At 37.1% G+C, this 288,358-nt stretch overlaps 11 protein-coding genes across 15 annotated transcripts; 4 read left to right on the top strand and 7 right to left on the bottom strand.

Moving 5' to 3' along the window:
* The first annotated feature begins 10,880 nt into the window (after nt 1-10,880).
* On the top strand, nt 10,881-25,476 carry LOC129283394 (solute carrier family 28 member 3-like). 2 transcript variants are annotated; one of them, XM_064113786.1, is made up of 12 exons: nt 10,881-11,083; nt 11,705-11,857; nt 14,297-14,395; nt 16,643-16,926; nt 17,719-17,860; nt 18,942-19,133; nt 19,758-19,919; nt 20,425-20,681; nt 21,126-21,294; nt 21,916-22,092; nt 22,812-22,992; nt 24,217-25,476. In XM_064113786.1, exons 2-12 carry the CDS (start codon nt 11,780-11,782, stop codon nt 24,288-24,290), a joined length of 1,815 nt encoding a protein of 604 aa, XP_063969856.1. In that variant the 5' UTR covers nt 10,881-11,083; nt 11,705-11,779; the 3' UTR covers nt 24,291-25,476. The 2 variants fall into 2 exon arrangements, with proteins under 2 accessions (XP_063969856.1, XP_063969855.1); XM_064113785.1 differs by having other exon boundaries at nt 10,907-11,100.
* Nucleotides 25,477-25,875: 399 nt separating this feature from the next.
* LOC129282420 (uncharacterized) lies at nt 25,876-31,986 on the bottom strand. Its single transcript, XM_064113787.1, has 3 exons — nt 31,789-31,986; nt 30,791-30,935; nt 25,876-27,108 (listed from the first exon to the last, which is right to left on the bottom strand). Exons 1-3 carry the CDS (start codon nt 31,789-31,791, stop codon nt 26,921-26,923), a joined length of 336 nt encoding a protein of 111 aa, XP_063969857.1. The 5' UTR covers nt 31,792-31,986; the 3' UTR covers nt 25,876-26,920.
* A 9,279-nt stretch (nt 31,987-41,265) lies between these two features.
* LOC129282636 (uncharacterized) lies at nt 41,266-55,290 on the bottom strand. Its single transcript, XM_064114051.1, has 4 exons — nt 55,285-55,290; nt 49,022-50,377; nt 47,727-48,012; nt 41,266-45,417 (listed from the first exon to the last, which is right to left on the bottom strand). Exons 1-4 carry the CDS (start codon nt 55,288-55,290, stop codon nt 43,547-43,549), a joined length of 3,519 nt encoding a protein of 1,172 aa, XP_063970121.1. The 3' UTR covers nt 41,266-43,546.
* Nucleotides 55,291-93,759: 38,469 nt separating this feature from the next.
* On the bottom strand, nt 93,760-95,794 carry LOC129282635 (uncharacterized). The gene is made up of 3 exons (XM_054918513.2): nt 95,786-95,794; nt 95,296-95,440; nt 93,760-94,334 (listed from the first exon to the last, which is right to left on the bottom strand). The coding sequence occupies exons 1-3, from the start codon at nt 95,792-95,794 to the stop codon at nt 93,760-93,762; spliced, it is 729 nt and encodes a 242-aa protein (XP_054774488.2).
* A 4,385-nt stretch (nt 95,795-100,179) lies between these two features.
* Nucleotides 100,180-129,798, top strand: LOC129283110 (EF-hand calcium-binding domain-containing protein 6-like). Its single transcript, XM_064114027.1, has 21 exons — nt 100,180-100,836; nt 101,297-101,391; nt 103,634-103,806; nt 104,870-104,936; nt 105,589-105,755; nt 106,888-107,025; nt 111,601-111,742; nt 112,170-112,313; nt 112,857-113,005; nt 114,002-114,115; nt 114,569-114,679; nt 115,150-115,326; nt 116,412-116,643; nt 117,206-117,330; nt 117,687-117,820; nt 118,683-118,816; nt 119,381-119,467; nt 120,607-120,692; nt 121,639-121,732; nt 123,882-123,947; nt 127,174-129,798. The coding sequence occupies exons 1-21, from the start codon at nt 100,497-100,499 to the stop codon at nt 127,387-127,389; spliced, it is 2,991 nt and encodes a 996-aa protein (XP_063970097.1). The 5' UTR covers nt 100,180-100,496; the 3' UTR covers nt 127,390-129,798.
* Nucleotides 129,799-130,894: 1,096 nt separating this feature from the next.
* LOC129283420 (small nuclear ribonucleoprotein E-like) lies at nt 130,895-138,783 on the bottom strand. The gene is made up of 5 exons (XM_054919255.2): nt 138,621-138,783; nt 135,963-135,989; nt 135,094-135,156; nt 134,252-134,330; nt 130,895-132,607 (listed from the first exon to the last, which is right to left on the bottom strand). The coding sequence occupies exons 1-5, from the start codon at nt 138,666-138,668 to the stop codon at nt 132,546-132,548; spliced, it is 279 nt and encodes a 92-aa protein (XP_054775230.1). The 5' UTR covers nt 138,669-138,783; the 3' UTR covers nt 130,895-132,545.
* Nucleotides 138,784-140,825: 2,042 nt separating this feature from the next.
* Nucleotides 140,826-171,360, bottom strand: LOC129282634 (glutamine-dependent NAD(+) synthetase-like). The gene is made up of 19 exons (XM_064114050.1): nt 171,291-171,360; nt 159,766-159,826; nt 158,317-158,433; nt 157,726-157,779; nt 156,967-157,108; nt 155,784-155,872; nt 154,376-154,493; nt 153,485-153,616; nt 153,012-153,086; nt 152,142-152,315; nt 151,409-151,511; nt 151,065-151,233; nt 150,113-150,248; nt 148,496-148,602; nt 148,052-148,183; nt 147,406-147,475; nt 145,681-145,809; nt 144,415-144,591; nt 140,826-143,820 (listed from the first exon to the last, which is right to left on the bottom strand). The coding sequence occupies exons 1-19, from the start codon at nt 171,358-171,360 to the stop codon at nt 143,461-143,463; spliced, it is 2,415 nt and encodes an 804-aa protein (XP_063970120.1). The 3' UTR covers nt 140,826-143,460.
* Nucleotides 171,361-195,359: 23,999 nt separating this feature from the next.
* On the top strand, nt 195,360-209,503 carry LOC129282996 (uncharacterized). Of its 2 annotated transcripts, none has more exons than XM_064113767.1 (8): nt 195,360-195,426; nt 197,736-197,873; nt 199,065-199,230; nt 200,931-201,151; nt 201,756-201,866; nt 203,190-203,316; nt 204,618-204,726; nt 205,467-209,493. In XM_064113767.1, exons 2-8 carry the CDS (start codon nt 197,752-197,754, stop codon nt 205,604-205,606), a joined length of 996 nt encoding a protein of 331 aa, XP_063969837.1. In that variant the 5' UTR covers nt 195,360-195,426; nt 197,736-197,751; the 3' UTR covers nt 205,607-209,493. The 2 variants fall into 2 exon arrangements, with proteins under 2 accessions (XP_063969837.1, XP_063969838.1); XM_064113768.1 differs by having other exon boundaries at nt 195,365-195,470; nt 205,467-209,503.
* A 31,889-nt stretch (nt 209,504-241,392) lies between these two features.
* On the bottom strand, nt 241,393-249,576 carry LOC129282625 (uncharacterized). Its single transcript, XM_064113849.1, has 7 exons — nt 249,143-249,576; nt 246,951-247,979; nt 246,326-246,464; nt 245,305-245,469; nt 244,018-244,166; nt 243,184-243,278; nt 241,393-242,674 (listed from the first exon to the last, which is right to left on the bottom strand). The coding sequence occupies exons 1-7, from the start codon at nt 249,258-249,260 to the stop codon at nt 242,453-242,455; spliced, it is 1,917 nt and encodes a 638-aa protein (XP_063969919.1). The 5' UTR covers nt 249,261-249,576; the 3' UTR covers nt 241,393-242,452.
* Nucleotides 249,577-251,813: 2,237 nt separating this feature from the next.
* On the top strand, nt 251,814-262,316 carry LOC129282628 (acid-sensing ion channel 4-A-like). Its single transcript, XM_064113991.1, has 9 exons — nt 251,814-251,977; nt 252,746-252,919; nt 257,297-257,415; nt 258,414-258,610; nt 259,035-259,182; nt 259,751-259,804; nt 260,433-260,604; nt 261,095-261,186; nt 261,886-262,316. Exons 1-9 carry the CDS (start codon nt 251,850-251,852, stop codon nt 261,990-261,992), a joined length of 1,191 nt encoding a protein of 396 aa, XP_063970061.1. The 5' UTR covers nt 251,814-251,849; the 3' UTR covers nt 261,993-262,316.
* A 2,769-nt stretch (nt 262,317-265,085) lies between these two features.
* Nucleotides 265,086-278,088, bottom strand: LOC129283104 (bcl-2 homologous antagonist/killer-like). 3 transcript variants are annotated; one of them, XM_064113758.1, is made up of 6 exons: nt 277,937-278,009; nt 276,305-277,217; nt 272,359-272,502; nt 271,513-271,690; nt 269,338-269,460; nt 265,086-268,249 (listed from the first exon to the last, which is right to left on the bottom strand). In XM_064113758.1, the coding sequence occupies exons 2-5, from the start codon at nt 276,499-276,501 to the stop codon at nt 269,350-269,352; spliced, it is 630 nt and encodes a 209-aa protein (XP_063969828.1). In that variant the 5' UTR covers nt 276,502-277,217; nt 277,937-278,009; the 3' UTR covers nt 265,086-268,249; nt 269,338-269,349. The 3 variants fall into 3 exon arrangements, with proteins under 3 accessions (XP_063969828.1, XP_063969827.1, XP_054774916.1); XM_064113757.1 differs by having other exon boundaries at nt 265,086-269,460; nt 277,963-278,088; XM_054918941.2 differs by having other exon boundaries at nt 265,086-269,460; nt 277,937-278,072.
* Nucleotides 278,089-288,358: the final 10,270 nt, after the last annotated feature.

Raw genomic sequence — 288,358 nt, 5'->3', positions numbered from 1 at the left:
CTGGTGAACAAATGCAATTTGTCCTTAAAAGATGTTACAGAGTTTGAGTTCTTCAGCTCCTGTGGTAGTGAATTCCACAGGGCTGATCCAGCACCAATATTTATTTTTCAAACTCTTACACACGTTGGTATCAATGTCCCATATAGTATTTTCATTTATTTCATGCAAGACAAAGGAGCAATGTAGATGAGACATGCAGGCGCGGATCCAGGATTTCGTAGGGAGGGGGGCCCAAATTCGACCTGATTTTGGCGCCCCTGTGTACTTTTCTGAAAAAAATGGCGGCCCCTCCCTCCCCCTCCCTCCCCAGGCAATCATAAGTGCCTTAAATGCATGTTAAATTATCTTATTTCATAGGCACATGAAGAAGAGGCAATTGAATAATGGTTTTATAATGATGTGTTCATGAATAAATGTAATATCAATTAAAAAAAAAAGAATCAATGCGAGCGCGAAGCGCGAGCGATTTCTATTTTAATCTTTTGATGCTTTCAATCTCGTTTAACTTCTCATCAGAGTAGGCCCTGCTAGAATTATGTGAGCGGGAGCCAGGCGCGGATCCAGGATTTCTTAGGGGGCCCTAATTTCAATTTAAGTAATAATCGTGCCAAAATATTGACTCCCATTACCGAATGGGTAATGTCTAGTTACTTTACACAGAAACATCTCTTGCATTGTATAGGCATGGACCTATTACTTCTGGGTACTCCCATTTTTTTCTTTTCTACTTTTTGTTTCAGGGCTTGGAAAATCTTACGGGGATGACGCCCCTATATCGCCGCGTATGAACACTGGTTGTGCAATAACTAAATTGCATATTCTGGATGAAAGAAAATTAATGTTTTATTTTGGGTAATATATTCTTGAAAAGATATACATGCTTTTTATTATAGAGTTGAGGTAGACTCAGTAGTCAGCACTCAGCATTTACTAATTGGGAGTGCACTGCCTACTTAGATCTGTAAGTGTTTGGATATATTATTTATTTTTTTTGTTATTCGCTTGAAATTTATTCAAAACAGTGAGTTGTCTCGTCAATCCTATTAAACAAACATTGGCTCTTCCGCTCTTGTAACAGTCATATCAAGTATCAAAAGGTTATGTATCTTATAATCTTGCTCAAATTGCATATACTCCAAATAGATTTTTAAAAAGAAACAGAATGCGTGTAAACGGTGTAAATAAAACAAATATAAGATACTAAAGATAAATATGCTGTAAAAATATACTTTATTGGCAATGTCTATATAAATATGAAAACAATGCTCTTACGTTCGCATCATTTTGGACGATAAGTTCTTATCTCTCTCTTTCATACAATACAAGTGAAACATGAATTCCAAGGTCCCATGTATCTTGTATACATCAACCAGTGGCGTACCGTGGGCCACGGCATTGGGGGGGGGGGCACCAGCAAAAATTTTGAGTCACTTAGGGAGCGCGCGAAGCGCGCTCAGTTGTCAGGTATACTGACCTAATAGAGATATTTTAAGGACATGCAGTGCCATTAAACGGATATGTACTTCACTGATTAGATAATGCGAGCGCGAAGCGCGAGCTGAAAATTTTTGATATTCAGAGCTAAAATGGGACATTATAAGCAAATTTTTTGTAATCATGATACGTAACTGTCTCGCTAAACAACAATGCGAGTGCGAAGCGCGAGCTAAAATTTTTGTATATATTGACCCTAAACTGGGAAATTTTAAGGACTATATTTTAGAATCCATTAAGAGTATAAATATCTCACCATAGTCATCTAATGCTAGTGCCATCCTTTGCTGATTTTGTTAGAATTACTTCTAAGCACAGTCATGAAGCACCTTTTATAGCTATTGTAATCATGATTGTCATACGCATCTCACTAATCAAATGCTGCGAGCGCGAAGCGCGAGCTGAAAATTTAGGAAATTCAGACCTGAAGAGGGGCATTCTAAGGCTTGTTTGTAGGAATTCCCTAAGACCGTACGTATTTCACTAACCAAATGATGCGGGCGCGAAACGCGAGTTTAATTATTTTTTATATATTGACCCCAAACATGGATATTTTAAGGACTATGTTTTTTAGGAATCCATTAAGAGTATACATATCTCACCATAGTCATCTAATGCGAGTGCCAAGCGCTTGCTGATTTTGTTAGAATTACATCTAAACACGTGAAGCAATTTTTGAAGTCATTGTAATCATGATTATCATACGCATCTCACTAATCAAATGCTGCGAGCGCGAAGTGAGAGCTGAAAATTTTTGATATTCAGATCTGAAAAATTGACATTTTAGGGACCGATTTTAGGAGTTCATGAAGAGCAGAAATCCCACCAATCCACTAATGCAAACGTTAGCACGGGCAGGAAATGTTTTACATTAAGACCTTATAATAGGGCAATCACTTTAAGTAGTCATGAAAAAGAAGTATATGTCACTACATAAAACAATAATAACTCGAATTGCGAGGAAATATATTTGTTGTATATTGATTTGAAAACGGGAGGTTTTAGTAAAACATTATTATATATCTCGTTAAACAGTCTATGCGAGCACCAGGGGAGCGTTTCATGAAAGGACTTGTCGGACGTTTTACCCGACAAGTCCTGTTTAATCCGACAGTTACCATAGTAACACTGCCTCTCAGCCAATCAAAATCAAGGAAAGATGTCAGATCTGACAACTTTTCGGACAGACATGTTGATGAAACGCTCCCCAGGAACAATGAAGACACAATGAAGCAAATAATGTTTCATAAAGTTATGAAAAAATGCTTCTTATGTTTTTCTCATTATTTATTTCAATAATTTCTTCTTTCCCCACTACGTTTCTCTTCCTTTTTCCCTCTTTTTCTCCTTTTCCCCGTTTTTTTTTTTTTTTGGCCAGCCGATTGGGGGGGGGGGGGGGCACGTGCCCCCCATGCCCCCCGTAGTTACGCCACTGACATCAACTATTTCAAGATGTAACAATAAATGTAAATGATAGCAATACAGTTTAGGCCTAAATAAATAAACGTAATAGTTTCAGTGGAATTCGTTTTAAAAAAATACATGATTTCCCACTGTAGGTTGGTAACGAAAAGGTGTCGTATCATCAACTGTATCTAGCTGTCTTTTTATTACTACATGAAACAAAAATATAGGAACGATATAACATGTAAACCATACAGTTATTTCAGTTATTTGAGTATTTGACGATTCGTCAAAAAAAAAAAAAAAAAACGCATCCGAAACTTTCACCATTACAATGAAAGTTTCATTTATTCCTTTACATATTGCAAGTAAACTTCAACATTTCTGTAAATAATATATATTAATATATCTATACACAATTAAGTTCACATGGTTGTATACTGCACATCCTATTTCAGAATATGATATGCGTTGTGGTATGAATGTCTACCCACCTAGAACATGCAAAACGTTTACTAGTAACTAGTGACTATACTACTAGACCGATTTTTACTCAAACGACTTTCCAATAGAGAAATAACAAGAAAACATTCACCTAAGAATAGAAATCCTCATTTGTTCTGATAAATATCAAGAGTATCAGTACAAAATGTAAACAGTGTCAGTATAAAATGTAACTTGAAATTAACAGAAATGTCAAAGAAAATCGGTAAGGCCTATTCAATCTGCTCAGATTAAAGAATAACATATAATGTTATGCAGGGCCCGCTGGTAACTGAAGTGGCTACCCTGGGTAATAAAACGTTATTATTATTATTATTATTATTATTATTATTATTATTATTAATATTATTATTATTATTATTATTATTATTATTATTATTATTATTATTATTATTATTATTAAGAATAATACTCTCACTACTGCTAAAGTTATATAATTGTTGGCCGTGTACTCCATTCACCGTCCAATTGAAACATAGGACATATAGATAATATTATATTCCACTTGTTAACATTATATTTTCCAATCCGTTTTGGATTAGTGGCTTAAGTGTTGCAAGCAATATAAAAACAACAGTTAAAATCACACGCTTCTCATACATTTGTCAAAGTGTAGAGTGCTTCCCTTCATGCAAGAATAATTCACAACTCTTATTCATATTTTGTTTCTTAGCCTTTAATAAACAAGAGCGACTTTTGTTAGGAATAGAGTTATGGAGTGCTCAGCTCGTGAAGCTCACGAATTACTCATGAAAATATTGACGAATTGTATACGTGCCCCCTACTAAAACATGTTACAAAAGTCGCTAGGACAGAACATAATTTTTGTCTCGCCTACATAGCAGAGCGAGACAATAATTGGCGCCTCTTTTTGACGATGGGGACGGCGTCAACACTGAAATCTTAACCAAATTTAAGAAATGTTATAGTCCATGAAACTTGGAAACAAGGGTAATAAAGTATAGCGGAATATCCTGACTACGTTTGTTTAAGGTAACATGACCAAGGTCAAAGGTAATTTAGGGTCAATGCAGGCCTGGCCGCCTGGGTCAATGAACTTAGAAAATGTTGGGAGAATCAACATCGAAATCTTACCAAAATTAATTTTTTGAAATGTCGACATAAATTAGGTTATGGATCTACTAGTAATTCATGAAATTTAGACATAAAAGCAATCAAATATCCGCTTGTTATACGTTACGCGTTTCACTTGTTATACATCGTTAGGATCATCAATGACACAGGAAAGCCTCATCTTTCGAGGATGGGAAGTGGCGAAATCCTTGACAACTTTGTCATTGTCGACTTCAAGGTCTCTATGTAGCAACATCATTGCCAGTCCATTCAGTCTCACCCATGCGCGGAAATCTGTCCCCAAAGGTAGGGGGGACCACAGGGGCGGATCCAGCCTTCGCCAATGGGGGGGTGGGGCAAAAAAAAATTTAATCCCCGATCGGCCGCTAGAAGATGATTTTTGTTTGTTTCATTGAAGGGGTAGTCCTCATGGTCACTTCTAAGCTTTATTCTTATAAATCAACATAAATATATAATATCATAATCCTTATTTATATAATGCGAGCGCGAAGCGCGAGCTAATTTTTTTTGGGGAAATTTTATGTATTTTTTCCTAAAATCTGAACAATCTGGGCAATGTTTGTTATCCTGAAAAAGATGTGTATGCAACTAAATAATTACTTTGAACGCGAAGTGCGAGCAGAAATGAACTGATGGAAAAGGTACCTGTTAAAGACTGCTTGCAGTTAGCCATGAAGACGTTACATATTTCAACAATCAAATAATACGAGCGCAAAGCGCGAGCTGAAATTTTTGGAAATTTTTACCTCAAGAATGGAAATTCTAAGCACTTTTTGCAACTTAAACAGAATAGGTATATAAATAAACAATTGATGGAAAATGAAAAATTTTGAGATTTAAACATAAGAACGAGACACTCTATTCATGTTTTGTAAATCATGAAAAAGATGAGTAATATGGGGTCTTTCTACATTAATGAAGCGAGCACAAAGCGCGAGCAGAATTTTTTGATATTGTGATCTAAAACTGGATGATTTAAATAGAGAACAAGTTGAATATCTGAACAAACATGCGCGCACGTGTTTCAGATTTAGACCTAGAATCTAGGCATTCTACACATCTTTTATCATGAAAAATCAAAGCGCGAAGTGCGAGCTTAAACTATTTGATATTCCGATCTGAAAAAAAAAGTCAATTTCAGCTCTATATTTCAAGCACTTTGTAGGAAAATAGTGAGGTGGATATGGATCGCACTTCATAAAGAGCTGATATTTTTCACTATTATTTGAGTTTTACCATAGGAGCGGGACATCCTTAGGACATGTCATCATATGAAAATTATGACTATCTTCATATTCTTCTTGCTAAGTGCGAGATTAAACAAAAGGGACAATTTAATCATTAAATTAATATCTTATTTATTAATGCCTAATGAGGGCGAGAAAATCTGATGATATTTTGGCCTGAAAACTGGACATTTCAAGCACTATTGTAATTATGAATAGGATGCATCAGTTAAAATATTTTTTAACCATTAATGCGAGCGCAAATCGCGAGCCAAAATCTTGATAAGCTGAAAATCAATGTTGAGACATACATAACTCGCCAATCAAATCTGATACGTTTTGACAATCAAGACTTGAAATGGGATATTTTCAAAACAAAATGGAATGCACGAAAATAATAGGTACTTGATAAATCGACATTTGCGAGCGCGTGGCGCGAGCAGAAAATGTTAATATTCAGGCCATAAAGCTGTCATTTTTAGAAAGCACTCTTTAAAAATCAGATTTTAAATCAAACAAAATAACGAAAGTTCGATTTACGAGGTGAAATGTGTAATGTGAAATGGTGAAATGTGATAATGTGTAATGCCCATCCAGGAGGGCCCCTCGGGCCCTCCTGGATCGGCCTATGGGACCAGGGGCTTGAAAATTTGACAAGTAAAAAAAAAAAGAAGGTTTTCACCCATTTAAAATGTAAGGTCATTTTAATAGTTCTAAATACATGTATTATTTCGAATGTGAATGATGTATTTTTCTCCATCATAAAAGACCAAAATAGTAGGGGGGAGATTTGATATTGTGTCTCCCCTACTATTTTTGGTAGGGGGGACACGTCCCCCCTGTCCCCCTGTGATTTCCGCCCATGGCGCCCCCTAGTTCAAACATCAATGTGGTGCCCCTAGTTCGAACATCAATTCGGCGCCCCCCCCCTAGTTCGAGTATCAATTCGGCGCCCTTACATGTAGGTCCGACATCAATTTGGCGCCCCTAGTTCGAACATCAATTCGGCGCCCCCCCCCCCCAGTTCGAGTATCAATTCGGCGCCCCTACATGTAGGTCCAACATCAATTTGGCGCCCCTAGTTCGAATATCAATTCGGCGCCCCTACATGTAGGTCGATCATCAATTCGCCCCCCCCCCCCCATTCGAACATCAATTCGGCCCCCAGTTCGAACATCATTTTGGCATCCCTTCGAACTCAATTTGCCTTCCCTTGTTTGAATATCATTTCGCCCCCCCCCCCTAGCTCGAGTATCAATTTGGCGGCCCCCCCCCCTAGTTCGAACATCAATTCGGCGCCCCCCCTAGTTTGAGTATCAATTTGGCGCCCCCTAGCTAGAACATCGATTCGCCCCCCCCCCTTCAGTTCGAGTATCAATTTGGCGCCCCCAGTTCGAACATCATTTTAACATCCCTTCGAACATCATTTCGGCGCCCTCCTAGTTCAAATATCAATTCGGCGCCCATGCATGTAGGTCCAACATCAATTTGGCGCCCCTAGTTCGAATATCAATTCGGCGCCCCTACATGTAGGTCGTTCATCAATTCGGCCCCCAGTTCGAACATCATTTTGGCATCCCTTCGAACTCAATGTGCCTTCCCTAGTTCGAATATCATTTGCCCCCCCCCCCTAGCTCGAGTATCAAATTGGCGCCCCCTAGTTCGAACATCAATTCGGCGCCCCCTAGTTTGAGTATCGATTTAGCGCCCCCCCCTAGCTCTAACATCGATTCGGTCCCCCCCCCCCCCCCCCAGTTCGAGTATCAATTTGGCGCCCCAGTTCGAACATCATTTTAACATCCCTTCGAACATCATTTCGGCGCCCTCCTAGATCGAATATCAATTCGGCGCCCCTACATGTAGGTCCAACATCAATTTGGCGCCCCATAGTTCGAGTATCAATTTGGCGCCCCCTAGTTCAAACATCAATCCTGAGCCCCCCTAGTTCGAGTATCAATCTGGCGCCCCCAGTTCGAACATCATTTTAACATCTCTTCGAACATCATTTCGGCGCCCTCCTAGTTCGAATATCAATTCGGCGCCCCTACATGTAGGTCCAACATCAATTTGGCGCCCCTAGTTCGAATATCATTTCGCCCCCCCCCCCTCCTAGCTCGAGTATCAATTGGCGCCCCCTAGTTCGAACATCAATTTGGCGCCCCTACGTCGAACATCAATCCCCCCCCCCCGTTCAAACATCAATTCGGCCCCCAGTTCGAACATCATTTTGACATTCCTTCGAACATCATTTCGGCGCCCTTTTGGTTCGAACATCATTTTCTTTCCTCCTCTTCCTCTTTTTTTTCTTCTCGTCCTTCCCCCTCTTCCTCTCCCCTTTTCTTCTTTTCTTTCCCCTTTCTCTCTCTTTTTTCTTCTCTTCTTTCTTCCCTCTTCCTCTCTCTTCCCCCCTCTTCTTTCCCCTCTTCCTCTCTCTCCTTTTCCTTTTCCCCTCTTCCTCCCCCCTCTTCTTTCCCCCCTCCCCCTCCCTTTTTCTTCTCTTCCTTCCCCCTCTTCCTCTTTTTTCTCTTTCTTTCCCCTCTTCTTCTCCTTTTTTCTTTCCCCTCTTCTTTTTTCTTCTTTTCTTTCCCCTCTCTTTTTTCTTCTCTTCTTTCCTCCCTCCTTTTCTTTTCCCCTCTTCCTCTTTTTCTTCCCCCTCTCCCTCCCCTCCCTTTTCTTCTCTTCCTCTTTTTTCTCCTTTTCTTTCCTCTTTTTCCTCTCTCTCTCTTTTTTTCTCCTTTCCCTCTCTTTTCCCTTCTCTTTCTTTCCCCTTTTCCTCTCCCTTTTCCTTCCCTTCCTTCCCCCTCTCCCCTTTTTCTTCTTTTCTTTCCCCTTTTCCTCTCTCTTTTTTCTCCTCTTCTTCCTTCCCCCTTTTCCTCTCTTTTCCCCTCTTCTTTTCCCCTTTCTCTCTCTTCTCTTCTTTCCTCCTTCCTCTTTTTTTTCCTCCTTTTTCTTTCCTCCTCTCCCCTCTCTCCTTTCCTCTTTTCTTTCCCCCTTTTCCTCTCTCTTTTTTCTTCCCTTCTTCCCCCTCTTCCTTTCTTCTTTTTCTTCTTTTCTCTCCCCTCTTCCCCTCTTTTTCCTCTTTCTTTCCTCTTTTTTTTTTTGCCGAAGGGGGGGGGGGGCAAGGCCCCCTCGGCCCCCCCCCCATGGATCCGCGCCTGGAGACATGCACAATTGCTGCATGTGCCGGGAATCGAACCCCCGGATATTCATGTTGTTGTCGCACGCGGGCGCCCTATACCACTTGGCTCAATAGGCGGCGGAAGCGGGGGTCCTGTCCCCCTAAATTTTTTGTTGATAACCTTTTTTTGTTGTTGCTTGTCAAATGTTTTACCTGTGTCCATCCCAAAATTTCAGGTGGAGCCCCCCTATTTTTTTTGGCTTCTGCCGCCAATGCTTGGCTCCGTCATCTCTCTTCATTGATTCAGAAAAAAACCTAATCAACTTACGGTGATCCCCAAACAAACCCACCGTTACCCTGGAAAATTATATTGCTAATGAACTTTGCCACTTCACATTTAACTATGGTTCATTATATAGGCCTGGTTATTATTATCGGTCTTGCGATCTTATATAATAATCATCACGATATTCCTATATCGATAATACAAGCCTCTTTTTTATCTTTGCAGTTTTTATTCGTCACAAAAACAAGCAAAGTATACGAAACATATGGTTGCACTTCAATCAAACAGAACATTGATACAAACTGTGTATAAGTACATACAACATATCCTTAAAAAAAATGTGTACTCAGAATAATTTACAAGCAACTTTACCCTAGTCCTGCCGACAGGACGATCCATTAAAACCGAAAAAGAATAGGGGTACGGTAATACCCGTACGGTACGGTAATACCCAAGCCTCTTTCTATTCGACTTCTTGTTCATGTTTACTCCCTTTGAAATGTAATTAATAATGGTTAGTTTTACCCTCTTGAGATTTAAAAAATGACTCTGTTTGAAATGATAGCCATCACCGATTAATTGAACATAGGATCAAATGGAGGAAGAATTACTATACACATTGGTATTCATTGCTTCAATTAAAAAAAGTGCAATTATAGCTCCGGGTTGTTTTACAATTGGTAACCGAACTGTCTGATTTGAGTAGAAAACACTGTTTTGCTTTTCCTAAATATTTTATGTGTTGTAAACAAGTGAATTTTGACATGTCTGAGGCATAATATCACTTACTTGTTCCAGGGCCATGGGAACGATTTTTTTCTCTTTACAGTGGGTGCTAATATAAATTTGACAAGGAAAACAAAAAAAGGGTTTCACTACAAAATGAAGGTCATTTCGGTCCAGAGAAATTTGACAAGCAAATGAAAAAGGGTTTCACTACAAGCACCCCGCTTCCCAGGGCCGTGACTTGCTATGCCAATTACTTAATTTTCCGGAGAGGACACTTTGGAAAGTTAAGAATTTGACAATATAGGAACGTAAACTGTTTTACAAGTAAGTAGATGTAGACGAAATGAACAAGCTAAATTTCTTTTACATTTATACAAGTATTCTTAAATAGACAAAATATTATCAAGTAATGTCTATTGATGAGTAAATCATCGAATGCAGAGAGAACATATTTCGACAGAATTGTCATCCCAATGTTATCAATAGTCACAAAAAATCAAATTATCTGTGTAGCTTTGGGGATTTTTAGTTATTATTATTCTCTTCAATATTTCTATTATCTTTAGCATCATTATTATCCTGCGGTTGTTATTGTTTTGTTGCAACATAAATATTTCATTTCATAAATTGAATATTTTTTTTATCCGATTGACAAACCTTTGAAAATGACGCCCGAAGTGGTCACTCTCTGATCAGAATAAATAACCTTGTTGTAACCTCCATCACCCGAGCCTAACAATTTCCGTTTCATTTTTCCCACAATCAAATTCGAATTAAAACTCTCAATCGGAGTCTGGACGATGAAGATATCTTGATATCTGTTTCCGGTGTGTATATGGTCACTGGGCCAGACGATTAATAGCTCGAAACCATGGAAACGGAGCCCTGAAATCACACAAGTTACATTGAATTAAATCATTAAATTTCAGAAAGCCTAAATGAACTTTTGTAATATCTGGGGCCTAGACAAGGTCATTTAAATGTCATGTAATTCTTAAAATTGGATCTTTGGGTCGAGCAAGATGAAACGATATATTTTTATTCCTTCATTTCATTTGAGTTAAGACATTATTCCAGACGGTATGTGCTGTATTGCTCTCTGCCCAAGATCACTTCAAGTTCAATTACTTCTAATTTCGATCTTTGCTACAAACTGAAACATTTTGTTCTTCTTAAATTTTATTCGACTTAAGTTAAAACGCATTCAGACAATTTGAAAATCTCGAGGTAATAACATGAATAAGGTAATAAGTTATTTCATTGTCCTTGCATTTCGTCATCGCTTTACTTAATTTGATCTCTGAAATGAACTGAAATGCCATTTTAATTCTTTGACTTTTTGACAAGTGTGAACATTTTGCTGTTTTTAATTTTTTTTTTGGTTGCTGTTTTTTTTCATTTGCCAATTTGTTCTGACGTACGTCTTAATTTCAAAGGTTGTGTTTGAATTATGTCTAACATGACTAGACCGATAAATGGAACTTCGTTACGCCTTTCCATGGTGTTCTAGCTGTACTACTGCAGGGTTTAAAAATAAATCAAAGTGGTCTGTATATATTCAGCTACAAATCGAATTTGGGATTTCTACAGTTGTATACTTATAATCCTAAATATATTTTAAAATCTCAAAGCATTTGAATTTGAATCCTTTGAGATATGAATATGAATCTTCAGGATCAAAACTAAATAATGGGTTCCTGCACTCCACCTCGATTTATACATAGATTTATTGTAAATCCATGTAATTTAGAGTGTAAGCTTTGACCCAGGGGCACAGGTGAAGAAGTGTCTTCAATCTGGCATATGCTTTTTTTTTCACCACATATTTAACAATTCGTTTTCACCCAGGTAAAGGCAGACGACAGCTCAACCAATTCTCAAGCTTTCGACAACGAGGCCTTTGATGATATCGCTCTCGGTACTATGAATGATAACGGGAGTGCTTGCGATAGTCTTACGACCAGGAAACCGGAATCAAACGGCGTCGAACCGATCGAACCGGTAAGAAATTAATCAGCATTCTGGTCAGTATTAAATTCAAAATGGAAAAGCGGTTTTAAAATCGTTGAAGTCTGATTATTTTTGGAATAGATTAAGAATAACAATTACTCTTAAAATGTTGGGCAACATATACTGTCCACACAACAATTGGTTTAAAAAATCATCAAAATTTGGGTAGTTTTCAACCAATACTGTGTAATTTTCACTCAAAGCACACATTATTGGTTTAAGACTACCCAGAATTGGATAAAGTTGTAACCAATTGTTGTGCGGACAGTATGTTGCCCCGGGTGTTGCCCAACATTTTTAAGAGTGTATAGTCAAACAATGAACAGTTGTTGTTGTTGTTGTTGATTAGTTTTTAACGGCGCTCTGATTTTTTTTATGATTGCAAATTAAAAAATCAGTTTGAAATTTAAAACCAGATATCTATGTGGGTGTGTGTTAATGAATGGCTGTGTGTGTGGACGTTAAATGTTTGTGCACCTGTCTTAAATTCCTTATAATCTTGTATTTTTAATAAACAAGTTAAGAAATACATGATATTACTTGACCAGTTGGAGATCGGATTTTATAATGAGGCTCCGCCTTTTTGCCTTTTCAAATATTTACCTTTCGTACATGTGTATTATTTGTTTTATATTGTTATTTATCGTTATGTCTGTAATGTATTCCAGGTGCCCGTTTCGTATAGAGTTACAACTGTTGTAACTTGTCATTATGACAACTACTATGGTAACTTTGTTTTTGATTGGCTGCTGAGCCCTGTTACCATGATAGTTGCCATAATGGCAAAGTTACAACAGTTGCAACTCTTTATGAAATGGACCCCAGAATTCAAACCCGCCATAGAAATCAACAATATTATTATTGTTTTTATCTGTGTACAACTTATCTTGCAGATTGGTCAGGAAGAATAACTTAACGGACTTCTAATAGTTTACGAATTAGTCATTTGATTGCTCTGGTATCTGTTTAATGGCCATCCACTAGACTTTCATTTGTCGTGTAAACATCAAACAACCCATTGCAGACCCACGCAAAAGAAAACACTGCTAGGAAATTAGTATTTCCCTTTTACAATAAGGATTATTAATTATAGGAAGACCTTGGAAATGGGATATTTAATTTGGAGGACCTTGTTTCTTGAACTGTAATAGATTTTTGATAAACAGTGTATTTTTTTCAACTCTACAAGCTTCACCATTCTCACTGCTTTCTCCTTTTTCTCATGCACCTCTCTGTCTCTCTCTCTCTCTCTGCACTCTAAAAAATATTGGGTAAAAATGCTCCATGAGGGTTATTATGTGTCCAACCAACATTGGGCAATTCTTTTGGGCATTTTTATTTTTCCAGTGTGATGAAAATTTTGCCCATTCTAAGGTAATTGCTGCTTATTTTTTAACCTTACTGGACAATATGCTTCCCTCATTGGGTAAAATACTGCCCAAATTGGTTGGACACATAATTACCCCCGTAGTGGTTAAAATTTTACCCAATATTTTTTAACACTTTTTTTTCCTCTTTTCTTTTTCCTCCTTTCTCATATCTCACCCTTTCTCTCTAGCCCCCCTTTTAGAATAAAATGTTAAATCAAGATTTGATAGGTTGGAGGAGGGACAACCTTTTCCATTTGTCCAACCTTGCATACTGCCGCTATATCCAACATTTTAAAGTGTTTGTTCGAACCATTTGACGTGGTAAATGCAACATTTAGAAAAGGTTGTCACTCCTCCAAACTTTCAAATATTGATTTAACACTCGGGGGGGGGGGGCAGTCAAATATATTGCTGTACACACGCGTGACCCCAAAAACGCGTTTAAAGGGGTGTTTTTTCAGTTTTGGACGTGGGCCGCGAGTGCACTCGTTAAGGGTATCAAAAACACCGATTTAAAAAAAAGGGGGCAGTTTTGAAAAACTGGTCAATGGTCAATCGCAGGGTCAAACGTATTTAGGGTATGCTCTTTTCCAAAGCTTTTTTTTAAGACTATAGCCAAACGTGTTTAGGGTATGTTTTTTCCCCTAAGTTTTTCCTCCGGGGTCAAATTCTGGCGACAACTTGTTTGGGGGCCAAAATGTGAAAATTATGCCCGCGAAAAACTTGTTTAGGGGGTTATTTTGCACAGCAATACATTTGCCGGATTTAACATTTTATGGGAATCAGAGAATGGTGTATTATCACATTATGGGAACCACAATATTGGCACAATTCAATAGCATTTTACAATGAGATGGTGTTATTTAAAAGTCAGATACAGTGGTATACCTCGAGTGAAACAGCCGTGAGCTATATGACACTGGTCAGATATAGAAAATTAGATGACATCGTTCATGATTTTAGCGCAATTTGAATTATATCGCTATAATATTTCATGAGTTCACTTTATCCTTCAAAATCAGCCATTCTAACAATTAATTTTAATCATCTTTTATCACAGGAAATGAAAGACAAACTGAACTTTGATCTTGAAGACGGCAAGTCACGTGACCAATGTAAGGATGATGAGAATGAAAATTTTCAGATGACGCTGTGGAAGGTAAACTTTCTGTTTCCCATAATGCATCACTGCTGACCATTCACGTGCCCGGCACGTGACTGTGAAATGCAAGGAGCGAAAGGGTAGGGTTATCAAAACGATCACTGAATTGCTTAAATTTTCATGTCTCCATAGCAAGAACAAGGTTTTTTTTCACACTGAAAACACATTTTGAGGTATAACCGTCTCCCTTTATTTCCCTCCAATAAAAGAAATACAAATATTTTTGTTATTATAATTTCATATTCCTTTGCATATGCCTGCATGTAATATTCATTCCCTGAGGGGCAAAGCAAAATACATTTGATAAATTAAATTGATGTATGTATGATTATGTTATATTTATACTGTGTGTCAAATTTCGTGCAAGTTCTTTATAACAATATTTTGATTTTTTTCAGTTGCCCAACAATTTTTGGAACAATTCATGGAATAAATATAATTCAGACATGTACACAGTAAAAAAAAATATACAACGCTGTTTACTATATGAACCTTACAGTAATTGTTTAAACAGTGTAAACAAGTGTTTAAATCTTAAGCAACAAAGTTTAATTTTCAATATCTATTTTTCAATAAATTAAACATGATTGTTTAAACGGTTAAACAAATACTGTAAGATTCATATAGTAAACAGCGTTGTATAATATCTTAAACAGCGTTTTTACTGTGTAGATGATTATGATACTATTACTGCTACCATATTGTATATAGATTGATTACTTTATCTTGGTGTTTATGTGAACTATCGGGAATAGCATACTGAGCACCTGATTTACGAGGTGGATAATTCGCAAGCATTACGATCTATCTGCGACCCGTTTGCGACTGAATGAAAATGAGCCATCGGATTGTCATTTTATGAGACACGAATCAGAAAAAAACCCAGACGAGTCGCAAGGCAATCGTACGGATTTGTCATTTCGAATTTTTACAACTTAATCACTTTACATTTCATGCTCCATCCAAAATCAGACAGCAGTGTTGATGTGTCGTCATTCCTTCCAAAGATAGTATCATTGTATTTGGATCGCAAGGTGCGCTGCAATGCGATTATAATCAGTCGCAGATGTGTCGCAATGAGATCGTAACGTCTGCGATGGGCAGTAGGTTTAGTCGATAGTTGCCAAGCTCATCAAGGTGTGACGTTTGGTGTGTGGCTCTGTTTATGACAAGCTTTGGTCTTCGGGGAATAGAGGTCAACAATTAACATCGCAGTATGATGATCAGACTGTTTTGATGTGTTTTGGAGGACAGGTCTGAAGCTTTTATAAAAACCTGTCCTTAACCAACTACCAATCTCTTACCAATCCGTATACCACCAACACATCCTATTCAAGAGTCCGCCAACAAGCCCTAAACGTCGCCACTGCCCAGGACGCCGGACAACAAGCCCAACCAATCAACCCTTCAGCGAGCAGCCAACCATCATGATCACTGCAGGATTCTACCAACTTTCAACCAATTAGGATCTGAGCTGCCTTGCAGCCCCTACCTTTCCTCAAACCACTCAGCAATCTTTCTACCATCTTTAACCATCATCCAACACCAACCCTCTCTCAACCTACCTTCCTAACAAATTCCAAGCTCATTACGAAGGTAGATGCCGTTTCAAATAAAAAAAGAAAAATACAGTGATAGTTTTTCAGGTTAATCTTGAATCATAATTTATATCTGTTTAGTTGTACTTGGTTTCACTTTGTATAGGTCTGTTTTGTGTGATCAAGTGGTGGATTCAGGATTGGGGGAGGGGTCGAGGAAATGTGTCTTTCTTTAAAACAAATCAAAACATAAGAGAGAGAGAGAGAGCGGGGACAATAAGAAATAGTGTATATACATTTTTGGTCCCTGGCGTCAAGGGAAGGGTTTGATTAGAGGGATTATCATTTTCGCTTGTCAAAAAAAATCGTCGCAATTCAAAAAAGAAAAAAAAAGTGGGACTCTTGATTTTCCTCCCCCAAGGTTTCCAGGAACCGCCACTGTTTGAATTTATTATGCTGAATATCTAAGCATACGCATACAAATATTCTGTAACATATATCTAGGTGACATATATCTTGCCTTACCCCCAAGATTGAGTTTAAACTAGCAAGTATACGATGTATTTAGCAATGAGCAGATACATGAAACATGGATGTAAGCAACTCCAAGAACAACAACGAACGGGAAAACCCAAATAGAACTTCATCCTAAAGATTCAAAAAGTTCATAGCCAATCATTTTGCCTTTACATCTTTATTTCATCAGCACATATACCGCATCACTGACCGAATCGCCGTGGTCTTGAAACAGAACAGAACGATCATTGTCAATACCATCAAGACAGTACTCCTACTCCTTTTCTCTGCCTACCTTATCTACGCCTGCATCTACGATTTCGAGGAGGCTTTCGTCGTCCTGATCATCACCTCGCTCGTGTTGCTGTCGGCGACGTACGCGCTGGTTAGGGATACGAAAGGCGATGTCATCTTCACGAAATGTCTCCATCCCATGTGGTTAATGATGGTCAGAGGTGTGGAGAAAACAAAGTGGTAATTAAATCTCATTAAAACAATGTTGATAAAGCCTGGGTATTGTAACGTACAGATACACAATAATCACACACTTTGTTATATTTTTTAAACTGTCTAAAAATTTATAAACAGATTAGTTTAAAAGAAAGTTGTTAGAGTGACGGGTTTAATCAATGTGCTTAAAATTTCAAACAGCGTTTTTACAGTATACAATTGACGATTTTTGATAATAAGTCATATCTGACATTTCGATTGAAATAAAACCGGTCCGTGACAGTATACTGCCAAAACCGTTTTCTGGTTGACAAGAATACATGAATTATCTTGAGTTTAATTTCATTTTCTATTATTATAATCCCATAAAAAACATTAATTAAAAAATAATAGACTCTATATTGTTATGCTATGTAGATGAGAAAGGTGCGATCATTAGCTAAGACTTCTATGAGTGGTATGATACTATAACGGATTGTCATTTTCATTTGAATTTTGAAAGGATTATTCTGCACACTCGGGGCGAAGGTGGAGTTAAAACTACAGTCTTACAATCTTTGCAATATATGCATGATAAGAAAACAGAATAACAAAAAAAGAAAAATTGAAGAAGAAGATAAGCGCGACGTTGAATATGATTCAATAAATCATTAAAGATGTATAATAATCTCTTAAGATGTATAAACACGAAAGACGTATTGTGCTATTTATACTTAATGTTATCGTATTATGGACTACCAATGGGGGAAATTTCTATAACGAATCTGAAGCTGAATGATGAAAGATAAATCTTTTTTTTCTTGAATATCTTGACAGGATCCTCGCGTTCTTAGCAGTCATCGGGTTTGGCATAATTCTCTTTTTCTTAACACGTGACAACCCCATTCAACTCATCTCTTTCGGTGGTCTCGTCATATTCATCACACTCCTGTATGTATTCTCCAAGTATCCAGAAAGGGTAAGGGATCAGCGAAATGATATAGTTGCATACCGGTAGAAAGTGGATTTGTCTCCTTGGAAAGATGTATTTTGTTTGGAATAAAACTTACCACTCGCTCAAGAAAATTCTGATAATGTTCTTTATTTAATTATTTTTTTCATTTTTCTTTTGAACAAGTGCACACCCAGTTACCAATAATGCATATAGCATTTCCATTTATTTGAAAGCATGATAAAAGAGCATTGCAGATTAAATGCCTTGCTCACGGCATATGTGGCGCGGCCAGGGATTGAACGCCGGGCTTTCTATGTATAGCCAGGCGCGTTAGACCACTCGGCCACGGCACCTCCCATGGTTGTCATTATCGATTAGTTGTCATTGACCGACTATCACCATAGTAACAAAACTTTCAGCCAATCGAAAGCAATGATCTATATTCGATCGTTGTGAGACACTAGCGTCGTTAGGGAGAATGTGGGCGGCAGACTCCCCCCATTGGATTATTTTGTTGTGTTTCAACGTAAATTCAATCAAAATTTTCTTTAATAACCGGTCGATCCGACTTATAAAAGTAAGAATTATTTAGTAAGAATGGTAAAGGCCGCATTGAAGCCTGTTTCCTTAATTTGTTGGCTTAATCTGTTGCCTTATTACCTTTATTATAATGTGAATTATATATTTTTTGTGAGAACTTATATTTTGCAAACCCATATCAGTCTTTCCAAAGATACTTCTTTTCCTATAGTCAATGAACATTCTTTAGTCATTATTGTTCATACAATTGAGTAAATATTTTTATGAGAATAGAATAAATAAATGATCAATCGATCGATCAATCAATCAATCAATCAATCAATCAATCAATCAATCAATCAATCAATCAATCAATCAATCAATCAATCAATCAATCAATCAATCAATCAATCAATCAATCAGCCAATCAGTCAATCAATATAGAATGAAACTTGTCATTCGCTCAAGAAACTCAATTTATATTGTATGGATAGATTTGTTATACTAACTTTGAAATTGTGGTCATGCAAATTCTTAGGGTACACCTTTCAGAATAATTTATTATCCTCTTTACATAATGCCCTAGGTGAAATGGAGGCCTGTCATCTGGGGACTGGTCCTACAGTTCGTCTTCGGGATCCTGATCCTACGGACCTATCCTGGCTATGTTCTCTTTCAATGGATTGGTAACGTGGTCCAGGCCTTCCTTGGGTTCTCTAGCGCTGGTTCCCTCTTCCTGTTCGGGGAAGACTACAACGAACATTATTTTGCTTTCGCGGTAAGCCGATGACTCGGACATAACAAAAGATGCGAAATCGGTGTAATGTTATTTCAACCAATCAAGCTTTAAAAGTCTAAGTTTAGGTTACAGAACTTTTTCTATGTTTAGATCACTTGTACTTGTTTTTGTTATGAATTTACATAATTTTTTTCTGAGTATCTTTGTAATACTCAGGTATAATACTGTAATTACGTTTGAATAAATCAATAATTGAAGCAGATAATCGTTTATAAGATGTACATTGCCATGTTTGAAATTAAAATGAACAATGCATTTCCATTTCAGTGATGGGCAACATATTCTCCATGTCAGGAGTGAATATGTCGTTCGTTTATACGAGTGAATGTTCTTTCAATCGAAATCAAGTGCTGACACCTGTTGGATACCTAATTAAAATACTCATAATTAATCTGCAGTGATTAAAATGTTTGTAAGACAAAGCAATATGCAAAATGCCAACTCAAACAGTTGGAAATCAAAACATGCAAGGCGGCTAATGGAAAAGCCATTAGTGAATTATCTGACCGGACCTCACATGGAAAATTAGTTTCTCGCAACATAAGATGGACTTTCATAGATACATGTAGCTATCTCATTTATATTTATTTATTTTTCTTCTAGGTACTACCCATCATTATCTATTTTAGCAGTGCTATCTCAATTCTGTACTATATTGGTGCAATGCAGTTTGTGATTAGGAAGCTAGCCTGGTTAATGCAAAGAACAATGAGAACATCAGCCTCAGAGTCTCTTAATGCAGCTGGGAATATATTCATCGGACAGGTATATAAATTCATTTAGTTACATTTTCTAATGGATTGAGTTGGAAAATACCGCATATTCCTGAAATAACTTGAGAGGGACACTATTTCACAAGCCAGGCTAAGAAGAGTCATTAAATCGCTATCATTATACCACTACCACCACCACCAATACCACTACGAGTACTGCAATCATACACTATGATTATCATCACCATTACCATCACCACCATCATCATAATTCTCCTCATTATCGTCATCACCATCATCTTCATTATCATCATCATCAACATCATCATCACCATTCATAATCATCATATCATTATCATCAGCATCATCATCTCATCAGCATCAGAATCATCATCGACATTATCAATAATCAATATCACCAACATCATCATCACCCCTGGCACCCCACCACCACAACCATCATTATCGTCGTCACCATCATCAATGTCGACATTATCACCTTATTTCTGAATGTACATTGTAATCTTCATGTATTTCACTCTATGTGTTGTTTACAGACCGAAGCACCGCTGCTCATCCGTCCGTTTCTGAAGGACATGACGCGGTCAGAAATCCACGCGGTTATGACCGGAGGTTTTGCCACCATCGCCGGTAGCGTCCTGGGGGCGTATGTTCTGAGCGGTATCAGCGCGGCTCATCTGGTATCCGCCTCGGTTATGTCCGCACCTGCTGCTCTAGCCGTCTCTAAACTCTTCTATCCGGAAACTGAAAAATCCAAGACGGCGAATTCGGATAATTTGACTATTGAAAAGGGGTAAGTCCCTGATTGTTTTTTTTTTAATCTTCTCAAAGATCAAGCAAACAGGATTCGCCTTCGTCGACCAGGTAGAGCAATAAAAAAGGGATCTATGAGCCGATACAGATCGGGGGGGGGGGGGCTTGGTCCCCAATTGGTCTACATGCACCCATTAAAAAAAGTATTTGCTTGTCAATTTTGTTTGAAAAAGTGCCCCTCCAAGTCTTGCAAATTCTGGACCTAACCCTCAGAGAGTAGGCATATAGGGGAAAATCATAGGTTTATGTCAGCGACTGATTTTTCCTTTTTTCGGGGGATGGGGGGGGGGGGGGGCAATCAATCTCCAACCACCACCCATACGCCCAGTGATAAAAAAAGACAAATTTATATTCGCCCAAAGGGTCAATAGACGAAGTATGATAATTAGACCAAATGATGATTCTTTTTTTTACCCCTTCACAGGACAGAGAGAAACTTTATAGAGGCAGCTGCATCCGGAGCATCAACCGCTATACCTCTAGTACTCAACATCGCAGCAAACCTGGTAGCTTTCATTTCTCTTCTTGCTTTGGTCAACGCCCTTCTCAGTTATTTTGGTGGATTGGTCGGATATCCTCAACTTACCTTCGAAGTAAGTATTGGATCAGCCTTTGTCCACTTTGCCCAACTCTTACCTTGATGATTCATCTAAAAAAATTGGAGTCAGGGACAACTGCCTCCTTCTCTGTGATGTTGTATAAGGGCAATTCCATAAAATGATCAACCTTATTGTACATCCGACCCCCATTTTTCTCAAGTCTTACTTCACTTCATAAACTAAACAAGTCATGGTCCTTTGAGAACATTACAGACTGTCAAAAGAACAAGAAATCAGAGACAGAAAATTTAATGAAGGTCCCGTATATAGGGGGTCGGACGTACATATTTGATGGAATTGCCCATAAGTATTTATTTTGTGGGATACTCCCAACTCACCTTTCAAGGTAAGTATCATTATTCAATCCTCTGCTCGCTAATCCCAATAGATTGGAGTCAGGGCTGCTGCCATAGAGTTTTCAGGACATTATTACAAAAAACATGGCATGCATGGTGGAAAGTAAAGATCGAGAGGTCTGGATATTTTTATATCAATAAGAATCGAGTTCTAAACAACCTTTTAAAATGTAAATTCTTATTCGCCTCTAACTTTATAGAAATATACAATATAAGAAATTAACACTATATCTTCTTAATCTTCTCCTCTTTCTATCAGGTTATATGCTCTTATGTGTTCATGCCAGTAGCGTTTATCATGGGTGTCGAGTGGGCCGACTGCCGTCTCGTCGCTGAACTTATCGGTATCAAGACATTCGTCAACGAGTTCGTTGCTTACGACAAACTCGCTACATTTATTGACAACAGAGAGACGGGGGCTGGACCAACGCTATCGGTAAGAACATTTTTTAAAACATCTAAATTGTGTTCTCATGAACACTCTAATAAGAATCATAGGATTTGAATAGAAGATTTATTTTAAAGATAACGTCTAGCGTTGATCATTTTAGAAGAGAATCTATTCTTAAACGTCTAATCTTAATTATTTCAGAATAAATGTAGAGTTTGAATTGCTAATCATTACACGAATTGATATTGGTAGAATCTCTATGGACTAGATATAAGTTAAAGATATGTGAAAGTTAGAGATGAAGAGTCATTGCTTTTCCTTTATTCTTTGTTTCTTAGCTGCTCGTTCTCTCCCCATTCTTACTTTAGAAAAAGTCATAGCTTTCACAAGAGAGAAGGGTGAAATATAATATTATTTTCTGAATATTAGGTCAAAATCTACCACAAATGGGATTTTTGTAATAATAAAAAATGATATTCTTGCTCGCTCGACACTTTTTTTTATAACTTTTGCTCAATACGCCCCTCAAGATTTTTGGCTCATTAACCCCGAAACGATTCCTTTATTTGTTGGTTTCTTGGCTGCTCGTCCTCCCCTCATTCTTACTTCAGAAAATACATAGATCTGTGAATTCATCTATCTTACTTATATATAATGTGTATTTTGGTGTTGTGTGTTTATTTTGGAGGTGGGTACGTCCCTTAAGTAAATTATTCCGTATATCAACTAGAATTTTTTTTTCTCTTTAATTCTTTTTTTTTCAGGAACGATCCGAAGTCATCGCGACATACGCCCTCTGCGGCTTCGCCAACATCTCCTCGATAGGGGTCCAGCTGGGCGGGTTAGCACCCCTCGCACCGAGCAGGAAACCTGACCTAGCAGCGGTCGTGATCAGAGCGCTGATAGCGGGGACGGCTGCTTGCTTCATGACAGCTTGCATTGCAGGTAAGTTTTGCCGAACTATTCCACTCAATAGACAGTTTTCGCAACTGCTGCAAGCAACGGGGACAAATTCAAGAACACAGTAAATGTACTGGAAATGTCCGTAAAATAACAAAGAACAGCTGGGGGATCTTTGTCGAAAATTGGTAAACCGGAACGGCAGTTTCGTCTTGAGTTTCGGAGCTGACGAAATATTGCAAATATGTCGTTTGTCCGGCCAGAGTCCAGTACGAAACTGCTGTTTCGATTCACATAATTAAATTCGAAAAAGACTTCTTGGTTGTTTAATGTCTTGAAGGGCGTCTGACAATGTATTTTCTATGTGCTTGAATGCGTCGTGCATTGCGGAAGCGAAATTCCAGACTAAAATATGAAATGCGAAAGGGAAAGGGGCCAACATTGATTCTGAACCTCAAATTTCTGGTTAACTGGAGAAGAGTATATAGCAATCAATTTGAAGGATACAGCAAACGTCATAACACCTGCAGTATATATTTTGGAAATTTGCCCAATTTGATTTTTAATTTTTGTTTTTAATTTTTTAATTTTTATTTTTCAATTTCAATATGACCCACACCTTATTGGGATGACTAATGCAAGATGATCAAAATTTCTTTATTGCTCCCTTTTCTCCACTGCATCACTGCACTAAGGAAGGCTATACAGTGCGTCTCACAAAAAAGGAAACCCATTATCAGAGACAGATTTCACAATTATTAAATATGTTTTTACAATAAATTTGATTTTTATGGTAAGAGTGGAATCTTATTTTTAATATGAGACCAATATCTTAGCCAAACATTCGTGCATGGCAGATTAAAAGCAATAAATATTGAGGCATGTCAGAAGTGATTTACGCAGAAACTCACTTGTAAATCTGAATCCATTCTCATTTCAGGGATCAATGAGAGAAACATAACAAAGAGTACAAAAGAAATGCTAATCGTTGACCAGAAACCAATCTTGTTCACCTTTTCTGCGCAACCTGATTTTGACATTAAAATTTCAAACTCATCTTGATCATTAATGCGTGAAGTGTTCGTCACATATTAGGTATCAAAATAAAGAGAAATAATTGAATTTCATGATGATGTAAATGAAATAACATCGTCCGTTTCCTTTTAAGAAAAGGACTTGGGAATCCCGGTTTCCTTTTTTCTGGGACGCACTGTATATAAGTCTCTCTTTGGCCCTCTTATTTCATTTTCTCTTCTTTATCATATCCAGGGGTATTGTACGTACCGGAAGAAGTGATATCAGGGAACTCAACTACGCCCACCCCCATGACAACCATCTACTAGCCAATAGAAATCAAGGATCATCCCGACATAGCGCCAAATCTCATGTGATATAATATTACTCCTTTGGAACTTGAGAAATCGTGTGAACACTGCCTTGATGTCTGCACAAGAAAGAGTAAAACATAAAACTCCCAATTCACTACCTTGAGAGTGACGTTAGAATCACTGGTTGTCGGTTTTCGAGTGAATGAACTCGTTCAGAATTCGGTTTTCTCAAAAAGATTTGATGTTCAATCTTTCTTCAACACGATTTCACTCTTCCATGTCTTGGAAAGTACTTATGTAGATAAAAAAAGATGTAAATTTATATAAATACATTTATATTATATAGAAGGAATATTGTACAATAGAATTAAATTTCGCAAGTAATAAGTTTCCAATCCATCCACTTCAAAGGTCATTTGATATAGCGCCTTTTCCTTTCGAAAGTTTCTTAACTTTATAGGGAGTAAGTGTAAAATAAATAAAGATGAGAGAATGAGAGAGATAGAGGGAGAGAGAGTTAGAGAGAGAGAGGTGGGATGGAATGCGAAGAGAGATAAGTTTGGGGGAAATGATGAAAATAAAACATCATTATTTTGTTTTGCTCTTTAAGATAAAAAAAAAATCATTGTTTTGTCACTGCCTCTCGTAGTCTTATTAAATTCGAATATTATTGTTCGAAGCTCACTGCCAATAATTCAGACTGTAATATGTAACACGCACTTTTCAGATGTAAGAGTCTGGGCACTAGCGTACCTACGGGGGGCAGGGGGGCACTCTGCCCCCCCCCCTGACGAGTCACAACCCATGCAAAAACGTATCTTTACCCCCCTGACGGGCTTGAAAAACCTTTTTTGCCCCCCCTGACGAGCTTGAAGACCTTTTTTTTTTTTTTTTTTTTTTTTTTTTTTTTTTTGCTTGTCAATTTTTTTCTGGTACGAAATCCTTTATTTGTGATCAAAAACTTTTTTTTTTTTTTTTTTTTTTGCTTGTCAAATTTTTGGGCGGACGGTTTTGCCCCCCCTGTGGAAAATCCTAGGTACGCCACTGAGTCTGGGTAATGAGAGTTGAAATGATATTCATGAATTAAGAATTCCATGATCGTCTTTTACACCAATGTCATGCAATACGCAATAAGAATGCAACGTGTGTATTGGTACTTTATAGTGTGCTTTTTGTAATAAATGAGGGAATATTATCATGATTTTTCTGTCAGATACTGTAATAATGTCCGCTGGCTATTATTATTTCTTGGTGAAACGGATTGCGTATTATGCAGGCCATAGCGTATCATGTATAAGATGGAGAGGGGATATGAGAAAGAGAAAAAGAGGGGCGCAGGGGGTAAGATGGAGATGAAGAGGATGAAAGGGGGTGAATGAGGAGAAAGATTATAGAGAATTAGGGGGCAAACAAAGACACAATGTATGAGAGTGAGAAGAGAGAGAGAGAGAGAGGCGGACAGAAATAATATGACCATGCTATTCGAGTGACCTAAAAGAAAATTTGATGCTCTGTTTCTTAACTTCTTACCCTCCTCCCTCTGCTAAATTAAAATCTCACAAATATCAATAAAATAATCATTATAATGTAAAACCGACTCTTCTATCAAAGATGTAATTTTATTAGTAATACCCAGACTGTATAAAAATAGCCATTTACCGGTGCAATATATACATACAGATACAAGTAGATACACTTTACACAAAAAATAGTGCCGACTTGTGCGTCAAAAATCGCTCGTCGCTAACACTTTCAGAGGAAAACAAAACCAAAAGGTGAACATACACTAATAAAATATTTTAAGTTCGAGCGCGACTTGATACATCACCCTGATTGGAAAATCGCAATCATAAATGGTTGGAGGGGGGGGGGGGGGGTGGGTTAGACACCCATTAGGCCCATGCGAGTGGAAAATTTTATCGCTAAATTCGAATGTTTCCATTCCCTTCAGTTTAAAAATGGTACTTACATTGGCCCATCACATTTTTAACACTCTTGATTTAGTAACTACTGGGGTATCCGGGTTAGAGAAAATAGGAGATTAGAAAGCCAGAGACATTCCAATAAATTTGAGATAAAATTGATGCGTATGCACCCCATCCCCTCCCTTCCCCTCCCCATACCAATTACGAAAGTGGTCTGAATGTGAGGCTTTCTGCTCTTTTTGGATTTCTTGTACCTCTTCCTTGGAAAATGAACTATTCGGACATCTTGAGACGGTATTCGAGTAGTTTACAGTCTCTCACTTTTTTGTCGGTTTACATCAATCGAATGGATAATAAGAATTATGAAATCGTTCTCCTTGTGAGGTCTCTTTGAGGAGATTTTGGCCCACGTTTGAATTAATCGAAAATAAGGACTATAAAATTGTTATCGGTGTCATCTCTGCAATGCTATTGGATGTCTCGTACTTCCTCTTTAGAAAATAATAAGTACGACTTAAAGATCTGTTTGTTCATGCTTACATCAACCAAAGTGGATAATAAAAACTTTGACATTCCTGTCGATGTGATGTCTCTTCTATTATCACGAATGTCTTGTAATTCTTCTCTTGAATACGAAGGAACTCTATTTCTTGAGACGCCTATTTTTGTCGAGACTTTAGTCCATGATCACATCAATCGAAATCGGAAATAATCCTGCGCTCAGTGAGATGTTTCTTCAACGCTCTTGGATTTCTTATACTTCTTCCTTGGGTTGTACGGGAAGAACTGCTCGTATTTCTTGAGACGGTATTCGTAGTAGAGGATTCCAGCCCCAGCCATCGCCATCAGTCCACCGAGGAAACAGGCCCACAGAGCCGCTCTTTCGTCCGTCGACAGATACCGGAAATCTGCAATAAGATTTGAAAAGAATGATGGAATAATTGATAGTTCTATTAATGATCATTATGCAACATTTTTAGAAGGTTTTATTTCCCATAACAATATTTATAAAATAATAGAAGCACAAATAATATAGCTTAATCAAAATGATGATAATCATAAAGATTTATGAATAGATAATTTGTATACAAATATGAACAAAGCAAGTATTGTAAGAACATGAGAAAATAGGAACCAATAGATACATATTGCAAATCTTAAAGGACAAGTCCACCCCTACAAAAAGCTGTTTTGAATAAAAAGAGAAAATTCAAAGAATAACACTGAAGATTTCATCAAAATCGGATGTAAAATAAGAAAGTTATAATATTTCAAAGTTTTGCTTAATTTCACAAAACAATTACATGCACATCCTGTTCGGTATGCAAATGAGGGGACCGATGACATCACCCACTCACTATTTTTTTATATTTTTTATTATATGAAATATTTTTATTTTCTCGTCATTGTCATGTGAAACGAAGATTCATTCCTCCCTGAACACATGGAATTCCATTATTTTAACATTTTGTGGTTCAGGCAAGGAGGTCCTAATTGTCAAATTCGTAAAAATTGAAATATTGTATAATTCAAACCATACAATGAAAAACAAAAGAAATAGTGAGTGAGTGACATCATCGACTCTCTCATTTGCATATTACTGAGTTGAGCATAGAACTGTTTTGTGAAAAATAAGCAAAACTTTAAAATGTCATAATTTTCTTATTTTACATCCGATTTTGATGAAGTTTTCAGCGTTATTCATGTTTGATTTTTCTCTATTTATTTAAATCAACTGTTTTCTGGGGTGGACTTGACCTTTAAATGTAATATGAACGACGTAACAGTTATACACACTAGCCTTTCTATTTTGATCCAAAATGTTTATTTTTACAGTGCAAATATCTTTGTATATATTTGTATAATTTACCTTAAAGTATTCACCAAATGCCAATAATTCAATTCTAAAAATTCAAAATCTTTTAGCATGTGATTATTGTAGGGGAGGCACATCCCCCATCAGACCCCCCCCCCTGTGCTCACGTTGGCGCTATCACGCCAAATTTAGTTGGCAAATTTAGCTGGTACACCCCCCAACAAAATGCTTCTGGCTACGGCCCTGAGGACATGTCTTGAGTGCTTCGACGGGAATCGAACCCCAAACCTTGCGATGTATAGTCCGGAGACATGAAGACCACGACACCTCTATATACAATATAATAATGATACGTTTCATGCACTGACTGTACGGACACACTGAGAGTTCTGGGTTCGAATCTCAACACTGCAGTTTTTTTTAACCTACCCAAAAGTTGGATAAAATATGATTAACAGCCCCAACTGTTGGTAAAAAAACACCTCCCTACTTTATTTTGGATGCATTTTTTTAATCAACAGTTGGTAGATTCATATATGTAATGACGGAGAGACTGGTTGAAAATTGGAAGTGTGCAAGCCTTTCATTAAAGGGATGGTCTGGGCTGAAAGTATGTACAGCTTAATAAATAGAGTTCAATTCACTGATCAAAATGCCGAAAATTTCATCAAAATCGGATAACAAATAACAAAGTAATTGAATTTTAAAGTTTAGCAATATTTTGTGAAAACAGTCGTCATGAATATTCATTAGGTGGGCTGATGATGTCACATCTCCACTTGTTCTTTTGTATTTTATTATATGAAATTAGGTTTATTCAAATTTTTTCCTCCAAGAACTAAAAAAATTGGATTGACAACTGATTTAGTGCATTAGATATTTATTGCTGCAACTTATTTCATTATAAGGGAGACATTTTATTCACACAAGTATGAATAATGAAAAAAATAATGATTTTATGTAATAACATAAGAAAACGGAAAGTGGAGATGTGACATCATCAGCCCACCTAATGAATATTCATGACGACTGTTTTTACGAAATATTGCTAAACTTTAAACTTCAATAACTTTATCATTTGTTATCCGATTTTGATAAAATTTTCGGCATTTTGCTCAGTGAATTCTACTCTATTAAGATATAAATATTTTCAGCCCGGACCATCCCTTTAATGCCCTAGCTTATACCAGATTATAAGACATGTTTACAACTATTAATGGGGGTAATAGTCATCTCTCCATTGGCAGAAGTGTTCAATTTCATCTTCCATGGATATACCGGGAGATGGCGAATATCAAATATTTCACAACCCAGAAGGAAAAACCAGTAAGACCAGCCCAAGACCAGAAAGATTTTTTACTGGTTTCCAGTAGAATTTTACTGGTTTCCAGTATATTTTTACTGGGCCAGTTGATTTTTAACTGGACCAGTAAAAATCAACTGGAGACCAGTTCCAACAATTGCATTCAAGTTGAAGCAAAGTAGTAATACCAGTTAAATTGTTTTTCATCATACTGGTGTTTCTGGTCCAATAAATGGTTTCCAGTAGATTTTTACTGGTTTCCAGTATATGTTTACTGTTATCATTTTTATCGATATTGTTATTATTATTATTATTATTAATATTATCATAATTATCAAGTATTAATTACATTATCATTAAAATAATCATTTCCTTTAATTATGATTAAGATCAAAGCAAGATACATTCATCTGATTTAGTCAACTGGTCTAAAGTAATTCATTGTTTGAAATTGAACTGGTCAAGACCAGTAATACCAGTAATTCTGATGATGCTGATCACGTGATTTACCTCATTTGCATATTTCCTATTTAAAAAGGAAAAATCAGGATTTAGAATGGAATATCCTTGCAATGGCACTCATTGTTGTTTAAAAACTTTCCAAATGAATGTGTGATATAATTCACAATGAAAATGTGTAATTTCATATATCACATTTAAAATAACAGCAGAAAGATTAATTTACTAACCATCTTTTCCATCACATTTCACAGACCATGGTATATAACAAACCAAATGCATGAAATGAATTGATCCAGTAAGACCAGTACGAGGACCAGTTCGACCAGTTCGAGGACCAGTTAGACCAGTAGAAAATACCAGTAAAGAGACCAGCTTTAAAGACCAGTACGAAGACCAGTGAGACCAGTATAACAACCACCAAAAACAAGAACAGTATAAAATTCCAGTAATTCAAGACCAGTTTAATTTTTAACTGGACCAGTAAAATTTTAACTGGACCAGTATGACCAGTTAGACCAGTAAACCGATGTTCCAATTTCCAGAGTTACCAGTTAAAATTCTACTGGTCTAACTGGTCCAGTGGAACTGGTTTTTCCTTCTGGGAAGTCATGATTGGGTATACGGTTACGAAGTTATAATAGTTTTGTGACGCTCGTACGTCATAGCCTAACTTTTTATTTCGTAAGGAATTTTTCCAAACAGCTATACAATGCTATAAATTTTATCTCATTATTCTTTGTTTTTCTTCATTTTATTACGAGATGGAAGAATTTGTAGGCCATAATAATTTTCGATAGTTTTTGCAAAATACAGCATCAAAATATATTCATTCTGTTAAATTCTAAATTCGAGTGTTTTAATATTGTGAAAAATGTATTTACACAGTCCACTATTTAAACACACTATCACATGCACTGTGTGACACTGATCTTGCCAGCTGATGGGCTGCCCCTCCCCCAGCCTGCAACACCCCCCTGACGTGGTAGCCCCCCCCCCCATCACTACTTACTGAGGACCTGGGCTCCTGTGTCTGGTGCAATGATAACAGTCTCATTCATCGTATCTGTCGTCTGTGACACTGCTTTATCCACGAGGAAAGTGAGGACAGACAGCACACTGGATATACACACGTGGAGTAATGACGTCATTGTGATCTGAAATGAAATTGAAAAATAGTAAAATTATGTACTGGATTATGAGAATCGTAAGATAAGTTTTCAAATTCTGAATTTATATATAGTCAGGTAAATAAAGGACATATATAGACTTGTGTTAGTAGTATGGAAGATGCAATTAAAAAATATATATAGTAAATATAAATCGTGGGATGGGTTTTATCTTCAAATATTATTTGCTTCGTTTAGGCATGTAGGCTACATGCACATGTATAATAATGGAAATATACACTGCTGAATGATACGCGCCGTATATAAGCTCAAAGAACAAGAACAACAACAACAACATCATAGTCTGATAATGGTGTATAGCCTACGTACATATTTATGGACTTCATACTTTTAGTTGCAATTAGCTATACCCTCTACATGCACTCTCAGCAGTTTTTGCCCCTATAATAAACGTATTAATTTCCGAACCAGAATGGAACAAATATGTGTTCATAATTATAAATATTATAGGCAACGCTTGTTTGTCACAGTTATCTACATTTCGTCTCAATTTGACTTTCGAATGGCGCACACAATCAAATAGAAAGGAGACTTTTACACAAAATAAAGAGATCTGCATCTATTTTTTCATCTATCTATTATAGGCCTATCTGAAAAATAGAGACTGTGGTTGCAATATGCTGCCCTGTAGAAAGCTCTACACATTCAGGCATATGTATATACACCCGAAACAAAACATAGGCCTAATGCACAAAATTGTTGATTCACCACATGAAATAGCAATATATAATATTTGACTCTAGTTTGTGAAGAATATACGAGACAGAATGGCTTTTGAAGCATATGAATATAATACCTTAATATATGCTTATATACTCACCATTTTCTTTCTCCGATAATATACCAGTTTATTAAAAATCAAACAAACGTAACCCGGAAATACTGTTCGAGATGTCAAATATACGGTCTATTAAACGTTTCGATTTATAATACTGCGCTAACGCCATGAGCGAAACACTATTTGAAGCGGCCTCAGTCTGATGCGTGCATTCTATCCATGGCGGCTCGTTCGAAAAGCATTCGGGCGTGATAAAATGTTTTATGGTTTCAAAGACGCCATTCACAGGATAGTGGCGGACTGGGTCATCCTTTGTTATACTAGTCTTTTAACCGTTAACAATGGTTTATACTTTATTTACCGTGGAGTTTACCTTGGAAGTAATAATAAAGTTATACACAACTTATTTGCCCCTCTGTATCCAAGCTATAATCATGATAATAGCTCCATGCTTTACCGGTGTCTATAATGATGGGGAAATAGTATAAAGTGTATATTGAATATTCTTAGGTATGATTTTGTTTGAGCAAGGAGCTTCTTGGTTTGAGGTATAGTGAAAAGGGGAAAACGAGGGGACACATTAAGAGGAAGAACAGGTGGTATGATTTTCTGCCCACAATTGACTCCTATCAACATAACCCATCGTTGGTCCTGCCTTTATATCAAATGGTAACCAATTAAGCTTGTCTTAAAATGGTAATACATTGGTTAAACGATTACATACCATAGGGGCTATACCTTCTCAGAATAGTTTAATTAACTTAATAGTTTTAATTAACTAATTATGGGGGAACTTCCCTTTAATTCGGATTTCAAACAGGGGGATCGCCATGTATTTTGATAGGGGGAAAACGGTTACACTTCGTAATTCCGAAGGTTCTTAATTCCGAAGGTTCTTTATTCCGAAGGTTCGTAATTCCGAAACACGTAAATTGCCTATACCTCGATGTTCGTTAATCCGAAAACGTAAAAGGGTTCGTTAATCCAAACATTTGTGGCGTTATTCCGAAGGTTCGATAATCCGAAAACGAAATAAGGTTCGATGTTCCGAAGGTTCGTTAATCCGAAAACGAAATAATTGTTCCGAAGGTTCATAAGTCCGAAAACGATATAAGGTTCGTTTAATAATCACTTCGTTTTCGGACTAACGAACCTTCAGAATTACGAACCACATTTCGTTTTCGGACTAACGAACCTTCGGAATTACAAACCTTCGGAAATACGAACCTTCGGAATAACGAACCTTCGGACCAACGAAGCTTCGGAATTACGAATGTATGCGATATAGACTATATACATCACATACCTCTTTTTGATACTCCTCTATCTAGTTGTTTCTGCATTTTCTCTCTTTTTTCTTATCTTCATTTTTTGTTTTGTTTACTACTTGAAAAATTACAGGGACCACACCACTTCTTCCAACAAGACCTCGGGTCCGTCACAGAAAGAGTTGCGGTTCAAACGCAAGTCATAAAATCAATCGCAAGTCCCAAATGCGCGCTGTTGATTGGATGATTTTAAGAGTTGCGATTGATTGCAACTCTTTCTGCAACGGGCCCCTCGTCTGTTTCAAGAGGATATCTCAGAAGATTCAAGGAATCAATCAATCCCGAGTCATGAACTGATCATATTTCTACATTCTAGAATTACAAACATAGCCTGACAAGACAATGACCCCAAAAAAGGGGCATATTCTTCTAGCCTATTACACTGCAAAAACTCCGGTGTTGATTTAATACCAGCCCGGAATCTATACCAGAGAAGTATTGCAACAACTCCAGTTTGGAATCAAACCGATGTTTTAATATATATCTGGTGTTGGACCAAAACAAAACTGGTGTTGTTTAACACTTCTCTGGTGTGGACATATATAGATTCCGGACTGGTGTTAAATCAACACCAGAGTTTTTGCAGTGTAAGGTAATTATGACATTAAACATATTAGATCATTCATTTTCAATTTGTCTATTCCTCTGTTCATTGATGTATGTATGCCTTTTAATCTTATCAATTAATTTTTATTAATTCATTCATTTTGTTCGTACTTTAATTCATTCTTTCTTCCATCCATCCATTTATCCATCCAGTCAACCATCCATTCATTCATTCATTTATCCATCCATCCATTCATTTATTCGTTCATCCATCCATTCATTCGTTCGTCCATCCATCCATTCCTTCCTTCCTTCCTCCCTCAATCCATACATTCATAAAACTTGATTCTAGGACATCTACCCCCTGGACATCCACCCCCCGGACATCTACCACCCGGACATCCACCCCCCGGACATCCACCCCCTTAGGACATCTACCCCCTAGGACAAGTACCCCCTAGGACATCTACCCCCCGGACATTTACCCCCCGGACAAGTACCCCCCGGACAAGTACCCCCCGGACATCTACCCCCCGGACATCTACCCCCCGGACAATTACCCCCCGGACATCTACCCCCCGGACATCTACCCCCCGGACATCTACCCCCGGACATTTACTCCCCGGACATCTACCCCCCGGACATCTACCCCCCGGACATCTACCCCCCGGACATCTACCCCCCGGACATCTACCCCCCGGACATCTACCCCCCGGACATTTACCCCCCCCCCCCAGACAGGCTACCCCCGGGCATCTACTCACGGATATTTTGGATACGGGGGGTAAATGTCCGGGGGGTAGATGTCCGGGGGGTAGATGTCCGGGGGGTAGATGTCCGGGGGGTAGATGTCCGGGGGGTAGATGTCCGGAGGGTAGATGTCCGGGGGTACTTGTCCTAGGGGGTAGATGTCCGGGGGGGTAGATGTCCGGGGGGTAATTGTCCGGGGGGGGGGGGGTAGATGTCCGGGGGGTAGATGTCCGGGGGGGGGGTAGATGTCCGGAGGGTAGATGTCCGGAGGGTAGATGTCCGGGGGGTAGATGTCCGGGGGGTAGATGTCCGGGGGGTAATTGTCCGGGGGGTAATTGTCCGGGGGGTAGATGTCCGGGGGGTGGATGTCCGGGGGGTGGATGTCCGGGGGGTGGATGTCCAGGTGGTGGATGTCCGGGGGGTAAATGTCCGGGGGGTAGATGTCTTAGGGGGTACTTGTCCTAGGGGGTAGATGTCCTAAGGGGGTGGATGTCCGGGGGGTGGATGTCCGGGTGGTGGATGTCCGGGGGGTGGATGTCCAGGGGGTAGATGTCCGGATACGATAAAACTTATATTAATATACATATATATATATATATATATATATAGACATTAATTTTTTTTTTTTTTTTTTTTTTTGGGGGGGGGGCATTCCCCATTTCCTAAAAATCCCAACAATATAAATAGACATACATTTTGCACTTCACGCTTTGGAATGATAAAGTCTGACATTTATTTCATAAACATCAAATCCTTGTAAAATCTATATATAATCATTACATATATAGATATTCAATCGCATCACAAGATAGACAAAATAACAAAACAGCAAATTTATTCCCAAAACAACTGCCAAAATCAAAAGCTGCTTAATATAAAGTAGGGTTAAAGGCAAATTGGAAAATAAAAAAATAGGGTAGAAAAGATTCCATTTCATAATTGCAAAATAGACACACTAGCCTACATAGTTTGCCCTTAATAAGCACCACTTGAACGAAAAAAAAAATCTATAATTAGTACCTGAAAAATAGTTTGGGAACATTAGACCTGAACATTCCAATACAAATATACATATCATGATTTGGAATACATTACATGTACATTCTAAACCCATCACCATAAGGACAGATAGAGAAGGGGGAAGGGGGGGGGGGTGGGGTACCGTATTGTAATTAGATAGAGGAGCAATATTAGGCAAGTTAAACAAACAAAAATACATGACAAAATACAGCTGCAACTGCCCAAATCATGCAGATAAACCTCTGGACATTGTGTTTTTGAATGGCAAGGGGGGTGGGGTGTAGTGATATACATAATTCTCTTTCAGGGGGAGGGGGGTGGACAGGCAAGAGTATGTTTATGCTGAAGAAACTATGCCAATGAGAGACCGAAAGTGATAGGCTCATCAAAGGAAGGTTAATTCATTTTACCCCTATGATTTAAAGACAATCTTGACATAGAAAAAAAACAATTGATTGATCTTATACACAGGTATAATATAACAGTTACAAGAATGACATTAAAGGGGAATCCAGCCTTGGCTATAAAATGCTGTGTTGGGAAGGAGAAAATAAATCAAACAGAATGGTGAAAGTTTGAAAGAAATCGGACAAGCAATAAGAAAGTTATAGCTGCTTTAAAATTGAGATCACTAATACTATGTAGATTTCAAATTGGCAACTGAGTAAGTAAATTATGACAAGGGGCAAGGACAACTTTCTCATAGGCCATGTACTTTATTATCAGGGATTAGTGGTTTTCTCCTAAGTACCCATTCCCCTGGGGCAGTAATCTAAATATAACCCAGGTAGTATATTGTTTTATGTCCTCATGAAAGAAAACTATAATTTGAAATGAAACTTTTGGGGAAAATGACATTTTAGCCATAATATGTATTGGAGTACATGGAAGAGTAGTCCTTGCCTTACATCACTATGACTTCCCATATGCGGCCAATTTGAAGTCTCCATGGGTATAGTGATTACCAATATTTATAACTTTTAAAAAATCATAACTTTCTTGTTGTTTGTCCAATATTGTTCAAACTTTCACCTATCAACTTGTCTGATTTTTCTTTTCCTTATAAAAACAAGTTTTTATTTGGGTTGGATTCCCCTTTAAGTATCAAAATACCATGACAGGATAGCCCATGAAAGCCGACATGGCTTATTTCCAATGGAGGTTTTAAATTTCAGGAGGGGTTGGCAATTTTCATTTACACTTAGACCTGCCCCCCCCCCCTTCTCTTGCTGCAAGAAGGGGGGAGGGGTAGGTCATATTACATCACTTAACTAAGAAAATAAGAAAAACTGCATGGTGAAAATAAGCATAGCAGTTCCTGTATAATGATGGTGCCTATCATAACTGTTACATTTAATCACTCATAAATACAAGAATTCTGAGAGATAAGCTCTCAGCCAATCAGAAAGCATTATTTCAGTAGCTTATAACAGCTATTTCATGGGTAACAAGTCTTGTGAAACAGCCCAAACATTCTATTGAATATTGATGATGCTTAAACATATTTCCCGCTAGAACTTGGTCTCTAAAGCTATGTCTATTGCCAGTCAGACTGCAGGTCCGAAGAAAGTGGCTTCTTTCATCCAAGTGATATTCATGACTTGAGATGTTTTGCATATTTAATGAGCTTGATGCGGACCAAAACACCTCTTTTCATTCGGTCATTGCTGCTCTAATTGTGCATCGAATTTCATGAATTTGGTACCATTGTAAAGAGGAAGAATCATTCTTTCAGGTCATGTGTTTGGATTTATTCCAGAATTTTGTAATATAGGTTAAAATTTTGATCTAAAATATGCTACAAAATAAATATTTTCACCTGACAAAAGCTGCTATTTTCACACTTTATTTTTGTTTGAGCCCAAATGATTTTTATATCATGATAAAGCTGAATATGTATGCTTTGAAATGATATAGGTTTCAAAATAAGAATTGGTTTAATCGGGTCAAGATCACACTTTTCATTTGCCAAGTACATAAAGCAGTTTGAAAACAAGAATACTGCAATCTGATTGGTCAAAGAGACCACACAATGGCAAATTCCAACGGTCCCAGTGCCTGGGTTCGTGGGAAGGTCGCACTTCCCATATGGTAATCTCCTCAAATACCCCGCGCCTGTAGTTCTGTGAACCTTATCCAGCCAATCAGAACTCTGGATTTCATGCAAGTACAAAATTTCAGAAATCTCGTCTTGTACCTTGGTGGGAAAAGTGTGATCTTGACCCGATTAAAAGGTGCCGCATATCAAGAGTGGCATTGTGAGAAAGTACAGAAATTCAGCTTTATGGTGATAGAGATATTATTGAGGCTCAAAATAAAAAGTTTTGCACAATTTGCAAAAGAAAACAGGGGAAGAAAATTCAGTTTTGAGGCACATTTTCAGGCCAGAAATTTACTTATTTAACAAAATATTGTATACAAAATAAATGACCAATATGAAAGAGTAACTTTTACTCTATCTGATAGTGCAATAATATTTCATTTAACTTGAGGTTAAAACAGGTAAATTCTTAGAGAAAGAAAATCTCACGAATCACGAGATTTTGCAAGGAGGAGGATTCAGCCACGAGATGATTTGGATGAATCTGGCCTTTTTGCTCATTAACCTAGGGACCTGCGGTCTGACTGATTGCCACATTATAGGATTGTCTTTTACAATTCATTACAATTTTACATAAATATCCGGAAGACAACATTTCATTTTGATCTTCATAATCTAACATAATTCTCAATATCCTAAAACCTGGATTCCACATCATAAAATCTAGGATTTTAATTTCCAGATGCGGTGTGCAAAAATAATAAACGCTACACTTCGATAGCACATTTGCTACAAGTCACAACAGTTTACAACATGAGCATAGTTTTTCACAGCCAGATGATGTAAGCCACTGATTGGTCAAAAGTTTTGACCAATCAGTGGCTTACATCAACTAGCTGACTTGCTATTGGTCACATCAAGGTTGTGATTTCCATAGCTTACAACAGTAACTTCAACTTGCGATTTGCTAATTAGCACTAAGCCAATCATATGGTGTCATTTTTGCAACTACACTGCAAAAAATCCGGTGTTGATTTAACACCAGCCCGGAAGCTATATATGTCCACACCAGAGAAGTATTGAAACACCAGTTTGGAATCAAACCGATGCTGTTTAATACTAATTGGTGTTGTATAAACACCTTTCTGGTGTTAGACCAAAACGAAACTGGTGTTGTTTAACACTTCTCTGGTGTGGACATATTTAGATTCCGGGCTGGTGTTAAATCAGTTTTTGCAGTGTAATAATGGCACCTGGCCTCTACGATTAGGGGTGATATAAGGTCGCAGTATTTCACAAAGCTAAGTTAGTGTTATAGGCTACCGAAATGGCATCATCTGATTGGTCAACAGAAATTTGTTATATTCTCTGAACATTTGTCACTGATAAGTATTTCATGAAACAAGGCAGAGACCTCGACAGAACCATCGCCGGCACAGTGCAAAATGTGAAAGAAGAAAGTCATGGACACATACAAATTATATCAACGTTAATTACATCAGCTGAAACAACTGGAGTTGAGATACAGCTAATTATGAATAACATGAGAAAGCACAAAAAATATATTTGGCACCTTTCTATAAAAAAAACATTGAGGAAAATGTCTGAAAGTTGGGAACACAGAAAAAATACAAGAACCTACCTACTATGATAGGATCATTTCGATATAATACAATACTTCAACAACTTATGGATGACCATTATTTCATAGTAAACAATCCACAAAACCAACATACTTGGTACATATATGACCTCTTTCTATTTCACAGAAATATATGGTACTGAAAAAAATTATTGTCAGAATCTTCCATTGACAAGGTGGATTTCACAACTGAATCAAATCATACACAACTCAGGGCCCAAATACCACAAAGCATAGCAACTGATCATAAAGCTGATTTATGTGATTGATAGCACATAATAATTAATGCAATCAATCAAAAGATCAGCCCTATGAACAATCGATAAGTTTTGTGATACAGGGGCACTGATTATCAGCTGACCTTTCAAGTTAAACCTTTGCACAAACACCATAATGATCATGTATCATAATCACATACATCATCAAGATCATATTGAACTACTTTATCACTTTAATAGTTGATCATCGATTACACTTCAAACGGCAGCTTTAAAGTGCCATCGACTTATAGAGATGACAAGATACGACATCTTGCCAAGTCGTCAAATAACATTACTATGCCAACTTGGCGAGATAATAACATTATTTATTATGCCAACTTGGCGAGATAACAACATTGTTATGCCAACTTGGTGAGATAACGTATCTCGCCATCTCTACCAGTCGATGGCACATTAAAGCTTCCGTACACTTAGGATACATGAATAGCAATACAGATGGTTCCTTGACGTTTGCTCCGGTGAAAATTGCTCCGCTATAAATTATACACACTAATCAATGGACTTAATTCAACCCTGGAGTTAACACTAACTACACCCTACCCTAAACAAAGCCCTTTACATCAAATAAACTCCTACTGCAACCCTAACCATACATCTAAGACGAAACAGAGCCCGGAGCAATTGTTGCAGGAGCAAATGTTGAGTCACCATATAGGGATGCCAGTTGGAATTGATCAGAGGGCCTGAAAATCATCTAGAATGCAATATTTTGTACACAGAAATGCTAAAACTATGGCCTGAAAATAAATTGCCAAAGCCTGAATTCAGGCTTTTGAGTAAAAACTGGCATCCCTGCACCATATAGCAGCAGAAATGTAGTTCTTAAAGAGAGGTCAAATACATGTACTGTACATAGAAGAGGCAAATGGAATACTCCGTCAAACAATAGTGGAAGGTGTCCTTTCCCCAATTTCAAAAGAAAAAGACAACTTCTGTTTTTGGTGGTAAAATTAGTACGGAATCCAAGGCACAGACGTTTGGATGACTATACAAATATTACAAATGAGTTCCTCAAAAGAGAAACGGAAAATGAAAACAGGTTTCCTAAATCATCACCACCACCACCACCACCATCATCATCATCATCACCATAAAACATAACATACGACAATATTCTGATTTCATATAGTGCTTTAAAAAATTTCATGATGTGTCTGAACTCTTTACAGATGTGGGCCCTGTTTTAAGACAGCTGCAATTGATCCAATTGATATGATCAATCTCCAATTTGGAAAGTCAGCGCCCAAGCATATAACATTCATATCTGTTGAACGTGTATTCTGAATATGATATATACTCATGCATCTAGCACTGATCACTGGGCTCCTCCTTATATTAAGATTTTAGCAAGAACTATATCAAACGACATATAGTCCAAAGACATGTCTTTATCCACGAAATAACCATACAAATCATGTTTTATCAAAAGTAAATAGTGGTGGTGCTTATTACCTGATTGTTAAGAAAGCAAGAATGCTTGTAAGCAAGCAACCACACAGGACTGATGGCTTAAGGTCCTCTCCAAGGGACCTGGTTATGAGGATTTAAATGCCTTACCAAAGGGCAATAGCGCACCAAGTGGGAATCGAACCCCGGGCACCGGAATCCAAAACCCCTGCTCTACCAACTTAGCTATCCCACCCTCTCAAATCACAAAATAAAAAGTAATTTCCATAGGATTGTGTTGGATATTTCCTATCTGAAGTATTATGGCAATGACGGCTTTCCATATCTGAAAAATTATGACATTGATGGCGTTCCATAGTTGTGGTTAATTGGATCAATTGTGACTATTTGTAAGACAGGGGCAAGGACATGCTTGCCTAAGAGGCCAAACCTAAATAGAACAATGCAGTTCACACATGTGTGAAAATCATTATAAAGGTATGTTTACAGAGAACGAGACAATTGAAAAAACCCTAGTCTGAATGGACACCCACAGTCAATATATATGTATAACCTTGGAATCTACAATTATATGGATAATCAAAAAAATTGTACACACAAAAAAGAGTCAATGAATTTAAAAATGAATATGGACATTGGAATTATAGTGTTTAACATGATCAGAGGTGAGCTGACGAAATGTTATTGTATAAATAAATGATTTAAATGTAATATTCTCCACTCAACCCTATGCATATCAACAGTAAAGGTATGCAATAACACTACAAAGGCTTACAAGTAAACAGGTGCACAATTAATTTAGGTTGAAAGTCCAAAATTACAATAAGAGCAAAACACATATCAAACATTACCAAAGGTAAGGAGACATAACTGAATGGATCCACATTAATCTATATAATCAATAAATTTCAAAATTAATATATTTCAGATGTTCAAAAGAGTTTGATTGTAACATTATAAACAGAAAATTATTACCACACTAAACAATAGCAAGCAGAAAACAAACCGAAGCTCGTGAAGTTATTCCCATACTCAATAAAATGCAAGAATGCAGAAACTGCTTGATCATTTTGTTACTATTTTGCCTCTCAAAATCAAAATATGTTACAGATGTGAAAAACTGAGATGAAAATTATTGGTTTACAATTTAAAAAAAAAACTCAATTTATACCAGGAACATTAACTAAATAAATGCAGCAATGAAATCATAAAAATTATTGCAATTTTGGAAGATAAAAGCAAATCCAAAAGGGCTCCAGAATAATTCTTCACCATAAATCAGTTAGGATACTGCTGACAATAAAGGCTTCTATGTTTTTACCATTTGATGGAACACATTAGAACACATGATCACGTGACAAACATTCAATAAACTATTGCAATTCCTTTTTTTCTAATATTTGATATATTTCAAGGCAAATATCATGTCTTTTAAATCAAAGGCAAACATAAGTTCGCCATACAGATATATATTTTCAATTTGAAAAATAAAAATGAAATCAATGTTAATGGAGATCACTTATAATTCAAAGTTTAGATTTTTTTGGTTTCATTATTTTTTTAGCTCTGGAAGGAAATGTTTAATTGCTAAGAAATGAGCAAAATAAGCACAGAATTCCATGAAATGTTGGGTATTTTTCGAAGCGATATTACTACACTGTCCCACATACGCTTTTCTGTGTTAGTGATCATCAGAATTATCGATTTTGAGCTAAGATTTCATGATCTCACAAAGATAAGTTTACATTAATGTACCAGATCTAGATGTATGATAATATTTTGACAATTAAACTTGATTTAAAAGACTTTCTCATGAAGTGATTGATTGCTACAACTACTGTCTTTTACCTTCAAGCAATCCTCAGATGTCATGTACACATGGGAGTGTGCCCTTAAAGCAAAGGTACAAGCCAGGCTTTAGCAACCCTCAGCTGTCATGTAGCAAGGGGGCATCGTGGTCCAGTGGGTTGACTCTCGTCTTTCAATATGAGGGACCTGGGTTCAATTCCCAGTCATGGCGTTTTTTTCCTTCAGCAAAATATTAACACATATTGTGCTGCACTCGACCCAGTTGAGGTACCAGGCAGGATTAATTCCTTGAAGGCACCAAGCGCCTTTAGCAGCTGGAGCTACAGCCGGGGCAATAGGCCTATATATTGCGCCATTTGATAGGAAACTAGAAAATCAGCACCTCATAAATGGTAGGCCTATATATTAATGATTGCTCTGAAAACGTATTGATTGACCATATGAAGGGATTTATTAGTCAAGGGGCAAGGCAACCTGAACATGGAGCTGATGAACTGAAAACGCAAAAACTGCTCATGTTCTCAGTTATAAAACAAATGATGCATGAGGACCTTTTTTGCTGCTTCTGATTATCCCATATTACCGTTTGTATTGGACCCAATTTACATGGGCTTTCCTGGAAGAGCTTTCTTAACCTTTCAGAGACTGAAGCATCTTTGGCCTCTAGTATGGTGCCACAGTATGAAATGTTTGTCACAATTCATGGAGTGATGCAAGAAACCTGCAATCGATAGCAAGTCAATATTAGATCCCCAAATAATTGCAAATGTGCATTTGGTTGCAAGTCTGCTTCATGTACTATCAAGTATAAATCGATTTGTTTAGTTAAAGTTTAGTTGTAAATTTGCAACTGAAATTTGAATTGATATTTTCTTGCAATGCCCCAAATGATAGAGACAACCCTGGTAGTGAAATTAGGGTAGGTAAATGAGTATTTATTCTGCAGCAGTACTGACTTGGTAATTAATGGCACAAATCACTCTCTATGGTCCTTCTTCTTGAGTATTGGAGGGACTAAAGGTTTACTCATTTGCTTGCTGCTTGATGTCCCATTGCTGAAGAATTCCTCCCCGGGGAAGGCCTCCTCAACGCTGTGAAGAAGGTCCAAGGCGGGGCTTTTCTCGGCTGGAAGCGACTCCTTCTCCTTCCCATTCTCCATCATCAACCACATCACGTAGGCGAAGATGAGGGCCGACAATGCAGACGTAGCTAACATCCAGTACATCAGTACCATAGGGCCGATTATGTCTTCGAAGAGGTAGCCGATGACAACAGGCACGCACATCTCGCCCAGGGCGCTACCAATTACGAGGAAGGATGCGGTGTTGCCGGTGACACGGGTGTACGTTTCTAGCCAGGCGATTCCCGTCGGGAAGAGCGATGCCATCGACAGTCCTAACAGGGCACTGCCTAACCACAAGACATTCTCGTTGGTATCTGCAAAGAGAGTCAAGATTACAGAGGTCGTGACGCATCCCACCATGTCGGCAATCACCATCTTGAGAGGTGAGACGACACTGGCAAGACATATGGCTAGGCCGCGCCCAAGGGTGAAAGTGCCCCAGAACAGTGCTGCAACATGGCTAGCACGGTCTTGCCCAAATTGGTGAGGACTCTTACTGGCAAACATAGGTACAAAGCTTCCATATGCCACTTCTCCACCAACATAAAGGAAGTAGAAGCAGAACAGGAGGAGCAAAACTCTGGTTTTAAATGGGAAGTTGTCTGAAGCTGCACCGGAATCCTCTGATCCGACGTACTTCGGTTCGTCCTTGGGCTTGGTGAAAAGGAAATAGAAAAAGAGTACTGAGGTTATAAGAACAAAAATCCCTATGATGATGTATGGTATTGCAAATCTTGGAACCTGATGGAGGGAGGATGTCAATTCGTTGGAACTGATAATGTTAGCATTCTTGGATTCATCGTCATTCTCAGTGTTGCCGTCGTTTTCATTGGTGGAACTATCATCAGACTTGACATCAGTGCTACCATCATCAGACTTTACATCGGTGCTACCATTGTTAGACTTGACATCAGTGCTACCATTATTAGACTTGACATCGGTGCTACCATTGTCAGACTTGACATCGGTGCTACCATTGTTAGACTTGACATCAGTGCTACCATTGTCAGACTTGACATCGGTGCTACCATTATTAGACTTGACATCAGTGCTACCATCATCAGACTTGACATCGGTGCTACCATTGTTAGACTTTACATCAGTGCTACCATTGTCAGACTTGACATCAGTGCTACCATTGTCAGACTTGACATCGGTGCTACCATTATTAGACTTGACATCGGTGCTACCATTGTCAGACTTTACATCAGTACTACCATTGTCAGACTTTACATCAGTGCTACCATTATTAGACTTGACATCGGTGCTACCATTATTAGACTTTTCATCGGTACTACCATTGTCAGACTTGACATCAGTGCTACCATTATTAGACTTGACATCAGTGCTACCATTGTCAGACTTGACATCGGTGGAACGACCATCACGCTTTTTCTTGGTGGTATCAGTCTTGTCATCATTAGGATTGTTATTGCTGGTGTCATCATCAGGCTTGACACCGGTGGTAACATCATCAGGCTTGCTGCTTGTGAATTTTTCATTAACCATGGTATGAATGGCTTCTGTCATTGTTACAGTCACAGTTGGAGGAACCAAAGTGGAAGGTGTTGCCACCATATTGCCGGTGGTTGAGGTGTCTACCAGAAAGGGAGCCGCCAGGAGGGGGGAGAAGAAGGCACCGAGGGCAAAGCTGAAATGAAGGGCTTGTAGCATGGTGCCTGAACGTTTCTTTCCCCACATTCGAAGGCAGACGAGATTAGCACCTGGGGATGACAAAAAGGAGATGAGAAATGGTTAAAGGGATTGTTAACTTCATTCAGGTTCCAAAAACTGTTTTCTCGCTAATGCTGTAATCTCAATTGCAAATCTTTAGGTCAGACAAGAATCACCCGAGATTTCGGAGCTAATTGGGTACTCAATTTCTAAGATATTGATGACTATTAATAGTCATGACGTCCCTAGGTACCCATAGGTCAACACTGAAGTCTATGGAGGGAAAATAATAAAACTTTAAATCAATATTGCGATACTTATGAAAGAACATTTTCAGGGTTTCCTCTTAAAAACTATCGCATACACTGACAGCATGTAGGCCCCACAGCTCAGATTTTTACACAACTCCACAAAGACTAAAACCCTTTAACCCTAACCAGACCAGGGGCCCGTTGCATAAGACTTTTTACCTGAGAAAACTCGGGTTGTTTTTACCGGAGTTTTTGCCCTGTGTTAAAGTCAATGGCAGAAATCAGACTAACCTTAGTTTTCAGTTTGTACCAGAGTTTTCTCAGGTAAAAAGTTTTATGCAACAGGCCCCAGGATTTTTGGGGTGTTAGCTTACCGGGGAGGGGGGTAGTCTGCTGTGCAAACCTTTCACTTGAGTTAAGGGTCTGAATGTGCAGCCTACTCCTGCCTTAAATTGAAATAGCAAGTTTTGTATGTGCTAGTCTTTGCGTGGAGACACACTTGTTGATCAGAGTTTCAATCAGGGTCTATGCCTGCAGACTAGGAGAGGGGGGGGGGTTGAATCGACCCTTCCTTGAAATCTCGACCGCCAATCGCGCGTACGCCATGAAAATTGGCATGATAATAGTGTGGGATGTAATCTACAAGGCTATATGGTTAATTTTTCAGATATCATCTGATTTTTTTATATGAATTAATTATGATTATTTATGCTCTCATTCACTATAAAAAGCTCATAGAATGCTAATTTTTGGTGTAAATATTCTTCATACCATTGCTAACAATTACAAATGAAAAAAAATCCTGATTTGAAAATGAATCTATGTGTTTCATTGTTTTATAGAAGCATATTTTATATTTTCCATGAACTTATCTTTTTGAGAATGCAATCAAATTTCAACTATGGTAAGTAGGGAACACCACGATATATTTCTTATATGTACGTGTTAGTGAAAAGCACTTGGGTACAAACGAGGGCATCATTACACATATGCCATCAATAGGAAGGTTTTGACTTTGTGTCCAAACCCACTTTGTGCTTCCAGAAGGCCCCGTTGCCAACAGATAAACTTTTCACGTAACACTCAATGGCCCGTATTCTGAAGTCAGTTTTAACTTAGACAACAGTCTAACTCTTTGCTTAAATAATGGGGAGCCAACAATTATGTTTTTATTGTATATATCTTATATGTTTACTATTTTGCTTTCATAATGAAGAAACATACTTCATTTATCATTCCCATTCATAGGAGTAAATAAATTGGATGTGTACTGTTAGGGATTCGTGCCCCATTCGGCTCTCCAAAGTTAAACCACAACTTTAAACCAGGGGGCCGTTTCATAAAGCTGTTCTTAAGTTAAGAGCGACTTCAAGAACGACTGGTGAACCCTTTTACGTGCTAAGCAATCGCCAATTCAATACCATTTACCACAAGATGGGATCACCAGTCGTTCTTAAAGTCGCTCTTAACTTACGAACAGCTTTATGAAACACCCACCAGGGTTTAATTCAAACCCCGAGTTCAGAATACGGGGCCAATGTGTGCAGCCACAAGAGGTCACACAGCAAGAGAACTAAAATCTGGAGATTGAACAATGTGAGAATCATGGTTTTCATGTTCTTGAGTTTGACAGTCACTAAGAAAGAGAATTAATGTACAGTGTCATATAAAGAAAATGTCATTATTATTCACAATGGACAGTATGTCCTTAAGGCTTCAAATATAGGTGATGGAGTTGGATAATTCACAACACTTTTTTTAAATACAAAACAGAGCACTGGTATACCAAATATTGAACACGACAGTGATGTAATCTAAACATATTCTGCAATAATTGGACACTGCACAGACAAAATCAAGATCTAAGATGAGCACAACTTGGAAGGCTGGATAAAATAGCATGGTATCACAAAATGTTTCACATTTTTCACTGATCCAATCAGTCATGACTATGGAAAGCCAGCTACATCAAAATATTGAACATGTATAAAGTCTTATCAAATCAGTTTGCTCCTCCTCCTTTCAAAAGGGACAAAGTGAACATTTCCTGTATAAAGAATTCTGACATTGGTGGCTTTTCATAATCGCGATTGATTGGATATGCTCACCTGTATCCAAGACACCCATGCTGATACCAACAGTACTTATACACATTCCCAGCACAAGGACCGTTGTCGCGAACGGGGCAACCGTGATCCCTATACCGCACAGGAGGAGGACAATGGCAAGAAGGAACAAAGGGTTGAAGGCTTCGAAGAGCATCCCTCCGAGAATGGCTCCAGAGAGGTAGCCGACACTCCGTCCTGCGAACACCAAGGAGATCTTGGGTAGCGTCGTGTGTAGGTGATCTTTGAGGCTGAGAAGCGTTGGACCCAGGATGGACAGGCATAGACCCTGTGAGGATATATAAAGAATTTGTTTTTTAAATCCTAGTTTTCATATGATGCATCAAAGCTTTAATAATAATATCAAGCATTTAGGAGGCACCGATATTATAGTTGTCTATTCAATGCACATACTGTATTACCCCGGCTTTAGCTCCAGATGAGCTAACAGCGCTTGGTCCATTCAAGGAAGAAATCCTGCCGGGTACCCATTCACCTCACCTGGGTTGAGTGCAGTGCACGTGGGTAAATATCTTGCTGAAGGAAAATTCCCTAACTAGGAATCGGACCCACGTCCCTAGAAAGACAAGAGCAATATCTTTTATGATGATGATACTTGCTTACATAGCGCTCAACACTTGCTTTATAAAAAGTCTCTATTAAAGCACTCTATATCAATGCAGCATAATGACCCTGGCTTTAGCAGAGCAGCTTAACGTGCTCTGCATTTCAAGAAACAAATTCCTGCCAGGTCCCCATTTACCTCACCTGGGTGGGGTGAAGCACAATATGGATAAATTTCTTGCTAAAGGGAATAATAATAATAATAATAATAACATTTGTAAGGCGTTTATACTGGTGTTTCAAAGCGCACAGGTTGGCAGATTATAATAATATACAGTCAATCGGTAAAAAAAAAAAAAAAAAAAAAAAAAAAAAAGTTATGAGAAAAGGTGAGCTTTAAGTGACGATTTGAAAATTTCTACGGAGGGAGCATTTTGGATATGAATTGGGAGTTTATTCCAGAGGGTGGGAGCAATTACAGAAAATGCACGATCACCATATCGGGTCTTAGTGCGAGGGCCACGAATTAAATTATTGGAATATGATGAACGTAAGGATCTGACAGAAGAGGAAGAACGAAGGGAAATAAGGTCTTGGAGATATTTGGGTGACATATTATGGGTAATTTTGTATACAATGAGTAGAATTTTGAACGTTATGCGAGAGTGAACCGGAAGCCAATGAAGTGATCGGAGAATAGGGGTGATGTGTTCGTGTTTCTTGCTCAAGGTTACCATTCTTGCTGCAGTGTTGAGGATTCGCTGGAGGGGAGAGATGGAAGAAATTGGGAGGCCGGCAAAGAGGGAGTTGCAATAGTCTAGATGGGATGAGACGAAGGCATGAATGAGTTTTTCAGTAGAGGCTTGGTCGAGTAGTCGCCTGACCTTACCAATCCTAAATAAACCCCATGATGCTGATTTGCAGATGTTCCTGATATGTGGCTGGAGGGTAAGGTGCTTGTCTAAAGTGACACCAAGGTCTTTGACAGAGTCAGACATCTTAAGTATGCCCTCTCCCGTATTGAAGTCCGGCAGAGGCTCCGTAGCTCTAAATTGCGAAGAAAGATGTACCAGTTCTGATTTGGCTTCGTTGAGACGGAGTCTGTTCTTCGCTGACCAGACCTTGATGTCCTTGAGGCAGTCACTCAGTAGATTAACAGCATATGTCTTCTGGTCGGATGCCATGGATACGTAGATTTGCGTGTCATCTGCATACATGGCATAACTCACACCCCGATGGCTAGTGATAATTTTTGCGAGAGGACCAGTGTACAGAAGAAATAGGAGAGGGCCCACAACAGAACCTTGGGGGACTCCGCAGCTCAAAGCGAAAGGTGCTGAGAAAGTTCCATTGATAATCACCCGCTGAGTACGATCTTGCAGGTATGACTCAATCCAATTTAGAGCCGTTCCGGTAATGGAGTAGTCACGTGCAAGACGCTGGAGCAACACTGAGTGGTCTAAAGTGTCAAACGCCGCAGAATAGTCCAGTAGAAGGAGTGCAGCTTCGTTACCCTTGTCGACGGTAAGCAGTAGATCGTTGAGTACTTTCAAGAGAGCCGTTTCTGTTGAATGAAAGTTGCGATATGCTGACTGCTTCTCAGGAAGCAAATGATGACTGTCCACATAGCACATGAGCTGGGATGCGACGATTCTCTCCAAAACCTTGCTAACAAATGGCAGGTTGGCAATAGGGCGATAATTGCCAAAGTCATTCGGATCAAGATTGGGCTTTTTCAACAGAGGAAGAACTAGTGATGATTTGAATGATTCAGGGACAACACCTGTTGTGAGTGATGAATTGATAATGTTTATGAGAAGCGGTAGAAGTTCATCAATACAGTCTTTGAGCAACCAAGTTGGAAGAGGATCAAGACTGCAGAACTTCGGTGGTAATGACTTGATGAGATGGCGAAGTTGAACTTCAGTCACTGGAGTAAACTCACTCAGTTTGCAATTCAAAGAGCCCACAGGATGTTGTTGATCACTGGAAACGTCATGTTTCTTTGTTATCAATAAACTGCGGAACCAACTTCCCAATGTAATAAGAATGGCCCAGGCAGTCTGTTCCTGATTTAAAGATGAATCGGCCTACCAGTTGTGGTTCAAACAGAATCCAATGAAATTGATATCCAAGTGCTTGTAGAATAAAAAAATATCTGCTAAATGACTCTGGAAGAAAATGTGTAATTGATGAAAAATGGGTAAAATAAGCCCGGAATTCCACCAAATGTTGGGTATTTTTCCAAGCAATATTAATACAATAGAATATCCCACATATGCTTTTCTGTGTATTAAGGGATCATCAGAATTATCTGTTTTGAGCTAAAATTTCCAGATTTCACAAAGACAATTTTACATTAATGTTCCCGATCTAGACATATGAACATATGGCAACAATTAACCTTGATTTGAAAGACTTTCTCATGAAATTATCTTTTGCTGCAACTACTTTCTTTTACCTTTAAGGTTTATTAATGAATTAATCATTTTTAGTCGATCAAATTCCAAGCATTCGTGTAGACTGTTAATAGTAGTTTTTACATAATAGCAGTATCAAAGTGCAAAAGAGTATATTTTAGGGTTCCCACAGAAATTTGAAAACAGAATTCCAAGACGGTTCTGTGACTTTTCCATGACTAAATTGCTGCTTTCTGTGACTTCCCATGATGTCCCGGGAGTTATGTAGAATTTGGGATGTCACAAAACTGGGGAACGTGGAAATCATGAACACCAATTACAATAGCGGAGTATGATCACAGAGTATGAATGTTGCGAGACACAACAATCTGGAAAGCTGCCACAGGCAAGAGGTAAATGCAATTTTTCACAAATTTTCAAAATTCCCCGACTTTTCCCCGACTTTCCATGACCACAAATTTTTCCAAGATTTTCCATAACTGTGGGAACCCTGTATTTACATACATGTAGTGGTCGCAATATAAATTTATCTTATTATTATCATCACTTTTGAAATCTGTGGTTAAGTTTAGGAATCTAATTCAATGATCACATAAACTAATAATAAGTTGCTTGTATAGCGCATATCACTGCCCATGAGCGTCTCTATGCGCTAGGAAAATAGACAAAGAAAGAGAGAGGATTAAAGCTATTATGTAGAATGTCTCCATCATAAACCCGCTTAAACAAATAAGTTTTGAGGCGACTTTTGAATGCAGAGCATGTAGAGCACATCTCATTGTTCAAATCGATTCAAAATGTTCATTTGTGGGTTAACAGTTGATCGCATTTGCTGACAAGGAGCCAGAAAAAAATGCAAAAATATGATACACATTTACAGGATGATATCAAAGAAAAAACAGAAGCTGAAAATAATGAAAGGAAATGAAAAGGGCAGAACAAAAAAAAATTATTCCTTTCCACACCAATGAGCTTATGACGTCCTGATCAATAAATGTATATCCTTGTGCCATATATGAAAGAAAAGTCAATATTTGGCCATTTGGTGCATAATAGTGACTGTTTCTTTGTAATTTATGAATTCAGCATTACACGGCACAATGTTTTCACACCTTTCATTGTGTGTATCTCTAAAACAACAAATGATGGGAGTTTCACATGAAAGTGAGCTTGATGTGGAAGTATACCCAAGTTTTTAGGAACATTTCAATGAAAAAACTTTTTCTTTTTCTTAATTCCTTTCTTTGATTTGAACATTTTTATCATTACTTGTCGGTAACAATATACACATTAACATTTACCAGTGCTATATGATTTTCAAAAGCATAATATTCTTGGTACTTACATATGTAAGGCTTTTTAAAATCATAAAAGTTTCATAATACTTCACATTTTTAATTATCCAAAGATAAGAAATGTATGTTTTACTTACTCGGGGGGGGGGGGGGGGGGGGGGGTGGGGTCATAGCAGCTACATGTATTCCTATAGTAATTTAATATTGCATTGACTGTACACATGGATTTTTCTGATTATACACCCATAATATATTCATCAGTTTTATATTGACTTTTTAAACCTTTTCCTTCTCCAACCTCCCCCTCCCCTCAAAAGAGGCAAAATGAATAAGGGTCTCCTCCCCTAGGCTACATGTACCCCTCCCCCGAATCTCATGCAGCCATGTAGTTTTATTGATTTCTATTCTGGTCAGTGCAAGCAATGCTTGTTCATATCTGTCGGATTTCAATTCTCTTCATAATTGTTTAATCATTTTCTTTGCTAATTTCTTTTATAAGCTGTCAACAAAAAATAAACTCCAGCTTCTAAACTGAAACTGAACTATTTGTAAATTTGAAAAAAAAAACTGTCAAATTTCACTTTTCATCTATACTTGTAAACCAAAAACAAAATTGTATCACACATCCACACTACTAACAGGTATAAAAACCAGGAATTTACTTTTAGCGAGGCAATGCTCAAAAGAATCCTAGAAACTAAAAAAGGGACCCTGGAAATCCCCTTCATCACAATGTTAAGCTTAAAAAATGTTGCAGATTTAGGCAATAGGTTGGGAAAAGTACCCCCTACCCCCCCCCCCCGAAAACCAAACAAAAAATTGTCTGATACAAACAATTAGGTACTTGGTAAGTGCATGTACAAAACAATTTCATAGTAATTTTTTTTGCGCGATGGGAATGCAACTTCCTTCATAATTTCATATAGTATTCCTTGTGAACTATACCTTTTAAAAGTCAATAGCAAGCTCCTTCTGGTGTGACTTTTAAAGTGAAAGACTTAAATAACAAGTATACAATATTTCTTCACCATAAAATTTACCACATATTTGCATTTCAATATTGGTAACCAACGTTTTATCATGGTAACTGACATTACATCTCGGTAACTGACATTACATTTTCCACTTGGTAACTGACATTACATATATTTAATGGTACCCTATGGCTTCATTGTTAATTGGTAATCTTTAATTTTGGTGTAGAAGGGAGGGGTGTTACCTAGAGAGGAAATCTACCAAGTTTCATATAATATATCCTCTTTTTCAGGAAATGAGAAAAAAAAGTTCATGTTTTCGGTAACTGACATTACATACCATATCACATACTTCATCAATGTTTTTTTATCAGATGAATGAATTACTGGTGTTTCTTTCTGTGGGATTTTAAAAAGTGTTATAATAGCAAGCTAAATCACAGGCAAAAACATCATGATCAAACCTGTTCTTTAAAAATCTGTCAAAACAAAATATGTATCAATATACTATTTTCAACACTAATTTGTATCCATACTTTGGCAGCCATTTTGAAATAAAAAAATGGCTGCCAGAGTCGGAAAAAAATTTTGTCTCAGAAACTTCAGGTCTTGTTTTATTAAAAAACATAAAGCATTTGACATGAATATCAACTTGATTTTTTTGCCTCTGTGTCCATCTGTGGTGAAAATGTCCATAAGGTTGATAAATGTCAATATGAATAACGATGCCCAAGGATTTAAATTAAAAGGGCATCACTTCTGGTAAACAGACCATATATTGGTGAATAATACATTAATTTCTAGTGTAATGTACTTAGCATATGTCTGTTTAGTGTTTAGTACCAATAAAATTACAAATGATTTGGATTTAACAGGCACCATTTCCAAGTATTTCCTAACTAATTACATAACCATGTCATCAGTATACATGCAGCACCAGTATGATTTTCCTGGTATTGCAGGGCAATTTGTTCCGCATTTTTTTATTTTTATATAAAGATAAATGAAAGTAGTTGCAGTAAACACTGATTTCACGAGAAAGTCTGTAAAACCAGGCTTAATTGTCATTAAATCATCGAGGATCTAGATCTGGTACAGTTACATAAAATCTTGAAATCTACGCTGAAAAATGTTCACACTGAAGATCACCAACACATATAAGCGCACGTGGGACAGTGTATTAGTAATTTAGTATCGCTTTGAATGTTGGCCCGACGCTTGACCCGAATTTCTCAGCAATTACACAATTTCTTCCAGAATCCTTTGGCACATATTTTTTATTTCTACAAACAGACACTTTGGTGGTCATTTCATTGGATTCTGTACGAACTCATTTTGAAATCGTTACCACAACTGGCATTTTATCTTTAAATTGCTATGTACATAAAAAAGCTTTTGTGTAGCAGATTTAATACTGTACAGAACTCTAGTTGACAGCTTTTCTGTTTTGACCATAAATTCTAATCAAATTTGCTAAGCAAGATTATTACCTGTAAAAATGTACATTATACATACCTATCCATTTTGGGCTTATTTTTTGTCATTTTCAAAATAGAAATAGTTGGAAAAGGATAAAATTTACAAACTATAACCTATTCATATTTCAAAAGACATGTATGTAAACTTAAATCATGGATCAGTCATTTTAATATGCTATTATTTTTAGTTTTCTCATGAAACTGGCGGCATCATAGGTCACCACCGAATGCTAAAGTGCACCTTTGTAGTCTTTTGTACTTCTTTAGAAATCAGAAGCTACATTCTAATTTGCATCTCGTTGTAACTCCATCCTTTTTTACCTCCATTGTACTACTCTTATAAATATCAATTGAAAATCTGACTTAGAATTGTTTGTAAATGTTGTAATTTGATATTGATTTCCTAATAAAACATAATCATAAAAATTAAAAGTAAAATAAATCAAATTAAAGGGATCCTCCAGGCTGAAGATACTTGTAACTCAATACATAGAGTAAAATTCACAGAGCAAAATGGTGAAAATCTGATCAAAATCAGATAACAAATAAAGAAGTTATTGAATTTTAAAGATTTGCATTATTCCGGTGTAACAGTTCTAGTTAAGTCTTCATGAATATTCATTAGGTGGGCTGATGTCATATCCCCACTTTTTTGGGGGGTATTTTATTAAATGAAATTAGGTTTATTCAAAATTCTTCTACCAAGAACAAATGGATTGACAGCTGATTAAGTGCATTAGTTATTTCTTGCTGTAACTTATTTTATCATTATGGAGACACAATATACACATTTATATAAAGAACAAGTGGAATGCCTCTGGCCGTCTCACCTGCATCACGCGATTCAATATAGCAGCAGTGCTGATTTTGAAAACTACTATAACTCGCACAAGATGTTCAGTGATACTTGGTTACTCTTATTTCCACGTTTTATGAACTAGACCAATACACTTATAGAGATATGATGGCAATTCAACAAATACCCCCAACGTGGCCAAAGTTCTTTGACCTTACATGACCTTTGACCTTGATCATGTGACCTGAAACTCGCACATGATGTTCAGTGATACTTGATTACTATTATGTCCAAGTTTTATGAACTAGACCAACACACTTTCAAATTTATGGCTGTAATTCAACAAATACCCCAATTTGGCCAAAGTTCATTGACCCTAAATGACCTTTGACCTTGATCATGTGACCTGAAACTTGCACAGGATGTTCAGTAATACTTGATTACTATTATGTCCAAGTTTCATGAATCAGATTCATAAACTATCAAAGTTATGATGGTAATTCAACAGATACCCCCAATTCGGCCAAAGTTCATTGACCCTAAATGACCTTTGACCTTGGTCATGTGATGTGAAACTCATGCAGGATGTTCAGTGATACTTGATTAACCTTATGTATAAGTTTCATGAACTAGGTCCATATATTTTCTAAGTTATGATGACATTTCAAAAACTTAACCTTAGGTTAAGATTTTGATGTTGATTCCCCCAACATGGTCTAAGTTCATTGACCCTAAATGACCTTTGACCTTGGTCATGTGACATGAAACTCAGGCAGGATGTTCAGTAATACTTGATTAACCTTATGGCCAAGTTTCATGAACTAGGTCCATATACTTTCTAAGTTATGCTGTCATTTCAAAAACTTAACCTCAGGTTAAGATTTGGTGTTGACGCCGCCGCCGCCGCCGCCGTCGGAAAAGCGGCGCCTATAGTCTCACTCTGCTATGCAGGTGAGACAAAAATGAAACGATTGTGATTTCTTATAACATTTTAAGAAAAAGGAAAGTGGGAAAGTGACGTCATCAGCCCACGTAATGAACATTCATGAAGACATGCCTAGAACTGTTTCACTGGAGTAATGATGTATCTTTAGAATTCAATAACTTTATTTGTTATCCGATTTTGATAAAATTTTCAGCATTTTGCTCTGTGAATCTTATTCTATTTATTTAGATATAATAATAATGATAATAATAATAGGCATTTATATAGCGCCATCTATCTAGAAATATTCTATTCCGAGGCGCGTTATTATTATTACCCCGGCTTTAGCTCGAGCTGCCTCTCAGCGCTCATGCATTCAAGGAATTAATCCTGCCGGGTACCCATTCACCTCACCTGGGTCGAGTGCAGCACAATGTGGATAAATTTCTTGCTGAAGGAAATTACGCCATATATCCTCAGCCCGGGGTGCACCTTTAAATGAATCCCATGCTATCCAATGCAATGGTCTTGGATGCACTGTTCACCTGCCTTCGAGCCCCTTTCATACAGGCCTCAGGGAGTCGTTCCACCCATTTTAAGTTTTCCCACTTTATGCTGCATTAGAGTACCGAAGTGTGACATCATCAATTTTCATTTTATGCATTTCAGCATTTTGATACCATATTCTGGTAGAACATGATGAAAAACCCCTATCACCCAAATTTGGTGGGAATCGGTCCATGGGGCCCCAAGATATGACCTCATGAATACATTACATAATTACCCCTATTGAAGTCAGTGTATTATTGGGCTGGTTCTAAATGTTAGGAACCAGGCCAATATTACATTGAATTTTTTTAAACAGTTTTTTACATCACTTCCAACTTGAACTTTATCATTGACAAAGAAGAAAATTTTACTGCTCAAGCATTGACACATATGGAATCACCCTGACCAAGGAGTTTTCATACCGGTACATGATTATTCTGCCTATAACCCCCTTTAAACAAAGCTTCGTTAGGATTCTCTCGTTCACTGTTTCTACAACATTAAAATTGTACAGTTGTAATCTAGAATATTTAGTTCACAGGTTAATTTTCCCCATTGCTATATTTCATAATGCACAATTTCTACTATGGAAAGCCTTGAAAATATGATGCATTGCCCATTTGGTGTAAATGGGAAACCTACCAAAGTCAGGAGGGGCAAAATTTTCTGACAATTAAAAAAAGGAATCTAAGGTCAACATTAAAATTCTGGAAGCAATTTTTCTGTCAAAATTAATTGATAAAAATCATCCTTCTTAGGTATACTAAAATAGTGGAATTTCCTTAGAGAGAAACATATAGGAAACAGCTTTACAACAGTCTTGATTTAAGTCTGCAAAGCAAACTTTCCCCTATAAAACTAGATGTAATAAATCATCTCTCTTTGGGCATATGGACAGAGACCTATACCACAATGTGGATGGCAGATACATGTAGATGAACATTTATTAGGGCCAGTAGAATCAAACATTAAGGAAGTTCATCCTTACATCAACTTTCAAGTCGGTAATAAAAGCAGCAATGTGAGAAAACATTTTGATGAAGGACAAGGTTCACAAATATATCCACAAAAATATCAGAGGATGTTAGTTTTTTTAAATCATATATATAGCCCGGACAACTCCCTGAAAACTATGTTGTTTTTCAAGTAAATAAATTGTGTTTTTTTAAAGGTTCATGAATACGACTGCACGTATAAATCTTTTCTCCAAAGAAGCATAGGCCTACACAGTTTGAATAATGTGTTTGAGTGTAACAATGAATTCACCCAGAGGAAATTTCATTTTCAACTTCTCTGAAAAAGTTGAGCTTTTTGGAATTCATACTACATGCAGGGTGCTACATAACTTTTTAGAAGCACTTGCCCTGTTGGGCAAGTAAAATTTTAAATAGTTGGAATATACTTGCCCGAAAATCTATTTCACTTGACCGAAAAAATCCTTGAAAAAAAAAGAAAATATTGCAGTTTTATAAACCATTGACCTTTTTTTGTCTCTTTTGACATGAACTGATATACTATTGCATTTCTTTTTTCCAAAGTGATTTTATCTTGCCCGCCATGACCAATTTTGGTCATTCTACTGTGAGAATTTTGTTTGCCCAATTCGGGCAAGTAGTTTTCAAAACACTCGCCCAACTTTAACTTTTACTTGCCCCGGGCAATCGGGCAAGTGCTTATGTAGCCCCCTGATACATGGCACTCAGGAGTGCTGAGTACTGCTTACATGTGATATAACATCACAAAATCTTTTTTTTTTCCAGATCCTTGACTCATATTTTTAAAATGAATTTCGGCCCAACATTGATTGATACGTTTGCCCTGCTTTTATGGAAAGAAGCTGGACGTCTGAGAAAACTTCTCCTGGAATAATTTTCAGGGGCTTACACTCTTCACATTTTTCTACATTGCATAAATTTGGAGATTGCAGGCTTTCAATTTCATTATCATTTCCATTGGACACATTTCTATATTACAGAATACATGGGGATTTTTTTTAAAAAAGGCATATAATATCCAAGACCCATAAGAGTGGCATAAGGCCAGTCAACAGGGGATCCAAGGCTTTTGATTAATTTAAGCCCTGAGTTTGCTAGAGCTCTATCAAAATAAAAAAATACTACTCATATATGTTGTAGGACCATAATTTACAATTTGAAGAGAGGGTACTACAAAGCATCAATACTCATTTAATTAATCAATTAATTAATTAATACTTAATTGATTAATACTCATTTAATTAATCCTTTGAGAAAAAAAATCAAGATATTACGAGGACCATGATTGATAATAAGAGCAGAGCCAGGGCTCAACATTAGCAGTGGCCCAGGGCAACCAAACTTGAGAGTCGGGCCTCCAAAATTCTGAAAAAGCCCACACTTGGTGGCCCGGTCAGGCTTCCAAAGTTTTGATAAATTGTAATGTTTTCTATTATTTTGGGGCCACCGAGAATATAAAATTGATGATTTTGGTGGAACGATCGAGCCACCAAGAAAAAGAGTTAGTGTGGAGCCTTGGTAGAGCATTGCTATTCAATATCACAGAGCAAAAATTGATCAGCTTTTGAAATTATAAACCAAATTAGCTAATCATTTCATTTGGAAGACTATTACTGAATAAACTGTGTAGGCAAAAGTGAAAGGGGCAAATGAGAGGTTACAAAATGATACAAGATCATTGCATATTTTGAAAGTGAAACTGTTTATACTGTTAAAATATATTGCAGTCTATTCAAATCACATGACTGAATAAGAAAAGAATAAGAAAGTCAATCCCTTTTATTGCAGTCTCAATCTCATGTGATTTATGTATATCAATCAGAAATTGTAATTAAAACACAACTTTAATACCTCGGTCACATTTACTCTACAGCTGCCGTACGGCAAGTTGAAAACAACCAACATTTTTTGTACCAGCTACATATAGGTGGTTAGAATAACAAGGCAAAAGCGATTTTGTGTCTCGCCCACTTATGAAAATAAACAAAAATATTGTGATTTGCGAGGGCACGCAACAGAATTGTATCGAAACTTTATTTTGAAATGACTGGGATGGAATAACACTTGTCATAAGAGCCTTGCACGTAAACGTTCATGTTGACCTGAAAATGACCTTTGACCTTACCATGTGACCTCCCATTGCAGCAAAAACATGCAGGTTGCCTAAGTACATCTACCATCCAAGTTTTGTTGAAAAGTAACTTACGGTTGCGGAGTTAGGTGTCATAAGTGTCTTGCATGTAAACTTTAACATTAAACTGAAAATGACCTTTGACCTTACCATGTGACCTCCCATTGCAGCAAAACATGCAGGTTGCCTAAGTACATCTACCATCCAAGTTTTGTTGAAAAGTAACTTACGGTTGCGGAGTTAGGTGTCATAAGAGTCTTGCATGTAAACTTTAACATTGAACTGAAAATGACCTTTTACCTTACCATGTGACCTCCGACTGCAGCATAACATGCAGGTCCCCCAAGTCCATCTACCATCCAAGTTTGGTAGAAAAGTGACTTATGGTTGCGGAGTTAGGTGTCATAAGAGAGTCTTGCATGTAAACTTTAATGTTGACCTAAAAAAATGACCTTTGACCTTACCATGTGACCTCTGACTGCAGCGTAACATGCAGGTCCCCCAAGTCCATCTACCATCCAAGTTTGGTTGAAAAGCGACTTACGGTTGTGGAGTTATGTGTCATTAGATTTGTGACGGACGGACGACATTTGGATCCCTAATTCTCGCCTTCACCTCTGGTGGGCGAGACGAAAATGATTAAAACGGCTGTTTTCGACTTGCTGTACGGCCGCCGAAGAGCAAATGTGACCGAGGTATAAAGCTCGTAAAAGGACATGAATGATGATGATGAATAAAAAAGATTTATTTCCTCAATTTCTTTGGTAAATCTGCCAAATAGTGCCTGTCTCCAGTGCAATACAAGTGTATACCATCAAAAATTTAAAACAATTTAATTGATGTAATTGTAAAAGATTAAAGATAACAAATTAATCTAAATGTGTTTAATGAGACAAATTTTGTGATTTTAGATGAAAATTTATTTTGGCTGGGTGTCGGATCAAGATAAAAAAATGCAACATTTTTCTCTTTTCGATACATGGAGACTCAATCTCAAAATTTAATAGACATTAGGCAACTCCATGAAATATGTACATCCGACCCCTATACCTTCATAAAAATTTTCTATCTCTTATTTCTGGTTCTTAGGACAGTCTGTAATGCTCTCAAATGACCATGACTTGGTCACTTTGTGAAGTGAAGTAAGACTTAAGAAATATGGGGGTCAGATTACAAAAACGTTTATGGATTTGCCCAGAACCGTTCATTGTGTTGCATACACTGTATTTGCAAATTTAAGAATGTACAGATAATGAAAGGATATTAAGAAAACCTTGGTTTATCATATACATGTATCATAAAATTTTACATGTACTAAGAGATTTATTTCTTTTGTTTCAACATATATAATGTTCCTCAGAAAGACTGTATAAAATGACTACAAATATAGCAAGTAATGATGATGATCCACAGCATGTAGGCCTATATATTGTGCCATATTTCTGTTAAGAACATTCTCAGGCACAGGCTCATCCAATCAAGCTTGCTACTACACATCTGCTGAAATAAGTGAGTTTTGAGAGACGATTTGAAGAATTCAATGTTGTCAATTTCATGGTGTAAAGAAGGGAGGGAGTTCCAGAGTGGAGTAATAGATGAAAAGGCATGGTCTCCATATCCCTTTATGTGTGTGACGGCATGATATCATGTAATTACACAACACAATCGGACCAGTGTGTACTCAAGTTCAGTGTTCTGAAATAGCCATATAATTTCTTATTCCTTTTAAGTTTCTTTCAAACTTTGCTCCCTGTTTTTCTATTTTTACTCTAAAAAGACTTAAATATTTTCTTTTACCAAGGTCAAGTCACTCCAACAACTTGAAATTTCAATGATAGAGAAAACCACACAACCAGAACACTAAAAACCTAATAAAAAATAAGTTGGTTGTCAGGATACAATACTTACCAAGCACAGGAAAGCCAAGCACAGTGCAAGCGTTTTTCTGAGTTTCCTTTTGTCCTTTTTGCCTCCATTCATCACATCATCCATGTTCTTCACTCGCTCGCCTCCGATAAGATTGCGACCCAGGTCATGGGCATACAAGATGTCTTCATCGTCCGATTCGGCCATTTTGTCTAGATAGTGAGAGAGAGATAAAGATTTAGTAATTTCACTTTACTTGAAGACATGCACACATCATTTTGGAACAATTTCGTGCCATTTCTCATTTCCTCTCCGCTTTTCTTCTTCTGATATTCGTTGTACATATCTTGATTTCCATCCTTCGTCTCTTCCTTTTTTTGTTGTTTCTTCTTCCTATGTGTGCATGTATTTTGATCGCTAACTTCAATCCATACCAAAACAACAGCACAAATAGAGTTCAACTGAGTTTGACTGAGTCCTGATCAAAGCTCAAATAGCACTTAATGTAGCAGAGATTGTTCTTGATTCTCAAGTAAATGTAGATCAAGTTCTTCTTCAAGCTACACTGACTGCCTCCTTCAATTCTGAAGATTCTTACGGTATTGCAGTACCTGGGACTGGCAGGTGCAATACACCGGGTGAACACCCTACTCTTTGACGAATAGTGTATTGGTTTTAACGTGCATAGGATGTGACTCTCCTATACACGGGACCAACATTTGCGTCCTTTCCGATAGACGGAGTGTTTTCCAACTGCATTCACACCTGCACTGAACACAGCGGTGAGGCACGCTAACACACAACGCTAGCATCAGTTTTTTTGTTAGACTTCTTCCGGCATGCTGCGGGACTCGAACCCACGCACATTGAGATCTATGATCTTATCCGGAACAGGCGCTCTAACCGATTGAGCTACGCTGCCTCCCTCAAGCTGAAATTCGGGGGATCGGTAATAAATTAATTCTAGATATTGGTCAGTTTATCTGGGCAAAAATATGCCAAAGCCAAAAGTGACAGATCTGGGCATGATCTTGGCTTAAATTTAGTTTGCCTATTTCATACCGGGCATATCACCATCTGGACTCTGCTGCTGGGCACTTGTTCACTGCAACCACCCTGCCTGTCTGTGGTGAATCTATTGTAGATCTATGGTATGCCAATGCAGTACACAGCACATACTTAAACAGTTAAATATCACTTTGGTAACCAAAAAATACTAATTTCTATAGAGTTGCAATCTATTTTTCATTAGGAACTTGGGGAACATTTTTGTATTCACCAAAGCACATTAAAAAACTTAAATTTGGGGGCATATTTCTGTGTATTTTGTTATAATCAAATTTACTTAACTTAAAGGTCAAGCCCATCCTAGGAAAATGCTGACTTGAATAAATAGAGAAAAATCAAACTACCATAGTGCTGAAAATTTCATCAAAATCGGATGTAAAATAAGAAAGTTATGACATTTTAAAGTTTCGCTTGTTTTTCACAAAACAGTGATATGCACAACTAGGTGAGTTAGTTGATGATATCCATCACTCACTATTTCTTTTGTTTTTTATTGTTTGAATTATACAATATTTTATTTTATATAGATTTGACAATAAGGACCAACTTGACTGAACCATATAGTATTGAACAATGCTAATTCCACATGTTCAGGGAGGAATTAATCGTTGTATCACTTGACAATGAGGAGAAAATTAGAATATTTCATTTTTTATATTATAAAATACAAAGAAATAGTGAGTGGATGACGTCTCCTCATTTGCATACCAGCCAGGATGTGCATAACTGTTTCGTGAAATTAAGCGGAACTTTAAAATATCAAAACTTTCTTAATTTACATCCGATTTTGATGAAATTTTCAGTGTTATGCTTGTTGGATATTTCCCTTGTTATTCAAATCAACTTTTTGTTGGGGTGGACCTGTCCTTTAATAGAGCCAAGTACATGTAGTATGCATAGCTGTAATGGAAACTGACAGTGTCAGATAATCCAGCATTGTGTGGCAAAACTGAGAACAAGGCTATTATAACCTTGTTCATTGAATGAGACATGAGTACTGCAGTGCTAGTGCTGGTGCACTCACACAAGCATGCGAGGTTAGTTGTACTAACCTCGCACAACGCATGTCATTTCATAATGAATTTTGACGTTTTCATTCATCACACGAATGTGAGAGAATGAAACACGCCAAAATCTTCACAATATACTAAATTTATGCATCTACATCTTATCATTTAATTTAATTTTAAAAATGTGCTCGAACGTATTTATAAAAATGGATTTTAAACGCTTACCTCCAAATCTCAGCCAAGACCACTGATCAGTGGCCAAGACACTCTGTCCGATCCTTAATACTGTGGTGGAAATTACGCAAAAAACAATCGAAATGCGAATTTTTCCTATCGAACAGTCTAGATTGAAGTCGTCGGCGCATAATAGGAAATTGTACCAAAAAATCAACAGGTTGCATCTTACATATAATCACTGATGGCGCTACATCATAAAATAACGCTGAACAGCGAAACGAAAAAATGTGGAGCGCCTAGAACGCAACCAGCAGTACAGCTAATCTGACGTAAACGACGTAAACAAGCAAGTTAATTAAATGATATCGCGCGCCCTCTCTGTGCGTATAGAGAAAACCAGCGAATTAGCTCCATGCCTGCTTCGACATCAAGAAAAATCATCGATATAAAGTACCAGAAAGACAGAGAGGAAATGAAATTGGCTTCATATCGTTTGGTAAGTTTCATATCCAAAACATATCTCATTTTAAATAGGTACCTATTTCTAATTTTTACAATAGAGGAATAAACTTATTGCAAGTGCCGTGCCAGTGGTTATCCTGTGCACGGCGGTAATGTACCCGTGGGTGTACCTCGGGCGATGTTCGTGCAGGCTCCACTCCACTTCACTACTGCTACACTCCGCTCCACCTACCCGAACATCGGGACCGTGAACCATTTCGGATATACCGAGTCACAAAGGTGGGATGGCAATCATGATAATCGTAAAAATTAAACAAAAAAAATATAACGAAAAAGATGATTGACTTAATATTTTACTCTACACCCGTATTTCACTCCGTGTCCATCCTTCCAGTTATCCTCAAAATTGGTGATTTTGGGCCAGTATCTTTTTCCTCACGCGTATTATTCACGGCCGATTTCAAAACATTGCATGCGATCGGTCGCTGATCGATCGCTGGGAATTCCGTTAGGCATTACATGTATGTAGATTGTAGTAGGGTGTCTGAAGCCACACTGAAAAGTGTCAGCATAAAACAGGCTAATTTAGGGGAAAATATGGCACATTTTTTCGGGGAAGTTCAGGCTACTAGAAAAATGTGATCTGAATTGATTATTAACTTGTGTTTGGCATGTATGGAAAGAGAAAATTCAGGGGCTTCTTTTGACAGTAAGGAAAAGTTTATATGATCATTTTAAATAAGGATTTAGAGATAAATTGCAAACCCTTATTTTTGTGTGTGTTGAGATTGCCATTTCTCCATGCGTTTTCTATGGGAAAATGAAATTTCTGTTTTGCACAAGTTTTTTCACTTTGTCGCAATTTTTCATTGTGATCTGCAACCAAAAAATTACTTTTTTTCTTTCCAGGGCTCTTTTTGGAGAAACTTAAAAATTTTCCAGGGCTACTTTTTCATTTTCCAGGGCTACAATTTCTGGAGCTATTTCGCGGCTTTTTTGCGTGTGTGTGTGTGTGTGTGTGTGTGTGTGAGGGTGTGTGTGGAGGTGCCGTGGCCGAGTGGTCTAAGGCGCCTAACTATACATGGAAAGTCCGGGGTTCGATCCCTGGCCGCGGCACCTATGCCCGTGAGCAAGGCATTTAATCTACAATGCTCTTTTATCCTGCTTTCAAATAAATGGAAATGCTATATGCATTATTGGTAACTAGGTGTGCACTTGTTCGTTAAAAAAAAAAAAAAAAAAAAAAAAAAAAAAAAAAGTGTGTGAGTGTGCCACATTGAAGGGATGCTGGTCAGCAGTGCAGGGCAGGCTCTGCTTTAACAAGATGTACTGTACATGCGGTGCGTTCAACGCTAGCGGGCGTGTATATTTTGCTTATTACATGACGTCATCCAGCCACTGCCGAGAGCCAATTTATGAATGAAAATATAGTAAGCATGCGCAGTGCAAGCCTTCCATAACCCCACACAGTATTCCACCAAAACAAGTGTGCAATACTCTATCACCTCGTACCAAAATCAACCTAGAATTTCACTTTCCTATAATTTATATGAATTATGAAAGGTATTCTCGGAGGATCTATTTTCTCACCGATACCGAACAGGTAAGCGAATTTCGATTACTTCTTGATTTTCGGTCAAAATCTTACGAATTAGCGTTGATATAGCATCGTGTTCGTTGGAGTTTGTAGAGTCTATCGCAACGTGTACAAAGTCAATTGATTTCCGGGTTTCGGAGCGTCGCGTGAATATGCATGAAATTGCCGAGTCTCGATAATTTTCGATCGATACTGAAGCGATCCGATCACGAACCAAGACCATTTCCCGCATTGACAATGTGACCGGATATTGTTATCGCTATCGATACTTTCGCACGCAGTCCGAAGGAATTATTTTGGCGACCACGTAGTCATGACGTGATCTGCGCGATTGGCCAATCAGCGGTCTCCGATTCGCTGAGCCGAGACGGTCTATTCGTTGTACACAGTCTATGGACAATTTGCCACTGTGAAATATACAGTGTTGACGGGGGCGATTATGAGTTTTGCAGTCGCCCTCGTGTGAATGTTTTTAGCCCTTTTCCGGGGCTCTTTTTGGACTTTCCGGGGCGAATTTGCCCGCCGCCCCCGTGTAATTTTTTGGTTGGTGATCTGGTTTCCAAATCTTTATAAAAATCATACCATCAGATAGAGCATAAAAAATCCTATTGGACTCTTTATGGACAAGTTTTTGGCATTAATAATTAAGCTTGTAACCGATTTTGCAATCGGCAACCGATTCCATTCGATTTCACCACAATCGGCAATCACTTGCCGATCTTCGATCATGCCCCTTGAAGGAAAAAATCGAAAATAAAAAATCGGCGTAGATCTGGTTACAGTGCATGATCGCTCAGAACATATTTCAAGATTGTTTTTGAGGTGCTAGCTATTTAGAGGTCGCATTATTCAGGGAGAAAGACGCGGTATTATCTATAGCGATGTTTAAGAGGATAGATATCTTCTCTTCCAACTCATGGTGATAGCGGTCGTATTACCGACGGAGCTCACTGCGTTACTCTCTTACATCGTTTATGATTATATACATTTTATTTTCAACCTCGTGGTGATAGCGGATGCCGCCGTGAACTTTGAAAGGTCGTATTACCGACGGAGCTCACTGCGCTACTCTCTTACCCCCTTTATAATGATATAAATCTTCTCTTCAACCTCGTGGTGATAGCGGACCCCGCCATAAACTTTTAAAGACTGTACTATTGACGGAGCTTATTGCGTTACTCTCTTACATCGTTTATGATGATATTCATTTTATTTTCAACCTCGTGGTGATAGCGGACCCCGCCGTGAACTTTTAAAGATCGTGCTACTGACGGAGCTCATTGCGTTACTCTCTTACATCGTTTATAATGATATAAATCTTCTCTTCAACCTCGTGGTGATAGCGGACCCCGCCATAAACTTTTAAAGACTGTACTATTGACGGAGCTTATTGCGTTGCTCTCTTACATCGTTTATGATGATATTCATTTTATTTTCAACCTCGTGGTGATAGCGGAAGCCGCCGTGAACTTTGAAAGGTCGTATTACCGACGGAGCTCACTGCGCTACTCTCTAACCCCGTTTATAATGATATAAATCTTCTCTTCAACCTCGTGGTGATAGCGGACCCCGCCATAAACTTTTAAAGACTGTACTATTGACGGAGCTTATTGCGTTACTCTCTTACATCGTTTATGATGATATACATTTGATTTTCAACCTCGTGGTGATAGCGGATGCCGCCGTGAACTTTGAAAGGTCGTATTACCGACGGAGCTCACTGCGTTACTCTCTTACATCGTTTATGATGATATACATTTTATTTTCAACCCCGTGGTGATAGCGGATGCCACCGTGAACTTTGAAAGGTCGTATTACCGACGGAGCTCACTGCGCTACTCTCTTACCCCCTTTATAATGATATAAATCTTCTCTTCAACCTCGTGGTGATAGCGGACCCCGCCATAAACTTTTAAAGACTGTACTATTGACGGAGCTTATTGCGTTACTCTCTTACATCGTTTATGATGATATTCATTTTATTTTCAACCTCGTGGTGATAGCGGACCCCGCCGTGAACTTCAAATTGATTTGAAAATGCTAGCTACCCAAAACATTTTAATAACATATTTCAAATCATCGTGCGTGCTTGCGTCTTCTACTTCATTTTAATTGCACTTGCGACTTTAAGATGATGCGTCGTAAGAGATCATTCCAATAATTCTAAATCGCTAGCACCTAAAAATACTTTTAAAAGATGTCCCGCCGATCGTTCATTAACCTGTGATCTAAGAGAAATATTTTCATTTTATTTTCCTTTGCGCCTTTGCTCGGAAGATGCGTCTTTCGTTTATCTTTCTAATAAAAATCACTCGGTTTATTTTAAAGCAATAACACCTCAAAACCCCTGGCTTTAAAACATGTTCCAAACGATCGCGCATGTTGGCGACTTCCATTCCAATGCATTCGTCTTTGTGACTTTGTCAGGAAGATGCGCGCGACCGCGAACAACATTTTGATGTATTCCTTTGTTTTTAAACATCGCCGATTCGATTTTAGAAGCTTAACTGCCGATCCGATTTTCGATCTGATTTTTGATCCGATTTACAACATTATTAATAATACATTTATAACAGCTCTCGGAAGCTAAAAATTTGGATTTGTGTGTGTCCATTTCTTAACTACACAGTCTATGACTATGGCAGAGAAATGCTGAAAATTTACCTAATTTCATTCTTCTTTTTTGCAGCCAATGATTGGATTTTTTTCTAAAATGTTACATTTCTGTCAGTCTGAAGGTCATTTCTCTTCAAATTCACAAAGAAAATGATATTTTCTTGAAATAAGAAAAATAATTTTTTTCTCCAGACACCCTAATTGTAGTTTACCTAGCCAGGCGGCTTCTAGAGAGTAAAAATCATTTACTAACGTAAGGTCACTCTCATACGAAGCCAGGGCTTCCGTCATATACTTTTGCGTGTACCACCAAAAAACCTGAAACTTTCGCCCCCGAGATTTCTACATTTTTAAAAAAAAAGATCTAGCCCTAAATCATGTACATGGGATACAACTTCATTTCCGACATTTCTACGCTATGGATTTTCTTTTTAGACAAGAATTCATCAAAAAAAAATGAGAAAAATATCATGAATAGACGGAAGAGACTTGCCCGATGTTTACGCCGCCATCTTGTTTTCTAGTGTAGTGTGGCCGAGTGTTCTAACATGTCTACCTCACAAATCAGTCAGAAGCAAGCAAACTCATATTATATTGAACTAAACTCAAAAATAAAGATGTTGACCAAAATGAAGTCTAGTAGTGCTCTGCTTTATTGGTCTGCAATGCAGACCTGACTAGGCATTGCCTTCACAAATAATACATTCAAATATATTCAAAAATAATGTCACATGATAAATTCAACCAATAAAGAAACAGAGAATGGGAGAACCCAGAAAAGTGGAGGAACCAAGGGTGAAAGGTGAACCAATGAGGATGAGGTAAGATGATATGAATGAAGAAGAATGTTCTGAATGTAAATGAGAAAATAACAATAGAAACATGTGAAGCTGTATGGAGTTGGAATGGCAATGGAATGATGTGATGAAGAAACTAAGGAATGAGAGAAACAGGTGTGTGACAGAGGCATAGAAATGGTTGTGAAGAGAAGTATGGAAAGCAAAGTGTGAAATAAACAATAATATTAAATAAGGCAAAATTCAACTCTTACATAAACTTCCTTCTTCGCTAAAAAATGTCCTCATTTTTTATAAGTTTCACATTGATACATATTTGTCCAAAGTAGTTTTCCGAAAACTTTTGGATTCAAAAATTGAGGATGAGTACTTTCTTTGATGAAGGAAATCCATAAATATATATATTTTTAAGCATTATCTGCAACTTTTGCAACTGTCAGTAAAACAATTTTTTTTTTTTTGATAATTTGAAATTTGCCAAAATGAAATTATCCAGAAAGAACATTAATCATTTTTTTTCTTATTTTACAAATGAAAACGTTTTACTTGTTTATTTGAACAAAATATAAGATCAATGAATGTTGTTCTTCTGTCAGTTGCAATAGAAATACAAGAACATGAATTACATCTGTATTTCTTTCATTTCAATAAATGCAAATCTTTAAACATAAATTTATATATACATGGCAAAGTTGTTTAGTCCCTTTTCAATATACATGTTGCTAACACAGCAAGAAATAAAACTTTTTTTTTTTTGCCTGTGTTCTATAAAGCACAATAAACAGTAATCTGTACAATAACGAGAACTGAATAATATCAAAGTATTCTTTTTATACAAATATTTTCTTTTGCGGATTTAAAATGAAATCCTCAGATCACTAAATTGACTTTCTCTCTTTTTTTTTTTTTTTTTTTAAAAGAAACTTCAGAAATATGTTCGAATGTGCTTGAATATGAAAAGAAAACATACATAATACTGAACTTTTCTTTTCTGTTAAATAAACTATACATCACATGATCTTTTATTTGGAAAATTTCAAAATGAAAGAAAATATCAGTTTCTATTAAACTTTTGAACTGTTCTTGTTATTGTTCGCAAAATTACAAGTTGAATAACTTGGTTCTTTAAAAACACTAACTACTAAAGGTATTGAACTGCATCAACTTGTACAATCTGTAATTGGTAACCTAATATAAAAGTGAAAAAAAGATAATTTTTGTTTAAACTTTGTATATCAAAATCGTCCAATATTTTTGTACATGTACCAAATGACTTGGTACAATGTATACAAGCAAAATATCTAATTTTCGCATTGCAGGGAAAAAACATCCCGTTATGTAAAAAGAGCATAAAATGGTTTTGTAATAGTATGAAAATATTGAGGCATTTATGAAAATACATGATACACATGCAATTAATTCAAATGTCACATAATATAACATGAAAAATAGCACAAATTTCAAACGATTGCTCGATCAAAATGTTTAAAAAATATTCAACATTCCGAATGTTCATTTTCTTCAAATGTTCTTACAGTTCGGTGGAGATATTTGCTCATTTAGTAGTTGATTTTAATTGATGAATATTTTCTATTAAAATTATATTACTTTTGAATGTTGTTCTAGAAATAGAATATATTTGTTGATTCTTGTTACAACATTTCACTATCTTCTTTCTTCTTGGAAAAAAGTTCCTTGGTGTTCAAATTTCTATATCATCGCGACGTTGACTGATGAAGATTACGTTTTCAAATAAGTTCAGTCTCTTGAATATTTTGATGCTTGATATTTCTTCAAAAAAGTTTAAAATGTTCCAGTTCGAAGATTGAAGCATGGGAATCATTAAATTTTGGGTGATTTTGTTGAATTTACTCTCATTGTTGCTATTTCTTTGAAAGGTTAAAATTGTAAATGTCACAGTTCTGTTGAAATAAAGCTAAAATCAATGAATTCACATTATCATTTTTCAACGTCGCGAAATCTTTTTGGTATTTTGACTCTTCGTCCATAACGCGTAGTTGTGATGTTCTCATCTGGTGGACGTCCATGGGGTTGAGTTTGAGGGGCATTATGGTGTCTGACATCGGATGGACCTGGGGTTTGGTTAGGAAGACCTGGTGTGCGCTCATCAGAGGGGTTTGGTAGTAGTTGGTCATCTGACTGATTCCGGTCAGTTCTACGAACTTCTCGCCTCGGCTGGATGGGCTCTGACCATGATGGTTGGTCAGATGTAGACTGGGGGTGAACATCTGGCGATGACAATTCTGACCATGAAGGTTGGTCAGATGAAGGAGGACGTTGGGCATCAGGTGTAGAGCGAGACTGCCCTGACCATGAAGGTTGGTCAGATGAAGGAGGACGTTTTACATCTAGTGTGGAGCGAGACTGTCCTGACCATGAAGGTTGGTCAGATGAAGGAGGACGTTGGGCATCAGGTGTAGAGACAGACTGCCCTGACCATGATGGTTGGCCAGTATCTGTCGTCAGTTGTGGTTTGGTAATTGACCATTCGATGAAGGAAGTTTGAGGATGAGATTGAGAACTTGAAGGAGGGATGGTTGGATGAGTTCCACCTTCTTTACTAGACTCAGGTTGTTGAGGTAGTTTCGATCTGAAGAGCTTCAGTCTGTTATGATGCACTACCTTCTGTATTCTCTGATTATGGATGTCTTCAATACGATAGTTCAAACCATCTTCTGAGGAAGACATAATGGAAAATGGTCCGGTCCAGTTTGGTTGTAGCTTGTGTCTGGCATTTGCTGGGTCATGAAGCCAAACTAAGTCTCCAACAGAGTACTTGATGGTACGAGTCTTCATGTCGTAACCTACTTTCTGCTGCTTTTGGGCAAGTTCAGATTTCTGTTTGGCATAATGAAATGCTTTCTTAAGACGTTGTTGGAGATCCATAACATATTGTTCTGGTGAGGTAGTATGTTGCTGTGCTGGAACTGGACATGTTATGTTCACTGGAACTCGAGCTTCTCTTCCATGAAGAAGGAAGTAGGGACTAAGTCCTGTTGTGGAGTGGACACTTGAGTTGTATGCAAGTTGTAGTTGAGGGAGGTGAGAATCCCAATCTCCACGTTTGTCAGCGACATATCGTGCTAATTGTTCTTTGATCACACGATTTGCTCTTTCGACCATTCCAGCACCTTGAGGATGGTAAGGCGAAGATCTGGATTTGCGAATTCCAAGTTTCTCGCAAAGTTGTTGTACGAGCCTTGACTCAAACTGTCGACCTTGGTCAGTGTGCAGAGTTTCTGGCACACCATGCTCTGTGACGTAGTCTTCGAAGATGTGCTTGGCGACCGTCTCGGCAGTTTGGTTCCTCATAGGGTAGATGTTGACATATTTTGTGAAGTGGTCGATGATGACTAGTATGTAGCGATATCCACGGCGAGAAATAGGGAGTTCAGCGATGTCGGCAAAGATCATCTGAAAAGGGTGATCAGTCGTTATACTTCGTAATGGGGCTTGGTGTTTTGGATTTGGTGACCTGAACGACTCGCATGCCATACAAGTAGAACAATGGTTGGTAATATCTCGTCTCATGAATGGCCAATAACATGTGGCTTCTGCTCGATGAAGTGTGCGCTGAATTCCAAAATGGCCTGATGAAGGATGTCCATGGAGTTCTTCAAGTACTTTAGGAATGAGCTTTTGAGGTATGACTGGTTGAAGTATTGTTGTGCCAAGTCTATCATATTTCATACGATAGAGTATGTTTCCCTTAATTGTCAGACGAGGGTATTCCCAGAGTAGTCGTCTCGTACGGGGATTGAAGCGACGTATTTCTCTGACAGATGGTCGATATCCCAACTTGACATACTCCATGACTTGGTTGATGTCTGGGTCTTGTTCTTGGCTTCCTTGCAACTCAGATTGCTGATCGGCTAGAATGAAATTTTCTGGTTGCGTCTGGTAAGTACTTTGGGACTTGTGTTCAGTCGATCCCTGAGTAGTGTAAGACTTCATAGTAGACCTTGTGTGAACTACATTACAACTGGTTTGGTCTTGATGTAGAAGATTGGTTTGGTTATCTCTTGAGTGGTTGTGTGGACGTCGAGAGAGTGCGTCAGCATTCTGATTGGAGCGTCCCTTGCGATGTATGATCTTGAAGGAATAGGCATCCAATTCTACTATCCAGCGTGCACGTCTACCAGTTGCATCATCTTGGATTGGTACTTTCATGTATCCTAGAAGTGGTTGGTGGTCTGTGTATACTGAGAAAGGCTGGCCTCTAAGATAGTGGCGGAAGTGTCGTACAGCTGCGACAATGGCCCACAATTCTCGATCGTATGTAGACCATCTCTTCTGACTTTCTGATAGTTTGTGGCTGTAGTAGGCTATGACGTGTTCTCTTCCATCTTGGACTTGGGAGAGAATGGCTCCAACAGCATCACTAGAAGCATCTGTGGCTATGTTGAAAGTCTTGTTGAAGTTAGGAAATGCTAGTATGGGTGGATTGGTAAGTGCCATTTTCAGTTTGATGAAGGCGTTTTCACAGTCGGCATTCCAGACGAATTGCGTTCCTTTGTGCGTCAGATTGGTAAGAGGTGTGGAAACTTGGGCAAAGCCTGGAATAAATCGACGATAGAATGAAGCAAGGCCTAAGAACGATCTGATTTGTGAAGGATTCTTGGGTCTTGGCCATGCTGCAACCTTGGCTGTGTTGTTTGGATCTGGAAGCACTCCTTGTGTACCAATTACATAGCCTAGATAGGTGACTTTCTTCTGTAGAAATTGGCATTTGGTAGGTTTCAACTTCAATCCGGCGTCTTTGAAGCGCTGGAGGACTTCTTGGAGGTTTTGGAGATGTTCTTCAAAGCTTCTACCCATCACAATACAGTCGTCGAGGTATATGAGACAAGTCGACCAATGCAGACCATGTAAGACAGATTCCATAAGACGCTGAAATGTCATTGGTGCATTTACTAAGCCGAATGGCATGACATTAAAATGATATAAGCCAGTACCGGTGGTAAAGGCTGTCTTCTCTTTACTTTCTGGGTCAAGTCTAATCTGCCAATACCCGCTTGAAAGATCCATGACACTGAAGTAGGATGACGAAGAGAGGGCGTCAACAGAATCATCTTGACGAGGTATCGGGTGAGAGTCTCTGATGGTGACGGCATTGAGAGCTCTGTAATCGACACAGAATCTGTATGTGTTGTCCTTTTTCTTTACCATCACTATAGGACTCGACCAAGGACTGTGGCTTTCTTCGATAATTCCACGTTCAAGAAGATTATCGACCTGTCTCTGAATTTCACATCGCATGGTAGGTGATGTGCGATAAGCTCTTTGACGGATGGGTGTGTCACTCGTTGTGGTTATCTTGTGGTAGACATCAGCCTGTCCTATATCGTCCTGAGATGAGCTAAACACATCAGCATAGGAATTTAGAACTTGCTTGGTCTTGTCATACTGTTCCTTGGTAAGGTCTGATTTGGAAAGCATGTCATCTACTGGCAAGATTGGTTTTGCCTCTTGGGTAGCTGCAATCACCTTATCGAAGATCTTGTATTCTTCTTCTGGATCACTGGTCAGTGAGTGGAAGTGACCAAGGGTGGTGTTCACTGTGAGATCAACCTTTTCTTGAGATGTATTGACCAGTCTAACAAGGATGAGACCGTCTTGGGCTGTGTTCACTGATCTGGCACCAGCTACAGGATGATATTCTTGTAATGTTGGCTCAAAGATACCATCATATCCTTGCGGGATAAGGTCTGGTTGTTGAGGTTCTAGTCTGCCTTGGACATGTATCTCACTCATTGCTGGTATAGAGACTTGTCCTACCAGTGTAACATTGCACTTGAAAGGGGCTTGGTAACGGTGCTTGTCGACTAGAGGTATCGTTACACCTGGCATGGTGAACGTAGTAGTGGAGAGTACTGCGTCGTTTCTCCAAAAGAAATCCCAACCTATGATGACAGGGTGGCTTATTCCTCTGGCGACCATGAACGTATGTCGTCGTGAAGTATTACCAAGATGTAGGATGATGTCAATGGTACCGATGATGTCTAGAAGCTGTTTGGTGACAGACGTTGCTGCAATAGTGGATTTCACTAGAGGGCTCCTCTGAGACTTTGGTATTGAGTCATAGAAATCACTGCTGACAAGGGAGGTGTATGATCCGCAGTCTAAATACGCCAAGACATATGTGTTGTCTAGGATTATAGGGATGAAGGGTGGTTGTTGCGGCAAACACTCAGATTCATTTTCTTTGTTTACTTGGGCCGTAGTTGTGGGAGTTGATGAGTGACCCGCATCACCAACTAGAGGTAGTTTCCCTGGTAAGTTCTATCAGCTTGGTCGTTGAAGCGAACATTGCGTTGCCTTCTGGGCGGAGTAGGGGGACGTCTACTAGGCATATCTGGTCTGAAGGAGGATGACTGTGAGTGCGACGAGTATCTTGTCGGACTGGATGAAGGCGACGAGAAATTCCTTCTAGGTGAGTCTGATCGATGTAGGGAGGAATCATGATAAGAATGGGGATATGATCTATGTCGTGATCTCTCTTGCTGGTAAGTATGCTTATCGTGGTAGTACCCATATCTTGTCGGACTAGATGAGGGTGAACGATGTCCATGATATGGCCTTTCATCACGACGGGAGTATCTAGTCGGACTCGAGTATGCTGACCGACGATGGTATGATCTATCATCACCACGTGAGTACCTATTTGGACTTGAGTATGGTGACCGATGATAATTTCTGTCATGTGGTCTTTTCTCGAAGGAGGAAGGAGATCTTGAGCGACCTGACATCGTGAGTGTTTCAATCTTTTCCTCTAGGGAGGCAATACGCTGCATGAGTGCATCGTTTGAGTTCTCAGACTTGGATGTAGCAGCCACTTGAATCTGAGTACTATCAGGCTGACCCAAAAGTGTTGCTTGTTCTATGCGAACTGCAGTATCAACTGCTTGGTTGAAAGATTCGGCACCGTGTTCATATAGCTTTCTCCTCAGCTGTAAGTCTAAGCCTGCCATGAAGCGACGAAACTTCTCTCCATCTTGAGCTTCCTCATCATACTTTGGAAAAGCTTCACCAACTAACGTTGAAATAGCTGCTGCAAATACTTCAATAGGTTCTAGGGGCTGTCTAGTCCGTGCAGTAACACAAGAACGGAAGTTTGTTAGGTATGTTTTTCTGCCAAATATTTCTGAAAGAATTGTCTTTACTTTCTCAAAGTCTTTCTTATCAGAATCAGGAATATTTTCCCAGACAGTAAATGCTGAACCTGAAAGTCTGGAAGGAAGCTAGCTATGTTTCTGAGCATTACTACTGCCTACTGAGTCAACTGCAACTTCAAATCTTTTCACCCATTGGTGAAAATCTTGACCTTCTCCAGTGAAAGTCTCTGGTAATTCAAGGCGAAACATTGCCATGATGAATTAAGACTACCAGACAATGCTGTACAAGTTCATGTAAATGAAGAAGGGCGATCAACTTTCATTAACAGCATAAAAGTGTCTTAATGAAGGAGGGAGCTTACTAATCATGCAAAGGATGAAAATACTATCTCATAAGTTGCATACTAATAAATAACTGGAGAATAAATGATGAAGGATGACATCAAATATATATGATATCTGACAAAATGGTGGTAGACTTACTCAAATATGTAGACAAATTTACTCCGCTAAAATTCAAGATGAAGGGAGAAATCAAGACTTGAAGCAGGTTGCAAAATGCTTGAAGTACTAAACCCACAATGAGTAGTATATTGAAGTCTATGCACATGAAGTAGGAGGCAAATAGCTTTACTGAAGGAGGAAGAGCTAACATGTCAGTTGAAGCAGGGTGAAATTAGCTTGGTAGGGCTATCACTGGCTGCAAACTCTGCCTGAAGTTAGGGAGACACCGCTGCTACCAGTTTGTAGTGTGGCCGAGTGTTCTAACATGTCTACCTCACAAATCAGTCAGAAGCAAGCAAACTCATATTATATTGAACTAAACTCAAAAATAAAGATGTTGACCAAAATGAAGTCTAGTAGTGCTCTGCTTTATTGGTCTGCAATGCAGACCTGACTAGGCATTGCCTTCACAAATAATACATTCAAATATATTCAAAAATAATGTCACATGATAAATTCAACCAATAAAGAAACAGAGAATGGGAGAACCCAGAAAAGTGGAGGAACCAAGGGTGAAAGGTGAACCAATGAGGATGAGGTAAGATGATATGAATGAAGAAGAATGTTCTGAATGTAAATGAGAAAATAACAATAGAAACATGTGAAGCTGTATGGAGTTGGAATGGCAATGGAATGATGTGATGAAGAAACTAAGGAATGAGAGAAACAGGTGTGTGACAGAGGCATAGAAATGGTTGTGAAGAGAAGTATGGAAAGCAAAGTGTGAAATAAACAATAATATTAAATAAGGCAAAATTCAACTCTTACACTAGTATTGTTCTTCCCCAACGTTACGCGACGCAAGCGTCCGTATCGTGATTTTTACTCTCTAGAAGCCGCCTGGCTAAGTTTACCACCATTATTATTTCCAACTTTCTTTCCAAAAATGAGGATGAAAAAAATTGAGACCCAGTATTTTTTTATCTGGATCCCTGTCGCTTCTTTGGGTAAGAGTATTACAGTCTAAAACCAAAAGTTTTAAGGTCTCCATCTTATCTGTGAATAGTACCACGTGAAATGCACTCTAGGCGACACCCCAATACTTACCCGTGCTAATAAACTGGGACTCCACTCACGCGCGTTTGGGCCTCCCTAGCTTAGAACTAAGCACTAATATCACCTTAAAAACTAAATCTACAAGGTATGTATAATCTATTTATAAATTTAATAATGTTTAATCGGTACTCACCGGTTCTTTTGTTGCATTTTCAGACCATTTCTCACAATTCTTCGTAAATATTTGCGGCAAATTTTGTCGCCATAGACAGCTTAGCGTCCATCTTTATTGATAAATGGAGCGCCCTTTACGATAGTTGTTAATGCCGCGGAGAAATCGTTAGGCATTTTGGCCTGTGTTCAAGGCGTTCTTTCTGTTTTATTTTTATATTGAAGATTGTGCATTTGTTGAATAGCGCCGTCTACGTCAGGTTTAAGCCCCTCGTGTATAAATACACTCTTCCAAAATAATTATGATTCCGACCTGGCGCTGTTTAACTTCAATCTCTTTCACCTAAATTAGCGATGAATGCTAGCATTATAAAATATATATTATTAACGTCTGACGAAAAGAATAACCAACCGATCAGCTGACGAGAACGCGAATCACGTGATCTTCATATCAGCTTCGATCGCGAGTCAGAAGAGAGGAGCAGTTGCCCAGAAAATCAGGAAAAAGCCGTGAAAATGTAAGTTCCCCTTCATTTCTTTCAATTTTTTTTATTGCTAACAATGTATTCAATTAGTGAGATCGAAATGTAATGATTAGACAGTACGATAGCTTGTAGTTTTGATAAAATACAAAAATAATCATCTTCACAAAGATTTCTGACACAAAATACTACTGATGTCGCCTATGAGGTCCATACATGTAATGTTGGACCTCATTGGTACTAGGAGTGGTGAAATGCACGTGGTGGACGATGCGACGCGATGTGGGGATTCCCCTTCGCGAATATCGCCTTCATCAGTCCCTCGGAGAGGACCTTAAGCCGTCGGTCCCCTGGTTGCTTGCTCACAGGCATTCGTGCTTTCTTAGCAGTCAGGTAAAAACCTCGTTATAACACGTCATAACATAAGTCATAACATAACAAAACTTTACAGCTTACACTTACACATACACGAAAATGAATACGTGGGGCACAGAATCTCTCTAGTCTCAGACTGCAATTTAATAAAAGAAAGGAATTCGGGGAAATATCTCACCTTTGTGGAATGCACGAACTTACTTTAAAACGTTGAAAGTATTTGAAGCTCCAATTTGCAATGTTGTCACGTCACTGCACTGGTGTCGCGCTGGCTTGAAGGCTGAAATTTTGAAAACTGGAAAAGGCAAGACAAGAAGTTGCTATTTCGCGTCCGTGATTGATTCCGATTCTGATGGTACGGTGTCACTGATTTTATAGTCGCAAAAGAAAGAAAAAAATCTAATCAATACGTTCAAACCTCCAGTTGTGAAAATATGCGGGATGATATAGGCCTATTCCCGTAAAATACTGTCTGGTTTGAAATTGGAGCCGAACAACTGATAGAAGATACTAGCTGATGCTGTAATTGATAAGTAAACTTAAATTTCGCAATTCCTTTTTTTGGGGGGCGGTGGTTCATGGTGATTAAAATCCATAAAAGTTTGCTCCATTTGCAATGAGAAAAAAACTCCGTATGGCAACCCCTCTAGCACAACTTTCCAATGGGATGATTCCCAATGAGGAAGATAATCCCCATTGGCTGATCCAGGGAGGGGGGGCACAGCCAGCACGTGCCCCCAGGCCCCCCTTGAGAGGCACACTTAAAATTTGTAATGTAAAAATGCCATTAAAACGCGCAATGAAGACCTTTGGGGGGGGGGGCTGTCAAATCTTCATCGGGAAAAATGTGCCCCCCCCAAAAAAAAAAAAATCCTGGATCCGCCCCTGATTAACCAAGGAGCGACAGATGGTCTTTGAAATTGCATATGGAGAGCGTCACCCCTCCCCCTCATAAAAAGGGGGCAATCATCTGGTAGGTTAAATCATTTGGGTATAGGGAGCTTTGAAGGTGGTTATAAAGGTGGGGCCGGGGTGAGCGTGGGGTGGGGAATGAGGGGGCTTGAAGGACAAGGATTAGTTATTTTTGTGCGTGTAGCGGGATGCGTGGGTATGGTTTTCATTATTTCTGTATTTTCTGAATTTTATTTCTTAAATTTCTTTCACTGGAAATCAGGGACCTGGGAACGATTTTTCAGTCACGGTGGGGGTGCTGAAATCTCTCCTCAATGGTGGGGGGGTTGAAAATAAAAGAACATAGATATATAATTAGATAACTCGAGCGCGAAGCGCGAGCTATTTTTTTTAGGGGGGAGGGGGGAATTTCATTTATTTTGTCCTGAAAATTGAACATTTAAAGCAATGTTTGTGGTCCTGAACAAGATGCGTATGTAACAAATGATAACTGCACGAAACGTGATCAGCGCGAGCAGATATTTTTTATATACGCTTTGGCCTGATCGAAAGGTGATGATGATGATGGGTTCTTGTATAGCGCCGGTATCCGCCTCAGCTGGGCGCTCATGGCGCTTGCTCAAAAATAGGAAATATCTCACAAATTTCAATGTCTTCAAACAGTGCTTAGGATCATCATTCAGTTCAAGTACTGTCCTAGTACTGCTAGAGTGGGGAACAGAAAAGTCTTCAGGTAAGACTCAAAAGTTGATTGGGTCTCTGCTCTCCTGATAAATTGGGGAAGGCTATTCCACAGCTTTGGTCCAGAGATGTAGAAGGCTCTGTCACCCCAAGTTGTGTGGCTGAGAGATTCTGTCAGCAATGCTTGATCTGCTGATCTGAGACTGCGTGTTGGACTCAGTGGCGTAACAGGCGGGGGGGGGGGGGCAGGGGGGCAAGCTGCCCCCCCCCCCCTGGCGGAGCTCACCGGGAAAATTAAAAAAAAAACGGGGAAAATAAAAAAAAAGGGGGGGAAGAAAGCGAAAGGGAAAGGAAAGAAAAAAAAAGGGGAAGGGGAAAGGAAAAGAGAAATAGAAAAGAAAACTAAGAAAAAACACAAAAAAGGGAAAACGGAAAGATAACGGGAAAAGGAAGGAAAGAAGAACAAGTGAGAAAGAACAATTCTCCCCGATGTACAAATACATTAGCATGATTAGTAAGACAGGGAAATAAATTAAAGATGACAAAAAGGCAAACAAAAGCGGGAAATAAAGGCAAAATGGAATTAGCCAAAATCTAAATTGGAAAATAAAGAATAGGGACAAGATAGCGTACACTACCGGGCTGCCGAGGATTGAGATAACGAGCGGGAAGAAAAATGGATGGAATATAGCATAATGTCGTATGAAAGTCTATCATAATCTTGCTAAATCTCCAAAGGTTCTGTCCAAGAGTCAAGACCCCGTGCATTGGGGGCTCTTCATCTGTAACCTTTAATGGGTTCTATAACGGGCCCCTATATGGACCCTTCCTGTATTAAGCTTTACGGTGAAGCACTGGCGTACTGGGGATGGTTCCACGGTCAAGGGGAAATAAAAGAAAACAAAGGAGGCAGCGAAATTACATGAATGAAAAAAAATATATATGACATGATATTTGCTATAATGATGTAAAAATCGATCACATAATTAGAATTTCATTTTAACAGGCCATTTTTTTTTCTGGCTTGCTTCGCTCGCTGGCGACTTTTTACAAATTTTCCCACATTTGCTATGGTGTGCCCCTCACAATATTTGGATGATTACGATACACAACTGCATTGAATTTATGTTGTGTTAAAGCTATATAAATATACACGCAATTTGATTAAAATAAGTGGCCATCTGTAAGGTTCAAAATGGCTTTGATATCAAGAGGTTCCGGGGCTCTGCCCTGGACCCCACCCATAAAGCACTGTTATATGGATGAGTTTGGACCATGGCCCCCAAAAGTTCTACAACCAAACCAAAAAAAATGAGGAAAGAAAGGAAAGTGTATTATATTTTTTCTGAATATCACGTTAAAATCTATCTTCATGTTAGATTCTCATGAAAAGGTGATTTTTTTTTATCTCGCTCGCTTCGCTCGCTCGGGACCTATATTAGCTACTTCTTGCCACAAGCGCCATACTCGGCCCCCTCGAGCATATAGAGCTTCGCCCTGATGCTCACAATCATAACAAAAATCCTGTTCACCGTGGCGTACAAAAAAGAGAGAAAAACGGTAAAAGAGGAGGGTGAAATATGATATCTTTTTAACATTATGTCAAAATCTATCACAAAATTGGATTTTTGCAATAAAAATGTCAAAATTTTTTGCTCGCTCGCTTCGCTCGCTCGCTTATATATGTGGGCCATCCTGGGAAAATGGGTATTATAGGTGAAATTTTGGATTTTGTTTTTTTTATGTTTTCTGGTACATGGACACATGTACAATGTGTATACAAAATATTAGAGTCTAATTCATATTTAAATTAGAGATATGGCCAATTGAATCAGGGGTACCCCCCCCCCCTGCCTGGCTGTATGGGTCGTCATGGTAGTCGGGCTTATTATTCATCTTTTCATGATATGGAAATGTTGGTTCTTTTGTAACGCCCAACATACCTGGCATAGGCGAGGTGATCTTTTGTAGTGCAGACATAATTTGTATATATACACAGCTAGGCGAATACAATAAAACAAATTATTCTACATATTCAACCACACCCACACTAGAACCCACACCCACACACTCACATTACATGCAAAAAAAAACCTTATGGAGACTATTTGTCATACTCTATATAGTTCGTCATAGCGCGTAGTTTTAGAATGGGAGGAGGTTCCCAGATCCAATGACCAGGGGAAGATGAGGTTGGGTTATATATCTGATTTTTTTGTTGTTGGGGGGGGGGCAGCTTATCATTTTTTTGGGGGGTGCCCACCCCCACAGGCGCCGCAGAACATTTTTTGAAAATAGGAGGGGCTGTCCATGCAAAAAAAAATCACAATCAAATGGTAATTTTTTACATGTTTATACATGCGTTCTGGGGAAAAAAAGTGGGGCCAAAGCCCCTGCCCACCTCCATCCTAGATTTGTCCCTGCCCTTAACCACCCCCCCCCCAAAAAAAAAAAGACACCACCTTGCTGTTTGTCCATACTTCACTTTCTCGCAAAGTAAAATCTAAAAAAAATCATGCTTAAGCTTTGGAAAATAACCACAAACAAAATTCAATTTTGCAAAACCAAGTTTTTTCGGTGGCAATACACAATGGTGAAAAGCTGATGCGAGCTACATTTCATAAAGATTTAATATGACAGCAACTCTTGATGAAATATCAACTTTCATTGAACTAGCGAATCAGGAAGCAGAAGGTTCACTGTTTTCATGGTAGTTTTCATTCGAGCAAGGGATCATATCAACATTTAATGAAATGGACCACATTTGGTTTCTTTTTAGGGATGGGGTAGTCACGAAAATATTTTTCACAAATTGCTGCCAAATTATCTGGATCACTGAAGGATTTTTTTAGGTCACTTCGTTTGAAAAGAAGAATAAAACTGTGCATAAAAACTTGGCTCCACATATTAATACGACAGGTATTATAACTAACAAATACTCACAAATACATAGTCATATTTTCTCTGCTACACTCTGTACACGTGTAATGGTATGCGTTGTAAACATCTTATGCTTGAATAAAAAAATAATATCAGAGTTTAATTCTTGATATGGAAGAGACTACATACATTTACTCTCTTCTATGCAGCAGTATTAGCAAAACTCAGGAATGTGCATCGCTCTCCACTGTCCAAATTTGCACTAAAAAGGATGTAAAACACGATAATCTCTTTTTAGTGTGTGTGTTTAACATTATCACAAACTTCTTATTACAGCAGCAAACTTACCATATTTCAATTTTCTACAATGACATCCTTCTAATAGGTTAGCAAACGTTACAAATTAAGTTTAATTTTTTTATCGAAAAACTTCAGAGTTTGTTCATTCAAAGTAAAACATGTATTCATTGTTCAATTTCCTCTCCTACCGGGGAGGCCGCGAGGTGCCTTGTCCTCATCTAAGATCTTTCCATATATCATATTCCCTCTATTTGGAAAATCCAGTATCTGAGAGACTACATGTATGTCAGCAGGGTTCACCAAAGGGGATAATTTTCTTCCTCTGCATTGTTTGCTTTCTTCATGTTCCAGTCTTAAAAATGCCACGTTCCGATGACTCAAATCTACATTTTTGATGAATGCAATTGAAAAGTTCACCGATATTAATGTGTTATAAAAACAGTCACATTACACTCTCATTTCTTCATGATTCATGGACATTTATCAACAACATGATATTTAAAATACATTAACTTTTCACTCTTTGGCTTTGTGTCAATGTTACTTGTATTTCTAATAAAGGTGGAAGTACTCCCTGATGTCATATTTTTCTACCAAAAATAATAAGATTTAACTATTGTTAGGTAAAAAAATCCCTCCAAAATTCATGAGATGTTCATATTTAAATGTTTAATTTTGATATATCACTTGCAAAAAGCTTTCTCTGCATGAGCCTTTATCCAAATTCTGTATATTTTTTTCATTTTTTATTGTTTTTATCATTTTATATTTTTTATATTTTCCATAATTCTAGATTTCATGTACTAATAGTGGTAAAATTAATTTTTAAACAATATCTTATAAAACGGCAATTAATTCGTGGAAAAATCGGTTACAACCATAGAGATGTATCATTAGTATATATCTCTATGGTTACAACTGACATGATAAGGGTCAAAACTGGCACACTATTTCCATATAGAATATGGGTAAAGCATGGAAAGCTACCTGAAGCTGTGGTAATGGTGAATCCCATATCAGAGTCTTAAAGTACTTCTTGAAGGGCTGCTGTCAGCTGTATGTTGGTGATGTCTTGTCCTCACTGCACTAATACAGTTGCTCTGTAGATCCCGTGCCCTTAACATGTTTAACACAACGACAGAAAACAAAGCCAATTAGTTAACAAATTTTCAGAGTTTAAGTTTATTTGAAAAAAAACACTACTTAAGAAAAAAAAAAAAAAAATATGTCTTTTCATTTTTTTTAAAATATTGAATGATTTTGTGTAGAAAGTTGGCGAACCTCATGTAATGTAGCTCGACCAGATTGTAGAAAAAATAAGAAATACCCCCCACACCCGCCCCAAAAATATATTGTTATTTTTGAATAAATTTCTTATAAATTGTGACAATCTGTTTTCGAGTTATAATTTCGATATCATTTGCACAGCTTTGGTGAAGCTCATACCAAATAGACCACATCCCCTCCGAAATTTTTTTTTTTTTGAAATCAGAAGTCCGACAAATAAGAATTTGTTAGGAGAGGGGATTTTAAAAATGTCCATAATTAACCGATTTAAAAGGGTACTCCGAGCTGAAAATAATTTCATCAAATGTAAACAAAAGCTGCAAATTTCATCAAAATCTGAAAACAACTAGATCTAAAAGGGTTTTTCATGCATTATAAAAACAGTTATATGCACGTCTTAATAAATATTCGTTAGATGGGCTGATGATGACACCCCACTTTAACTTTTCTTATAACAAAACATGAAATCATACTTATTTTATTTGGTCATACGTGTGTGAATGATATGTCACCTTTTTGCAAATTAATTAATATCTAGTCTTGAAGGGGGGGGGGGGGTAGAACAAACATAATTTCATGTAACAAGGTGAGACATCTTTGCATCAGTTTGTCAAGTAAATTCATAAAAACATGCATAGAACTGTTTCACCGAAATCCATATCTTTAAATTATCATAGCTCTTTTACTCCTTGTCCAATTTTGATTTTTTTTATATACATTTTTTACAAACTTGTTGCATGTGATAGATTTAACTTAAATGGTTACAAGTATGTAACGAAGGCGTATCTAAGTACGTGCAGATCTAGATCTAGTTGATAGCCTAGGCATACATAAGTTAGATCTTAAAAAGGCCGTCAAAGTCCCGGACAAATACCGCGAATCGCTGCAGCAGTCGCATGTAATTTGACGTTTAAAGTCGTTCCTAAAAAAGCTCTCTCTCGATCGATCCACATAAACACGCAATACAAAATTCACATTCTCGCGTTTAGTTGCCATGTTCCTCGCATCGCAATTATCAATGAATTTAACAAAACAACTCAATCTGCAACATAATTTAACTTACCTTCATGGATTTCAGCCAAGGGAATTAAATTCAATCAACATGTATCCGAACCCGCCACCAAATATATCGAGCCGATATCCACAGTTCTGAAAAATAAAAATGCGCCTGACATTTTTTTTTATTTCCCGCGGGTTGTTTGTTTTGTTTTTCCTCGCGACGCGCGCCAGACAAAAGTTTGATGACACGCGTATTTAAATGACGTCTTAGCGCATTTATTGTCTCTCACCAATAGTCTGGTTTTTGCGCGACGCCACACATATATATATATATATATATATATATATATTTGCCCGATACGCCATATTACCCCCTCAAACTTTTTGCCTTATGACGCCATTGCCTGTTCCATGATATATGGCCGGGAAATTTTTGGCTCTTGCCCCCCCCTGGCCACCGACCCCTGTTACGCCGCTGGTGTTGGTCTATGCTGAGATAAGAGCTCTGATATGTAGGGTGGAGATTTATCGTTAAGCGCTTTAAATACGAGTACCCCAAGTTTATAGGCTATTCTCTGGTTGACAGGCAGCCAATGTAGATCACGCAGAATTGGAGTAATGTGGACTCTCTTTCTTTGAAGGGACACAAGACGTGCGGCCATGTTCTGCAGACGCTGAAGTCTGTGCAGTTGATGTTGAGTCAAACCAGTCAAAATTGAGTTGCAAATGTCCAGTCGGGTTGTTACAAAGGCATGAACAAGGAGTTCAGCAACTTTCTTAGTTACATGCTTGCGGATCCTTCCAAGATTACGGATAGAGATACAGGCAGCCTTGGAAGTGCCTGTGACATGCTGCTCCATTGTAAGTGAGGAAATCAAACACTACTCCAAGGTTTCTCACTTGATCAGAAGGCTTGATTAAACAGTTGCCAATTCTTAGATGGTTTATTGTAACTTTGGCTCGTTGTTGACGAGATCCCACAACAAGGAATTCCGTCTTGTCCTTATTCATCTTAAGATAGTTATTAGACAGCCAGTCCTGGAAAGGGACGTGTTATATGGACTGTTTGCAGTTTCTCATTAAGACGATAGTCACGATACATATATCAACAATCATATAATGCGAGCGCGAAGCGCGAGCTGAAAGAATTGACATTCCGACCTAAATACTGGACATTCTAAGCACTTTTTATAATCATGAACAGGATAGGTATATAAATATACAATTGATGCGAGCGCGAAGCGCTTCGCGAGCGAATACAAAATTGAGATTTCAGACCAAAAAACGAGACATTCTACAAAAAACGAGACATTCTAAGCACTTTTCTAATCATGAAGAGGATAGGTATAATACTATACAATTGATGCGAGCGCGAAGCGCGAGCGGAAATTAAAATGAGACCTCAGACCTAAAACAGGACATCTTAAGCACTTTTCTAATCATGAACAGGATAGGTATATAACTATACAATTGATGCGAGCGCGAAGCGCGAGCGGAAATTAAAATGAGACTTCAGACCTAAAAACAGGATATCTTAAGCACTTTTTTTTAATCATGAACAGGATAGGTATATAACTATACAATTGATGCGAGCGCAAAGCGTGAGCGGAAACAAAATTGAGATTTCAGACCTATAAACGAGCCATTCTATTCATGTTTTGTAAATCAAGAAAATTATGTGTAATTGGATATATTCTGACATTAATAATGTGAGAGCGAAGCGCAAGCAGAAATTTTTTGATATTCTGATATGAAACTCTGCACTGAATGTGATATGGTTTGAACAGATAAAGAAAAATCAGACGAACATAAGAATAAAGAATATCTAAGTTATTGCATTTTAAAGATTAGCATTATTCCGGTGAAACAGTTTTAAGCATGTCTTCATTAATATTCAATGAGCAAACTGATGATGTCATATCTCCACTTGTTCTTTTGTATTTTGTTATATAGAATTAGGTTTATTCAATATTTTCCCCTGAAGAACCAAAAACAGTTGAATTGACAACTAATTTAGTCCATTAGATATTCTTTGCTGCATCTTATTTCATTATAAGGGAGACATATCATTCACACTGGTATGAACAAAATTAAACAATTTTGATTCCATGTAATAACACAACCAGGATAGTGGGATGTGACATCTTCAACCCACATGGGCGGAAATCCCAGAGGGACAGGGGGCGTGTCCCCCTACCAAAAATAGTAGGGGACACAATATCAAATGTCCCCCCTCCTATTTCGGTCTTTCATGATGGAGAAAAATACATCACTTCACAATCGAAATAATACATGTATTTTAGACTAAATGACCTTACATTTTGGGTGAAAACCTTTTTTTATGGGGGGGGGGGGGCTTGTCAAATTTTGTAAGGGTTAAAATGACCTTACATTTAGGGTAATAACCTTTTTTTTTGCTTGTCAAATTTTACAAGCCCTGGTCCCCCCTACCTTTGGGGACAGATTTCCGCCCATGTCAACCCACCTATTAAATATTCATGACGACATGCATATCACGATTTTCATATAATATTGCTAAACTTTAGAATCAAATAACTTAACTATTTGTTATCAGATTTTCATAAAATTTATTCATTTTGATAAAATGTATTTGATATAAATATTTTCAGCCCGGAGTACCCCCAAAACAATAAACATGCGTGCGCGTGTTTAGAGTTAGAACTTGTATCTGGGCATTCTAATTACATTTTTTTATTATGAAAATCAATAATGCGAGCGCGAAGCGCGAGCAGAAAATATTTGATATTCCGATCTGAAAAAGGGTGAATTCAAACACTATTTTATGTTAAGTACTGTGTCAGAAAATTCTGAAGGCCGGGGGGAGGGGTCTACAAAACGTCGTTCATTTTCATTACATTTATGTCATGTATCATAACTACCACTAGCTTACCAGGAGGTGCTGCCTATGGGTGCTGCCTATGGAAAATAACACATGCAAATTTTGGGGGTGCTTCACCCCCAGCACCCCCGCTTCCCAGGTCCCTGCTGGAAATTGAAAAAAAAAAACGAATGGACCAGCTAAATTGACTTATAAATTTATGTACATCTTTGTGAATTACTTATTTTACTGGTACCTTCATGTATTATTTATGATTGATTGATTGATTGATTTTATTTGTCAGGTAACTATGAACAAGTACAAGAAAATATGAACAGAAGTGTATACCTTGACAGGATTGCCCATGAAAGCCGAGATGGCTTATTTCCAATGGGGTCCTTACATCAGTAATTGAAGACAATGTACATCTATGAAAACACCTATAGAAATCTACAAACTACATCAATTAAGTCTAGACCACTAAATTAACACGATGAATTGTAAAACTTAATATATAAAAAGACAAAAACAAATAAGTTTGCCATTAAAAACATTTACGCAGTCAACAAAATATGATTAAAATAATTGTAAAACAGGTTGAGTAAATGATCATTACTTCTAAGTTACATATGAGAATTATACTAATAATCAGTTTTTAAGTAGCGATAAATGCATCGTAACTAATACAAGATTCATGAATCGTAAAACCTAAGATATGAAAAAGTACAAATAAGTTTGACATCAAACTTTCACGCAAACAACAAAAGATGATGAAACAATGTAAAACAAGTTGATTAAATAAATCATAACTAAATATTTATATATAAGACTACACGATACACATGAAATTAGAAAGAATATCTAACATTACAGAGTGGGGACATTTTGAAAGTGTTGTTTCAATACTCTTTTAAATTGTGTAAAAGTCTTAACCGATTTAACATTATTAGGGATAGGAATTCAAAAATGTATACCTTTATAATAAAATGTGTTGCAAATTTGACCTTTTATCATAGGTACCACAAAGTTAAACAGACTATTTCTTGTTTCATGCCCGTGAATATTAGATGACCGTGTAAATTGTAATGATATTCGTTTGAATAGAAAATTTTATGAACATGGTGAAGTATAAGTTGTTGCGACCTCAAGTTTATGCGAAGAAGGTCAGCTTTTTCGATTTCATTATTCCCAACATGTGTTCTTGGGTGTAAGCAAATAATAAATCTAACAATCTTATTTTGAATAATTATAAACTTTTTTTGATCAACCTTTCCAAGACTGCAGTACCATGCTGCATTAGCATAATCAAATAAACACTGTATTAATGAAAAGCTTAAAATGCGTCTGGATTTCGTATTCATGCAATTTTGGTACCGGTATAGAAATTTCAAGCGAGCATTAGCTTTTTTGACAATAGAGTCAACCATAGATGTACAATAGAGATCACTATTTAATATCAGGCCTAAATACTTCACGGAATTCTGTCTCTTAATTAATTTATTGTTATAGTATAAGTTGAAATCATCTGTATGCTTAGACTTACCCCGCGAACAAAACAAAATACTTTCAGTCTTACCAACATGTAAGCTAAGCTTATTATCTGTCATCCATTTAACACAATTTGATAATTCTAAGCTAAGTTTTTCACCGATCAGCTTAGGACTTGTATCAGAATAGAGTAAAACACTGTCGTCTGCATATAAAAGTAATTTACTTTTATTAACACAAATATACATATCATTGATATAGCACATAAAAAGAATGGGACCTAATATGCTCCCCTGTGGAACTCCACACTTTATAGGCATAGAATATGAAAGTACATTTTGCATGGATACCACTTAACGGCGATTGGTCAAGTAAGACCTAAACCAATTCAAGCATGCTGAATTCAAACCCATCACTTCTAATTTCTTTAAGAGTATTTCATGATTAACCGTATCGAATGCTTTTTGTAAGTCAAGAAGAACCATCCCAACATAACGGCCTTCGGAAATTTCATTCCTAACAAAATCCAACAAGTGAATTAAACATGTTTCAGTAGAATAACCATTCCTAAAACCAAACTGAAATTCATAAATGATTTTGTATTCTTTAAAGTATTTCTCAATTTGAGAATACACGCATTTCTCCAAAATTTTCGACACTATGCTTAACACACTAATAGGTCTATAATTCCCAACATGAGTTTTGACTTTCTTTTTGTGTAGTGGTGTGACTTTGGCGATTTTCATTTCATCAGGGAAGGTACAAGTTGAAATAGATAGGTTAATAATGTAAGTTAAAGGTATAAAGACGTTTTTTGCACCATCCTTTAAAAATCTAGCAGGAACCAAGTCAAGTCCGGTACTTTTTGATATTTTCAACTTGGATAATTAATCAAATACAAACTTTTCTGTGACAGGAAAAAAATTAAAACAGCCTCTTTGTATACCTTTATTGTCGTATATTTTTTTAAATTAGGAGTAGACTGTCGGCCCCAAACTCACTTCTGTCCGTAATGGGGAGCTCACAAGCTAATTTATTGGCCACTGTTGTGAAATAATTGTTAAATTCGTTATGAAGTTATTTGTCAGTTTATGTTTGTATTTCACTGCTGTTTGTAAATGTCACTGTAGGAATCAACAAAAGAATACTTTAAAAAAATTACCGCTACTATTAGCAAAACCTTAATATGCCTAATGGATTCTAGATGAATGATGAACAAAGAATATATTTAAAAAAAATGTTTAGTCTACAAAGTATATATACGTCCGATTGTTTTATATGTATATTTTTATATGTAAGTTATTGTCTATAGACTACAGTTATTATTATCCGAGGGGTCCACGATTTACAAGCCCTGCTTCACAGTGGATTTCTCAATTTCCAGCGAAACTAATTTCTAAGTACTAATTTAGGGAAATTTTCACTGTATAGGGAAAGAAAGTGAGCAGTAAACATCAATCAGACCGTAAGTCATGTTTAAAATAGGTCTAAAACTAAATGGGGTATGTAAAGGGGGTGTTTCATCAAAGTTGTCAGCACTGACTAAATGGTCAGTGCTGACTATTTCAGTGAAATCCTTGGTTTTTATTGGCTAAGAAGCACTGGCCTCTGACTGTTGCTATGGTAACTGTCGGAGAAAGACAACTTGTCAGTGCTGACAACTTTCTTGAAACGGACCCCTGATGGTTTTCATGGCGAAGAAGAAAGAGCCGTCACGGTATTCACGAGACATCCTGTAGTCCTATTCTTTCTTGGTCATAATTATGTTGGTCATGAAAAGGACTTCCCAAACTCGACGTTCCGACCCGCGTTTCGACAAGTGTGTTCTTGGCAGTTTTCAAAAGATGGAACAATATCAGCAGACATGGGGAAAGTCTCACAAACTATCATAGTAAAAGTTAGTTTGCCTGTTTCATGATAATTGCCAATTAAACCGACTGTTAAAAATCTTTTGTAATTTAGAATTGGCGCCCTCTCCCGGTAATATATATTTTTCTAAACTTAAATTAAAGGTCAAGTGCACCCCAGAAAAATGTTGATTTGAATAGATAGAGAAAAATTAAACTAGCATAATGCTGAAAATTTCATCAAAATCGGATGTAAAATAAGAAAGTTATGGCATTTAAACATGTTTAAAGTTTCGCTTACCTTTCACACAACAGTGATATGCACAATTCAGTGACATGCAAATGAGTCAGCCAATGATGTCCATCACTCACTATTTCTTTTGTTTTTTATTGTTTGAATTATATAATATTTCATTTTTTACAGATTTGACATTAAGGACCAACTTGAATGAACCACATAATATTTAAACAATGCTAATTCCACACGTCCAGGGGAGAATTGATTGTTGTTTCACTTGACAATGTGGAGAAAATTATAATATTTCATATTTTATGTAATAAATTACAAAATATATAGTGAGTGAATTACATCATCAGTCTCCTCATTTGCATACCAACCAGGATGTGCATATAACTCAACTCAACTGTTTTGTGAAATTAAGCGAAACTTTAAAATGTCATAACTTTCTTATTTTACATCTGATTTTGATGAAATTTTCAATGTTATGCTTGTTGGATTTTTCTTTTTTTTATTCAAATTAACTTTTTGCTGGGGTAGAATTGTCCTTTAAGTCCTGAGCACATTTTCTTTTTTCCATACTAAATCTTAGAAATAGCTGATTGCATATCGAAAATCTTCAATTTAAATCTTATCCTAAAAAGTCGCACTCTCCATACTTGAGAATTGGTTGAAAATATTTAATTGTACAGTTTACCCATAAACATCCAATATTTTAATCATAAACTTTTGCACTTGTGTTTTGTGATATTCTGTTATCATTGCATAATTATTTTGCTTCATTCCTTAAGTCTCTCTGAAATAAATCATTATTTGATTTAATAATTCTACAATAGGGTTTCAGGTGGATTTGACGCCATCATGTTATGACACTAGGTCCATGATATTATATAGAGACGGAAAATATAGTTCTCTCAAACTCTGCGTCTCTGTTTTGGAGCCATTTTCGATATTTTATGCAATGAATACATGGAAATTCTATTACAAGGGGAGGGGGGGGGGGGGGCGGAACATTTTTTAGGGGGCTGAAGATGAAACAAAATTACAATTAGATCATCATTTCACATTTACAAAGTTTACTGAAAAAGGGGTTATGATTTTTTTTCAATTCTGTTAAACAGAAAGAAGCGAACATGCAAAGACCAAATATATGTTTCGGCGAAATTTTGTTCCTCGATAAGTCAGACGGGTGTTGTTGTTTTTACAACAAAAGTTTCCGGTTGGGTATAAGCGACCACCCCTTGTGGTTGTTGTGGATAGTGTACAGATGTTGCAGTTACTCCTGGCGTTGCCGACGAGTTGCCCGTGTCATCGCCATGGCAGCAACACCCCTGGCAACATTTCAACCCTCTGCAGCAATACACCGAGGCAACGATAGCGACGATGCTTTCGATGAGGAGAAGGACAGCACCGACGGCGTGGAGGATGATGGCGACGTCGAAAGTATCCAAGTAGCAGAATGTATAGAAGCAGACGTACTCGTAGGAGAACACGCCCGCCGCCAAGCCCTCGGTGACCACGCCTCCAAACCCGCTGACGGTGGACAAGATTGACATGACAAGATACGCGATGATGACGCAGTTGCGTCGGGATTTCGATGTGATTCCGATAATGCCCGAAGGAATGGCGAAGAAGATGCCGATCCCAATCGGTGACCCTTCGTTCGGGTAGCCCATGTGACCGTAAACGAAGGTGAGAACGTTGACGACGACGATGACGATACCGAGAATAAGCTGGATGATGCCGGTAGTACGACCTTTAGAAAGAAAAAGGCAAGAGAACAATCGTGGTCGTACAAGCAATCATTATTGACCCGAATTCTCAAACATGTCAAAGGGAGGCTAACTTAACCCAGGCTTAGTTTGCCGAGCTTCGAGAAATGCAAAATTTAGCCCGGTGGGCCAAATGACGCAATTTAACCCATGGGCTAAGTTAGCCGAGAATTCGGGCCATTATGGCTACTCCTATAGAAGACCATTAGTGGCGTAAATCAGCCAAAAATTTCGAGGGGCACTGCATGGCACGCGTGACAACATTTCAATAAAGTCATGAGAAAGCGAAGTGGGCAAGCAAAAAAAATCGACCTTTTCAGAAAAAATATCTTATGTTGTATTAGAATTTGATCTCATATTCAAGCATCTTATAAGTTATATTACCCCTTTTGATAATGGCTCCAAGCCCCCCATCTGTATACCAGTGGTTTAATCTACAAGTTTCTAATATTCACATATCTTACGACAGAAAATGTGACGTAATTATGACCGAAAGAGCAGATGTGGTTAGTCAACGGCCTATCGCTAAACGAAAGTCGGAAATATGATGTATGCAGTCATCAATGATCCTAATTGCAATTCTATCTACAAGCCCCAATGCTGAAATTATGGGAAGCCAAAATTGTCAAAATTTTGATTGTTGTATGTTGTATGTTTCTTATGTTTAATGTGCTCTTTCCTGATTCATCGATGGCGAAGACAATCATCTATTTATAATTCCTAGACAATTTATGAATGATTTGAGAGCCAAATGAGCTGAAATATTCTCTACTGTTAGTCATTTATGTAACAATTGGCTATCCATACTTAAACTACAAACCCAACTTCAGAAAATATGTCATATAAAAAAAAAGATGTACTGATTCATATCTTCAAACAAAACTTTAACATGATTGAATTATTGAGACCCCGTTGCCATGGTTACCATATAGTGGATCAACTCACCTGCTCTGATGTTGTATGTTTCTGAGTATCCACTACAACATCCTTGCTGTGGTTGTGGTTGAGGTTGCACATAGGTATATTGTTGATTTGCTTGTTGTGGTTGCGCATATGGTGGTGGAGGTTGTAGTGCTGGCTGCTGCTGCATCTTTATTTATTTATTTTTTTTTCAAATTGAAAAAACAAAACAAACCAGATTAGTGTCCTATGGTTTTGCAAGTTGAATTTACTTTTCTCCCTGATAAATAAACGACTACATAAGCCTATATTAATACTGTAATATAGACCTATTATAGACCTACATTGTTATTCTGTTTAAAACTTTTGTCAAAATAACGTTGTCAACATCATCAGCGCGTGTATGTATTTCAGAAACGTGACGTCACAATGAGTTTACGATTAAAGCAAACTGCACTACGCATGCGTTTTGCCAGCTGCCGGAAAAATTACGCATTACGTCATGATAAGCCGAATATCTTGCCACAGTAATTACCCGTAGCATCGCGATAGACTAATGAACTTTATTTGATAAGGTATATATCGTCAAGGAAACCTTGTGATGACCATAATAACGTCATCATTGTCATTTCAGGGGCCCGGGAACGGGAAAATTAATACACGCATTTCAATAATCTCGAGCTGACAAGCAATTTTCGCACTCATGAACAGTATCCGTTTCCCACAGTAAATGAATAATGCTACGCGCGAGCTGCCATTCATTCAAATTTTTTTTCCTTACGAAAGCTGGCCACTGCATTCGGTTTATTTGTGCCTGTTTGTGTGAAATTTATCTTATCTATTGTTATTATTATGTAAACTTCACGTTTGTAATTGGCCAATGCTTTTGTATTTCGTTTATTTTTATCATTATTGTGAACTTTTAATCATTTTTAAAAATAAATAATGCAGAAACACCTATACTTTCAGACAATAGTAACCCGCAAAGAAACGCATGCATGTACATCATGAAGAGAATAAGAATGTCAGTAAACAAGAATGCGAATGCGAAGCATCAGCTTACATTTTCAGAGATTAAGACCTGAAAATGAACATTATAAGCACTTTTTGTAATCGTGATGCCTGCCTATCTAGAAACTGATTTTTTTTATACTGACCTGCCTGAAAAGGGACAAGGTTATAGGACTGTTTGTAGAAATACATGACAAAAATACAAATAATGTAAGCGCGAAGCGAGAGCTAAATATATTTTTATATATTGACCCTAAAAGGGAACTTTTGACTAGTACAATAAAAGGTGACACGACATTTTCTCCTGCGACAATTGCACCGGGTTTATATTTCGTATAAGATATAGGGTTAGGGTTGCAATAGGGTTTTGTGTTAGGTTTATAGGGTTAAGTGGGTTAAGTTCAGCATCTGGTATTAATATAGTGTTAAATCCAGGGTTGAAGTTGGAACCCATTTATGTGTGGAATTTACAGCGGAGCAATTGTCGCCGGAGCAAATGTCATGGAACCAACCTCAATCAAAATCACGAAGAAATTATGTCTTTATGCGAGATTCAGACCTGAAAATAAAAAGATTTTAACCACTCTTTTGTAATCATAAACATGACACCAGTAGCGTAACCATGGAAATGAGCAAAGAATTGAGGGGGCCAGAAATGTCAGATAGAGAAAAGTTTGTACAAAAAAGTTTCGAGTGAGCTAAGCGAGTGAGCAAAACTTTTTGACTTTTTAATTATCAAATTCTCTTTTTATGAGGGTCCATTTTAGGGTCAATAACCCCGAAGTACCTCCCCCATCTGTACACATGTGCATGATGCATATATCTCACCCAAAAAAGTGAAAACATGAAAAGTGGACAAAATCTTTATTTTGTATATTGATTTGAAATCCTCTTGATTCCTTTCGTGAAGCGGGCGATCAGCAAGCTTTTGTAATATTCTTTTTTTAGAATTATCTACCCCTCCCCTTATGTTTCTCAACTTTTCTTCCTCTAATTATTTCCTTCTTTTTATTTTGTTTTCTTCTTATTCCCTTCTTTCCCATGGATCGCCTAAGCATCGAGGTAAATGGGCACTTACGCGTTTGAAACGTTAAATTAAAAAAAAATAATGTTAAGATATATATATATTAGAAAGTCAAAAGGGGCCTAAGCTTTCGATCCTAGCAGAATCTTCGTCGGAGGCAAAATGACAAACATATAAAGTGGAACAACCATAATATAGACCACAGACAAGCTACAGTAATTTTATATAAATATATATTTATTTCAATGGTAGGCGTAGCTTATTAAAATCAAGGTTCCCCAGAGCTATCTACCCTTTGGAAAAATTGGTGATGCCGAAAAAATGTCTCTGCCGGGAATCGAACCCGGGCCCCCAGCTTTGAACGCCGGTGCCTTAACCACTAGACCACAGAGACGGGTTAGTGGCTAGGGCGACCCCGATCCGATTGACCGTCAGATTGACAGATTTTCGACACTATACCAATTATAATTTCCTTTGTCGGGTGAAGGTGGGTTTCGAAGTGTCGAAAATCTGTCAATCTGACGGTCAATCGGATCGGGGTCGCCCTAGCCACTAACCCGTCTCTGTGGTCTAGTGGTTAAGGCACCGGCGTTCAAAGCTGGGGGCCCGGGTTCGATTCCCGGCAGAGACATTTTTTCGGCATCACCAATTTTTCCAAAGGGTAGATAGCTCTGGGGAAGCTTGATTTAAGCTACGCCTACCATTGTTCTCTTCATCCATTTCTTTACAATATTTAAATAAAAGAGTTGCCAAAGCTGTTGTACATGTATAACTTTACACATTTATATATTTATTTCAAATATATTCTTGAATCCGGTCATGGACTTAATCTATGATTTCTTGAAGTTGAAGGAACACCCACCCCTCCCCCAAACCCAACATCACCCCAATTAACAATACAACAAAAACATGGGCGGAAATCCCAGGGGGGACAGGGGGGACGTGTCCCCCCTACTCAAAATGGTAGGGGGGACACAATATCAAATGTCCCCCTACTATTTTGTGTCTTTTATGATGGTAAGAATACATCATTCTAAATCGAAATAAAACATGTATTTTGGGACGAGTTGGGACGAGATGACCGTACTTTTGGATGATAACCTTTTTTTTTGCTTGTCAAATTTTCCCGCCCCTTGTCCCCCATAGGCGGATCCAGGGGGGCCGAGGCCCCCCCCCCCTATTGGCGGAGCAAAAAAAAAGGGAAAGAAAGAAGGAAAAAGGAAAAAAGGAGGGAAAAGAGAGGAGAAAAAGAAGAGAAGGACGACGAGTGCATAAAATAAGATGAGGGGAAGACTTAGAAAATAAAAAGGATCTTTCGTGCCACTATATAATTTTTTTTTTCTGCTCGCGCTTTGCGCTCGCATCAATTGTTGAATTATATAGGTATCCTGTTCACGATTACAAAAATTGATTAAAATTTTCCATTCTTTCTTTATAAATTTTATAAATTTTTCAGCTCGCGCTTCGCGCACGCATTTTTTAATTGTTGAAATATGTAACGCCTTCATGGCTATAAGTGCAAGCAGTCCTTACCAGGTACCTTTTCAACAGGTACCAGTTCAAAACGTATATAAAAATTTTCTGCTCGCGTTTTGCGCTCACATTATTAATACTCATTCTTTTCATGATTTACAAAACATGACTAGAGTGTCTCGTTAAGTAAATATTATAGGACTAAATCTCGAAATTTTCCGCTCGCGCTTCGCGCTCGCATGAATTGTCTACTTATATACCTGTTCTGCTTGAGTTACAAAAAGTGCTTAGAATTTCCATTCTTTAGGTGAAAATGTCAAAAAAAATATCAGCTCGCGCTTCGCGCTCGCATTATTTGATTGTTAAATGCTAACTGCACGCAGTTTAACAGGTATATTTTCCATCAGTTCATTTCTGCTCGCGCTTTGCGTTCGTAGTAATTATTAAGTTGCATACACATTTTTTTCAGGATAACAAACATTGCCTAGAATGTTCAAATTTTAGGAAAAAACACATAAAATTTCAAAAAAATTAGCTCGCGCTTCGTGCTCGCATCACATAAATAAGGATTATGATATTATGTATGAATTTATAAGAATAAAGCTAAGAAGTGACTAATGAGGACTACCCCTTCAAAGAAATAAACACAAATCATCTTCGAGCTGCCGATCGGGGAAAATATGGCTGAAACGAATTTCCGCCCCCCCCCCCTATTGGCGAAGGCTGGATCCGCCTCTGTGTCCCCCCTACCTTTTGGGAGAGATTTCCGCCCCTGAACAAAAAATACATTTGAAAAGAATAAGTTCACAAAAAGGCAAACTGCGTTGACGCTCATTTGAAAGGGGCTTAATTGGAAAACCTTGGCAATTGGATGCAGACGTTTCGTACATTATTAATTCAATGATTTTTCAAGATAACCGATGTATATCCGTTTTCATAATAATGGCCGTAACCATATTTTTCTCATGAATATGTTGTGAAATTGATAATGGGCCTCCCATTTCCTTCTCAGTGGTTAGGGCCTGACCATGAAAAATTAATCGAATATATAAACTCCTTGAAAGTCCATTTACACTCGTACCCACCCCTAATACACCTGTCCACACGTGCTGTGGTAGTCGTGTTGCCATTTCGGTAACCAAGTGACAACAAGATTCGTTCACTTTAGAGAAGGGGAATTTATCTCAATTTTAACATTTTTAATCCTTCTAAAATGCAATATGAATTGATTAATTAAATTTATAATTTGTTTTTACATAATATTGATAATTTTTTTACTAATAATTAGGTGTATGATTAAGATATTGAAAATGATTTTGACCATAGCGTATTAATATATACCCCTTTTTAAAATAGAAGAGTCCAAGCTTCTTGTAGATTTTCTTTATGGAGGTGATCGAACCGCAAAGCCTCGCTAATGTACGTACAATCCCTATTGTAAGCCGATTTGGCTGTTTTATAGTAAATATTTACCACAGCGGCTGGATATATCGTTATCTGGCAATTATATACACCTCCTTATCTGTGATATTTTGTGATGATATTGCTGAAAAGGGAATACTAAACAGGAAAATGTCTGGATAAATGTCAAATACAGAAGCCTAGGACAGTGTTTACGGATTTTTGAAGTCAATCTCTGTTTTTTGTGAGGAATGATTGAGCGAAGCGAGGAGCGAGGAGAAAATCTCGCTTTTTGAGTTTTGATTTTGTCAAAAAATATTGCATTTAATTTGCCAAAATGGCGACGGGGATTGCAAATAACCAGCGAAATGCATCTGGATTCAAGCCTCCAAATCTTCCCAACATCGAACACCCAATGTCTCGTCTTGGAGATCGAAAATCGTTGAATGTTATCGGATCCAATCGCCCGGATTCTGTAATGAGCTTGGGTTCCGGCCAGAACGCGATGGGGAGAGAGGTGAGAACTCCCCCGCTAGCCCCGGCTAGTCGAGCCTCCGTTGTTGGCCTCCATGCATGGGACGAACTTGATAATAATCTTCCTCCTCTAAGGGAAGGAGGGAAGGAAAATCAACGGTCAAAGAAGCAGAAACATTCAAGGATGATGACATGGCCCCCAGGTAATGTTGTCAGCAAGGCCTAATTATACTCTCATTCTCTTTCTTTGAAGTTTCAATGAACACTGTTGATAAAAACATGTTCATATTCATCCTTAACTGGTTATTTGTGGATCAATAATGGGAGGTTTTATCTGTTTCTTCTTCAGAATCTTGGGAAAAGTTGATCTAAACCTTTTGATGTTTCTAGTAATTTTTGTTGTATACCTTCAGTAAATCCATGAAAATGCAACAAAATTGTGATGATGCAATTAAAAAGGCTGTAAGTTTGAGATTTATAAAGAAAGAAAGTCATACAAAGATATTATTAATAGTGGCTCAAGTTCACCATTCAGTGCCCAAGTTGCTTAACTAAATTGTTTTGGTTTTTCTTTTTCTTGTAGTGTTTGAAAATGTATATTAATCGTAAAAACAAGAAATAGTTGATATATCAAACAGATTTGTTTTTTGTTTTGTTCTGTAGCACATGAGCAGGGACCTGGAGAGAGACGAGCTAAATCGGCCAAGGTACCTAACAGTTCGGAGTATGCCACTCGATACTCAAGAGATCCAGATGAGGTTGGTATTTGAAGACCCCCCCTTCCTCCCATGTTTCAAAAGACTTTTTGTGTAAATTCATGAACAACTGTGATATTGAAATCCAAAAGTTGTTTTTCTTAATTAATAATCTGTATAAATATACATTTTAGAGAAAATATTCTGGACAATTCAAATAAATCTCTGAATATTGATGTAAATATCAGAGCCGCCAATTAGTATGATTTTATCCTATTTGATATGATTTTAGTGGGGAAAGTGACAAATAATCCCCCCCTAGAAATAGGATTTTTGAAACTTCTAAGAGTGATGACCTTTGATATGTATTTCAAACTTTTAAAGAAAATAGTATTTTAGGCTTGAAAATAGGACAAAAGAAATAAAGAATAAGATGATTTCAAATTAAGGTTGGCAGCTGTGATATATGTTTATTATCAGCAGGGCCTCATGGAAGATCACTAATTGGTGGACGGGCTGCCCTGATAATAGATCAGAAATAAACTAAATTCTACATTCATTTTATCTGATATTTTTATATCTATACAATTGTGAATTCACATTGTTCTTATTTAGACTTTTTGATGAGTATACTTTAATATTTCACCTATTTTCAAATTGAACCCAGGGGGGGGGGGGGCACTCAACAATATTGTTATACACAGACCACAGGCTTCACAAACCCACTTTTAACAAGTTTAACCATTAATCAAATCTATACCCTGTTCAAGTATTTATGACAATCTTGCCCCCTCAACAAGTATGACCCATGAAATATATATGTGTTTTACCCTACAACCATACCATTTTTGCCCGATTTTGGCCTGTTTAACAGTTCACACCCTAAATGCATCACACGCAGGATGTGCCATGACCAGCAAAAAGTACCCTTTTACACTCTTATTTGGTCGCATGTGTGTACAGCAATATAGTTGAGTGCCCCCCCCCCCTCCCCCCGGAATTTGAATATAAATAAAAAATAAAATTATGAAAATCTTGGCAAGAAATTCATGGAGGTAAAGAAGTTTAAATGAGTTTCCTTGATATAAAATCACAAAAGAGGCTCGCAAAACCTCAAAAGCCATTCTGTCCATGAGTATACCACCATCCATAAAGACTCAAGGGGAAATGTCCAGTAGAAAGAGTGAAAAAATCAATACATGCCAAACAATTAATAGGGTCATGCTACTCTATTCATGCAAACAGAACGGTCAATAAAAGCTTTCTTCCCACTTTGAAAAGGGTGGTCATCCCAGGCTTTTGTGATCCTTATGTGTTGTCTGAGTGGTGATGAATGGTATTTATGTTTCATGAACTGCTCGGAGAGAATCTGGAGAGCGGGATGCAAATGCCCTTAGGGGTCATTGCTAAGCATAGGCCGCGGAAGCGGGGGGGGGGGGACCTGTCCCCCCCTAAATTTGAGGTGGGGGGACGATCCCCCCTTAATCTTTTGTTGATAACCTTTTTTTTTTTTTTTTTTTGCTTGTCAAAATTTTTTGGTGGTCCCCCCCTAAATTTTTTGGCTTCTGCCGCCAATGTTGCTAAGGGAGTATTTGGGTTGTTTTCATGAATGCGTTTTGTGTTTTTCATATTGTTCATCACTGGAGAGGATATCATATCCATTTACTGGAAAATAGCCTATTTTCCACCTATTATGGGTTAAAGATAAATGCTAGTTTGTGGTACGATATCAAAACAAGTTCGTACAGAATCCAATAAAATGACAATCCAAATGTTTGCTTAAATGCCAACCTGAAAAAGATCAATTTAGTACTTTAAAAGCTGAAAATATTTTGGTGAGGAAATCAGCGTTTTCAAAGAAATATCATAGGACCTCACATGAAACTGAAATTTTAGAAATCAGTAATTTGCATGAAACCATCAATATCATTCTCATTTTTCCGTACTAATTACTGAAAATTGGTACTACTTGGCAACTCTGTATGAATAATATGTGCCTCAGGATTCTGCGGAAAAATTGTCAGGTCTTTTTCCCTGCAATAATACCAATAATACACTGTTCCATATGTGTTGATATGTGTTTGTGATCTTTGGTGTGATCAGTTCTCATGTTAGATTTCATGATTTTGCAAAGTTTGGTTTATAAATGTAATTCTACCAGATCTATATCTAGGATGATATGGTGACAGTTAACCTTGGTTTTACAGATTTTTTCATGAAATCAGTATTTATTGCAACTATTAGCTTTCATTTATCTTTAAAATAAAATAAATCAAATCACCCATCTTGATTTTATTCCCCTCAGCTGATCCAGGTTTTGAAGGTCAAACTCGCTTCGGGTTACCATGGCCTCCGACAGATGTTCAAAGGTCACGACCCACAGGGCAAAGGCCGTGTGTCAAAGAGCGCAATGGGTCAGATCCTCTACCCTCTGGTAGGATACATCACGCATGAAGATGTAGCAAGGCTTTTACACAGGTAAGAAGTGGGTATTTTTTCTTTTTGTGAGAAAGGGGTGATTTAGCCCCTGAAATGCTCAAAAGGGCCCTGGAAAATCTCCATACAATGCAGTGTTAAAGCTTATATCCAATGTTGAAGATTTAGACATGACTGGTTGGTTTGAAATATATGATTGATTGGTTAAAGGTCCATCCCAGAAAAATGTTGATTGGAATGAATAGAGAAAAATCAAACGAGCATAACACTGAAAATTTCATAAAATCGGATGTAAAATAAGAAATATAAGAAAGTTGTGGCATTTTAAAGTTTCGCTTATTTTTCACAAAACAGTGATATGCACAACTCAGTGTCATGCAAATGAGTCAGTCAATGATGTCCATCACTCACTATTTCTTTTGTTTTTATTGTTTGAAATATACAATATTTCATTTTTTACAGATTTGACAATAAGGACCAAGTTGACCGAACCATATAGTATTATATTAAACAATGCCAATTCCACATGTTCAGGGAGGAATTAATCATCGTTTCACTTGATAATGAGGAGAAATTAAGGATATTTTATATAATGAAATACAAAAGAAATAGTGAGTGAATGGCGTCATCGGTCTCCTCATTTGCATACTGACCAGGATGTGCATATAACTTTTTTGTGAAATTAAGCGAAACTTTAAAATGTCATAACTTTCTTATTTTACATCCGATTTTGATGAAATTTTCAGTGTATGCTTGTTGGATTTTTCTCTTTTTATTCAAATCAACTTTTTGCTGGGGTGGACTTGTCCTTTAATTTTATTTCTGCATTCACGTCAGATGAATATACAACATAGGTAAAATCAATAATACAATATTCATAATGTAAGCAATGAAAATAAATATTTAAAAAATGTGTTATTTATCTAACAGAATGATGACCTAAAGGAATGCACGTGACCGCCATCATGAGCGATTAGGCTTGATAATGATGGCAGCCATATATAAATGGTGCATAACATGTCTTTCTTCATTCATTTTTATAAATTTCCATGTCAGGTGAAACTTTCCTTGTCATTAAATACTCCTTTCCTTTTTTTTCTTGCAGACTTGGGTTGGAGAAAGATGACACTCTCACTTTCGATGATTTTATTGGATGCTTCAAGGATACAGAAGTAAGATTTATAATTAATATTTGGTTGATCCTAATTTCTAATTGAAATTATTATACCACATTCCATAAAAAAATGTTTATCTGAAGCTAATCATTATGCTCTATATATTGATAATGTCTTGAAACAACAAATCACTGTTGAAAATGTTAATTGGTAACACAGAAGTAAGATTTTTCTTTCATCTTTGGTTGAAACTAAGTTGAAATTAACATTAGAGCTAATATACCACATTTAATTTTTTTTTAATGGTTAACTGAAACTGATCATTATGCTCTCTAGATTGAAAATGTCTTTAAGTAGGATTCATAATGCAACTTTGGTTGATCCTAAATTCTAATTGAAATTAAAGCAAATATACAACATTTAATAAAAAGATAATCATTATGTTTTCTAAATTGATAATTGTCTTGAAAACAATAAATCACTTTTTATAATGCTATTTGGCAACGTTTAAATGAAACCTTGTAATTTTTGATCATCTTAAATTCTGTAATGTCCATAATTGAATGTTTTTTTCAAATTATGTAACAGGTAAAGAATATTAAATGATTGTTACCAATTTAAAGAGTGTAAACAGATGAATTAAAACTTTTGAAATTTTTATAGCTCAATGGGTTATTAAGTACTTCTGCCATTTTGTTTCCGCTTACAGGTCGTTCAGCGCGAGTGGATGAGTCCCGTAGCAAAAAAGCGTGTAGCGGCAGAAAGACGTAAGCTAAACCTTGAGGAGCACTTGCGTGATAAAAACCGGGCCGTTCCGCTTCAGAAATGTACTGCAGTATACGGAAATGCATTGCTAAAAGAGAAGTGCAAGCATAGGTAACTATATAGCCTTTTGTATTCATGTACAAGAATAAGGGTTTCCAAGAAATGAGAAGCTAGATTATTAAGTGGATGCCCTGGATAAACAAGAAGTTATTTTTAATATCATTAAAGGAGAATGAAACCCTTGAAACCAGCTGAATCAATATCAAAGAGAAAAATCAAAGAAACATATTTTTGAAAGTTTGAGGAAGATGAATGAATAATAAGAAAGTTATGAGCATTTGAATATTGAGATCACTAATGCCATGTAGATCCTCCCATCGGCAATGCGACCAAGATCTGTGATGTCACACACGTACAACTCCCTCATTACTTTAGTACTTATTTCACTTATATTCTCACTTTTATAGAGTCTATCACAAGGTGAGGTGTTCTCTTTATGAGATGACAAGTACAGAGGTTTCACAACATTATATCATTGATGAATCATTTGTCATACGATTAGAATGAGCAAAAAGAGACATTTTGGGGTATATTTTCAGTGTCCAAATGGGAGAGTTGTACGTATGTGACATCACAGATCTTGATCGCATTGCCAATGGGAGGATCTCAATAGCATTAGTGATCTCGACATTCAAATGCTCATAACTTTTTTATTGCTAGTCCTATTTTACTCAAACTTTTGTTGATCTTATTCTTTGATTTTTCTGCTTTCACAAAAACTAACTTGCTCCAAGAGTTTCATTCTCCTTTAATACTGTCTTATTAGTAGTAGTAGTAGTAGTAGCAATAGTGGTAGTAGTAGTAGTAGTAGTAGTAGTAGTAGTAGCAGTAGTAGTAGCAATAGTAGCAGTAGTAGCAGCAAAATTAGTAGTAGTAGTAGTAATAGAAGTAGTAGTAGTAGTAGTAGTAGTAGTAGTAGTAGTAGTAGTAGGAGTAGTAGAAGAAGTAATAGACTAGTAGTGGACTATAGTAGACTTGTAGTAGTCATAGTAATATCATGGCCATAGTTGATGTTTTTGCTATTTCTACTCAGTTTGTTTCTATAATTTTTTTCATTGTTATTATTATTGGAAGTAATAGTAGTATTGATATTATAATTATTATCTTTATTATAGTTATTAGTAATATTGATATTTTCATCAGTAGGCCTATAAATATTATAATTATTATCATTTTTTTCCAGTGATTTTAACTTGAGGAACTACCTAGCCCCAGCCTGCTTTGAGCCTGGAGGAACTGTTCTTGGTGTCCAAGTCCAGGAATGTCTAGCTCTCTTAGGAGCGCATCTCGATGAGGAGGAGATGATTAAATTATGGACAAGGTAGGCATTCTAAAATCCTTAACAGACAAAGGCCCCGTCTTAAAAAACGATTGATCCAATCATCCACAATTATCGAAAGCCAGCAACGTCAACATATCTAATGCATGTTTTTGTTTAGTATATTTTCCAGATATGATGTATATTCATACATTCATAATTTTCTTGAAAATTCTGCGTGCTTCTCTTTTTACGAAGGGCATTGTGCAAATTTTCTGTAGAAAAAATACGACATCGATGGAATTCCATACACTTGAGGTTGATCGGACCGATCATTCTAATCTTTGTTAGACTAGGCCCAGGCATGACAACCTTTGTTTTAAAACCAGGTAGCTGTTAATATTCTGGAGTAACAGCTAGTCGCTCTCCTTTGATTTATGTTTGACACTGTCAATGACATTATGTTCTAATTTGCAAGTTTTGAACAGGTGGATTAGATAAAAATGCATGAATTATGATGGCTTAGAACTTCATCAGAAAGCAGGGATGCCACTTTTCAGATGCAGTCCTGAATTTCAGACATTTTAAACCCTAGCTATTTTTGGCAATGGAAAACACCTATTTCATGGAGGGAAAGGGTAACAGTCAGACCGCAGCTCGCGCGATAATGAGCATATTCACGGAGATTTATTCAGCGGCCCTCTAGCGGTCTCCGAAGGAAAACGTGCGATCAATTTGGCTTGATTTTCCCACTGAATTGGAGGGGCTGAAGTTATAGCTCTGTACTGGTCGCTAACTTCAGTTTACGTCGAAACGAATTGTGGTAAGTTATTTTCAAGACCTTCATCTACATTTTGGTATATAATTGTCCATATTTCGACATTTTCAACCTACCATTTTTACCTCTTTAATTGATGCTTATTTTAGTAATATTTTAACCGCGATTTTGTAGTCGGAATTTCACTTTTGGTTCCTGACTTTGCTACATAACCAAATTGTTTCGATCGGGGTTTTTTAGAAAGAAGAAAAGTCACTATTCAAAATATGTCAGAACCAACTTGACGCAAACTCACCTTGTATTTTTATTTTAGAGAAAATGATACCCTAAAAATCAAGAAATTTACGTTTTACCCGGAAGTAACCTTCTCGTTCACTCCACGATGGCGCGAAATAATGCCAAAATTACGTTCGTCGCGGGTTGGTAGAATTTCGCCTTTGGTCCCATACGTTGAAACTTCTGTAATGATGGCAGATGGCTCGCATTATATTTCTGACTGTGGACGGTGGACTTGTTTTTTTTTTTTATTAAGACTTAATATAAACGAAGCTTAATAAGTAGATCCCTTCTAAAGTTTTATTCAAATGATTATCAGGTTTCCGAATTCCATCAAGTTTTTATAGATTGAGATATTTCTTGATTTATGTTGAAAATTGTTAACCTTTTTTCTTAATTAGTCGAAGATGAGCCCCATGATGATTTTTGCCCCAGGCTGCGGTTAAGAATTAAATGATGATTAGCTCAGACAGTCTACTCTAGAGACTATAAACAGTTTAAAGTCAAAGTAAAAAGTCTGGTACTACCGTACTCAGTAGTATTTATAAACCATTTTGTTCAAATAAAAAAATTGTGTCTGTCACAGACAGTACTTAGTTAGTCTCTTAATTGACTTACATGTAACATAATTCATACTTTGAATAATTTAGACTATTTCTCTCTTTTTTGTCTCTTCTACACACAGATCTGCATACTTTCTGACTCTGGTCTCTGCTTGCTACTTCATTCTGGGAGATTCCATCATGTACTATAATGGTCAGACCATGATTTGGACAAAGCCCTTTTTTCGTTTGCAAATTTTGGACTGATAATGATACAACAGAAAATTGATCTTTATCGATATTGGAAACAAAAAAATTAGAGCACAGTTTTGGGGAGGACTAAGAATACTGACTTGGACAGGAATACAGCTTGACAAAAATAAAAATTCACAATTCAAAACCAAAGAACATTTTTGATGCATTGCAAGAAACTTTCTACTCAATCACACATTCCAAAATTAAGGGTAAGTCCTTTGATTAAACACAAACATGTAGTTGATTTGCAATTGAACATAAGTTTCTTGCAATGCCCCATAATTATATTTTGTTCTCAAGCAACTCTGTTATATGTTATCTAATGTGCTGAAGGTTAAGTGCCATGTATGTTCACAATTTTTTTTTTTCGAAAGGTATAATATATTTGTCCTTTTATATGGTATTTGAATGTGGTTACGCCTTGTTTTTGTTTTCCACAGTAATTATATGAACAATAGTGAAATATTTGTTGTGAAGCACTGTATGAATGTTGTGTGATCATGGAGCTATGGTGTGATGGTATTATAATTAATTCATAATTTTTGTTATAAGACTGTAAACCTGGTGGATGTGAGGGGGTGGCCTGGATGAAAGGAAAGTGAGCATGTGTCCAATTACTGATTTGCATATGTTTAGACAATTTTGTTCGTGGATAAATATTAATGTGCATTCCCTATTCCAAGCAAAGAGTAAAGGAGAAGTCCACCCCACCAAAAAAATAATTTGAATTTAAAGAAAAATAAAGTATTGCAGAGAATTTTATAAAAACTATGATTCAAAATTCAAAAAATTACTATTTTGACATTGAGAAATTTGCCTAATTTTATAAAACAATTATATGCTCATCTTGGTCAATGTGCAAATTACAGAACCGATTATGTCACACGCACTCTAATTTCTTGTGTATTTTTTTGTTTGATACATGTACATGACATGTATATTTTATTTTAATTTTCATTAACAAATTTTGAGAGGGATTTTAATTCCTCCATTAACATTCGTAGTTTCCATAAATGTAACCTATTGTGATTCGAGAAAGATTTTTTACATCAAATTTGCTAAAATTTATATAATAAAAATGCAACAAAAATTTAAAAAGTAATTTGATGTGAGTGACATAATCAACTCTATTTGCATACCATTGTTTTGTGTATATAACTGTTTTGTGTAAAAACAGGGAAATTTCTTTATTTATTCAAATACTTTTTTGTTGATGTGCACTTGACCTTTAACTCACTTCCCTTCCCACCCCTGCCCAAATAAGTGTAATCAAGAACTTGAAAATCAAAAGCAGTGATTAAGAAGAAGTAAGAATTAATCATAGAGCTATTAATAATAGCTCCATGATTTAATAAATACAGGCCTAAATAGAACTTCATATGAAAGTAAAAAGAGAATAAAGCTGGGTAGGAACGATGAAGGAATACGATTTAAAGAAAAAGCATAAACATATCCCCATCAACCCCCCCCCCCCCCCAAAAAAAAAAAAAAAAAAAAAACTCAATTTGGTGGGTTCGAACCAGGGTCCTTGCACACGTCAAAACATAGCGCTCACGCAATTCGCCATCGATCTCTTCCGTATTACTTCTGGGTTTTTTTAGATATATATAATGTTGTAAGTCTGTGCGCCGCTGTTGACCAATCAGAACGCGTCGGCAATTCTACTACAATTCCAATCATTTCGCGATGGACATTGCCGTGGTTTTTTGTGGTTCCTGACTTTGCTACATCATGAAATTTCATAATTTTTTTTCAGTCGTAAATAAGAATGTCTACGCTTTATATTGATTATAATATCAATTTGACGCAAGTATGATTTCGATGCAAAAATGCGCTCTGTTTATTCACATATATTTCTTTAAAAAACTCATTTTTTCTAAGCTAAATATCGGTCTTGAAAATACATTAAATGTGCATTTTATTTAGCTGATCAGAAATTTCAAAGTTTTATCTATAAAATAAGACCAATTATGTGAGGAATAAACGATTCTAAGAGCAAAAAACACCGATCGGAAAGTTCGTCTTCACAGCTCATTACGTATGCATAACCACGGACGGCTATGCATACCGCTGAATAAAATAGAGCACTTTCGGACGGGCTGCGGACTGACTGGTAATTGCGGATGATTTTCAGACTTGTTAAGCAATTCCAAGTGAGAAAGTTTTGTTGCTGTTGGATAAAACTCTTGGATAAAACAGAGTTTCGTTTGATAAAAATTGTGAAAAGTCTTTTCATGAAACAGAACAAGTGTGATGAACATTTGGTGGCAGCGGTGGGATATATCTTGTATCGTTTGGGGGTTATCACTTACCAGCTAAAATCAATTCTTAATTGCTACTTTCAGAGTGAGAAAAGTTGTGAAGAGTGGATAAAATTCGCTGTTTTGTGGCCGTTTCATGTATTAACGCATATGGAAAACACTAAAGGACAAATTCACCTTTTTCCAGCCATTTTTCCAAAGAGCTGCAAAAGTGATATAAAATAGGAGAGAAAACGTCTAAAAATAGGCTACAAAACAGCAAGTTACTCATTGTGTTTTTGCATGTTAAATTTCGAGAATTTTAATGAATGACTAATAATCAGTAAGTGCATAATATACAGGATTTTGTTGATTATGGTAATTGTGTATATTTTATGTTTTATTAGTTCTTCAATGATATTTTTTTTGACTTTTGTTGAAATATAATTATATTTCTTTCTTTTATATAATATAAAAAACACCAGAGCTTTCAATTATATTATTTGTGATCTTTGTCGAAATATAATTTTATGTTTTCTTATCTCAGGTATGATGTTGAAAACACTGGAGCATTGGATAGTGCCTTGTTTTTCATGCAACTTGGATTAGACAGCAACGGTCGCTACAACCCAAGAGCCCGAACAGCGCCCCCATCTAGACGGCACAAATCATCTCAGTTGCCTTCAACTGTAAGTTTTTGTACTATTAGAATACTAGTATATGAAATTTGTTTTTTTTATATTAATTCATTATTTGACATGTAGAAGCCATTAAACTGCTGTTCTGCTGATGCCAGAGTGTTCGTGTTGCATTATTGTAGAGCACTTAAAGACTTCTGATAAAGTAATGCACTAAATGAGCAAGTGAATTATTATAAGGGTAGTGTAGATTGACAAAACTTAGCACATTAAATTGGAATTTAATGGCTTTGATCTAATAAAGCTGAACCTGTGATCAAAATTCCTGAAATATAGTTGTGTTGATTTTCAGAATGTTTATTTCATTATCATATTTATAATTAATTTCTCCCTTTATTGATGTCTTTTATCTTAGTATTCAGAAATCAACAGTAGTATTTATTTTATATCACCTTCATGATTCTTTCATTTTTTACAGCCAAAGATCCAAGAGGAAGAAGAGTTGGACTTTCCTGAATCACCACGGATCCCTACACCGCCCTCTAACGGCAGGCATTTGACCAGTCGGATGGGACCAGCACGAGCACTGTCAAGTGATGTCATTGGTTTCATCATCAGAAAAGTAGGTTGATTGTATTACATTTAAAAAGTGGAGCGTTGGTGGCAAGAATGATGATTTTTTGGAAGGTAGTTTTCACCTGTTTTATTTTTTAATACTTTATAAGGCATTTACCATCAACAGGTATTCTCTACCCAACCATGGAACAAGGGAGGGGCAAACTGCCCCCCCCCTCTGCCTCCATGCCATATATTTACATATGCTCTACCTTCTTGTATACAGCTTCCTGACATAATACTTCCCAAAACATAATCCAAAATTTTGATATGTTTTGAAAAATTATATCAGAAGATAATATCTAGATATCATTTGTAATGTTCAGAATGAAAATATTATAAGAATGTTCAAGTTTTGCTTTTTATTTATTTTTTTCCTTTTTGCTTGCTCATTGTTCCTTTTTGCAATATTGGTACAAAATGGCTGGATTGATGGTTCCACTATGTCAAGTATGTTAATCAAACAGTCCACTCATAAATCCATCATATATTGATAATGATTAATGCACAATTAATTGATTTTTGTGTATTTGTTTTCATGTCTCTTCAGCTGGAGCACCCGTTCAACAACCTAATGTCTTCATTCCAGATGGCAGATAATACGGGGAATGGACTCCTCGGCATTGAGCAGTTCAGGAAGGTTCTGTGTGACTACGGTATCAAGATGCAATATGTGGATGCTGAGATGATGATGGAAAGGTAACAAAAAGTTTCAGGGGAATATCCAGTTGGTTTGTTAGAGGGGGGGGGTATATATCCAGTTGAACTAAAAGCAGATGAATTAATTACTTTATATTTTTGGTGAGTGTGTGTGTGTTTGGGGGCAGGGGGATACGGGGGTAAGCATCCTCAAGACTTTGATGTAAGGAGGATGAGGCGTACATTACTTGTAATGATGAAAATGATACTTGTGAAGCTCCAATGCCATTTTATAATTCCAGAAGGTGCTGAAGAATATGAATAGAATAAGAATTTGGGAGAACAAAAAGGTGGAGGAGGGGAGGAGGAGGAAGAGGAAGAGGAGGAAGAAAGAGAGATGGAAGAGGAGAGAAAGAGGAAGATAAAGAAGAGAAACAAGGAGGAGGAACTGGGAAAATGAAACAGGGAAAGAGGAAGGGGACAAGGGGAAGAGGAAGAGAGAATTTAAATGAGGAAGAGGAGAAGAGAAAGAAGCAGATAGATTATGTGGAGGAAATAAGTATGACACATCTAGGTGTTCATCACCTAGACAGAGGACCCATTTATTTCACTGAAAATATATAATATGATAATAATAATAGTTACATTTATATAGTGCTTCATACGTTGGTTTCTAAGTGCTTTACATTATAATTATTATTACCCCGGTCATACGATCCATCACTGTTCCACACATAAAGTGCGCCATCTCTACTCCCTGGGGAGTATCCTGGCCAGGCAATTGTTTATCGGTCCACGCATTCCAATCTAATCACATTGACATTCACATCCTACCGGGTACCCATTTAACACCTGGGTGGAGAGTGACAAACATTGATATGTGCCTTGTCAAAGGACATAAGCGCCGGGTGGGATTCGAACCCTCGACCCGTGGTTTAAGAGTCAAGTGACTGAACTCCTACACCATGACACCTCCACACGATGGATCCATTCACCTGAAACTTACAGTATGTTGTCATCAAGCAGACTTAATTACCTCTTTCTCTCTTTCTTTAGGTGCGGACTGAGGAGAAAAGATGGCCGAGTGATGTACAGAGATTTTCTTCTCAAGTATATGATGAGGTCGGCTAACGGTATTGCACATAGGATTATTATGGATTCAAAACACAAGTGAGTACAGTGAATTAAAAGAAATATATTTATTTTGTCATTGGGGATTGACCTTATTAGGTCAATGTGGACTTTGTCATTCTCACATGTTGAATTCTCTCAACCTCAATGTAGTGGAACTGCTCTTCATGATCGTTTTTGGTTGAATGGTGTGTATATGTCTATTCAACACAATGAAAATGTAGATGGTTGTAAAATTATACTTGCATACACAACCCTATAATTATCAATAAGGCAATATAAATATTTCCTCCCTCGTCCTGCCATTATTCTTCACTTAATGAACTACTCAAACCATGATAATTTGAGAGTATTACACCTTCTCATATCATCTAGAAAGAACTAAAAAACTGAGATAAATCATTTAATACAGCAAGTGTTTAATTTTGCATACTTTATCTTATTGCTCAATGCTAAAAATGCTTATAATTTACTATCTTTCTATACCTTCAGGTTTAATACTAGACTAAATACCCCTCAGGGATATATAAGTGTGGATGAAGCGGAGTCTAAGCTCGTTGAACTCATCCACAAAGACTTCCTCAGTCTTCTTGGCACTTTCAAGTAAGTAGCTCTTAACTGTGTTTACTATGAGAATAAACGTTACATTGAATGTTAAAATAGGGTGTATTCCTTCAAAACGTCATGAAATTAATACACATGAAACATAAGAATATAGACTAATGTTTGATCTTTTGAATAACCTGTCAGTATGGCACAATTAATTAGTCCATGTACTTCTATTGACAAGTCCATGAGTGTTTTTGAAAATAGCTATTGTCATAAATTTGATATGCAGAATTTCTTGTTTTCTTGATTTAAATTGAGACAAGACTAAAAAAAAAATACAATTCCAAGATTTGCAGCCTGAATTCAAAATGGATTCCTGGCCCTCCCAAATGTCAATCTCGAAGAATGAAGCTACAACACCGTGAATGACTATTGTATTGGATATTGTGTTATGGAAACTATGCTTTATCATTCTCTTTCACTTTTTGAGATAATATAATTTGTATTTTATGTTTTTTTTCTAGGTCCCTTGATGTCTACAATCTCGGACTACTCACCCAGCGAGATTTCAAAGACACCTTAGAGAAAGTATTCAACATTCGCATGACCAAAGACCAGTTTAATGAGATCCTGTACGAGTATGGGCAGGAGGATGGACTTGTTATGTACCCACAATTCCTTGCTGTTTTTAACAGGAAGAGGTATGTCTTTTTATCATATTCCGCATCTTGTGTACTTGACGGAAGTCTGATTCCTTTATGAGTTTTGTGAGATTATCTTGTGACAGCTGTGGGATTTTGACCTGTCACAGTGGTTAATGTGTTATTGAATATCTTAACCAATTAATTCTTCACATTTATTACAATGATGGGGCTACCCTGTATAAACAAGACTTGATAATGATAATGATAATAATAACAATATCATCTAAGGCTCAGAATTACCAACAGGAGTCTAGCAAACCTAAACTTTTTTCTTTTCAACTGTCTGATTCTGAAAGCAATGGGATATATCCACCTGACTAATTAGTTATTGAATATATTTTCCCATTCCTTTTCGTAGGTTTATACCACATGAAATCCAGTCTAAGGAGTTCAGTACCATAAAGAGTCTTGTTGACCTGACATATATTGTGATATTGAAAAATCCTGACTGTTATATTTTCTTGTGGCAGCGGTGGGATGAAGGCTAGTCAAAATTGCTAATGTGTTTTGAATATCTTTCCCATCCCTTTTTGCGGGGGTTTATACCAGATCAAATCTAGTATAAAGTTCAGAATCATCATTAGGAGTATTGTTGACCTATCATATATTGTGGTCACTTTACAATGCAAAATTTTACACTTTCTTGTGGCAGCAGTGGGATAAGGACTATTCAAACATTGCTAATGTGCTTTGGAAAATCTTTCCCATTATATTTTCAGGTTTAAAAATATCAAATCCAGTCTAAAGTTCAGAATCATCATCAGGAGTCTTGTTGACCAATCATATATATTGTGGTCACTGTACAATTTTGATTTGAACATTTTCTTGTGGCAGCAGCTGTGGGACATATAGACAATTCAAGATGGCCAATATGTTTTCAATATCTTTCCCATGCCGCTTTGGGTTTATACCATATCAAATCCAGTCTAAAATTTAGAATCAACAGGAGTCTTGTCCACTTTACATTCTTTTTTTTACCTGTACAGTTCTGTAGTGTTACACTTTCTTGTGGCAGGAGTGGGATATACGGACTAGCCAAATAAATAATGTTTTGCATAATTTTTTCCCATTCTTATTTACAGGTTTATACCATATCAAAATCACAATAAAGTTCAGAGCCATCAACAGGAGTCCAGTCCACCTGACATCTTTCGTGTTCCTGAATCACCGGATGAAGAAGAGCAGGGAGACGAGATGGGGGCGTGGCTTGCTCAGTCAGCAGCCAATGAGGAAGAAGCCATGGAGACATCGAAGCCAGTGATTGAACGAGGGAACACAAAGAAAATGGAAGGAAGATATAGGCCTGTCTCAGAAGTAAAGAGAATTTTAAATCATACATTTGAATTAAATTAAATTATAGAACCTTGGAAAATTCTGGAAAATGCAGGAAAATTGTTGAAGCAGAGTTTTGGAATATTAAACAAAAGGAACTTGTGTGAATTGGGACTTGACTGTTAATGCAGGCCAGTGATAACTTTGTGCAATCTTGCAATAAGAACCAGTTATTGGCAAAGTATATTTATGCCACCATATATAACCTCAATTAGCTTAAACTTTAATTCAAATTTTACTTTATTTGTATCATTTAATATCTAGTTTGTCTATCCCCATTTCTTTTAATTTTCATTTCAGCCAAAACAGAATGGGAATAATCCTAAATTGGGCTCTTAATCGGGCCAAGTAAAAATAAGCCAAAGTGGTCACTTGACCTTCTACCAATTTGGCCAAGTACCATCTAAAAAACCCCAAAACATTGACTAAAAGGGTTTCGCCGATGAAGATATCTATCTAGAAATTAGACCAACTAGTTTAAGCCCATGCAAACATGAATCCTTATAAAATGTCCTTTCCACCTTCCACCTATGTCTTAAAATAGATTGCTGCTGAGGTTGAGATACAGTTGAAGAAGAAAGGATACACGGTTCAAGACTCCTACAACAAACTTGATCCTAAGTATACCAGTAGATTATCAAAGACACAGCTACATAGGTGGCTTTCAGAGTAAGTATTGCCTGCAAGAAAATTTACAATTAAGTTACAATAAATAAATAATTTATGAGTCATGTTTCTTGAATTTTGATGTTCCGTCATCAGTAGTCAGAATTTATGTTTCAATTTATATGAAAATTGGTTCCTGTGTTCATTTAAGTTCCAATATATTATGAAAAGACTATTTTATTTTCATTAATATTAATTCATGCATCAGTAATGACCTTCTTTTTTTGCTGCTGTATAACATTAAAATTTGTTTTTTGAATCTACATTATTTTTATTGGTGTATTTGACTTGTGAAATAATGTTGATTTTTTTTTTTTTTTTGGATGAATTATTACTTTTTGTTCTTCTTTTCCTTTCAGTATGGGTATTGTTCTTCACCCGACCGAACTTCAGGATTTATGGAAAGCAATGGATATCGCTCGGGACGGTCTAGTTCATTACGCCGAGCTGTTTGATTTCTTTCTCCATAGATCGAAAAGGAAACCAATAGCAGGTAAATATTCATCTACCAAACCACCCAAGGTAGAAATAGAATTGATATCACCTTTTCCATCAGTGTGCATGTTTATTCATTTAATTCATGTTATTTTTGCTCCCAACATTATTTCAAAACCATTTGTTGGATCAGTTTCATGTCTCGTGTGTCCTACTTTACCAATGTGATTTGATGAAATCAAGTATTGTCAGGTGATGTGGACTTAGTTGTGTGAGATTTCCACTACTTACCTCAACATTGTGATATTTTTTACTATATCCCTCATATAAGAAAATGCATCTCTTAGAATAGCCCAGGCTGCCAACCAACCATCCTCCAATAAGAAATAACAGTGATATGAAGTAAATTCCAATGCTTGACATGCCCTGCATGGACTTAACCACTCCCTTAACCATGTCAGTAATTAGTAGTCCTAGTTTTGAATCCATTTTTATATTTTTTATTATATCCTACATAAATTAAATCCTGTATGCTGATTGGTTTAAATAGCACCATGTGACCAAATATATTCCCACTATTTTGCGATGATGTTGAAAATGAAACGCCCACTGAAGAAAATTTTCCACTCCGTGACGTCAATGATGAATAGTGCACAGATCATTGACACAGATCACACAATCTCTCGGGCGCACCGGTCAGCAAGGTGACTCTACCGGGCAAGTTCCGTGAAGGGACGGCGCAAGCACAAATCCCCATTCCGCTGAGCTTGTGGCTTCAGGAATAATAGGTCAGTCAGGGCAGTGCGTTATCTATGTTTTGGTTCAGATTCGCTCAGGGAAAAATAGTATTGCCAGTCCAGCCTCGGACAAATAATTCCCGCTATACTTAAAGCCTGGTATATTTGTATTATTTTCCTTAGATAAAGAAGCATCTCTAAGACGAGCTAAGGCTGCCAACCAACCCCCACCTGTAAGGAATAGCAGTGAGATGAAAGAGATGATGGAACTCTATCAAATCCCTGTATCTACGGTGGTAGAGAAAGTCAGACCTGATGTAAGTGAAAAGAATTGATAAATTGTTCTTCAGATAAATGTTGTACACGCCAAGTGTTAAAATAAACAAAGACTATCTTGGTTACCATTAATGGGAAGAATTTTGCAGACATTCTCTGTACCAAGTGTATGTAAAAATCAGATGTCAGCGCCAGTTGAATTGTATCTGGTGTTATAGCGCCATCTGTGCTAGTTATGTGATAATACGGTTGTCCGATACTTGACTCGGTTACGGTAATAAAAGTGTTGATCTTTACTACAAAGTTGCATCTGAGTCTTAATTATTTTTTGTGGTGGCAGCGGTGGGATAATCATCATTCATTGCAGAGGAAAGGTAGTCAAGAAATCAAAATTTTCCAACATCCCCCTTCATTTCCCCTTTCTGTTCTACTGATATTCAGTCTAGCAATTCTTACAAAGTAAGATGTTAGGAGTAAAACGGATAAATACACGTACTTTGTCATATGCCAGCATTGGAAGAAGGAGATAGGGCCTTTGTTTTGTTTCACTTTACGTTTATTTTCAGGGTGTATTATGATGTACTTTCTTTTTTTTCCGCAAATAGGTTGTGAGTAACTGGAATGGTCTGAAGGAAAGACTACAAGCTCTTGATCCCAATGGCTATGCAACCATATCCACTCCTGACTTTCAGGTATAAAAGATATTCTTACTCAATTATGTGTAAAAATATGGGATTTTTTTAAAGCCTTTCAATGATAAAAAAATTGAAACGGTTATAACAATATGCCCAGGTTATCTGTTCTAAATAAACAAATTACATAAACAAGCATAAAATAAGAGATATGCACATATCAAAGACTTGATTAAAGAAAGAAAGGAAATAAGATCATTCATTAAACAGCTAAATAGAAAGTTGTTTTGACAGATGAAATTCTTTGAAGTGATTATTAATAGTAAGAAAATGTTATTTGAGTATCATTGTATTTAAAGGAGAATGAAACTCTTGGAGCAAGTTAGCTTTTGTGAAAGCAGAAAAATCATAGAATAAGATCAACAAAAGTTTGAGTAAAATAGGACTAGCAATAGAAGAGTTATGAGCATTTGAATGTCGAGATCACTAATGCTATGGAGATTCTCCCATTGGCAATGCGACCAAGATCTATGATGTCACAGATGAACAACTCTCCCCTTTTGGACACTGAAAATATACCCCAAAACATCTCTTTTGCTCATTCTAATCATATGACAAACGATTCATCAATGATATAATGTTGTGAAACCTCTGCACTTGTCCTCTCATATAAAGAGAACACCTCACCTTGTGATAGACTCTATAAAAGTGAGAATATAAGTAAAATAAATACTAAAGTAATGAGGGAGTTGTACGTGTGTGACATCACAGATCTTGGTCGCATTGCCAACGGGAAGATCTACATGGCATTCGTGATCTCAATATTCAAATGCTCATAACTTTCTTATTATTCATTCAATCTTCCTCAAACTTTCAACAATATGTTTCTTAGATTTTTCTCTTTGATATGGATTCAGCTGGTTTCAAGGGTTTCATTCTCCTTTAAAAACTTTGAGAAAAAAAAATACTGAAGGTATCAAGGATGTGTGCACTCTTATAAGCCATTGCATACTGATCAATTGCAATTAAATTGAGGTCCTAAAATTTTGCAATTTTACTGTCGATTGTAAACTTGATTGCAAATAAGATGCTTGTAATAAATTCTCTGTGTGTTTAATATATGTGGGCTGGAGTCATAATAGCAAAATCATTCAGTTTCCAATGGGTTGATGTTATCATTGCAAATATGTCTCTTGCAGAGATTGGCACAAAGGTTTCAGTTCCGGTTATCATCCAAGGAGCTTGAAAGGCTAGCAATGAGCTTTGACCATCATCAGACGGGCAAGTGAGTATTGAACACTTTTTTTTTTTAATTTTATTTAGTATTTAATCACATTTCCCCTAGAGTATTAACAGTTTAATCCATTAAAACAGGACAAGTTAAAGTATACTTTGATCACTAGGTTTTATTCCTCAAATTGGCAACTTAATTATTTTCTTTTTGTTATTAGAAGCTTATTTATCACGAAGAAAAATAGATTGAAGCTTGTCTTCAGAAGAAATGCCCCAATGTGCATGTAAAACATGGAGGCCAATTTGAGGATGTAACTTAGTGATTATTTCCTTCAATTTTTTAACCATTTGATGAAAGTTATTGATTCATTATAAAATGGCACAATATATGTATAATATATCTTTTTCTTCTGATGTATTTTTTAAAATGATATGAGGGCTCTTCATGAAGAAAAGTTATTTGCCAAACTAGAAAGTGATCAATTAATCCGAGTGGGCCGTCACAAATGTACAATGTAGTAGATGCTAACAATGACAGGCTTATAATAAAAGCTTCTGAAATCATGTGAATTTATCATATGGGACACAATTTCTGAAGGAGATGTCACATGAATTATTGATAACCCTATGTGGGTGCGTCATGGTCTAGTGGTTCTGACTCTCGCCTTTCAAACAGAGGGTCGTGGGTTCGAATCCTAGCCATGGCGTATTTTCCTTCAGCAAGAAATTTATCCACACTGTGCTGCACTCGAACCAGGTGAGGTAAATGGGTACAGGCAGGAAGTAATTCCTCAAAAAGCTGTGCGTACCAAAATCGGTAGACTAGCTTAGCCGGGGTAATATAGGAGCACCTTGAGCACCTAGCAAGGTGGATACGTGCGCTATACAAATCCTATATTATTTATTTATAACAATTCATCAGTATTCATTTTATTTGTTTATTTCAGTTTCCAGCATCCATAACTCTGAAATGTTAATTTTCTCTTTTCTGTTTTCAGTTTCCATTACATAGATTTCCTACGTCTTTTTACTGATAATAAGAAACCGAAGCAGGGAGGGAATGCATATCATAGGAACTTCCACAAGATAACTGTAAGTTATTCTTCTCCTCCCCAATTCTTCCTCATTTTTGTCTCACCTGCATAGCAGAGTGAGACTATAGGCGCCGCTTTTCCGACGGCGGCGGCGGCGGCGACGGCGGCGGCGGCGGCGACGGCGGCGGCGGCGTCAACACCAAATCTTAACCTGAGGTTAAGTTTTTGAAATGACAGCATAACTTAGAAAGTATATGGACCTAGTTCATGAAACTTGGCCATAAGGTTAATCAAGTATTACTGAACATCCTGCCTGAGTTTCATGTCACATGACCAAGGTCAAAGGTCATTTAGGGTCAATGAACTTAGTCCATGTTGGGGGAATCAACATCAAAATCTTAACCTAAGGTTAAGTTTTTGAAATGTCATCATAACTTAGAAAATATATGGACCTAGTTCATGAAACTTATACATAAGGTTAATCAAGTATCACTGAACATCCTGCATGAGTTTCACGTCACATGACCAAGGTCAAAGGTCATTTAGGGTCAATGAACTTTGGCCGAACTGGGGGTATCTGTTGAATTACCATCATAACTTTGAAAGTTTATGGATCTGATTCATGAAACTTGGACATAATAGTAATCAAGTATTACTGAACATCCTGTGCAAGTTTCAGGTCACATGATCAAGGTCAAAGGTCATTTAGGGTCAATGAACTTTGGCCAAATTGGGGTATTTGTTGAATTACAGCCATAAATTTGAAAGTGTGTTGGTCTAGTTGTTGGTCTAGTTCATAAAACTTGGACATAATAGTAATCAAGTATCACTGAACATCCTGTGCGAGTTTCAGGTCACATGATCAAGGTCAAAGGTCATGTAAGGTCAAAGAACTTTGGCCACGTTGGGGGTATTTGTTGAATTGCCATCATATCTCTATAAGTGTATTGGTCTAGTTCATAAAACGTGGAAATAAGAGTAACCAAGTATCACTGAACATCTTGTGCGAGTTATCGTAGTTTTCAAAATCAGCACTGCTGCTATATTGAATCGCGTGATGCAGGTGAGACGGCCAGAGGCATTCCACTTGTTATCTTCTTCTTCCTCATCCTTCCTCCTTCACTCCATTCTTCTCTTCTTTCAGCTTATCTCCCATTTTCCTTCCCCCTTTCATGTCGTCCTCTGCCTCTTTCCCCCACTGTTATGTAACCCTATTCCTCCATCTTTTCTGCCTCATTTGCTCTCCATCCTCGATTCCTATACCACCTCCCTCCTCTTTTCTCTTCTCTTCATCGCTCTTTCTACTCCCCATCCACTATCTTCTGCCTCTATTTCCTCCTCTTCCTTTGTGTTATCCTTTCAGTCATTCACCTTACCAACTCCCCAATGACATCTAAGAATCCCAAATCCCCATTACCATTGGCTATTAATCACTTACCATGAGAAACCAATCCCTCAATGAGTTGGGTAATACCTAGTTCCTACTTCCACGGTTTTCGCCACAATTCAAACATCGGTCTTAATCGTAGAATGACGTACTGTAATGATCTAATCAGATCGTATCAGATCAGTCGTGGCAATGATATTGATCTTAGAAAAATTTTGAATGGTTTAATGAAAGACTGATTGTGGCTTTCGTAAAGGATCGCACGATGGCAGTGGAAACGTTGTATAACTACAAGGAACAAGAGTTCTAAGAATTATGACTCATGCTACCATCCCTAGTCACTTGCACTGGGCATCACCACACCCCTTATACCAGAGTGTTTGATAGACAGACCAATCAGAGCATGTTTAAATCAGTAAAGCCCAAATTGTTACACCCCCAAAACTTATGATATAAACAGGGGATTAACTCCCACTTCCTTGATATAAATGAGACTAGAGAATATATAGATACACATAGACTTATTGATTTCAAGACTTTACGTCGATGTCCATTTTATATTATTTAACCACTTCAGAAATAGAATCCAAATACTTATTATCCAGAATTATTATATTCACTACCTCCTTAATTTGATATCTAATTCAACTAAATTTTGGAACTGTGTTGGTATGATAATTGTAGCTATCATCCATGAATAAGTACTTCATGATTTAAACTGTATAACTTCTTCAAGAGTTTTGTCATTCATGCCTTGTCATCTAAACATATCAGTAACATCATCCATTTAATCTCCTATGCCTTCCTTATCTCCTTATAGCACCAAACAGCCAAGGGACCTGAAGAAGTAACTGTCACAGAAACATTTGACCGGATTGGCAAAAGGGTAAAAGAAAAATAATCAATTATTTTAGCTTGATGTCGCAGTCAGTTAGAGAAATTGTTCGAAAAAGAAAAAAAATCAATTTTAACAGTTTTCATCTCATGTAAGTATAATACCATAAATAGCCAGGCAGCATATGTAATTTACTTCGACAAATTGGCTAAGTCTGATTTTTACTTTTATGTGATTGGTGACATCACAAGGAACAACTTTCAACTTGGTGACAAAATTCTAATGGTCATCTTGACCATGTAAGTGGTCAAAATGGGGTCAATAGGGGTCAATTTTTTAAATTGCCCCGATTCTGTCGAGTGACACATCAAATTGTTTGTCTTGTTCTACTGAACAAAAGAGTGTACACAACCATATACTCTTGACCTCCCGTTAAAAAGTTATGACCGGAAATGTCAAAGGTCAACGAACTTTCGTTAAATGGCAAATTACACTGAAGGTGTGAAGAAAGCTCATTTTTCCGTGTTTTAATGCATGTGTGTACTTCTTTATTTTCGATTTTGATAAGTCCATCGTCAGAAGTCCTTATCCTGAAGATATAAAGGGTCAAGACAAGGTCAGGGAAAGGTCAACAAACTTTCATACACGTCTAAAAGCGGTTAGAAATTTAGAAGTCTTATTTTTCGTGGGTTCTTTATTTTGAAAAGCCTATATCTAATAAGACATTATATATAAAAGGGTCGAATGTGCTTATTTAGGAACAATATAGATAAACAGAGATAGACGTCGAACACATTCAGTATGGTATCATTGCAGGAATGCCTTGAAACGACTTGACAAACCCTAATGCCCTTAAAAGTCGTATCATCTTCATGATGTTATAAGTGCAACCAGCTCTTTCCGATTTTCTTGATTTAGAAATTCAATTCAAGTTCAATTCATTTTCAATTTACTAGTCTTTGATTTGTAAAGATACATTCATCCATTTGCTTTGTACATATTTTAAATAAACAGAAAATATTGTAATGTATTGGGGTATATATGTGCACTATGTTAACAGACACATCGATTGATCAGTGCTCCCAGCTCCTAAGAAAGATGCCCAACATCTTATTTGGATTAACTTACGGATAAGATAATGAGGTTAGGATTGAGGATGATATGATAAGTTGGACTCCAATTGCCCCTCAATTAATTCTAATGTGTGACGGTTATATTATTTCTATTTTTTATGACAAAGAGGCAAAATCGTGTAAGCATGCTGTTTGTAGTCAGTCATATGTGTCTATCATGCTGATGTGATATATTCTGACCATTACTCGATCTCTGGAGCCAAGAAGGACTACACATTCCTGATTATGTGCTGACATTAACACGGCTTGTACTATTTTATCAAGTGTGTTTTTTCCAGAGCATACAACGTGAAACTAAACTTAATACCAGTTCTCACGATAGTGATGTGCATAGATGCTAGATGCAGATTTTGTTCTTTTGCCGTTCTTGTTTTTTCCTACTTGCTGAACTACCTGGATGTTACTAGAAAGAATAATCAGACATGTCATTGAAGTAAACCACGGCCATACCGCAGTGGGAAGGGGGGGGGGGTAGCTGCCCCCAGAAATTGTGAAGACTTGCATTTTTACTGAAAAATAAATAAAATTGACCAAAAGTATGCACGAAATCCTTAGATTTCACTTTACAAAATGCAAAAGGGCCCCAATGGTAAGCTCAGAACAGCACATGCACCAGAAATGTGTAGTCCTTCTTGGCTCCAGAGATCGAGCATCTTATTCGCAAGATGAAATAAAATGTTAGGCAACTTTCTTAGGAGCTGGGAGCACTGATCAATCGATGTGTTTATTCTGTTAACATAGTATTATACTTATACCCCCAATACATTACAATAATTTCTGCTAATTAGAATATTCTGTACAAAGCAAATGAAGGAAATACTTCCTTACATATCAAAGACTAGTAAATTGAAAAAGAATTGAACTTGAATTGAATTCCTAAATGGAAAAAACTCCCTGGTTGCACTTAATTATCACACCATGAAGATGATAAGATTTTAAGGGCATAATGGTTTGTCAAGTCGTGTCAAGGTATTCCTGCCATGATACCACACTGAATGTATTCAACGTCTATCTCTGTTTATCTATTTTGTTCCTAAATAAGCACATTTGACCCCTTTATATATAATGTCTTCTTAGATATAGACTTTTCAAAATAAAGAACCCACGAAAAATAAGACTTCTAAACTTCTAACCGCTTTTAGACGTGTATTTTGGCTTCCAATGAAAGTTTGTTGACCTTTTACCTTTCCCTGACCTTGTCTTGACCCTTTATATCTTCTGGATAAGAACTTTTGACGATGGACTTATCAAAATCGAAAATAAAGAAGTACATACATGCATAAAAACAAGGAAAAAATGAGCTTCCTTAACACCTTTGCCATTTAACGAAAGTTTGTTGACCTTTGACATTTCCGGTCATAACTTTTTAACGGGAGGTCAAGAGTATATGGTTGTGTACACTCTTTTGTTCAGTATAACAAGACAAACAATTTGATGTGTCACTCGACAGAATTGGGGCAATTTAAAAAATTGACCCCTATTGACCTTATTTTGACCCCTAACATGGTCAAGATGACCATTAGAAATTTGTCACCAAGTTGAAAGTTGTTCCTTGTGATGTCACCAATCACATAAAAGTGAAAAATCAGACTTAGCCAATTTGTCGAAGTAGCCGGTAAATCAAGACATATGCTGCCTGACTAAAACCCATAAAGTGAGAAATATCAATTTTTTAATTCTTGTATTAATTTGTGCCTAATTGTTCTCTTTTTTTGATACAATATATTCAGTAATCAGACTACAAACATACAAATACCTTTGATATCGTAGAATTATAATGTATGGTATAAGCCCTACTTCAAAGCAAACATCAAGAAAGCCTATTAAAAAGAAAGTTTATTAGGCAAATCACTATATATCTTCATTTGCCATATGCAGATTTTTTTTTATGGGGGGGGGGAGACAAGGTGTATAAAAAATTATGAAAAACACCTCGAAAGCGAGGGAGCAAAGTGTCTGAGCTTGTCTTGGGAGTACTTTTGCATTATTTAAAGTGAAATTAAAGGATTTTGTGCAGACTTATGGGTTTTCTGAAAAAAGTTTTAAAGATTTTGGGGGTGGGGTGGGCAACTGCCCCCTAAGCTGCGTACAACCGTGATATACTCTTTGATCATCTTTATATATGATCTCTTTAATGTCCCTAGATCCTCGGTGATTGGCGTAGCATACGACGTGCCTTCAAGAAAGCCGACATCAACGGTGACGGCCACCTCAGCATACCCGAATTCCGTCGCATCCTAGCCAACATGAAGGTCCGCATCGCAGACGAGGATTTCTACCACATCGTCAGCGAGGTCGATGAAAACATGGATGGCAGTATATCGTATGATGAGTTCCTAGCACAGCTAATACCCTCATGAAGCTGATATTTTCATGATCAAAATGAATATCCTCATGGAGAATTTCATGCAGACATGCCAAGTCTCAGGCATTGTGTTAGAGTCCGGCATTGGCGATTCTTGCTCATCCCCTCATCTTTTCTCATGCATGTATCACAGCCTATCCCCATCACAATGCCTGTGATTTCATGCCGAGTCACAGAAAAATCTCAAACATAGCTGGATCTTTAAACTTGGCGTCTTTGCATGAACCAGAAAGTCAGTGTTTTTCACTTGCTATTGTTATAAGCTACTGAAATCCTTGCATCTGATTGGCTTAGAGCAAATTATTCAGCGAAAATCACTGATAAAATTTTTCATGCAAAGCTTCCCTGTAATTAATCGCACATTGATTGCACAAAATGTTTTGTCAAGTGATTTTCATTGACAACTGTTTATAAGCTACTAGAATCATTGCATCTGATCATTATGGGCAAATTGTTATTGTTATATAAGCCACTGAATTCCTTGCATCTGATAGGCCGAGAGCTAATTTGTCAGTGAGCCCAGAACTTCTCTGTGAATGAAAAAAAATCGACTTTTGACCAAAATCCAATTATCAAAATGAAAGATCAAACACAAAGAACAAATTTTGATAGTTGTCTACAAAATGGTTAAAACAAAGAATAAGATCAAGGCTTGATTCAATCAGGAATTCTAAATGCAGGATTAGGAGTTTTCAGTGGTACAAAATGATTTGCAAATGTAAAAAAAAAATCATCAAAGATTGAGACTGTTCTTTCAAGCTCAAAATTCTTTCTATGCTGCATCATTTTATGGAAAATCCTGTGGAATTAAACTTAATTCAGTTAATTGGCAGTATCTTCTTCTTCCAGTCTGGTTCAGTCCACCACTGGCGTATCATTGTATTGGCAGTATGTTTAGATTGATTGGAATTTTATTTTTAGGAATGTTTTTGATGTCTTCTGGACTTGGCATTTATCTCAAAGACTAAAAAGAAGTGTGTTGGACTTGGACTTTGTGATCAAGTTTCATATTTGCATCATAACGTTTTTGCAAAGCAAGTGAAAATTGACTCAAAGGTGCTTTTATCGTTTAGAGGAGAATACATGATTGGAGTAAATAGCTTGTGGAATAAGGTCGCATAAGAAATATATATATATATATATATAGTTACAGTACTTGTAATTTTCAAGCCAGGAGAGTGATATATATTATCAAGTCTCATCAGATAGGCCTTTATTTTTTTTAAATTTGGCAACAGCAATTTTTTGTTCACAACTGCACTTTCTTTTATAAGTTAATATTCCTGAAATCAATAGAAGCATATAGAGAATATGTTTCAAAGTTATAAATTTACATAGTGAAATGATGACTTTGATATTTCCGTCCAATATTTTTGCCAAATTAAGAATTCCAGTGACCTACTTTCCTGTGTTTTTTAACATCGAACAAAAGATTTTTTGTTATATTTTTGTAATGCATGTTATGTAAAATCTAGTTTATGTCAATCAAAAAGCAGCTTACATTTGTAATACTTTTTTATTTGAAAATCCTGGATTGATAGTAAATTATTTTCATTAAGCAGCTTATCAATGTTGATATCAGTAAAGATTCCTAATAGGATATTGACATTTTAGTGTCCAATCAATATCTATATACCGTTAAATTTGAAACTATTGCAATTTTTTTTCTGCACCTTAATTTTTGGGGAGTCCAATATTGATAGATTTTGCTTTTTTTATAAACAAGGACATAGCTGAACATTAAAAACCAATACATGCTCGACAACGAAAGACCAGTTTTGGCTGGGCAGTACTTTATCTAGTGTACGTCTAGAACATTTAAAGAAAAAATATTTCCCTGTAATCTTAGGGTAATAAATGTTTGGCCAAAATTTGTAGAAAAACTCTTAACAGACTTTTATGAGAAGTGCAGTGTAACATGTTACTTATTGATAAACATTTCTGAAATAACATACATGTTATTGTAAGAGAAAATAGGAACTACAAAAAACATACCTTTTCGTTGGCTACTGTATATTTTACTCCATGAGTCTATTTTTTTTTTGGGTCATATCCCTCTATTCAAATTCATCATATCAGCTGATCTTCACCATTTTGAGAATTTGTAGGGAAATACTATAATTTAAGTAACATTCTGAGGTAATATATTCTAAGGTATATTTTCGTCGAATGGTGAAATAGTGGAATTTTCATAAGATATTGTACCTATGTCTTTATATGATATTTTAGTGTATGTAAACAGATAATTTGTATATATAGGTAAATATATTGTATTTGTTGCTGTTCTGTGATGAGGTCTTAGAGATGAATTTATTTTTGTCTCAGAGAGTTAATACTTATCATCTCATTTGTAAATATTTCATATGGTGAGCAAATATTAAAATAACTGTCAAATCAATCATGACTACTTTTGTTAAAACTTATCTTTTCATATGGATATAATCCTAATGAAGTTTTCCCTTATTTCTCTTCATCCTTTTTATTATGCATTCATGAATGATAGGTCAATTTCAAGAACAACAAAAATGAATAAAGAAAACAGAAGAGAAGAAAAAGAATTAAATATAAGAATTTCTATAGACAAGGAGTAGAATAAGAAGTGAGCAAATTGAAAAAAAAGAGAAAAGGAGAATAGATGTGTGAAGGAAACTGGAGAAGAAAAAAAAGCATGTGAGAGGAGAAAAAGTTGAATAGGAGGTTGACGAGTAAGAGAAAGATCAATATCATTTGAATGCTTTGTGAACGAAAATTTTGCCTCAAATTTTGTCACATATTGAGGTGTAACAAAATTGCCTTCCAACTGATATAATAATAATAGCTGGATTGATAAAGTGCTTTTTGCCTGATGATACAAAGTGCTGCTATTACCCCGCCTTTAGCTCGAGCTACCATCACCCGCGCTCAGTGCACACAAGGAATTAATCCTGCCGGGTACCCATCCTTTTCACCTAACCTGGGTCGAGTGCAGCACAATGTGGATAAATTTCTTGCTGAAGGGAAACACGCCATGGCTAGGATTCGAACCAACGACCCTCTGTTTGAAAGGCAAGAGTAGACCACGACAAGCCCACAGGGAAAGATGACCAAAAATTCGATTGGCAGGGTTTCCACAGAATTTCATGACTAAATTGCTGCTTTCCATGACTTCCCGTGGCATCTCGGGAGTTGGGTAGAATTTGGGATGTCACAAAACTGGGGAAAATGGAAATCATGAACACCAATTATAATAGCAGAGTATGATCGCAGAGTATGAGAATTGCGAGACACTACAAACTGGAAAGCTGCCGTAGCCAAGAGGTAAATGCAATTCCATGACTTTCCATGACCACAAATTTTTCCAGGAAATTGACAATTTATCAATCTGTTATTCTTTCAAGGATTTCTGCCAAATAATCTATCATTTTTCTGTTATCAAAACTTATCTTTTGTCAAGGTGAACTTACCTTTCAAGAATTACATAATAAATCTATTTCAAACAAACTACAGACAAGATCAACACATTTTCTTTGTTTACAAACTTAAACTGTTTTATTAAATTCAAACCATGTTTTTACAAGTTTCCATGCTAAAAATATGTCTTGATGTCATAATTTTTTAGTGAAAAGATATTATTTCTATATTATTGGAGCAAGTGCATTGACACTTAGTACAACTTTTCTTGCCTTAGCATGAGAAAACCAAACGTATATGTACAATGAAACTGAGGATAGAATGTTTACTTTCCCTTTTTTCTGGTAAATTAAGTCGTCATTGATTGTACATTACTTCAACATTCTCCATGTTTATTTGTTGAACCATACAAATAGAAAAACATACAAAATATTAAAAGAAGCTAAACCTAAGAAACATTGATGGTTCTTGTGCATTTCATATCAACGAGCGCATATCAGGAAGCCCCCCCCCCTCCGAAAAAAAAACATACAAATTGAAAAGATGAGGTTAAAACTCTACTGACATTTACACAATATCAACATGATCCTTGAATAATTAACACCATGAGTGATATATCTACATTGTCTTGTTGGAAACCCATTGAAAAGATAATTAACAGTTTAATATCATCTCCCAATTGAAATACACATAGGGGGACTGTAACACAACACTTAGTGATTGATTGTAGAGTTAATTTGTATGATTGATTGTACATAATAACCAATGCAATCAATTTTAAAATCAACCCTGCGATCAATCGCTACACTTGGTGCTACAGGCCCCAGAAATTTTCAAACTACAAAAAAACACTCCCTAATACCTCGGTCACATTTGCTCTACGGCGGCCGTACGGCGAGTAAAAAACAGCAGTTTTGTTCATTTTTATTCAAACCACCTATGTATAGCTGGTACAAAAAATGTTAAAACAGCTGTTTTCGTCTCGCTGTACAGCTGCCGTAGATTAAATGTGACCGAGGTATCATTTTGATGAAATAATGATAAGAACTTAGTTCTCATATAGCGCACATCACATTATGATATCACGCTCCTCGTCCCTATGTGCTTCCAAAGGACTTGGGATACTAAATAGGTAAAGCAGAGAGTGTCTGCTGTTAAATGGGACAAAAAGGGATGAGAATTTGCCAAATATGATGGGTGGTGATTTCAAGCATGTTATGGTGTTGGTATAAAGAGAGTTTGAATCAAGCAGTCTATTCCAGTTAAACCGTTACATACAATCAACACTCGGGGAGCGATTAGCTGCAAGAAGCGGCGCGGGAACAATGGCCTAGATGCGGTCTCACATGGCCCTTTCCTGGAGGCAGCAATAAGAAGTGGACTGCTAACTTCTGGGTCCCGTCTTACAAAGAGTCATGATTGATCAAATCAACCTCAACTATATGGAAATCCATCATTGTCATAATTTTTTTACCTACAGGAAATTTGAAGACTGTCATTTGCAAACGAAGAGAAGCACACTGAATCATCTGAACAATGAATGTATGAGTATACATCATATCTAAAAAAAAACACTTTAAACAAACATGCTTGTGAGATTTTGGCATCGCTGGCTTTCCATAGTTTTGGTTGATTGGATCAATGAAAACTCCTTGTAAGGCGGGGCCCTGGTTCATCAATAAATGTTGAAGTTACAAGACTGGACTGGAATGATCCGTTCCATACTGGTATAATATACAAGGTGACACTGTTGAGGTACTTCTATGCAGCCTGCTGGACGTTCTGAATCAATGTGATGTTGTCCCCCTTCAGTAATATCCGTCCTGCGGGGCAAAAGAAGGGACAGGAACAAACTGATTGTTACACCATCAACTTTAAAACACAAATTTACTGGCATATAATGGTGTCTAGACACCGTATTAAAGTGCAATGTTCACAAGTGACAAGTGATACATAATGTCACAATGCTATTAATAATAGCTGGATTTATAAAGCGCTTTTTGCCTGAGGATAAAAAGCGCTGCTATTATTACCCCGGCTTTAGCTTAACCCTAAAAAGACTGGGGGGGGGGGGGCTGATTCAGCCCCCCCCCTCAACATTTTTCGCGATAAATCTGTAACGTGAAAAGCTGGCGCCGCGCTGTTCCATGCCTTTTTCCTTTCAAATCTTGCGCAACTTTTGAGACCAAATTTGCGACGCCCGGGTACGTGGTTCCAAAATTACGTAACATTTCGTAAGTGCATGTCGACCCAAAATTACTCAAAAATGCGAATTTGTGTACAAATCCAATGCAAATTGTGTTTTTAGCCAAAATTCATAAATGTATCATTATTTTCAATTTTACTAATCAGACTCAATTAATTTCATCTTGTTTATGGTCAGAAAAAAGTCCCGGACAATTTCCATTGAAAAAAGTCGAAAAACAAAGAAATACATAAGAAATTTTAAAAACAATAAAATACATAAGAAAAGAATTGTGATATAGAATTTTTTTTAATATACATTTGATCAGAATCCTACAAAGAGTCTCTGAATAAAAAATTAGCAGTTTAGAGACCTTATTTAGTTAATTAGAGCAAATCTTTGATTTTACGCATAAATTAGCATAATTAATGAATTATGAGATTTTTCGGAAAATTTGATCTTACAGTCTTGGAGATTATGCCATGGGTAACACACGTGCCAATTTTCGTTGCGATCGCGCGGTCGATGGCCGGGATCATAGGGGGGGGGCTGAATCAGCCCCCCCAGTCTTCATAGGCATCAAAATAGCCCAGTCTATTTAGGGTTAAGCTACCATCACCGGCGCTCAGTGCATGCATGGAATTACTCCTGCCCGGTACCCATTCACCTCATCTGGGTCGAATGCAGCACAGTGTGGATAAATTTCTTGCTGAAGGAAAACACTCCATGGCTAGGATTCGAACCCACGACCCTCTGTTTCAAAGGCGAGAGTCAGAACCACTAGACCACGACGCACCCACAATGATAGAATTATTTATTAAATGGGACACTTACATGTATGCCATTGCATTTCCATTTATTGTAATGACGGACAAAAAGCCCTGTTGATAACATGCAAGAGCAGAGGTGCCGTGGCCGGGGAATGAACCCCACTTTCATGTCAAGTCAGGCTCCTTAGACTGCTTGGCCATGGCAATTTCAGGAAGAAACTGGCATTCTGACAAGCCATGAATACATCATGTGCCTATGTTTACTTTTGCAAATTTCAATATACTCTTGTTTCACTCTTGAATCTATCATTTTGCAATATTTGTTTAATGTAAACTGTCTGAAAATTTACGAGACTTCTGTTTACTTCATAACAATAGAATTAGCCCCCATTTATCCCAATGATTGCACTTTGCCAAATTCCATTACTTGAATTTAGCTCTTACTTGAGCTCAGAATGCTAAAAATATTCTTTCCTCCAATTTCAGAAATAGCTGAAAAGTCTGTGACTTACCGAGTGGTTTTCTTGTCTTGTTCTTCTTGTGGTACTCCTCAGCATCGTCTAGTACTACATTCATGTATTCATCAAAACCCTGAGGAAAAAGAAAATAGAACCGACATGAAAAACTACATAGCCTTCTCAAAGGTGTTAATTTCCTTCAAGAAGTTCCTCTGTTTTATGATGCACTCAACCCAATTGAGGGGAATGGGGACCCGACAGGGATATTCAATGATACACAGTATGTCATCTTATCCTTCAACTTTTTTCCCCATCAATGATGTTTTTCATATGGTGGTCCTTTTCAGGACCAACACTTGCCCAAGAAAGATACATGGTGTACCATGAAACCTCTACACTATTCTTCTTCGCCATGGGAAACCTTCAGAAGTTACATGTTTTTCTTTTCTATTAGGACATACACATCAATACACTAGCTATGTTGCATTCGCTATGAAAATAGTATGATGGAGAGAAAATACACATTCATGATAATTACGTGCGCATGTAATGGGAGTCTCTACCCCTTACCACAATTCACTCTGCCAATTTAACATTTACATAATCTTACCGATCAGTTTCCAAAATAGGTTTATCTTTCTTGTCTGATTTCTTTCAAATTTTCAACAAGCTACTCTGGATAGTATTCTATTTTCACACAACCAAGGTCGGAATTCCCCTAGAAAGATAAAGCCACAAAATTATGATTTAATTCTAGTTCTTTCTCTCTCCCTCACCACTATAGTTATACCATTACCATGTATTTCTAATCTTATACAATTTGTGTGGATTCATGAAATAGCTAGTCTATGACTTCTAAAAAGTGGTATGTGCCAAGTAAGAGTGACAATACTTACAATGATATGCCCTTCGATCCTGAGATTTGATTGGTCGTACAGCCAGATCTGAACTCTTGACCTCTGGAGACACAAAATACAAATAAAAATAATAGGGGGAATGTTAACATGATCATTCACATAATGGAATTACCCCATTCTCAATTCTATTCATGAACTTGTCAAGCCATGATATATTTCAGAGCATCGCAACCTTTCAAATGAACTAGAAAACAAAGAGAAATCTTTTGTGGAAGGTACCCAATTTAGGGTGTCAGATGTCAGCAATTTTAGGCCTTCTTTATTTAGATTCATCATGACTTTAAGATATTTTGGAGATGTAAATTTGTGCTAAATACCAGGTGAAAAAAAAAATCAGGGGCTACTTTTCAAAACTTACTGCATGAATCTGCAACATGTAAGTTTAACATCGCAGTGAAGTCTGATTTTCCATGGCTCTTTTTTTTCATTTCCACTTGGGCTCTTTTGATCATTTGGGGGCGAAAACGATCCTAGCCCCATATAATTTTTCCCTGCTAAATTACAGTGTAATAAGTGAAAAATCAATTTCATATGAATGTGGTTAATTTGCTTTCAATTTCATGAAGTGCTTGCCTTTATGAGGCTTCAAGGGCTAGGTCAAGGTGGCCAAATGCAGGTATTATATTGGCCTACATGTAGTTGCACGGCCCAGTTTATAAAACCTTCTTTCTCTCCCCTTCCTCCCTCTATTATTCTTGTTTATCCCTAATTTCAACCACTTGAGAAAAAAATCAAAGAGGGGGATGTAAAAGTGCTCCAGGAAATGGTAGTGTCCGGTTTTGCCACCGTTGTGAATTCAATATTTCTATAATATCTGGGATAAAAAAAAGAAACTGGACTGTACTTACATTCTGAAGATATCTGAAAATCAAATTCTGTGGGAATGCAAAAGTTAGAAAATAGTCTGTCAAGGAAAATTATTTGACAAATTAATTTCAATGGCAAGCAAGATGAAACGATTCAAGATCTGAACACTGAAAACAATATATTTTTTGCTACATCTATAGCGAGTCTAGATGTTTCAACCCTTAGGCTAGGGGCGCAAGTAACAAGAAGTGAAATCCATTCAATACAATTGTTTTACATCCCACAATATTGATCTGCTATCTGCATATAAAAATTTACAAATTGAAATACAAACAATTTTTCAATTAGCAGTGGGTCATTGTAATTCATGAAAACCAGATCCCAGCAGTGTTGTGCCAATCAATGAAAATTAAATGGAAGATTTAGATCCAATCAATTTCACTATTCATATAAAATTGCACTAAGTTTTGAACCTTATTAAATAAGAAAAATCAAACTATGGATATATGACATGATTCCTTACATTATTTGCTTGAATTTATCAATATCTAACATCCCATTTAGTGTAGGCCACGATACAGACATCTGATATCTGTATTTTTTTTCTCACTTTTTTGTTTCTCCTCTTACTTTACTTCTTTGGTTTCTCCTCTCTCTCCTTCTCTTTCCCCCCTAAACGACATCACATAGTCCAGCAGAACTGACCAATCACCAAACAGAGACTGAAGCTATCAGGAGTTCAGGGGCCGATTGCACGAAAGGGTCTTTCCAAGGACCGTCTTTCCTGTCGCCCAATTTTTATGATGCGCCATGTGAAACGCATTTCAAATAAATTATCTGCAAACATATTTTACTCATCCGTTAAAATAAACAAAATGTTAGTTTATGAAATGATGTGATATCTCATGAAATTGTATAAAATTTTATTTAAAAGCAAGCTTACGAATTGTATTGTTTATCATAAATTTCAGAAACACTCCGCTTATAGCGCATCATAAAAGATGGGCGACACGAAAGACGGTCCTTGGAAAGACCCTTTCGTGCAATCGGCCCCAGGACCATTCATTTGAAATTTTGTTGCTCACCGGAGAGATATGAGATTGGGACATGTACATTGGCATCAGTCTCCAGACTAGTTTAACATTTTATTTTCGCTCTCCCAACTCCAAACATATGCCTCCCTCCATATTTTTCCAATTTTGAGACTCCACAGTGGCAAATTGTGTAGAACGGATAGCGATGCGTTCAACGCTAGCGGGCGTGTACATTTTGCTTATTACATGACGTCATCTAGCCACTGCCGATAGCCAATTTATGAATGAAAATATAGTAAGCATGCGCAGTGCAAGCCTTCCATTGCCCCACACAGTATTCCACCAAAACAAGTGTGCAATTCTCTATCACCTCGTACAAAAATCGACCTAGAATTTCCCTTTCCTATATTTTATATGAATTATGAAAGGTATTCTCGGAGGATCTATTTTTCTCACCGATACCGCACAGGTAAGCGAATTTCGATTACTTCTTGCTTTTCCGTCAAAATCTTACGAATTAGCGTCGCAGGGGTGTGAGTGGTCACAAATAAAAAGATCTGAAAAAAGCTGAAGTGTTGAAAAAGTCTGAAATAGAAAGAGCTCCCATACTTTTTGTACAGAGGAAGGCCAAAAATAAGCTGAAATTAAGCTGGAAATCAAAACAAAAATATCTGAAATCAGATTAAAATCTGAACTCTCACACCCCTGGCGTCGATATGGCATTGTGTTCGTTGGAGTTTGTAGAGTCTATCGCAACGTGCACAAAGTCAATTGATTTCCGGGTTTCGGAGCGTCGCGTGAATTTGCATGAAATTGCCGTGTCTCGATAATTTTCAATCGATACTGGAGCGATCCGATCGCAAACCAAGACCAATTCCCGCGTAAACAATGTGACCGGATATCGTTATCGCTATCGATACTTTCGCACGCAGTCCGAGGGAATTATTTTGGCGACCACGTAGTCATGACGTGATCTGCGCGATTGACCAATCAGCGGTCTCCGATTCGCTGAGCCGAGACGGTCTATCCGTTGTAAAGTCTATGGACGATTTACCACTGTGGACTCACAGTTACATGCTACATTTTTTGTAACAAAAAAATGAATTGTAAAATTAAATAAATGTATTCCATAAATAATTGAATGAATTGACTTATCAACGTCTCTTGACAAGCACAAGGATGGAAGGCCGACACAAAGAAAGAGAAAGGGAATTTAATGAGGAATTATCAGACATCGATCATGTCGACAGAAACAAATTTTTTTAACAATGTAACTTAGTGGAACTTACAAAGTCGAAGCAAACCAGTCACGTCACTCACCAAAATGTCCTTTCCCCATTTTTAATCTCAACCCCCATTAATAAATTTGTTGGCCAGGCCAAGTTACTAAAATACTGATCAATGTTGGGGGGCTGTGTAAAAAGGAAAGGAAAATCTGTTTTGTATATTTTAGTCTTATTATCAAGTTAGTCCGACCTCTGACTCTGAGACTGAGTCCGACTTTTGTTTTCCGCTACACAGCGCACAGCAGATGCAACCACAATTTAACTTCAGTCCCACACGTTAGTGTAAGTGTGAGCAGTTTCATATTCAACAGAAAACAAACACACATTAAGATACATTATAACGAGAAAAGGAGCATGTATTAGTTCTTTAAAAGGATACAATCGGTTGGACCATCACTTTCTGGACCTTCTGCCCTTTATACGCCATTTTCACAGCTTAGATCTGATCGATGAAATAAGAACAAACAATGCAGAATCGTTCCCGCTTCGTGGAGATCGCGTTCACATGTGTTTTGTCAAAAGCTATTACTAAACTGTCCCTCGCTAGAGCGCTAGAGGGCGACATATATGTTTTTCAGTCCTGACTGAAAAAGATAAAATGAGTTCAACTGAGATTTTCTTATATCCCTCATCCTTTCCTTCTCTACCCCATATCCTTCTCCTCCATCTTCTTCTTAATCCAATTTTGCTCCTCCTTCTTCTTCTTATATTGGCAAAAGTTTTAGGAAAATCCATCAAAGAATAAATAAGTCATTAGAATTCAAATTATTTGATTTGTGACATCATATGCGAGCAGCTTTCCTACATATTGTATGGTAAAAAATCAATGAAATTTCATTTTCTCTGAAAATTGAAAATGGTTTTTATGACAAATTATATATCTTCAGTATGTATTTAATAAACACATGATTTCCCACCCACTCCTAAAAAAGAAAAGAAAAAGTCATTACGAACCATTAAAATGTGAAATTTAAAGGAGAATGAAACCCTTGAAACCAGCTGAATCCATATAAAAGAGAAAAATCAAAGAAACATATTGTTGAAAGTTTGAGGAAGATTGAATGAATAATAAGAAAGTTATGAGCATTTGAATATTGAGATCATTAATGCCATGTAGATCCTCCCATTGGCAATGCGACCAAGATCTGTGATGTCACACACGTACAACTCCCTCATTACTTTAGTACTTACTTATATTCTCACTTTTATAGAGTCTATCACAAGGTGAGGTGTTCTCTTTATGAGAGGACAAGTACAGAGGTTTCACAACATTATATCATTGATGAATCGTTTGTCATATGATTAGAATGAGCAAAAAGAGATGTTTTGGGGTATATTTTCAGTGTCCAAAACTGGACAACTCTCCCCTTTTGGACACTGAAAATGTACCCCAAAACATCTCTTTTTGCTCATTCTAATCATATGACAAACGATTCATCAATGATATAATGTTGTGAAACCTCTGTACTTGTCCTCTCATAAAGAGAACACCTCACCTTGTGATAGACTCTATAAAAGTGAGAATATAAGTGAAATAAGTACTAAAGTAATGAGGGAGTTGTACGTGTGTGACATCACAGATCTTGGTTGCATTGCCAATGGGAGGATCTACATGACATTAGTGATCTCAATTTTCAAATGCTCATAACTTTCTTATTATTCATTCAATCTTCCTCAAACTTTCAACAATATGTTTCTTTGATTTTTCTCTTTGATATGGATTCAGCTGGTTTCAAGGGTTTCATTCTCCTTTAAGCATTTATATTACATAACATATGGGCTGCTGCTCGTTTATGACGTCAAAAATCAAAAACTTGAAATTCTAATAACTTCTTCACCAATATCTTTTTATTATTTTTCCTTCTATTTTTACAACAAACTTTTCGTCAGGGTGAACTTCCCCTTTGCTTTAATGAGTCTGAAATGTAACAATATATGTCTGATTCAGAAGACTGCGAACAATTGCTGCGAAGCACTGTGCATAGTTTTCCACATCAGGGCCCCGTCTTACAAAGAGTTACGATTGATCGAATCAATCTCAACTATATGGAAATCCACTGTCATAATTTTTTCTTCAGGAATTTTGCTCAATGTCTTTTGAAAACAAAGCTAGAGAAGCATACCGAATTGTCAAGAAAAACAGTGGACGTATGAATTTATGTCATTTCTAGAAAATATTTTAAACAAACTTGTGTTTTAGATGGTGACATTGCTGGCTTTCCATAGTTGCAATTGATTGGATCAATCGCATGTCTTGTAAAATGGGCCCCAGATGTATATCACTTACGTTTATTGTAACAGCAAACATATAACTGCAGCCTTTGCCTCGATCATTATTCACCTCTTCTTTTTCCCTTTACCACACTTATTTAAATTAACTCATTTTTATTTGGCCAGTCAGATTTTTTTTTTTTACCACTTTTTTTTTAATTGATCACTTTTTTCCAGTTTTTTTTTTCTTGTCAATTATTTTGCAACAATGAAGACATGTCTTTTCAGCAAAATCTACTCCCCCGCAATTAAACAGTCACTCTACCCGCTCACTTACTCAAGAAAGAAAACAGAAAGAGGAAAACACATGAAATATGATTAATATTTGTGGCAGATCACCTTCACAAATCTTTATTATCTGTGACCATAATTAGAGGGTTGCATAAAAAAAAAATTAGTTTCATCATGAAATTTACAAAGTAGTGTAATACTCTTCTAATATATGCCTATGTACATGTAAATCATATATCAATTATATGAATATTCATAATAAACAAATGGCTTTACAATAATACATATCTTAAGTTTACTGCTATTTAAAAAAAGAATATTTACATGCAACAGGAAAATAAAAGAAACAAAATCTGTCCAAACAATGCAAAATATACACTAAGATCTTCAAAAGCTGATTAAAGGCACAAGTGACTAATATATTTCATCTGATTTTTGGCATGTTAAACACACACAAGTTACTTTAGGGATATACTTCATATATCAGATACACTTCATACACCACGCGATGAGATGCCCTAGTCCTATTGAATGAGCTATTGCTGTAGTGTGGTAGATTGCCTTGACTTTATCATCCACCATCATTATTCTGAAGAAATCAATATTTGAGCAAATTAATTCGTTTTCAAGATTTGTAACTTACTTTCACATTCACAAGTTGTAATCAACTGTAATGATCCTGGGTTTTGATTTCAATGAAATACACAGAAGTGGAAACTGTTAGGAGTTAGATATCAAGAACATCAAAATTATTAAACTAGAATATTAAACTACAGTGCAAATTTAAAGTAATACATTAAATATAGATGCCCTTTTCCATCCTTGAAGATATAACTCAGTAAAAAATTTAAAAAATCAGGGATATGTGACAAAAAATCTGTGAATCATTTCATATCACACACATTACAGTTTCAAGAAAAGAAAATAGAAATAATTTGTGAAAAAAAAAATACTATTGAAATTGTATCATTTGAAATATATTGTGAAGATATCTCATTAAAAAAAATCATACATGCAAGAACTTCACCTCAGTGAAGCAAATGATTAATCATTAAATGAATGTCAGCAAAATATATACAGGAAACCAGATCACCTGAATACTTGTTTCCACACACTTATCTCATTTTGAATACATTTCACAATATAAATGATTTTTGCATCGTGATTCATGTTATCAATGAATACAGCAATGCAACTGGATATACTGAGTGATTTTACAACAAAATAATGCAGTAATCTGTTTTTCTAAAATGCATTGCTGCACTGATGCTGTGGTGGGATTTTTGTGTTGTGACTCCAAAGCATTGAATTATATAATTTGCATTTTACACTATTCATCGATATGATAAATTTGATAAAAATACACATGTAAACATTGCATATGCTCATCTAAACACATGGATACAAATTCATAAAATGTATTGTGCAAATCTAACACACTTGTTATTATCATTATCATCATCATCATCATCATCATGACCATTATTATCATGACCATCATCATCATTATTACTGTTATCACCACCATCATACTACTATTATGTTACCAATGTTAGTAATATTATTAGATTCATAAATGTTGCTATATATCTCCCTTTCTTACGTTTCAAAATTTGGTTTCATTTTCTTATCAATTCCTCATTTTCATCTACCACCATGCAAAATTTGCAAATACTGCAGATTTGCGACAAAATAATTTTAAAACTCTTTCATGAACGGCTTGCCATAGATGGTTGCAATGTCAGGCAATCTTGTTGCACATGAAACACCCCATAGACATGATAAAAACATAAATAACAAAACCTTACAAATGCCGTAACTTTCATGCAACATATCACAAAAATAAGAAGTCATGCTGCTCCTCACTTGTATACAAACACTCAAATATCACTCAGAATGAAAACAAACATTGTCCAATTCTATAATTCATCTCTTTTGTACAATGAAGAGCATAACACAAATATTGCACCTTTCGAAAGATTTGTATCAATATCTCATATAACTTTTCTCTGGCAATGAACATATAAACTAACAGGTATCAAGAAAACAAAATTAAAATACAACTTTCACCTAAATGTGGCACCTCCATCCAATAACACAGGACGTTTTTGAAAAAAAAAGGAAGTTATACATTTGAAGTATTTTTATTCAAACAATATATTTATATATCATTTTGTATTATTGTAAAAAAAAAATATCCACAAAGTCATCCTCCATGTTTTCTTGCGTAATTTAGAGGCCACATGCAGGATTTATTTTTGCAAAGAGAAAAAAGGGTATTAAATTATTTAAAAACATAAGAAGAAGAGGGATTGAAGTAGCCACACTGATCACTGGGTTGCTTCTTGACTTTTTTTGCTTACACGGAAGGATCAAAATGGTTACCCTTTGAAAAGTTATCAGATCTGACAGCTTTCCTCGTTTCTGATTGGATGAGAAACACAGGAGTCTGACTGTTGCTATGGAAATTATTGCACGACAGCTTGTCAGTGTTGACAACCTTCATGAAACGGTCCCTGTGAGCATGATTTGAGTGGATTTAGTAAAATGTGCATAGAGAAACTGATATGTGCAAAAATTACCAATCCATGACTGTCATAAACAGGGAAGGATGCGGAATATAAATTGCGTAAAATGCTGATCGTACAGTCCCAAGCCATTAGGTTTGAAAATTCTTTTTGGATTTGGGCCTAAAAGAATTCAATACTCAATCAGATTCACACAGTTCCAATACTCTCTCTTATCCAATTTCCCATGCGTTTCAACGGTGATGACTGATCCTCATTTGAGTTATTTGAATTGGAGTTTGGTGACCTGGCCCTCTTCGATTGGCTGACACCTTCTGTGACCTCACTTGACCTCTTTCGGGTCATTCTCTGTGGGGGGCTGACATCTGTCTGCTTCTCCAGGGCTTCGCAATCCATGGGCTTCTCTGCGTCGTCACTGGAGCGTCGTCTGGTGGCTACGCTGGTGATGGTGGTCACATGATTGGCATTACGCTTGCTCTGATTGGTGAATGGTGCTGTGACATCACTGGAGGAGACCTTGGCATCTACTTTTTCTTGAAGACGAGCTGCCTATTGATATGAAATTTAAAAAAAAATTGGTGTAAAATGATATCATCTTAGTTTTCTCCCTCTGCTGCTCATGTGTCTTTGTGATTATCTCCTTTTTCTAATTTGTCATCCTCATCATTGTCAAAATCATTATCTTCAGAGCCATTATCATCATCATAATCTCCAATAACATCATCACCACCATCAGTATCAACATCTTCATCATCATCCTCACCATCCTCACCATCACCATCACCATCATCATCATCATCATCATCACTACCACCACCACCACCACCACCATCATCATCATCATCACCATCGTCATTTCTATCAACATCATCTCCATAATCATCATCATCATAATCTCCATTATCATCATCATCATCATCACCATCATCATCATCACCATCATCATCATCATCATCATCATCACCCTCATCATCACCATCATCATCATTACCATCATCATCACCATCATCATCATCATCATCATCATTATCATCCTCATCATCATCATCATCATCACCGTCACCATCATCATCACCATCATCATCACCATCATCATCACCATCATCATCATCATCACCATCATCATCATCTTCAAGAACATACCTCCTGATCAATGCACTTGAACTGCCATGGCCATCTTGCGTTGTAAAGGAATTGTCTAAGATCAAATCGATTGTCATCCGGGCTGTAGGACTCGGCATGGCAAGACGGTGTCAAGGTGGTCATCTTGTGACGGTTGATTGAGTAGGAGCGGAAGAAGTGCTTCACCTTATCAGCAACCTATGAAAACCAACAAATACCTTTGTTACTATACAGGTATCGTAGCCAAGTGGTCTAAGGCGTCTGAATAGACATATCATCGGCGGTCATCCGAACCGTCGTATCAGTCAATTTTGGTCCAAAAAAAAAATTGATTTTGAGATTTTTGCATAAAATGAAAGTGCAAGTCCTACTCTATTCATAAATAAATTTCTAGGCAGCATTTTATTCTATTTTCTGAGATATGACAGGATTTTCACGGCGATGAATTACAAATTTTTAATAAAATGTGCAAATCCCATTGGAAATGTGTACTGTAACAGAGCAATATGACGTTTTGACTGACCGCGATTTCAATGCGTGCCATCAGCCAAACCGTCGCATCGGCACTGGGCACTGCATTGACTTTGCACGTGAAAAGCAATTGCGCACATTGAAATCGCAGTCAGTCAAAACGTCATATCTCTTTTCCCTATGGTGTTTTTGTACAGGGAAAATCTAAGCCGCTCAAACCGAAATTACAAGCATGTAGCTCTTTTGCGATTTTTCTCCGATCCTTAGTTTTGTGTAAAAACAAGGATACCAATGTCAAGTGATTGTCTTGGTCTTTTCAACCATGTATTTTTCTAGCAATTAATATGTTGTAAGGCTGGAGAACCAAGTGTGAAAATTATAGTAAAATTTGAAGTCGATTTTCTCTGAAATGGGTTTGTATACGACGGTTTGGATGACCGCCGACAATATGAAAGACCAAGATCGACCCCCAGGCCACGGCACTTATGCCAATGAGCAAGGCATTTAATCGACAGTGCTCTTTTATCTTGCATTCAAATAAATGAAAATGATATACAAATTCTTGATAACTTTGTGTAGAATTGTTTAAAAAATTCACAAAAAAAAAAATATATATATCTTTCTCATAGTATAATGGCATTATCTGAAGTATGGTGTTCAAAAATTGTATAATTATTTCCAAGGTGAATGTCCTATCAAAAAGCAAATAATCATGATAAGGATAATGATAAAAGAAATAATAACAATTAATAGTAACAACAACAATAACCACAGTAATAATAATTACAGCAATATGAAAAATATGTTTCAACTTACTTGTGTTGGTGAGCAAGACTCCTTCCATTCATTAACAAGCTTCATAAACATACTGTATGGTCCACAGAGGCTAACCTTCCTAAGACGTCCAAATATTGACAGCTCATTGTATGACATACCCATATCAACCTGAAAGTATGAAAGAAATATTAAACATAAAGTCAAATCTTTGATAAGGATACTGGAAACTTACTTGGAAATAGTGTGGGTTTTGCCATAGGTTGCCTGGTGTATGTATGGGTGGGTGGGAGGGGGTATAAACTTACCCCTTCCCCCATTCTTTGGCAATCTTATGCTAATTAAAATGTGAGAAGCTATCCTCAGGATTTTGATTGACTTTTATTCCTGTCAAGTCCTTAGGAGACATGTGCCCTGTTGCATAAAAGACAAGTTTATGGTAGCTTTGCCATGCAATGGTAACTTACATGAAATCCTTGATTGTGATTGGCTGTTGATCAGTGTTACCATGGTAGTTACCATGATAGTAACTTTTATGCAACGGGGTCCAGATACGCATCCAAGTTTGCTGAAGTCATTTTATCTTTATTTTTGTATTTTGCAGGGATGTAGTTGAAACCGGCATCAAGGCTGCATTTTGCCGGCCTCGGGCCGAGCCAAGTGTACAAAGTCTATGGCAGAAGGTTTTTCTATAGCGGCCTCTTGGCTCAGAAGTACCCAACTCGACTGGTAATGTTTTAGAACAAATTGAATCAACAAAATTTCTTGGTATCTTTATTGATTGTAAATTATCATGGAAAGTTCACATTGATCACCTTTGTAAATTGCTCTCAAGAAATCTTGGAGTAATTAATAAACTTATACCTCATTTTCCTCATCACATTTTGAAATTATTGTATTCTACTCTATTGCTACCATATCTGAATAATGGAATTTTAGCCTGGGGAAACTTGAATCCATACTTAAAATTAAAAAAAGAGCCGTGAGGATAATTTCTTCTTCTGACTTTCTGGCTCATACTAATCCGCTATTTTATTCAAACAAGTTATTGAAAGTAACAGATTTATATTATTATTTTGTTGGTATATTTATGTATCAACTAAATAGACAGGAATTACCGAGTGTATTCTCTGATTTGCTTGTTCAAAATCAAGAAATCCATTCCTACCCAACTCGACAAGTACACAATTTCCACATTTCCCCAGTGCGCACTGTTCTTGCCCTTAAATCATTTACTTTTACAGGGCCTTCCTTTTGGAATAATTTAGACACCCTTATAATTGAGGCGCCCTCTTTATATTCTTTTAAATGTAGGCTGAAAATATTTCTTTTACAATCGTACGCTAGTGGGTAAGCGCCTTGCTCGAGTTACTATCATGTAGAACTCTTTATAATGTATTATTTTTCTACATTTGATTTATCTCGCTCCATTGCATTAGGAGTTTTTAATCCTTGATTAATTTCTTCTAGGAACCTATATGTCTACAAGCTTTGGTTTTTAATAGGTTCCTCATATTTCCTCATATTGCACGATTTTGTATTTCTTTGTAAAACACTGTACAACTATGTATTTTTTGTCACCTTCTCATAATTATGTTCAAGATGTATATTATTGTGGAATGTGAAACAATAAATCAAAATCAAATCCCTAGCTTTTTGAGTATTATACTATATGTATGCATGTTATTATTTCTATATGGAATGGAATAAAACTGAATAGAATTGAATTAAACATCCAAAACACGAGTGAACTTAGTGACATCTTACCTCATCTGTTTGTGAAACCTTGCCTGCCTCTAAGGGTTCTAATTCAGCTGTAGGCGGGGCATCCATTATCCTACAGATAAAAAAAACATGCAGTGTTATTCTAGTCATGACTTTTGTTTGTGTAATAAAGTGTCTCATTGAGGGAAAGTTATGTCTTTTGAAATTGACCATGCACTATACAAATACCAACCATTATAGTGCAATTCCTGTCTGTATGAGCTGTAAAATGGTTATCAGGACTATCAATTTGATTGATTTTAATATAAAATCCTTTTTCTCCACATTATCATGATATGAATTTGAATGTTTCCATCTACGACACCATCTAATCTTTTTCGGTATTGGTTTTTTAATTTCAATATTAGTATTACTAATAGCTGTAATATCAGAATTAAAATTCGCAATGTCGTTTCTTCAAAGACGATAATTAATGAACCATGCAAGGCACCAGCAACAGGTCCTTAAGTAAAAATGTAAACTGAACACCCTACAGTTCTCAAATTTGAGAAGAAAAAAAATACAGATTTTCTACTCTCTAATTTTCTAGTATTTGCAGCAATGAAATTTTAAAATAAGTTTAGATCAATAATATATGAATAAAAATTCAAATAGTGTTTATCATATTACAATTATTACCCTTGCTTACCCTTGTAAAGCAGGCAGTTTGAATGTCTTCATTGCATAGATGATAAAGCTTCTGAGATCAGTCTTGCTAATACCTCCTATTGGGTTGAGATCAGCACTGGAACAGTCATACTTGGTATAGTATCCTCTCAAACTAAAGAAATAGAAAGAAAAGACAGTCAAATTCACATACAATGACCACCAAAAGGGGAAACAAAAAAATCTGGTATTCATTTACAGGTCCACAATTAGATCTTAAATGAAATAGGACCTACTTAGCATTTAGTTCTTTTCATTAGAACTTCTAAAGTGATATGTCCATACCCCAAGCTGTTCCCAGGACCAGTAAGCCAACTGGTCTAACCAAGATCGATGATGAGATCTTCAAAGTGAATAGAATAGGACCTGCTTAGCATCTAGTTCTTAGTCCTACCATTTGAACTTGTAAAGTGAAATTGGTTCTCACCTCTCATCAACATTAGCTGTTCCCAGAACCAGCAAACCACCTGGTCTATCTAAACTCCACACAGAGAGCTGAGCAAAGAGGTACGAAAGGACCATCCGGGTTCTTGCCTGATATTGGAGAAAATAAATATAATGAGGTAGATGTAACTGAGAAGTATAATAATACACTCAAACCTATATATAAAAACAACCTAGAAATATGGCCTTCATAAGTGTGTGGTCTTAACCCTAAGAAGACTGGAGGGGGGGGGGTGATTCAGCCCCCCCTCGGCAATTTTCGCGATAAATCCGCTGCGCAAATTCTTTTGACCGCCTCGCTCACTGACTTTTTACTTTCAAGTCTCGTGCAACTTTTGAGACCAAAATTGCGACCCCTGGGTACGCGGTTCTGATAACACGGAACATTTTGTAAGTGCATGCAGGCCAAAAGTTGCTCAAAAACGTGAATTTGTGTACAAATCCAATGCAAATTTTTAGCCAAAATTCATTTATGTATCACTATTTTTCCTTTTACTGATTAAAATCAATGAGCTCCATCTTGTTTATGGTCAAAATAAAGTCCGTGACAATTTCCATTGAAAAAATAATAAAAAACAAAAAAGTAAACAAACAAAGAAATACATAGGAAATTTAGAAAACAAGAAAATACATAAGAAAATAAATGCGATGTAATTTTTTAAAAGTACATTCGATCAGACTCTTGTAAAGAGTCTGTACCAAAAATTCGCATTTTAGGGGCATTATTTAGTTAATTAGAGAAAACTTTTGATTTTATGCATAAATTAGCTTAATTAGCAATGAGATTTCACACAGAATTTGACCTTATAGTTTTGTAGATTATGCCATGGGTAACGTGCATGCCAATTTTCGTCGAGATCACGCGATCGACTGCCGAGATCATAAGGGGGGCTGAATCAGCCCCTCCTCAGTCTTCTTAGGTGTCAAAATAGCCCAGTTTATTTAGGGTGAAAGAACAGGTGCCTTTGATGCAGTTTTAATGAGGAATATTATCAAAGGGAAACTTGTGCCCTTCATATTTATAGCCTTCGACAAAGGTGGTCACTGAAATAAAATTAAATAAATGGCAATAGGATAAACAGCAAATGGACTTTCGAGAGATATACAAGAATGGTTAAAATATTGATGGAGGAAAGGGACATGCATTAGGTGAAAAAAATTATATTCACTGATTAGATGGAGAGGGTTACTGCTTCTCGGCCTTCTGTCAATGCTTAATTTGTTGATGATGATGGTGATGTTGATTATGATGATACTGATGTTGAATATGACAATGATGATTCTAATGATAATGGTGGCAATTAGGATAGTGATGACAATGATGATGATGAGGTTGGTGATAAAGATGATGTTGTCAATGATGATGATGATGGGGATGATGATGATGATGAGGACAATGGTGATGATGATGATGGGGATGATTGTGATGTTGAATATGACAATGATTCTTCTTTTGATAATGGTGACAATTAGGATAATGACAATGATGATAATAATGATGATGATGACGAAGATGATGTTGTCAATGATGATGATGTTGATGATGATGATGATGTTAATGATAATGATTATGAGGTTGATGATGACATGTGATGAATACCTGAATATTTTGCAGAGCAAGGTTTTCTCTCTGGGATCCACCAAGTGCTTTGAATTTAGGTTGGGTACCTGTCGCATTCTCAAAGATTCCAACCGATGCCTTCACTGCATCGTCTATGGTGATGGACTTATGATGGCTGCAAAGATGAAATACAAAAACAAAATATCTCATAATGCATGTATATATCATGGTCAAAGATTGGTCATTTTGCTAGAATGCGTTGGTGATCTGCAGCTGGCGCAAATCTGAAACTCAGTTTACATGTATTCCTATATCCTCTGAGGGAGGGCGCTATCATTACGTCAAACCCCCGTTTGGAGAAAGACCGCAGTTCAGATTACAAACTGCGGTTTTATACCCCATTTTACGTTTGGAAATCCCAAAAATCATTTCTAAGCCCTGATCAACCCTGCTTGGCCAGGTAATCCCCGCTGTCTCAATTTCACCTCCACAGGCCAGTATATGAGCGTTGAGCCAAGGACGAAATGATAAACAACAGCTGTGCTATTACGTAAGACTTCTCTGCCTGTAGTAGGACCTTCGGAATGAAATTATTGTATTCGATATTCAATCACGTTTTCAAAGGCATATTTTATTTAGAAATCCAATGTTAGTCCATTTTAAATTTCGAACGAAGAAAATCAACCTCGAAATAAGGAAAGTAAGCGAATAAAAAGACGGCATGCTTTGCAGGGACCGTGCTCAGCGCTGCGCATGCATCCCATCGTGTGTGGCCCCCTACTGTGACTGTATATGCCGGGCTGTTGTGTTATCTTCGGACCGAGGTCAAGAAACAGGTGTTTTGATACTTAAATTGCTTGCTTGGGGGCAGTTAGGGTTTGTCGTACTTGGAGAAGAGAATTGATGAAGAGGGAAACAGGGGTATAGTGTTCTCAAATGGAGATTTTCGTCATGACATTATGACTTCATATGCATTTTGAAAAATACTCACCTTCCAATCTGGTGTGCCAAGTCCTCAGCCCTCTCCCTTGTTTCCTTCGAAGAATTGACCGTCCCCATGTAACAGGTCACCAGGAGACGACTGCAAAGTTCCCTGGGGTCAGTGGGCGTGTACTCGGGGTCATGGGTCAACGACCTCACATCCGCCAGCACCTTCTCATCTGTTTAATGAATAATACAGTCCTCTCTTGAATTTTTTTGTAGGCATGTAAAAAAGATAAGCTTTTTATTAGTTCCCACCAAAACTACCATTATCATCATCATCATCATCATCATCATCATCATCATCATCATCATCACCATCATCACCATCACCATCATCCTCCTCTTCCTTACCTCCATCAGAAACAGTTTGGCAAACGAGTCTACACATGGAGTAAACAATGCAAGCAACTGATGAGCTATCAATACCGCCACTCAATGGAATGAAAAAACCACCCTGTCAAGATAAAGGAAAACAACATACAATATAGAAGTTTACTTTTGTTTTCATAAAAAAGAAAATATTTAAAAAACTATCCAGTTACACTTAATTCAACATCCATCTAAATTTAGCATGTTAACAATGATTTAAAGTAATGTGGGCAAGGCCAGGAATCAAAGGCCAAGGCAGAGTCCAGGCTGTCCAAGGTCAAGGACAAGGGCACAAGGTTAAGTGCCTAAGGCCAAGGAATTCCGACTTCCAAGACCAAAGCAAGGCCCCGGACAAGGCCAAGGCCACATAACTGTTATAAAGGCTGACCACGAGGAGCACAACACTAACTCACAGCGAGGTCATAATCTCTTCAAAGGTGCAGACTCTAAAAATTTTTAGCATTTGAAGGCATGTTTGTCATATCATTTTCATACTCTTAGCCATCCATCTTTGGCCCGATAACACAAAGCTTGGCGAGGATCGTACAGCAATTTCCTTACGATTGATTGCATTGACCAAAATGTACAATTAATCGTGAAAATCAAGCGTGCAATCAATCACTAATGTTTGTGTTATAAGACCCATGATGTGTGTGTTTTATAAATCTCTTCAAATCATCAGCTGTTAGGTTTTCATCCTCCTAATAAAACTCACTTGTTTACTTCTCCGAAGATAATCCCACAACCAACAGGCTGGAGACAAGGCTATTTCCTCTTCAGGCGTATACATCTTTAATTGGTCGCGAACCGGTGGTGTCGCTTCGGCGTCTCGGTCGTTGGAAAGTGAAAAGTCCACTTGAATGCGAGGGAAAGCCTCTGATCGTGTAGCCTGTAATCGTACAACAGAACTTACTGATAGTAATAGTTTTAATTAAGTTTCTCTCTACGAGAGAGGTCAATTTAGTGACAAATAATTCCACTATAGAAATACTACTCTGCTTTCATATAGAGATTGATAAATGGGATGGTGTCTCAAAACAATATCTCAGCAATTACAAATTACTAACAAAATCATGACACATAATTTTTATTTGAACATCTCAACACTTACTGGATACCGACAAGATCATTACTGGAACTTAAAGATAAATGCCAGTTGTGGTAACCATTTTAAAATAAGTTCGAACAGAATCCAATGAAATGACCACCAAAGTGGCTGTTTGTATAAATAAAAAATATGTGCCAAAGGATTCTGGAAGAAATTGTGTAAATGCTGAGAAATTAGCAAATAAGCACAGGATTCGGGTCAAGCGTCAGGCCGACATTCAAAGCAATAATAATACACTGTCCCACATGCACTTATCTGTGTTGGTAATCTTCAGTGTGAACATTTTTCAGTGTAGATTTCAAGATTTCACAAAGTTCAGTTTATGTAACTGTACCAGATCTAGATCCTCGATGATATAGTGATAATTAAGCCTGGTTTTACAGACTTTCTTGTGAAATCAGTGTTTACTGCAACTACTTTAATTTATCTTTAACTGAAGTACACACAATTATGTAAAAAAAAATAAAAGAAACTCACAGCCATGGATGAGCTGGATGCCTGGGCCCTGTATGACCTCACATCCTCGAGGTCAAGGGTCGCTGTTGTTACTTCCTGTATGTCAAAAATATGTTAATATAACACTTGATAAATATTGTTTGAAATAGCTTTTTCAAACTACTTATCTACCAGTAAATGAAGTCATTGTTTTTTTTTTCCAAATAATCTGTTTCTTTTCAGGTCATATGATAAATCTTCATATTGATAAATCATAATGGCTTGAATAGTTCATAAATTCAGTAAAAAAATAAGAAATATCAGTGTTGTATATAAAATATATTTTGGATATTAATGATAATCAACCATTTTTCATTGGACAAGGATATATGGACAGTCACTGAAAAAAAGTTCATGCATATTCATTCAAAGGGCTTCATTTTTATTCATTTAAAAGTGTTCATACTCAACATTAAACAAGTTTCAGGCAAATTCATAAGATATGGTCAACGTACAACTTCAGTAAGTGCGAACTCCTCTCCTCTGACAACGACATCACCGTTCACAGCGATCATAGAGCCGCCGTAGTAGTAAACCCTCTCTCCATCACAGCCTCGTAGGTTGGAATACATGTAGATCCCTCCACACTATCATGAATCAAGAAGGAAATATAAAATTTGTTTGTGATAATAATAATGATGATTATTATTGGTGGTGGTGGTGATGATGATGGTGATGATGAAGATGATGGTGATGATGATAGTGGCGATGGTGGTGGTGATGATGATGATGACAGCAAGGAGTCAAGGACTATAGTATGGTGATGATGATGAGGGTGATGATGATTGATGATGATGATGACTGATGACGATGATGATTTTAGTTATCATGATACTCATTTGCATACAGGACATGTATTCCCAATCAATACTTCATAAAATAAAGCAAAACTGTACGAGAATTAAATTTCGTCACCACTTTTCACGGATAACCATTTTGATTTTCAATTTTAAACTTTTGATTCATGTCAGCTCATTATTCAGCCCTTTAGATTAATCAGCTTCCACTTATAGTGAGGTCACTTCTTCACATTAATCCTGAGAGATTTGTTGAAAACAATGAACTGATCACCTTGCATTAGGCACAGTGAATCTCTTTCAAAGTGATTAGAAACCTTATTTAAACACTACGGTTCCAATGTTTTGGGTTTTAAGAGAATAATATCAATATAACCTGAACAAAATTAATGAAAACATAAATTTATTGAAATAATTTGCGCATGGAAAAATCAATTTTATATTTTCACTGCATTTTCCAATGTACGAGTCTGGCGATAATTATGAATGAAGAAGTTCTTCTTCACAAGCAAAATATAGCATTTCCCGAGGGTTCAATGTTCATCTAACCTTGAGAGTAGCATTTTTTATAAGATCCACAAGACGGTGGCCTTTCCTAAGGTGATGAAGACTTCCACTGCCGTTAGTGACTATCTCTACACCATCTAGACTCATCGCTATATGGGGGCTAGGTAAGATTCAAGGAAAAAATAGTGCTTAAGGATAAACAAAAGTAATGGCAAAGAAATAATAATAATAATAATATTCCGCATTTATATAGCGCTTAATACATCGGAACGGCGTCTCTAAGCGCTTTACAGACATATTATTACCCCGGTCATCGGATCCTTGCATGCCCGCATACAATGTATGCACCTTCTCCACTCCCTGGGGAGCATTCCAACAAGAGTTCCAAGACTCAATTGCTAGGCATACTACATATAGGCTTTTACATCCTACCGGGTACCCATTTAACACCTTGGTGGAGAGTGGCAAAGTGTGGATTAACGCCTTGCCAAAGGACGCTAGGCCATGGTGGGATTCGAACACACAACCCTCTGATTACAAGGCGAGAGTCAGAACTGCTACACCACGACGCTTCCACGAAGGAAACAATCATTTTGAGCCTTAAAGGACAAGTCAACCTCAACAAAAATTTGATTTGAATAAAAAGAAGAAAAATCCAATAAGCATAACACTGAAAATTTCATCAAAATCGGATGTAAAATAAGAAAGTTATCACATTTTAAAGTTTTGCTTAATTTTACTAAACAGTTATATGCACATCTTGGTCAGTATGCAAATGAGGAGACTGATGATGTCATCCACTCACTATTTCTTTTGCATTTTATTAGATGAAATATTTTAATTTTCTCTTCATTGTCAGGTGAAACAACGATTGATTCCTACCTGAACATGCGTAATTAGCATTGTTCTAATACTCTATGGTTCAGTCAAGTTGGTCCTTATTGTCAAATTTGTAAAGAATGTAATATTGTATAATTCAAACAATAAAAAACAAAAGAAATAGTGGGTGAGGGACATCATCGACTCTCTCATTTGCATGTCACTGAGTTGGGCATATAACTGTTTTGTGAAAAATAAGCGAAACTTTAAAATGTCATAACTTTCTTATTTTACATCCCATATTGATGAAATTTTCAGCATTTTTCTAGTTTGATTTTTCTCTGTTTATTCAAATAAACATTTTCCTGGGGTGGACTTGACCTTTAATGATAATTAGGAAGAATATCATGGAATAGACAGTGAACAAAAACTGTGCGAAATGGAAAACATTTCTTTCATCGAATGCGAAATGTTTCCCAATTGCATCCTCTCATTTGCTCTCCTGCAACAAGCCAAGTGGGCGTTGTACAATAATCCACTCCACATGAAAGTTGACACCCACCTGAATTCAAACCATCATTATATCATTTAATCTCACTGAAAGTAGATAATTTGTAATTTTTTCATTTACCTGTTTGCAGTCCAGAGTCCTTCGCAAACTTCAGTCCCGATACATGTATCTCTTGTGGCTATCACTGCATCTCCTATTGGGACTGTTGTCTGTAATGCATACATAAATAAGAAAAGAGAAGAACATGAGAGATTAGACTGAAGTTCTATTCTAGTTATCCTATAATCCCTGTGTGGAGGAGCCGTGGTGCAGTGGTTCTGACTCTCGCCTTGTAAACAGAGGGTCGTGTGTTCAAATCCCACCGCAGTCTGGCGTCCTTTGGCAAGGCGCTAATCCACACTTTGCCACTCTCGACCCAGATGCTAAATGGATATGTGAAAGTCACTGTAGCTTGTCCAGTACTGTGTGCGCCTCACCGGCGACTGACTGTAATACTCCCCAGGGAGTGGAGGATGTGCAGACATTGTGTGCGGGAATGTCCATAGGATTGTGAATTTTTGAAAACCGTTCCGCGGCCCCTGTTCAATACCCATTCTATAATACAAATAACTCCCGTTAAACAATACCTGATTAGTGATGTTTGAGATCATTAGTGGGAAGAAATACGGTTCATCAGTCATCAGTTATTATCCTCTACTTAGTAAACTTATACACATCAAATGGCCAGTAAGATTACATAGGTTTTGGCATCCACTCTATGGCCCGTATTCTGAAGTCGGGTTTAACTTAGACCATGGTCTAACCCGGTGCTAAAATTATGGGAAGCCAAAAATGTCAAAATTTTTATTAAGTTGTATGTTTTTTATATTTACTGTGCTCTTTCCTGATTCATCGATGGTGAAGACAATCATCTATTTATACTTCCTACACAATTATGAATGATTTGAGAGCCAAATGAGCTGAAATATGATATCTCTATAGTTAGTGATTTATGTAACAATTGGCTATCCATACTTAAACCACAACTTTAAACCTGAGTTTAAGTTAAACCAGACTTCACAATACGGGCCCCGAACTTCCATAAAATAATACCTGATTTGTGATATCTGAGATCATGCATGGGAGGAAGCGTTGTTTTGGAGTTAAGCCCATCCTGTAAACTATCTCTAGTCTCTATAGCTATCGTTGATAACTATCTCAGTCTTAGACATGATAAAGATTATATACGCAGCCATTGACCAATCAGATTGCAGGGATTTCAATACCCATTCTATAATACAAAATAACTTCCATTAAATAATACCTGATCTGTGATATCTGAGATCATACGTGGAAGGAAATGCTGTTCAACGGTCCTGAGTTTAGCCCATCCAGTAAACCATCTAAGCTCTCTGTAGTTGCCATTGTTAGCCATGTCAGTCTTAGGCTTGATCAAGATTATTTTCCTAGGAACAATACAAGTGTAAAGAAGCTCTTGATTAGGAAATAAATAATAAACTATAATTATCATTCCAGGAGTATGTCCATATTTTGCTTTATAATTGATTTTTTCATATTTTTCTTAGGTGAAAATGATTTTATAGCAAACTTATAGTTTGAAATGATTGTTCAATTTTACTAAATTCATAGCAGCATGTAAGAAATATTTGTCTGAATGTACAGTGAAATCCCATTTCAATTTTCTGATTAAACCTGGTAGCTGCTGGCATGTTACATTGCAAAATGATAACATTCATATCTCCTTTACTTTTGTATGGATTCTTAAGACGCCTTCATCAGAACATTTCTCTGTTATTTCTCCCATAACATCAACTTGACTTCACGGCTATCTTCCCCACCAACCCAAATGAAACAATCAGGTTCACCAGAAAAGAAACATGAGAGAGCCTTAAAAACTATTTATAATTATTAAATTTGTATCCCCCTACAAAAAAACCCCAACATATGGGCATATGGCCTGAAAATATTTTATCAGGGCCTGGTAGTGAGATTTGTATATGTAGGAATTTGCAAGAAAAAGGGTATAATGACGAAAGGATGCATGATTGAAGTGATGTCTTACTTGTTGAGGAAAATAACTCGGCAGTTGTAGCGGACATTCTTGTGCATTACTGGCCTGGAATGAACGAAGAAAAAAATAAACAATTAGGTTTCTATAACTTCATTAATCATAAGATGTAAAAGAAAATATATTCAAAGATAAAATACATAAAAATTGTATTGAATAAACTTTTGCTTCTTGGAAAATTGCTCAGGGTTTAGTTGCTCTTTAGATCAAGGATTAGCACAGAAAAACAAGAGGATTAGGACTAGGGATTTAGGCTACATTACTTATTGCAATATGTGCAGATTTTCACCAGTACTGCAGCTGTATTTGAACTCTAGACATATATGCTTTTACAGTCAAGTGACTTGCTCACTGGCCAAAAACACCTCATATACTTCTACTGCATGTACCTGTACGGTAAAGTGAAACCTGTATATATAAAGACCACCCCAGAGGGACAAAATGGTCTTTATTAGCAGGTGGATTTTATAGTAACATGTTCAGGTTTCAATAGGAAAACAATTCAAGGAAAATGATTCTGTTGTAGACAGGTGGTTCGTCTACATGTATGCAGGTGGTTGTTTAAGAAAATTAGACTGAACTTACATGCCTACATCACATATGATATCCTGAGTCTCTGGTGCTTCAAGAAGCTTGGCCAAGATCTGCCATGAGTGCAGGTTGGTGTCAGATTCATAGAAATGATCGTTGCACCCATAACCTCTGTTTAAATAATCAGAATACAAGCAAGTAACTTAATATTCACTTTAATCTGGTCGTAGTGGTGGTGGTGGTGATTATGGTTATGAATGATGATGATGATGGTGATGAAGATGATGATGATAATGATGATGATGGGGATGATGAATTTGGTGATGATGAGGATGATGATGATGATAATGATGATTATGATAATGATGATAATGATGATGATGGTGATGATGAATATGGTGATGATGAGGATGATGATGATGGAAAATTATGATGGTGATAATGATGGCTGTGATGGTGATGAAAATGATCTTGACTTAAATTATTAGGTGACCATAAAAGATAATATCAAACAATTACTACCCCAAAACATTGAATAATACAATAAAAAATTACAGAAAATTTAAGAAAATGGAGCAATTAGAGATTACAGTACTGAATCTTAAAAATATAGGCTCCTAAGACCATAAAAATATAATGCAAATTGTGCTTCTCATGTCAGATAAGATCATGTCAAAGATTACAGATACTTGTACTGACATTTGTACAAACTACCATCACTATAATCTGGTAGTAAATTGAAATTTACTACCGGCTTTGCAGGATATCCTGCCTGGCAAACTTTACCTGAAAACATGGGCTTTATATATGCCAATATTATTGATAGGATATATTTTGGAGGAAAGTAAGCCTAGTGAGTGCAGTCCTCAAATATTTGGTTGCTATATGTTGTTTTTAGCCTTGAGAAGAGATAGCGATCTTTGCTTTATCAGCTGACTATATAATCAAGTTTATGATGAATAATTCCAACATGTATCTATCACGAGATGCTGCGAAAGCCCCACAGGAATGCTGCTTAAGCATTTTCAAAAAGTTGTCAGATATTTTCCCTCAAACACGGCACTGGAAATCGAGCAGAGCAAGATTGTTCAGCTTGGTTTACAAAATAATTGGCATAACTCACTCAGGCACTGATAATATTTCAGTTCCTCATTTTGATGATTGTGCATGTACATGTACACTGCACAAGGGTAGAAATCTCTCCCCAAAGGTAGGGGGACACCAGGGGCTGGAAAATTTGACAAGCCAAAAAAAAAAAAAGTTATCACCCCAAATGTCAGGTCATTTCGACCTAAATACATGTTTTATTTCAATTTTGAATGATGTATTTCTTTCCATCATAATAGACCTAAGATAGTAGGGGGGACATTTGATATTGTGTCCCCTACTTTTTTGGGTAGGGGGGATGCGTCCCCCCTGGGATTTCCGCCCATGACATTGCACAGACCTGTGTTTGCACGTTACAAATTTGTAACATTACATATTTTAGTAAATGAAACTTACGTGATTTCAAGCTCGGGTCCTAATCTGTATCTGGCTCCCTTTTCCTTGGCTATGGCTATACCTACAACAAAATAAACAACAAATGCAGAATTCAAAACAAAGACCTCAAACTTAAAGGTCAAGTCCATCCCAGGAAATTGATTTGAATCGATAGGGAAAAAATCAAACAAGCATTACGCTGAAAATTGTGTAAAAATCAGATGTAAAATAAGTTATGACATTTTAAAGTTTCGCTTATTTTTCACAAAACAGTTATATGCACAACTCAGTGATATGCAAATGAGAGAGTTGATGATGTCCTTCACTCACTATTTCTTTTGTTTTTTATTGTTTGAATTATACATTATTTCAATTTTTACAGATTTGAAAATAAGGACCAACTTGACTTAACAATAAACTTGAAATAATGATAATTCCACATGTTCAGGGGGAATAACATTTTGTTTCACATGACAATGAGGAGAAAATTAGAATTTTTAATACTTCATATAATAAAATACAAATAAATAGTGAGTGGGTGATGACATCAGTCCGCTCATTTGCATACCAACCAGGATGTGCATACTGTTTTGTGAAATTAAGCGAAAATTTAAAATGTCATGACTTTCTTATTTTACATCCGATTTTGATGACATTTTCAGTGTTACAAATGTATGCTTGTTGGATTTTTCTCCTTTTATTCCAATTAACTCTTGTTGCAGTGGAGTTGTCCTTTAATATCTAACGCCAGGCCTTAGTTTTGATACTTCCAGGGGGGGCTACATTGTAGGGCACATTTGTAACATTATTGCAGCAAAAATGGGAAAACAGAAAACGGCACCAAAAATCCAATGAGTGGGCGTGTCAATAGGGTATCCACAATCATGGTCTTGGATTAATTTCAGCCCTGCACATTAGAATGGAAATGTCCTAGGTGTGTTTGGCATGTTTTTCAGGAGATTACAAAGAGTTGATAAATTCAAATCAGGTTCGAACTGTGATTAATCTAGAGAAGTCTCTTAACCATACAAATCTAGATCAATCACAAACAGTTTATTTGGATCTCGCAACTCTTTGTAAGACAGGGCCTAGGACTAGTCTGCAGGCACAGACCCTGTTTGAAACTTTGATCAACAAGTGGGTCTTCATGCAAGACTAGGACATATAAAACCAAAGGGTCTTTAGAATGCAAGTTATTGTAGGCTGCACATTCAGACCCTTTAACCTCAGTGAGAGGTTTGCACAGCAGACTAGTCTAGGACAGGAAAAGTTGCATGACCAAGCATACATGTAGATTGTGTTGGTCGATATGAATATAGATACATGTAGGTCTTTAAACGGTATGAGTAGCCAATAAAATTTATCCAAATGTATGTGCCAAATGATTGTAGAAAATAAATAATTGCTGAGAAAATAGCAAAAGAAGTATGGTACATGTATTCTTGGCATGTGATCTGCATCAAAGATGATGTTATGGTGACAACTGAAAAAATATTTTCTGATTGTTTGATGTGACTACTTGAGTTCACCTTTAACCTGGAAGTACTAATTTAGGGTTCACTGAATATCTTGTGCACCACTGGCAGGCAACGTTACTTTATCGCCCGCTTGATGCACCACACTTAATTTGCATCCTCTTCTAATTCAATTATGAAAAAGGTGCAAAAGTAAGGCAGCCAATTTCTCAGTTGGGTTCTTAGCTGTAAGCCAACAGCTTTAGAGTTAGCAATGATGTAATATATACAGTGTGCAGGAACAAAAGAAAAATAATGGAAATTTTTCTCTTTTTCAAAGAGATGAGTCATTCTAAGTTTACAAGGAAATAGTCCATTACAATGATAATCACCTTCTCTTCCCTCTTTTAAAAGAAAACTGAATAAAATAAGAAGGAATAGAAAGCCAGACTTTCAAAATTTTCAAGCTCTCTTTCAACAACACTGTCAAGAAGATATCCAAAGTACGTGTTTGATCAGCAGTGTTTTACAACTTTTTTACAAATCACCCCAAAAGCTGCATGTCTCGCTTTATATGATACCCATCCAATGTTTGTAGTTTACATGTTTCAGCCATTTATGACAAAATTTTGCTCGAATGTCAGCTACATGTATGTACAAAATTAAGGATCTTACATTCTTAGCTGTACATGTATATCAAAAGCATTTGCCCTATAGTCTCATTGAAATGTAAAACAGACATTGTCTTTCTCAACTTTGAATTAAGAATGATAAAGTGATTTAGTATTTTCAATAAAGACTTTGAGGCATTAAAGGACAAGTCCACCCAAGCAAAAAGTTGATTTGAATAATAAGAGAAAAATCCAACAAGCATAACACCGAAAATTTCATCAAAATCGGATGTAAAATAAGAAAGTATGATATTTTAAAGTTTCGCTTAATTTCACAAAACAGTTATATGCACATCCTGTTTGGTATGCAGATGAGGGAACTGATGACATCACTCACTCACTATTTCTTTTGTATTTTATTATATGAAATAAGAATTATTCTAATTTTCTCCACATTGTCCGGTGAGACAAAGTTTTATTCCTCCCTGAACATGTGGTATTACCGTTGTTATAACATCATACGGCTCAGTTAAGTTGGTCCTTAATGTCAAATTGGTGAAAATTGAAATATTGTATAATTCAAACAATAAAAAACAAAAGAAATAGTGAGTGATGGACATCATCGACTCTCTCATTCGCATGTCACTGAGTTGTGCATAACTGTTTTGTGAAAAATAATTGAAACTTTAAAATGTCATAACTTTCTTATTTTACATCCGATTTTGATGAAATTTTCAGCACTATACTAGTTTGATTTTTCTCTATATATTCGAGTCATAATTTTCCTGGGGTGGACTTGACCTTTAATGGAATATTATGCCCCAGAAGAAGAAGCTAAATGTTACATATTTTGTTACTATGAATTCATATTAACAATTATGCATTGTTTTGTGACAATTACTCATTTGTTATAATAACTAATGCACAATTTCTATATAACAAATGTTCTCCCAGCCAATCAGATTGAAAGCTTTCAGTAGCTTTTAACTGTATATTGCAAAGTTGTTATTAAATTTAGTTTTTTTATGAAACTGGCACCGGATTGAAGTTAGACGCTGTCCAGAATGCCCTAGACATACAGTTAAAAACAAGCCCAGAGAAGTGTTTTGTGCACTTACATACATTACACACTCACAAAGTTACAGAGGTGCCGAGATGGCTGGGTTTTTTATCCCCTTTTAAAAAAGTTAATACTTTATGATACATCCTGAAATACACCATGAGTGAAAAATAGCCTTCCCATATAGGGAATTCCAACACATGAACAGTTCAGCAACAAGCACAATCTATTCACCAAATTATGATCAATGAGGCTCAGTGTTTGAAATCCAGTCAGCATAACTGAAATGTTGCTATATTAGGCAATCCTCTAAAAAATACCATGTGGGGTTTGGATTTTGGTAAAATAACCTTTATTTGCACATGCTCACATCTGGGGAGCGTTTCATGAAAGGACTTGTCGGACGTTTTATCCGACAAGTCCCATTTTATCCGACAGTTACCATAGTAACAGTACCTCTCAGCCAATCAACATCAGAGAAAGATGTCAGATCTGACAACTTGTCGGATGAAAATGTTGATGAAACACTCCCCAGACCTAGCTTTTTGCCAATTTATTTGGGACTTATGTTCAGATTTAATTATACCGTATAAATTTCTTTTTAATTCCGAGCTTTGTCCGATTTCTAACACTTGCACTGGTCAAACATCATTCTAGAGTCTTATTTTGAACTGCATTTTACCTGGCTTAAAAATAATGCCTTAAAGAAACATAAAGCACTGAACATTTTCTTAGGAAACATCCTACATATCTTGCAGTGTCCATGCATCATTAACATCAACACTATCATCATCAATCAACACAATCATCATCATTAATTCATCAATTTCACAATCATTCACTCATTAAGCAGATATCACCAAGATAATGTGGGTCAATCCACGTCAAATCAACCAATTTTCAGACAATTTGTCACCCGACCCCCTTCGATTTTCTTTAAACTCGCACCAAATGTTCCCCCAAGTGTCTGACGGAAAAATCTGAAATATTTTGCCCCAAGGTCAAACGGTTGCTAAGATACGGCCCCCCTTAGCAACCAATGCGTGACCAAACAACCAAATTTTAAAAAAATTTACTATTTTTGATTGACTGCTGCAACCAAGTTTAATGAGGTAGAGTGCTTATTTTCTGTAAATTGGAAGAACTTTTTAGTCTTAACATGCACAGTATATTACGGCACAGATCTAACCAGCCGTTATTGCGCACGAGGTGGCCGAAAATGGTGTTAAGCATCCAAGTCAGTGATTTTGGGTGCATGTTTGGAAGCTCATAACTTCCAAATTCAATTAGCTTAGAGCCCAATATTATGCATATTTGAAGACTACCACTTGCTCAACAGACCTACAAAAAATTGGCCCAAACGTGTTCGTCAATTTCTTGTAGGGCGCCCTCAAATTTGGATTTTTTCTAAAAGTTGCCAAGTTCAAGGTCACGGATCATCCCTCGTCCCATCGAGGAGCAACACCAATTTCTGTATACTGATAGACAATTACCTATATTTTCATGGGATACTTAAAAATTTTTGTGACCGAAATGTTTAATAGCTGGTTTACGCATTCGAAAATGGTCGTAAACACCCCCAAACCAATGTAAAACGATACATAAAGGTTTATCAGCACATTTCAAATTGCAATAAATCAAAAATGAAAAGCCAACAAATACTGGTATTGTCTGTAATGGTAGTCTGTAATTAGTACTAAAAGGATATGCATCACAAATAATTTGACTAATTGGCAATGACCTTGAAATATACAGCTGAATATCATCAAAAACAATAAATCAGGTCGATTTTCTGTGATTATAGGGCGCTAAACTGTATTTACAGGTACTTTCACTTGTGTGTCATTTCAACACAAATGATGATTTTAAGCTGATAATTGCAAATCTTGTTCCTGTCAGGTTCTTCTTTAATATCCAAATAATACATAAAGCAATATCTTTACCTTTTGACCTTGACATTGATCTAAAAATAGCTGTAAATGCCTTAAAATGAGCATATTCACAACACCCGTGAGCTTTACAACACATTTCAGAATTGATTTTCTCATAGACTAAATGCCTGATCATGTTGATATTTGCAGTATTGGTAGTCCATAATGAGTACTTGGATGATCTATTATTAATTCATTTGTTTTACAAGACAATGATCTTGAAAATATGGCTGAAATTCACAAAAAATTGTTAATATGCCGATATCTCATCATTAGAGGTTGTTTATACCGACTTTCACTTATGTGTCATTTTAACACAAATGATGATTTTAAGCTGATAATTGCAAATCATGTTCCTTTCAGGTTGTATTTTAATATCCAAATAATACATAAAGTCACATCTTTATCTTTTGAACTTGACATTGATCTAAAAACAGCTGAAAATGCCTTAAAATTAACGAATTTCAGCTATTTTTAGATCAATTTCAAGGTCAAAAGATAAAGATGTGACTTTAATAATATAGGGTATTTATATTGCGCACATATCCACCTTGTTAGGTGCTCAAGGCGCTCCTATATTACCCGGCTAAGCTAGGCGTTCATAGCGCACACAGCTTTTTAAGGAATTACTTCCTACCGGTACCCATTTACCTCACCTGGGTTGAGTGCAGCACACTGTGGATCAGTTTCTTGCTGAAGGAAATTACGCCATGGCTGGGATTCGAACACACGACCCTCTGTTTCAAAGTCCGAAGACTAATCCACTGGGCCACAACGCTCCACGCTCCACTTTATGTATTATTTGGATATTAAAATACAACCTGAAAGGAACATGATTTTAAATTTACAGCTTAAAATCATCATTTGTGTTAAAATGACACATACTGTATGTGAAAGTCGGTGTAAACAACCTTTAACGATGGAATATTGGCGAATTAAAGATTTTGGGTGAATTTCAGCCATCTTTTCAAGGTCATTGTGTTGTACAAAAATGAATTAATAATAGATCATCCAAGTACTCATTATGGACTACCAATACTGCAAATATCAACATGATCAGGCATTTAGTCTGTGAGAAAATCAATTCTGAAATGTGTTGTAAAACTCATGGGTGTTGTGAATATGCTCATTTTAAGCATTTTCAGCTATTTTTAGATCAATGTCAAGGTCAAAAGATAAAAATGTGACTTTATGTATTATTTGGATATTAAAATACAACCTGAAAGGAACATGATTTGCAATTATCAGCTTAAAATCATTATTTGTGTTAAAATGACACATACGTGAAAGTCGGTGTAAACAACCTCTAACGATATGATATTGGCGTATTAACAATTTTGGGTGAATTTCAGCCATCTTTTCAAGGTCATTGTCTTGTAAAACAAATGAATTAAAACTAGATCATCCAAGTACTCATTATGGACTACCAATACTGCAAATATCAACATGATCAGGCTTTTAGTCTATGAGAAAATCAATTCTGAAATGTGTTGTAAAGCTCACGGGTGTTGTGAATATGCTCATTTTAAGGCATTTACAGCTATTTTTAGATCAATGTCAAGGTCAAAAGGTAAAGATATTGCTTTATGTATTATTTGGTTATTAAAGAAGAACCTGACAGGAACAAGATTTGCAATTATCAGCTTAAAATCATCATTTGTGTTGAAATGACACACAAGTGAAAGTACCTGTAAATACAATTTAGCGCCCTATAATCACAGAAAATCGACCTGATTTATTGTTTTTGATGATTTTCAGCTGTATATTTCAAGGTCATTGCCAATTAGTCAAATTATTTGTGATGCATATCCTTTTAGTACTAATTACAGACTACCATTACAGACAAAACCAGTATTTGTTGACTTTTCATTTCTGATTTATTGCAATTTGAAATGTGCTGATAAACCTGTATGTATCGTTTTACATTGGTTTGGGGTGTTTACGACCATTTTCGAATGCGTAAACCAGCTATTAAACATTTCGGTCACAAAAAATTTTAAGTATCCCATGAAAATATAGGTAATTGTCTCTCAGTATACAGAAATTGGTGTTGCTCCTCGATGGGACGAGGGGTGATCCATGACCTTGAACTTGGCAACTTTTAGAAAAAATCAAACTTTGAGGGCGCCCTACAAGAAATTGACGAGCAAGTTTGGGCCAATTTTTTGCAGGTCTGTTGAGCAAGTGGTAGTCTTCAAATATGCATAATATTGGGCTCTAAGCTAATTGAATTTGGAAGTTATGAGCTTCCAAACATGCACCCAAAATCACTGACTTGGACGCTTAACACCATTTTCGGCGACCTCGTGCGCAATAACGGCTGGTCAGATCTGTGCCGTAATATACTGTGCATGTTAAGACTAAAAAGTTCTTCCAATTTACAGAAAATAAGCACTCTACCTCATTAAACTTGGTTGCAGCAGTCAATCAAAAATAGTAAATTTTTTAAAAATTTGATTGTTTGGCCACGCATTGGTTGCTAAGGGAGGCCATATCTTAGCAACCGTTTGACCTTGGGGCAAAATATTTCAGATTTTTCCGTCAGACACTTGGGGGAACATTTGGTGCGAGTTGGGATATAATAAGATGGCAAATATAGCGATCTTCAACGCTTATATATAAGCGTTGAAATTTGTAGCCATCTCCTTGTATTAGTCTATAATATACGACGTGTCAAATTGTAGCGAACTAGTTCGCTATTTCCAGATCTCCTCTATATATATAATATATACGAGGGGGAATTGTAGCGAACTAGTTCGCTATTTTCCAGATCTCCTCTATATACAAACGACTGGAAATTGTAGCGAACTCGTTCGCTATTTTTCGGATCTCCTCGATATGTACACGAGGGGGAATTTTAGCGAACTAGTTCGCTATTTTCGAGATCTAGCTCCTCTATATACATACGGGAAATTGTAGTTCGCTATTTTTCGGATCTCCTCGATATATACACGAGGGGGGAAAATAGCGAACTACTTCGCTATTTTTCGGATCTCCTCGATATATACACGAGGGGGAATTGTAGCGAACTAGTTCGCTATTTTTCAGATCTCCTCGATATATACACCAGGGGGAATCGTAGCAAACTAGTTCGCTATTTTTCGGATCTCCTCTACATATACACGACCGGAAATTGTTGCAAACTAGTTCGCTAATTTTCGGATCTCCTCTATATATATACGAAGGGGCATTGTAGCGAACTAGTTCGCTATTTTTTTGATCTCCTCTACATATACACGACCGGAAATTGTTGCAAACTAGTTCGCTATTTTTTTTATCTCATACTATGCAATGTGGCAAACTGTAGCAAACTAGTTAGCATTTTTTCCAAAGCTTACATTATTGTGAACAGGCGCGTAGCCAGGGGGGGGGGGGGGCGGTGGCCCCCCCCGAAAACGTCCCCAAAAAAAAAAAGAGAAGGGAAAAAAGAGAGGAGAAAAGGAATAGGGAAGGGAGGAAAGGGAAGAAAGGTAGCTTTGTGGGTTTTTTTTCTTTTTATTTTATTTTTTTTCTCAAAAGAGAAACTCCTTCACTCTTGCTCTAAATTTATATATGAATTTTGCTTCCGCGCTGTGCGCGGTTAAATGATAATATTGAAGTTCTCCATTGTTTCCCCCACCCTTTCTCTAACCCTGTTTCTCCACCTCAGCTATATGTGTTTCTTGCCAGTTAAAGTTCGAATGTATACATTAGGGCATGGAATTAGAGTAAGGTTAGGCCGAAGTATATGAAGTTATCTCTTTTTTTATTGATTGCGGAACTTCTGGACGGGTCGGCCCTGGGCGGGTAAAATCTTTATATCAATTTCTGCCGTCACCTCCATAAAGTCAACTTCTCCTGCTTTTCAGCTCATCACTAAACAACCATAATTTTGGGGCAAACAGGTTCCTAATTTAAAAAGAGGAAGGTATAAAATTTGTGTCGTATTAGATAGAAAAGTACAATATTTATTATCAAATTCTATTAAACCTCATGTCATTTCCCTGCATATTCATCTCCTGTCCTGTTTTGCGCACTCAGTTTGAAATTTTGAATGACACTTAGGGTTCTTTATAATTCAAAATGAAGCGCTTCAGGATAAGTCAAAGAAATTAGGCATCCTTTTTTATATAATTTCAATGAATCACAGAAGTTTCAAATTTTTGCGCACTATTTTCCTTGTAATGAAGTTCAATAATCTTAGAAAATCAATTGAATTAGACCCGATGGGGTATAGAGATATCTGCATTTGATGAAACGTCCGCCCTTTGAAACTTCAGAGGATCATAAAATTGCTCTGCGCGGGGAGGAATATCTTCCTCCCGGCATATACACTTCTTCTCCTCTGTTTTGCGAGTTATGCACTGTCGCTAAATTGTTTGTAATCAAATCTGATCTTTCCAAGGGAAGTATTCAATCTATCTTTGAGAATACCCTTTTATCGGGACCCTTTTCATGGCAAAAAAAAAAAAAAAAAAAAAAACGCTTTAGCCTCCGCGCTTTGCGCGGGGTTATTATTATTTTAATTTCCTCCATTGTATTCCTTTTTTATGCGTTCGCTCACAATCACTGTTGAACTGAACAAGGTTCATGAAAAAAAGGTTAAAAATCACAATATTGACAACTGAATTGGAGCTGATATAGATACTAGAGACGAGAGAGACGGCTCCTTTTCATTTTAATTTATGAAACACCAAAACTCCCCCTCCCTGGACCCAACCCCTAGGGAGCGCGCTTCGCGCGCTCTGTAAGTGTTGGCACGCTTCGCGTGCGATTACCGCCCCCTCAAAAATGAAATCCTGGCTACGCGGTTGATTGTGAAGGCTTCAAAGTGCAAATCTGCAGGTTTTGGCTGTATATATTGGTGCCATATTGTCAAATTGTAGCGGAGCTAGTTCGCTATTTTCCAGATCTCCTCTATATATAAAATTATATACACGAGGGGGAATTGTAGCGAACTAGTTCGCTATTTTTTGGATCTCATGATCATACACCAGGCCAGGGGGAATAGTAGCAAACTAGTTCGCTATTTTTCGGATCCATATATATATAGAAGATATCCGAAAAAATAGCGAACTAGTTCGCTACAATTCCCTCTCGTGTATATAAGTTTATATATAGAGGAGATCTGGAAAATAGCGAACTAGTTCGCTACAATTTCCCGTCGTATATATATATAGAGAGAGGAGATCCGAAAAATAGCGAACTAGTTCGCTACAATTCCCCCTCGTGTACATATAGAGGAGATCTGGAAAATAGCGAACTAGTTCGCTACAATTTTCCGTCGTATATATATATATAGAGGAGATCCGAAAAATAGCGAACTAGTTCGCTACAATTCCCCCTCGTGTATATAATTTTATATATAGAGGAGATCTGGAAAATAGCGAACTAGTTCGCTACAATTTCCCGTCGTATATATATATATATATATAGAGGAGATCCAAAAAATAGCGAACTAGTTCGCTACAATTCCCCCTCGTGTACATATAGAGGAGATCCGAAAAATAGCGAACTAGTTCGCTACAATTTCCCGTCGTATATATATATATAGAAGAGATCCGAAAAATAGCGAACTAGTTCGCTACAATTCCCCCTCGTGTATATAATTTTATATATAGAGGAGATCTGGAAAATAGCGAACTAGTTCGCTACAATTTCCCGTCGTATATATATATATATAGAGAGGAGATCCGAAAAATAGCGAACTAGTTCGCTACAATTCCCCCTCGTGTATATATATAGAGGAGATCTGAAAAATTGCGAACTAGTTCGCTACAGTTTGACACGTCGTATAATATAGACTAATACAAGGAGATGGCTACGAATTTCGACGCTTATATATAAGCGTTGAAGATCGCTATATTTGCCATCTATAAAATACCGGTGCGAGTTTAAAGAAAATCGAAGGGGGTCGGGTGACAAGCATTGGTTGATTTGACATGGATTGACCCATGTATTAAATCATCATCATCAGCTTTGTCCAATTTCTAACACTTGCACTGATCAAACATTACTCTTAGATCTTATTTTTAACTGCAGTTTATTAACTGGCGAACAAATAATGCCTTTAGTTTAAAGTAAACATAAGCAATAAACATTTTCTTGGGAAAAATCCTTCATATCCTATGTCTATGATCCTTAACATCCACATTTTCATCATTATCAACACAATCATCATCATTGATCCATCATTATTTCACAATAATTCACTCATCATTATTAAGCAGATATCACCGAGATACATGCATCATCATCATCCTCATCATCATCATCACCACCGTCATCATTGGTCATAAATCACCTGTATTAATTATTATCAATATAATCTTCATCATCACCACCATCGACTTCTTCTTCCTCCTTTACATAGCATCACCTACTTCACCATTTTCATCATCTTACATGTCTTATATTATAATGGTCAACATGAACGAGCACGACACATGGTAAAAAAAATAGTAACAATACTTTATAAAGACCTGCCCCTATCCAAATATTCCGATCCTACGCCGTACGGCTAAGGCAGCCAATTCAAATCCAATTTCTTCATCATTGTCATTGACATTGTTCATGATCATGTTGTTAATCGTTATTAGGTCTAATCTCAATTCTCATCATGCTCATCTATCACCATCATATTAAAATAAAAACTATCTTCTTCCTTTTGAGCTGATAGTGACAATATATATAGAAAAAATTGTGGATGTTTGCGACAGGATGTGAAACTGCATCGGCGCCGAACTGACACCGGCTAAAACTTTGAAGCGCTATCACGACACCGAGCTCGGCCGCGGGAGGCCAGGGGCCGATTGCACGAAAGGGTCTTTCCAAGGACCGTCTTTCGTGTCGCCCATCTTTTATGATGCGCTATAAGCGGGGTGTTTCTGAAATTTATGATAAACAAATAAAATTCGTAAGCTTGCTTTTAAATCAAATTTTATACAATTTCATGAGATATCACATCATTTTATAAACAAATATTTTGTTTATTTTTAACGGACAAATAAAATATATTTGCAGATAATTTATTTGAAATGCGTTTCACATGGCGTATCATAAAAGATGGGCGACACGAAAGACGGTCCTTGGAAAGACCCTTTCGTGCAATCGGCCCCAGGGGGTGGGGAACGAGAAGACGAGATAAACAGAGCATGCAGAGCTGGGGCAATTTAAAAAGTGAAACGAGACAAAAATCAAATAGGCTTACTTTTTAAAATTCGCTCATAGTTGCTTTCAAAGTCCATAGCCCACTGGTTGAGTGTACAGGTAGCTAAAACCACCTTTCTTCCCATTTTAAAGGCTATTTGTTCGACTTTTGGAGATGAAATCACACGACAGAGATTCGCACGATCACGACGATCGGAAGAGCTAAATTACGTGCGTGTAATGTGTGCGCAGTGCAGTGGTAAAGATTGTTGTCATTTCTTCGATCGACTTCATAATGTATGTGCATATTGCACATACACTGATCAACCCTGAACCAGCTCAGTGCACTACTACCGTATATTATTATTAAAATCGTAGTACAGTCTCACACAGAACAGAAAAGGTAGCTTCTTATTTTCTGATTATTAATCACATTTTCGGAGGAATTCTGTGAAATTTACTTCTTTTGATATTTCAGTTAGTGACATCGAAATACCTTTAGAATCCAATGTCATGAATCGATTACAAAAATCTCTAGATTTTAAAACGAGAAAACAACGGATACGACGTACCGGTACTTGTTAACTTTTTTAGAAATTACGTTTTTGAGATAAAAGCGGATACATGGATACTAAGATACGTGGATACACATGGATACGAGGATACGTGGATACTGGGATACGTGGATACTACTACCGTACTGATAAATGGATACATGGATACGAAGATACGTGGATACGCGGATACGTGGATACTACTACCGTACTGATAACTGGATACATGGATACGAGGATACGTGGATACGCGGATACGTGGATACTACTCCCGTACTGATAACTGGATACATGGATACGAAGATACGCGGATACGTGGATACGAGGATACGGGCAGCTGGGATAATGTTTGTGGATACGGGGGAGGGGGTACAGGGGAGTATCCAGCTTTCGCCAAAGGGGGGGGGGTGGAAGGAGGGAGAGTCGTGGGGGTATGTTATACAGGGGAGGATCCATGCACCTTTCGCGAAAAGGGGGAAAAGAAGGGAGAATCAGAAAATATTTTCATCCACATTTCAGTCGGTCGATCTGTCGTTAAAGGGATCGTTTAACATTGTGAGAAGCTGATTTAAAAAATTCTCAAATTAAGATGAATTATGTTTATGAGTTTATGTACTTGTTCTAAGAAACCCTAGAAATCATCTTTATTTTGAATGAAAAGTTGTTAGTAGGTAGGAAAATGTGATTATATTAGAACTCGTCTACTAGACGATTTCCCAAATTACTGTGACATCCCGATTTGAAAATAAAATTGTATGCCTCCCTCCGCGTTGAGATCGTAACGGACACGCAAGCGAGAACTGTCAATCAACCAACAGTGAATGGGGGCAAGGCCGCTCCGGCCGGCATGCACTGAGAATTGTAAACATTACATGCAGCGCATGTTCTCTGCTGGCTCTTTTCTATAGTGCCTTGACGGTTCTAGTCGAAGCAGAGAAAGTAGTATGAAAGAAGAAAAACAGATTCTGATAGCGCAACGAAAGATATGTACAGACCATCTAAGATAAGAAAAATGCAGACTTACTGACTCCTCGCCGGGATGGTAGTAACGTGGCAAATTTTGGGCGATGTACTTTAATATTACATGAAGATAAAGCGAAAGTGTAGCACCAGAATAAAATATGTGCGATCCAGAACATCATACATGTACTTGAGAATAGAATAAGAACATGTGGTCTCTCGAGCTCTGCGTGTGTCGTGAGCTGAGGCATGGACCATGGCCATGGCTAGCTGAGGGAAGGATGGCTTTATCCCATGCGTGAACGTGTCGTTGTTTATGTGGGTATGCAAATTACTTGGTATTACGTAAGACTCTTCCCATATCGCTCGAAAAATGAACATAATACAGGACATTCATTTTTAATTGTGCAGTCACATGATTATAACATTTCATTTATTCAAGACTGTTTCTCTAATGGGCCGAGCACCTTTTTGAGAGCAGTAATCAAAACTTGTGTAGTAAATCTGCCATATTTTACTCACGTATGCACTCCCTTCCTTTGAACGCGAGGTCCTTTCTTCTTCTTCTTTTGCTTGACAATTTTTTGGCGAAATACCTTTAGATTGTAAATTTTTAGATGAAAACCTTTTTTTTTCTTTTTTTTTTCTTTTCAAAATTTTCTCATGAATTGTGCCTCCTCCCTTTAGAAAAACCTGGATCCACCCCTGCACAATTAACGTAAAGCTGCCCCCCGGCCCCCTCCAACACATAACTGCACAGCCCAACAACCAATGTATAACGAACATCTTTATAATAATTATATAAAAAGATTTGGTGCAGCATAAAATATATAAAATATAAAGGTATATGCTGGGGATAAAAAGGACATAAAATTAATTGCATTATTCTGTGGCCGGCGGCGAAAGCATAAACATATTAGATTCTGGATTGGCGGTGTTCCGGCGGTGTTGAAGCATGATCTTCCGCCGCCAGTGCCAGAATGTATATTTTTACGTACTTCGGGGGGGGGGGGTAAGAAATATTTCCATCCACATTTCTTCCACATCGGCTGATAAATGCTTAATTATTATCATTTAGGGGGGGTGTCCCATGCAACTAAAGTCTGAATTTTTAAGTACATCGTAGCTTTATTCTTACAATCATGGACCTATGGCCTAAATTAATGATGCGAGCGCGAAGCGCGCAAGGTAATGTTTATTTTTATATTTCGCCTTGAAAATAAATATAGGAGCGCGAACTTTTTTATGAACATGAACATCTTAAACGGGTCATTCTACTCACTTTTGGTAATCACGCAGGGTATGTTCATCTTAAACAATTCGATTTGATTTATTGTTCTCGTAAATGCGTATTAGCATTTTCATAACAAAAGAAACATAATATCGTTTTAAATTTTGGCATGAATAATAGAGTGTACTTATTAAAAATATGATTCAACCCACACACACCAAATGATCCACACCCAACATATTATGATATTAACAATTAGCAGGATCGAGGATTGTCATTATAAGCACATTGCTTGGAAAAAAATAACTGAAAACCCGAGATTCAAACTTATTAAATTGCATTGATTATACAACAGAATGGTGCGAGCGCGGAGCACGAAGAACAAGTTGAAAATTATTAATATTTTGACATGAAGAGCTGAATCGGGTCATTCTAATCAAATACGGTCTTATGGTAAGTATAAAGTTTATACGCCAAGCGAGCTGATATTTGTTGAAATTAAGATCTTAATACGAAACATTGTATAAACTGTTTTGGAATATTGCTGCATATTTTCCTGAATAATGATAAGAGCGCATGTAAAACGCAAGCTGATTTTTAAAAAAGTATATTCGCGATTGATTTTTTTGTATAATGATTTCTACTTTTTCTGTTTTCAAATCGTTCCTCTTTTCTTATTTCATTCACTTTTCTTCTTCTTATCGTTCCTCTCTATTTCCGCTTTCTCTAGGCATAGATAGCAAAGCCCCAAGAAACTCCAGAATCCTGAGACGTCCAGATGGTATTTTGTACAAAAAAATGAAGTCACCAATCTAAAAATGTCACTTTAATCCGATTTTAAAAAATGTGGAAAGACACATGCAGGGTTCGGCGACAGGGCATATAAAGTTTAGTAATAAAATAGAGAAATGCGAGTAAACGCAAAGAGTTGAATTTGAAAAGTTTTTCGATTTTATATTAAAATCCTACATTTTTATTTCAATAGCATGTTCGTGATATTACTTATAACCCCTTATAACATTGCATTATGAAGGGTTATATATAGATATTCCCGTGATGCACATCAGTGTTTCCACTCTTCCCGAAATTTCGGGAAATTTTACCTTTTCCAGGAAAGGTTCCGAATGAAACAAATCCATGCAGGAAATTTCGGGAAATCCAAAGCCTTATTACAAGTAAACAATAATTAAACATAGCAACTGTCAACATTCATGTTATATTTTTAAAATTGTTTGCTGAAAGTTTCGACTGGCTACATTTTTGTACAATTTTTGTTAAAATCAAACTAAAAATTCTAGGAAATGTCTATAAATTCGAGAAGTTTGTTTTGGATCTGTGGAAACACCGATGCACATGGCCTTTGTAAGCGGGGGTGCTAAATCACCTCCAAGATTTATATGGGGGTGATGTACAGGTTTGATCCAAACACCTTCATTTTGGTGCGGAAAACAAACTTTTTATTTTTGATTGTATGATTATTTTGCTTTAAATTTTAAGTATTTTCCTTTGTCAAAACTGCTATTTTGGTATTATTGGTTTTAGTAAACATGTGATATTCATCTTTTTCTTATTTTTATTTTCACATTTTTCCTTTCTTTTCTTTTTTCTTTCTTTCTTTCTTTCCCTCTTCCTTTTAAGGGGGTAACTACCCCACTTATCTAAAATTTAGGAGGGCGTGCCCCTTCCCCTCGCTTCCATTTATCGCTACCTTTCCCATTCCCTTCATTAGTCTGGTAACCTTATTTCGACGTCAAAGTGTCCACTCTATTGTTCTACAACACAACGAACATGACTAAAGAAAGAAAATTGGGAGAGAGAAGTAAAATGAAAGGATCTGAAAACGACGTGTGACCAGGTTGAATTCTCTTATTCACAAAGTGCAACCCTGGACATGGAGGAATGGGGGGTCTGAACATGTGATTTTTGAAATCTTGAAATGAAAATCATTACATCATTATGGAATATAAACAGGGGAAAAGACAAACAAGAACATAGCAGACATTTTCGTTTCTAATATTAAAATGTCCTTTATTTTTTTTCCTATTTCTTGTGTTGTCCAAGGTTGGAGGTTGGTTGCTAGCGACCCCCTCCCTTCACGCTAGCGCATTTACACACTGACGAGGCGGATCGGAGAGATGAAATCATATATCTCCAGAATGGACGATGAAAAAAAAATTAAAATTATTGAAAGGGGGAGCGGGAACGCTATAGATTATGCCTATACCTGCGGCCCCCTAAAAAAAAAAATGGAGACGAGGGAAGTGGAAGGGGCGAGTAGCGTATAAGTTCTAAGTAATGATAATAATAGTAATAAAATAATATAATATTTATATAGCACACGTGTCCATCTTGTTAGGTGCTCAAGGTGCCCATGTATTATTATCACTGCTTGATTCGTGTGATCAAAACGAACATACCTATAATCCTTTATTTGAGCCCCTCCCCCGCGCAAACGAAAAACACAACGAACTTCCACAACCATGCAAGGGAGAGGGGGGGGGGGAGAAGTGGTGTTCATTTTCAAAAGTGATTACATTATTTTATTTTTTGCTCACGAGCTACACTCCATCGTAAATGTTCAAAATGTTTGTCGGTATAGCCCTTGATTCTACAAATGTATATCGGTAACGTGTACCGACGTCAGCTATACGACCATGAGTCTTGGAAGTGTTCAACACTCTCCTCAGTCACATTTTCTTCCACCATACCCAGGGCAGTACAGACTTTCATCAGTTAAAGGTAGGGGTGGGAATTATCATTCACACTTTTCCGATAGGCCGCCAAAATCATTTTTTTTTTTTTTTTGGGGGGGGGGGGGCATTATTCACGTTATTTATTTATTTATTCATTTATATATTAGAGGGCTTGACCTAACTAAAGATCGAAGTTCTAATATAGTCTTATCTTACCTTATCTCATGAGGTCTAAATATATCACATGCAAGCTAAATTTATTGTATATTTTTATTTAGAACTGAGAATTGAATATTCTGGGCAGTTATTGTAATCATGAAGAAGATGCGTATCTAACGAAAAGATTCGTGCGAGCGCGAAACACAGAAGTAATTTTTAATATACTCACCGACAAAAGTATTCGTTTTGCAGTGACTCATGAATGTACATGTAATACAAATCTCACCAATCAATAAAATGCGAGAGCGAGTTGTACATTTTCAATATCTGGGACTAAGAAATGTATATTCGAATCACATTTTCAACCATAAATTGGATGGATATATAAGCATAACTTTATGATGGGAGCGTGCATGAAGCGCGAACAGAAATTCTAATTTTCCGCCCGAAACTCGGACAATCTAAGCACTTTTTCTGTCATGTACAATATGAGTATTATTGAGAACTGAACATGTTAACCACGTTTTGAAATCATAACCAGGATGAGTATGTAATCAAACAATTAATGCGAGCGCGAAGCGCGAGCTGATTATTATTTTTTTTAATTCAGATCTAAAAACTGGAAAGTTCAAGTCCGTTTTTTATTTAAAGAAGAAACGTCATATTAGAGAATTAGACGCGAGGTGATTTTCCCCCTAGATTTAGACCTAAAACAAGACATAAAAAGCAATGGAACCATGAACAGAATGGCTATATAATTATATATAAATGTGTGAAGTTATACATGTACATGTTATACATATATATATATATATATATATATATATAACTCAACAATCGATTAGAGCGCTGAGCGCAAGCTGATATTTCTTCCGACATGAAAAGTGGACTTTATTACATGGCGTGTCTAGCCGGGGCGGCAATGGAGGCACGTGCCCCGGGTGCTACTTTCAGTGGTGCAAAAACGGGAGATAGATGCAAAGAAAGAAAGGGAAAAAATGAATAGAAAAAGCAAAGGAATTAAGACGCTGAAAAAGGAATACCGCTGACGGTAATACCCCCGTTCTCTGTACCATTAATGCACTTTTCAACGTAAAAAAATAATCTTGCATGTCTTTAACCAGGGATGAATATTCGTGCAACTTTTAATTAGTGATATACTTATATTCTCTCCATGAATTCCAACAAACACTCCTTATAAAAAAAAATAGTTTTTCAAACTCAAATGTCATAACTTTTCATCTATAGCTACGAGTTTGCATTATTTTTATACCTTTCTTTTCATTAATTCTTGCAAACAGTTCAGAAATATAATTTTCTGGTTTGTCAAAGCTTCTCACCACGCTCTGATTTTGATGAGGGAGATAAAAACTCTCCATTATACATTTTTAGGTGAGGATATACAAAATATCATCTCGCGCTTCGCGCTCACATTAGGGCCTACCCCGATGAGATACGTATCCTTTTCATGAATTCCTACAAAAAGCCCCTAAAATTATCCATGCTTTGATTACCTCCCGTTTAGATTTTTCAAACTCATTGTTCTTTAACCTCCCACAAAAAGATTGGACAAAACTTCAACGTCTACAAAACTCTGCTGCCCGTCTCCTAACATACACTAAAAAGTATGACTCCATCTCGCCAATCCTCCAGTCCTTACATTGGCTGCCTGTTGATAAAAGAATCTCCTTCAAAATTATTTTACTATTATTCAATTTATTATCTCTTCCCCCACATATTTCCGCAGCTCTATCTCAAAATATCAGCCTTCACGCAGTCTCCGCTCATCATTCTGATGCTCTATTGCTCCAGACACCCAGAACCAAACACAAATGGGGGGGGGGGGGTGCATTCTCTGTTATAGGACCAAAGCTATGGAATCGATTGGCTATCCAATTACGCCAAATTTTCATCAACAGAAACATTCAAGTCCCAGTGAAAACTAAATTTTGATCTCCCATTAACATTCAGGAGAATTCAAATTCTATTCTTTTTCGTTTTCTATTGTTGTTGGGTGTTGTGTTTATTTTTCTACAAGCGCCATGAGCACCGAAAGGTGGACGCGTGCGCTATATAAGAAGCCACCAATATTATTATTATTATTGTCATTATTATTATTATAATTATTATCATTATCATCATTATTATTAAGATTTCCCCTCAATATTAATTTTTCAGCTCGCCCCTCGTGCTTGCATGAAATGCTTAATTAGACAAGCATCGATATGTCCCGATTGGAGGTCTCAATATCAATAATTTTCGGCTCGCGCTTCGCGAATGCGTTCATTGTCTGGATATGCATCATGTTAATTATTACAAAAAGTGCTTAGAATATTCCTTTTTAAGATCTTAATACTGAAAATAGTAGGCACGTGCTTAGCGCTCGCATACGTTGTTTTCGTTAGATACGCATCATTTTCATGATAAAAAACCCCGGACTAGAATATTATGTTTTATTTTGACTGGTCGAGTGCAGAGTATATACACAATAGCACTGGCGTAAATCCCGGGGGGATGGGGGGGATATATCCCCCCCACTTTTCGAGGAGGGGGGATGGCCTGTACAAACATCCCCCCCACTTTTTACGAAAGAAATATATAAAAAAATCACAAGAGATAATTGTTTTATTGGTGAAAATTCTTCCTAAAATACCGCTTAACAAATAAAACAATATTATTGAATCATAAAATGCAAATAAAGAGCCAGTTCACCATTTCCAAACGAAATACTTATGTCCTTATTATAACATTGAAGAGAAATCCCCGTTTCTTCCAATTCATCAATGTTGGGGTCTTTGGGAAGGGATTAAGATGGAATGTCAATTTTTTTTCAGTGTAATCTCTAATAAAACAATTAAACCATCATGGGGTAAAAAGATAATAATATTGGAGGGGTATTTGCCATATGGACATACAGTGGCGTAACTACGGGGGGGGGGGGGCATGGGGGGCACATGCTCCCCCCCCCCCCCCCCATCGGCTGACCAAAACAAAAACGGGGAAATGGGGAAAAATAGAAAAGAGGGAGAAAGGAAGAGAAACGTAGTGGGAAAGAAGAAAATATTATTCATTATAATGTTGTATTATAATTATGTTATGTTACATTACATAAGAAATATTTTTATCATAACTTCATGAAACATAATTTGCCCAGGGCCTACGTCTTCATAGTTCCTGGTGCTCGCATTGTCTGTTCAACGAGATATATAATCCTGTTGTACTAAAACATCCCGTTTTCAAGTCAATATAAACTAAATATATTTCCTAGCACTTGAGTTATCATTGTTTTATGTAGTGACATGAGCTTCTTTTACATGATTAAAAAGGTGATTGCCCAATGTTAAGGTCTTCGTATATATAAAAACATTTCCTTCCGTGATTACGTTCGCATTAGTGGATTGGTGAGATATGTCTGCTCTTCATGAATTCCTAAAATCAGTCCTTGAAATGTCCCTTCTTCTGATCTGAATATCAAAAAATTTCAGCTCGCGCTTCGCGCTCGCATCATTTGGTTAATGAAATACGTATGGTCCTAGTTAATTCCTACAAAGAAACCTTAGAATGCCCCACTTCAGGTCTTAATTATCTAAATTATCTAAATTTTCAGCTCGCGCTTCACGCTCGCAATATTTGATTAGTGAGATGCGTATGATAATCATGATTGCAATGAGTACAAAAAGTGTTTCATGTGTTCAGATGTAATTCTAATAAAATCAGCAAGCGCTTGGCACTTGCATTAGATGACTATGGTGAGATATGCATACTCTTAATGGATTCCTAAAATATATTCCTTAAAATCTCGCTGTTTGGGGTAAAAATATACGAAAATTTCAGCTCGCGCTTCGCGCTCGCATTGTTTAGCGAGACAGGTACCTATCATGATTACACAAATTTGATTATAATGTCCCTTCTTAGGTGTGAATATAAAAAATTCAGCTCGCGCTTCGCGCTCGCATTATTTGATCAGTGAGATACATATCCGTTAAATGACATTGTCCTTAAAATGTCTTGTCTCTATTAGGTCAGAATAACTAGCAACCGAGCGCTCAGTGATTCGAAAATTTTGCTGGTGCCCCCACAATGCCGTGACCCACGGTATGCCACTGTGGACATATCAATTACAATTCCTTGCATATCTAAAAACATGATAACAAAAAAAAAAGCCAAAATATTTCAGTCATCCCCCCACCCCTCAACACGGATTTACGCCAGTGCACAATAGACCTATATTTTGAAAGGGGTGCGATTTTAGCACTTGCCCGGGCCTCGTTTGTTCTAGATACGCCACTGTGGACATGGTGGACATTAAATTAAACAATGCGAGCGAATAGCGCGAGCTGAATATTATTATGGCCCGACAACTGGACATTCTAAGCAGGTTTTTTTAATTTAAATATCAAATTATATGTACCTCAGTAAACAATAATTGCAAGCGCGAAGCACAATAAGCTATTTTTTACATGTAGACATAAAAACTAGACATTCCTTTTGCACTTCTTGTAATAATGAATACGAAGGGTATATCATGCTCAACAATATATTTTTTTTTAATATATAATTGATCATGACTGGACGTTGTAAAACAATAAAGGACAAGCTGTTTGTAGCGCGAACTAAATTTACTGACATAAAAGTGAATATCTTAAAAGCGCTGCCCAACACGTAAGAAACTTGTGAAGATGATAATGGAACAGTCTGAATGATGCGAGCGCGAAGCGCGAGCTAACAACTTTGGCGACTGGGACATATGGCCGGGCAATTTTAATCACTGTACGTAAAAAAGAATGGGCTTGATTGTAAGGCGATTTAGACCTAAAACCTATATACATTCAAATCTCTCTCGGAACATGAAGCAATTAATTAGAACCGCCCTGTGTGACAGTATATTCTAATCACTGTCGGTATAGCATATATATACACGGAGTAATGGAACATTCCTTCGTGACCCAACAGTTATATCATTTTTCCGGTAGGCGTCAGTCCGACAGCCTCTTTTCTTTTCATTTTTTTTTCTTTCCTTCTTCCACTTTTCTTCTTTCTCTTCTTCCACATCCTCACTTCTATTTTCCCCCTCTCCCCCTTACCCCGACATGGGAAGGGGGGGGTCATACCCTGTTAGAGACGGCCTTTCAATATCGACGGAAATACAATTATGCTCATTCACAAGAATTTGTTTTAAAATACACGAATTTAAGTGTATTGTTATGTGATAGTTGTGGTGATGATGTATGACTACTTGTTCCATGGAATTTGAATGTTTCAGTGATTGGATCGAGCAGAAAAGGGAACTTTCGTGATTGATAACGTGTGACTAATTACACTATTTCATTTTTCATTATTTTCCCCAAATGAATGATATCATGAGGATATATTATTTTACATTTGTTTTATATTGATTTGTTATACTCGTATTTATTAGAAATTTTCATATTGTAACGCTAATTTAATTAATTTATTTTTAGGGACCCCGGGGAAGAACAGGTTGGCTATCAATAGCCAATCTGAAACGGGTCTATCCCTACGATTCTGTATTACATGCATTGTAAGCTTCATTACTGTTATATTGTTAATTTGTTATATATTTTTTTTAATTATTTGATTATGTAATGTTATTTTGTTTATATTTATGCATTTTTTTAATCGTGAATATAACCAACCAATATAAACAATACCAGATCGAAGGTAAAGGATGCTTCATATACGCTGAGGTTTCATATAAATTGTATGAAGAAAATCAATAACCAATTTACAGGTTTTCAGGTAAACGAGCTAGAAAAGAACACAAAACACTATTTTCACGTAAGGTTCATATAGTAATCAGGGATGTGTAAAAAAAATCAGACTTCTGTTTTACTGTAAAGAATTTACGGAAGGAGGATCGAGAGAGGGGAAGCAGAAGAAAAGAAAAGAGCGGCCGAAAGAAATGGAAAATGTAAAAGAAAAGTGATATGATTTGAAAGATGTCATGAGCGGATTATATGGCGGAGAAACTGAAAGAATTATTGACCCCAATCATGGATAAAATTAAATACGATTCCTACCCCTTACAAAAAAACCAATCAAAAAAATAAAAATAAAAAACCAACAAAGTTTATGGATAATAATTTGTGGGTCTAATAGTCATTATAGTCCGGGGTCTAGGAGTTGAGATGTTTTGGGTTTGCAACTACCCTATCTACCACGTTCCAAAATAAAGTCCAAAACGGATAGGCCCCGATCGATCGGAGGGGGGGGGGGGGCAATACGTTGATCATGTTGATCATATAGTTTCTCCCCGGGAGTTTCTCATAAGCATCTTACGTGAAGATAGGCCTACCGAAGATTTTGATGGGATGGGAAATCCGGGATGGGAATATCTTTGTTGGGGGAGCTCGTGGAGAACGTAAAAACACACACACACACACAAAAAAAAAACCACGATGGTGGATGTTTCCATGCCAGGGGGGGGGGGGGGGAGAAGGAGAGGTCACTGCCTTTATTCCGAGTTCCTACCCAGCTATGCCCCGTGTATGTAAACATGCACATGACACACGAAGGCCTGTGACTACGTGGACGTAACATGACCAGAGTGGAGTTCGATTACAGCTCCATGATATTGCATTACATGGAGCTATATTGCATTCTCTTCTCGAATCAGTCGACGGACGTTTGCTATATCGTGACCAGGTAAAAGAGAATTATCAACAACCACAAGGATATATCTTGTAGTGCATGCAAAGGTAAACTAAAGAAAAGAACAGAGGGAATTTATTTATTTATTTTTTTTTTTTTGGGGGGGGCACAATATAGCTTCTGGAAAATCACGCTCCATCCCCGGCCCCCATGATCCACAAAAAAAACTACTATTACTCTACACTGTAGATCCGAGATTGTATTTGTAGCCCCGGTTTGTCGCGTTCTTTTCTGTTGTTGTCGTTTTATTTGCTTCTAATTTACGTCGCCAAAATATAAATTCATCAAAATCCCATGGTCTGTAAGTCTACAAAGTTCATTATGAGGCATACACATGTAGCATATTCAAATGTACAGACCACAGACGGAATGGACATTCACGAGTTCGACACAGTTTGACAGTATGATCATGGACCTATGATATTCCCCCAATGTTATGCACAAGCGACACACACACAGCTACACCCTTTCACACAGGCAACAAGCAACGCACATGCATCGATCGCTTATCGCACACACCGAGCGGAGACACAGAAAAAACCCAAAACAAACTAACTTCGCCCACAGATCACGCAAGAAGCGAAATTCCCCGTGGTAAGCTCCGCCTACTTTCTTGCATACATCACAAGGTGGCGCTATATAATATCGATTTAAATTGGATACAGAATCATGAATCAACCGTCGAGAAGTGCATTTTTCTCTTCAAACATTGCCTCAGATTTTCAGTTTTTTAAAACACTTCCCGAACATGTTATGATCCCAAACTTTCACATGGGTATTTTTGAGCTGTTAGTCAAATGTTCATACCATTTTCAAAAAGCAATATGATAATTTTTTCAATTGCTCACAAAGTGAAACAATCCCTTTAACTAAAAGTAGAATTTTGTTGGTTTATATTCTTTTCTTGGTTTAACATGGCCCAGTGCAGTACGTGTCTCAGTCATCTTATTAAAAAAAAATCATTTTCAAGACAATACAGGCATATAGCTCATTTTTTTGTCCTTGTTTAAACACTTTTCCTTTTCCTTTACGTTGTTTTTCTCCTTTCTTTTCTTTTTTTTTTTTAAATATATTTTTCTTTTCTCTTTTATATTCTTCCTTTCTTGTCCATTCTATTTTTGTTTCTTTTTTAATTAAAAGAAAAATTGTACAGGCCTACCTATTTTTTTTAAATCAAATTCTTGTGATTTTCACAGTAAATTATAAGACAGAAAACTAGACTTTTGGTTCGTATAATTAAAATAATATATACATGTATATACCCTTCTTTTTAGAATTGTAGAGCAATATTTTTGCTGTTTTTTCTCTATAAATCTAGAGATTATGATGAATATGACATGGATTCTGAATGTTTAGGAGGATAAATATGAAGCGATTCGTATAATATAGGCATAGATCATTTTCTGTCCTTGTTTGAACCCCGCGGGGGGGGGGGGCACTTACATTGACGAGTGGATACCATGCGCGACCAAAACAAAACACGTAAAAAGGATGTCTTTTTCACGATAGGGCACGTTATGTACGTAACGTGATAAGGGTGTCAAAAACACAAAAATAATGAAAAAAGGGTATCTATTTCGCTAGGAAAATTACGTGTTTAGGGTCGAATTCGCGGGGATGATAAAACAAAATTAAAATGTTTTATAAAGGATGTCCTTTTTGCCCCAACACTTCGTATTTAGAGTCACGATTTGCGCGAGGTGTAGAAGGTGGGGTCGTACTAAACCAAATAAGGTAAAGCCGACGACCGAAGGACCCGTAACAATAAAACATTCATGTACTTGTTTTCCTTTACGTTGTTTTTCTCCTTTCTTTTCTTCTTTTTTTTTTAAATATATTTTTCTTTTCTCTTTTATATTCTTCCTTTCTTGTCCATTCTATTTTTGTTTCTTTTTTAATTAAAAATAAAATTGTACAGGCCTACCTATTTTTTTTAAATCAAATTCTTGTGATTTTCACAGTAAATTATAAGACAGAAAACTGGACTTTTGGTTCGTATAATTAAAATAATATATACATGTATATACCCTTCTTTTTAGAATTGTAGAGCAATATTTTTGCTGTTTTTTTTCTCTATAAATCTAGAGATTATGATGAATATGACATGGATTCTGAATGTTTAGGAGGATAAATATGAAGCGATTCGTATAATATAGGCATAGCTCATTTTCTGTCCTTGTTTGAACCCCGCGGGGGGGGGGGGCACTAACATTGACGAGTGGATACCATGCGCGACCAAAAAAAAAACACGTAAAAAGCATGTCTTTTTCACGATAGGGCACGTTATGTACGTAACATGATAAGGGTGTCAAAAACACAAAAATAATGAAAAAAGGGTATCTATTTCGCTAGGAAAATTACGTGTTTAGGGTCGAATTCGCGGGGATGATAAAACAAAATTAAAATGTTTTATAAAGGATGTCCTTTTTGCCCCAACACTTCGTATTTAGAGTCACGATTTGCGCGAGGTGTAGAAGGTGGGGTCGTACTAAACCAAATAAAGTAAAGCCGACGACCGAAGGACCCGTAACAATAAAACATTCCTGTACTTGTTTAGGGGTTCATTTCAGCATGGGCGGAAATCCCAGGGGGGACAGGGGGGACGTGTCCCCCCTACTCAAAATAGTAGGGGGGACACAATATCAAATGTCCCCCCTACTATTTTGGTCTTTTTATATGATGGTAAGAAATACATCATTCTAAATCGAAATAAAACATGTATTTTGGGACGAGATGACCTTACTTTGGCGATGATAACCTTTTTTTTGCTTGTCAAATTTTCCCGCCCCTTGTCCCCATAGGCGGATCCAGGGGGCCGAGGGGCCCGCCCCCCCCCCCCCCCCTCTTGGCGGAGCAAAAAAAGAAAAAAGGGAAAGAAAGAAGGAAAAAAGGAGGGGAAAGGAGAAAAAGAAGAGAAGGACGACGAGTGCATAAAATCAGATGAGGGGAAGACTTGGAAAATAAAAAGAATCTTTCGTGCCCCTATATAAAATTTTCGATCGCGCTTCGCGCTCGCATTGCCAGTTAGGTGATTTGCATATCTTGTTCAATATGGAGTTCGAATATCAAGTTTGGAAGTCAATATACAAAACATATTTCACCTCGGAAATCAAACTTTCATTATTTTGTGCAATTTACAAATTGGTTTTTAAAAAGTGCTCTGTAAAATGTCAGTGTTATGGTCTGAATGTTAACATTTGCTGCTTGCGCTGCGCGCTCGCAAATTTTGATTTATCAGGTACCTATTATTTTCGTGTATTCCATAAAGTTTTCGAAATATCCCTTCTTCAGGTCTGATTGTCAAGACGTAGCTAGCGCGCTGCACGCCCGCATTTTGATTGGCGAGTTATATGAATGTTTCAATATTGATTATACAACAAAATACTTAAAATCCTCTTTCATGACAGTTTATCAAAAATTTTTGCTCGCGCTTTGCGTTCGTGGTAAATATTAAGTTGGATACACATCTTTTTCAGGATAAAAAACATTTCCCAGAATCAGTTCAAATTTTAGGAAAAAATACATAAAATTTCCAAAAAATTTGCTCGCGCTTCGCGCTCACACCATATAAATAAGGATTATGATATTGTATATTAATTCATAAGAATGAAGCTCAGAAGTGACTAATGAGGACTACCCCTTCAAAGAAACAAAGAAAAATCATCTTCGAGCTGCCGATCGGGAAAATATGGCTGAAACAAATTTCCATCCCCCCTATTGGCGAAGGCTGGATCCGCCCCTGTGTCCCCCCTACCCTTTGCGAGAGATTTCCGCCCCTGCATTTCAGGGAACATTTGCCAAGAGTATCGTTTTGTTACCAATTCTTGTTAAGGGTAGGGTGTGCTTTTCGAGACCCCATGGTCGCGCATGGTATCCACTCGTGAATGGAAGTGGCTCGCGCTTCGCGCTCGCATTGCCTTTGTAATGATTCCCATTCAAGAGAATTAAATGACATTTCATATATCCAGTTCTGAAATCAATTTGCACACAATGTTTTAGCTCGCACCTCAAGCTTTCATTATTTTGTTTGATTTACACAAATTGTTATATAAAAGTTTCCAGCTCGCGCTGCGCACTCGCATTGTTTGATTTGTGAGATACCTATCCTCTTTGGAAATTCTTTCCAAAATTTGTCAAAATGCTCCTTTATCATGTCAATATACAAAAAATTAAGCTCGTGCTTCGCGCTCACATTTAATTGTTCGAGACACACAGCTTGTTTTTTTAAGGCGGTTTTCCACTAGGGCGCGGACAAGACCAGGAAGGGTTGCGGAAGCTACTTTTGTCATTTCGGCATGCTGTCCGCAACCAAATTCCGTAAAAGATTATGCAAATGATCTTGTCCTAGGACACGACCAGGACTGTCTGCGTATTGTCGTAGGACATTCCTGGAACTGTCCTGGGACAAGATTATCTAAATCAATTTGTCGGCGTTCGGCGCGGACAGCATGCAGATCGTATTAGGACAGAACCGGAGACATTTAGGACAACGTCACGAGTGGTAAATTTAAGGACGAGGACAATAAGAATAATTTTCGGACAAATTGCGAATACTCCAAGAAAATTATCGTTCATATATTTTTTTTAATGAATTTAGGGGTGTTATTTGGGGTTTGGGGTGCGGTTTTTTTTAAAGAAACATTGATTTTCTTATTAAATCCGATTTAGGAGCAGGCGAGAATGAAGTAATTCGTCATGAAAGTACGCTATTAAAAAAAAAAATCGACTACAAAGACGATGTAGGGTTTTCTTTTATTTCAAATCAAATTGCATACATTGGTGGAAATCCCTGGGGGACAGGGAGACGCTTCCCCTCACTTTTTGGAATTTGATATCAAATGCCCCCCCCCCCACTTTTTGGAACGAGCAAACAAGAAAAAATGGAAAGAGAGGAAAAAGAAGAGAAAAGATAATAGAAAATGAAGAGGGAAAATAAGAGGAGTAAGACGAGTGAATAAAATAAGATGAGGGGGGGGGGGATTTCATGTCACTATTTTAAATTTTCGCTCGCTTTGTGCTCACATTGCCTAATCTATGATATACATAACTTGCTCAATAGGCTTATATTGAGCTTAAAATATCAAGTTTTGAAGTAAATATATGAAATATTTCTCGGACACTGAGTTTTCAATTTGTTTGATTTACAAATATATTTTATAGTTTTCTGTAAAATGACTATATTTTTTGGTCTAATTATCGACATTTTCCGCTCGCGCTGCGCACTAGCATTATTTAATTCGTCAAGTAACTATTCTCTTCGTGTATTCCATATTTTTTTGAAAAATATCCCTTTTTAGGCTTATATGATTCTGAATAGTATCAGCTAAAGCTGCGCACTTGCATTTTCATTGGGGAGTAATGTATACCTATATCAATTGTAACAAATTATTTTAAATTCCTCTTTCTTGACAGTTTATCAAAATTTTCGGCTTGCAATTTGCGCTCGCATTATTTTTAAAGTATTCTTTAAAGTATATCAACCCATGCATCCTTTTCATGATTACAAAATATCCAGTTTTTTTACCTTGATATTAATTTCGCGACCTCATTGGGCTTATTAGATTAATAAGTAAGATAATAATATTTTCATTATTTCCTAATAATCATTGTCCGGTTTTTTTTTCAGAACGGAATATCGACAAGTTTCATCTCTCGACAAAAACAAAAATGTCCTTAAAATTTCCCGGTCGCAACTGGAAATATATGTATTGATAAAAATATCAACTTGCGCTTTGACTCGCATCATTTATTATTAGCAGGATCCATATCCAATTCGTAATTGCGCCTAAATTAACTTTTTTTTGGGGATCGGAAAATCAAATATCTTTAGCTCGCGGATCGCGCTCTTATTATTGATATTATGATAAAGAATGTAATTAGAATGTCCAGATTCTAGGTTTGAATCTAAACACACGCACGCATATTTATTTAGATACGAATCTTGTTCCAGTTTCAGATCAGATTATCAAATTATTAATGTAGGAATGTTATCAATTTATCCACTTATCCATCCTTTTCATGATTTACAAAACGTGAGATGTCGAATTTCGTTTCGGCTCGCGCTTCGCGATCACATCAAGTGTATAGTCATACCCCTATCCTGTTCGTGATTTTAAAAGGTGCTTAGAATGCCCTGTATATAGCTGGGAATGTAAGAAATATTCAGCTCGCGCTTTGCGCACACATTATTTGATTGTTGAAATATGTAGGCTAAAAACAATTGTGTTTGTCGGTGTAATAGTATTCACTTTTTGAAAGCAGATTTTGTGCATTTTATACATGACAATAAATTATCTCGGATCTAAGGTAACTTTAAAAAGACTGCATATGTTAATAGCAAAGTCGAGGCTCCCTTTATAACATTACTTTCTAATAGTTTTTTCCACAAATTAATACATATATTACAAAAGAGGAAGAAAACGGGAAGTTAGGATGCAAATTGCATTCGACAGGCACATGCAGACCAAGAAGCGAGGTGGTCTTGCTTACCCCTTTAAAAAAAGTACAAACAGAAGAAATATATGTAAAATGGAAAGGGAAACTTAAAAAATGATATGGTGGAAAAGAAAAACAAAGGGGGAATGTCGTGCTAATACGGCCCTCCTCTCCCTGCTGCTGGCTTATCCCTCCCAGTATTAAAGAGATATACAAACAGCACAAAAGAAATAGGAATTACAGGGGCCGCGGAACCGGGGGGGGGGGCTGGGGGGCTTCAGCCCCCCACTTTTGGCTCAGCCCCCCCCCCCCCCCACTTTGAAAACCGTTCCGCGGCCCCTGGATAAACAAAGGAGATGAATGAAATGAGGTGAAATAGAATCAAGTAGGAAAAAAAATCGCGATAATGAACAGAAAATAATTGGCCAAGATTGTGAATGTGTAAGATTAGAAATATCAGTTTTAATTTTTGGACGAACTTGTGAATCCAGTGTCTAATCGCCTTTGCCTCCTCTTGTACCAATTAAAATATAGACTAAAAAAGAAAATGTAAATGGGCAATTCCAGGAGGCCGAATGCGATCTCTACGCCCTATTGGCTGCGTAAAAAGGAAAAATTGAATAAATGCAAAGAAGAGTGGAAAAGAAGAAAAAGAGTGAAGAAATTTACAGACGGGAAGATATCAGTGTTTCAGCTAGGTCAATTTGTTAAAATTATTGGTTCATTTCGCTCTTCATGCTTTTAATACTTTAATTAAGAAGATTGTGCACGCTATTCATTTTTACGAAAAATACTTAGGTCTTTTCGTCCTTGATGTTTGAAAGAAGTTCGCGCTCATACTTTATGTTTATGAGAAACATGCTGTTCTGTGCACGACTTTTTCAGGAAGGCCTTTTTTTTAAGAGTCGTGGCGTATAGTGGTTCTGACTCCCGCCTTGTAAACGGAGAGTCGTGTGTTCGATTCTCACCGCGGTCTATATACCGTCCTTTGGTAAGACGTATTGCCGGCACACCTTGCCACTCTCGACCCAGGTGCCAAATGGGTACCCGGTTGGATGCGAAGGTTATTGTATGCTTGAATTTGCAAGCGCCATTTCGAGGCTGCGATGAATGCAAGGAATGCTTCCCAAGATGTGGAAATTGTGCACTTTTCATGCGGGATTGAAATGAATCATGGGACAATAATATGCTGTAAATCGTTTTGAGCCGTTCTGAGAAAAGCGATATTTATAAACATGCTATCATTTATTATTATTTCTTATTAATAAAATATCATTCAAGATCAAACAAAGTGCTTAAAATGCATTAGGAATATAAACTTGAATTTCTGTTTTTTCTTATATTCCTTTTTCACATTTTTTTCTCTTTTTTTATTTCATCTTTCTTTCCTCGTCTCATGCCGGTCTCACGTTCATGCCGGTCATTAACTTCAATAGATTACGTAATCACTATTAAATCTTAATCCCTCCTTTCAAGAATTTGGGGTATTAATCTTACACGGTATCCCTATAGTCTCAAAGGCATTCACAGGTGGTTCTTTATCAATGAACTGAAGGAATTCTGAAGTGACATTTTTTAACATAATTAAATCGAATTACATGTGTTGTGCAAGCACGTCATATTTCAAAATTTCCAATTGTTGAAAATAAGCGTATCTTTAAATGTCATAACTTTCTTATTTTATATTCGATTTTGATAAATTTTCAGTATACTGCATTCGAGCAAGACAGTATCTAATTACCAGTTTATTAATAAGGTGATGTTGTAACTGTAGGTATGTCGTGTATGCATTTTTCGTTACAGCATAATCGTAGATGATAATAAATATTGGCAATTAAACACATTATTTAACGTAAATTACTAAAGAATTTTTAATGCATACAACAAGACCCCCCCCCAAAAAAAAAAAAGAAGCAAGGAATGTCCGTTTATAGGTCTAAATTTATGTACAAAACGTACTTAAAATATGAAGTTTCCGATCGCAATAGGCCCTATAACATATTTTAAATCGCGCTTCGCACTCGAATCAGTAATATTGTTTAGTCAGATATAACATTCCTGTTCACCATTTCAAAAAACGCTAAGAAAGTCATGTCTTTTCATAAACCGGTCAACTTATTCAATTTTTAACTAGGTCTAAATTCATAAAACATTTATTTAAAAAAAAAATCATTTTTGATAAAAATTAAGATATAGAACGAATCATATAGGACTAATACTTATCCGTATTTATAATCAGAACGAGACATTCACATTACAACCCACCAATTAAAGTTTAATCCAATTTATGCTTAAAACGAGATATTATATCATAGGCGTCATTGCATGCCGATGTTCTGTTACAATTGCAGTTCTCCATGCTCTCTTGATAGTCTTCTGGATGTATAAGTAGGAAGATAATTTTTGAAAAGAAGTAAATTATATGCCAATAATGCAATATATCATTCACAAAACTTTGTATTGCACTCCCTCACTTTATATTCCTATTTTTCTTCATTCTCCTCCTCCGTCTTCTCCTTTTATCCTATTTTCCCCCTTCTGTAATTCCTCTTCTATTTCTCTTCATCAAGTTCACTCTTTCTATAATTTTTGAAAAGAAGTAAATTATATGCCAATAATTATAAATAGAACGAGTCATATATGAGATAATTTATAATCAGAACGAGACATTCACATAACAAGACATAGGAATGAAATTAATTTGTTTAAAAAAGGATTGTGATATTGGCCCTATGATGTGTCTCGTTGCAATTACCAACAGGAGTGAGTGAAATTAATTGTCGAATTGTAACCAATGTTTTGAAATTGATTGGTCATTTTAATATAACCAAAACGTATATCGTTCTTATTATCCCCTTACTTAACTATTTTGTTGTTCTCTGTTGCTCGTGTATTACTTATCACTGAGTTGTACATGATTGTAATTGTTTTGCGATATATAAGCGAAAAACTTCCAAATGTCATAACTTTCTTATTTTACATACGTTTTTTGATGAAATTGGCTTGTTTCTTATTTCTCTGATGATTTAAATCAATAACTTTTTGGGTAGACTTGACCTTTAAGCTGCATATTCGTACATGTTATTATATTAGCCTTCTTTTATGTTGACTGAAAAATCTATAATAATCCAAATAGTTTATTTATATTTTGTTTACTGAAATCAACTTAATTAAATAAAATCAATCCTAAAAAGGATTAAGATTAATTGGTCAAATTGTAATCATATGGGCTTAGGGAATTGATATATGTCTCGTTATAATTATAAAGAGAGCAGCCAATTTTTAACGATTCACTGATGAAAGTAGCCTTTTCTATCTTTTCTCTCAAGAAAAATACAGATTAAAAGTGACGATGTCAATTATCTGAAAATAAGGTAATTAGGGTCTGTGATGCTTCGTTCTAAAAGTACACTTAGTATCATGCACTTCTTCATGTGTTTTCCATGTTCCAGAGTATCAAAAACTCCTTGATGTTCTTATCCAAGTATCTATGTATCTAAGTTTTCATGTAGGCATGTGCCCGTAGCCGCGTATCCAAGTATCCATGTAACCAAAGGTATCTAAGATCCCCGTATCCACGTATCCGCGTATCCGCGTATCCACGTATCCAAGTATCCAAGTCTCCAATAGTATCCAAGTATCCACGTATCCACGGTATCCGCGTATCCACGTATCCACGTATCCAAGTATCCAAGTATCCAATAGTATCAAAGTATCCACGTATCCACGTATCCGCGTATCCACGTATCCACGTATCCAAGTATCCAAGTCTCCAATAGTATCCAAGTATCCACGTATCCACGGTATCCGCGTATCCACGTATCCACGTATCCAAGTATCCAAGTATCCAATAGTATCAAAGTATCCACGTATCCACGTATCCGCGTATCCACGTATCCACGTATCCAAGTATCCAAGTATCCAATAGTATCCAAGTATCCACGTATCCACGTATCCGCGTATCCACGTATCCAAGTATCCGCGTATCCAACAGTATCCAAGTATCCACGTATCCACGTATCCGCGTATCCACGTATCCACGTATCCACGTATCCAAGTATCCAAGTATCCAAGTCTCCAATAGTATCCAAGTATCCACGTATCCGCGTATCCGCGTATCCACGTATCCACGTATCCAAGTATCCGCGTATCCAATAGTATCCGCGTATCCACGTATCCACGTATCCGCGTATCCACGTATCCACGTATCCAAGTATCCAAGTATCCAAAAGTATCCAAGTATCCACGTATCCACGTATCCACGTATCCAAGTATCCAAGTATCCAATAGTATCCAAGTATCCACGTATCCGCGTATCCACGTATCCAAGTATCCAAGTATCCAAGTATCCAATAGTATCCAAGTATCCACGTATCCATGTATTCATATCCATACATGTTTTAATATAATAGTATCCAAGTATTCTGTATCCATATATAGATATCAACGTATATCATTCCTTAAACAACATCATCAACATAATTATATACCATTGCACGTGTCCTCGATCACGCGCCCCCTCTTTGATCCCTTCATATATATCATCCCTTTTTAAGTCCTCTGATTATTATATCACCTGCCATTACTTCACTCTCTCCTACTACATCCACCACATTGGACAAGTCGTGTACTCCCTCTACGGGGCCATCCCCCCTCCCCCATCTCCCCCCTCCCCCCATCCTTTATCCATCTCCCGATCCGATTCCTGCTTGTCGCCGGGGACTCTTAATTCACTCACGAACGTAGAGGGCGAGAAAACTGATATCGCACCACACCGGCAGCAGCAATTAGTAGGTAATTGCTCTTTTGTAATCGATTCATGACATTGGATTCTAAAGGTACTCCGAAATCTATTTTTTCAGAAGGATAATAATTTTTATCATAATCGATTAATTAAGTGGTGATTTTTTTATAGTTTGTCACGTCACTGGGTACATTGTAATCTTTCTTTCAGTCCCACTCGCCTTTTTTTGCGTTGTGTTTTTTTTTTACAAGACAAGACTGGCAGATATTGACAATCTCTCTCTTAGGTGATCCCTCCACTGTTTTGGAGATTCTCAGAGACGAATCAATTCCAGTCCGATAATTTAGGGATTCAACATCAGGTTGGAGCGGTGGTCATGAATTTTATGTAGAAAAAAGAGAGTGACAGTAGACAGCTGGCAGCCGTCTGTTTCGAGGAGTTTTTTGAATTTTTTATTTTTTTAATATCTCCTCGTACACAGACGGCCGACGGCTCGCTATCGTGCAGCCACCATTAGGCCTTTAGGGGACTTACTACAATGCAAAATCCCCCCGTCGGGGCTCTTCAATTTTTGTCTTTAATAATCAAACTTTTGAAAATTAACGCGTCCGAAATGCAAATTAATATTCCCTCTTTGCATTAATTGCCAAAAAACGGGGAAAAATCAAGTTAAAAGGAACAAAAACAGTGACTTACCTCGGCTGTCGCGCAACTACACCTCCCTGTTTTATCCGAACTTATATACATAAACATATGGCCATTGATCTTGAGTCCCCTGTACAGATCGCGCTAGAACTTCGGTCTCTGTATTTGGTGAGTGAAGCCAACGGAGTTCAGCTGAACAACCAACATAACAGAGACTGAAGCTTTTGGTCTAATACATGACTAAAGACGCTAGACGCCAGCTTGTGTTAGATTTAGACCACTCACACGTATTGCGAGGTTAGTAACTAATATACCACTCACGCATATTGCGAGGTTACTATGCTATACTAACTTTGTACACCGAACAGCGTTTGGCCCTGGATTTCTAAGTAGATCTAGTCGGCAAACATCGCTCGACATTGCATTTGCAGGAGAAATTTAAAAAAAATATATTTGCCAAACTCATTCTCGCTACTAGGGGGCGGGGCTCTTTCCGGTGAGTAGCCATACCAACGCTGAGCCATACATACAATCGTAATTTTAGTTTTGAATTTATAAATCAAAATCATACAAAAAAGAGCAAATTAGCTTACCTCGGCCTGGCCTGGAAAGTGACTTTGCATGTCTCTTCTAGTTCTACGGAAATAAAAGGAAGCCTGATGGTGGCGCTAATATTTGTAATAAGTTTCACAGACACAGCCTTGATTCAGCTCCTCGGTAATTTTATAACTGTGTCTTAATTCTTGGATTGCACAATTCTTATGATTACTTGATTAAATATGGGCACCAATAGGCTTCAAAATATGCTTGGTCATCGCAAGCCGGGCCACTGTTCGCTTCACTAGGCCAAAATTAAAATTCTCACGCCTCGCTGAGCCTGGCCTGAGCTAGTCTTTGAACACGTCTCTGGTAGTGTTACTAGTGTTACAGAGCTGCCAACCAGTACGTTTTTCAACCAAAATAAAACAGTATGTTTTTCTTATAAAAAATATGATTTTTTGGGGGGATTTTTTAAAACAAAATCGTAATTTATTGAGAAAAATCATCTCTATATATCTCTATTTCTTAAAACTTACACAAATATGGTTATTGGATCAATGTTAAATTTCTGGTAACTTTTTTTTTTCAATCGTTTTGTTAAAACCTGGTTGAGATATACACATTTGTCAATGTTTTTTTTTTTCATCTGCAAGAGCAGTGCGCATTTAAGCTTGCATGCAGCTTGATGCTGCGATGAGCGCGCGCCACAAATTTTATTATGAAATACAGTTTTTTGGGGAAAATACAGATTTTTTATCACAGAATACAATTTTTAATTCCCAGAGGTTGGCAGGTCTGGTGTTAGACATGACTTAGACAAGTAAGTCAAAGTCGAGATTGAGTATGGGCAGGAACTGGGCACTCTGTCTCACTAAAAGTAGATATAAAGTTAGATCTACTAGAGTTGTTTGTGTGATTTTGCTCTGGCCTCTGGCACTGGTTTTTTTGCGTATGTCAAAATAACATAAAGGCAAAGCACAACTTTGGTCTTGAGCAGTAAGCATCTTGGCAGATTGGCCCTCAGCGACCTGAGCTGAAACAGTTGTTTTCTTTAACTATTTCATTGGGCATTGGGAAAGTGCACAAGCGCCAAGAGTAAACCATTATGCATTATTTTAATAAATAGCTTAATAAGCAGGAAATTGAAATTGTTCTTTCTTTCCTTTCATTTCAGTTATCTTGCAGCAATCATGCTTTCCAATATGGACTTCATCAATAAGGAATTGGAGGACGTTAGAAAACGATGTGTGAATGAAGTTCCCGGGTCCGAGATTGTGGCTTGCCATCCTGCTGCCGTCAGGATAAGGATTGTGTACGTTCCTGAATGAAAGCTGTTAAATGAGAATGAAATTCTTGGAGCAAGTTAGCTTTTGGGAAAGCAGAAAAATCAAAGAATAAGATCAACAAAAGTTTGAGTAAAATAGGACTAGCAATAGAAGAGTTATGAGCATTTGAATGTCGAGATCACTAATGCTGTGGAGATCCTCTCATTGGCAATGCGACCAAGATCTCTGATGTCACAGATGAACAACTCTCCCCTTTTGGACACTGGAAATATACCCCAAAACATCTCTTTTTGCTCATTCTAATCATATGACAAACGATTCATCAATGATATAATGTTGTGAAACCTCTGTACTTGTCCTCTCATAAAGAGAACACCTCACCTTTGTGATAGACTCTATAAAAGTGAGAATATAAGTGAAATAAGTACTAAAGTAATGAGGGAGTTGTACGTGTGTGACATCACAGATCTTGGTCGCATTGCCAATGGGAGGATCTACATGGCATTAGTGATCTCAATATTCAAATGCTCATAACTTTCTTATTATTCATTCAATCTTCCTCAAACTTTCAACAATATGTTTCTTTGATTTTTCTCTTTGATGTGGATTCAGCTGGTTTCAAGGGTTTCATTCTCCTTTAAACTTGAACCAATCATTATACATTTCAAATTGGCAATGCAACAAAATCACTGTCTCCTTTTATCATTAATTTTGACACAAGTGATAGCCATTATCTGTTACTTTCAATTTAACCACTTTGAAAATGCATATTATCATTGTTTTCTACACATGTTCATATTTTTATTGTTTCCATTGTAAAAAGAAAATTCAGGAATTTGCCCGTTTTAGGAGCAAAGGAAGATTATACATCCTGTGAGTCTTGATTAATCTTGATGAATAATCTGATTTATGTCAAATCCACTCTCCGATTGAATTGAATTAAAGTAGAAAAATCAAACAAGCATATCACTTCAAATTTCATCAAATCAAATGTAAAAACAAGAATGTTATACATTACATACTAATTTAACAGATTTATGCACAGAATATGTAATGTGCAAATGATGCCACCACACACTATCTTGTTAATGTCATTATATGAAATGTACACCTTTTGGGGGTATTTTTTTACGTGAAGAAGGAAAGTGAAAACAGTTACTTTATACAGATGCTTGAACAATATGAGTAACCCATTATTTTTTTTTTCTTGGATATAGGAGAACAAAATACAAGAAGTTGGAAGTTTGCATGCAGTTTCAAGGGAAGTATCCTGATGAACCAATAATAATTGAGATAAAGAGTAAGACAATTCCAGACAAACTTAGGGAAGGCTTGACTAAGATCTGTGATGAACAAGCCAAGACGCTCCTTGGAAAACCTCAGGTAAGAACTGAAGGACATTGGGTGTTTTCAAGTTCAGTGTTGGTGTTGGTGTTTGAAACACAATTCAGATTGCCTTCGTTAGCACCAAGATAAAGAGTAAGACACCCCCAGACAAAGTGAGAGAGGGCTTGACTAAGATCTGTGATGAACAAGCCAAGAAACTCCTTGGAAAACCTCAGGTAAGAACTGAAGGACATTGGGTGTTTTCAAGTTCAGTGTTGGTGTTTGAAGCACAATTCAGTTTGCCTTCGTTAGCACCAAGATAAAGAGTAAGACACTCCCAGACAAAGTGAGAGAGGGCTTGACTAAGATCTGTGATGAACAAGCCAAGAAACTCCTTGGAAAACCTCAGGTAAGAACTGAAGGACATTGGGTGTTTTCAAGTTCAGTGTTGGTGTTTGAAGCACAATTCAGTTTGCCTTCGTTAGCACCAAGATAAAGAGTAAGACACTCCCAGACAAAGTGAGAGAGGGCTTGAATAAGATCTGTGATGAACAAGCCAAGACTCCTTGGAAAACCTCAGGTAAGAACTGAATGACATTGGGTGTTTTCAAGTTCAGTGTTGGTGTTGGTGTTTGAAACACAATTCAAATTGCCTTTGTTAGCACCAAGATAAAGAGTAAGACACTCCCAGACAAAGTGAGAGAGGGCTTGACTAAGATCTGTGATGAACAAGCCAAGAAACTCCTTGGAAAACCTCAGGTAAGAACTGAAGGACATTGGGTGTTTTCAAGTTCAGTGTTGGTGTTTGAAGCACAATTCAGTTTGCCTTCGTTAGCACCAAGATAAAGAGTAAGACACTCCCAGACAAAGTGAGAGACAAAGTGAGAGAGGGCTTGACTAAGATCTGTGATGAACAAGCCAAGAAACTCCTTGGAAAACCTCAGGTAAGAACTGAAGGACATTGGGTGTTTTCAAGTTCAGTGTTGGTGTTTGAAGCACAATTCAGTTTGCCTTCATTAGCACCAAGGTAAAGAGTAAGACACTCCCAGACAAACTGAGAGAGGGCTTGACTAAGATCTGTGATGAACAAGCCAAGAAATTCCTTGGAAAACCTTGGTTAAGAACTGAAAGACATCTAGGGTGATTTCAAGTTTAGTGCTGGTGTTGGTGTTGAATATGGTGTTTTAAAGTTTGGAGTTGGTGCTTGGTGTCGGAAGTACAATTCAGATTGCCTCTCCCAGTTCCAAAACCTGTTCTGTAGGCCTATGTTTATAATCATGATGCAAATCACATTATTGATAACTGCAAGCTCAACACCTACATCTTGTGAAATTTGTCCCAGCACCATTTTTTCCTGCAAAATTAAGAGGCTACCGGTATACCAATGCAAAGAATGTTTATACTTAACGGTATTTATATCACAAGTGACACCACACATCACAGGTCTTTAAAATTTATCTAAGGGCATCTAAGGCTATGGCATTGGATGCCCTGCTGACTGGCCTCAGTGCCCTTTTCATTGGTCTTGGATATTTTTTCTGCCCTTCATAAACATTGTTGATTCATGTGGCCTTGCCCTAAAAATATCAATATTAAGGCCTGCATCAATATAAGGATTTCAGGCACTTGTAGTGCAACTTCATATCAAACGTGGTTTTAAGTGACTTTCTTGAAGTGTGTATCACTCTTGAAAACATGATTATGTAAACTGTAACTGTTTAAATAAAGTCTCATACTTTCCCTCTCTAAATATTCAGATCCTTCACGTTGTGAAGTTTGTTCAACAGTTTCTGGCTGACAACCCATTCAGTGTATGCAGCGAAGAAGTGTCGTTTATCAAACGAGAACTGATCACGGAGAAAGACGAGATAAAGATGAAGCAGAAGTCGGGAGTCATCGTTATCACGATACGAGAAGCAGAATACTTCATGAAGTTCAGATTAAAGGTTCCTGATCTATATCCAGAACAACAGATTGTGTGAGTAAAAAAAAAAAGTACCGGTAATGGTGGCAGAGTACTTTGCTTCCCGCCCCATGTATTAAAGGGAACTCTATAGTATATTGGGTGACACAATATTTGTTCCAGCAACAATTGCTCCTGGCTTTATTTCGTATAAGATATACATGTAGGGTTAGGGTTGGGGTTGCAAAAGGGTTTTGTTAGGTTTCGGGTTAGGTTTAGGAGAGGGTATCGTATATCCAGGGTTGAAGTCGATCATTCTGATAGTGTGTGGAATTTACAGTGGAGCGATTGTCGCTGGAGCTAATGTCGTGGAACCGTATATTGCAATGCTAAATGTTATACTGCAGTTAATATCGCATTTAAATACATATTTCATTAAATACAGAAGTTGATAAATCTGGCAAGTCTCATGGTAGAACATAGTTCATATATTTTAATGGCTTCTATTGTTATCAAATGAAACATTGTGTGATTAAGATGCAAAATAAAAAGTGTGACAGCATATAAGCTCCCATGTGCATATTAATTGTGTTGTGCATATTACTGTTTTGAGAACCCAAACTAAACTGTAAAGTGTTAAAAATTCTATGTCCAATTTTGATGATTTTTTTCCCTTCAGGCTAGAGAATGTAGAAAACAATTTTCCTGAATTATTTCACAAGATGTTCTTAGCTCAGACGGAGGAGATGGCAAGACGATGCGTTCAACCTCCACTAAAAAGGAAAACTAAGTAAGACTTTGGGCCCCTATTCTCAACTCTGGTTTAAAGTTGTGGTTTAACTATGGACAGCCAATTGTGACACAAATAGAGATTAGTATAAATTCTATTTATCAACTCGTCTGTTCCTCGGATCATTCATAACTGTCTGGGAATAATAACTCTATTTTTCTTCGCCACTATGTCATGTTGAGAGAGTATAGTGAATAATATAAAAACATACAATTTAAACAAAAGTTTTATTTTGGCTTCCCATAATTTTAGCACAGTTAGACTAAAGCTTAACTTAAACCAGATTTCACAATACAGGCCATGGTGTCAATTTGGGGACAAAGATACCACAAGGTGTCATTTTGCCAAATTAGAACAGGGTTCCCAGCCCATCAGGGAAATCATGAAAAATTATTTTACTTTTTTCCAGTCAAAGAAAAATCAGGGAATTTGATTAAAAATACCTCAAATCAGGGGAAAATGCCTAAAATGAGGGGGGAAAAAAAAATCAGAATTACGATCAGCCCCAAAGTCAAAAGCATGACCTAGTCAGTCAGACTCTGTTATATTTTGTTGCATATCAAAACAACATCCATTGAATGACTTGTTATGGTGGTACTAATTAGTTTTACATTATTTTTTTTATACTAAAAATACATGTAATTCACTGCAACGACTTAGAAAACATGCGAAACTGGGAATGGGTTTAAATAATCATCAGGGAATTTTTTAACTTCATCAGGGAAATATCAGGGAATTTTGTTTTCTTGAAAAGCTGGGAACCCTGTAGAAAGGCTTTGTATTTTTATGTTGATAGTGTGAAGAGGAGGGGATGGCCAAAGAAGACATAGAAGAAGCAATTGGAGGCAGAGAGTATGTAGGAGGGTTGGATTTAGGATGTACTGAATTGTGCAATGTGGAGGAGGGGGTAAGGACGGTTGCTGCGATTGTGAGGTAGATCCGGCCACCCCTAGTCATTAGCGACAGGATTTAAAACTGTGAACTCTTTCTGATAAATCATGTCAATTCATAAATCTTGACTTTTGAAGCCAAAATTTGTATTTTGGCTGATTGCAGAGAATCCTGTCTTCTGACTTGTACATTTGAACTAGACTTCTATTTTTTTTTTTTAGACCCCATTTTGAGCGCTTAGAAACTTCTGATAAAGAAAGTGTGAAGCGCAATATAAGCAAGTTATGATTATTTGTGTTTCCCTATTTTCTTTTATTTATTGTGCTTTGTATCTTGCGAAGAGGCAATGTTTAAATGAAATGTATTATTATATGAAACCTGCAGAAATCATTTATAGATTTATTGCTGTGTATTATGTGTGTTTTTTTTCAGGGATCCTCCGTTTGAGCCGTCACCTTCCCTGAAGAAAGTAGCGGTCTATCTGATTGATTGTTTACGGACGTACCCAGGATCCATATGCCCGATATGTAGAGAAAGAGCATTCACCCCCAATCCTGAGGTAATTTATTCTGAGTAAAGTTAAAGGGGAAGTTCACACTGGCAAAAAGTGTATTGTTAAAATAGGAGGAAAAAAATTATAACAAATATTGCCAAAGGTTTGAGAAAAATCCATCAAAGAATAAAAAAGTTATTAAAATTTTAATTATTTAATTTTGTGACGTCATATGCGAGCAGCTTTCCTACATATTGCATGGTAAAAAATAAAAGAAATTTCATTTTCTAAAAAAATTGAAAATAGTTTTTACTCTACCTTCAGTATATCAATAGTCAAATCATTTCACTCCCTTTCCTAAAAAGAAACACAAGTCATCACAAACCGTAAAACAAATTGAAATTTATGCATCTTATATTACATAACATATGGGGCAGCTGCTCGTTTATAACGTCACAAATCCCAAATTTTTTAAATTCTAATATATTTTTTAATCTTTAATGGATTTTCCTCAAACTTTCACCAATATTTTTGGTATTTTTCTGCTATTTTTACAACAAACTTTTCATCAGGGTGAACTTCCCCTTTAAAGGGCATATGAACCAGCACCCATGTTTATATAGCACCATCTCAAGTCCTCAGATACTCACATCTGGCCAGGTTCGTTACCCATAATGCAACATTCTGACCAGTATAGGCTTGTTATATAGATCCACTTGAATGACAACACACCAATATACTACTCAATACTTCTTATACTGCAATAATCATGTTGCAAAGTAGATAGACATGTACCTTTTCTCTCAAAACATTTTAGTTTCTGTATATACATCACCGGCTCTCAGTGCATTCAAGGAAGTGGAGGAGCCGTGGTGTAGTGGTTCTGACTCTCGCCTTGTAAACAGAGGGTCGTGTGTTCGAATCCCATCGCGGTCTGGCGTCCTTTGCCACTCTCGACCCACGTGCTAAATGGGTACCCGGTAGGATGTGAAAGTCATTGTAGCTTGTCCAGTACTGTGTGCGCCTCACCGGCGACTGACTGGAATACTCCCCAGGGAGTGGAGGATGTGCACACATTGTGTGCGGGAATGACTGATTGAATCCGATGACCGGGGTAATGATATATCTGTAAAGCTCTTAGTCACGTCGTTCCGATGTATTAAGCGCTATATAAAAAAACGGATTATTATTATTAAGGAATTAATCCTGCCGGGTCTGACAATTGTTTTGAATATTTAGATGATTATTTGCAGACCTATGGTCTGACTGCAGTGACCCGGTGGAGACAAAGCATTGGAATATTTTAGTTGGCAACTCTGTTCACATATACAAACACTGACCTTGAACACTTTCCTTTCTTTTCCCAGCATGCCGTCAAAGATGAGACGCATGGGCGGTTTGTAGTGTGGGTGTATTGCGGTCATATATTCCATAAAGGATGTCTCGATGAATTCTTCAAAACGCCTCCATTTACGGGTGAGTCTAACCCTGAAGAACTGGAAAGATTTATTCTCATACTATCAGGCTATTTCTGCTGAAATCCCAGGCACGGGTCACCCAATGGTGAACAGAGCCTGGAGCAATTGTCGGAGGAGCAAGTGTTGTATTACCCTCCCAATTGCCTGAAATAGAAAATCTGAGAAATTAAATGATATCCTGTCATTTTATTTACAATTCTAAATATTTCAATTGGTATTACTTATTTCACAAACATTTTTGGACTGATGATGTTTCCTCATTGACTTTTGTACAAGGGTTGCAATTGGGTTCATATTTCGCATTTCATTTCCTGTAAAAATTGATAAATCAGTGAAAAGTATAAGAATTTCATATCAAATGAAAAGATGTTATCTCATCTCTCAAAAATAAGAAATATGTCATGACGTTTGAAGCATTGCATGTTACCTTATAATGATCACAGAAAAGTCTGAAAATATGCTTTATCACATTTTATGATTCATAATCATGCATTACTGATGATAATTTCTCAAAAGTAGAGATAAGTCTGCAAAAGTCTTCATAAGTCTGCAAAGAATCATCTAAAAATTCAAAACAATTTTCAGACCAAATAATTCAAAACATGCCTTATTAACCTCACGTTCACATGAAATCTAACACATTTCTTGGGTTCCAATAAATTCCACTTATGTAGTGTTACCTATAATATGAGATAGTTTCTTATTTTATGCATGACAATCTCTTATTGTTTCGAACAGGAGGCAAGAAGTGCCCATCTTGCGGGAAAAGAATCTATCACGACAAATGGAACATCACCCCAAAGGTAGCGGAGGAGAGATGGGCTCACCAGGAAGCCAGACAGAGAGAACTCGATGAAGTGGTAGACTTCCTTCAATGACGGTACCTCATCGGCATCCAATGATATAATGTATTTGTAATCTATATACACTGACATCAATGTGATGCTATGTTGTCATTGACGGCATCTGAACTACATCCAACGGTAAAATGTATCTGTGATTTATGTACACTGACATCAAGGCTTTAGACAAGACCTTGTGTCTGATGTGACTCGTGTATCAGAGACAACGCGACTAGAAAGATAAGACTAGTCGCTCAGACCTGAGTGAGTCGCTCGATTTAGCATTCACCCGGGTCTCGCTAACTCTCTTCGTCGACTGCTGATCTCATCTCAGCAAATATTTGACGAGGAATATATCCAAGTCACAAGACCTTGTCAAAAGGCTATGTGATGCCATGCTATCAATGACGGCATCTGAGCTACATCAAAGGATAAAATGTATCTGTAATCTAAATTTCCATGTTATCTACATCCAACAACAAAAAGAACGAGAGACAAACGTACAATCACCTGCAAAGATGTTCCCTGATATTTCTTTGAAAGAATCATTCAACGTGATACAAAGATATTTCCTGTAATTGCTGATTTCTGAAGATTTAAATCTGATTTGACCGAGGAAGTGTAGAGAGGTGTTTTAACAGCCTAGAGCGCCCTCTTTCTTTTATAAGAGATGCTGTCAATGATGGTACCTCAACTACATCCAACGATAAAAGGAAGCAAAAGTGTCAAATTCCTGCCAAATTTTAGAATGTATCTTTAATCTCCGTACAGTGAGATCAATTCAATATCCTGTCTGTACATGCTTTTCAGTGATAGCATTTCAACTTAAACTACATCCAATGATAAAAGGAAACAAGAGTAAAAAATGTTAAATTTCCTGCAAAAGTGTTAAATGTATCTTTGATCGATACACTGACATCAATGTAACTCTGTGATATCTTGCTTATAAATCTTAACTACATTCAAAGATAAAAGGAAGCAAGGGACAAATTTTAAATTTCTTCCAAAGGGTGCACTTTTATCTCTAATCTACATACTCAGACATCAATGTAAAACCATGGTGTCTCGCCTACAGATGATGTCAAATTGTCAACAGTGACATTTCAATGTTAACCACATCCAATGACAAAAGGAAGCAACAGACAAATTTTATATTTCCTGTGAAAAAATGTATTTTTAGTCTACATACACTGACATCAAGGCCATATTGTGATGTCACCGGAAACATCTCAGCAACATTTAACAACATCCAATGACAAAAGGAAGCAAGGTAAAACTTAAAATTTCCTGAAAAAAGTGTATAATGTATTTATAGTCTACATACACTGACATCAAGGTCATATTGTGATGTTACTGAAGACATCTCAACAACATCCAATAATAAAAGGACGTCTTTAATGAGGGCATTTTTATATATGCTACATCCAACTATAAAAGGAAGTAAAAGACAAAAATGAAATTTTCTGCAAAGTCTAATGTATCTTTAATCTACTTTCACTGACTTCAATATATTAACATGATGTTTTATAGATGTTGTTAATGATGGCATCCCAACTACAGTATCCAAAGGTAAATAGAAATGGGAGACAAATATGAAATTTATTGTCAAATTTTCCTTCCTGAAACTCTGCCGTTTCTCGACTAGTATGTATTGATAATAATATTCTCTGATCTTGCGATAATGTTCCATCAATATCTAATATATCCTGAATATACACTATGTTGTTTATTTCTGCCTTGAAATAACCCCAGTTTGAACAAAATATTAGCAATGGGAACAATTACTTCCATATCAGAACTTACATAAAGTTATGTATTTGCACTTGCTTCTCTCGACATGCATTCATATTCCAGTTGATTGCTGGCACAACATCAAATCTGATCTGGTCCCTCATCATTGTAACTTCATCATTCATATCAAACTTGCAAAGTCAATGTCTAATACCATGGAAATAATCAATTCGTCTAGATCATTGGGTTGACTTATAATTCCTTTATCCCTTTCTCTTGCTGTTGACAGTGTGCTCCATGATTGAGTAAGCCCACTCACTTTCCAAGTTGCACATCCCCTCCTAGGCTTGTTCTAATGGAACAGGTGGTTCCTTTTTTTTTAAGTGTACCGTGTGCTTTAGCAATAACTATTTTGGTAATGATGTAAATACCTCTTGCCTGACATCATAGTGGGTGGCAAATGTGCAGGTCATGCTTCTCAACATTCTGACGAGGGACATGAATCGGTTTCAGAGCCTTGTCTAACAAAAAGTGCTCTCCGTCAGTTCCATGTACCTGCGTTTTTTTTTAGAGGATGGCAGTAAGCTCATGTTGCTATTCTTCTTGATGTTGAGTTATTCTTTTTCGTAGACTTTGGATGGTTTTAATTTTTCTACTCTGCACATATGTTGTCATAGTGGGTAGCAAATGTGCAGTGAACACTTGTCAACGTTCCAACTGACGAGGGCCTTGAAGCAGTTTCAGAGCCTCGTCTAGCAAAACGTGCTCTTTGTCAGTCCCATGTACCTGTGTTATTTTTTTAGAGAGTGGCAGTAAGCTCATGTTGCTCTTCTTCTTGATGTGCAGTGAACACTTGTCAACGTTCCAACTGACGAGGGCCTTGAAGCAGTTTCAGAGCCTCGTCTAGCAAAACGTGCTCTTTGTCAGTCCCATGTACCTGTGTTATTTTTTAGAGGGTGGCAAAAAGCTGATGTTGCTCTTCTTCTTGATGTTGAGTTATTCTATTTCGTAGACTTTGGATGGTTGGAATTTTTCTACACTCTGTGCATATGTTGTCGTCATTGTGTGTGACAAATGTGAGGTGAACACTTCTCAACGTTCCATTTGATGATGGCCCTGATGCCAATGTAGGAAATGAGGGTGACGGGAGATTTCGCCTCATGGCAGCTCAAATTGCCCGTAAAATTCCCCCAAATGCATGCTTTGGGGTGACTATTCGCCCCAAGATCTGTCACAAACAATATTAAAGATTATTTAGAAAATTTAACCATCGTAGAATATTGTTTTTTTGCATTTACTGCATAATTGCTTGTTGCCCAAGTAGCTCTTAAAATGAAAGAACTAACCCCCGCAATTCTGCAATTGCCCCAGTGTGGAAAAACAAGATAGCCCCTAAAAATAAAATTATTTTCAACCCTGATTGATGCAATTTTTGGTATCTGTCTGTTTGGTTCTACACACCATAATGGCAAATTATTTGTATCAACTGCTGGGTGTCAGAGTACATGTATCCAATATCATATGCATTGCCGTATGTGACCGTTCTGTTGAAATATCCCTGGCAAATATGATGATTGGTATCCCCAACGGGAACTTCTGGGGCCCGTCTTACAAAGAGTTGCAATTAATCCGATCAATCGTAACTATAGAAGGCCAGCAAAGTCAACATATAAAATGCATGCTTGTTCAAAAAATTTCTAGATATCAATGCATATCGATAAATTATTTGATTTCTTGATTTGGTGTGTTCTCCTTTGTTTACAAAGGACATTTTGCAAATTTCCTGTGGAAAAAAAATTAAGACACTAATTGATTTCCATAGAGTTACGATTGATTGGATCAGTCGTTACTCTTTGTAAGACGGGGCCCAGATTCTGTCTGATCTCATTTCCTTTTAGAAATTGAAGAGAGAAGAGACACTGCTTTTGACGAGACATGATTCCTGTGCCCACCTGAAGAAATGGGTGTGTCCACATTGGTCATTACATCACCTCTCTCTGGTAGAAGAATGATCCTTGTCATGCAGTGTTGACAGACTATGTGTGGAACACCTTGAACTGTATCAAGCGCAAATATGCCTCGTTACTTATTTTCAATCGAGTCAAATTGAGTTGCAGCTCTTATCACTTGAGCTAGGCCAACTTCATTCCAGGAATTGTACTTTCATTTTATTTCATTTCATATTCCACATTAAAAACCATCAGAATTACAAAATTAGAAAATAGATAAACTCCAACGCCGATATTGCGTCGTTGTCCTGATCGGCGTCGTCATCGAATGGATTGTTCAATTGAGTAAAATCATTTGGACAAATGTCCCTTATGAACTGAGTGATCTGGGAGGGGGTCTTTGGTGGAGGCCCACCCCCAGTTTTTCTTGTCTCCTGGTGTATGTGCCATACTCTTTTTTTTGCCGAGACCCTACACCTCTTCCATTGCTCTTTCATTTGATTTAGAGTCCACTTTTGTCCATACTTATAAACAAATTGTTGATGAATTTCTTTCCAAGCATCAATTTTCCTTGAGTTTGAAGTGTGATTGGTAACCTTGTTATTAATTATATGGATCCTGTCAGCTATTAATTCAATTAAATAATTCTTCTTGCAATTCTGTGAGCATGCTCAGTGACCCACGATACCCTACACCTCTTTCATTTGATTTAGAGTCCACTTTTGTCCATACTTATTAACAAATTGTTGATGAATTTCTTTCCAAGCGTCGATTTTCCTTGAGTTTTAAGTGTGATTGGTAACCTTGTTATTAATTATGTGGATCCTGTCTGCTATTAATTCAATTAAATAATTCTTCTTCCAATTCTGTGAGCATGCTCAGTGACCCACGATACCCTACACCTCTTCCATTGCTCTTTCATTTGATTTAGAGTCCACTTTTGTCCATACTTATTAACAAATTGTTGATGAATTTCTTTCCAAGCATCAATTTTCCTTGAGTTTGAAGTGTGATTGGTAACCTTGTTATTAATTATGTGGATCCTGTCTGCTATTAATTCAATCAAATAATTCTTCTCGCAATTCTGCCAATTTGGTTTCCTGTTCCTCTTAATTCCTGTATCCTCCATGATTATTAATTAATTAATGAACAGCAACAAATGTTTGCACTGAGCATGCTCAGAAATCATCCTGTAAACTGAGCATGCTCAGTGACCCAGGATTAAATTTTAGTCCATGGACTAAAATTTAAACTATGGTTTAGTTAGTCCACTGTTGGTGAATACCGCCGAGGTTTAAACCATGGACTAAAATTTAGCTCGGGCTAATTAGTCCATGGTTTAAATGTTAGCTCGGGCTAACTAAACCTCCTTTGACCAACCCGTAAGTCTGGGGATAGGGAGACTTTATGTACAACCAGTTGTCACCAATAGAGAACTAACCAGGTGGTTAAATTTCCGTTCCCAGGTCGGTCAGGAGAGCCTTCGGAAAACCCATCCTACCCCATACCTATCAGTTTACAATACTCTCATGAGATCAAGACCTCTTTCCCCAAAACCAAATCTTCATTGGTCTCTCTCCCACTTGTAACTCTAGGTTCTGGAGACACCTCCCTGCTGACATTTTTTCAAAGCTATGTCCAAAAAGAATTGACATTATTCAACTTAATACCATAGAAACAATGATTGTCCCTCCTTAGTTGCTGCTCTAGGTCATCGTCCTTGTATTTTGGACGGAGGAGGTGTGGGTTCACCGCCTCCTTTACAGCAAAGAGGCACACATCCTTCACTGCTGTAATAATAGCAGGTGTAGCTGCCTCCATAGCTGATTTAACAGCTTTCTTATTTTCTGTGATGTCCTGCAGATGACTATCGATGTCAAATGAGAAAAAGAGCCCCTTTTTCTCATCCTCTGCTTCTGCCTCCGTCATTCCATTTGTTTCATTCACTTTGCGGTCGAGCATTGGATCATCCACAAAGGGCCGTCTTGGGGAAAGTTGCCCTTGAAAGGTTTCTGTTGTTTGGGGAAGAAATTTTCCTGCCTGGGTGGATCACCTCCTTTACAACAGAGAGGCACACATCCTTCACTGCTGTAATGATAGCAGGAATAGCTGCCTCCATAGCTGATTTAAAAGCTTTTGTTAGCACGGCCGTAATCTGGCAAAAGGGTCTATCTGCACATTCGCCCTCGAAAAACTTTCTGAGAAAATCAGCTTTGAAGTTTGAGCATTTAATTTACTTGTAGAATACTTGAGAGTTAATTTTAGCTTGTGGACTCTATTCTATCACTTAGTTTATCTTTGAAAAATTATTTTTAGTCCCTTTTTATTATTTTAATCCCTTTACTTTTCTTGTAAGATCCAATTTAATGCAGATAGACCCTTTTGCCAGATTAATCTCGGGAGCAAAGACAGTGATATTTATCTGGCAAAAGGGTCTATCTGCACATAGACCCTATAAAAATTGGTTGTAATCTGGCAAAAGGGTTTATCTGCACATAGACCTTTTTGCCAGATTAAATGATGGCAGATAATATGTTTTCATAATCATATTTCAATTAATGAGCGCTATATACAGATTCATTCAAATTTCATTCAAATTTACATTTTTTCCTTTTCAATTGAAGTGAATGTATTCAGTATAATTTAATCAGTTGTGCATCAGTTGTGCAACTGTGCATTACAATCAGTTGAACAAAAAACAATTAACAAGATAAGCAAAACATACATAATTGAAATCTAGGTCATTCAATGATTCATAATTTTTCCTTCACAGTTCAAATTTTTCATGAATACAGACATGAATTTACGGAGCTAACCACAATGTCACCATTACGTCTTACCCCCGTTTGGGAACGGACCGCAGTTCGGATTGCAAACTGCGGTATTTCACCCCATTTTGCGTTTGAAAATCTAAAACATCATTTCCAAGCCCTGGGGGTCGTTTCATAAAGCTGTTCGTAAGTTAAGAGCGACTTTAACAACGACTGGTGATCATCGCCAATTGTACCATTTACCGCAAGACATCACCAGTCGCTCTTAACTTACGAACAGCTTTATGAAACACCCGCCTGATCAACCCCGCTTGGCCAGGTAATCCCCACAGGCCAGATTATGAGCGTTGAGCCAAGGACGAAATGATAACAACAGCTGTGCTATTACGTAAGTCTTCTCTGCCTGTAGAAGGACCTTCGGAATTAAATTATTGTATTCGATATTTAATCACGTTTTCAAAGGCATATTGTATTCAGAAATTCAATGCTAGCCCATTTTCAATTTCGAACAAAGAAAATCAACCTCGAAATAAGGAAAGTAAGTGAATAAAAAATGGCGACATGTTTTCCCGGACCGCACTCGGGCTGTTGTGTTATCTTCGGACCGAGGTCAAGAAACAGGTGTTTTGATACTTACATTGCATGCCTGGGGCAGTAGGGTTTTCGTACTTGGAGAAGAGGGGTATAGTGTTATCAAACGGAGCTCTTTCGTCATGACTTATTCAATTCAATTCAAGGTTTATAAAAAACAACAGTCTCAGCTGAATTAGAAATTATTAATAGAATAATTACATATTTTAAGCATTAAAAACAGCAACATGTTAGATCTAGATTCTACTTCACATTCTCGTCAATAATTTTTTTAGTTTAGAAAATTCTACGATCTTGCCATTAATTTGGTAGGTACTAATTATTTGAATGGGTTTTGTATGAAATGTGAATAGACCGTCTATTGTGTGAATTAATTTTAGCCTGATGAATATTTTTAAAATGTCCGCAAAGTTTGGACACCCCACCATTACTAACCTCGCATTCGTGAGAGTGGGCCTAACGTTAGTCTCTAGATAGGCCGCTAGGCGGTAGGCCTAACGTTAGGCCTTTGATTTCTTCAATTTCTTACACTTACAGGAAGATGTGATTTGCGTACCGGTATAGATCTGTAAGACTCTAGTCTATTCTTTTGGGGGAAGTGGCATGGTTTTTTTTTTTTTTTTTTGCTGTTTTTTACCCATTCTTAGTGGTATTCTTAACCATCCCAAATCGAACTCGCAAAAAAATTGAGGAGTTTCTCGCCTGTTCGTAAAAGTTAGCTGCTGCTTAATTAAGGCTTAGCATGCTGCAGCGCTAGCGCCGGCCGCCAGCACAGCGCGCGCTAGGCTAGCTGCAGCTGCTGCGCCGAACAAATCAAGTTAGTCACTAACCGGTACATCTCTTTCTTTTTAGAGCAATTTGTAGCATCCGTAAACCCCGGCTGTTTGGAATTAGGCTCGGAAAATTCCGTTTTCTGCACATGACTTAGACTTTACTGACTTATATACCCGGTAGGCCTAATTTGGGCTACCGAATACCACAGACATATACCGTATGCAACCTGCGTGCCTGCGTGCGACCGGCCTAGCCTGCATGCTTGCCGGGCCGCGCCGGCGCGCGGCAGGCCCAGCCACGCGCCTGCCCGGCAAGCTGCAGGCTAGGTTGGGCGCGGGACTTTGATGGACCTTTCTGCCTAATTAAATTACACATCGATCCTCTACCTTTCGATCTGGCAATAGGATGTATGCGCAGATAGACCCTTTTGCCTGATTAAATGAACACATCTTCTCCACCATGTAATCTGGCAAAAGGGTCTATGTGCAGATAAACCCCTTTGCCAGATTACTACCACTTTTTATAGGGTCTATGTGCAGATAGACCCTTCTGCCAGATTAGATACCAGTAAAATGATGGAATTTGATATTGGTGTCCTCTGGTATCTCGAAAACAAAAGCTCGAGCACCACTGAGAGTTGGCCAGATGAAAATTTTGGCCTCATAAACCCTAGATATGAAAAAAAAAAAATCCAAAATTTTGCAGATAGACCCTTTTGCCAGATTAGGGCCAAGCACCTCTCCGAATTCCCCTTTCTTACTTTCTTGGATGTCCTGCAGATAGCTCTCAATGTCAAATGAGACAAAGAGCCCCTTTTTCTCATCCTTCTGCTCCTGTCATTCCAATTGATTTATTCACTGTGTGATTGAGCAATTTATCATCCACAAAGGTTTCCATTGTTTGGGGAAGAAATGTCCCTGCCTTCTTTTTAGAAGGTTGAACTGCCTCCCATGCTGCTCCTCTTTTTTTTTATTGGTCTGGATATCGGTGCACTTGTTTGAAAATATGGCTGAGTGGTCGTGTCTTAGCTCGAGCAAATAACTTATTTCTTTGGAACGCCAGTTGGCACTTCTCTTTCCACCCTCCATTTTGCTGCTATGTGAGTGGCAAGCAGCACAAAACTGTACTGAGCATGCTATTTTGAGATTATTTTCCCAACCCCCTTTTCCTCCTGCCCCCATCTTTTCGTTTTAGTTCTTACACCTTGTGGTTGAGCTGTGGATCAACCACAAATGGCCATCTTGGGGAAGGTTGCTCTTGAAAGGCTTCCGTTGTTTGGGGAAGAAATTCCCTGCCTTCTTTTTAGATTTCTTGCTCGCATCACTAGCCATGATGATCCAATGGAGTAGATTTACAGACATGCCAACCATTCCCTTTTTAGAGTATTTGTTCCTGTTTTATCAAGATATCAATTGATATCTCCCTGTATTGGTACCTCTCTTCTCTCGTCCTCTTTATACTGAAAATTAGGTAATAAGATAGGATTGAATCCCGGTAATAACAAGCTTTGAAATACCCCAGTAATATTCGGGTTAAGGAATTAATGTTATTACATGTAAATTGGCAACTTTGATGTCATCCAAAAATGTCCTGCAACTTTTGTGAAATTTTCCATTAATCTCCATGTTCATGTTTGGAATCCAAGTGCTACCTTCATGCTTCATGCACATTGTTGTGGTTACAGTAGATAGAAGGTTTGTATGTATACAAGAAACAGAAATTGAATAAATTATGCCTTTTACAAAATTACCAATTAAAAAATTAAGGAAAAGGCATTAAGACCTTAATCAAGGTTTTTCCATCAACTATCCTCGACTTGTACTCCTCTATTGTTGCTGAAGTGTCAACACACGTTCGCTGTGCATTCACAGTGAAAAGGTCGACTAAGAGGTAGTCCCGTACCGCCTTTGAGTTGTTCCAATAGCGGCTCCCTTCTCTGATTATTCTGGAATACATCAACAATGGCAAACTGGAGTAAATGAGTACCGGCAGTAAAAACAATGATACATTCATGAATTTTGGCAAGAAACAGAACTTGGCATTGGATTTATACATGAATTCACATTTTTGAGCAATTCTTGGTCTGACAGAAAAGCATTACATTTGAACCACGTTTCACTCAACTGCCTCTTCACCCGACACCATAGGCCTTCAATGTTGTTTGTGTGTTCGTTCGTTTGCGGGTTGTTTGACTGTGAAATGATTAAAACCTTGAAGTCCAAGTTGGTCGTATGCCTTCCAGCAGTCGCCAAATATGGTACCACCAGCTTTGATGTGCTGTAAAATGAGTGGTTCAAGAGTTGTTCTGTCCCTCTTGTTATCTTTTAAAGGAACCAAGAAAATTTCACCTGTTTCTCTGTAGATGCCTGCAAACAGCCACTGACCTTCGACGGCACGCCCTCGATGGTACTAGCGTTTACAAAACTTTGATTCATCGATCTCAACAGTCAGACCAGGGGCCCGTCTTACAAAGAGTTACAGGAAATTTGCACAATGTTGTTTGTTAACAAAGAGGAGCACAGTGAATTTTTAAGAAAACAACGCATGAATATGCATCATAGCTAGAAAATATTTTGAACAAACACGCATAATACATGTTGTCCTTGCTGGCTGTCCATAGTTGCGATTGATCGGATCAATCGCAACTCTTTTGTAAGACGGGGCCCAGGTCCACCAATGGGTTGATTGCAGTTCAATTTGTTGGTGACAACCCACTCACAAACTTCTCGACAGTAAATATAATAGTCACTGACTGCTTCTGTCGAGGTACAGTAGTTACCTTTCTTTTCGAAGAACTTGGCTCAGTACCAGCAGAAGTAGAACTAGTAGTAGAAGTAGCACAGCAGGACTTGAAGAAGAAGTAGAAGGCACAGCAGAAGAAGGTGGAGCAGAAGTAGACACATAAGCAGAAGAAGACACAGCAGAACTATAAGAATTCGAAGTGGAACTGGCAAGAATGGCTGATGTCTCACTCTCTGAATGAGTCTCTGCTGAAGAAGAAGAATCTCTAGAAGAAATACTGGTTTTATGTATTGCTGTAGCAAATGGAAGTTTGTGTATGAAGCAGAAGACCAGAAGGAGACTACAACGGATGCTTAAGTTCGATTGTTCAAACCAGGCTCCGTGCCGGATGGAAATTTGGTGTCTCTTCGACCTACACTTTGTCTATTGCACTGAAACCTTGCTTCATATCTACGGCACTTTTCTTGATGAATCTGAAAAAAAGAGAAGATAAAACAATAATTAGAGATTATGCCTAGATATACACTATAGTATAAGTAAAAATACGACATCAAACAAAGGTCCAATTAGCAAGATCACAATTACCTTGTACACTTTATCAATGGGACACTTGCAGTTCGGACACTTGACAGACTTGGCGATGAGTCCAAGCTCCTGTGCAAAATTAATTGCACAATCTTCGTCCTTTACACTTTGGGCCAATCGAAAGAAGTTCATTCCTTTCACTTTTTTACCACATCCTTTTTTCGATTCTTTTTGAAAGAATGTCTTTACCATAATGCCTCCATATGTCCTTTCCTCTATCGCGCACAGAATGCCCCCCAGGGCAATGACATATGAACCCACCTGCTCCTGCAGCCACTGATTTCTGGCAAGAAATCTCCCATTGGGGTCACCACTGTATAAATAGTCTGACTGTTCCCCTCGCAGTTTCTCAATTGCCCTTGTCAGAGTTTGATTTTGAGCCTGTGAGGAGGGACATTTCGAGACAATTTTTTTTTCACACTTTAAAAACACATTGAGATATATTGACATAGTATCAACATCAACATGATTATTGAAGATGTAGGGTTGTCGTAATAAGCTCTTTGCTGTTCAGTGATGACTCCTCCTAAAATCTTAACATTTACACTACATAAATGATACATACAAGGTGCTATTGAGCATAGAATAATTTAAGCTATAGATAAGACACAAGAAAAAATTATTAGGAAGGAAAAAGATTGGGGAGATTATGTCGATTTAGGAAACATTGCATTGGTCACTAAAATGACGCTTGAATATACTTTCAAGGTGTTGCAGAGATTTATAATTTTTTATTATTACTGGTATGCTATCCCACTGGATTGGTTCTTCAAAAATAAATCTTTAGTTGATGAAAGGGAAGGTGGAAGTCATTTCCAAATCTATTTGTTGAAGGCGAACATGGTGAACTTTTCTGTTTAAAATAGACACCACGGCAGTCGCAGGGTAAAGGATTCAGACATGCTACTAATTCAGGGAACACATCCGAGAAAGATTACATTTTGATGTGAATCCCCAAGCAATACTGAAATTTTAAAAATTAATATATTATGTACAATAATACAAAGGAGAAATACTGTAATACAATAACAGTAATAAAAACAGTAATATTAATACATTTTGTGGTGAAAATTGAATCCATATAAAACAATATTTTTTAGAAAGTTTAGTGCAAGGGTCAGTAATACGATAGTTTCATTACAATTTATCATCAAAATGAAAGTCCCAAAATTACTAGAGTGGACTTTGACTATTTCCTCAGCGAAGACCAATCACCTTGCTATCATAGGCAGCAGTGATGTGAGACTTTCAGTCTCTGTAGGTTGACAAAACCCTCTCCCTTAGGACTGTTTAAACTTCCGAAATTTGACGATACACCTCCCAAGGCGCCCATGCCTACTCTAGTTGAGAATTCCATTTTGATAAGCTTTGTGTTACAGGAGTAAGGAGACACATATATTTTTCTTTAAAATCAAAACCAAAATAATCAGGAGTTCATGATCTGCTCTTATTTCCTTTAGTCGTTGGATGTCAGAAATTACAACTATGGAAATCCATCAGTGTCATGTTTTTCGACAGAAAATTTGCAAAATGTCCTTTGTAAACAAAGGAGAACACACCAGTCAATGAAGTCAATGAATGTACATCGTACATGTATCTAGAAAAAATTTGAACAAACATGCATTTTATATGTTGGCTTTGCTGGCTTTCCATGGTTGTAATTGATCGGATCAATTGCAAGTCTTTTTAAGACAGGCCCCTGATCTTATTTTCCTTTTGTCGTTGGATGTCAGAAATGGGGAGCATTTAATGAAGTGATAGGCTGTTGATTTTGACTGATGTTGTTAGAAGCTATGGAAATCCTTACATCTAATTGGCAGAGAGCAAATTTCACCTCATGAAATGCTACCCCATCTTATAACGTGTACTTATTATGCAATATGAAATATAAGTGTTTAGGGTGTATGTTTAAATCCTGTCATTTTAGATGTGATATTATTTATTCAAGGTTACCTGAAAATGGAAAGTCTGGTTGTTGTTTTTTTTTTCACAGCTTTGGTACGCTTAGGAAAATAAGAATTAAGGATTTGGAGTTGTAACATGAATTTGGTTGATATCATTTCAAACTATTTTAAAGACCAGTGGGATGGTCGAAGCTGAAGTTTTTCTTCTGTAGAGAATTAAGTCTACTGTTGTATTTATTTTTGCAATACTTTTATGTTGTACTGTATTTGCATTCCCTCTCTTAACTCTTGATGTGCCAAATGAATCGCATCTCTATGGGGTTAATGTATATTATTTGGAGCTGGTTGGTTACAACAGCATGTTAAAACCAGTAGTTCTTTAAAAAAATACTTAAGGCCTTGTCACATTTGTTCTGAATCAAGCAAAATTGAAATGACTCTTGTTCAACCATCAGCTAGTCAAGTTTACCCCACTATTCAGCTCTTACAATTTGTTCAATAGGTTTAGAATGATGTAGGAATTTTTAAAGGATACTCTCAATGCAGTAAGAATGTACTTTGAACACTGTTCGATATTCTTTCTACTTCAAATGGGGTATTTTGTTTTAGGAAGGGGGGAGGGTTATGGAGCAGTTTGATACGTCCATGGATAAAGCAACTCATTTTATTTATGCAAATTTATGCTAGCATGTTTAGCATTAAAATGTTAATTTATGTTGGTTAATATTCTGTGGACTTATCCATTGATCAAATAAGTTTCTAGATGTTAAATATTTGTTTAGTAATTATTATAATTTACAAAAGAGAAGATAAAACTATTAATTTGAACTTACTTTAACGAAACGGAGGAGAGCTTCGTGTCCGATCCGGGACGTTTCTTCAGTTCATCTGAATTGGCGGGGAAAATGGCAGCGACAGTTTCCCAACAATTCAGACGAGCTGAAGAAGGGTCCCAGATCGAATGTTAAACTGTTCTCCGTTTCGTGAAAGTAAGTCCAGATGAATAGGTTTATTTTCTCTTTTGTAATTTGACTTTTTTCCTGGATGAATCAAAACATACATCAGTTTAGTTTTATCATTTATTATTACTCTAATTATTGTTGGAGATATTGTAGCATCAGCACATCAATATTAGTTATTAAAGAACATTTTCAGTATCGACTGACATGAATTTGAAATTATTGTATAAAAGAATATAGGTAGGGAGAAACTAATATATAACTTTATGATACATGCATGTGCGTACTGGTATATGCACTTGATCAGTGCATTATATGTTTCAGGAGAAATAAATATACATGTAACTGTAAATATAAAGAGAATATTTCACAGAGTGCACTGTATTGGTTCATTATTGGTGTTTTAATCTCCTAGGCTCATATTCTCAATAGAGGTTTCAATTGTACCATGTAGATTTTTTATTATTATGCTTCATTCGATCATGTATTTAGTGGGCTTTACAAAAAGCATGCATGTGTAATTGGATTTTTCTTTTATAGCATACACAATGAAATTGCTTAATTACACGTATGTAGGAGAAATCTGCTTAGTCCTTGGTTTTGTACCATGGTACAATTGAAAACTCTTTAAGAATATTGGCCTTATAGTCCTCATCTGCTACCCATCACTCATTCTGATCATAATCAGGGGTGTGAGAGTTCAGATTTTTATCTGATTTCAGATTTTTTTCGTTTTGATTTTCAGCTTAATTTCAGCTTATTTTTGGCTTTCCTCTGTACAAAAAGTATGGGAGCTCTTTCTATTTCAGACTTTTTCTACAAGTTTCAGCTTTTTTCAGATCTTTTTATTTGTGACCACTCACACCCCTGCATAATCGACCCCCCCCCCCTTTCTCTCTCTCCTCTTTTTACAATGTACTCTAGTGACCAAACTCATTTCTCTGTCTTTACACATCGTTTGTGTCACATTAGACAAGTGTAAATTATTTTATGTTGAATCGCTCTATACCCCTTCACTCTTCCCTTCTCTCATTCTACCCCTCTGTCCTGATGACAACCCCTCCCCCTCTTTTACTTCCCTTCTCAAGGTCAGCGCACAATATGTGATATAATAAATTTTTGCATTACATGTGAAAGTTCCAAGAAATACGGTTTGAAGTTCGGCATGTTAGGAGTAATCAGTACATAATTTTGCTTTGCTGCAAGACCTGTGGTCGAAGTAAAGTCCAAATCGGCTTCAAGTTGCAGCCAATGATGATGTCATTATGATTTGGATGTGCTTTTATTCCTACATTGTACAGGAAGGCTCAAACTAGACTGAATTTCAATTTCAGTAGTCCTACCACTATTCTGAGTTCTGATCGCTAAGATTTTATTGGTTGGGATGTTCATATCAAATTTTATTACAATTGTTTAAAATTCGGATCGCAATGAATCGCATAGTGTGCGCCTGGTTTAAAGTCTATTCTCTCTCTCTCCACGTTTTTAATTCGATATTGTTCAGAAAAGGTACAATTCATTCCTTTTCAGCATTCATTGGCTCTACTTGGCCAAACAGTTATCTCTGAAGAGATCTTCTTTCTTTCTTTCTTTCTATTCATGGCTACCCTGCAGTAGTCAACGGTTCCATGACGTTTGCTCCAGCGACAATTGCTCCGATGGAAAGTCTGCACATTAAGCCAAACATAAAACCTAACATCCCAAACTAAATAAACCCTAATCCTTATCTTTATATTATTCTGAACCAAAAACTCTATTACAATCCTAACTCTAAATCTATGCCCTATGAGATATTAATAAGACAGGAGCAAATGTTGCAGGAGCAATTGTCGTGTAACCATAGTCAACACATACCATTCCCATATGCACAAAGTAGGCAAACTCGAATGCTCATATCAAATTTGCATGAAAGAGTACTTTTAATTATTTAATGTTCCTGACACAGAAATGAAAACAAGTGCATAATTATGAAGACATTCCCTGTTCATACATATAAATATAACAGTACTGAAATTCATTGATAGAAGACAATTGAAGACACATTTTAATCCATATTTGACTGTCCATTTTTCAACCCATTGTCCACATTTTTGATACTGTTATTACATCGTCGAACAAGAAGTACATGTCAAAGGCATACGACACTATCAGTTTGAAAAAAATGATACGTTATTCAAATAATTAGTATTCAAGGAATGCTTGAGACTGCTCTTCCTGCAGTCAATATTGGCTTTAGACGGCAATTTGTCAATTTCTTTGTTACATAAATCAAATTCCTACAAAAATACTGTGATTCTGGTAATTTTGAAGACATCACCAAAAGGGCTTTCAATGATCTGTCATAAAACGTAAAAAAGGTGAAAGACTGTATTTTTCAATATCAGCCATATTGCTGTTTTACTTGCTAAACAACATGTAAAGGTTAAGGGGGTGTGGCAAGAAATTTAAAATTCATTGTAGGTCAATCTTACAGGGTTCCCAGCCCATCAGGGAAAATTATTTTACTTTTTTCCAGTCAGGGAAAAATCAGGATATTTGATTAAAAAATAACTAAAATCAGGGAAAAATCAGCTAATTTCTTCAGCCCAAAAGTCGAAAGCACAGTTGTCAGTCAGACTCTTTTTGTTGCATATCCAAAACAACATCCATTGAATGACTACTTATGGTGGTACAAATTAGTTTTACATATACATTATTGTTTTTATACTGAAAATACATGTAATTCACTGGCACAATAACTTAGAAAACATGCAAAACTGGGAATGGGTTTAAACAATTATCAGGGAAATTTTAAACTTCATCAGGGAAAAATCAGGGAACTTTGTTTTCTTGAAAAGCTGGGAACCCTGATCTTAGATCACAAAATCGATCATTGCTTTTACAATCGATTGGAAATTTGCATTTAATTATTAGTCTGCTTCTTGCATCAGAAAGTAATTAATTTTCCATATATTGTAGAAGAAATTTATTCATCAATTGCAAATCAAAATTTACCCTTGATGGCAAATCATTTTCTTATAACATCCCCTAAATCGACCCATGGGTTAAGATGAATTGATCGAGTTTGATTACATTTGTGACTGAAAATCTAATCAAATGTTAGGAATCAGATGTATTTAGAATAAAAAAATAGGGGAGGAGGTACGAAAATGGAATAAATTTTGCATTCTTTCATTGCGATATTTTAAATATTCTTTTCCTGATTATATGAGAATTTTAAATTTTCAATGCAGTGCATGTACAGGCATTTTCATATATGTGCAAAATTCATATTCTTTATCATCATTTTTACCACTTGCAAATCATAAAAAAATAGAGGTGGGAGGTACAAAAATTGAATAAATTTTGCATTCTTTCATTGCGATATTTTAAAGATTCTTTTCCTGATTATATGAGAATTTTAAATGTTCAATGCAGTGCATGTACAGGCATTTTCATAAATGTGCAAAATTCTTATTCTTTATCATTTTATTCACTATAAACATGAGCAAAAACATTACAGCAGTATTTGATGAGTGAAAGGCAAATTACATGTATCTTGACATTAGAAGGCTTGATAGAGGTATTAAACTTTGCACTACATGTACATGAATGCTTCATTATATGTCTCTCTTTGATTATTGTGTATTAATTTTTTTAAATAGCCTTAAAACTGACATACTGAAGCTTTTCAACATGCCTCATCGGAGTAAAATTGTATGAATGACTAGAACCCTAGAGCGAGACAATATGTAATAGAACCGAAAGAGACAATGGACACTAAACGGCGAGCTGTGATTGGCTGTCAAAGTAAACAATTTAGGCTTAGTACCAGCCATAAATTGAAGCGAAGCAACTAAAATAACGCTAAAATTTCACTCACTTGCGCATGCTCGAGGCTGCGTATATCCAGCTAACAGACCCGATTCTGTGCTGCCAGAAGGAGTTCGTAAGAACCCTTGCGTTATTTCAATTGCTTCACTTCAATCTACGGCTGGTACTAAGCCTAAATTGTTTACTTTGACAGCCAATCACAGCTCACTGATTAGCGTCCATTGTCTCTTTTGGTTCTATTATATATTGTCTCGCTCTAGCGTTCTAATCATTCATGCGATTTTACTCCGATGAGTGCATGTCGAAAAGAATCAGTATGTCCGTTTTTAAGGCTATTTTACGATTTTGCAGTACCAAACACTTATATTATGAATTCATCATATTTATAACATAACAATAAGGAGCAGATTGTCTACACAATCATTTCAAAATTACAAATAAACAAACATGTACTGTCCTTTGTAGGCCTACTGTAAAACGATTTTGATCCATTGTTTGACCAGAAAACTCAAGCTGGACTTGAAGGCAAGAAATGGGATAAACAAAAAAATAATTGAAACATATTCAGCCTGGATGTGTGTACTGTATCAAATGGAACATCAGTACTGATTTGAATACCACAAAATACAAATCAAGATTCGAGAAATATGTAGTTGCGGATGTATGGGAAGATGAATTACCTTTCTTCATATGATACATCATACAAAAAAGAAATATATATATACTAATGTGACCATTTACTAGTACAAAATGTGTCAATAATAATGCAGCAATGAGTCATCAATACTTATAGAGAAGACATGATTAATTTGAACATGCACATATGATGAAAAGTCACTTTGAAATGCTTGAATCAGAAAATATTTATAAGAATGTCCTTTAATTGATTCACATAAAAACTGAGTTGAACATTTTTTTAGAGAGATGTATTTGTATCTCATCCATATCATATACATGTATGTGTATGCATGATGCACCTGAATGAAATACTGAAAACACAACCTAATTAACAATATCATCATGATCATCATGATCATCATGAATGTCTTTTAATGCTTCAGACAAATAAATCCCGCTTTCTGCTTTAAAATGCTTAATGCTCTTCATCATCATTACCACCATCATCAATGTCATAGTTGCTGTCATCGTCATTGTCACCAAAACCATCATCATCATCTTTATTATTGTCACCATAACCATTATCATCAACATCACCATCAATGTCATCAACATCATCATCACCATCTTGTCATCATCATCATCACCATCATTGTCATCACAAACATGCAAGTAACAACATTGCCATCATCATCACATACTCATCACCATGGTAATTTACAAACTTCAATCTTTACAAGAAAGATATATACACAGACTGATAGTACTACTATCAGAAGGCATGCAATTGTACCTGATAATTATCATTCTCATTTGAAAAGAACTTTCTCATACTGCATACTCTATCTTGGCCAAAACATAACGGAAAATTGGAAATGCAATCATATCCACATGATGAAAATACCAGAAACAGGATTCTCTTCCGAGCTTATCTCGGAATCCTCTGTATCTTGGAGTTCTTGAACAGAGGTGTTGTGGATCAGTGGATAAGTCTCTGGACTTTGAACCACGAGGTCCGGGGTTCAAATCCCATCGCAGCACTCGCGTCCTTGGCAAGGCATTTATCTACATTTGCCACTCTCCACCCAGGTGTAGTAAATGGGTACCCGGTAGGAAGGAATTCCTTGATTGCTCGAGCGTCCGATCAGGATAGCCATGCTAAAGCCGGGGTAATAGTATGCAGCGCTTAGAAACTTTTGTATAAAGCGCTATATAAATGTTGCATATTATTACTATTATTGAATAGGAACGCTCTCCTTTTAATATGATTTTACTTGTCCTAATCCTCTCCATCTCCCTTCAAATCCTGAAATGGGAGACTTCCTGTCCTACACACAGCTCAAGTCACTATTCTCTGAATATCTCCTGCAGTTCTTTGAATCTTGGTCTTCTTGAACTGGAACATCCTCCTCATGACTTTCCTGGTACTAAGCCTCTCCATCTTCCTTCAAATTCTGGAATGGGAGACTTCTCATGTTACACACAGCTCCTCTTATATCTCCTGCAGTTCTCTGAACCTTGGTCTTCTTGAACTGGAACATCTTCCTCATGATTTTCCTTGTTCTATTACATCCTCTCCATCCCTCTTCAAATCCTGGAATGGGAGACTTCTCATCCTACACAGTATTCTCAGAATATCTGCGGAAATCTTCTGAACCTTGGCCTTCTTGAACTGGAGCATCCTCCTCATGAGTTTTCTGGAATGGGAAAATTTCTCTTCCTACATGTAGCTTTTCTCAAAATTTGCTAAACACCTCAAGATCCTGAAATCCTTGAATGAATTGGAACATTCTTGTCCTCTCCGTTGCCTCATCACCATTTTCTTTCTCCTCTCTAATCCTGGAAATGAGGACTAATTTTATTTCTCTTTGGCTTTCTTTGAAATTCAATATTGTCTATGCCTTCCTCTTGGAAGTATTAAATAGAATGGTCCATCTTTAATTCTCCTCCTCATTATTATCTATGTCCGTTTCCTGGAGTTCTGAAAGTTTATCGGCTAAAGCCTGTCCAAACGTCAGTCTATACTTGGGGCTGTAATGGTCCAAGAGAGAATAGATGGTCTCAAAGTAGGGTGCTGCGATATCCTTGGAGATGGTGTCGTATTCATGTCCAATAATCTAGGAAAAAATAATAAATGAGAAAGAAAGAAATGTCATACATGGAATTGTAATTACTCATGACTCTGTAACATAAGGTTCACATTTTCAATTCAATTGTACTATTATAGTTCACAAATTACAAGATGATCTTTGTATTCACATCCAATGAACTGAAAGAGAAATTGAGAAGTGAGAAATGATTTTGAGAACATGGGACTGCGAGTGATTAAAACACTAAATATTAGAGGGGTTCACATTTGTAACTCTTGGTGGTATGCTCCCCACGGAGTGGAGAAAGTGCATGCATTGTATAATCTGGAGGAGAAATGAGAGATGAAAAAGAACTTTTCAGATTGTGGGATTGTTTTTACAGTCTGATAATGATAATGCCAGTGAACATGACCACCTGATGGTTTGAAGTACAAGCTTGCCACAACGAAAAAAAAAATGTTCATTGAAATTAAAACCTATCAGAACAAACATACGTGTAGCCTAAAGCCATCTTAAGAGGTCAATAAACTTGTGTAGAAAAGATTTGCAGGAAAATGCCCCTAGGGAGTGGAGAAAGTGCATACATTGTATGCAGGCAAGCCAAACACCGATGACCAGATGACATTTCTGTATTAGGCAAAAGGCGTTGGTCCGATATACAGTACATATTGTATTGAAAGTTACCATGGTAACATGACTAAACTAATAAAAAACCAAGGTGACATTGCCATTTATCATCTACATGTACAGCAAAGTTTCTTACACATAAAACAGTCTTCACAAAACATAGTCCTTTTATTTTTTAAGGTTCCCCAGTGCTCAATAGAGTACAGTCACCTCCTAACAGTCAGCTGTTGTCCCATACCGGTGACATAGTATTTGAAGAATGATGTTAGAATAATTTTCTCAGCGGGACACTCTACCCTCTTATGACACGAATATGACCCACGTTCAAGGGGAAGTTGGTGATTGGCCATTGATCGCTATAAAATTGCTGATTCGTCTACTGCCAACTTGTCCACTCATCACATGGTCTACCTTTATTTAGCCTAATGCCATTCTGTCCAACATTTCGTCTAAAAACCATTTGGTCCAATCCTCAATTTGTCTAATCACCAGTTCGTCAATGAACATTTCGTCTCATAACCAGTTGGTCATCCATTTTATTTTCATTCATTGCACTCAATGAACACTCAGGCCAATTAGACCAAATGGTATATGGACTACATTGCAAATGACTATTGGACCAACTGGTTATCAGATGAAATGGTGAGTGCACAAAATGGCAATTAGACCATATGTGGACAGTGGATGAACTGATGGTAGACCAAATGATACGAGTTGGTAATTGAACGAATTGGCATTAGACCAACTGAAAATAAACCACTCGATCGAGGCACACCTAGATCATGGGGCAAAGGGAGAATGTGGCCCTTTATTAATAGACTTTTTTTCTCTTGTCATTCTTTTTATAAAGGGAAAATGCTCTCCATGCACAGACCTGTCTTCATCAGTGGTGAGCACTTCCCCCCCCCCCCTGGTCACCTTTTGGTAAATTCCAGTGCCCTGTAAAATAAAAATTTAGCTAATAATATTATCATTGAGGGAATGATTTTCATAATTGATTATACACAAAAATCAAAGCAATGAATTGTAAAAAATCCCCCTATTGTTAAATAAGCTTGATCTTATTGGGCCATGAAATTTAATCCAATCCAATTTTGTCTAGTACCATGTTTTGTTTGATCCATTTTTATACCGTCTGTGGATTCATTTCACAAAGAGTAAAAAATAGAACACAACTACACTTTAATATCAAAACGCAACTTGATTTTCAACAAATTCAATTATTTTCATAAGTGAATATGAACGGATTGATTAGAAAAAAGAATCAAAGACATTGATATTGATACAATCCCCTTTATAAGAAGTACGGAGCAGGGGAAATATGAATTGGAGCGAATTCACCACAGAAATGCTTCTAAAAGGAGCCCAGGTGGGTGTTTACTGTTTCATATAGCGGTTCATATTAAAGTTAAGAGCAACTTTAAGAACAAAGTTCTGGTGATCCTTTCTTACATTTGCTAAACCATCGCCAATGAACATTTTGGTTTATACAATTTACCACAAGAAAGGATCACCAGTCGTTCTTACTTATGAACAGCTTTATGAAACACCCACCTGGAATTTAAAAAAAAATCACATAGGGTTTAATATGAACTGTATTAACACATACCGTACTCAGCAAATTAGGTCTGTAGCCAAAAAGTACATGCATTCTTGGGAGAAAAAATCTCATGGAGATATTAGTCATACAAGTCTCCAATGTAGTAGCAAGTAAATGGCTTCCAATCTACTTTAGATAACTATACAGTATGCTGTATACATGTACATGGCATTCACACATGGCCTTATAGCAACATGGCATGTTTGCTAGAAGACAGAATTTGAATGGGTGAAAGCAGTTTGATCGTGACAGTTCACTGCGATTAATCTCTTCACAAAATGATGGTTAATGCTCTTTCATGCTTGGTTTATCCAGTGACACGACATTTGCTCCGGCGACAATCGCTCCAGGCTTTATTTCATCTAAGATATTGGGTTGGGGTTTCACATGTTGGGTTTAGGGTTAGGATTAGGATAGGGTATACATGTACATATACCTGGTTTAAAATCCAAGGTGAAAGTTGGTCATTCCAATTGTGGGTGGAATTTATAACGGAGCAATTGTCGCCGCAGCAAATGTCGTGGAACTGGTTCATCCTAGTGCTGTTAAAAGAACTCTTTGATCTGAAAATGGGGAAGAGTGAGGATACAACAAAGATAGAAAAAGAGAGAGGAGGAAACAGAGAAAGACAAGAGAAATAGAGACAAAACGCATACACACAGTACAGAGGGGAATGACTGTCATACTGCTTTACATTTCGAATGATACTATTTCATCTTGTGTGAAAGAGCTAAGTACAGCTAGGCTTGGTATGTCCACTCTGAGGCTCATAATGAGATGCAATCATCAAGTGACTGGGGTCCCCGCTTCCTCTCGGTATGAAAAAAAAGCAGTGGTCAATACACAAAGATAGAGAGAGAGATTCAAATAACAAAATAACAATCCTTTATTTTTTTCATTTCTAATGACACATTTCCAACCTATATTCACTGAGTGATTGGGGTGAATGGGGTCCCATTTCTCTCTCAGTAAAAAATAGAAATGATCAATGGTCAATCACATACACAAACACACAGAAAGAGCGCAATTCATGTTAAATTTCTAATTACACAATTTCATCTCGTGTGAAAACACCAACTGTAGCTAGGCATGGTATGGTATGTACTCCAGCGGGAGGCTGGTAATGAGATACATTCACTGAGTGATTGGGGTCCCCCTTTCCTCCCAGTATGAAAAAGCCAATCAATGGTATCTACTGTAGTCTTTTGTTTGGACGAAGATCATAGTGTGGAGCAACTCCAGTAATGAGATACAGGCACTGAATGATGAGACCCTATTCACATCAAATAGTTGATTCAGTATCAACATTTCTTTTGATTTTTTTTGATTGACTGGAAAGCTCTTTCGGTAGAGCAGGAGTTTCGGATTCCAGTGACCCGGATCGATTCCCACTTGGTGCGCTAGTGCCCTTTGCAGGGTTCCCAGGTTTTCAAGAAAACGAAATTCCCTGATTTTTCCCTGATGATTATTATCATTATTTAAACCCATTCCCAATTTCGCATATTTTCTAAGTTGTTGCAGTGATTTACATGTATTTTCAGTATATTCAGTATATTCAGTATAAAAACAATAATGTAAAACTAATTAGTACTATTACACCAGGCACCATAACCACCATAACCAGTCATTCAATGGATGCTGTTTTGATATGCAAAAAAATATAACAGAGTCTGACTGACTACCGTGCTTCGGAATTTTGGGCCGATCAAAATTCCCTGATTTTTCCCTCATTTGAGGCATTTTCCCCTAAATTGAGGTATTTTTTATCAAATTCCATGATTTTTCGACTGGAAAATTTAAAACAATTTTCCCTGATGGGCTGGGAACCCTGCCTTTGGTAAGGCATAGTCCTCATTACCAGGTCCCTCGGAGAGGACCTTCAGCCGTTGGTTCTCTGGTTGCTTGCTTACAAGCAAATCATGCTTTCTTCACAATCACATACAAAATCACCACCTTTGTCTCTATAATAAGAAACCCAATATCAATTTTCAAATGTCTTGCATTCAAATATATTGCAAAACAAAATGTGTGCCCTGATCACACCAAATAGGATCAACATTCAATTGAAGAAGTAGGAGGCGCTTTATGAAAATTGCCAGCACTGATGATTTCAATCAAATCTTTTCTTTTAATTGACTGAGCAGCAATGGTCTTAGTACTGAGAGACCCAATATAAATTTTAAAATGAATTGCATTCAGACACAGAAAATGTACATGTACATGTACGCCCTGATCACACCAAATAATTAATTTCAAAACATTTGCTCCTGTGACAAATGCTCCGCTGTAAATTCCACACACTAATGGAATGACTAACTTCAACCCTGGATTTATTTTTATACCCTAACTATCCTAAAGTTTCCTGACCCTAATCCTAACATAAAACCCTATCACAACCCCACCCCTATATCTTTATAGATTAAATGAAACCCAGAGCAACTGTCCCAGGAGCAAAAGTTGTGTCACTAATAATTAATTCAGGATGAAGATACAAATTATGAGCTGGGGGTGTTTCATTAAAAAATTGTTAACACTGACTAAAAGTTATCAGCTCTGATGATTTCAGTGAAATCTCTGGCTTTGACTGGCTGAGAAGCAAAGGTCTAGATTGGGAAACCCAGTAAAAATGTTCATTGTCTTGCAATTCAAACAATTCATCAATTTAAAAGAAATGTTCCTGCACTGATCAGGTAAAACCACATCTAAAATTAAATGTGAACAGGGCCAATAAACATACATTATGGTGTTGTCAGAAAGAGTTGACTGCACCATTGGCTGTTCCAATTAAAATAGCAATGGGCAAAAACAGTTTCATGATACTGTTTACTATAGCATGTACATGTAGGCCTACATTACTCTCATACAAATCAAATGTACTGTTTGTTTTCGTGTGAAGATTCATCCAGTAACAGTGAAAGGTGTGAGATAATTTAGAAAAGGTGAGAAAAAAAGAATGAAATATGGGGGAAATGTTTCTAATTTTACTTCTTATTTTGTGCAGGTGATTCACTTCAATGCAAAGACTGATAGAATAGAGTAAATAAAAAAAATTAATGTATTTGACTGAACTGAAATTGAATTGAATCTCCTCAGTCCTCATACATATAGATCTATCTTTTCTCTATGTGTACAGAACACTGTAAATGTTAAGTTCACAAACATACATTTGCTTTGGAAGATCTCATTAAAACAACCATTAGCATTTACTGCTTCATTAACTGACAAACCTGCCCTTTGATTTATGCTTCATGGGTGAAACTAAAAATGGTATGCAAAACTAAAATAGTATGCATACATGTACATGCCACAAATATCAGTGAGTGCAATTATTGATAGCAACTCACTACAGTAAAATACTTTCAATTTTCAAGGATTCTTTGGATAGGGCCTCTTTTAAAAAGGCACATTCATACAACACAAATGGGAGAAAATTAGAAAGAGGTAAGAAAATATATCTGCCAATCTATGTTTGAGTCATTGTAATATTCTCAAATAAATTTTCTTTATATTTTGTTGTTTTTACAATAAAACCCTAATAACTAGTGCATCATCAAAATCAATTTGCAAAAAAAAAACCAAGCATTGTTACCCTCCCTTTAATAAGTATATCCTTTGCTTATATCATTTAACCTGTATGCAATTTAGTTGCAAAGTCAAACAATTCCATAAAAAAATAATTCAAAATGAACAAATGAATACATTATTGAATTATATAAATTTTGATATCAATTAAATAAATGAATTACGGTGTACAATGTAGTTAAAGTAACTAATAAATGAATATTATGAATGAAATTTATAAATAAAATATACATTGTACATACTACAAACTAAAATGATCAATCAATCAATCAATTAGTCAATTCACTGAATAATCCATAATCTAATTTTAAAACAAGAAAGAAACCAAAAGCATGCACATCCCCATTAAAATGGGGGAACCATCTTTAGGCTAGGCCAAGCCAAAACAGATGGTAGACGTGTGACTCGTTCTCATTTCTCCAAATGCTCGATTACCGGAGCTCATAAAATGATCTCATAACTATTATTAGTCATTGATCACCATTCTCAAGTACATTGGTCATCATTACTCATCCTCCAGAACGCAAAGTTTTCTGATGACGCCAATATAATAATACTTTTTCCACATGGTCCAAAGTGCTCACAATTTCAGTTTAACTTATTTATACAAACAAAAATAATCAGAATGACATATTAAATGAAGGCAGATGCCTAGAACAATGATGGGGATTGTCTTAATGTGAGAGGGAGTTTGTTCCATTCCAGGATGAAACGGAAAATGATCTATCTTCTGTCTGTTTTCTTTTAGTTGGATACATGTTTATGTTAATTTATAAAGTGGGTCCTCAGAAGATCTAGTTCTTCTACCTGGGACTTAAATTTCTAAACAATCAGACATATATATGATATTCATTTAATGGAAACAGTGGCGTAATGTGCCAACATTTTTGAGGGGGCGAGATGTGGAGGATGGAACAAAAGTTATAAAAACATGCAAGTGAGTGAAGCAAACAAGCAAAAAAATGAGATATTTTTAATATGCAATATATAAATTTTGGATAGATTTTGAAATGACACGCAATATTCAAAATTTCACTCTCTCCCTTTCTATTTCTTTCCTTCCTCCTTTCTTTCTTGGTCATGAAACTTTATTGGGGGAGAGGGGAGCATCCTCCCCCAGATGTATGCCAGTGAATGGAACTGTACACTGATAAATCTTCAATCATGTACAGTTACACACAAAAAGGGGAGGGCTACCCTGACATATATCTATATAGTTAACATCTATATAGTTGGTTTTAACTAGTTGGTTTATACCTCGGTCACATTTGCTCTACTGCAATTTGAAAACAGCCGTTTTATTCATTTTAATTTAAACCATATCTATGTAGCCTAAATATAGGTGGTCTGAAAACTGCTGTTTTTGACTCGCTGTACGGCCGCCATAGAGCAAATGTGACCGAGGCATCAATAAGCAGAAAATGAGAAGAGAAAATACACCAAAGAATACCCCTCTCCCAGGGTTATAATTTAACTGTAGCAAGGACTTATACCATGAGTACAATACAAGAGTATGTAATATTGGCCCAATCGCAGTTTTTTTAGGTCCTCTGTTGGTGGAGACAAGAATGGGCTTGCACAAAATTGTTTTCTTTTTTCAACAGTATTATTTATTTTTTTAGGTTGTGATTAATATGATGTCCATAAACATACTAATTCTTCAGCATCTCGTGCATCTTTTGAAACCAAAGTTGTGACCTTTAAAGGTTACTGTTTTTTTTTTAAACTTGCATGTCAGATAAAAAAATTTTTTAATGCAATATCAATCATATCATGAACATATCAAATACAAATCAGTGTTTTCAGCAAAATTAATAACTGTACATTTATATTATATAAATTATATATATATGTATATACTCGACTCTGCATATCAATAATGGTACTATTATTATTATCCAGCTTAGTTTTTTCAGCAAAATTTGTAATTCAGCAAAAATTATTCAATTAATGATTATTTTTACTACTAATGATAAAAATCAATTCATAGCTTAAAAAAGGCCCAGTTGAATACGATTTCAAAAATAGAATTAGAAAGAAATACATTAAGCCATGTGTGAAGGCGTTTGAAATTGAAATAAGTAATGTAGGCTACTGTACATGTACATGTAGGTTACTTAGTCTGTGATGGAGAACGAGGTCAATGACTCATTTGAGACTTAGTTTAATAGGAACTCGCCTTCAACGTTGACGATGAGTGGGGGGGGGGTCTAGTCTACTGCCCTCTACTGTCATGGAGCAAATATATATATGAGATTGCATTAAAAAATTAGAAATCTAGCATTGTCACATTGCCTTAAGGACCAACTCGGGGAAAGGAAAAGAAGATAAATTTTTTAAGAAGAAAGTAGTATAGGTAGAAATAACTATTTATAAAAACGTCTGCAAATGCATCTGAATTCTAATCTCTGTGTTTCATAACCTTTTACTTAGTTTTGATGTACAGTAATTGAGAACAAAATAGTCCTTAACCCTTTTCATCCCTAGCACCCCCCCCCCCCATTTCACGATAAACTTGCACCAACATGTCTGTGGTAGACTAGGCAATGGCACTAGATTTGTGCTGTAGACATGTGTCCAAAAAGTCAATAGGTGAGTTGGCCTCAAATTTTCTTTCTATATTTTGAGTGAACAATGTAGTCCGACCTCTCTTATCCGGACACGTTGGGACCAGCACCAATCCGGATAAGGGTTTTATCCGGATCTGGGAGACCCAATATTAAATACATGTGTACACGCAGCTGCAGCCTCACCAACGGCGGTAGCTACACGTTATAGTGGGCGTACAGACAGTATTCACTGCAGTGTCAGTTCCAATTATAGGCGGTATTTTTACGGAAATGAAATCAATCAATGGCCAAAACTGTTGGATAATTTATTTGCTAAAAATGATTGAGGTATACATCGAGCATACCTCGAAAGAAAGTGAATGACTCGATGAAACTAAGTTTTACAATTAGATCATCGCAGCTTCCCAATGTCAGCTATTGTTATACTGAATGTAGGCTCAAACATGATAGATGGCGCTGTCGGTATTGAGGCCTACAGTGTAGCATTAGCTAGCGCGCGAGACATGCATTGTTTTTTTTTCCCTGGAAACAAAGAGCGAAAGTGATGAAATGTTTGCGTTGCGCCCTGATTTATTGGAAAATTATCCTGCCTAAGTTCTTTCGGTGAATTGGGCGAGATATTTTCATGAAAAATAATGTTGTTGTACATGTAGGTAGACTACATGTATATTGAAAAATATATGTCAAAGTGAGTTTGCGTATAGGATTGAGTTTAGATTGAATTCTCATTTCCTCATGTACTAAATTGAATTGAAAAAAATAAAAAATCTCGGCAAGTGTGCGTCCGGATAATAGAGAGATCTGGATAAGGGGAGGCCGGATAAGAGAGGACGGACTGTAGTTGAACTTAGCGACATCTTCACATTTTCTGGCAGACAAGTTGATTATCTATTTAATTGATGTGACATGTTTCCACTGCCCTTCTCAGAGACTCACACAGTCCTATGTCAGCATAAAGACTTTAAAATGCCTATTTTTAGCCACTAGCCCACACAGTATAGCAGATATAGGGATGGACCAATATGCATACTGCATTTCCAGCACATTTTGTGGAGTATATAACTAAAAAGCATTACCTTAATATATTCTTCATTAGCATTACATGTATATCACAGACAAATTTAGGAAATTTTGAGGTAAGTTTTGAGCAATGTCTGTGATAATTAATACATGTAATGCTAATAAAGAATTTAAATTAAGGTAATGCTTTTTAGTAGAAATGCCATTTTTTTTTTGTTGGTCCTGCCTATCTGTGGCCATCAGCGCTAGTTAATTAACGTTAACTATTTAAAATAGTACCTACGCCATATTAACATTTATTTTAATAACTATTATTTTAAGATAGTAATAATTCATTTATTAATTTAATTAATCATTTAACAATCTTGAATAAACGATAAGGCAATAAATGGACAACATCAATAACAAGCATGACAAGAGATACTAGTAATCAAAACCAGGCCAGGGTCTGTATAGTTCCACTTTCGGCAACTGAAACTGCAACTGATCAGTGCAGCTGAGCTGACGTGCAGACTCAACGACGCGAAACGAAGTCAACGAGATCGAGAATCACGATCAATTCAAGCCGAGTAGCGGAACTCGACAGACGACTGCCGCGGTCTTGAGCGGCCTGGCTATTCCTGGCACTCGCTACAGTCCACTTACCCGAAAGCCTTGCACTGTGAGTTCGATGCAAAACGTGTCATTTTCCTTGGTGACTATGTTGAGGTACACGACATCGTCTGAGGCAGGTAGCTTGGAAGATATTTCCACATGTTTTACGGCAAATGCTACTTCCTGAACAGCTGCATCAGCTTCGATTTTCATCAGTTTTATATCACTTTCATTGAGCAGACTACTGTCCGTGTCAGATGCCATCTTGCAACATGAAAGTTGTATGGCAGGCCATGTGGGTTGTAATAAGAGTGTTATTTTTGCTTGACATAATGTTCTTGCTGCCTGTTGATGTGATTTTATTTTATTATAATTCATTATTTTATCATAATTATTATCGTTATCATTATTATTTTCATTAACATTATCGTCATCATCATACATCATCCGATTCTCCTCCTCCTCCTCCTCCTACGTATATCATCATCTCCTATCATCATGCATCGTCAACAATCATCACATCACCACCATCATTATCATAATCATCATCAACATCATCACCATCATCAGGCGTCGTCGTCATCATTATCATTGTCAAAATCATCATCATAATTACAGTCATTATCTTCATCATCATATCACCGTCAACATCAATCAATATCATCATCAACAACCGATCATCATCTTCACCATCATCATCATCATCGAAAGACATCGATCATCATCATTGTCATCATCATCATCAACATCATCATCATCATCATCATCAACAACAACATCATCATAAACATCACCAATGATTGCTTTATTTTCTGAATTCTATATTATACAATGCAGTGTTTCATGAATATTTTGTCATTCTGATGTTTTTTTGCACTCTTTAAAAAAAGACTGACCAAGAAGACAAGGAGAATTGACAATTAGCCGGATGTGATACGTATCAGACCGAGAAATATAGTCAAATTCGACCAAGTTATTTGTCTCTTGGTGGGTGACCGGCTCAAGGATACGAGGAAAAGGAGATACCATCGACCCCTGTACGATTTTCAGATGATATGAACAAATATTAAGGGGATCATGCTCGGCGATATATCTTGGAATCTTTCCCCTCGATCGGGGGGGGGGGGGGGGTCCGGGGGATCCTCTCTCTCAGTCAAAATTTGAGGTTGACATGCCCCCCCCCCATATCATGATCGTCGCCCACGAAGGCACCTGCGTAGGCCTACAATGAGGAGGGGGCTTGCCCCCCCCCCCCCCCATTTTCACGGCCAAGAAAAAAAAAGAAAAAGGGAAGGGAAGGGGAAAATGGTTACATAACTATTTTCTGAACATTATCAAAATCTTTTACAGACTTAGACTTATCATTGCACTGAAAAGGTTAAAATCTAGCCCGATGCGCCATGTCTGCCCCCCCCCCCTATTTTTGTTAACTCATTACGCCACTGCATGGAGGGTTATCGAAAGGGATAAAGAGTAAAAAATACATAAAGAAAGAAAGAATGAAAGAAAGAAGAGCAGATTGTTTTGGAAATATATCCTACTTCTTTTCATTTAAAAAAATGAAGCCACCTTATTGTTCCACTAAAAAATAAACACTTGCATTGTCGGGTCTTGCAATCGACTATAGTCAGGGGCAGGGTCAGAGGATATTTTGATAGGGGCGGGGGCAGTACGACCCAAATATTACGTAATCTATTTCCCAATTATAATTATAGAGTTATTATTCATGGCTCATAGCCTCATACTCTTCTCTCGTTTTTTATAATGTCCTCCCTTCTTTCTTCCATTTCTCCACCTTTTTCTTTTTGGTTCACACGTGGTGTCGCCCCTGATTAAGTATAGGAGGCCAATGAACGAGAGGCGGAATATTCGGTCTATAAAAACTGTGGTGTTAAAACTGACACCAGTTGGTGTTAATAGAGGACCACACCCCGAGGTGTTAAAATTACACCCTAGAGGTTGAACATAACACCAAAGAGTGTAAATGTAACAACCAAAGGTGTTGTAATAACACCTGCAGGTGTTAAACTAACACCATCAATTTAACACCGGAGTAAAATAACTGGTGTGGTCCTCTATGTACACCGGTTAACACCACAGTTTTTGCTGTGTGCAGGAATGTAAATTAAAAAACATAAATTAATTTTAAAAAATCAAATTAAAAATGATACCAGAATCTGATCCATGTGCCTTCACAGTAATCCATGAACTGAATGTTCATTTCCATAATACTTGTTTTAATTATCATCGGATAAATAATCGCTTAATTGTTGCACTGGCCGAATGTGAATTAGGAGTTTGTGATTAATTAATGTTGACTCCGGTGTGTCTAGCGGAGCAGAGACAATGATCTTTAGTTAAGCCCCTTCTGATCCTCTGTTGTCATGTAGCCTATTGTGAGGGGCATAATTATGTAGCAGCATTAATATTAGTGGCAGAAGGTTATTCTAGTGCACATGCTGATGAACAGTATTAATTTTGTGTACTTTGCAATTTTTTAATTTGTGCGTAAAAGCATTTTAATTGCAAAAAAGTTGTTGGTGTAGTCTTATACATGCACCTCGCGCCATCAGCATCCTGAGGTATATTTTTCTTTCTCTTCCTCTTCTTCCACCTCCTCTCCGTCTCACCCTTTTACTTTCCTTCTGAATCCTCCATCCCTCTCATTCTTCTCTTCGTTTTCCATCCATCACTATTAATATATATTCATTTCTATTCTTCATTGTTTTATTCTGATGACGCCCTACCACATCACCACCCCCCCTCTCTCTCTCTCAGGCTCTCCTACCCTCATCTCGACTCCTCCTCTGCTCTCTATAGATCTCTTTCCCTCCCTCCCCCTCGATCTCCCCCCCCCCCCCTCTCTTTCACATACACACACGCACACCCACACAAATTTAAACCAAAAAGGTTGCTATGAACATTTTTATGTAGGGAATCGAACCCCTGACCATTATGCGCATTAGACGGGGCATTGGAGCACATGACCACGGCACCCCCACACGCACACACACATTCACACAACACCCACACCCTTTCCCTATCGGCCGCACACAATGTGACATTATTTGCTCCCTCTTTCTCATTTCGATGCACTCTTCATGCCCAACACAATGGAAACCCATTATCATGATTATTCTTAATTAATGAGAAAACACAACGCTCGTATTCATTTTCACAAACAATACTCGATATACATTTCTACACTATAGTATTATAAAGCAGTCACACCCAGATAACCGATACCAATTCGATCGATGATAATGTCATTGGAAATAAGGTAATGATTTTGATAAGTTTAGTAAGTGTGACCGCACCCTAGCGACCTTAATGGGAATCGGTGAAAGCGAAGGCCTTTTAAAGTTTTTCATGCTGAACAAATTTTGAACCTGAATCTTTACCGGTGGAGCCAAATTAAAAACGGCATTGTTTGCTTTCTCTTAGATGGCAGAGGCGCGGAAGGGAATCATGGCCATTAGGCCTACTCCTGTAAATTAAAAATGAGTTAACTGATTTGAAGATAAAAAAACACGACACAGGCTGATCGTTGTTTGCAATCTTTAAAGCTAGATGTCTTTGATTTTTATTTGGATCTATAGAAGTGCAACAGTATCCCGCGATGATAATGATTTTCCTTGATCTGACTTTGATATTTTTCTTCAACATTCCGCCCATGTATAAGGACAGGTATAATATCTGCAGAAATGATGCTTAAATTAATAAATCATTGGAAGGCTTGAGTACATCCGTTATTAGAACCAACTCCAGATAAGTTTGTGCTGAACCCGACATCATCTGAGACAGAACTGAGATGATGTGGTCTCTGGAAGCAAGACAAAAATCACAAAGTGAAAATTTCTTAGTCTCCTGAAGATTGACGACTTCGTTCCAAGCGCTTTTCATCGGACGCTATTCAAACCTTTAAACCAAGAGATCTATAGGTCCATGCTATAATTTTCCATCACCAGATCACCTACATCTGTAGGTGTTATTCGAATACGTTGTCATCAAATATCTTAGTGATTTATACATTTAATTCAGAAACGTCTTTATTTTGGTATATGCCCCCATTCCATTTCAACGTTCTGCACACTCTATCGGCTTCGGCTTTTATAGGATATTTTATGAATTCGCAAGTGAGCCACTATTACAGGGATCCTTTTTTTTTTCACCATGAATGTTGTCCAGTTATTATTATTTTTTTTTTGCAGCAGGAATTAAAACTTTTCGCATCAGTTTTACTTAAGAAGTAAAGGCATCTTAATTTTCAACCAATCATAAACGCACATTTAGAACTTGCATGCATTTGACTTTTGGGGTTGCCATTCTCCTGCAACGGTCACCAAAAGGGAGCGTTTCATCAACATCTTCGGTACGACAAGCTTAACTTTCCTTGATTTTGATTGGCTGAGAAGCACAGTTCCTTTTGTAATCGTCGGATAAAACATCCGACAAATCATTTCATGAAACGCTCCCCCGATCGGAGGCAACTAGCTCGAGTTTCACCTACTTAATTTATTCTACAACTTCTAGGTGGGCGCTTTAAAAGTGAACATGGCTCTAGGGGCCTCGCGCGACAACCGTGTCTTTTCGATGTCTCCTGGTGATCCAGGAGGCGCCGTAACCACTGGACAGTCTGACCTCGATGGATGGTCGCATCAAGTAAGAGACCAGGGACACGACCTCGAGAAACCTGGCTGGTGGAACGTCCTGTCGAAGTCATTCGCGGGTGCCGTCGGTGTCTCTGGAATCAAGTTTGTCTTCAGTGGCAAAGAAGCGAGGGTTAGGAGGTGAGTAGCAAGATGAGGCGCCAGGATAGCCCCCATCTTTTCAGTAACCAAAAATAAAGCGTGAAAATAAACCAGGCCCTAAGAACAGGGGGTGCTGGCTTGAATTTGAAAAGGAAAAAAATGAAGAAGAAAAAAAGTTTTCACAACAAAATGAAGGTAATTTTTGTCACGAGAGATTTGACCAGCATAAAAAGTTTCCACTTTTTCACCAGATTTCCAGAGGGTGCTGCCTTGGTGCTACCTATAGTAAATGACACACGCAGTATCCCCAGGTAAATCTTGGGGGTGCTTCACCCCCCCCCCCCCCCCCGAGCACCCACGCTTCCCAGGGCCATGAAATGACCATCGAATTGTTATATGATTCATGTTATAATTTAGCCCCCTCCCCAATCCCCTGTTCTTCGAAATCGTTCTGGGAAGAGAGAGGGGACAGAGAGAGATAAGGAGGGGGTGGGGAGGAGGGGGTTGAAACTTGACAGAAACTCATAGAACAAATAAGACTTGCTGGAAAGTTAAGAGGAGCTTATCGTATTTATTGAAGTCCGTTGGCTTCAATGATTCGGATACAAGTTACCAATTTAAAGCAAACTACATATCATAGAGCTCTAAAACAAATTTATTTTCAAAAAGAGCCGAAACATGAATTTTAGTTGTTTAAAAATAGACATGAGTAACAAAATGAGTGGAAAACTTTACATAATATATTCAGAAATAACATATGTAACAAATCTGTCACTCACTCAAAAACATTTATACTGCATCATCAACTTTATTTGATTTTCGATAGATTACATGAGAATACAGAAGCTGGTTCTGAATTTTTGAATTTGTTATTTTGAGAGATTAGTACATGGCATTCAGCTTAAATGAAAATAATTTTTAAAAGAACGTCATGCATATTGATGCTACACAACTGGTGCTGCTACCAATAACAATAATAGCAGGATGGATAGAGAGCTTTTACCAAATTATACAAAAGCGCAAGGTGAGCAGTACGTGAAAATATTTTTCCCACCTCAATATTCATATTCAGCGGTATGACGTTTCAATAGTCCATCTTTCGAATACTATTCGACTGGTGATAACATACGACCACGCAGCATGAGCAGCGAGTAACATATTTGGATACCAATTTCAATTAGAGTAATGATATTGACACTGAAACGGAAATGATTATGATGATCATAATTCATTGAAAGAACTTTTAAAAGGGTTTCATCGTGAACATAATAGTAGGCCTAAACCAATACAAAAATAGCTTCCTTTGTGGTATTAGTGTACCATGATCATCGTCCCAACCATCTCCATCACCGTTTTCTTCTTCTTCTTCTTCTTCTTCTTCTTCTTCTTCTTCTTCTTCTTCATCATCATCACCATCACCATCACCATCCTCGTCACTCATCAGTATGATCAAGTCCTTATTATCATCATTACATTTTTTTCAACAAAAGGACGGACTAATGGATATCCGCCTGTAGGCCTATATTTCAATGATTTTTTTTTCCAAAGTGATTGGTTACGTATAGGCCTACATCAATAAAGGGTATTCAAGAGCGAAATATTTGACTTAATTTATTGGACAATGTTCTTAACCATCACCTCGACTATTGCGGGTGTTCGAAGTTTTCGGGGTGGTTTGTACTGGTTAGCAGTTGCCTCTGTGTTGGTGATGATGTAGTGTTGCAGCTCTGCAAACGCCCCTGGGCGGACTAGGTGAACACGAGGGTGTGATATGGCCCCCTCCCCTCGAAGCCGCTTCACATCGCTGTTTCGATCCTGAAGTTCCTTGTCGATCTGAGATTTTTTTTGGGAGGGGGGGGGGTGGATGGGGTGATATATACAGGAAAAAAATGATTTTATTGATTTGTACATAGACCAGTGGCGTGATAAGCCCATAATTTTGAGGGGCACAACATGGTGGACGGACAACATTTTTTGAAAAAAAAATTATGAGTGAGCGAAGAGAGCGAGCAAATATCAAGACTTTTTTAATGAAATCTCGAATTTTTGATAGATCATCAGGTAATATTAAAGTAAGATTATATATTTTCGCAATATTCATTTCATTTTATTTCTTTTTCTTTTGTTTTCCTTCCCGTGAAAATTTTGAGAGTCCAGTGCCCACAAGTGCCCCCTATCATTTTATACGCCAGTGACTGAGATTTCAAATTTAAGTCTGGTGTCACATTTAAATGTGGAACAACATAATTGTTTGCGTTTGGATGAAGAGTATTGTAATAAGTGTAGATCAATGCCTTATACACGTATAAGGTAGGAAAATGGTTGAAAGATTTAAATCTCACCATTGACTTCTGCTCCTCGGAGAGCGGTTCAGAAGAAGAATCTTTCATCTCAAGAAAGAAGATGTAGTAGGGCATCATTTCGTTCGGCTCGTAGACTGGTAGATTTTTGAAATATAAGATATAAACAAACAAATCAAGGCCCTGACCATCATTTTTAAATCATTTTTAATTTGAAAGATAGATTTACAAATATTGTTTACTGAGCAATACATTGCTTGCTGAGTATCCACAGGAAAAAGCGATAACGATGTTGTATTAGTGCGCAAAATCTAGTATTACCATCACTTTTTTATAGGTCATGTTTGACTAATTGTATACATTGTTTTTCATTTGTGTGGGAATATATCTTAAATCTGGATTCAAAGGTATTGTCATCATTATCATTAATAGGGCCATAAAATCATTACCATCATAACCATCACCAACACCACCATCGTCATCATCATCATCATCATCATCATCATCATCGTCAACATCAACATCAACATCATCATCATCACCAACATCATCATCATCATCAACATCATCGATCATCATCATCACCACCACCACAACCATCGTCATCATCATCACCACCATCATCATCATCATCATCATTATCATAATCATCATCATCATCATCATCATCAACATCATCACCATCATCACCATCATCATCACCACCATCATCATCATCAACACCATCATCATCATCAACAACAACATCAACATCATCATCATCATTATCAACATCATCACCATCATCATCATCATTATAATCGACACCATTATTTACGATATCATTCCACTCGCCATCATCATTTCAGTGAAAAAGAACACCGTGGTTTATCCTACTTGAGCATTTCTCATCGATCATGGTGCTCTCAGCTACCGAAAACTCTACCAGTGTTCTGTCTGTCCACTTCGCCGTAGCTGCCAGAATGCTGTCAGAGACAATCCGCTGGTCTAACTTCTCATACCGGACATTAAGCATTTGTCCTGTCCTAGATATTTTAAAGAAAAATGTGGGAAACATTTTTCATTAGTAAACTAGGCTTGGTTTTCATCAAAATGTAATGACGTTGTTGAAAAACAACGCAGACCAAAATGAATATTTTTTAAGGGAACATCTTTGTTCTGTTTAAAAATATGTTTATTTCATTCAATTGTATATATAGGCTATGATTAGGTTTTTGTCGTATTTATTTATTATTCAATTATCATTTACTTATTCACGCTTTCTTTATAAAAAAAAAGTAGGTGGTAGTTCTATATATTCAAGTCGGAGGCCTGCTTTGCAAGAGAGCCCTCATTCACATTTCGAACATTATACAATCACAATCGAAATCCAAATTCTACCCCCAAAACGTGTTTGTTCACGTTCGCATCAGTCAGAAGCTCTCTGGCATATACAGTAGATTGGGACACTTCCCCCTCCTCCCCCGAATAAAAATCCATAAAAAACAACAGCAAACAAACGAATAAAGTTCCATGAACAATGGGGGAAAAGACAAAAGAAATATGACATTATTTTTATCAACTGAATATCAGGGGTATACAGACCCACACGTCCGACCCATATCTATCTTTTTGTTTTTTCATTCTTAATTTTTCCTCCTTCCTTTTATAAATGTTTCCTTATTTTTCTCATTTTTATTTTTAACTACTAGAAAGTTTATAGGCATGATAGGGGTGGTCGCCTCAGCGCCGATGCCGCCCCTGTGAACGATTTTCAGGGGCAGGACAGCGGGGTTCAATTTTGCATCATGTGTCGACTGTATAAATAAATTCAGTCAAATTGCGTCTCACAGAGGCTCGTCTTTTTAATTAAATATATGAAAACAACTCGGCGACGCTGCTAGTTTTACACTCTTAAAAATGTTGGGCAAAAAAGACCCAATTTTTAACCATCACTGGGCAACATACTGTCCAAACAACTATTGGTTAAACTCTGTCCAAATTGGGTAATGAAAACTAATAATTGGGTAATAGATTTGCTCACTTTGGTAATAACTGCCCAGAATATATAACATTTTATACCAACATGCATTACCCAACACAATGGACAGTATGTTGCCCAACATTTCAAGTGTGTACATAAAAATGACCTCTCCAATAAAAACAGTAGGCAATGATAATTACCTGTACAAGAAATTAATGATGGGCATGTCTTGTTGGAAGTCTATGACCTCGATTACATCTCCCATCCGATATCGATAAAGACCAAACGGCTGGGTGACGACAATCTCGTATTTCTCTCCAAGTTCCAGTTCGTGCAAAAAGAAAGTTTGTGGGTTTGACGAAGACCTGTGTTTCAAGGGGGATATACAATCGATGGGGTCTCGAATAAGAATTATATTCAATTCTTTATTCCATTTCCATTCAAAACATAATACAAAATAATATAAAGTAATACAAATCAAGTACAATTTTACAGACGAGCATTCTTACTTCGTAAAAAACAAACAACAACAAAAACACTATAATATTAAGCATAAATGGAAATGAGGGGATCCACTAAAAAGCAAAGCTTGTAAAGTGTGGATCCTCTTGGAATATCCCCTCGGATCCCATTGGATCCCCCTATATATCCTCCCTTAGTCAGGCATTCAGATAATATAAAATCTAAAACCTGTGTCTATATGTTCTATTAATATCATCATAACCATGCAGTAACGTTGAATGACTCTTTCATAGTTATTTTTTCATTAGGGCCTACATTCATCTGATAAAAATGGATTATCACCATCGGAGAGTGGTCATGATACTTTGTATGTTGAATTATTATCAGCAAATATTATGATCATTTGACTATTTCCAATATCCTAAATTTATTTAGGTATATATTGTACATGTACATCAACTCATAAAAACGCACAAATTAAAATGATACATAAATACATTACAGCACTGAATACATATCATGAACAGTATAAAGATATCACTACCAACATCACCATCATTAGCAATTTCATCATCATCATCATCACCATCGCCACCATCATCGACATCATTCATTATTGTCACCATCCCCATTGATAATCACTTTAGTTAAGAGCCATCATGATCACCATCTTAGCTGAGTGACATCCTCGTCATCAAAACCATTTTCATAATTATGGTCATCATCATCGTAGTCGTCTTTAAAAGTTTACCAGCTTACATTTCTTGCTCCTTGATGAACTCCATGACAGCCCATTTGGCCAGGGGTATGTATCCTTTCTTCTTGATGAAATCCGGGCCCGGGTTAATACCAAGGCACGATTCAGAGCAGCCGTAGAACGGAGTCAGCAAGTTTAAACCTACATTTTGATACAAAACAGGGACCAGTTTTCATAAAATTTGTCATAATACTATAACTGAACGTTACTGAAGTCTGATTGGCTGATAGTAAACTTATCACAGAAATTGTGCATATTTTTTCATTACAACAAGCCTTTGTGAAACGGGATCCAGGAGAATAATCCGAAGTTAAGGGCGGTCAGCGATTCGTTTCCACAAAGATTCGCATTAGGCAATGCACTGGTGTGAAGCGGGGGATAGGGTGCTTAAGGGCACTGCCCCCCCCCCCCCGGAAAAAGAGAAATTAAAAAGAGGAAAGGAAAAGAGGTGAAATGTATTTCCTTTTGAAAATTATGTCAAAATCTATAACAAAATCAAATTTTCATTTTGAATAGGTCAGCCTATTTGCTCGCTCGCTTTGCTTACTCGCAAACTAAACAAAAGAGTGTTATATAATGTATGTTTGCTATATCTCGATAAGGTTCGGGGCGGGGGGGGGGGCTTACCTTTGCAGTAGGTTTTAGAGAGTCTCGGCCAGCTTCCATTTGAGTCTATCCCCATAACACACTGTACTTTTGGCCAGATCCTTTTGAGTATACCTACGAAGCCTTTCTGAAACTCTGTACGCAGTTCGGCAGCTCTATCAGGATCAGGACCGTACGTCTTCAGTTCCTTGACAACACCTTCCCTGATGGCTTGTGGGATGTTGAGGTCAGCGTTGAGGGCGCCCTGCTCAATGTCCCTGGTGAGGTTCTCCCATTCTTTCTCCAGAAGCTTCAGAGCGCTCTCCAGGAAATGGATAAACCCGATGATCACACGACCAAGGTTGCGGTCTTTGAGAGCAAAGAGAAGCTGGAGATAGAACGCTTCGTGCATCGTCCCGAGCTTATACGCGCTCGCTGGCGAAGGATACATGACGAAAGCCAAGTCCTCATCTTCCGACATAGTGGCCGCCGTCTCTATAACGGTCCCACATTTTGTCTTGAGGACTTTCGGTGCGACGTACAAGTAGAGAGTCTTTGCCAGGGGGTTGATAGAATAATGATGATCAGAAATATAAGCCATCATCGCGCCGATTCTCATCAACATCCTGCTCTTCTGCTTTTGTGGGATGTACTTGGGCTTCCCCGTCGTGCCTGTTGTTCGGATGTAGGAGTCTGGCAGTCCATCCACCAGGATGTTCTCCTCGCCTTCCGTCATGCGATCGACGTACGGCCGGTACCGTTCGTAGCTCGTCAGGGGATGCTGCTTCCGGAGGTCCCCAAGCGTCTGCATCCCTCGAAGACCGTGGTCATCGGCATACGCGGTACGCCTGTTGAGGTTCAGTATCTCTTGCCAGAGGTTTCGCTGATGTCGGATCGGGTTCTTGCATGACTTCATGATTTCCGAATGTTCCGACTTTCCTTTCAGACCCATGAAGACGTAGATAAATAGATGAATGGATACCTCGAAGAGACTTTGGTTGGGGTAGGGACGTTGGATCAAGATCCAAGCATATACCAATGACAGGACGAGAAGGATTCCACCCAAAATACCTGCGAAATTCGATGAAAATAAACAAGAAGCAAACATGTTTTACTGCCATTCGCAACAAAAAGTAAAGATTTTTTTTTTTTTTTTTTTTTACTACCATTATCGCAAATAAGACTAATAAAATACATCATTACTTTAATGATGCAAAGGAGATAAAGGGTTGCCATATTTATGATTGAAACCAAGCAAAAGGTTTTGCATTTTTCTGAGAAGAAAGAAAAATTAAAACGTTGTAATGATAACCGTGTCTATAGTCACCCATAAAATAAGTGCACCTTAAATAGTGCAGTGGGCAACCATAGGCGGCGGAAGCGGGGGGGGGGTGGGGCGGGGGACAGGTTCCCCCCTACATTTGAGGTGGGGGACGGTCCCCCCTAAATTTGTTGTTGAGAACCTATTTTTTTTTTTGCTTGTCAATTTTTTTCCCTGCGTCCCCCCAAAAAATTTCAGGTGCCCCCCCCTCCTGAATTTGTTGTGCCCCCCACTAAAATTTCGCTTGATAACCTTTTTTTTTTTTTTTTTTTTTTTTTTTTGCTTGTCAAAAAATTTAGGTTGACAACCAAAATTCAAAATTTCATGTGGACCCCCCTAAATTTTTTGCCTTCCGCCGCCAATGTGGACAACACAACATTTCATAATACTCTGCTGTGCAAACCCTGCACTCGAGTTAAGGGGTCTGAATGACTTGGGTATACTAGATGCAATCTCGCTTGAAACAGCAAGTTGTAATTGTGCTAGTCTTGCATGAGGTCCCACTTGTTCAAAGTTTCAATCGGGGTCTTTGCCTGCAGATTAACATTTTGCACCAGATGACACATGATAGAAAAGCTCGCCGTAAAAATGTACTATGTCCCATCTACCCTCATCCTCAGTGCACTTATCCTAAAACGTGAATTGTACCGTATATTTTTGAAAGATTGAAAGAAAAATATATTATACTGGTTTAAATGGATATGTATATTTGGGATAGGTGGTTAAAAACATGTTTCATTGCAACAAAATTACACAACATGGAGTAAACTTTGCACAGTAAATGTTTTTTACCCCAAACATACATGTTCCCTCTTTATCCAGTTATTGGGTAAATCTTATTAAGTTGTTTAACCTGGAGATGAAAAAAAAACCGAAAAGGAAAGGTAATTAACACCTCAAACAAAATACTGACCTGATATAAGACGCACCCATATCGGAAGACAAGCGCAGTAAGCACCTATGAGCGAAACACAACTCAGTGATGCGCACACCGCAGATACTCTACCCAACTTCGAGTATAAGCCCGCCATATTGGAACTTTATAACAGTCAGCAATTTAAGCTTAAGGCCAAACTAGGAGTTCACCCAAGTACTCCTTTTCCCCACAAAGTCTGGTGTGCACGTCGCGATTACATGATCGCATGGTGGTATTCTGTCGGCCCTATAGCTATAAGTTTGTTTAGTCAGTAGTGCTTCTAAACGATTCAAAGTTCAAAAGCGATTGATGTTAATTCAAAAAAATCTTGGCAAATAGAGGAGGGGTCGGAGAACTCTTGTGCGGTTCCCCTACCCCCCCCCCCCCAAATAAAAAAAAACGGTGGGACGTGAGGTGACCAAATACTAGAGAATTGTATACAGAGTTACACACCCACGCCTGTCTTTTTAAATACTCTTTTCTTTTTTTTAGTCCATTTTCCTTTCTTCCTCTTTATTTTCATAACCCGAAAAATAATAGGATAATAAGGGTTGCGCCTGCCCCTGTAGCGCCGCACCAGCCCTATATATCCCCCTACCAAGGCCCCTACCACTCCGCCCTTCGATCGTATTATCAATGGGATTGTATGTATTGAGATAGTAAGAGCCACTTGACCCTGAATATGTACATATAACTGAGGGAGGATTCAGGAATTCATAAAAGCTGGAGTACGGACATTTGGGAGCAATTTATGTAAATTTGATAAAGGTATATGACCGAAACTATAATAGTATTTTACATTATATTGTGTTTTTTATTTGAATTAATCTTTTGCTATGGTAAATAATGCAGTACGAAGATATTTTTTTTTTCACAAGAAACATGATGAAAAGGGTCTCGGTCACAAAGCATAAATATCCCAACCCCCCCCCCCCCAAAAAAAAAAAACAGGAATGATTTTTTTTTTAATGGCAATCACAGAAAGGTGTTTTATCCGCGGTTTTATCTCCAATAAAGACTAAAAACCTGACCAAAATATGAATTAAAACATGATAAGAATATGACAAATTTTTGCATTCCCAAAAGGGACGCATTTTGCTCCCCAAATCAAACAAATAAAAAAAATCGAACTGTCGAAGCAAGAAAGAAAGTCATGAAAAGGGATGCACAGTTAAAATTATGTCCGAATGGGAGGGGACTGCCCTCCTACACCCATGGACAAGTATCTGGTGATAATATTCGAAATTTTGAACTATTGATGGGGTCATCATAGAGAGAAGGCAATTACAATGTGCAAACAATTAAGATAAATCTATTCTATAGATAAATAGTGTAGCCATTTTATGCAAGATTATTTATTTCAAGATTTCATGATTTATTTACTCTCCGGTTGTTTGAACTACTATGATTGGGAATAAAGATCAAAGGTTATTTGCCACGTGCAAAAAAAAGCTATTTCATCGCCAAACTGGGGTTGATTTTTACAAGATTATTGTTTATGTTTAGATTTCATCATTTTTAGTAGTGGTAGTAGTGGTGGTGGCAGTAGTAGGTAGTAGTAGTAGTAGTAGTAGTAGTAGTAGTAGTAGTAGTAGTAGTAGTAGTAGGAGAAGTAGTAGTAGTAGTAGTAGTAGTAGAGAAGTAGTAGTAGTAGTAGTGGTAGTAGTGGAAGTAGTAGTAGTAGTGGTGGTGGTGGTAGTAGTAGTAGTAGTAGTAGTAGGAGAAGTAGTAGTAGTAGTAGTAGGAGAAGTAGTAGTAGTAGTAGTGGTATATAGTAGTAGTAGTGGAAGTAGTAGTAGTGGTGGTGGTGGTAGTAGTAGTAGTAGTAGTAGTAGTAGGAGAAGTAGTAGTAGTAGTAGTAGGAGAAGTAGTAGTAGTAGTAGTGGTAGTAGTAGTAGTGGAAGTAGTATAGTAGTGGTGGTGGTGGTAGTAGTAGTAGTAGTAGTAGTAGTAGTAGTAGTAGTAGTAGTAGTAGTAGTAGTAACAGTAGTAGCAGGAGTAGCGGGAGTAGAAGGAGTAGTAGTAGTTGTTGTAGAAGTGGTGTTGGTGGTGTTGGTGGTGGTGGTAGTAGTAGTAGTAGTATATAGTAGTAGTAGTAGTAGTAGTAGTAGTAGTAGTAGTAGTAGTAGTAGTAGTAGTAGTTGTAGTAGAATTGGTAGTAGTAGTAGTAGTAGTAGTAGTAGTAGTAGTAGTAGTAGTAGTAGTAGTAGTAGGAGAAGAAGTAGTAGTAGTAGTAGTAGGAGAAGTAGTAGTAGTAGTAGTGGTAGCTAGTAGAAGTTGTTGTTATTGTTGTTGTTGTTGCAGAAGTAGTAGTAGTAGTAGTAGTAGTAGTAGTAGTAGTAGTAGTAGCAGTAGTAGCAGGAGTAGCAGGAGTAGAAGGAGTAGTAGTAGTAGTAGTAGTTGTTGTTGTTGTAGAAGTAGTAGTAGTAGTTGTAGAAGTAGAAGTAGTAGTATTAGTAGTGGTGGTGGTAGTAGTGGTAGTAGTGGTAGTAGTAGTAGTAGCAGTAGTAGCAGTAGTAGCAGTAGTAGCAGTAGTAGCAGTAGTAGTAGTAGTAGTAGTAGTAGTAGTAGTAGTAGTAGTAGTAGTAGTAGTAGTAGTAGTAGTAGTAGTAGTAGTAGTAGTAGTAGTAATCACCGTTTGTCTTTTTTCTTACTCTCTTTCAGGATAATATGGGGCTTGGTTCTTGTTACCGCTGTTGCCATTATGCTATATCAGATCATTTATCAAGGCATAATTTACTCTAAATCACCAATCAACACGCGTGTTGACGTCGAGTTTGCCGAATATCTCGAGTTTCCATCTGTTGTTATCTGTAACTACAATTTATACAGGTAAGACTAATCTCACTAAAAAAAAAATCCCCTATGATTAAATGATAACATAAAAAGCGCACTTATATTTATTGGAGCAACATACTAGTAATAATTTATTTGAAATTTGGTGCAGTCCCCCCCCCCCAAAAAAAAAATATATTGCAAGATAGATGGTGGATATGTCCTACATTTTTTTCTTAATATTGACAGTTCCATATGCATGGATGGGAGAGCATACCGCAATCTGATATAGCCCCCCCTCCCATCCTTCCATCCTTCGCCCCCCCCCCCCCCTCCACACATGCACAGGGGGAATGTTTATTTGTAGTAACAACATAGTCTGCAAGAAGTGCAGACTCAAATTTGACACTTTAACCAAAAACATGTCGAGAGTGAAGACTAGTTTCCAGACTCTCTGTTTCCTTGAGAGAGGCAGCCACGTTACGTAGTGAATCTAGTCTCTCTACCTCAGACTCTGCATAATGCACTGTGTAAATTGCGAAAAACCAAGGGTCTGTTTATGCAGACTAGTAACAACTAGCCCGAACCACCCACGGTCATCGTGGGGAGATCAGTCGAACTTCTAACCAATCCGACGGCAGTACTGATGTGATGTCGTATAATCTGCGCAAATCGAGTCGCAGTCAGAGAAATTGTTATCGCACGTTTGTCGTATCCACTCAGTGGAGTGATTTCTTGTTGTTTTATGGAACATGCTGTGCATTTACACCATAATCACAAATCATAAACATCGATTCTTTGTTTCCTTTTAAATCTCATCATCAGAAAATCATACTTGGAAAAGAATGAGAAAGAGTTTGCCGATTTCCTGAGATACGTAGCAGATCTGACGGCGACCCATCAATCATTCGATTACTCAACGTACAGAGGCAACTTAACCACAAGAAACTTTACAAACTTGAGTCTGAACGCGGCCCATCAACTCGATAGTATATTACTGTTAGTACATGATTATGTTCACATTTTTTTATTTTTTTTTAATCAATGCCTCTTTAAGGGTCTTTGTGTTTCCAGTAAACTTCAAACTTTTCAAAACTGTTTAAAACTAAAAATGCTGATTTTGATATCCAAACGCATACGAAATGTTTATACCGAGTATAATGAATAAACCAGCAGAAACGTTTAGCTCCACGCAATCTTTTTATTCATTCATTCATTTATTGATTCCACTTTTAAAAACGAATAACATAATATACATAACAAATGTATTCATAAACATAGTGTATCAAAGATCAAAATAAATATCTAACATAAGTATTTAAACATAAGGTACACTACAAAAAGTAAAAAAGTGAGGAGCCTAAATAAAAAGCAGAGCTTGTAGAAAATTAGGCTCCCATTAGGAGAAAATATAAGTTGTTACTTTGGGCGAACAAATGTGGAAACGGAATACATATTTATTACATAGAATGTTTTACACAAAACATATCGAAAGGCATCAAGTAACCCAAAAATGATGAAGTAGATAAAGAATAACAATAGTAGGATGAAATGAAATTGGAAAACGACCAAAAAGATGGAGGGGGAGTCAAGGGATAAATAATACAAATAAAGAATAAGAAAGAAAGAATAGAAAAACATAATTATTATTATCATAATTTGCAATCATCAGTACGATCCAGCATTGTACCTCTTTAGGAGGTATAACTTAAGCTTGCGTTTGAAACAATTGAGAGAGGGACTATCAACCAGTTTGTTGTTTAGGCTGTTCCAGAATTTGGGTCCTGTTGTAGTAAAAGTGCAATTAGCAAAAACGGTTCGGGTTTGTGGGAGGTGGTAGTGATTAGCTTGTCTAGTTGAATGGGAATGTAAAATGAAATTGCGTTGAAATAATGGCGCAAAGGAATCTGGTAAATTGTCATTCTTAAGTTCGAACATAAATATACCAAGGTTGTACAGATATAAATCAGATATTTTCAAAATTGTGCAATTATAAAAAAGGTTGTTTGTATAAGCACGAAATCCAGCGTTATTGATTATTCTTATAACACGCTTTTGGACAATGTTAATTTTATCCAAGAGGGTCTTGGAGCTATTACCCCATGTTAGAATACAGTAATTGATGTAGGGCAAGATTAGAGCAGAATAAAGTATACGTAACACATGAAAGGGTACAAAGTGTTTCAGTTTGTTTATCACACCAGTGTTACGAGATAATATTTTACATAAGGAATCAATCTGTACCCGTCATGTTAGCTTACTGTCGATATATATACCTAAAAATTTGATAGAATCAACCTGGGAGATGTTTTTATTATTTATAAGTATACGACCGGGTAAAGTGGCATCCGAGTTGCTGAATAGCATAAAATTAGTTTTATCAACGTTAAGGGACAATTTATTTGCCTGTATCCAATCAAAAACAGCTGTTAGTTCAGTATTAATGATATTTAAAAGAGTATTGGGGTTATGATGGGAGCAAAAAATATTGGAGTCATCAGCAAAAAGAATAAAAGATAACACTGAAGAGGAATTCTGTAAATCATTGATATATAAAATAAAGAGGAGCGGACCTAATAAATGAACCTTGTGTGACTCCATATCTAATGGTTTGAGGGGTTGATTCAACACCATTAATATACACATATTGCTGTCTATCATGAAGGTAGTCCCTGAACCACTCCAAGGCCTTTCCTCGAATTCCGTAGTGAGACAACTTGTGTAGCAAAATATCATGGTTAATGGTATCGAAGGCATTGGAGAGGTCCAGAAAAATACCCGCAGTATGTAACTTGCTGTCAATAGCTCTGGCAATTTTATTAATGAATAACAAGAGGGCATGTGTTGTTGAATGTTGTCTGCGAAAACCAAATTGAGAACCAGAAAGCACATTATTGTTATTTAAAAAATCAAAGAGGCGAGAGTAGACAATTTTTTCTAATATCTTGGAGAAGCTGGTTAAAAGAGATATAGGGCGATAATTTCCTATGTCATGTTTATTGCCTTTCTTAAAGATAGGTATGACCTTGGAAATCTTCATTTTCTTTGGAACCGAGCCAGTTGTTAAAGATAAATTAAATATATGTGTTAACGGACAGACTATTTGGTAAATGACTTTTTTTAATAAGGCATTTGTTACACCGTCATATCCAGGGCTTTTCTTAAGCTTCAGATTGGAAAAATAAACTATGAACAATTTTGTTACGTAGGAAAGAATGAAAGGGGGAATTGGGAGTAGGTATGTTTTCTGCAAGATTAGGTCCTATGTTAACAAAGAATGAATTGAATGCGTTGGCAATGTTAGTCTGATCGTCAATGCGTGCGCCTCCAAACTGGATGTCGTAAAAATCATGACTATCATTATTTGTTTTATTTAAAACCTTATTAATTGTTTTCCACGTACCACCAATGTTAGATCTAAAAAAAAGGACTGATTCGAAAAGTATTGTTCTTTTGCCATACGTAGAGTAAAAGTTAACTTATTCCTGTAAAGTTTGTATCTCATTTTGTTAGTTTCGCTAGGATTTGCTTTGTATTTGCAGAATAATCTGTTTTTCTTATTTATAGACCTAAGTAAACATTTGGAAATCCAGGGTGATCTGGGTATCTTCTTATAGTTTCGACGAGAAGAGCATTGAAGGGGTATGGTGGTATCAAGTGATTCAAAGAATATATCAATAAATGTATCAAAAGCTAGGTTGGAATCTTCGAGATTAAGTATTGGTTGCCAGCTAATAACTGAAAGACTTTCTTTAAATCTGCTAATATTGTTCTCAGATAAAATCCGAAATTCGTTTTTTGGGGGGAGAGGAATGTTTCATGTTTGATATGAAGGAAAATATTGGGAAATGATCAGATAGATCAGAGACAATAATTCCAGAAAGGGAAGGAGAATATATATTTGTAAAGATATTATCTATTAGGGTTGACGAGTTATCAGTAACTCTAGTGGGCCTCGTGATGGCCGGAGCGAATGAATGTGTGAGTAAAATCTCGACAAAGTCTCTGCAATTTGAATTTTAGTGATATTGAAATAAGTTGATGTTAAAGTCTCCCATGATAAAGCACGGTTTGTTACTGATGATAGGTGAGGACAATATAGACTGAAGCATAGATATAAACTGTGAGGAATCAGCATTTGGAGGTCTATAAATTTCACCTATGATAATGTTTTTATCACAATTCAGTTCAACGAAACTACATTCTATATCTTGAGTCATGTATGTTAATTCAGGTCTAGTATCAAAAACTAGCTTATCAGATATATAAAATGCGACTCCGCCTCCTGATTTGCCTTCCCTATTGTTGCAAATAAGCTTGAACCCTTCTATTGAATGTATTGATGTAGGCGAGTCAGTAAACCAGGTTTCACAAAGTCCGATAATCGAAAGATTTACATCTAAATCATTGATGAGTAGTTGGAATGGGTCGAAGTTTTTCAGTGTTGAGGCTACGTGCATTGTGGTGTAGTAGAGAAAGTGTACTTGGGCACCTGGCAAAAGTGGTCTCAGATAATTTGCTTGAAAGATAATAGTTAGAAGACAAGTTATTCACAAAAACATCATTTTCATCTGAATCAAGTTCAAAGTCGAATCTATACATCAAAACCCATAACAAGATCTTTATTATGCTTGGAAGGGGCCGGGGGGCTCCCATTTTCAAAATTTTATTTTGGATGATATTTTCCTCCCCAAAAAACCTCACAAGCATTTGAAATAAATGATTATGGTAAGCGTACTCTCACCCGGTGTAGACCTTATTATATACATTTTTTTCATTACCACTTTTCTAAGGGGGGGGGGGGGGTCGAATGACCTCATCCCCATATTTACGACCCTGTACATTGAACCTTTTCTCGACCATGTTCAAAATATCTTTAAATCAGGGCGGTGTCTGGGCCCTTGCGATTGAGTGATTAAGAATGACAAGAAAACAAGAAAAGTGGAAAGATGAATAAATGAAGAAGATATAGACGAATATTGAGAAGAGTCTACTTCGTCTTGTGAGAACTATAATACATTACCCTTTTTCTGTTAGAAAGTGAAAAGGGGCCTAAGCTTTCGATCCTAGCAGAATCTTCGTCGGAGGCAAAATGACAAACATATAAACTTTATATGTTTGTCATTTTGCCTCCGACGAAGATCATTTTGCCTCCGACGAAGATTCTGCTAGGATCGAAAGCTTAGGCCCCTTTTGACTTTCTAATTTACTCCATTGGCTCTCTTTTATTAGATAAGCAGTTTTCAGCAGCTTCTTTTTGCCTTTTTCTGTTAGAAAAAATAGTTTTATGTCGCCCCAATCAGAGCATTTTCGTGTCGCTGCCCCCTGTGTGACGAGAATAATATGACATTATAATCTATTTTATCTTTATTCCAGAGCAACGTTCGACAATGAAGCCATTTCGAGTGCAAATTTTTCTCTTTCAATTCTTGAATTTGGGGTGTGCTTTACCTTTAACTACAACACGATCGACCGTTTGAGAGCTCGGGCGCCCGGTATGTTGTATGTTTAATTTTTATACTTCATATTCATTTCACTTATTCGGCTGGCTCAGTTTTTAAAGTTTTATATAAATATATTAGGTGTTGTGAGTCAGTGGATAAGCCACCGGACTTTGAACCACAAGGTCCGGGGTTGGAATCCCACCGTGACTCTCGCGTCCTTTGGCAAGGCGTATTATCTACATTTGCCACTTCCCACCCAGGTGTAGTAATAAATGAGTACCCAGTAGGAGTTCCTTGAATGCTCGAGCCTGGTCAGGGTAGCCGGGCTAAAGCAGTCGTATACAGTGCTTAGAAACATTTCATTAAGCTCTATATAAATATTGCCTATTGTTATTATATCCACAAGACCAACGATTATTCAGCGTGATGAGTGTAATAATTATTGTGACGAATGGGAGGGGATTAAGATCAACATGAATGTCATGATAACTTTTAAACATTTTTGGGATTTTACCTTGATTATGACTTATATTGATTCGATGAAATAAGGCCCTTTAATGAATTTCATCTCCTTTGTACACAAAATATAAAAATGAGCCATTTTCGGCATTACATTGTCTCATAAAAAGTCATTTGACGTCGCGATGCTATTCCCGTATGTCGTGAAATTGGTCTCAAAAGTTGCACGAGACTTTAAAGAAAAAAATCATAAAATTTTGCGGCGCTATCTTTTTTGCGTTTTGGAAATTTCGCGCCAAAGGTTGAGGGGGGGGGACATCATGGCCCCAGTCCTTTTAGGGTTAAACAATTCGAGCTTAAATTTTAAACAGCGTTTTTACAGTGTAATTTGAGAAAGATAATGTGATGTCAAGATATTTATTAATAATAGGGTGATTTAGATACATGGTATCACTATTTCTCTATTGTCTCATTCTTTTTAGTGTAGTAGGTTTCACGGTACACCATGTATCTTTCTTGGGCATATGTTGGTCCTGAAAAGGACCACCCAATCTCATTCTTTTTGTTTAAAAAATTTTTATATCGTTTAGGGATTTCACATGGACTACAAGTATTGCTGGATGTTAGAGAGTGGGAGTATTTCTACTCACCCGCTCTAGGTATTCCTGGTTCGTCTGGGTTCCAGATCCAGGTCTTTGATAGTAACACCACTACCCCGCGGGTCAACGAGTACGGGGTAGCCGTAGGACCAGGAACGCGAACCCTTATTGGTCTTAGTCTTTATGAGGTAGCTTATTTGAGTGTTGGCCATGGGTGATGATGATGATGATGATGATGGTGATGATGATGATGATGATGATTGTGGTGATGATGGTGATGATGATGATGATGATGATTGTGGTGATGATGATGATGATGATGATGATGATGATGATGGTGGTGATGATGATAATGTTGGTGGTTATGATGATGGTGATGACGCTGCTGCTGCTGCCGCTGATGATGGTGGAGGTGATGGTGATGATGATGAAGATGTGATGACTGATATTTGAGATAATCAGATAAATATTACAGATTTATGATAGATCATTGCGATGACGAAGATGACAATAAGACTTTTTTTCGAAGATGCCATAAATAATTATGAATCGGCAGACGTAAAGACTTCAACAACTCCTAAGAAAAGTTTTTTTTTTTCATTATTTTCTCAGAGCCATAACTTACCACCTACTCTCGGTGGTAAGTGCGGAGAGAAAACACTCAAGTACCACGATGTATACCGAGTGAGCTCGTGTCGGCTCGAGTGTCAAACAGACTTCGTGATCGCATCGTGCGGATGTCGTGCACATTTTATGCCAGGTAAGCCACACCCCTACCCAAGCCCCAACCTATAACCCCGGGTCTGACCCAGTGCGGGTTAAAAAAAACACCGCACCGGGTTGCGAACCTTCTATTCCAATAGAAGGATACTACCGTGGAAATGTCGTAAGACGAAAACGACAACACAACAACCTTTTACCTCATTGTCTACACTGGTTACGCCAGCGATATCCTTATACCGAGTTCCAACTGCCGCGATTTGCTCCACGAATCAAATGGTGGTCTTAAGTAATCGCGATGCTCGTATCAGATCAGTGGCGGCAATTGATCGTAAAAACAATTTGAATGGTCTAAAAATATCTGCGATCAGATACGAAATTGTGGTTTTCGTAACGAATTGTACGACGGTGAAGTGCATGGGAACGATGCGTAATTTAAGATATTAATAAAATAATACCAATCACCTCAAAAAGAATGTTCATTCCCGATCAGAAAAAATAAAACAAAACAACCCTTAATCCCCGATCCCTCGTGCCGCCCCGTCCACCCACCCCCGACTTTAGACCTATTTCTTATTCCAATGTTTCCTCCATTTTTCTGCTTATAGGATCAGACAGGGAATGTAACCCACCAGAAATGATGTGTGTTCGAGATGCTGCCAGTGAGTAATTTCATTATCAAAAATATATACCAGTAACTGCGGAGCCTTTAAAGTGCCCATCGACTTGACGACATGGCGAGATACTTTATCTTGCCATGCCGACATAATAACCTTATTATGTCGACATGGTGAGATACGGTATCTCGCCTAGTCGACTTATAAAAAGTTATATGTCGACATGGCGAGATACGTTATCTCGCCAATTCGACTTTTAAAAAGTTATATGTCGACATGACGAGATACGGTATCTTGCCAAGCTGACTTATAAAACGCTATATGTCAACATAGCGAGATATTTTATCTTGCCAAGTCGACTTATAATATATTATATGTCGACATTGCAAGATATGAAGTGTCCAAGGCCCGGCGAGAGTCCAAATATCTCGCCAAGTTGACATATAACTTTTTTTATGTGGAAATGTGATTTGTGATTTAGACGGAAAATATCAATAAAATATAATTTGATTAACGTGAAAGGGAAGAAGAAAGACAACTATGGAAGAAGTTCTAAAGTTATCAGAGTAATGAGTTAAGTGATAGGATTGTTTGATCTCATTTTATTTGATTGAGTTTGATTTAGATCAAAATTTTCCGTATATATATTACTTTTTGATCGAAATTCTGCCAGAAACTTTCAACAAAGACGCAGCCTTCCGCTGTGAGTGCCCTATCCCCTGTCGCCAAGTCAGATACGAGGCCACTGTCTCGCAAACCAAATATCCCTCCGATTTTTACAGCAAATACCTAGCGGACCAGATTTCAGCTACACGGAATGTAAATTTGACTGAAGACAATTTCAGGTGAGGAAATAATTGTGACTTTCCCTTTTTCCCTACTTTTATAAACACGTGCACACGTTAAGACCAATATTGCCATATCATTTCTGTGTATTGGATGTGAGCTCTGTGTTATTTCATTTCATTATTCTTATAATTTTAATCATTATATTCTAAACGTTCTTGATATTTTATAATTCATCATGTAGTTTGGTAAAATATCTGCACTCTAAAACTGATCTTTTTGCCATGACGTTTCTTGACTGTCTCTTCAACTTAATATATGCTAATGTTATATGCGATATATATATGCAATCATTTTGAATGATAATTACTCATTATCCATTGCCATTATTTTTTGGGTTTTTTTCTATTGCATTAGGAGTATGATGTAAAACATTTTTGCTCATCATGTTTTATCCTGTAGGCCTGTGAATAAACTTAATATTGGACTAGGAAAAGATACACAAGTTATTTCTAATAAAGATTAAATCTCTCCTTTTTTCGTTGGCAGGGACAGCTTATGTCTCATCAATATATTTTTCACCGAGCTCATCCGACATAAGACAACACAACAACAGGCCTATTCATTCGTTAGCCTCCTCAGTAAGTCTCAAGCCCCCCCCCCCTCCCCCGTTCGTATTATCTGACAAACCGAATACTAGTAAATGAATATCATTTTGACCGCAGCTGGCAGCACACTGAAAATGCCCAATGCGAAATTAATCAATAATGGAAATAGCAAATGTTAAACGGTCTTGCTACAATATTATGAATCTGACAGTGATAATTCGCAACTATACAAATCTGATTTTGTTGGCTTGAATTTTAATTTATACCGATGTTTATTGTCTCTATACATGTATGCTCAAAATAATTTCAACGAGAAAAATGTTGTTGCATGGTATACTTTTCCACAGCTTTTATTTTTGGTTTATATCTTAAGGCAAACTTTCTCGGCAGTAGTCTGCGGGGAAGTTGATATGATGCATTTATATTGTTTTGTATAAAAAGAGTTCACTCACGGGTGCGTATTCTAATGATATAAAAACCGGGATAAAAACACTCAATTAAAAACAATGAATTCCATGACTTTCAGATGAGTTGTCTATTCTCGGTCTTAAGGGCAAAACTTTCTAGACAGTCTGCTGGATAAGTTGATATAGTTACAATGATGCATTTTACATTATATAAAACACAATTATTGCCAAGTATTAATTTTCTGACGTTAGAAGAGTACATAATTAAATCTTAATTTATATATTTTATTTCTATTTTTTGTAAATCCATTTTTATTTTTTCTAGGTGATATAGGAGGCTCGCTCGGGATGTGGATTGGCGGAAGCATTCTTACCTTAGTTGAAGTCTTTGATATTATGGGATATTCAATATTCAAAACCAGAGGAAGATGATCAGAGGCGGGGTGAGGGAGGGGGCGACCACCCTCTATGATTTTTCAAGTAATGAATAAAAAAAGAATAGAGAGAGAAAAAAAGAAGAAACGGAGGGATAGAAGAAGAAAGAAGGGTATATTCAACACCAAAGGAAAATTATCAGGGGCAGCACCAAAGAGGGGGACAGGGGCGACATCTCCTCTGTGATAGTTCAAGTAATGTGAAGAAATAACAAAAAAAAAATAGGAGGAAACTGGTGGAGAGAAGAAGGAAAAATGTTATAAAATGAAAGGTCTGGGTCTCCAGTAATGAAAAAAGAGAAGGAGAAAGAAGAAAAGGGTGAAGAGAAGGGGAAAAAAGAAGAAGAATCTAAAAAGGAGTGGTCTGTGCCTCTACATTCAATATTCGAAACCAGAGATAGATGATCAGGAGAGGCGCCACGGGGGTAGGGGGTGGAGCCAGCATCCCCTATAGTTTTTCCTGACCTGGGGCCTGTCCTACAAAGAGTTACAATTAATCCGATCAATCGCAACAAAACGGAAAGCAGCAAAGTCAACATATAAAATGCATGTTTGTTCAATAAATTTCTAGATATGAATGTACATGTATATCCATAAATTCATTGATTTCTTGACAATTTGGTGTAATTTCCTTTGTTTACAAATTTCCTGTAGAAAAAAATTATGACACTGATGGATTTCCATATAGTTATGATTGATCCAATCAGTTGTAACTCTTTGTAAGACGGGGCCCAGCAATATAAAAAAAAAGAAGAGAGAGAAAAAAAACAGGATAGAAGAAAGAAGGGTATAAGGTCTGGGCCTCTATATTCAATATTCAAAACCAGGGGAGAAGATCAGGGGCGGCACCAAGGGGGGGGGGCAGGGGCGACCACTTTTCTATGATTTTTCAGATTTTTGTGGGATGTGCGGGAGTGTTTATTCTTTTTTCCCCTCCATTTCCGGTATTATATTACTTAATTTCTTTCAGTGAATTTGAAAATGAATGGATTAACATAAATTTATGTATATGAATTATTTATTTTACTGGTACCTTGATGTATTATTCATGAAGTTATTATGATGTATCATTTATGAAGTTTAAAATCTATGAAGTCAGTTTATGTTTGTATTCACTGGAAGAAGCAATAAAAGAATACTTTAAAACAAAAAAGTAATGAATAAAAAGGAAGAGAAGAGAAGTAAAAGAAGAAACGGAGTAATAGAAGAAAGAAGGGTATAAGGTCTGGGCCTCTACGTTCAATATGCAAAACTAGGGAAACCATCAGGGGTGGTGCCAAGGCGGCAGGGGCGAGCACTCCCTATTATTTTTTCAAGTAGTGGAAAAGGGAAAAGGTAAGGAAAGAAAAGGATAAAGAGAAGGGGGAGAAGAATAAAAGGGGAGGTCTGCACCGTGAAACGCTTATCCCTATAATGAATTGAGAATAGTTATGTCACTTTTAGGTTGTTTTGTCCGCCCCCCCCCCCCCCACCGCCAAAGAACTTTCTTGGTATACATCCACGCCTGGCTGTTCTATTAAAGGACTATTTTGGATGCTACATATTGAGAGTTTATTGCAAACACAATTGAGGAATTCCTTCATTGTTTTAGAATAAAACGGAGCATTCATAATTTAACAATAATTAACGAAATCCCTATTTCTATATTATAGAAAAGGAATATTTTCTGGGGAAAGTGATAAAGAAAGCTCGATTGAAACTAGAAACGTATTAAATTAGACAAAAGCACTAAAGACCTTTTTAATTACAGGTAAACCAGAAGGTTTACCGTGTTTAATATGTTTCGTGTACAGGATTTAAAATAAATCCAGATCGGTTTTGAGAAGCGATAAGCTCAACGTGAGATTTTGATTTAAACATTGTGGATTTGAATTCAAATTAGATTATTTTTTTAGATTTAAAGCATTCAAATAATCAAATTTTGACTGCTCACTGAATTTATTCAAAATCCTTGAAATTTACAGTACAACAAATCTTAGATTGGTTTGTAATCCTAGAGTGTCAAGTCTCCAAATGTTTAGTTGTATGAGTATCTCATGAATTATACATTTGACATTGATGGTATTTATTTCAAATATTCTTCATAAATAAATGGATATAAATTAAATAACTTTTAGATTGTTATAATAGTAGTAGTAGTTGAATATGATGGCGCTCTTCAATCTCTCCAAGTAATACTCATCAGTCACTTTCATAAGAATTAATTTGACTAAGGAAAGCCCATGTGATGCCGAACCATTTGGCGATGATATGTGAATACTTTAGAATTGACTCGTCAAAATAATATTTTGTAATGATGTCCTAGAGGGCGTACTTGGAAAGCAATTGTTTACAGGGGAAGTTCACCCTGACATTAAGTTGGTTTTAACCAAAGCAGAAAAATAAGAGAATAATATTGGTGAAGGTTGATGAATATCCATCAAATAATAAGAAAGTTTTGATTTTTTTTTTTACTTTTATTTGGTGACGTCATAATTATGCTAGCATTTCCCCTTACAGGCCTATACATGTAATATCAATTCTTTTTTTAAAACTAAAATCTGATGAATACCAATGTTTTTATAACGAAATGGGTGTGAAATGGTTTGTCTGGTGATAAATCCACCACATAAATAAAATCAATTTCAAATTTCTGAGAAAATTGCCATTTTGGGAATGTATGTCACACAGCATACAGAGGAGCTGCTCGATTGTGTCATCTGAATCGAAATTAATGCATGTATTTGTAATTCCAATGAAAGATAAAAACAAAAATATGTATATTATGATTTGCAGAACAGATTCCCCAGTTTCCAAACTTTTGCACCATATTTTGAATTCAATTATTCAAATATAAACTGTGAACTGAATTCTTATAGTTACCAGATTGTGTAATTAATGCTTGTATATTTATTGTATCCATTTTTTCTATTCATTTCATGTTTGTAATATGTAGTTTTTGTAAATCAAACACTTTTCCAATTATTGGACAATAAATGTTGAATTGAATCACAATGAATCAAAAAGTCCAAAGCAATAATAATTATTGCAATCAATAAAATAATGTCGCAGTGAAAAACAAGACTGGCAATCAATAAATTTCACAAGACATTTTCTTGTAAACGTTTTCAATAATTCTTTATTTCCTCCATGCCGCACATCCGCTCTCCACACGCATTAACATGATCCAACAACCATAACCTCGTTAATCATACTATAGTATAAACAAGTTCACAAATTTTCTTGTTTGTAAACAATATGACATAAACAAAGTATGTTTTGTACAAAATATCCAAAATGCCCTGTTAATATCACTTATCAAATGAAATGGTAGGATGCTGTAAGACTCAGAGAGTTCTACAAAATGTGTCCGCATTATATTGTTAATGAACACATATATAAAACTATATATAACCCATCAACATTGCATGTGTCTTAGCTCTTGAATTCAGGCTACTCTGCATTCATCAGGGGTTGGTTTGGATAAAAAGTGGTCAAAATGACTCAAAACAGAGTCACAATTCAAAAGGAAATACACTCTAAAAATAGACTTCAGTAGATCACAAGATCTGTGGAGCATTTCATCAACTTTTTTTTTGTCCGATAACTTTTCAGATCGGACAACTTTCCTCGATTTTAATTGGCTGAGAAGCAGTCGCCATGCCAACTGTCAGATAAAATGTGCGACTCCAGCAGTCAATAAGGACAACTGTACAAGAATACATGTATACTGCTAGTCAAATGTGACTAAAATAGTACTTGTGCCAAATTACCCTTTAATGCAGTTATTTTCAACTAGTTAATTTCAAGTATATATGGCAACAGGGACGGGTAACTTTGCCTATTAATAAGTGGCTTTATGGATCACAGAATTCTGTTCAACTTTAATAGAGGAGGTATATAAACATGTTTTTGAATAATCTGGTGGGAAAAATTGCTTTGAATTGGGCAAATATCTTTTTAAAAATCCCATCCTTCTGTTTTATTGTTCTCCTTTCACACGAGGAAGGCTCCAATATACACCAACAAACACAGATAAAGGAATAACATATGAAAGAATATGGATCATCATAGGAAAAAAAATCAGCATAACAAATTCATGTGTGGTATTAAATTAATTTGAACAAAATATCATTAACTCAGTAGAAAAATCATAATCTGAGGAAAAGAAAAACATATTTGGAAAATTACTTAACAACTGTACAATAACAGCTTGCAAGTCAACAATGGAAATTTTTTCAGCTGAAATTTCAGCCGAAAATATATATTTTTAAATAATTATGAAGACAAATTCATCATTGTTTCAATTTAGTACCAGTACTCACGAATGAAATCTGAAAATGACAGATTTAGGATGTCCATCACACACATGACATATATTCATGAAATGTTATCATTTTCAATCATTTAATAAGCAAATACATTCGATGTAACCAAAAATTTACAATCATTTGGAGGCTCAAACTTTTCATATTCTAAAAAAAAATAATAATAATATTTAGCTCTAAAATAGCACTTCATACATAATCCCAGTCATGTGATTCTCAGGGACCAAGAACCAATCATAAGTATTCATTCATTTCAATTTACAGTTCATCACAAACCTTGGGATCACTATTTCACAAAATTTAGTACACAAAAAGTTGTTACAAGCTACTGAAATCTAGCAATATAATTGGCTGCAAACAAATTTCTGATTGATTTATGTCATTTGTTATTGATTATAACTTTGATGAAACAGGAGCAAGCAGTTCTGCGTCCATGTCCACAATCTCCATGTAAATACATGTATTGATTTTCTACATTTACAGTCTGAAAATTGGTAAGTTTTCTTTTCTTAAGAACATTATACCATATATATTATCTTTTCGTAACAAATACAAAAGGAGAGTTGTATGAATATATTAAAGAGTTTTTATGTAGAAGTCTCGTTTGTATTTACATTGTAATGATGGCTTGCTTACTCTAATTTTTTTACCCCCGCCCTAGTCTTAAAAGTATTACACGTACATATGACCAACATAAAACAAGTGGAATGCCTCTGGCAGTCTCACCTGCATTACTGTATGCCATTCAATATAGCAGCAGTGCTGACTTTAAAAACAACTAAGATGAATAATTATTCACGAAAACCACCATTCATGTGATAACAAAATAGTAAGTTCATTGACCCTATATGACCTTTCACCTTGATCATGTGACCTGAAATGTCCAAATTTTATGAACTACATCCATGAACTTAAGTTATGATGACATTTCAAATGCCCCCAATGTGGTCTAAGTCCATGGACCCTAAATAACCTTTGACCTTGGTCATGTGACCTGAAACTAAGGTAGGATGTTCAGTAATACCTGATAACCTTTATGTCCATGTTTCATGAAACAGATCCATATACTTTCTAAGTTATGACATTTAAAAAACTTAACCATTGGTTAAGATTTCAATGTTGACAACACCACTGCTGTCGGGAAAACAGCGCCTATAGTCTCGTTTTGCTATGCAGCTGAGACAAAAAACATGGCCTTCGTCTGTTGTGTTTGTTTATTCTATTATAAATATTGCAACAACTTTGGGAAAATCTAACTTTACTGCTATGGCAATTCATTCTCGAAGTTGTTGTTAAATCGACAAAATGCATATTTCTCTGCGTTTACAATGAAACAAACCTTTTGCCATAAAACATTTGAGATTTAATAAGAAAATAAACCTCTTTCTGTGAAGACAATCAGTAACCACCGTCAGCATGTCACTATGACAGAGTCATTTTCCAATAAAATTACTCCGAAGACTTCCAAGAAGTAACATTACAGAAAGAAAACATAAAACATAATCCTGTCCCGGAACAAGATATCGACAATATTCGCACAATAACCTGGTTCACACATGCATCATCATAATATAACAAATTGTTTAATTCTTTTACAGTACTTTCCCAAACTTAGTTTGGTTTAATCAACGAGTAAGAAATATACACTTCTTTGACATCACAGTCATAGTTTATGACTTTATGTACTTATTTTACAAGTCCTATTTTACATGTATATAAATAGTTTAGGACAAAGATAACTTTCAAACCATCTGTTCACCAAATATCGAAAATAATTTGGAAAAGAAAAGCAACATGAAGTCTGAATAATTTCAAGGAGGTAGGCTAACATGTTCCTCTCGTTTTCCAGGCTTGTTCAAGCCAAGCCAATCTTAACGTTTTAAAAACGTGAAAGTTATTGCATCCTGTTGTCCTGGGTCCTTTCAAATCCTGTACTTGCTATGTAGACCTGCAAGCAGGAAAACCCAATGAGAACGCACCGATGTTAATAAAGGTGAACAGACCCTGTGCATTGCCTTTTGTTTCCATGAGAATATACAGTCAATGCATTGCAAGGCAAAATCACTATAAGTACATTATAAGGAATCGGTGCAATAAGGAGCTAACACACAATTTTGACGCTCTGAGAAATCGCAAGATAGTTTAGAGCTTGACAGGCATGTAAAACATGCCTGCACGGACATATTTCATAAAGACTTGCGACTATCATAACTTTGATCTGATGGCAATTACCATGGTAACAGGACTCCGCAGCCAATCACAATCAAGGTTTCCTTAGTAGTTGTCATGAAGGTAAAATCACTGTAGTTTTAAAGATTAATGAAACGGGCCCCAGATTAAAAACCCCCGAGTAGAAACCAATGTTCTCAGGACACTTTATCACAAAGGTTAGCACCCAGACCAAGTTACACTGCAATGACATATATTACAAACCAATGAAACCCTTCCATCTCATTGGCCAATAGCAATTTCATCAGCAAAAAAAATACATGACAGGGTTCTTTGTGAAATGCTCTCCTAGTTTGGTTTAAAAGCAGTCTTCATAGGCATTTCATGATAGTCCATAAGTATCACTGACTATTGTCATAGTTCCCAAAATCCTTGCATGTGATTGGCCTGGTGTAAATTCAACAGTAAAAATCAATGACAAGCTTTTTTGTGAAATGCTCTCTTAGTTTGGCTTCAGAGCAGTCCTCGGGAGTATTCTTAAAACAAATAGTGATTTTTACTATTTTTTTAAGCGCTAACCAAATCATTGCATCTGATTGGCTCAGAGCAAATCTGTCGGTAAAAAAAAAATCAGACTATCTGCGTCATCAACATTCACCAGGTCCTGATGCAGAAAGAGTTCTGTTTAAACGCAACTAAAAATAATCAAGCGCAAGTCCGAAATATTCACATTCGATTGGCTCAAAATAAAGTTGCAATTGACTTTTTTAGAGGTTGTCTTTGATTGCAAGTCTTTCGGCAACAGGTCCCTGCAGTGTAACTTTATTATTACACCGATCCCTTTCAATAAAAAGCTGCTACGTGTACCTCGACAGTGTTCTACCTAGATCTTGACCATAAAAACGCACACACGATAGCTAGTGCTGACAGGCCTGCTATTGCAATGACACCCACGCTCGGGTTCTCTATCCTGAAGTTCAGCGCCGAAATCTGTGTCAAAACAAAGAGAATGAAATCAATCAATCATTATTGTGTGAATATAGATTATTCAGAAGTAAGGACATTACTATTAGTGAGAGAGGGTAAATACTCTGTATCTTGTGCATACATCTACTACCATGTATTTTTTTTTTTCAAGCTTATTTGTGTGATGATTGATCTTTTGAATTATCTTCTTTTTTTTTTACAAACACCAGATATCAGAAGATCTGGGCCCTGTTGCATAAAAGTTATTATTATAGTAAATGTGCCTTCCAATTGTATATTTCATGGAATCCTTGATTCTGATTGGCTGTTGAGCCTTGTTACCATGGTAATTACCATTGAATGGCAAAGTTACCATAATAGTAAGTTTTATGCAACAAGACCCAGGGTTTCATAACAAAAAGGTTAGCAATCAAAGAGATAAATGACAATGGCTGATACCGGTAATCAATTTATCTGTGTTTCAAAATATTAAATGCATTCCCCATAATTTCTCCTTTTTTATCACTAGAACCCATTAGGAACACCCCTTTCCCTGGTGGGTGTTTCATAAACGACTGGTGATCCTTTTTTGTGGTAAATGGTATACACCATTGGCGATGGTTTAGCACGTAAGAAAGGTTCACCGGTCATTCTTAAAGGAGAATGAAACCTTTGGAACAAGATAGCTTATGTGAAAACAGAATAATCAAAGAAACATATCAACGAAAGTTTAAGATAAATCGGACAAATAATGAGAAAGTTATGAGCATTTGAATATTGTGATCACTAATGCTATGGAGATCCTCACATTGACAATGCGACACATATACGTGATGTCATTTGTGAACAACTCTCCTCATTACTTTAGTTTATATTTCACTGAAACTGCCTCTTTTATCACATCTATCAGTAGATCATATATTCTTTTTATAGGAGGGCATGTAATACAGATTTTTAAAGAATACATCATGGATAAAGAGTTTGTATCACCATAAGAAAAAGCAAAGAGACATTTTGGGGGTATTTTATAGTCCATCAAAGGGAAAGTTGTTCACATGTGACATCACACATCCTTGTCGCATTGCCAATAGGAGGATCTCCATAGCATTAGTGATTGCAATATTCAAATGCTCATAACTTTCTCATTATTTGTCCGATTTTTCTCAAACTTTCTTTGTTCTTATTCTTTGATTTTTCTGTTTCGACACTAGCCTACTTGTTTCAAAGGTTTCATTCCCCTTTAAATTAGCTCTTAACTTACGAACAGCTAACGTGAAACGGCCCCCTGGTCATATTTTATCATGTGGGCGTAGAAACTGACTCACCATGCACCATATATTGCTATATTTTATCATCATTATGAATATCAACTTGAGCTAGAGGCCCATAACACAAAAGCTTAGCGATTGATCATTGGGCTGGTTTCTATGATTAATGGCATTGATTATTGTGAATGATCAATCGTAAAATTTAGCCCCACAATCAATCGCTAAGCTTTATGTCTCAGAGTCCAGTGTTGAAGATATGTGACCCTGTCTTAATGGAGAAACTTACATCAGGGGCCCGTAACACAAAGCATAGCGATTGATTATAGTTGCTCATTTCTATGATTGATTGCATTGAGTATTATGTATAATCGATCGTAAAATTCAGCTCCATCTTACGCAGAGTTGCGACTGATCCAATCAATTACAAATATGGAAAGCCAGCAATGTCAACATGCAAAATGCATATGTCTTTTCAACGTGTTTTCTATGATCAGTGCCCAGTTGTATAAAAGTTACCAGGTAACTTTGCAATCTAATGGTAACTACCAAGGAATCCTTGATTCTGATTGGCTGTTGAGCATCGTTACCATGGTAGTTACAATTGGATGGCAAAGTTACCGTAATGGTAACTCTTATGCAAGGGGCCCGGGTGAATCAAATGTGTGCCTGTTTCCAAAAAAAAGTTGAGCAGACTTCCTGTATATGAGAAATGATGACATTGATGGATTTGAATAGTTGCGATTGATATTGAATCAATCGCAAAACTTCGTAAGAGGGGGGACCCTGATCAAAAATACTACACACATACCCATCCTCCTTGTTGCGCAATCCACGTCGCTATTCTCTCCGAGATGATGAAACGCACCAAGTCCTTGATGATCTTGTGAACGAACTCCCCGACGCTCGTCATGACGTCTTTGGCGATGCGATAGCCGAACATGAGCAGGGCCGAAATGCGCCCCCAGTTGATGCCCTTCACGAATAATCTACATGTACACATAGAAGACAAAAGAAGGAATGAAAATAATGTTGGAGTCATATCAGTGGTAGAAGACATTTTTACATGAAATTGTCAAATATTAGAACAGCTCAACTTGCCAGCAACTATAGCCTACATGTAGAGGTGACTGCCTACAAAAAAAATATATCACTTGGGACACTTAAAAGTGAAATTTTATTTCTAATACTACTGCACTGCACAATCTGGTCTGAAAAAAAAATGCAACATCTATATATCGCTTAATGCAATATTTCTAAGTGCTGCATACTATTTCCCGGCTTTAGCATAGCTATCCTGATCGGACACTCGAGCATTCAAGGAATTCCTTCCTATCGGGTACCCATTTACTACACCTGGGTGGAGAGTGGCAAATGTAGATAAATGCCCTGCCAAAAGACTGCAATGCCATTTGAACACCGGACCTTGCGGTTTGAAGTCCGGAGATTTATCCACTGAGCCACAACACCTCTACATTGATTAACTCCATTTAATAGGTGAATATCCCGTTTGGAAACAATAAACTTAAATTTCTAGCTTCTTGCTAGAATAAATTAGCTACAGAGAAGGATACGAACCAATGACCCTCTACTTATTAAGAGAAGGGATTCAGAAACAATACACAATGATGCATCCATATCATACAATATACTTTACCGTCTTGCTACTCCAGCGAATGCTTGGTAGGCCGTTGAGGGGGTTATGTGAAGCATCTGAATCATCTGTCGGAACTCTCCTTCGTACTGCGCATCGATTTGGTCTCCTATCTGAGCTAGTCTTCGCCCTACTCTTGAGGTTGGACTGTGGAAATGATGTGATGAAGGAAAGAAAAGATGTACAAACGTCATTAATGTTAAAGCACGGTGAAAGGTCAATAATGTGATTCATCAATTGCACTCCAGTAATAAAATTAATGTTTTATTTATCCAGGGAAGCCCACTTCAGTTAGGAAACTGCTCTACAAGCGGGCCCTGCATAACATAATAACGTTATTATTACCCTTCTCCCATCTAAATGCCGAGTGCCTAGCAAGGAGAAAGAACACAAAAGGTCCAATTTTTATAAATCTTTGGTATGACTTGACCAGGAATTGAACCAATGAACTCCAATCTATTATCTTAAAAAGAGCACATTTATAATTTGTCTTGACTACTATTCTTTTTTTCCTAAAATCAAGTCATTTATTTCCACAACAATTTTTTTAAAATAAATATAGTACCTTTATCCCCTCTTCCATTTTGTTAATCTGTATTAATCCAACAAATGAATACAATCAAATTTACAATGTACATGTAGGACACTTGGGGGGATGGCATTTTCAAATCTGATAAAAGCAATTACATGTACTTTGTTCTACTCTAAAATGTCAAATACAAAAATCAGCTACACATGTACGTGTATGCAATATGTACACTATATAAGAAAATTAGTTGAATATTAACCTGAAAGTTATATTGTGATTGCCCAATGGACCTACATGTACATGTATCTGCTCGGGGGGGGGGGGGGGGGGGGGGGGAGTGGCTTGACAATGGCCCATTTATGTCAACATTAATAATAGTAAAAGTGCAAGGAGTAGTGATAACCTTGCTTTGATCTTTCAAAGTGCATGTACCCCCCCCCCCCCCCCGAAACTCTGGTAAAAGTGCCATGGAAAGATTGATTATGACTGGCTGCTGTTCTCTGTTACCATGGTACAGCACAATAGCAAGGTACATGTATGTAATATACCATAATCATAAATTTTCCCCACAACCTATGAACCCCAAATAAATGTACATATTGATATCATGTGACACATACATGTATTTCGGTATCATGACTGTATCTTTCAAAATGTTCTAAATTCGTCCAAACAAGATCACATAGCTAGACGTCATCAGATTGCGTGCAGGCTACATGAACGTCACAAACAGGACATTACTAAGTAAATTATTTGTTTACATAGATAACTCTGGACTTCCTTAGAGTGAAAAGGTACTATATCCAAACATAAGAAAGCCACCATGATGGTTCCTTTTTTTTTTTCATTTCATACAAAAGACTCACAAAGGGGACTTTATGCAGGTAATGAATGCATACCATTGCTGAAAAAAATACAAAGTAAACTGTTTCTTGGAAAATATACTAAACATACAAGTACTTTACATGTATTAAAATGTGTTTGAGTGTTAGAGTCCAAAGTCCTTTCTTATTATTTTTTCTTTTGAACTACGAGTGCACTGGCAATGTGCACTGGCTTTGAATGAGCATGGATATATACATACATGTATGTACATGTACATGTATGTACGTACAATGTACATGTACATGCAATGTATCAGATCTATTGAATTGAACTTTATGCACTTTCTAGCCAACATTTCTAGGAAAATTAGGAAGCCTCTTGAATTTATGCATACAAATTCAAAATCACAATTGCATTCATACCAACCTAATTCCAGATTCTCAATTTTCTATGAATTATACTACCACTACCAGTATATTCATTGAGTCATTTCCTTTCTTTTTCTTGAAACATGAAAATTAAATAGGGCACAAAAGAGGGGTGTCAAGGTCAATCAATAGACATCTAGATCCATGGTCTTCATCCCTCAATAATTTTTACTTTTATAAGCACAGCAAATATATAACGTGAGTATTGATTGATTGACTGACCAACCGGCCATTCTTTCTGTGTCATTGTATTCTTTGAAGAAATAGGGCCTACAGCCCTACATGTATATGATTTTCTTTGAAAAACCATTGGCCGGTCATTTTCAGATTGACCCCCCAAATTTATTCCCCATGTGGTGCCTTCACTGCATAATTGCAGGTTGCACAACATACTGTAGTCCTTAAAATGACAAAAAAAAAAGCTCCCCAAAATTTAGAAAATGCCCCGATGTGAAAAAAATAGCCCCTAAAAAAAATGATTTCCTAGCCTGTCACTTGGTCCTTAGGTACAATTGGTCCTCTTTAAATTTCACACACTAATGAAATGGCCAACTTCAACCCCAGATTTAACATTATACCCTATCCTAAACCTAAATTAAAACCCTATTACAACCCTATCCCTGCATCTTCATTGATGAAATAAAACCTGGACCAATTGTCGCAAGAGCAAATGTCATGTCGCCAGTCTTTACATATGGGCATTTTCACCACAGATGGACACAGAGGCAAAAAAATCAAATTGATATTTATGTCAAATGCTCTATGTTTTTTAATGATACAAGACCTGAAGTTTCTGGGAAATTTTTTTTTTCTGACTCTGGCAGCCATTTTTTTTTTCAAAATGGCAGCCAAAGTATGGATACAAATTAGCCTTGAAAATGGTATATTGATACATATTTTTGTTCTGACAGATATTTAAAGAACAGGTTTGATCAGGATGTTTTCCCCTGTGATTTAGCTTGCTATTATGACACTTTATAAAATCCCATAGAAAGAATCACCAGTAATTCATTTATCTGATAAAAAAATATTGATGAAGTATGTGATATGGTATGTAATGTCAGTTACCAAAAACATGATTTTTTTTTCTCATTTTCAAGAAAAGAGGATATATTATATGACACTTGGTAGATTCGGGGAGGGGTAGCCTAAGGGAGGTGACCCTTATTCATTTTGCCTTTTTTGAGGGGAGGGGGAGGTTGAAGAAGGAAAAGGTTTAAACAGTCAATATAAAACTGATATGTAAATGGGTGCATAGTCAGAAAATCCATGTGTACAGTCAATGCAATATCAAATTACTATAGGAATAGATGTAGCTGCTATGACCCTCCCCTCCCCCCCCCCCCCCCCCCCGAGTAAGTAAAAAAGTAAAACATATATTTTTTTATCTTTTAATAATTTAAAATGTGAAGTATTATGAAACTTTTATGATTTAAAAAAATCTAACATATAAGTACCAAGAAAATTATACCTTTGGAAATTATATAGCACTGGTAAATGTTAATGTGTAATGTCAGTTACCGCCAAACAATAATAAAATGTTCAAATCAAAGAAAAGAAATTAAGAAAAAAAAAGTTTTTTCATTGAAATGTTCTTAGTAACTCAGGTATACTTCCACATCAAGCTCACTTTCATATGAAGCCCTGCACAGAAGATACAATGCAATGATTCCACACATTTGACTTCCATGTGTTATCTCTATGGGAAATTAAGTGTAACATCAGTTACCGTAATGTCAGTTACCAGCATGGTCGTGGAAAAATTATCATAGCCCCCAAAAGACAAAAACAAATTATTTAATATTTTGACACATCTTAACCTAGTAACGAAGGTATATTTACATATTCAAATGATTACTCCAGCTACTCAGGGACATGAGATATTTCAGTTTTACTGAACACCCTGAAATTGCATGTCCTTTTTGCGTAATGTCAGTTACCAACACATTTTTGCTTGCTGATGCATTACAAATGTGGTTACATTGAAAAACTTAGTATCAGAGTACATTGTATACAGCAAGGTTCACTTTATTAACTCTATCAAAAGCAAACTCCCGTCATTTGTTGTTTTAGAGATACACACAATGAAAGGTGTGTAAGATTGTGCCGTGAAATGTCAGTTACCGTGAAAATGCCCATATACATTGTAGATTGAACTCATACATACCTTAACGGATCTGAAGTGAAGTTCTGTAATTCTGGTATCCTGGGCGTGGCTATATTCATATCACTCGTCTGGTCCTGCATGTCCATTGTCAATCTTTGGTGAAAGAAATTCCTGACGATAGACTCTGTCTGCTCGATCACATTCTCTTCGGTGTCCTCCTGCACCGTCTGTGTTACTGTCGAGGTGCCTGTTGCCATGTTAATGTTTGGGCTTTTTTACAATTGCGTAAACAAAAATCAGGGCTGGTTTTATACCCCCAAAATGCCAAGGACTAATTGTCTCCTGGCCTGTCTCCCTCGCCAAACTTGACTTGGTATGTCACGTACAACTGTATGAAGATCAGTTAATGAATTGCTGCTTCACACACAAGGAGCAATACACAGTTCCCAGTGCCTGGGACTGCACAAATAACTCTAGGATATTTCAATCAGTGCTCTCTTGTAGATAATCAAGATGTTTTTCGACAAATTTTTCTTCTATCGGTCATCACAAAATATTTCATTAATTTCTAAACTGTACAAGTGTCATCCTCTTTGAGTACCGATGCTCGTCTTTACAAATACTGCTCTAAAAAATGTCAAATGAATTGTGATCCAATCTCTATTAAAGCTCTTCAACTAATGTGCATGAATCAGTGCTCAATGTTCAAGGCAAGCCCCCACGTTTAGCGGGAATTCCCAATTAAGTACAAATAAAGAACCGACTTCTTGGAATGTTTCAAATGAAACACACACAGGAAACGGAAAAAGGGAACTTCCCTCAGAGTGCCAAGTTTCTCAGTGGCTTCTGAAGTAAATGGGTCAAAGTCCAATTGGTCTCCATACATGAACGTCTGCTTCTTGCTGTGTGACATTCATGTAGTATGTTCAGGTACACATAGGATCTCTCTTCCTCAATAGCACTGTGCATGTACCTGTAGGTAAGGAGAGGGGGGGAGACAGTGGGAAGAGGGGGGGTAAGACAGTGGGAGAGGGGGGGTGAGACAGTGGGAAGAGGGGGGAGACAGTGGGAGAGGGGGAGACAGTGGGGAGAGGGGAAGAGGGGAGACAATGGGGAGAGGGGGAGGGGGGAGACAGTGGGAAGAGGGGGGTGAGACAGTCGGGAGAGGGAGGGGGAGACAGTGGGGAAGAGGGAGGGGAGGAGAAAGGAAGAAATGGATGGGGGACAGCAACATTTGTGGAGATGGGGAGAGAGAGAAAGAGGGGGAGAGAAGGGGGAGGTAGAAAGAGAGGGAGGGAAAGGGGGCCGGTAAGGAAAGAGCAAGAAAGGGAGACAGACGGAGACAGAAAGACAACAAGACAAAGAAAACAAATCAATAGTGGTGACTTAAGATGGATCAAAAACTATACACATAAAATGTAGTAAATGTAGTACAAATATATAAACATGAAGTATAGTGAGTGATATGTTGTTTTAAAATAAAAATATAAATTCACAGTTCACTGTACTGTACATGACTATTACATATGCATGCACATGTACTGCCTTGTAAAGAAATACATTTTAATGCACATACAGTGTACAACGTATACCATATTTTTCTGGGAATAACAAACAGAAAGACTTTAATATTTCAGATTTCTTGGTAAAACAGAGCCACAGACATCCTTGGCCATGGAACAAACACAATACCAAACAAACTCCTTTGCAAAAATCACCCTAGACTTCCTGATCCAGACATCCCTTTGTTGATTACCAAAATGGCAAAAGTTTTCATCTCAAAGTGATGCCCTCAAACATGATCAACAACAAGCTCCTGCTTGATATTAGTCATCTATTGTTCTGGGGACAAAAGACTACCACAACCCAGTCAGCTGGTAGACTTGTTTACAAGAAAGTGATAGTACTAGTCTTCATTTGCAGACCCAGACGCTTCCAAGAATTCTCTCAACTACATGTATTAGCATGTGCATGTAGGATTTGTGACTTTACGAGTTTGTGAATTGTGGGAAGGTTGAGATATAGGGTAAAAGTCTTTAAAATGTTCTAGTCTGATCACTAATTTCTCCTGTAGCCCATTCCAACTTGACATTATTCATGCGAAATGTTTGTGAAATGAATTCTGAGTTTTATTTATTTTTTCAAGTCAAGACACCATTTTCATGTCAAATGTGCAACATACTGTACATTATATACAGTATGTACCATGAAATTTGACAAGCAATGTACTATAGAGGCATACAAAAATCGACACCATTTACCATGTACACGTCATGTATACATTAAAATGTACATATACATGTATGTAGGCCTACAAAGTCAAAAAGCATATTTACATGTATACACTAATAGCAAGGAATATACATGTATACGGCACATACATTTTCATCACAAGGGCAAAACATTTATTTATTATCGGGGGGCTTTTTATCTCACCAACTGCCTAAATCTGCAAAATCTTTTAAGACTTAGCACTGCACTGCAGTGAATGAAGATTTTTTATACTGTTTTTTTTTTTGGGGGGGGGTGGGCTCTTTTGAGCATTTCATGAAAATTGAGTCCCATCATTTTTTCCCCTGTTTTTTCATACAGTATCATAACAGGCCTACATACATTTTTTATGGCTTCTGCAAACTAATATCACACGAATGAATGTAAAGGAATGGAATGCATAAACAGGATAAGGCCAACAGTAATACCCATAAATAATTTACAACAAAGAGACTGATTAGTAAGACTAGGCAATGTCTGAGTGTTAGGCTGTCCCAGCATTGGGGGATTGCACCATCTACCTGTATACATGTACATGTCATCTGTAATATCACATCCATACATGTACACAGGATGACATCACAATGGACTCTGGAAAATGCATTTTATGTGTCATTGCAAAAGATTGTTTTGTCCTTGTCATATTGGGGAAAATTGGGAATTACAACCAAACTAAAGATTGGTTTTGACTTTTGATTACATGTACATGTACAGTAGGTGTCCTTTCCCATTTGTACTGTAAACTATTAATCATTCTATTTTGGGGGTTTGGCTCAATGACAACATTTAAAGGCTGCATAACTATAAACTGGTAATATATAAACAATGTTATGGTAAAAAGGAGTCGGGACCTACATGTACAAGTGCATGTACATGTATAATGTAGGTCTACAACAATTAACAATGTACAGTGTACATTGTATCACCAACTAAATCAAAATACACCAGAAACCTCAGAGCTTATGACATTGTGATATCTGTCTTTCTGACAAAAGAATTTTGCTTTTAAAATATTTTCAAAGTAACATGAACTTTTGTTTAGACCTGATGCATGTCATTGTACATGTAGATCTATGTAAATGCAAGTGCTTACGGTTACCTAAGATTTGGTTGACATATACGTTTTATAAAATCATCTTTTTATATTGTTGGGGTGTACTTATATAAGTACAATGAAATGACTGCCTCATAAAATAACCCTAAAGTTAAAAATAATTACTGTATGAGCAAGTTGGCACCAGGAAGTGCTTTAAGTGAGGTGTAATAAATGTTTCATTGGATGTTATTTTATAATGGTTGTGGCTCTGCCTCTGCATACATTGGCCTGAATTCACAAAGGTGGTTTTGAAAACCCACAGTTGAATCCATGGTTTATGCTGATTTCCCGTATATATTACGCTTAATTTAGCGCGTATTGGGCACGTGTATAAAAAATGTCCAATGCTGATGCGCGCTTTTGTCACAGTGCGCCAAATTGACGCCTGTTACCATGGTTAGATACTCTATTTTATTCATGAGTCCACTGTTCGAAGAGTGGACTCATGAATAAAAAAGCATGGATAACCACTGCAACAGGCGTCAATTCGGCGCACTGTGACATAAGCGCGCATCAGCATTGGACATTTTTTAATATAGGCGGTAAAATAAGCGTAATTTATACAGGAAATCTGCATAAACCATGGACTCAACCGTGGGTTTTAAAAAACACCTTTGTGAATTTGGGCCTTTAATGCTACACTTTGGAAGAACCACCCAATTATGAACATTTACATGTACATGTACTGTAATGAAGTTTGAATATTATGCAACTCACATGCAAGCTACAATGAAAGTTACTTTGGCATAATCAACAAATACAAGCAATCAAGGATGAAAGTTGTACAGTATGCTGGGAAAAATATGCTTGCTTATATACCTGGTAACCCAAAGTTATTCTTTTTCAATCCATGCGACTTTAAATAAATGTAATGGTAAAATAATTAAGATTGTATCGAATACAAAGAAGGAACTTGTACCGTAACCATGGGTACCAGTACAGCACACAGCAATGACAATGGTGCTGTACATCTAAGTACCGTGTGAGTATGTACATGTGCAGTATTATAGCACTTGGAGATCTGGGGGGAGGGGGCAAAGCCGCCCCGTGCCCTCCCTTTTGAGAGAGACAATTAAATTTGTAATGTAAAAATTCTGTTTAAACAGAAGTGTGCTCTCCCCCCTTTTGAAAGTGAAGACCTTTTTTTTGCTTGTCAAATTTTTCCTCTGGAAAATGTGCCCCCCCCCTTTGTGAAATCCTGGATCCGCCCCTGATTATAGTGACGGTATTACGACTAAAAGTGAGTATTGGCTGAGTAGACAACAATGTTATTGACTTGCAAGTAATGATCAATGATCCCCTCCCACTGTGCCCCCCCCCCATATTCATGTACATGTAGTACTGTACATGATGGCAGCAATACTTATTCAGATTGAAAAATAAAATAGTCTTATGTGGTCATTGACAATGGGGGGGGGGGGGGGGTGAGGGTGACACAGTATGGCCTGAATCTCACTCTCAACATACCTCACTTTTCTTTATTGTTCAAAATAGAATTCAAATACCAAAATCCATGGCTTTGATGAGTATTTTGTTTTAATTTATTATAAACTTCATCTGTCTGAGATTCTAAGAAACTACAAAAATAATGTTTAAAAACACCCCTGAGTTTCATTTCTTTGTGTTTTATTAAAAAGGAAGTCAACTTTCTTTTTTTGTAAATTTTAGGCTAACCTTTGTAGCTCTCTGCATCAGCAAAATTTTCTTTAATACTATACATGTAGTTACAATCTTTGTCAATGTTGACAATTTTTTTATTTTATTTTAAAAATTCAGATTTATTTGATTTTAATCAGATTTTTATATTTAAAAATTTGATTTTTTTTTCATTAATTAAAGAAAATTTCTTTAAACAAAGTAAAAACACCAAAAATATGACCCTAACATGGACATCATTTTTAAAAAGTTGAATCAACAAATTTTGGTAAATAGGCCCCCTAATCGTAAACTTATTTAATTTCTTCTTACAATTTTTTTTTATTGGTCCACTGAAAAGACAAATAAATGTTCAACCCCCTCCCTCTTTTTTCTAGCGGGGGGGGGGGGGGGGCATGGCGTTAACCCATCCTGAAGGATTCTTTGGTATTTTTTTTTTTCATGCGACTGAAATGAGTAAGCCTTTGGAATTCAAAGGGTGTTCGGGTTTATATATGTACAATACCATTGAACAACACAATTAACAGTATTCATATTAAATCCTTTATTCTACTACCATGTCACAATTATCATGATTATCATTTGATCAGCATCATCACCATCCAAGCTCTCAAAAGTAAACTAAAATTTCTTTTATCAATAAATTAAGAAACAGCCTCATGAAAATAATTAATTTTGTGATGGTTTATTTGGTCACAAAAATTCAAATCAATACTAACAAATTCGCAAATAATGTACAAAAATAAAACAATTGGATTGGAATCATGGCATTTTATAAATAGATCATCTAACCTTTTATATAAAAACAGTCTGACTCTGAGCTCAAACATATTTATGAAAAGAAAAACTTTCATTCCAAATTAGGCCCGTTTCGGGTACACGTGTACACGTGTACACGCACGGTCAAGTCAGTGCACGTGTACTAAATTCCATCACCGTGTACACGGTAGCATCTGCATAAAGCTTGCATGGGACTACAAAATCAGTGAACAAGCTCACAGCCTCACATTAAATCATAGTTCTCAGACACTGCACATATTCTAATTACTAATATGTCAATATATTTCAATTAATCTAGAGTGAGTTCACTTCCAAAATCGCCGATTTAATCCACATACATTCTGGAGACTCAAGTTTTTGTACCACGAAATGGGTCTGCTCCGCCTCCGGTCTCGAAAGTGTTGCTCAATTACACTCATAGCCAATTTGAGAATCACCAATTGCAACAGCGATCATTGCTACAACTTACGTGTTATACGCTCGTACACATGTGCTACAAGCCTACAAACAAACGCTCCTCAAATTGGCAACAAAATAATGAAAATCAATCGATAACTTCAGTTACACTTCATTCTGCAGCGATCTGTGCATGCACGTACGGTACAGTATACAAAATGCGCATCCAACGAGCGTCGGCGCTAGCAGGGCCCTGCACTGATTTTCTTTTGCATTCTTTATTAATTTAATGCGCTGCTAAGCTGAGTAAACTTTTAATTTGCACCAATTTTTGTGGATTGATACTTCAAACTTCTCTGGTAAGCTTTAAAACCGTGACTTAGGCTATATAGACCCCCTTTTTAATGACATGTTGATGCAGGTCCGTGTCGACATGAAAACAACTCGCTCTCAGAGTGTTTACAACGTGTACACGTGTACACGACCGAAAAACACGCCGTGTACACGTGCATCAAAAATGGACTTTCAAAACGGGCCTATTCCAAATCCACACAGCTGATGTTTCAGCTAAGCAAGCATGCTCTTTCTCAATTCTCAGTTGGGTTTATTACGATTTCACAATTTTATCAGCTAACTTTTGTTACATGTAGGCTAAGTAGCAGCTCATTTGCCTCATTCTAACGATATTACATTAGTCAGACTAAATAGCTAACACTCGATCACATCATCATCTAGATCTATTCATCATCACATTGTCATTAGACAAAAAACACATTATAAAAAAAAACTTTTTCATAAAACAGCACATCTTACAATAAAACAATTATTATATTTCCTTTCCTTATTTTTATTTTGTGTTGATGGTAACCAAAGATCAGCTCTCTCTGCATCTGATAAACGCACAGTCCACAGAAATAGGCGACCGCAATCCTTTCCTCGCCCTCCAACTCCAACTTCATCCAAGTCCAATGCAATGTTCATCTGTTGTTGTTGTTGTTGTTCGTTGTGGGTCGTTTCCACACCCAAATGATCTCCTAGTCGGTATACTCTCAGTGTGTTTGTCACAAGGTTGATGAGCTGCTAGGTACTATTTGCTTAGATACTGGTGCTAGAAGTTGGCATTGGTGCTTTTGATGAAGCGAGCCAAAGAAGATGCTATTATAGATTGCATTTGGGGTGACAATTTGGGGTTAGTCCCAAGGAGGGAAAAGAGGGATATATCTCGAAGATAGGAGGGGGTGCTTGTCCTTTGATATCCAACGTCAATGGATTGCATCATCTCCTCTCTATGCGACTTGTGGAGTGGGCAGTGAAGAAGGACATGTTCAATTGTCTGCCTGTCATGTTCACAGTCGCATGTGGGTGTAGGGCATACACGAGGGAGTACTCTGTGCATATGGTCTCTGAGCTTAGTCTGTCCAGTTAGCATCCTCATGATCTTGACCTCTGTTGACCTATCATATTTACTAGAGGCTTTTTTTCTAGTGACATTTGGCTGAAGCTGATTGGTCCATCTACCCTTGGTGGTTATATTCCATCGCCTTTGCCAGAGTCTTACAGTGTTCTTCTTGATGTTCTTGGTGATACTTGCATATGAAGTGGATGAAGAGGGAGGTGGAGCATTGCGTGCATGGTAAGCAGCCTCCTTTGCCAGTCTGTCTGCAATTACATTTCCATGAATTTCAGCATGACCTGCAATCCAAGTTATAGTTACAGAACTTCCTCTATTGTGTAGAATGGAAATGTTCTTGCTAGTATTTGAGACGATTTCAGGAAGTGAGGAAGGGTGTAGTGTGCTAGTCATGGCTTGGAGAGCACTTTGACAGTCAGTCAGGATGTGGACTGTTTGGCCATGAAGGATTGGTCTCCGTGATGTGACCTGCTCAACAGCAATGTCAATGGCTGCCATTTCTCCATGAAAACTAGTGGAGTTACTCGATATTGGAACACTGAGGAGAGTAGGGTTACTGCTGAGTCCTGTCCAGTATATGACAACACCTGCACCACAAGGGCCGGGATTGTTCAGAGCAGAGCCATCAGTAAAGATGACAGTGTCAGAGCAGATGTTCAGGAGAAAGTCAGTAGCAAGTTTATGAGCTTTATCCTTTTGCTCACTAGTTCTGCTGGCACTATTTCCTAATGATTCCCAGCCTATGCAGACTTCCATCATTCTGTGAAGGATGCTCACCGCTGACTCTGTGGGTGGAGATCCTGGGCTATCCATGTCCAAGTTGATGTTGAAGTCTTTTAGAGCTCTAATCATTAAACATAGAGGTGTCAGTCTTGGTCCGAGCATGAAGTCAGGGTCAGACAGGAAACTTTGTACCATCATCTTGAAACTGTCATTATTCTCTTTACAAAGAATGTAGTAGCAGAGAGTTCTGGCCAAGATTTCTCGAAGTCTGATGTCAAGTGGCACAGTGTGGGAAACAACTTCAACAGCATCTGATGAGCAGTGCATGATGGTACCTGTGGCCATACGTAGAGCAAGATTCTGAACCCTTTCAAGGGCAGCGATCGATCTTACAGTGCACCACACTGGGTATGCAAACTCTAAGTGTGGGCGTACACATGATGAGTACAGGAGGAGCATTAGTTCCATATTGGTGCCAGCTGTATGCGATGTGAGGAAAGAGATCTTGCACAAGGCTTTCATAGCTCTGGAAGCTGCCTTTTCAACATGACCTCTGAAGCTGAGTTTCTCATCTAGGAAGACTCCCAGAAGTCTACATTGCTCTACTTGACTTAGGCAACGGTGATTCATCCTGACTGTTACATTCTGGTGACCGTTTTTAGAGAAACACATGATGTTGGTCTTAGATGTGTTGACAGAGAATCGCCAGGTGTGGCACCACCGATCTAGCCTTTGTAGCTTGGCCTCTAAACTAGCAACTGCAGTGTGTAGATCATTGTCAGTTTCCCATAAGGTGATGTCATCAGCATATTTCATGTGAGGACCTAGGTGAGGAGATACGTCACTAACGGCAATGATGAACAGAATCGGAGCGATAACTGATCCTTGCGGTACGCCTATCTTGGTCTCTTGCCAGTCTGAAGTGACAGAATTGACGAGGCATCTACAAAAACGATCAGTGAAGAAGCTAGAAATGTAAAGCAGCAATCTTCCACTGATGCCAGCTTTGGCAAGTTTGTAGAGTACAGCTTCCCGCCACACATTGTCGAAAGCACCCTCTAGGTCAATGAAAGCAGCGACTGTGCTTTTGTTCTGTTTGAATCCCTTCAGGATGGGGACAGTCATACTAAGGAGAGCTTGAGTGATACCACGCCCCTTTAAATACGCAAACTGTTCAGGTTCGAAAAATCCTTGATCATGTAAGGCTGCAAGTAACCTTCTGGAGATGACTCTTTCGTACAGTTTGCCGACAACGGATGTGAGTCCGAGAGGACGGTATGATTTTTCAGTGTGATAGGACTGTTTACCAGGCTTTGGAATGAAGATTTTATTTTCTAGCTTCCAAAGTTTTGGTATCTTTCCCTTCTTCCAGCAGAGTTGGAACAGACAGTGTAGAAACCGCTTAATAGATGATCCAGCATTCTTGATCATCTTAGGATGGATTTGGTCTGGTCCTGGACTGCTGTTTGACTTCATTTGAGAGAAAGCTGCAAGTATTTCACCATAAGACAAGTCTGAGTTGTAGGTTTTCACAGACGGGTCGACACCAGTACTGGCAGCCTGAGATTCATGCTCCAAAGTCGCATGAACTGATGAATTTACCTCGTCAAACCAGTCATCATCGAATTTGCCTGGAGGAATGGTCCTAGTGATGTGAACAGACTTGAGCCTGTCAACAATAACTGCATCACTAAAGTCATAGTCACCATCATCTCTTTCAAGAGGCTGAACAGGTGCAGAGATACCGCCATTTAGTAGCTTGTTAATCATTTTCCATGGATCCTCTCGATGTTCTTTCAGCTGCTCACATTTTGCCAGCTGCCACGCTTTGAAAGCTCTTTCATACTCGGACATGAAGTGAGCTACATGACTGTGAAGATTTTCCAAGTTTTGGGGAGTTCTCCTTGTCTTGTATTTCTTCTTGGCTTGTTTACATACCAGGAGAAGTTTGGTCATATCACCATTCCAGAAAGGTTTGCTGTGATGGCAGATCTTCTTACGCGGTATATGTGTTGAAGCTAAATCACTCAGTGTGACAGTAAACATCTCACATGCTGTATCAGGGTCAGTGCATTCAATATCAATACTACTCAGTTTACCTGACACCACCTTTTCCCAAGAGGTCCAGTCAACATCAGCAAATGACATACGACTTTTGGTATGGGCAAGGTTGGCACCAGATTTGAGACAAACTAGGATAGGATAGTGGTCAGACCACACTGGGTTTTTCTTGTCAACTTGCCATGTTATCATGTTCGGATTGCATCTGGCAGAAAGTGTGAGATCAACTGCACTTAGTCTATCATTGAAGTCTCTTGTAGGAGAGCCATTGTTATGAAGATGTAAACCATATTTCAACATGATATCTTCCATTTTTGCACCATTTCTCCAAGCTGTTTCATACCGGGGTCTATAATCGCTGTGCCAGTTTTCCCAAGTATAGCTTCTTGCATTAAAATCACCTGTGATAAGAACTGGTCCAGTGGTTTTGTTGAGAACCTGATGCAGATTTTGGTCAAGTTTATGAAAGTGCCCAGGGCTGTCAGGACGGATGTAGATGGAGCCAATGGTATAGCATGTAGATCCTATTTCGGCTTGGACCCACATACATTCTAGGTCATCAACTTCAAGATCCTTCCTCCTCACAATCTTAACCCCTGGTCTGGGGAGACAGGCAACCCCACCATATCCATCGTGATCGCTGTTCCTGCACATGTCTTCACATTTCCAGTTCTTAAACTTGATTGTATCTCCTCTATTCCATGTTTCAGATAGAGTTGCTAGACTAATGTTCCTTTTCTCAACATAAGCCTGGAGGTAGGACTGAGAAGTGTTCAGGCTGTGAATGTTAGCTTGGAGGATATTAAACTGCATGTTGTTTGAGATGGAAATCTCTTTCACAGCGACCACGGAGAATGTGAGTATACACAGGACACCGTGTACTATCTGATGCGTGACCTTCAGCATTGCAGTTGACGCAGAATTTGCGTGAACACAGTGATGATTGATCATGGGTTAACCCACAGTCTATGCAGGCCTGTTCTAATGTTCATCTCACTGCACTCAATCTCCAACACCGGTACAAATATTTCTGTATGTGGGCCAATGCATCCAATATTTTTTGCACTCACTGTAATATTTTAATAAAAATGTGGCATACAAATACAATCATACCTCAAATACGAGTCCTAAAACACAAAAAACTTACAAAAATCAACAATTATTCATCAACTTACCGACTGTTTCATTGAAAACACCATCAGAAAGCCTTAAGTCTCAATAAATGAAAAAGTAAGTGGTTTATATTCTCTCTCGATCTCCCAAAAAACTCCGCGGCTGTGCGATTCGCAAAAATGGCGAGGTGAATTGAAATGACGTCATTCTCGTCGTATTGTTGGAGCCATATGGGTGGGGCATACCGGCACTATGTGACAGTGGTTTGGGTGTACTTTATGGGCCCGGGGGGCCGGGGGGGGGGAATCTTATATATTGCAGTACACTATTATGCGTGACAAAATTATTTCCAAACACCCCCTAAACGAGTTTTTCTCTGTGTGCAAAATAACCCCCTAAACAAGTTTTTCGCGGGCTTCATTTACACATTAATTTGGCCCCTAATTTGTCGCCATATAGTTACCCCTAAACAAGTTTTGTCTATTTGCTAACAAATTAACCGTTTTCCCGTTTCCCAGGCCCTTTCCCAGGGTTGTTGCTTAGACTCGGGAAGAACCCGAACACTTCAGAAACGAGGAGGAAAAAACCCCGGGGAAAAAGCTTGGGG

The sequence above is a fragment of the Lytechinus pictus genome, chromosome 19 (assembly GCF_037042905.1).
Source record: "Lytechinus pictus isolate F3 Inbred chromosome 19, Lp3.0, whole genome shotgun sequence".
Taxonomy (NCBI): Eukaryota; Metazoa; Echinodermata; class Echinoidea; order Temnopleuroida; family Toxopneustidae; genus Lytechinus; species Lytechinus pictus.
Note: the sequence above shows the minus strand (reverse complement) of the source record. Positions and strands in the feature narration are given on the sequence as shown.

Bases quoted from the DNA above. Each gene is read 5' to 3' on its own strand.
- LOC129283394 (XM_064113785.1), top strand. The intron at 14,396-16,642 runs GTAAACTTTCTG...TTATTTCATCAG, and splicing joins TTCAGATGACGCTGTGGAAG to CACATATACCGCATCACTGA. The intron at 20,682-21,125 runs GTAAGTCCCTGA...ACCCCTTCACAG, and splicing joins AATTTGACTATTGAAAAGGG to GACAGAGAGAAACTTTATAG.
- LOC129282420 (XM_064113787.1), bottom strand. The intron at 27,109-30,790 runs GTAAGTAGTGAT...ATCTTATTGCAG, and splicing joins CACAGGAGCCCAGGTCCTCA to ATTTCCGGTATCTGTCGACG.
- LOC129282636 (XM_064114051.1), bottom strand. The intron at 48,013-49,021 runs GTAACCTTGAGC...ATATCCTCACAG, and splicing joins TCAACACTGCAGCAAGAATG to GGTCTATGCCTGTCCATCCT. The intron at 45,418-47,726 runs GTGAGCATATCC...TGTCATCCCCAG, and splicing joins CATGGGTGTCTTGGATACAG to GTGCTAATCTCGTCTGCCTT.
- LOC129282635 (XM_054918513.2), bottom strand. The intron at 94,335-95,295 runs GTGAGTTGATCC...TTCTTTCTAAAG, and splicing joins AACATACAACATCAGAGCAG to GTCGTACTACCGGCATCATC.
- LOC129283110 (XM_064114027.1), top strand. From the start codon at position 100,497: ATGGCGACGGGGATTGCAAATAACCAGCGAAATGCATCTGGATTCAAG. The intron at 101,392-103,633 runs GTTGGTATTTGA...TATTCCCCTCAG, and splicing joins ACTCAAGAGATCCAGATGAG to CTGATCCAGGTTTTGAAGGT. The intron at 115,327-116,411 runs GTATGTCTTTTT...TCTTATTTACAG, and splicing joins GCTGTTTTTAACAGGAAGAG to GTTTATACCATATCAAAATC.
- LOC129283420 (XM_054919255.2), bottom strand. From the start codon at position 138,668: ATGGCGTATAAAGGGCAGAAGGTCCAGAAAGTGATGGTCCAACCGATT. The intron at 134,331-135,093 runs GTAAGTATTGTC...CTTTTTCCTCAG, and splicing joins GGATCGAAGGGCATATCATT to GGTTTTGATGAATACATGAA. The intron at 132,608-134,251 runs GTAAGTCACAGA...TTTGCCCCGCAG, and splicing joins CAAGACAAGAAAACCACTCG to GACGGATATTACTGAAGGGG.
- LOC129282634 (XM_064114050.1), bottom strand. From the start codon at position 171,360: ATGATCATGAACAATGTCAATGACAATGATGAAGAAATTGGATTTGAA. The intron at 153,617-154,375 runs GTTAGATGAACA...GATTCATGATAG, and splicing joins TAAAAAATGCTACTCTCAAG to TGTGGAGGGATCTACATGTA. The intron at 151,234-151,408 runs GTAAGGAAGAGG...TTCATTAAACAG, and splicing joins CCAAACTGTTTCTGATGGAG to ATGAGAAGGTGCTGGCGGAT.
- LOC129282996 (XM_064113768.1), top strand. From the start codon at position 197,752: ATGCTTTCCAATATGGACTTCATCAATAAGGAATTGGAGGACGTTAGA. The intron at 201,867-203,189 runs GTAAGACTTTGG...GTTTTTTTTCAG, and splicing joins CCACTAAAAAGGAAAACTAA to GGATCCTCCGTTTGAGCCGT. The intron at 204,727-205,466 runs GTGAGTCTAACC...TGTTTCGAACAG, and splicing joins CAAAACGCCTCCATTTACGG to GAGGCAAGAAGTGCCCATCT.
- LOC129282625 (XM_064113849.1), bottom strand. From the start codon at position 249,260: ATGGCGGGCTTATACTCGAAGTTGGGTAGAGTATCTGCGGTGTGCGCA. The intron at 245,470-246,325 runs GTAAGCTGGTAA...CTTGAAACACAG, and splicing joins TTCATCAAGGAGCAAGAAAT to GTCTTCGTCAAACCCACAAA. The intron at 242,675-243,183 runs GTGAGATTTAAA...AAAAAATCTCAG, and splicing joins CCGAGGAGCAGAAGTCAATG to ATCGACAAGGAACTTCAGGA.
- LOC129282628 (XM_064113991.1), top strand. From the start codon at position 251,850: ATGCTATATCAGATCATTTATCAAGGCATAATTTACTCTAAATCACCA. The intron at 257,416-258,413 runs GTATGTTGTATG...TATATCGTTTAG, and splicing joins TTTGAGAGCTCGGGCGCCCG to GGATTTCACATGGACTACAA. The intron at 261,187-261,885 runs GTAAGTCTCAAG...TATTTTTTCTAG, and splicing joins TTCATTCGTTAGCCTCCTCA to GTGATATAGGAGGCTCGCTC.
- LOC129283104 (XM_064113757.1), bottom strand. From the start codon at position 276,501: ATGGCAACAGGCACCTCGACAGTAACACAGACGGTGCAGGAGGACACC. The intron at 272,503-276,304 runs GTATGTATGAGT...TCATTTCCACAG, and splicing joins TTCACTTCAGATCCGTTAAG to TCCAACCTCAAGAGTAGGGC. The intron at 269,461-271,512 runs GTATGTGTGTAG...GTTTTGACACAG, and splicing joins TTGCGCAACAAGGAGGATGG to ATTTCGGCGCTGAACTTCAG.